At 39.8% G+C, this 288358-nt stretch overlaps 2 protein-coding genes and 2 long non-coding RNA genes across 10 annotated transcripts in view; 2 read left to right on the top strand and 2 right to left on the bottom strand.

Moving 5' to 3' along the window:
- The first annotated feature begins 23524 nt into the window (after positions 1–23524).
- On the top strand, positions 23525–29026 carry LOC140250685 (uncharacterized). The gene is made up of 3 exons (XR_011903236.1): positions 23525–23589; positions 28194–28280; positions 28958–29026. It is a non-coding gene; the product is annotated as an uncharacterized lncRNA (long non-coding RNA).
- Positions 29027–84137: 55111 nt separating this feature from the next.
- DISC1 (DISC1 scaffold protein) lies at positions 84138–268416 on the bottom strand. Of its 7 annotated transcripts, none has more exons than XM_072333836.1 (13): positions 268356–268416; positions 245065–246047; positions 241456–241525; positions 209860–210007; positions 205742–205871; positions 201905–202140; positions 190367–190421; positions 185913–186015; positions 173603–173791; positions 119085–119145; positions 99551–99794; positions 94157–94201; positions 84138–84324 (listed from the first exon to the last, which is right to left on the bottom strand). In XM_072333836.1, exons 2-13 carry the CDS (start codon positions 246028–246030, stop codon positions 84172–84174), a joined length of 2400 nt encoding a protein of 799 aa, XP_072189937.1. In that variant the 5' UTR covers positions 246031–246047; positions 268356–268416; the 3' UTR covers positions 84138–84171. The 7 variants fall into 7 exon arrangements, with proteins under 7 accessions (XP_072189937.1, XP_072189941.1, XP_072189934.1 ...); XM_072333840.1 differs by lacking the exon at positions 268356–268416 and adding an exon at positions 268171–268299; XM_072333833.1 differs by lacking the exon at positions 268356–268416 and adding an exon at positions 263749–263961.
- A 9824-nt stretch (positions 268417–278240) lies between these two features.
- Positions 278241–288358, top strand: part of LOC140250808 (uncharacterized) — a 19448-nt gene continuing 9330 nt past the window's right edge. Inside the window, exon 1 of the long non-coding RNA XR_011903283.1 lies at positions 278241–278842. This is a non-coding gene — a long non-coding RNA (uncharacterized lncRNA). The remainder of the gene's footprint in view (positions 278843–288358) is intronic.
- Positions 279626–288358, bottom strand: part of TSNAX (translin associated factor X) — a 22728-nt gene continuing 13995 nt past the window's right edge. Inside the window, exons 5-6 of the mRNA XM_072333832.1 lie at positions 284932–285059; positions 279626–282830 (exon numbers count right to left, since the gene is read on the bottom strand). Coding sequence (XP_072189933.1) covers positions 282456–282830; positions 284932–285059 — 503 coding nt within the window. The 3' untranslated portion in view covers positions 279626–282455. The remainder of the gene's footprint in view (positions 282831–284931; positions 285060–288358) is intronic.

Genomic DNA, 288358 nt, shown 5'->3' with positions numbered 1-288358 from the left:
GTTGTACAAGATTAGCTGACAGTTTCTGACCCATGGAAGTTACCGTTCAGTAACCAGGAAGTTGAGAAAAGCGAGTAGCACATGCAAGCAGAAACACTCATGCATCATATTGATCTCAGAGCATTAAATTTTATTTCTGTCTCTCTGTGTGTAAGTCAAATAAGCATGGATAAGATAAATGGAAACATTGAATGTAGGACATGACAAAGAGTGGATGAGACAAGAGGGACAGAATACACATTTTTAAAATGTGAATTTCTCTTTGACCCAGAAACTCTACATTTTTGTCAAGTCTAGAATGCAGCTCACATGTTTGCACACACATTCTGCAACCACAGTCCCATCTACCTAGGAATCTGTGGAATTTGTTTAATGAGACATGTAGGTTGTCTGTCAGCCATGGAGGTTTAGAAGTTGTTCTGCCTCTTTGTGTCTTCCATCCAGCCACAGGAATACAGATCCTAGTTTGATCTTTGTTACTGGCAAGTATCCATCCATCAGTCCCATCTGTTATGCTTAGCCTGTGTGACACATGCAGCAGGCTGAGTCCCGAGGGCAGACTGACAAGGGGCTGGTGCACACTTGCATCTCTTACCAGTGACTGAAATGTATACACCAACATTTTGTGCAGATGGAAAATAGGAAAGTACTCAAATGTCAGGGAGAGGTTTGATGTCAGTATTTCTAAAAGTCAATACCTCACAGAAAAGATGGTAGCCCCATTTGGAGATTTTAATACTTCTACTCCTAGATTTGCCTCCAAAACAGGTCTTTGACCATCATGCCCTGGATCTGATAGGGTGTTTCCAAATTCTCTTCTACAACATCCAGGGATGTTCAATAAGTTTCCTCCCTTCTACTTTCTGGGTGCAGAGGATATGATGGCAATCCACACGGGCTTATAGTTTCCTTGTATTTCTGCTTCCCTCTATTTGAACAATTCAGTTTCTAAATACCCTTCCTTCCACGTCAACTATCAGCATAATCTACAAAGCAGGGTTTTTTTTTTGTACAGAAGATTTATTTCTGAACCTTGAATTGAACATAGTGCTTGGTCCTCCCATGCTAGTACTGCATAAGTAACTGTGCATTGAAGTGCTGCAAATGAACTGAAAGAGTCACCCCAGGAGGTCGAAGTACTGCTACTGAGACCTAAGAAATGTGACATCTAAGTGCTGCAGTTGTATAAAAGCAGTAATAGTGAAGCTGAAAACACAAGTGATAATAGACCAAACAAACAGAAAGCTCACGCCTGGCATCTGCTGAGGTCTGTACAAAATACACCAAGTATTGTGTGGAGGAAATTGTGTGTACAAGTGGGCCAATATCCAAATACAATATCAAATGATATTTGAGGTATGTATGTATGACATCTATGTGTGCTAAATGTATCAATATTTAGCCAATAAAAACAATGTAAAGTATGTGTATGAGAACCAAAGGGAACACAGGATGCAATGCAAAGAAAAAAGATTAAGCATATACATTAAGGAAAGCTTCATGTTGAGCACAGGTTACTGGATAATCAGACCCTACCCTGTGCGGCATGGTCACCAGCACAAAGTACGAGTGTAACTTCTTCCCCCTGATATGGAAGTCTGCCTGATGAACCTGGTGTGCAGCTAACTGCAGTTTTTGGAGGCCTAGCTGAAACTGAGGATATAATCTGCAATAGCTGATGGGGACAAGAATAGAAGAGCCCTAGCATAGTGCTGTGTAAGAGTCCCCCTGCACTACTCCCATGTCCCTGACCCTCACACTATGGAAAAGGCTGCCTGTCCAGAGCCCAAGAGTCAGAACCACCAACCAAAACCTTTCAAGAAACCGCAGCTTTTATCTCCATTCTTGTAACAATGAGCATAAACTATTCCACAGATCAATCTGCTGCCTTCCCTGTCCTGACAAGTGGACTCTGACATTCTTTTATTAAACCAGCTGCAAATCAATTTCCTCACTGGATCAGCACAGCACTGAAGCAAACATACATGCAGTTTCTTATAGGGCTGAGCTAAATGACACCCTAATATCTTATGGCAGTTTTTCTTTCCAATATTCAGCATAATGTAATTTCATTTATAGGATAGACTACCTCAAAGATAACAGTCTAGTTAAAGTAATGCATAAAATTGTATGTGGAAAAAGCATACAGACAAACAAACAAACAAACAAAAAAAACCCACAGATTTTCTAGCTCTGAACACCCATTGTGACTAGGAAGGCAATATCCCTGAGTTCCACACAGAAATTCATACTTCTCATTGTATTAATTTTTTTTTTTTTTCTGTGGGACTTAGCTCTTTGAACACCTTTTCCCTTGTCACACAGGGAAACATATGGCTATGACTCGTAATTGCTTTGTATTTCCAAATTCATGTATGGAGTTTGCCACACCACTTGCAAGCTGTTGCTTATTAGAGCATTGAGACCCAGGTGTTTCTGCCCACTTTGTGCCAGAGAAATAACCAAAGAAGAACAAGCTATCATTCACAGGAACACCAAGAAGAAGCACCCATGTTGCTTTGTTACCTCCTCTCTTTATGGATCACTAGGCTTAGTAGTTTTCAAGGCCAGAGCTCTTCTTTTTCTTTTCTTTTGTTTTGTTTTGTTTTGCTTTTGTTTGTTTTTGTCCACGGGAAATCTCTTCTTTGCTAAGATAAATAAATAGGTGACAGTTATGGTTCAGAATGAATTCTGTGGGATTTGATGAACTGTGCTGTGTTCATGGGCTTCCTGAGGTCTAAAACAGGGATTGTCTTGAGAAGACCACAACAGTCTGTACTGCTCCATCAAAAATGCCAATCAAGCAGTGTAGTGAGAAGAAAGAAAATGAAATGAGTTTCCTATCCATTGGTCTTTAATTGTTACAACCCAAATGTCACATGTTGTTCATTCTGGACTGGCTGTACTGAAAGGAAGGAAACCCAGCTCTAATGGTATACATGTATTTTCTAAGGTTCCACAAGGTATTTTGCTTCAGTTGGTCTGTATTTTTGCATAATAACCTGTCTAATGAAGTCATTCTGGTGTCCTTTCCAACAATTCTGAAGTACAGCATGTGTTGATTATCTCAGCTGAATGAATCTGAGCTCATTTATAAGTTGCTTTGTTTTGACTTTTTCTTTTTTTTAATTTCTTTGTTCCTGCCTTCTCTGTCTAAAGCACATAAAATTGTTGGTAGAGGGAAAAATATATAAACAGTGTGATCCAATACAATGAAGAACAGCTTGTTAAAAATATGCTTTCAGTATATGTGGAATCCAAGCTTTTCTTCCTTCTGTGATATCTTGGTAAAGACAGTTTTAGCTGAAGTAGTTCTGGGACTTCCATTAGAAAACCTTTTTTTCTGCTTATAATAACCTGAAAAGTCTTCCTTTTCAGTTGAAATGATCTGTGTTTTCCTTTAAGTCAAAGTTCAAATCAAAATTATACACATGTTTTTTAACTTTATGAATGTTACAATACTAAATGAATATGTTTGCAATGATTAGTTATGGCAGTTATGGTATCTCTTTACTCTTTTTCTCCTTCCTTCTTTTTCTCCAGCTCATTGGAGGCAATAAGAGCTTTGCTGTCTTTCCACTGAAAATGATCAAATTCTATTCCTTCAGCTGAAAAAACTGCCAGTGGCTCATTCTTATGAACCAGGACAGTCCGCGTATGTGGATTGCCATTAAAGTTGACTTTAACTCACGAAGAGTTGAAATGACTGACTGTCTATCTGCTTAGTGCACACACAGTTGTATGCATTCTCCTAATGTCAGCCTACGTGTCTGGGTCTACTCACTGACATGAATACATCTAATGAATGTTAACTACGTGGTGGTGTTTCATTCTGGAGATCTATCACTATATAAGCTCCCTTAAAAGAGCACTATTGAGTCTGATGTGTTTGGACCTGCTTCTAAAATTTCACATGCCCAGGCAGAGAGCAAAAGCAAGAATGCTTTGAATAAAAAATTCAAAGCCCGCATGCTTTGAATAACAAATAAATAATGGCATGCAGGTAGGGGTGCTGTTGTAATGAGTAGCAGGGTAAAGAGAGAGGTATGTGCTCCAAGCCACAAGGGCAGCTCATGGTGAGCAAAAGAGATACGAGTGGAGGCAGATTGACAGAGCAGCGGCCAAGAGCTCGGAGGCAGGGCTGCCTTTGCTGCAGGGTGGGGATCACTGATCTTCTATGGGAGAAAATGTGAGTTAAATTCTCAGGTCTTGAGAGGAAGGTAGAGGTTTGGGATACAGAGCATCAGTACGAGACAGCAGATATAAGAAGTGGAAGATTAATACAGAAAAGAAAGGGGAATGTGGGCTAAAAATATTATGAATCACTGTTACAGAGGAAGTGTTCCAAGGCCTTCTCTTATTTCTTTTTATAGCAAAAGAGAAAAGGGGACAGACTCTGGAAATAACAGACCACGCAGTAATGATGAAGTAGTCCATTTGCCACCACAGCTTGATGAAGCCATAGCAGTACTGCTGCAGGAGCTCCTGTAGGCTGGGGCTCAGGAAGGGGCTATGCTTTCATACAGCAGAGTGATTCACAGGGAACCTCTGGCCCACTAAGGAGGGGTCATTTTGGCAACAGTCACAGGAAAGCTTTCTGTCATGAGATTTTCATCTAAATTTGTGGACACAAGAGGCTGAGGTGCTTTATAGTTAGGTTTCTGAATAACATCTGATTTTTGGAATCTTATGTCTATGTATATAGCACCCTCCAACCAAAGCATTGACTGTCTCTAGCAGAGCCATGAGGATGAAGAATGGCTTTTGCCACTGTAGATACTCAAAGAAAGCAAACACAATGGGATTCACCTCCCTCAGCACAATGTGAACTTTAGCTTCAGAATTTCTGAAAAGGGAATTGATCAAACAGTTTCTTGAAGACAGAAACCCGTGGGTAATTAGGAAGATGTTATTATTCAGAACTCTTTTCTTCTGTTACCCTTTCCTGAACAGTTGGGTTTGGGTAATTATAGTCCCTCAGGGATAAGTTTCAGTGACTGACAGTCCCCAGCCAGGAGCAGCCCCCACTCTCCCAGCTGCGTGGAGAAGTGAAACTGCACACGGAGCAGGTTTTGTTTGAGTGCACAGCAGCAGGACTTGCATGTGTGTACATGTGCATCTGTGTGCTTTCAGGTTTATCAGTCTCAAATATAAGAGAGATTGTATGCACAACATTTCCCTTGCATCAGCAGCAGTACCACTCTTGGAGCCTATGAGTAATTAAAACTCTGATTTTTTTAACCCCTTGCATTCTCCCACGGGTGGAGAAACAGCAGTGCTTATCAGCCTGATAAGCTGCTCCAAAATTTCACAAAGGCAAGTGCAAAATCTATTCACCTATATGAACCATGAGTACAGAATATGGACAAAAATACAGTATTTTATTGACCTGTTTAAAAGAAAGAAAAATAGGCAAAGCATTTACCAAAATTAATGGATGTTTGCAATTACATGAGACTCTTGTATATGAAAAAACCTTGAAGGAGCTTTTAGCAGTAACATCTCAGAATGGTATGTACAGATAGAAATTAAGTACTAGTGAATGCTGCTGATCTCCAGTTTGCTGTAAAGAATTTCCATCTGGGGCAGTACCAGCTACATTTCTTGTTCTGAATAACCCCAAGGTATTTTGCTATTTATGGAATTTTCCACATCCTTTTTTTTTTTGTGTGTGTGTGTGTGTGAACAAGTCGGGAATTTCCTTCGGTTACTTGGTGTTCTTCTTTTTCTTATCATTTCAATCATAATTCTAAATTTCCTGGATTCAGTGTATCTTTTGGACATAAGATAGTACATGTCAGGTTTGGAAAGGGTTTGGCTGGGTTAGCAGCTTCTCATTAGACTTGCTTTACTCATTTTAAACTAACGTCTGTTTGCTTTTTTTTTTTTTTTTTTTTTTTTTTAAGATTTTATAACACCTAAAATAAGACAAGATAATTTCTTATCATGAAGAAGTTTTAGATGAATAGATTACAATTAATTCTGAGCTGCCTCTGGAGCCATTTTGAGATTTTTTTATTTTAGGCAAAACTACCTGATTAAACAGTCATCAAAGTGGGAACCAAGGACTCAGATTTATTAAATAAAGGCCAGAAATTCCTCTGATATAAAGTCTGTGGAGAGGTGGAAATTTGCTAATGGATGTGCCTTACAGGCTCTCATTATGGTACCAGGACGCATCAGGCAGAGGTAGCTTTGATCAAATGAGCTTAAGCCCCAGGAAAAATCCAACTGTATGAGTAAGCTATATGAGATCGAGTGAAAAAACTATTTGCAAAGGCAGTATTGTGTTGTGTAAGTGCACCCTAAAGATGCATCAATGACAGCATGAGGCATAGGGAAGGTGAGAATTCTCATTTAAAGGGAATGAGAAATTTGATCCAGAGACAACCATTTAGGGTAAATATTCTTCTTACAGTAAGTAAGGTGAAGGACTGTGGTCCATACATGGAGCCCATATGCAGATTGGTGTTTCCCTGATCTCCAGGGACTCGGGCTGTCTTCCCGTGCTTACACTACAGAACACAAATTCCTCCCACCCCAGACAGTTTTGTCAGATCAGCAGCCACCAGTGCAGAGCTCAATGAAACATACTTTGTACTTCCCAGCCACATACACTGGTGCTCCCTGTAACACCTCCTGACCATATGACATAAGAATGGTGCATCCTGTAATGCCAGTGGCGAATGGAAAACTGTCAATGGGCTCTGGGATTTGCATGTTCTGAGCACACCTTCCTAAATTACTATTTCCTCTACACCCTTTTATCCTTAATTTGCATGATGCAGTATTGAAGCCCCATACTTTCCCTCCTTACTGAAGATGTTCCCACTGTATTTAAGCTCTTGTAAACACAACACATAGATGCTTATTTGCATTTGCTCCTCTTGAGTGGTAGTAGTATGAACAAGGGATGCTGGCGTGAGGCTGGGACAACAAAGAAGCAGAAATGGATGCTGCAGCCAAAGATCATTAGTCCTTACACTTACAAATATGTGGCAGTGATTTGAACTTGGTTTCTCACTTTCCAAGACCATCAGAGACTGAGATCATATTATGATACAGGTTTGGTCAAAGAAATTTTTTATGCATATGATGGTTCTTCATGACAGTGTGTACAGCAATGGATACTGTGATGCTCAGAGTGGATGACTCTGGCCATTAGAACCACCAGAATGTTCACCCAACATGCTTCTCTGCAAGACTGCATTTTAATTTGGGTCAGAAGAATGGTTGCCCTGCACAAAGAACAGATGCCTTTAGCACTTACAGGCATGCAGCATAATGGGTAGGAGCAATACCTCTTCAGCCAAAGCAGGCAATCTTGTTTTGCTCCTCATAAGACTGACTCTTCCCTAGGCTATTGAATCATAGTGTCTGCATACTCTAGTGAATAGTGGATTAACAATCTATAAGATCGATAAACAGAGCAATTTCAACTGTCATGAAGAACTGGATAGCACTGAAAGGATATTTGAAGGACAAACATCTACACACTTGTCCTAGTTTTGGCTGAGATAATTTTCTTCAGAATGGCTGGTATGTTGCCATGTTTGCATTTAGGAGAAAAATGATGTTGATAACGCACCAATATTTTAGTTGTTGGTGAGCAGTGCTTACACTATTCAGTTTCTCATGCTGCCCTGCTAGTGAGGAGGGAGCTGGGGGGGGCTGAGACAGAGTCAGGACAGCTGACCAAAGTGGCCAAAGGGATGAACAACACCATGTTGTGCCATTTGGAACAATAAAACTGGGAGGTGGCCATTGCCACCTGTCTGGGCATCTGTTGGTGTGTGGTGAGTAATTGCATTATGCATCACTTGACTTCTCTATACATTAATTACAGTTGTTGTTATTATTTTCCTTTCCTTTTCTGTCCTGTTAAACTGTCATTATCTCAGCCCACGAATTCAACTTTTTCTCCAGTTTTCTACCCCATCCCTCTGGGAAGCAGTGAGCTGTGTGGTGCTGAGCTACCTACCAGGTTAAACCACAACAATACTGAAAAAAAGTATCGGATAGGAAAAATAAGGTTTTTAGTGTTGCTGACTGGGGCCTAACTGTTGCTGCTGTCTCTGCAGCACATGATGATAACTGTGAAATTAATTTAAAATACAGTATTTGCTTGGTATGGATTAAAGCTACGATATCTCTGTCAACTGTCCTCATCAGCTATTTGAGAAGCAAGAAATTTCTTGTTAATCAGACCCTAGAGGAGTGAGTTTCCAAGAACCACATATGCAATTATCTTAAGCATGCTATGCTGCAGATCCTAGCCCCCAGCTAACTCATCTATCTGTGTATCAAAACACCATTTTTTGTCCTTTCCCCTTAGACCAAGGCTGGCCAGGCAGAAGCAGGAGAGGAGTGTTTAAAGCCATCTTTTGCAGCCCATCACGGGCATTAGAGAGAGTGGGGAAGAACATGCATTAATGGAGGTGGCCTGCAAGCCACAATGGATTTTCTTTTGCAGACGGTGGGCTGTGACCTGGCACTGGCAATGGTTAGCAGCACTCTAGGGAGCAGCAAACTGGCTGGTGAAAGTCCCTGGGGAGAGAGGTCTTTGTGGGGTCTTATGCTCCTGCAGGACAGCAGTGCTTCCGTAAGCCATGGGGCATGGGGATCCCCCTGATAGGGCAATGGACAGCCATGAATCAGAGATGACTTTCAGTAGCCGTGAACTCTACACAGGAACACCTGTTCCTGTTTAAGTCTCAGCAGTTCTTGCTGATGGCTCTCCCATCACCAGCCCTACTTTTACATCTTTAAATCTTTTCTCCATCTTTTGTCACTGCCAGCTGCAAAAGAAATTCACTGGAGCCAGGCTCCACTTCTTTGGGAGGTTCTGGTGTCTTACGATGACCATGGGAGCAGCAGTGTACCTCATGACCCATAAATAATTTCCTTTTCCTCTTCAAAAATTGATATTTTCCCACAGAGCTTGTCATTACTCTCCATATTCATTTACATCTATTTGTTATTTACAGAGGAGGAGACAAAAGAGGAATACAAGTACACCAGAAAGTCTATGGAGTATAGTGGACTAGACCGTAAGCAGACAAGGAATGCCTTCTTTGCCTTCTATCATTTCAAGAAATCACCACTAAAATTCTTTAGGAAGCACTTAGGTCTTCTCTTTTTAGTATTTTAACCTGGCATGAAGACCTCTACTACAACCTTATTAGAAAAAGAAGTGGATTAATCTCTGTGATAATCATCTTTCTCTGCCTCATTCCTCCCATCTCTTTGAATTTCTACACCAAGAAAGAGTGTTGCCCTTGCTATGCTTCACATTCCACACACCAGTTCTCTTCCACCTTTCAGGCATCAGATAGGACTCAAAATGATGAGTTTTAAACTTAAAATACTTTCTTGAGCACAAAGTTGTCATTCTGGTCTTTCTATATGAAACTGTAATTAAATGTGATTGTACATAAATAGTTCCTGTGTTGCGAATCTTCAGCAGTAAAGTTTTACTTCACTTTTTCTCAAGTTTCATGTCTACACTAGCACCTAAATTGATAAAAAAAAAAAACAACTTGATTTGATTGAAATAAGATAGACTTCAGTTTGGATCAATATTATTAACTATTAGCACTATAGACTGCTTTATCTCTACAGGAATTAAAGGTTTCATTTATCTTAACATCGATCCAGCCTAATGAAGAATATTCTATCTATTTATATTTAAATCTTGGTTCTTCTCTGTTCTGAGTCTTGTTACAACTCTTGTGATCTAGGCTAGAGAGAAGCATAAAGTCCCATGACCTTTTTCATTACTGTCATTCATCTTTAGTCTATGCAGATTCCCATAGATTCTGGTCTTTACTGTAACAGTGCCTTATTAGATGTTGTACACACAAGACACTGCACACATTGGCAAGGATAAATCTGACCATTAACTTAATCAGACTTTTCAAAAAGAGAGAAAACAGTGCATAATGTTTAAATAAAACTGTGCTGCAGTGGAGCAGTTCCAGCAAGACATGGCTGTCTCCTGGCTTTGTATCAGTATGCAGAATGTGCTTGTATACATCACCAGTTCCAGCTGCTGAAGTGCGTAGTGATAAAAGATTTATTTTGAGAGAGTACATTACCTTGAATAGCATCACAATCCCGGGTACCATTGACAAATGAATAATGGAAGTACTTCTTCTGCCAATAGCTTGTATACTTGTCTATTGCAGCTCCTGCCAACAAGTTTCTGAACTAGCGTTTGCATATCTAGGGCATGAATTTACATAGAGTGTGAATAGATATTATTTACTCTGGGTTGTTTTGCGGACGCAATGCATTTTTATACTTTTGTATCTTAAACTGTATTTCTCAGAAACCGACAAGTGAGCAAGTAGTCTTTCCTTTGATTTTTAAACTGATGAATGCAAAGTGACAAAGCCTATCAGTCTCTATGGTAAGGCTTATTTTCAGTTTAGAACTTAAAATCCTTACACGAGTAAGTGGTTTGCCCCCTTTGTATGCAAACTGGCTACCAAAGAAAGTAATTGCTATTTTATTTTATTTTATTTTATTTTATTTTATTTTATTTTATTTTATTTTATTTTGGGGGGGGGGGGGGGGGGGGGGGGGTAGGCTACATCTACATTTTTGTGCAGGTAAAGCTTAATATTGAACTTTTATCACCCAGACCGTGCCCTGAATGAAGATTAAAACATAAATGACCGTTCAATTAAAGACCAGACACAGACATTCTGAGGTGCTCCAGGAGTCCAACCCCTGCCACTGCTGCCCAGTGTGTGTGTTGAATCTGTGCCCTCTGCCTCTAACCGTGACTGTGGCTGGTTAATGGGGGATGGGATGGGGGATGGGACCACATGCCTCTCCCAGACTGGGATTATAATACAGGGGCAGAAGAGAAAAGACTAATTCTGACAGGACCCTGGCCTCCTTCCCACCCCTTTATGAAGAGATTTCTGCCTTGGAGGAGGGAAGGGACAAGTCGTCCTTATTTGCAGGGATGGACCTTAGCCAGGCCAAAGAACAGATCTGGAATACTACTGTGTGCCCATGCCCCATCCTGTGCTTCCTGCACTCCAGTCCTTGATAATTGAGACAGACAGAGACGGGATTTTTAGAAATGAGTCTGACATATCTCACTCCATTGACGATGGCCACTGCCAAGTCACACTGACTTCTGCTGTTTCATTCCCGGTCTGGATCTTACCCCAAGGTTATCTCAAGGTTGGAAGGGACCACACTCCTCACTTCTTCTAGCCTGAAAATCTGATCTCTGGTTATTTTGTTTGTGAAATGATTTTCTTGCTGGTTATAGCTGTCACCTTTGCAGGATGCTACATTTATTTTCACTGAAAATTACTTTAAAAATAACATAATGGAGTTTGGTCTTATGCATTTGTTTCTAGCTGTCTGTTTGTGTTGTATATTCCTTGATGACTTCACCCCTGACTTCCAGACCTGCAATACTGCCTTTCTACTTCCTTCCCCTGGACTTTGAGTCCTGAGGGGAGCCTCTGGTACTTGTAGTCTTTGGTTCATTTCAACTACCCTCTGGCCCTTCACCAGACATCTGCCTTCTGTCTCCATCATTTTCACTCCAACAAAATCTCTAAACTAACCAGAAGCAGCTCCACAGAAGGCTGTGGGTCACAACTCAGGAGTGGGGCAAGCAGGTGGCTGTCAGTGAGCAGAAATCTTACCCCTCATCATCAGGAAGTGAGGAGAAGCTAAATGGAAATCCTCACAGTAAACACAAATCCTCACTAAGGCTGCCTGTAGCACACAAGTTTTGCCTCCTTTCAAAAGCTTTTATTACACATCTTCCTTATTGGAGATGTTGCTAGGTCAGGGAATCATGAGAATTCTTCTCTACTTGCTCAGCTCTGCAGAGCTTTCCAGGATGCTGTGCAGCAATATTGTCTCACTTGCTGCCCTGGTATTTGAACAGCACAATATAAAAACATTCAAGAAAAAAGAAATCAGAGTATTAGTGGAACTGACTGTATTGCACATCAACAGGACCGAAGATTTGTGCAGGTGTCTCGCTCCAATTAGACTTTCAGTTACAACAAGAACTGCTGGCTAAAAAGATATATGTTAACATTTAGCAAATGCTGAATCACAGTAGACACCTTATAATTAGCCTATCTCATTCCAGTGTACATAAATTGGTCATTGTCATTTTCCCTGTAGTGACAGATGACATAGTACACTAGCATCGGGACAGAATGATAAAAAAGTTCAACTCAAAAGAACTTAGTATGTGTAAGGTGTGAGGGGGGATTTATAAAACTGCCACAGTCAATTCAGTCACGGTCTTCACTGAGTTTGTGTGCACAGAGAAAATAATGTCACAGAGGAGAGCAATGCTTCAGTCCCTGCAGCCAAGTCTGATGGCAAAGAATAGCCCAGTCCCAAGGCCAGTGCTATGTATTAGTCACCCGGCACCTTGTATATGTGAACTATGAAACTATGCTCCATTTTTAACAGCAAAGGAAAGAAATAGTAGCTGAAAATGAACAATGATGCATGTATTCTAATCTTTCTGGCACCAAAGGCCTCCTCAGTCCAACTGTAGACTGTCAAAAACACTGCCAGTGTATATGCTGCCTAAGCAAGCTCAATCAGTAGCACTACCTACAGCAAAGGAGAGATGCCCCATATCAGTCTCAGGCCTCCAACATAGCTATCATTGCTGTGTTCATTCATTTACAGAGCCATGAAGCAGTTAAGTGTCAGAAACTTTCTTGAGCTGAGGCAAGTCGCAGTCCCAAAACTTGCACTGGTAAGAAGAGAGTTGCATCTTAAGTTCAGACAACCTTCCTTCAGTCTCTGACTTGAACTGTGTCCCTGTCACCAGTAACAGAGATAATATACAACTCTGATGGTCCTGTATGAAAGACAAGGAAAAGTGCTTTTCCCCCTGTAAGTTACTGTGCTCCTGCATGCTACTGAAGTCTATCACACCATGGTACTGCAGAGGTATTCTGTTAAAAGCGCAGGTGCTTTGGCACAGGGTGAGTGGCAACACTCACTTGAGATGACTCCAGCATTGCTAGAAGAGCACAGATCTCAGTAGCTCAGCAGCGCAACTGAGCTGTCCAGGAAAGCACTGTTCCTTCATATGAAATACCAGGGATTGATTATGTTGCTGTGGTGTGTTCTGCAACCAGAGTGCTCACAGACCTCTGGAAAATGGTGGCAGTCCCTTTGCCAGGGCTCAGCTGGGCTCTTCCTCTCCAGCTCAGCCAAAGGTTCTGCAAGGCAGGAGGGAAGGTGGCACAGGTACCATGGTGGCTGGAACAGGCTTTGCCATTGTCCAGAGAGGACAAGGGAAATCTCTTAGCACCCTTATCTTATTTGTACATTTGCTCAGGGATTTGGCTATAAAGCTGCAGATCTGTATATCTGTGAACACATCTGGAGAGAAGAAAAAGACACATTAAAATTCCATTAAAATGTCAACAAAATAAAAAACAAATAATGATTAAAAAACAAACAAACAATACAAAACACACAGCAGAAGATCTCTTTCTGATGAGAGCCTGAAACAAAACTGGATACTGCTCTCTCTCTGCAGCCAGTAGAGCAGCGGGCAGCATCCTAATGCCCTCTCCCTGTGGTTTCACCCAAGACTACTGCTGGGAAGCTCCCTTGTGCTACTTCTCATTTACTTTGAGACAACTGAGAGCTGTATGAGATGCAGGGTGTTCTGAATGGTTCAAAATAGGCCACAGTTTGGCCAAAAATCTAAATTAAAAATCTGTTTCATAGATTTTGGCCAGAAGCTCCAGCTGTGATCACGGCAGCAGGCTGGAGAGTTGAGTGAGCAGATGACTTCCTGCATCCAAGGTCAGAACATTTTAACTGGGGAAGTGTGGGGAAAGCTAAAGGGTCAGAAACATTCTAAGAAAGATGGAGTTGGCTGGGAGAGTGTGGGAGCTACTTTCTGGAAGCAGAGCATTAGGCTGCTCAGCCATTCTGGCCCTGTTGCTGATGGAGGGAAGCATCCCAAGGAAACAGACTGGGAGTAGCAGACACTGGATCATCTTGCCACTGGTCCCCTTTAAAACATTTATAAATAGAGTAAGGGGTTTATAATACCTGCTGGAGTACTAAGACACTATGTATTCTATTCCCTCCTTCCCAGTACTGAGCTTACTGTTGTTGCAAATTATTAAGCTTTGCCTACTTCCCAGAACAGTGAATTTAGTTTGTTTGTTTTTTTTTTTTCGCTTAAATAGACACTTCCAGGAAAATATTTCAGGCTTCAACATCTTACTTCAGCTAGGGAAAGTGACTGAAAGTATTGTAATGATAAAGGAGAAATGTACACCAAGGTACCAAATTTTGAACAACTGTTTCTGATTTTCTTTTTGCTCTGAAGTCAGCTGCTACGCTTCAGATCTAGCAAAGGTGCTGAATTCTAGAAACCTTGTCTAATCTTTTCCAGCCACGCTCCTTTGGACTAATAAAAGACAGCCTGTGGGGGGAAAGTCTGAGTGTTACCAAGAGGTACCCAGATCCTACATCTCCAAAATGGCCCCAGTCGGCAGCGGGGCAGCTCCAATCAAAATGCTTGGGGAAAGACATAGACCCAAAACATAGGTGCTTATTTATGAAAGCAGCTCCAAACAAACAGCTTGTCTTCCCCTTGTCCTTGTGCCATCACAGTTATAGCAACACTCTCACTGATGTATTTCAGTCTTGTCATCCACTTGCCATTATTATAGTGTAAAAGAAAAAGAGGACTCACATTTCCACTTTGCGGCTGCAGCATGTACAATTAGAAATAGCTGCAGTACCAGTGGAAATTTCCAAGGGCAATACACAAGGTTCTTCCTCTTTTCTCTCATAACAAACCTCTCTCTGGAAGTTTCCAGGTACAAAGATTGTGAAAAGCAAAACAGACAGTTTTTAACTGTGGTATGCTTGTAAACAAAAAGGAATCACAAAGACCTCCAGTGGGACAAAGCATCTGTATGCCGTACTCCTGGGAGAGCAGCTGTTTAAAGGCATAGAACTGTTCCAACTAATCTGTTTGTATGAGGAGAATCCTTGAAAAGCAAAGAAGCCTGTAAAATGAGCAATAGTGCAGAAAAGTAGATCAGTTCAAAACCCGTAATTTGTTTCCTGGAGAATTTCATCCAGGTCATTCCAAAATATGCACAGGCACACATGCACATGCATCTACATGCTTTAGTTGAAACAACATTTTTAAAATGGAGTGTTTTTCAATAGAAGTATCTTGGAGTGCTTCACCGAATAGATCTTTTTTTTTTTTAATCAAAGAAAATTGCAGATCCTCAACAGAATGAAGTGTGTTTGTAGTTATTAACTCCTGATGGTGCATCTGTTTCATCCCATTCAATAAAGCCTTTCACTGAATTTGATTCTTTCCTTTCTCAAAGCACGCTCACATTTCTTGCTGCATGCTACATATGTGCACCCTTTGGTTTCCACTTTCACCCACATATTATTGGTGTCCCACACCTTTCCATCCAGGTGTTGTTTTTGTTTTCTGACACTTTGTTGATCTGTTTGTTTGTTTTCCTTAACTTTGTCCTTGACTTTCTTTGTGTCCTCAGAAATATCTCTGATATTTCACTTTCTACAGCAGCCCCCTTTCTTAAAGACTTAAGTGAAGACACAAGGTCACACCTCACAGCTCAGACATGTTTCCGTCTTTTCTTTAACAAAACATTACTTCTCAGCTTTCGCCTTCTATTTCTTCTGCTGTTTTCATTCTCCTCAGGAGAAGGAACATTTAAATTATTCTTACTAGATGTATAAACATCTTTGAGAGCCTGTGTGTTAGTTTTGCACCCTGGAGATAAGCTTCAGCTATCTCTTCTCTGTCCAGATCTGGGAAAACTCAAGCTTCAACAACTGAAGGTCCAGAATAAGCACAGGATGGATTCTCAGGTGATTATGGAGATAAACCTCCTTTTACAAAGGGCCTTTAATCCCATCCCTGAAAGGCCTTGGACATTTAAGGGCTCTGCACTCATAGGCAATTCTTTCTCCAGGAGGGCAAATTCCTTCAGAAAATACACATTAACTTTCCTCCTGCTTGCTGCTTTACTGTTAAAGGCCATGACCCTGCTAATTACTCTGAAAGAAAAACATGGCTATACTGCTTGCATAAGGGAAGATCTTACTGATACAGAACTGTTTCCACTCAGTCTAACCCTCTGATGTTGTGACAGGGTCATTCAAACGTGGCAGAGGTATCTAAGTCTTATAACCAGATCTGACTAAACACAAGCCTTCATCCTGAACTTCCTAACTTTGCCACCAGGGTTGCAAATAAATTTTGGTAGTTGTCTGGGCCTCTTAGTCAGACCATGCGTAACTTTCCTTCCCCCATCTGGGCTACTGCCCAGACATCCCACGCAGGGTGTTGGCATAGATAGACATGGCATGCTGAGCTCTCAACTTTCAGCATAATCATGAATCGTTACTGTAACTGAAAGGATCATTCATACTGCGAGCTACAGCAAAGGAGCTACCAGAAAGGAGTGTGTGCATATTTATCCCATTCACTGATAGCTACATAACTTGAATGATGCTCAGTATCTCCACTGAAGAAAGTTATGAGCAAACCAAAGGAGCCATTTACAAAGCACTTACAAAACTGTTCCAAGATATTGTTATAAATCCTATGTCTCTTGCCTAGACTGAGCTGTGCTGGAGATGATTCAGCCTGGTTTGATAGAGCTGGCTGTCAAAATCACAGCCAAAATGGCTGTTAAAAACTGCTTTTGGCAATCTCCATTTTCTGCCACTGATCTCCAGTCTCCCAGAGGCAGTGCTGCTACTCTTTGCTAGGAGCAGTGCATCTTTGTAGCCTACCCACTAAATCTCCAGCCTGGAAGCCTCTGGGTTAACTGCCCCAAGACATCTGTCCACATCTCAATGAAGTGGCCCATCACCAGCTCCCAACACAAGCCCTCAAGTGCCACTGGCCCCACAAAGAGCCCTTGTTCTACTGCGAATGTTCCTTACATCGAGGCAAACACTGGGAACACACCTTGAGACAACAGGAAAAACATGGCTATGCCTGTACATTGTAAGTAAAAAGATGTTTTCCAGTGTTACCACTGCTGACTTCGGTTTTCTTATAAACTCTTCTCTGTTGCTCTCTTTGTACATTTGTTTGATGATATTTTTTATCCTAAATCCCATCTTACCTCAAGAAATTGCTCCTTGGCAATTTTTTCAAGAGTAATTCATGCTGTTTTCAGATGATCATCTAGAGGTCAAGATAAAACCTCAAATACAGTCAATAACTGTTTCATCACAAGTCCAGTAACTTCTGGCCTTCTTGTACCTTTTCAGTACCTTCTTGTTTCCCTTCAATCTTTCTTCACCACTGCACTGTGAGGTTGATATCCAATTGCTTTACCTGTGCACTGAGTAGATGTGTTGCCAGTACCTGTGAATCAGATCTGGAAGAAGATGGAGACAAAGACCCACAGGATACACCATCACCAGGGATGGTCATGTGTGGGCCAAGCAAAATACTCCTGAGACAGTGAGACTAATGTAAATGTGTGTCTGTATAACTTTGGGAAATCGTGTAGACTTTGGTGAAAAACAACCTGCAAACCTCATGCTCTGTCTGTCTAGGAGTCCTCCCATCCTTCTTCAGCATTAGAAGCCAGCCTTCCATGTTCACATGGAGGGGGACTGAAGATAGGATGTTTCTTATAGAGCAGTCTCGAAACCCAAACATCACTCACATATGTTAGCTGTTGTGGCTGCTCTCAAAACACATCTTCTTTTGAAGTACATTTCACTCAAGCAGCTTTCTGAAGATTAAAATGTCTACACTGAGGTTTCACCCCACCTTAGCAAACTGCTCTTGCAAAAGGAAGCTTCAGTTCTCTGGCAGTGCATGTCAGTCTTCGCCACTCCTGTGTGAATGCATCCCTCTGGCTGTGACTCTGAGGTTTGGCTGCCGCAGCACCAGGCAATCTTTTCTGTGCAGCTTCACAAAGGAGCCATGCTTAAGTATTCCTGCCAGCAGCTGATGAATCTGGGGGTATTGCATGGTGAGAATGTCTGTGTTTTATAAAGAGTACAAAGAAGCCTTAAGGAATAGCCTCTCAGGAATTTTTTGCTGATGCAGTTTGTTTTGTTGCATCCTAATTGGAAGGAGGCCTTGTTATCAGCATTTGTGCCCAATTGCACAGATTGTTTACCTGCTGTGAGGGAGCTGCAGCTTTCTGTATTTTAGTCAGAGCTGCTAATACCATCATTTTCTGAGGATGCAGCCAAGAAAAATATCACAGCTGCCTGAGGTTAATACAATGGTACCTCCCTTCAGTTTGGCCTCCAGCTATATATAAGATGCTTTGCGGTTATACAGAGAAAATATTTCAGTTTTCAATAGTATAAACTTTAACTTAAGTGGATATAAAGGAGAGCAGATTTATGCTGATAAGGGATATTTCAAGAATGATGATGGTTACAAGAGGTGGCCCTGTCCTTGCTTCCCAAGGCCCTTTGAGAGCCTGTCCTTGAATTTCAGGTAACTTTATAGGAGAAGCAGCTGCAAAGGGCTTGGGAGACACCCACTAGTACAAACCACTATCAGTTTTCAGTACTAACAAAAGCAGGATTCTGATTCTGGCTGTTCCCCATTCCGTTTAGCAGGGTACAGCAAGGCCAGGAGCCTTCTGGCCCAAGGTGGCATTATAATGTCATCAAAAGTCCCTGTACTGGAGAATGGGTGGATCCCAAACCACTGTGCAACAAGAAACAAGTGCCAGTGAATTACTGCATTCCAGCGGAACCATTCAGCTTTATTAGGAGTGGCCCATTATAGGAACAAAATGAGATTATTTTTTTTAATGGAAAGACAGTGAAGGAGAAAAGCTGATGCTTCTAGCAATTCAAACTATATAAGAAACTAGAAACTTTCATTTAAAGGCTAATCTCTCAGAAACCTATTTAATTTAACATCAGTGAACTCATTCAGTTTTTTTAACAGACTATTCTCAATAAGTTTACAATATTTTACCTGAAGCATCCAGGAACGTGCCCATATTTTACATAAAATGGAGAATATGTGTTTACCTACCCATTATGGCACACTTGCATTGTGAGGGCATTTTTTGCTTTATCAGGCTAACTGCAGCCTTTTTTGTTTAACCAAGTATACGTGTGCTATCTACATCTGTGATGGCAGAGCCCCAGAACAGGATGTGAAACAGGGAAGCAGCAGGAATTCACCGAAGAGCACCGCTTATCTGCGTGCTTCTGTCTGAAACAGGTGGATCTGGAGGGAGTATTTTGAGCTTCAGTCGGTGCTGACCTCAGCTGAAATAATTTGCCCTCTTGCTCTTCCTCCAATGCGGAGTCAAGAGGGAGTTGTCTGACTGCTGTGCGTGATTGTACACATCTGTCAACAGCATCAAAGATCCAAATGCAAAGCGCCGCACTTGGGAACAGTGTGGGTTTCTGACACTCCCTGAAGGACACAAGGACCATAAACCAGTGAATGGATTACAATAAGGCATAAAAAGAGCATTTTTATCTGTGACAGATGTACTTCTGCTCCACTACCACCAATGCTATTTAACGGAAAACCATATCTATTTCCCTCAGACTAGCTCTCTGAATTTCAAGCATAAAAATAAGCCGTGTTTTTCCATGCAAGTAAACCGGAGCCTCATTTGGAAGCAATTTGGCAGCATTGTTTTGCAGGGGATCTTTTGTGACATGCCCCTTCCCCACACACACAAGACCACAGAAATAATTCCAACTGTAAATGACTTTCACTCTGCTTGGCAACCCAAGCAGGGAAGGGCCCACTTTTCTGCCCCAGCTTGCCATTTGAAACATGCTGCATCACAAGCCAGTGAAGCTGTAGTAACAACGTTATGAGGAATAATGTGGTGCTGGCCAAGAAGCAGGTGTGAGACATGCTTCTTGCTTATGCAAGCATATGCTACAAAATGTTGCAACCTTTCCTGCATAATATCTTAATGTATAGTCATTAGGCAGGACAGAGTGAAGAGTGCACACATATGGAAAGTGTCTCTTATTTGAAGACAGGAGCACGTACTTTCTCTTTGATGTTGGCACACGTAAGGAGATGCTGAGATGCTGGCTCTAAGCTGCTGATCGCAACCCGATAAGGAGACAATCTTGAAGATGGCAGAAATGTTGCCAGGTTTTAGCCTACTAAAATTTCTACATGAATTCTTCACAGAAGTGGCAAAGCTGGAGAATGGTTGACTGTATCTGGATTTTGGCACACTGGTAAGTCCTACTGGGGAAATGAAGGACAAAGACTGGGGGTTAAGGTAGATATCACAGGCACTGTGTTGAGCTGGCTCACTCCTTCAGGCATCCTCTGACATGCTCACAGCTTTTGTATTGGGAAGGAAAATGTGCATTTCACACAGCTGAGTGAGGGGGTGCAGCTGAGGAGAATATTTGTATCAATGAATGTATTTTCTCAAGGTTGCACTTTGAAGAAGGGCTCAGTTAATCTAGTTTTACCTAGGAGTAGATCTCAATGAACTGCTATGAAGTCTAGGATATTCTAGGCTCCTCAGCCACCTGAGGGACCTTCACAGATGCTAACGTGCCAGTTATCAGAGTAGCTGGGGTTAGGGGTCTCAGGAAGCGCTGTGCTGTCTTAACAAGGCAAAAACTCATACAACAGAGGCACAACAAAATAATTGCATCTCTGAAAAGACTAATTTAAAAAACATATTGGTAAAGAGATAAATAAGTGTGGAATTTTGACCAAAAAAAAATCAGACATTAAGTGAAATTAAGTCTGAAATTAGAATGTTTAAAATTCTGACAGATATTTAAAAAAAAAAAAAAAAGAAAAAGAAAAAAAAAAAGAAAAAGAAAAAAAAAAAGAAAAAGAAAAAAGAAAAAAAGAAAGGAAAAGAAAAAAAGAGAAAAAAGATGAGGTAGAGAGGTCCATGAAGTATCTTTTCACCAGAATGAAGAAAGTTCCCCTTCTTGGAACATGAAAAGACCAGTTGAAATCTGGAAATGTGTTGAAGAAAATGGATGTACATTGTCATGGAGATGAACTGGATGGACTGCACGACACAACAGGCATTTTTTTCACTATCTTTTCATCTTTAGCTACAGAGCCATATCCTGGTGTAATTCAGTGATTCTGTAGACTTGATCTTTCAACACAGGCACATAAATACACCTCACTAAATTCCTCCATTGTAGCTTAGATTTTTACAGGGATCACACCACGTGCTGCTGTTCTGTTCCCATCTGGGCAGATGATCAGTGACTTCCAGGTTAAACAAATTCAGCAGGGTCCAACAGCAAAAATAACATGCTGACGCAAATCCGTGTGCATTTATTCAGCTGCTGTTGAGCCTGTGCTCAGACTCAGTCCTATTGCTTGTGCTGCCCTTTCTGGATGCTCTGTGTGAAATGGACAGAGACACACGCACTGTGGGCACACTGTCACAAGCTCTCACATTTCTCCCCATAAATTCTTAGCCTCTCAATCTCACCACTCACTGAACAGGTGAAATCTTGGGCATTCCTTTAACAGTGCCTGGAGAAGCAAAGATATTAACAAGGAAACATGTAGGTCTTCTATTCAAGGGAGAGGATGGAGAAAGAGTTGTACATTCCATTCCCTTTGCATCATCTGGAGTAAGAACAACTTGCAAAACATGTCTACTTATGTTGTATATTTATTAAAAATTAATGTTGTGCCACATGAGCTGTAATTTGTGCAGATCTCATTGGGGAGTTAATTTTACTGACCGTGCAGTTTTGCAATGAAATATGTAAACTTTACCTGTATTTGTCAACCATGCAAGATACTTCCCAGAGTTCACCTGTAGCATGTGACACCATGGTGTCATGTAGAACAGGAAATTTGCTGGAGAAGTTTGCGAATTACACTGACAATTGGAGAAATATGAGGACAATCTTGTTCCTTCGGGGCAACTTTCAATCAGAAAGTAAAGGAAGATTATATATATGATACATACTGGTCAACTAGAACATCCCTGTCCCTTGCCACCCAACACTTGCCTATCTGTCCCTATAAAGCAAGCCCATGCTTTGTTTTCTCCCTGTGACTGTCAGCCTGCTGGACTAAGCCATTAGCTCTCTATTATCTATAGTCCTGGTGCATCTCTACAGTCCCTGCCAGGGAGGAAAGGCCTCCTGGACTGACCACAGCTTGCTAATGGTACAAAGCATTTGATTTGTTCCAAGTGTGAGGGCATACTTGGTACAGCCAAGACAAGCTGCAAAATTCTTCTGCTTCTCCCGTGACCTGTCATCACCTATCTTCTAGCCAAGATGTGGTTTGGAAAAATCAGTGGGTAAACAGCATGTGGAGAAAATTATCTCTGGGAAAAGAAGTAGTGCTGCAGTCTTTGCAGCTTCTCATGCAGGGCTTTTCTTGCTGTTTGCCACTGACAGTTGGTGGACTGGTGACAAAGGCTTATATTGATATTACCCTTTGCTCTTTATTTCTCAACTATACCTGTTGGTAAGCAAGTGATGATTTTAGCATGCATGGCATGAAATAAAACTCCACAGGTGGAACAGAATTTCACCTCAGAGAAGAAAAACTCCAAGTCCATGCCAGGTTTCTTTGCTTGTTTTCTGTTTGTTACAGTGCAGTTCTATGTCAGTGTAGTGGAAATGCTAAATCACAGCCTGAAACAGTGATTGAACACCTGGTGGGAAGGCAAGGCCAACCCAGGGGTGCTCAGGTGCATGCAGCACACTGGTGTGTCTGGAAGGGGTGGAGCCAGGATCCACTCCTTCCCAGATCTCATTAAAGGGTTGGCAGGGGGGAGGTAAAGGTATTTTCTGGAGATCTCTGTATATCTGAGGCCTTCTAAAGGTAAGCAGCATTTTTCCTTTGCTTCTGCATTTATGGTTGCTGCATTTGGGCTTGTTCTCTTTTGCTCTATCCAAAGACTTTGCCACCCTGCTATTATTATCCCATTATAGCATTACAGTAACCTAGAGGTGAGTGATAGGGATCACATTGTGTTCAGTTGTATGGTATGGATAAAAATCTTACAACCAAAGCTCATATATTTAAGTAAATTATTAAAATTATACTTTTAAAATCAACAAGATTTTAAAATCAAGCCTCTTTTCCTCTGTTGGAGTATGTTAGGAGGATGTTCTTTTTTATTTTTTTTTATGGGTGTTGAGTTTGTGTTTTTTTTAGCTTGGACAGTAATGGAAAAGGTTTGTTTTTTTTTGTTTCCTATTTATTGAACACTTCATTTTCTAGTTCCTGTATGCCAGAGAAAAGAACTGGCTTTGATTTTGAACAATGTAGAAGAGCAACTCTGTTCAGAACTGTAGCAGTGGAACTTCAGTTGAAGTAGTTTAGTTAAATGTTATACATTAAGATCATAGCCTAGTTTACTAAATCCATTTTGAAGAAAGCTTACGTTGTGGCAGAAGGACAAGAAAAAGGCAAAGAGTATACAATAACTTCATGGGGTTACAGTCATGAAATTTCCCATCACCATCCCAATACTGGGCAGCACTTTGTTTCCCCTCCAGGTCAGATGGGACAGAGAGCAGGGGACACCAAAGGAAGCACCCGGATCCATGCAGTGTGCTTTGGTAATGAAGACAAGGCTGATGGGCAGTGAATGTAGTCCTGGCATGCACCCAAAGGTCTTTGCAGGGGATGGAGGGAAGTACAGTGGGTGTGCAAGGAAGGAAGGGGCTGGGGATGGAGCTCCTTCCCACCACCCTGCCTGGCCCTGCACCTCCTGCTTCCCATTTTCTGCATGGCTATTCAGGGCTGAATTCTGACACATCCCCCTAGCATCCGGCAAAGTGAATGGACTTTGTGTTTTTCCACTCAGCTGTGATGAGAGTTTGGCCCCCAGTGTTTAACTGTTGGTTCCTGGCTCTGTATGCTTGTGCTGTCCTCAGCACGGAATCACAGACTGGCTTGGGTTGGAAGGAACCTTAAAGATCATCTAGTTCAGCCATGTGCCCATTTCCATGGAAAGCCTGTTATGTTGTTCAGTTAAGGTGAAGTTGCTCAGCTATGTAATGTGCTGGTCATTCTTGATATTCAGCATCTTCCTTGTGCAGTTGGGACTGCAGAGGGAGAGTGATTTGCTAGGCTACACAATGGCTCAGCAGTATATCTGCAGTCATCTCTTAACCTCCCTCTATCTCCAGGACCATGCAACCACCTAATATTGCATCCCTGGGGAGAACTTGCTCTGTGCAGCTTTGGCCTTTTAACCTTTTAATGCTCTTCCAGTTTAAGCTCTTTGTGGCACAATCCAGACTGAAATTGCTGAACGCAGTTGTCACAAATTGCTTTTCAGTGTGCTCTGGTGATGTCTAGAGCTGCTGACAAGACCTGAAAAAACTGCATTTTTAAAAGAAGGTTTTTCGTCTGGATGAGCTTTAAACTGCCTTTTCCCTAGTTCAGCATCTGTTCCTACATGAGTGATGAACTGACTAGTACAAAGCAAAAACTAAAGTGCTTTCACCCCAAAATGGACTCATAGCCTGCAAAACTCTGCCAAAAGGTGAAAGTAAATACTTTAAAGAAACAGGGAATTCTGAAGAAGTTGGAAAGCCTCATTCCATGGCTATGTTCTAAGAGAGTTTAAGGGGCAATAAGCAGGATCCTCCATGAGGATCCCTCCCAAGCAGTCTGTGGAGGGGACTGTTGGACACAGGATCTGGGTAAAAAGGCCCTGACCTCTTGTAGACTGTGACAGGTCCTGTGTCCTAAGAGACCACAGACTCTCCAACCAGGGAGAGAAATGCAGCCTCCTAAAAACCACCTGGAAAAGTGCACTGTTCCCATAGAACTGCCTTCAGAACAAGCAAACCAAAAACACATTTAGGAAAAAAATGAGGTCTTCTGGTGCTCACCACCAGAGTGGCAGAGAACTGAATGGAAAAATCTTCCCTCCAGCTCTATGACACATTCTTCATGAGCACTGCTACAAAAATACTTCCTTAACTCCTCTGAGCTTTAATGTAATGAAGACGTGCCCAAATTGCTCTGGGCAACTACATCTTTATTTGTTTATCTTCTTTAAAGTGGTGTGTCCCTTTGAGTGTTAATATCTGTGATTGGATGTTGAAATTGTATTCCTCTTTTGATTACTGGGATGTCAGAATATCGGATCATAAATAATGTTGTTCTTCTTACCCTCATCATCCTCCTTTCACCCTAATTTCTGCAAACGCCTCAGGTTGCTGATCTAGTGCAGCTAGTGACTGGAAGATGTTAGTGACTGGAAGATGTTACTGTGCAAATTATATTTGATAGTTAATTTTAATATTTGATAATCACTACACCTGATTCTGTTAGCACAGATGTCTAATTATATGCCAGCTTTTGGCTGAAATGCACCAAAACCATAATTGATCACCAACAGCATTGATGAACAAAAATGCTGATGATTGTAAGTGAAAATCTCAGACCAGTCATGACTGGGAGCAACTTGGTGGCAGGTCTGGGTGGGAAGGCCTATGCTCTTTGGCTGTGCCCCCAGCCCTCAGCTCATCCTACACATGATGGAGACATCGGCAAAAAGAACATGGCCGGGCACATTTGACCTGGCACATTCTTCCTGGCACCTCCTAGTGACTGCCTCCTTCTGCTAATCCAGCCCTGATGAACTAAACATGGAACGACTGGATGCGAATTTGCAACTCCTTCCTTACTGCTCACGGCCTGCCTGTTTATTTATCTTCTAAATTCAGAATCCCTGCAATAAATAGTGGGTAGCACACAATAGCATGTTTACCCTCACTTCTCTTGTGAGCAGATTTCTTAATTGCCTCTTGTGATGACTGTGTATTGCACTCGTGCTCCCAGTCCCCGGGAGACCACTCGCTTGCCTAGCTTTGCTGCAGGGTGTTTATTAGAGCAGATGGTTTTGCTCTCAGAGGCTGCATTTTCCCTTGCAGGAGGAACTGTCATGGCCCAGCACTGAGTGGTCCCTGAGGCAGGTGTGGGGCTGGAAGGTGCCTGCTGGTGGGAGCAGGGAATTGAGTGGGGACAGAGCTGCTGCCCTCTGGCAGAGCAGAGCCCACAGGACAGAAGTGGAGCATGGCAGGCTGGATGCCACCCACTCCTGCAATAGCTCATCTAAATCTTCAGATTGTTTTAAACAATTTCTTGCTATAACAAAAAAGAACTTAATGAGATCTCACTCTGCTTTCCTTTTTTACACAACAGCATGAGCTAATCAGGCAATTTTATGTATAACAATGAACAACACCCTTCTTGCAATGATTTTCTGCGCTTTGGGTGCACTTGGCTTTGTTATACCAGGCAGCACTTGAAGAGAGAATTATCCACACTCTGTGAATGAGGAAGATGAGATACAGAGAAGGTATGTGACCAGATCAGTACCCAACAGCACTTGCAGAAATAGGTGTGGAAGTCTGTAAAACCTAGAATGCTGTATATGGTTGCTGGTTCTTCTTTCATGGTACCAATGCTAATTCATTGCCTGGCATGCTGTACTGGATGGGAGCATACGTTACTGGTAAGGCTCAACTTCTTAATTATTGCTTATGAACTGAGCACTAACCAGGCTCCACCACTCTTGAGAAGGCATTGTGCAAACTATTAGCTAACCTATTACCAACAGTTATGATCATTTGGGCACATCCACGTTTGTACATCTGACATTGACTCTGCTTATGGAAAATGCTCTGTGAAAACAAAGCAGATGCTTTTGAAGTGCTGTATTTTTTAAAAAGTGCCTTAAAAAAGCAAATGTCAAAGGAATGCCCCCTCAAGCCTCTAAAAAATTCAGGCACATATTTTGACTAATGTCTTGCCAAAGTTTGTTTTTAATTGACTTTTTTTTAATATGTAATTACCATATAGAAGTGAAGAAATGCAAATCGAACCACAAAAATTCCCCTATTTTATTTTGCACTCAAAATAAGTTACTGTGAAGTTGTCAAATGCATGTTTTTTGTGTTTTTTGTTTTTTGGTTTTTTTTTTTAATGAACTGGGAAACCCTCCATCTTGAGAAGAGACAGTTTCATCTTGGCATCAAGGCCAGTGGGCAATAAAGCTATTTCTCTGGAAAATTTCTATTCTTAGATTAGGGGAAGAACATAGGGAGATGCCATTTCTCAAAATTAGTAACAATATGTGCTCAGTAAAGCAACGGGGGTGACCACAAGGGCTTCCATAAAGATCTGACTTACATTCAGCAAAGCTTTTCTACCAATGTTTTGGAGACAGAGTTTTGTGAAGGAGTTCAAACTCAGTTCCACAGGCCCTAAATTTGAAATGTCTTTGGGTGCTGACCCTTAGAGTGCTCAGGGGACTGACTTCAGGAGTACTAAGCATACCTCATCCTTGCTGGTACCCTGGGGAATTGATTTCTGAGGGCTAGACAGGCAGCATCTCAAAAATCAGTTGCCTGCTAATGAGTTGCCACCTGATTAACTGATCATGAATTTTTAAAGTCCTTTCAATTATGAAGGTGTTGCCCACCTGATCCAGTCACTGTCCACAACATCTCTTTCCAGGAATATTAATGTCCTTTGTGAGGGCATTCTGGATCTGCCCTCAGGGACAGAAGTGCACAGCCAGACTGTGAGTACATTTAGGATTTAACATTTTGATGGCCTTGAAGGCAAACCTTGCTACTTCAGACTCCACACCAAGGCTAAGTGATGAAGTATGGATTGGAGGATTGTATGTTTCCAACAGTGATCAAAACAATGTCCCAGGAATCAAGACTGAGAAACCGTGAGCCAAAGAGACAATGACATATAGTCACCTAATCCATTCAAGTCACAAGCCACCAAGAATCCTGTAAAATGCTTTGTTTCTGGATTGTCCACAGCCCCCCATCTGTTCACTTCAGTGGGTAAGAGAAAAGCCTCACAGAGGTGGACTTTGATCTGCTTGTGATGGCTGGTGCTCAGCAACCACCTGATATTAACCCCCCCCCCAGAGGAAAGTAAGCCCTGCTGCTGGAGAAACCACAGCTGTAACAGGGATGGAGCGTGTGATGAGCAGATGGGGAAGTTTCTTGCCTCAGCAGTACTGGCTTGGCCTCCTGCTTGAGTAGTAGGTATCTCTTCCCAAGAGCCTCACTAGCAATGGACTAAATCATGCTATAAGCACCAGCGAATTAATTGTACTTTTTTTCCCCATCCTTTTTGGACAGATGACTGTTTCTAAACCTGTCTCACTCTATCTATGCAGAGATCTGATGGGCCCAATGCAGCTTTGATGAAATCCAGAGGAAGAGAAAATTTCTCCTATTGCTCTGCAGCACCCTGGCTGAGATTGGTGAGAGATTTGGAGTTATGGGTTCTGGTGGTGTTTACAGCAGTTCCTTCCCTTTAATTCTCTTCATGTAAGGAATGTCCTGAATAGCAAGCAGAGTGATCCCATCATGGAGACCCTCAAAGGACCCACCTGCAGCCCTGCTTCCTGGATTTGATTTAATTTGACATCTTGATATTGCCAGCTCTGTTGTTTTATCTGCTGTCTTGTGATAGATGAAGATTTATTGAGACCATAACTTTGGGAAAAAATGGTTACCTGAACATCTTTTTATTTTTTTTATTTTTTTTAGCAAAAACATTTATGATTTTCACAATAGAAAAATCACTTTGAGAAGAATTCAACTGTCTGTAGTTTGTTTTGGGGTTTTAATTTCAGTCTCACATCCAATCTAATTGTCTGGGAAGGGCAAATGTTGGGTACTAAGTCACTTGCAGGGTCAGAAAGAATGCAGCTAGAATGAAAGGACCTTCAGGTTTCTGGAGGGAATTTCTGGGATTTTGAAAAATCAGTAGGTTTGTCATAAACTGCCTTTGTTCTCTTTATTTATGCTGCAGTTATGTTTGTTGATGCATTGGCTACCTTGTCTGGCCAACTGCTTAATCTCACTTTACCAAATGTGGATTTGTAGAGATGTAGGAGCAGATGGATACCTTTGTTCCATTAAATCTTTTTTACAGTGTTTGCCTTTGTTTATTGTGTGAAGAAAGGGACTCTGAAGGAATCCAGAAAGACTGAGATTTCAAAGACTTTCCATATTACTCTTGCAATGCACTCACATCAAATCTGGCTGGAGCCCTGTAGCTCCTGCAGCGGTTATCTGGGAGGTGTGCTGCTGGACATCTGCTTCGCATCAGGAGGGCTAGAGCAGAACAAGCCCAGTGCAGACAGGTAGGCCAGACTATCATCCCCGTTTGGTTCAGACCTTTGTCTTAGATCAAAAGCAGTTTCCTTATACGTGACATTTTTTTACTTCTAATCCTTTTTTAGAGTCTGGCTGGATGTATTCACTCTGTGCCCATCATCCATTTCTTTCAGATCTATTAAAAGAATACATCACTGAATAGCTAAAGATATATAGACAAGTCAAAGGTGATAGCAATTGCTTTAGTATATATGCTTATATATAGCTTTTCCTCCTTTTTGAAAAAGGGATTTTAAGAAGGACTTTAAAAAGGAAAAGAAATCAAACTGCAAAGGACCTGAAATCTCATAGTGGACTGGTAACATCAGTTTCAACTTTGATAAAACACAGTGTAACAGCTCCCAGAGTAACCAGTGAGGATGGGAGATGGAAATCCCTGCTGATTTTACCTGAGTTCATTTCAGATTCACCAGTCCAGCTCTGCAACCACTGGTGTGGAGTGTCCCAAAAGTCTCCAGTACAAGAAATGGCATCGTTCTCTACCAGGTCCTAGCTTGCCAGGAACCTGAAGTACGAAACACGGGTATCATGTGACTTGGGAATACCAGTTCTAGAAAGATAAACACAATTTCTGGATGTGATTCCAACTCTGTTCCTCACAAAGAGGCAGTAGTAGTCTATGGATACCTCTGTTAGCCACATAGGTGTCTCCAGCCAACCCTTTGCAGGCTGAAACACCCATTACACAGCTTCTTCCAGGGTGGTTCCTAAAATCAGAGTGAGCTGTCAGTTCCTTCACTGGAACATGAGCACTCTGCAGCCTGTGCCCTGTTTTGGCATGGCCTGGCCACCCGGAACCAAGAAGCCCCCAGTAGCTGCATGGGCTGTGCCAGCTGCATGTAGTGGGCTGCTGGGAGGCCCCTTCATTCATCAGTTGTTGCTCAGAGGCCAAACATTGCTCCTATGTCAGTTTTATAACCAGGTCACCCAGATTGCACCTCAACGTGTCCTCCTCCCAGGAGCCAGGGAGGCTCATTTTACAGAGATTAATGAATGCTTTTACAAGATGCTGAACTTGTCTAAGTGTGTCCTCGAGCTGGCCAAGTCCTTTTACTCTGCTGTCACTGAGGCAGGTAACTTCTGCACCTGTGCTTGCTGCAAGCATCCAAGAGGTGTCTGGCAGTACCACCACCAGGCTGTGTTTGTCATTCCCTAATGCAGCTGACAGTGTGATACATTTTCTGTCTGGGGAAATTTAGAGGCACATTATCCTCCTTGACAGGAACAGTGAGTCACAAAGAGCTCCTGAGGAGAAATGTCCACACTGTGAAACGTGTCTCAGGGTTTTTTATGCTGCAGTTTGATCTGCCTACTAATCGTGTTTGCAGACTCACAGACATCCCCCAAAAAACAAAGCATGAAAATACACGGTCTTCCTAGAGATGCAGCTGTCTGACTTTTCTGGAAATTTCCATCTTCTTTAAATAGCCAAAAGCAACATCAGCTATGCTAATCTCTCTTCATGCCTTCTGTTATGCTACCAACTTGTAAGGCTGGTGGCAGCCAGTATGTCTGGGAGACAGTGCTAGGCCTGGTCATCTCTGGTCACTTGCACAAGGAGCAGCAGCCATCCTTAGCTAGTGGTGACAGTTTCTGTCACAGTAGTTTGAAACCAGGGTTAATAGTGCCTCTTGGTATCTTTAACTTGAAAGTTACCATAGTTGGAGTGGAATGTTTCTGTCAAAATATTGGTTTTGTGGGTTCAGTTTCATCTTCCAGCAAGCAGCATAGGCTGGCTGCATTAATCACTCCTTTCCTCCTCTTGCGCTCCCTCTCCATGTACATGTATGGCTCTCATCACACTCGTATCTGAGTGCCTCACCCTCTAAGGAATTTAAGAATTAAAATAACTTTATATCTCCTTTCCCAGGCTGTTGAACTGTCCCTAGTTTATAGTTTCCTAAAAGAGTGTTACACATACTTTATCCCAATAGGACTCTTACTTTTACTCACTAGGAGCATGTGATGGAGAAATCACTTCAAACAGTGACTGGAGATAAACAGAACAGGGAGAAATTCTAGCTATTCCTCTGCAATAGTCCTTATGTCTGCACTGCACAGCCCTTGCTATGCATGGCTTGAGGAGGGGACAATTGAACGAAAGAGGCAGGAGACTTCTGCATGAGAGTCTGAGGCTGCAGCTAAGCAGCTGCTCAGCCTGCAAGGGGTTCTGTGGGTGGGAAGGTGGCTGCAAAGGGACACAGCGGAACAGCTCTAGGAACAGTTCCTTTCCAAAAGGAAAACACAACACTGCAGAAGTCAACTGCTGCTCTGTACTTGACACCAGAGCAGCAGTGTGGTGACACAGGGGAAGTCTTTGTCCCGGGGGCTGTCCCAGAAAGCCAAGAATTCCCAGGACATGGGTCCTAGAAATAGAACAGCAATGTGATTTCTATTGTATGTGTGTAAAATTAAATGACATTCAGCAAAGTAAATGCTTATTTGCCAGCAGTAGTGGACTTAACTGCAGCACATTTTGGGATGCAGTAGTTAACGCTGTAGGCCACTATGAAGATATAAAATGCTCTGTATGTGCAAATTATTATTATTATTAAAGCCGGATTTAGTAATGTAGTAAATGTGCTGCAGGATAATTAAAAAGAAACTTAATTTCTTCCATTTATTTGTGGGGGACGAGCACAAAAATAAATAAATAAATAAATAAATAAATAAAATAATGTCTCACATAAAGAATTAGCAAAACATTAACTCCAATTACTGTAACTGCACTTGCTGTAAGGGAGGTAAGTGTTTGTTTCCTGGAAAAAAGACCTTCTTCCAGATGGCCCTATCAGATATTTTCTATTAAACTGAACAACCTGTTTCATTTCACAGATGCTTTATTGCTTGTTAGTGATGCTAATAGTTTATATGTAAGAAACTGCCAATCCTAATTACCTGAAGAATGTGGTGCCACTATAAAGGAAGGCATTTGGCTATAAAACACACCTGGTAATACCTGGCAGGCAGATCAAGAGTCATTTGCAGCTACACTTGGGAATGGAAGGGAGGGAACTTTGATGAATGTATCCCACTATCATGTTTTTTCATAGCCATTTTTGCCTTGTCTTTCTAGCTTTCTGGGAAATAATATAGGCCTTAATGTTGATTCCATATATGATCCCAAAAGACAAGCTTCCATTGCCCCCAGTAGCATGCATGGGGATTAAATGAGGGAAAAACTTCATCAATATATCTGTTACCCTGTATTAGCAGTGACACCTTCTTCAGAGGGTAATGCAGAGAACAATAGGTGGTGTTCTTAAAGTGGTACTCTTCAGGTGGCAGAAGATATGGGTATCTAGCTTGACTTTTCAAGTACTCTGGGTGCCTAACTCCACTGGCATCAGCAAGCGGTAAGAAGTTAACAGAACAACTAACAAATGCTTTTTATCATCCCTGCACAAGAAGAGCCAAAGGGCCTTTGAGTGCTTATTTAAGGGACACTTAGAGCAAAACATAGCTGGACCGTTATGTGCTATTTTATCTATAGCAGAAATCCTACTTAGAAAAATATGTGCCCTTGTATACACTCATACTTGCTGAGAGAAACCTTACACCTCATGGAAGAAGAATTTATTGTAGAGTTCTCTGGTATGTAAATGTCTGGCAAGTGGCAGTCTGTGTTGTTTGTAAGGCAGCCAGATCTCCAGGTGATTCACATTTGAAGGAAGCATCTGAGCTGACTGATGTGTCTAAGAGTGAATCTGAAATCAAAGAGCTCATGGCAGAGAGCTTTGTGACTGATCCCTTTTGGGAGGGGCAAGGAGTCTCCCATGTTGCTCCCTGAGAGCTTGCAAAAAGCTGGCTGGAATTGAATTAAGGCTTTGAAAGCAGTCTTTAGCCTTTTGGAGCGGAGTTGCTGAACTGTGCCTGGTCGGATATGGAAAGAGGTTATTTTGCATTAGCAAAGCAGAATAGATTTTTTTATTTAAGTCTGTTGTGACCTTGGCCTTGCATAAAATGACAGCCAGGTGAGACCTCATCAGGGCTTGCTCCTTAGAGAGAAATGAAAGGAGAGCGTGACAAAACTCTTGATTCTGCCATTATCTGGGAGAGCACCCTCAGAAGCAGCTTGCCCCTGTTCCCACCATACTGCGTGCTGAGGCTGAGGTATCGTTCTCCTAACTTCTTCCTTTGCTTAGTTCACTTGTACAATCAGCACAACACCATGCATTTGCAGTGTGAGCTTGAGGCTGATTATGTTGGATCTGATATGGTTTTCCTGTTTGGTACCACTGAAGTGTCTTAATGCAATAAACAACAGAAATACATTCAACAGTAAGGTATTGACTTGCAGAAGAAATTCTATAACCATGAGGTAGTTGTAGAGCAGGTATGCTTTATTCAGCTGGCCAGGTGCATGGGGGATAACTCCTTCCTTGCCTGTACACCAAAAGCAGGTGAAGATCCCTATTTCTAGAGGGAATACATGCATATTCATGGTACAATAAGTAGTTATTACAGTTAATTCTAGAAATTCGTTACAATCTTGTATGCCTATTCTAGGCCTCAAACTCCACCCCTAACTAATGGCCCCATATCGTTCCCATTGTTTATGCTCAACTACTTTTAACGACATAACAGATTAGCCTTTTATTCAATGTCATCTGGAAACTTTTCTCAGGCCTTGTCTAAAAAAGATCTGTTTCCCTCCTTTGATGTCTGAGCTCCTCTGCCCTTCTTCACTGTTACAGGTGGGAAGCCCTCTGAAGAGAGTCAAGTATGTGGCTCTCCATTCACTTCCCATGTGCACCACCCATTCCTGAGCCATACACTAGGACATGTTTACTGGTAGTAACAAATTTTCTCCCTTGGAGGAAAACAAGTCATGGAAAAGTGGACTGGGGTAGAGTCTAAGAGGTTATCTAGGCAATCCTGCTACCATAGGGCATCACCAGACCTACCTAAGTCCTTCCTGGTGGATGTTTGTTGCATAAGTCCTTAGACATCCCCACTTTCAGAGTCTGCATAACCTCCCCAAGCAGTCCTTTCCATTGCTCAATTACTGGCTATTGAAAAGACTTTCCTAATATTTAAATTTCCCTTGCTGCACTTATAGCCCACTATCTCTTGATCTGGCCCGAGTACTCATGCAGAAAAGATTGCCAGTTCCTATTTTATATCAAGTGGTGTTGTTTTGTTTTGCTTTCTTTTGTTTGCAAATCTGGATATCTTCACCTTCTTGCCAGTTTCCTTTCTTTGAATACACATCTTTTCATCCCTCTTTAGACAAGCATCTTAAATGCTCAGCTGTTTGTATTGGCCTTCTCTGCCCTTTCTTCCTTTTTACTTTTCATGAAGTCTGATGTACCAAACTGGACATGTTAATCTTGCAGAAGCTCTGAGAAAATAGAGAAGTAAGTAAAGGTGATTTCATGTACCCTACGGATGACATTCTGCCTCTTTTTGTGGATGTTTGCATTGTTGATTCATGTTGTCATGATCCATTCTAACCACATGTTCCTTTCCAGAGGAATGTCTGTCTTGCCATTCCTTCCTTATATTTTAACATTTGGTTATTTAGGATGTACTCTGCGTTTACATTTCTTGAATTACATCTCTTTTACTTCATATTATTTTCCAATCTGCTAACACCATTCCAAACAAGTCCTAAGATTATCAGCTACTGCTTTGACACTGCTTTCATTTTCATTTATTTTATAATATTTGTTATTTGTCCAAGCCATTAACAAGAATATCGAATACTACCAACTCTAGTGGAGGAACAACTGGTAATTGCTCTTTCTATATATCTTCACATTGCAAGTATTCCATGCATCTGATCCAGCACCACTAATTATGACAAAATTCTCTCAAGGATCAGAAACAATTTTGCTTTAGCAAGAATGCATGTTTGTCTAGCGTTTCAGCATATGAGTGTTCCCTAAATGTATGAATACTTGGCTCCATGTATTTAGTTTAGGAATGTTATTATTTCATTAACTGGGGGAGAGAGAAGGGGCTTCTCTGACATCCAGTGTCACTCATTTTGAGTGAACTCTTAAAAACCACATTATCTAAAGGGAAGCTGACTGAATAATTTCAGCATGTTTCAGTCGACATTCAGGGTGGGGTTTGTCTCACCTGGCATTAAATAATGAAGAGAAATAGAAACAACTAAGCCGAGTGCTTAAGGCAGGTCTGGAAACTGTGGAGCCTATGTCTCTCCACTGACAATAGAAAAAGCCTGACATTTTAATTCAGATGGAGTGTCTGGTTTTTATACAACCTAAGTTACCATACCTAGGATATAAGAAAAATGCTGTGTGGTTTCACAGTCATCTGACATCAGTCTAAATCTTTCTAGATGGAGGCAACCTGCCATCTCTCACTTCCCACCCTCCCACTGATCCTTCCTCGAAATGGACAAGAGGAATCCTTCCTCTTTCTTATTTTGTTTTTTTTTTTTTTTTTTTTTTTCCTTCCACTTATTTATTTGTAAGATTACTGTAAAAGCATCTGATCTGTCTGGATATACAGAAGTGTGAACGTCATCATGACGTGTAGTGGCAACATTAATTCAGGGCCTATTAAAGTACCCTGAAACCACACTATCCATTTGAAATAATGTTTCATTTTGCCTAAAGTTTGCTTATGGAAAAAAATTTTACCAGTTATATTGCTAAAATGATTTAGCTTGACCTAAATAACATAGTTTATATCAGACATTTTGTGTGAATGTTTTGTTCAAGAAAAATGGTAGTTTTCAATTTATCTTAAATTAATTCCAAAACACCATTGACTAAACGGCAGGGAAGGAAAAAGGGAGAAAAAGAATGTGAAAAAAAAATAATAATAATTAAGAAAAAAAAATACTACAAACAAAATGTGTTCTTCTTTCCGAAGAAATAAATTCACACCAGGAATTATTCCAGTAAAACTAAATCAGTTTGAATTCATGCCTTTGTTTATGCCACTGTAAGTTTTCCATGTAGACAACCCCATATAGGGAAGTTAGGTTTTACAATATAATGAGGTTACAATGTGCTAATCCCCTTGGACTGAAGCAATTATCACCTGCCTGCTAGGTGTTAAATGCTGCATTACAAGGGGATTATTTTCTCTTTTGTTCTGTCGGAGGCCTGGTCTACCCGCAAATTCACTCTGGTTAAACTAATTCAGGAGGGACTTTGCATTTTGCCTCCTCTGAATCAGTTATGTATTGCATTAATAAAACCGGACTCAATGACAATTCCCTTGGTACGTTGTAATTCAAAGTAGTAAAATGATCATTTCCGTGCTACTTGGCTATTTACCATTATTCTCTAGCCTCAGTTACTTTATTTGTAGTACACTTTGTTCTGTAGTGTTTTCCATAGACTACCTTACAGTCTTGCACCAATACACAGCTAAATATCACAATGAGGTGAGTTCAGGACTTTCCCTGGATGCAAGGCAAATGTAGGCTCCATGAGATGTAGGTCAGCAAATGGCTTTTTTCTTCCCACCTAGTGCAGTAAAACAGTGCCAGGAGCGAATCTGCTGTTGCAAGTGCGGTCTTCTGAACCAAAATCTAGCCATTTGTAGAGCTCTTCCAGCTCCCACATCAATGTTCATAGAAGTACTGAAAGGTTATTGCCTTGAGTGTTCTGGGTAAGTTCCGGTTACATTATTACAGCTTACATGTTTCAGTTTCCTCATATCTTATTTGAATGAAGTACTGATCAGAGACATTTTGCGTAGATACAGATTCAGTTCAGAGGCATCTGTCTACCAGTTCGGAGTAGAATGTGGTTTAGTGATGGTTGAGTGAGCTGTGCCCATGCACACACAAACACACAGAGCTCCTCCTCTACAATCTCACTGAAGGCAGTTCAACAAAGAGAAATACCCACTCAGGAGTGCGCCTAAGATTCTTGTATCCTGAGCCAGACCTTTACCAGCGACTTCAAAGCTGGAAGGCATTTTTCAGCATGAGCTGTTACTCTCTGTTCTTCTGGGTGTGCTTGTAATGTTGCCAGGCATGGCCCAGACCTACTGCTCTGGGACATTGCCTCTTATTTTCTTCTCCCCACGTTCTCATGGGCTGCAGGACAGATAATGTTCCTGTAGCCAGCAATCCGTGACTGTACAGATGTGTTGGACTAGCCCCATATTTTGAGAACATTGGCTTATTTGAATGAAAGGTACCACATAGTGCCAGCACTCCCACCATTTATTACTTATAATTTATCCAGAGACTCCTTGAAGGCTTCTTATATTATGCCTATTGTTTTAGGCACTTGGAAGAATTTATGCAAATTATCTCTTGAATAAAAATAGTATTTACTGTGGCTTTCTAAACGTTCTTCATCATTCTGAGTCCATCAGACACTGTCAATAAGAAAGCTGATGCCAGAACTCTTTGTAAAGGGTTGAATCCCACTTCAGTTTCCTCTTACTGGTAAGCTCAGTTCCATGCTTAGTACATTCAGTGTAAGACTGGTGCATTTATGAACAATGTCTGACTTCACCTAAATCAACACTCTCTTTGTCTTACATATACCTACCAATCTCACAGTGAGCATAACCCAAAAATGCTACAGGTAGAGTTTTTCCTCACTGAATTATATGGGAAGACTCACCAAGATTTCCCAATAGCATTGTTCTATGTGGTGACACAAAGCAAAGGACAACCCAACTTAGACAGTTCCTTTTCACTGCAAGCTTCCTGCTATAGCTTACCTACCATCCTGAGCTGCAGTACAACACTACTGAGAGTGAACAGAACACCATGCAAGCTCCTGTGAAGTCCTGATGGGTTCAGGTGCTGACTGAACTCTGAGTCTTTTCCTTGCGGCATTAGCTGCATCAAGAAACATGCTAAAGAGTGGTACTAGGATGGAGTGTCGTTTCAGCATGAGAAGAAACCCAAGCTGTCTCTTGTTCAAGGGTAAGAGCAAAAGGGGAAAGTTCCATCTAATCCAGCTGTTGTCTGAACTGAAGTCAGTGAAGGCATATGGCAAAACACAACTGAGCACCAGAAATCCACCTGGATGCCTCTTCCACTTGCACACTTTACAATCATTATTGAATTAGGAGTTGAGCATTTGCAGATTTCTCACCAACAAAATAAAAAGGAGCAATTGTTACTTTTTCTGCAACTGTTGTGTTACTTGAGTTCTATCTGGCCTACATCTAGTAGGAAGCAAAAACTGGAACTGTCAGCATTGCAACGTATTAATGATGGCAAATGTAACACTGATGAAATTCCTGCCTTTCATCTCACAATAAAACTCAGAGCCCTATATATTGTATGTGCATTCCCTTAAGTATTGCCTGCTTCTACCACTTCGATGAGGAATCCATTGAAAACTTTAATTCCAATGGACATGTTGAAAATAGGAGTAGGAAAGTCAGAGCCTGTAGAGATGAAGGTGGGAGGGTAGGGCATCTCTGAGAGAGTCACAACTCACTAGCTCAGGTCTTGCTTGGTTTCCAGTCTGCCTGCTCTACCTATACCACCACCCTGGAAACAAGGCTGGCTCCTGGAACTCCTAACAGCTAGTAAAAGTCAGAGTGTATAAGGAACTGGTTATTGATGGGCAGCCTTTATTGCCAGGACAATCGTTGTCCCCATTCCGCCTGTTTCTACAGTGGCAAGAGGAGTAAGACCAGTTTTATAGATTTCTACATGCCTGGGAAGCTCTTTGTCAATGCTGATTGCTACTTCCCTGCATTCCCCCCACTTCTAGACCCACTGGAGAGCACTGATGGAGGAAAGTCTCATGCTGACAATGGACTATAATTGAGCTCCTTTTCCTCTGTTTAGGATCAAACAACATCAGCATACTGTTTTCCTAACAAGCCCTTTAGAAGGCTGGGATTCCAGGCCAAATATCACATTCATGTCAGTCTGCACGAGTGGATCTTCCAAAATACCAACATTTTCAACACCTTTTTGGTTTCTTCTGAACATCAGGCTTGTGGCACCCATGTTCTGTCTTTCACTTCAGTTCCTGTAAGCTTCACACAAACCTCTGAGCCTCCAGCACTGCCCAGAACCATTCTGACTGTTCCCCAAATGAAAGAGTGGGTGCTTAGGAAAATATGGCAACAAGAGTACAGCAAGCTTTGTACAGACATGTAAGAGCACTGTCACAGAACTCCTTGAGTGCACAAGTTCTGCTTCTGTAGTGGAGTCTTAGTCCCTGAATGCTGATCATCAGGTCATATCAAAAGATGTTTGAACACTGCAAGTTTGTTTATTTTTCAGGGAAAACCTGTCCTTGCCCTTTTTCCTTCAAAGCTTGTAATGATTCAGTTGTCCCTGACTGTAAATCTCCATCTTTTCAGGGTCATAAACTCTCTGTGCTGCTGCAATATTATTGAAAGAAGCAGTTTTCCCTGCTCATGTCATCTCTTGTGCACTTTGATCAGGGTGAGGTGGCCTGCAGTTGTACAGCAAGGTAATGGGATAGCACTAAACCAAGGAGATCACATTAGCCACCAAGGTAGAATATGATCTCTTTTCAGACTGTAAGTACTTATTTTTCTTTGATACTGGCCATTTCAAAACAAGATAAGCTGGGTCAGAACCACAATTGTAATTCATATAAATGTCTGGAGTGATGAAATTTCTTTCATTCAAACAGAAAAGAAAGACTAAAGTGTGGGTTTCAGGTGCTCCTAAATAAAAGTTGCATGAACAATTCCTTTACATCACCTTTCAAAGGCCTACCACATAGCAGTAGTGTTGAACTTTGGTCTTCTATTCTGTTAATCCACCAGAAATACCACCCAGAGCCCACATCTAGAGCATTTCTGCAATAAGACAGCCTCTAGTTAGAAGTAAGCAGATAATCTCTAAGGACCCAGGTTCTCAGAGGTGAAGGTTCTTCTGCAGTTTCCATAGGTGTAATGTTATGCACCCAGTATGGTTCAACCCTTGCTTTGTGGGTCTCCAAAACTTGGCTGAGGGACATGATGTCATGTGTCACTTACTTTTTAACTTGATAGTTCTAGTATTGAAATTTTAAAACAAAAGTATTTACAATAAATTGCAAACAGATAAAGTAATAAAAATTCACTGTTAGGGTTATTCTTCCCAATAAAGATCCTTTTTGGATCTCAACAATTAAATGTTTTTCTTTTATCTTTGGCATATGATGGAGCTTCTTTGCCGTATCGCTAGTGCTGCTTTCATTCTCACTCCGCATACTTCCAAGGGAGGGAAAGGCAGAAGGCTAAAACTGAAACTATTTTTCCTTCATCCAAAGTTCAAATACTCACCTGGCTTTCTCGAGGAAAAGTTCTTCTCAAACTTGCAATTCTTTTCTGGACACCAGGTTATCAGAACAAAATGACCTTACTTCCATTTTTTCTATTCCTCAGGATATTCTGGTTAACACCACTAGTCCATATCATAATTAGTAAAATTCTAGCTTGGGAATACTTGCCTTTGTCACAGTCTTCTGCTAACAAACAGAACACTATTCCTCTGTACTAGAAAATACTAAATGCCCACTAGGTTTGCAGCTGTTTTACCATGACTATCTTGTAAAAACATATGTGATACTGCAGATGATGTTGAGCAATATTGAACCCAATTTTTACATTTTACAGAGACTCTTTTGACAGACACTCTTCCATATACTGTGTGAAAGTCACTGTGAACTTAAGTCACATGTAGGGAAGAAGAAGCCATCACATTGTCTGCAAATGGCTTTGCAAGCAAGATGTTACAACTGACACTGAATTTAGGAAAGAAGAGGTTTTTAAGTGAATGAGAGCTACTAACAAGATGGCAGAAATGAAAATCTATTCACATTTTTTCAAGAGTGAAATGTGCAGTCACTGCAGTTCTCTATTCCATGCTCTGGCACCTTCTTCTCTTGAATAATCTAATAATAACTGAAGTTTCCACTCCAAAAAGCCCTCTGCATTAATCATTTGGTCTGTCGAGATCTCAGTGCAATTATCTTCAGCCTGCATCTCTGCAACTAGGAAATTACATTAGAAGTTACTCCACAGTAATGTCAGAGTGCAAGACTGGAACAGAGAAGGAGAAGCAGGTCTTCATTGTATAACAGCAATGAGTCCCCTCCAGGACACTGCTGAGCTAGTATGCAGTGGTGATCCCAAGGAAAAAAAAATAATGCAATCAATTTATTTCACGTTTTGCCTTGTCTCAAAAATTATTGAGTCATTAATCTTAGCAATGTCATGGTGTTGTCATTCCCTGAATTCAATTAAATAGGAGCTCACCATTAGAAATGTGTGTGTTCTTCACATGCAGTAATACCCTTCTTGACCATAATGAGTGCAGCATGCCTTTTTGAATTAGGGGGAACTTAAAGGAAAGGAGTTAATGAAGATAAATAGGGTAAACTGCTTCATTGTACTGCATCATGTATACACACAACCCTGATAACACGGGGCAAAATTCTTCCTTTTATAGGCATTAAATGGAAGAGTAAGTCCACAAAATGCACTTCAGGATCCCCCATTCTTGTGCTTTTCCCTTCTCTAATTTATTTTTAAATGAAATAAAGCAGAGTTTCTGGACCAAAGGCCGGAGTCTTTCAGGCACCAAGGCACTCAGCTGCCTTTCTTAGAGAAAAACATACAGTAAAGTGGCTTTGTACCCTTGAGTCACATCTGCCACTGCTGAAATAGAGCAATATTGCAAGATGGGGAAGTGTTCATCAAAGAAGGTGAGTGCTGATGGTCTAAAGTAAAGCTAGATGGTCTAAAGAGAAATTGGAAAAAAACCAGTATGTCAAAAGGTTAATTGAGCTGAAGCTAATTTACACTGCATAAACAAGCAAAAGTTTCTGTGATGCCAAACAAGAGTGGAATTAACATGGGAATGTCAATGAAGCTGCAGTACATTCAATCAATATACTGTCAGGGAAAAAAATTCTGATTGCGTCTAAGGGAATTGCCAGGAAAAAAAAAAAAAAAAAAAAAAAAAAAAAAAAAGAAAAAGAAAAAAAGAAAAAGAAGGAAAAAAAAGTGGGAAACTTCTTTTCAGCCAGTGGATTAGAATGCTACAAAAGATTGCACATGGACTCTGAAGCGTTGTTGCTGGCTACTTCTTTCCTGACGACCAGGAAATGGTACCAGGGATCTCAGGGTTACCTCAGAGTTCTCATGGGAGGACAATGCCAGGAAATGCAGGCTACCATTGGCTTGTCTCAGGCCACCACACAACATGGGCTTCAAGTTATCAGCAGTAACAAATGTTAGGCTGATTCCCTAAAGATGTATAGCTGCAAGGTAGAAGGGCTGAACCTAAGTTAATTAGTCTTGCCTGTCAAGAGAACTAATTAACTACAGCAATAGTGATAGCATAAAGGTATGATACAAGTTTCAGTTCTGAAGCTAGAATGGATGGGTGTTTCTGTCTGATCTGCCATTTTGCAGTGCCCACGTCTTATCATACATGCCAAACTCAAGCCTTAACTTCAGTCCTTATTCTTAGAAGTGTGCTATACAAAATATGTGCTGGATACCATAATGGGTTACTTTCTGGCTTGTTTACAAATGATGCTAATATTAAATGTTGTCACTGCATGTACTGGCTGTACTATAGTAATGTCACAAGTCTACATATATAGTTTGAGATAGGCAGAGTACACACATAGACAGGATAGAAGGGTTCTGGCATTGACTCTGAAGATCTTCCTTCAAAAGAGGCAAAAATGGAGGAAGGGATGGAGCACAAAGATAAGAGTTGTCACATTGTGATTATGTAAACATGAGTCACAGTCAGCAACTATACAGCAGTTCACCTCAGTGTGTGTTGATAATGCACAGTGTAAATTACAGGGTACATGATGTGTTAAATCCCCAGGTGAGAATCTGCATTCAGATGTGCTGTATTCTCACTGGAACATAATCTTGTCTTGAGGATAACTTCATTATCAAACGAGGGCATCTGCATAGAGTCTAAATGCACTTTAACTTCTTTAACTTATGTTCACTGATTTTTCACCATTAGCTGACTTGTTTTTACTTCCCTAAATGTACTTGTTACAGAACAAAATGTGTAGCACTGCACTTCCCTGAAGACCCACCTGCCTTTGGTGACATGGGTCAAAAAGATGAAGGCAAGATCAAACTGTTCTCCTGTGACCAGGAGATATCATTTCAGAGTGACAAAAGCAGTGCTGTCACTGTCACTAATGCTGTCCCAGTTCTGGGAACATCGGGAAGGAATCCACAAGACCTAATGAGTTTTGCTCTGTCCTTGATGAGGTGCAACCATTGCTTCCCCAACTCCATTCATTTGCTGGCCTCATGGACCGGACAGACACAGCTTCTTTCAGAGGGCCTATTAGGCTCTGATCTAACCCTGTATCGGTTGCTCATTGTATGCTTTGCATATTCTAAGTGCTTTAATGTTTTGTAATGACACAGCATACAGAATATTGTTCACAGAGTAAAAAGCACTCATCAATTGCCATCGTTTGATTGTTGACCCTTTTTCAGAGATAATCGGAAGAGATTAAGTGCTTGCCATTGCAAAATCTCACCCTTCCCATCATTTTTCTTAGCACAAGCCAGCCTTCAGTAGAAATCTCACTGAATTCTCAGTGTTGGAAGGCAGGCAGGTACCTTGGCAGCATTTTGTAGCAGAGCCTACTGAGGTTCTGATGTTTCAGAACCGCCAACTAGGCCTCCTTTCTCAGAGCCCTTCAGTCATGAGACAGTGATCTGTGGCTGGTATTCACCGGGTAAAGAGTCTTGCAGGGAGCTCTGAACTGTTACATCTTCGTATTATTAAAAGGAGGAGTGTTTGCCAGGTGAAGCACAAATAAGTTGTAAGGGCAAGTGGAGCTAATGTTGCTCCATGAAATTAAGGTGAAATTGGAAATTGGAAGTTGGTGAAAATACCCAAACTGTTTCCTCAACATACGCACTTTTATATCTACTTCTTTCTCATTTTTTTTTCCATGTGTTTGTGGTAATTTCGTTACCTTTCTCAGTTCTCCGTAGCTATTTATGGGGACTTTCAAAACTGGTAACTGGTAACTAAAGCTTGCAAAGTCTTCTGCTTACAGGTTTTATGTGCTGTCAGGTGATTCATTGCCTGTTTTTTTGTCTATTTCAACAGGAGGAAAAAAAAGTATTTACAGATAGAACAGCGGGGGAAAAGTGAGAGAAATACACATTTCCTTTAAGTCATAAAACTGCAATATAACTATACAAATGCCAGGAATGATTCTAAGGCAAAAGCAGAAAAAGAAAAATAAACACAGCTAAAGGAAAATGCAACTATAACCTGCAGTTCAAACTGTATGGAGATGAAAAGAGAATATTATCCTGAAGGAAAAAAAAAGTGGTCTTTATTCACATAGATCTGTTTATTTGTCACTCAAAATTTCGCAGATTCCTCAAGAAACTGGAAGTACTAAATCCTCTACATGTTGTTTTTCTCACCTTTTTTTCTGCTCAGTATCTGTCTATAAGAAGGAAAAAAAGCAACAAATGGCCACATCTGAAAAATAAACATACAGATTAGTTTATGTTCTTGCACCTTCTGTTACCTTTCTATTAAGCTCCTGCTTTGCAGCACATCTGTAATTGGAAATTTTTGCTATTATTGAAGTAGCCTTTGAGTACTCCCCACTGTGGAGCGAAAACAGCTTGATAAAATCTGCTTTGCAGTAGCAAGGGTTGTATTTATGAAGCTGTGACCATTTTATTTATTTAATTTAGTTTAACTATCAAGGTGCTAGCAGCACTGGGGAGCTATATCTGTTTCCCTGGGTCTCCTGCAACACTCAACCACTGTGGTAAGTGGCCATTGTGATGGCTCGCGTCCTGTCTCCCTGTGAGACGCTGTCTGTGGAGAGAAGCTGGGAATGGAGGGAGCAATAAGGGAGGGGAGGAAGGGAAGATGGTGCTGTGCAAAACTAGATATCCCACTCTCAGCTGGCCATGGCTCTTTTGATGCAGCTCAGGGTACTGTTGACCTTTTGGTCAGCAAGAACACACTGCTGGCTCATGTTCAGCTTCTCATCCACCAGAATACCAAAGTCCTGCTTTATAGGGCTACTCTAAATGAGTTCTTCTCCCAGTTTGTACACATATCTGGGATTACCCAAGTGCAACACCTCGTTAAGGGGAAAGCCAAGGAGCAGAATTCAAGATGGGATAGGAAGGAAAATAGATTTGCCAAATTGGACTGGGGAAGGGAAAAACCTCATCTACTGGAGAAACTGGGAGGTATAGGGTGAATTAGGCATTGAAGTACAGGAAATTAAAAGTTTCTCTTGAGGCTAAAGGAACAGATCACTGCTTTGAAAAATCCAATTCTGTCCCTACAGCAATCAAAGAAATCCTGGATCAGACTCAACATACTAATTAAACCAAATTTAGCACAGGTGATGCTTCTTTATTTTACAAGGGATACAAGGAGGCTTGTGGTATGGGGAAAGGTAGCTTGGGAACTGTTGTTCTGACATATAAGTTGGGCTTAAGGACTGTAGTAGTGCTCAGTGGGATGAACAGCCATGTGAGGAAACACCTAGCTTTCTGGAGAGTTTGCACAGTGTGCAGTGAAGTAGGTTTCACTTGCACAAGGCTGCACAGGAAAATATTGAGCACCTGCCCATCAAATGAGCATGACACATGTTGTACAGTTACTGGAATAGCTCCTATGACAAGAAAAGAGATGTGGCAAGGTAGTTTCAGACATGATGCATTCCTAATTACCTGCTTCTTGAGTACATAATTTGGCAACGTTAATAAAACTCTTCAGTTCTGGCTTTTTTTTCCAGTAATGACTGGTGTTTGGGAAATTTTCATCAGCCTGACTAGGGCAGGAGCAGGATATTTTCAGCCTCAAGTGGTTCTCTTGAAAAGACTAAGACTTCAGCTCAGCAATGCCTGTGCTGAGAACACTAAAGCATATATCACCTTTGAGACAGTCTGAGCTTGCAAGAACCAGCATTGATGAATACCATGCTAAATGATCTAATCTCCTAAAGCAATTTTTCATACTAATGACTCTGTAACACCCTTTAAGCTGTAAAGAGTGCTGACGGGAAATGGAGTGCAAAGACGTCTTCGGTGACAAAGCAAGCACCAATCCAAAAAAACATTGTCTTCTAGAAAAGTAAACAACTCTCTACAGATTTTTTTTCTCCTGTGACCTTTTGTACACGATAACAGACAAGAGATGTCTTCAGAAAGTTGCATCTCTCTTGCAATGGAGATGAAAGGGACCAGTAGTTAGGGAACTTCTGCCAAGCAGCAGAAGTAACTATATATATATATATATATATATATATATGTGTGTGTGTGTGTATGTATGTATGTATGCAGAACATTGTAAACCCATCTAATTTCAAGAGAAAAAAAAATAGAAAAAAACAAAAACAAAAAAACAGTAGGATCAATTTAGTTTTCTATTTCTTGAACCATTTATATTTACAGTTTGTGAGTAACCGTTCCAAACAAAGCAGTCCAAACAGTCTGATGGTCCTTCCTGCCTAGAGGAAAATAAGTATCATGGCATGTTATGAAGAAGCAACATGATCATCATAATTAAGTACTTCTTTTTAAGGCAGTGATTGAAAATAACAGGTTCACAAGTAAAATAGGTGGGACCAAACACATTAGGCACGCAAACCTAGTAAGAGTAATTAAGTTCCTGGGAAGAAGAGTGTGACTAATACTGATGACATGCAATTTTTTTTTCAAACAATAGCAAATTGTTAACAGGCCCTTAAGTGGAGTAATGCAGCACACCAGTGATCCCGTCTCTTATTCGTTGCCTGGCAAACTGGATTAAGTTTAATAGATATGAAAGGCTGCAAGCAGCTACATGATCTTCCTCTGTGGTTATATAAGCAGATTTTGATTTTGCAGAAGCTTGTGTGCTTCAGCAGAGAGTAACCAAAACTCAGCTTCAGTTCCTGTTAGAAAGAAAGGGAGCGGGGGAAGGGGGGACAATAGAAGAAATGATGGGGAATGTTTTCTGTATTATCTGCCTTTGAAATACAGAAGACCAAGACCATATCCTGAGATGTTTCCAAAGAATATTGCTCCTCTTGCTGGAGTTGAACCATCAATTTGATAAGTGTTGCAGACCTGATGGGGGATTTGCAGCTCACACCTTTCTTTTCAAACTGTCTTTGAAGCTCTAAATAAAACAAAACTAGTGGCCGTACAACCGCTCTCCTTGCCTTTTCAAGTGTTTCATTTTTAGTATTAGCAATGCAATGCATGAATAGTGAAGGTCAAAGGAAGGAATTTTTGTTTTTAAGTCGGTGGAAGGCTGTGAGGGGCTCATGTGAGGTCAGGAATCTCTGCAGTCTTGGAAGCTGTGGCAGAGGGGAATTTATTTCATTTTTGAAGGGCTTATTTTTAGTGAGGCTGAGTCAGAGTGTGACTTGCTCTTGGGAAAAAAACAAAACAAAACTGAGATGGAAAATTGCTGAGATGTTCCCACATTCGTTGCTAACGCATTTGGTGCCCCTGATGCAGATATATGGCCGTTTGGGCTGGCACCTGCACTTGAAAAATGCCTGCAAGTTGCACCCAGGAGCAGGAGGAGAACCTGGGGCAGGGCACTGGGAGCTTGATGATCTTTAAGGTCCCTTCCTACCTAAGCCATATTATGACTCTGTGATTCCATGAAGCTGACTTCTGGACAACAGCCTTTGCCAAGTGTTCCTGTGTCCAGCTGCCCCTCAATAAACTGCTGAGGGAGCTCTAGGGTGAATATTCCCCTCAACGGACTATTCAGAAAAGCTTCCCTGTTTATCTTCTTGTTCAGAGGAATCAAGCTAGTAAGGCAAAAACTTCCTCCATATATTGTGAGGATAATATACATTTCTTTCTAAGAGAAAAAGAAACAACTTTGTTTTATTCCTAAGTGCTTCTAACCCATGTATTTGCATGCTGTGTCCTGGCTCTTGTCATACAAACAACTATTCTATGGGGTCATATCAGAGGGAGATTTGAATATTTCCATTTATTCTTAGCTAATTTCTAATAAAATATCCCAAAGTCATGGGCTGTAGAACTTCTGATTAATGCGTACAGAGTAGCTTGACTTAGTGTCAGAAAGAATCCTAAATAAATTGCTGAATAACTATATCTACACTTTAGCTCTTAGTTACTTAAGTAAAGGTAATTCTGGATTAACATGGGAACTGCAGCATTTTGCCACACCTGCTGTAACAATGATCAACACCTGCAATGCATGGTGCCTCCTCTATAGCGGAGGTTACTCTGTGACCTGGCTAAGGAAAAGCTCCCAGTAGGAAAAAAAAAAAATGACAACTGACAAACAAACAAAGGCCTTCTCTCCCCTTAACTGCCCTGGAGAAGAGAGGGGAAGCTACTGACAGGCTGGCTGCTGTCATGAGCAAGCATCATGCAAATACCTCGACAGCCAGAACCTGAGATTTTGACAGATGTAACATAGCTGCAAAGCAAGCCATAACCCAGTGTTAAGCCCTGCAGCGAGGGCGCAGCCTGTTCCTGCTGGCTTTCTCATTACTCCTCTCCTACCCCTCCACTGTGAGCTCTTCTTTGTCTTTTCCGCTCTTTCTTTTCCCCTCCTCTCCCCTTTCTCCCTTTCGTGCTTCCCCCGCCCCCTGCTCCCCTCGTGGGACTGGGCGGTTTGGGCCCCGCGATTCATTGCGGTTCATTGGTTTTGCTTTGCCCATCCCCTCATTCCTCTGCAGCACACAAAGCTCTGGAGGAGGAGAGCAGGGGCTGGAGCAGGGAGGTTACATCAGGCTCGATGCAGACCGCGCTGAAATGTGTTTGTAACCTTGCCAGATGGATGGGTAGCCCCTGCACTGCAGGGGCTCTCAAAAGCAGATTCAAAGTCATGCATACCGAGGGGTAGGGAGGGGGATAGAGAGGCAGGATGTTGAATTTCCATATATTTCCATCAGGTTACTGTCATTTCTGCCTAGCATGTCACTAGACACATATTACAAGGCTTTCTTGCGCTAGTTCTGCCTATTAAAAATATGCCCTGACTGAGATGCTTCATTTCCCCCCAAAAACAAACACAGACAGGAAAGACCGTGGGAGCTGCGGGTAGCTGGTGAGAGGCATCCTCCTGTCACGCTTTGCTTGCTTGTGCTCACTGCTGTTTGATGCCATGCCAAACAATGAAGTAACTATGAACAGGGATATCCCAGACACTGTTCATTTGCGTTGAGGCTTTGATTCAACATCATGTAGGCACCAAGCCATGTGATGTGAAAGGGCAAATGCTTGTTGTGCTGGTGTCAGCAAGGGCAAGGGCTTTCATAGAATTGTAGAATCATTTGAGTTGGAAGGGACTCTAAAGGGTCATCTAGTCCAACTCCCCTACCATGAACAAGGACACCTACAGCTAGGTCAGGCTACTCAGAGCACTGTCCTGCCTGACCTTGAATGTCTTCAGGGATGGGGCATCTGCCTCCTCTCTGGGCAGCCTACTCCAGTGCCTCACCACCCTTATTGTAAAACACGTTTTCTTTACATTTAATCTGTATTTCCCCTCTTTCAGTTTGGAAACCAATTCCCCTTGTGTTATCACAGTAGACTCTGCAAAGGAGTCTGTCTTTTCATTTCTTACAGCCTCCCTTTATATACTGAAAGGCAACTGTCATATCTCCCTGGAGCATTCTCTTCTGCAGCCTGAACAGCCCCAGCTCTTTCAGCCTGTCCTCAGAGGAGAGGTGTTCCATCCCTTGGATCATTTCTGTGGCCCTCCTCTGGATGTGCTCTAACAGGTCTGCACCTCTCCTGTACTGAGGACTCCATATCTGGACACAGGCCTCAACAGTAGAGAGCAGAAGGGCAGGATCACCTCCCTCTACCTGCTGACCGTGCTTCTTTTGATGCAGCCCAGGATATGGTTGGCATCCTGGGCTGTGAGGGCACACTGCTGGCTCATGTCCAGCTTGCCATCCACCAGTACCCCCAAGTTCTTTTTGGCAGGGTTGTCCTCCATCCTTTTTTCCCTCAGCTTGTACTGATAGCAGGAACTGCCACAAAGCAGGTGCAAGACCTTGTATTTGGGTTTGTTGAACTTCGGTTTGTTGTACTTGGGCTTGGGGTTCACCTGGGCCCACTGCGCAAGCCTGTCTAGGTCTCTCAGGAGGGGTTCGTGGTTTAAAAGGATTATAGTGAATTTTAAGTACCCAAAAATAGACAGTATTATGTCACGCCTATATAACATCTGTTGTAAAGTGAAATCCTAGTCCAATTCCCTTAATTTAGCTATTTGCAGAATTTAAACAACATTTTAGGTATTTTTTCCTGTGGTTTTTCCCCTGCCAGTGATGAGCATCTGTGAGTGTGAGTTTTTAGTTTAACTGAAATCAGCCACTTCTTAATTTCAGAGGGAAATACATCATTTCTTTCCTCCCCTTTTGTCTACCTTCCTGCTCCTAACATCACTCCTCACTCCCACAGCTGAGGGCCATAAAGCTTCCACCTAATTGCAGAATCCTTAAAAATTAACCAAACAAGCCCACAGAGAGTGCATCCAGTGGCTTTGTGTGGGTCAGTTAGGTCTGCAGCCCATTTTGCCTCTTTGAGCCACTGCTCAGCCTTCAGTGTGCTCTGGCAGCAGCAAGTTGTTTAGCTATTCAACAACTGCAAAGAGCTTAAAATAGCACTTAGCCCTGGAAACAAAGGCAGTGGCTGCTGGTGAGCAAGAGCAGGAGTATTTGTCCTGAAGGATCAGGGTGAACCTCATTTTGCTCTTACATGCAGTGTATTCCCATTTCTTTTCTAAAGACATTTCTTTCCTTGTCATGCTATAAAACAAGGACCATCAGGCCCCTTAAATGTCTTCAGATGCTGCTGAGACTTTTGTTGCTGAACCTTAAAGCTGTTGTTTAATCACTTCACTCACAGTCAGATGCAACCTTTTGCTTAGAGAAACTTCAGTTTAGTGTGCTCTTTCAGTCAAGATCAAGCTGTTTTCTGGCAAAGAAGTCTTTTCAAACCTGCAGTCACGTCTTGTTTGAACTCCAGCTGGGTTTCTTTCTGAGAGCAGTACATCCTGGTTTACAGCACGGTGTCTCTTTCTGCAGCTGTTGTTTTATTGTCAACATTTGAAGCTGACTCTGAAGCTTTTCCGTCTCGTGCCCACGTTGTCTCCTGTTAGGAGGTGCCAGGAAACAAGGGCCTCCACCATGCTGTGCCCAGCCTGGTGTAATGTAGGGAGTACATTGTGAGAGGGTGTGCTGGGGAGTACATTCCAGCCGTATGAGCAAAGCTATATCCAGCAGTCGCACAACATTGTGCCTGATGGATGGATGGCTCACCCAAATAGCTGGTGAACACTTGACAGTCTACTAAGACAAGTCATTGTCTAACCACTGTTTCCTAGCACATTAATTTATTCATTGGCTTCGTGCCATTAGTAAGTACTGATAACAGTACAGGGAATTACAATTTTTTGAGATTTTTTTTTAAACTTGGCAGCTAAATCTTTTCTGATTTTACATGTAAAGTAATCAGTTCAGGATATCTTGTAACTTACTGTCACAAATGTGATGAGTAATCCTGTTCTCTCTTCTTAAAATCAGAAAATTCATCCAAAATATTTGCCTCAGAAGAGTTAAGAATCTTTCAGGGATCATTTAATGTTCTTTCTTTCCCCCTTTTTTCCATAGCTTCTAAATAATTAAACAAACTTCTCCCTGTTCCATTGTATATCAAGTGTAGCAGTAAGCAGTCATATTAATTCTTAGAAGGAATGCTGTCTAGGAGATTACTGTGTGAAAATCTTCATGTTCATAGTAAGCGAATGTACACGTGATAGTTTATGCACATCCCATATGTGAATACAGCAAATGGTCTTATGCCTTGGGGCTGTGCTCACTGAATACAGAGAGTTTGCTGAAAACTATTTAGTCAATTATATACTATTGTCCTGCTTGATTGTGTACATAAGAAAGAATGAAACAGACTATACCAACCAGTTAGTTACCAATGCAGTAACAGGGTGTGCAAGATGACTGCTAACAGTAGCTAATTTCAGAGCTCACAGATAGCATGATCTGTTTATTTGCTTATGACTACTATCCAACCATAGGGGTGTGACTGGATGGAAAAGGATGTAACAGAAAAAAAATCTACCACATTTAAACCAGTGCTAGTCAACAGAAGGGATCTAGTGGAGAGGTCCATGGCTGGGGTAGGTGCACACAGGAGGGCTGCCAGCACCCCACTACCACTGCCACCCAGCCCTAGGGCTGCTCTGTTTCATGAGGGGATATCAGTGCAGGGAGCAACATCTCCTTCTATATACCAGCAAATCTAGGCCACAGGAAAGGATTTTTACTGCCAAATTTCACAGAATTCTGCTCAGAAATATTCACGGAACCTACTAATTTGTCCATTATGTAAAGATTTAAAGCTCACATTTATTTACAGTGTCACTGGAGAGGAAAACTAAACAGAGTTCAAAGTCCCAAGGTTGAGCGATCTTAACTCCTACTTGGAGACACTGGGTCTTAGGCACTTAGTTTCTTTTGTGGTGATTAACCAAAGTACTTCCTGCATCTTCAGCTGTAAAATGAATTCCAAATCAAGAACAGGGCTGGGGAGCTTAATTTCTAAAAACAGCAGCGTCCTCTATTGAAAATCTGGTGTTGCATTTCATTTGGTGGCTGCTCCTCAAATAATCTAAACAGCTGTTGGTTGCAGCATCTTGGTTGGGATTCCTCTCACCTAATTTAGTCATCCCACGTTAGGTCTCCTATCTAAATTTGTTCCTTTTACCTCCCCCAGAACCAGGCAGCTCCACCAGATGGCTATTCAGACCTCCAAAAATTTAGTGAGGGTACTGCTGTGGCACTGTTGTTGAATTCACATTAAACAATCAGCTGTTTTATAAGGCCTTGCTCTGAGAAAACAGCCTTTAAACCATTTAAGAATCACCGCACTCTGTTAAATGGAACATGAGACACAGCAAAACCTCACTGTAAAATAAAACAATAGTGTTTACTCTTACAGATTTCAACTACTCCTGTAAATCACCAGCTATAAAACAGTAGGAAAACAGGCACGGATGGCCCCTCAGAGCAGGACATACAGCTCCTCGGAGCTCCCAGGGACCACAGAAAATAAATGAATAGCTTTGGCTTTGTTTATATCTCCAAGAGGTGACGAGGAAGGACGTTTTTATTTCATCATTGTTACTTTTGAATTGAGGGTAACAACTTTTTGAATTAAGCTATCAACCTAGTCAAAGCTGTAGTCTTTAGTATTACAGTAAGAAGCCCTTCCCCAGGCACAGAGGAAGGGGAGGGAGGGGATTGCTCTCCAGAGCTCACAGTGCTGAGAAGCAGCTCTGGGGCAGCTATTAGAGCTGACACAGCTTCCAGTCAGGCTTTAAGGAAATACAGATGCTTCCCAGCAGAACTCTGCTGCAGACATTAGTGATATGGGTTAGTCATGTTAGCAAACTCTACTTAAAAGTGGCTCATTCCTCCAGTTTAAGCATAGACAATTCCCCAAAAGCAGGTTCTTTCAACTCCAGGTACAAAGCAATGAGTATTATCTAGGATGTGCAGAGCTAAATACTACTCAGAAGTTTCTCAGAAGTACTGAAAAAAAAACACAAGATGAGCACCAAGACTTTTGGTAGAAAACTGAAATAAGAAACTGGTGTTCTGACCCATTATTTTCTAGAAGAGTTTCTTTTGCTTTAATTCCCTATGTGGGGAAGTGGGTTAGGCCCACTTCTGCTCATTCAGACCACCTGAAAGATGTAATTGAATTTCCCAGCATGTGATAGCTGAAGTTGTAATTACTTTCAGGATCTATGAGCACTGGATCCTCCATCTGTAGTGAGTGGTTGCTCACCAGCTGTGGATAATGACACCATGCCTCCGTAATGGCCCTTTGGATATGTTGCCTAGAGGGAAGTTGGTCCTGCTGAACAGCAGTTTGGCTCCTTGTTGTACTCAGATGGCTGAAGGTGGTGAGGAGTTGTACCTGCTGCAGATGCTGAGAAGGACAGAAGCAGTTTTGTGGACTGAGCCTTGCAGATCTCCGCTAAAAATTACTGGTGAGTATTGATTTCTACCTTTAAAGCCCTATTCTTGTAGCTTAGCTACAATCACCAGAAGATAGTGAGAACTGGCTGTAGAAAGTCCTTGTGTCCTTTTTCATTACGCACTAGCCTCTCTTTAGCTGTCTGATTGACAGGGTCCTTTAAAAAATACTGCTTTCTGAAGGGATAATTATATCTTCAGATGTTGAAACTCTGTTGCTCTGATGTTTGAAGCTGGAGGTCGAGTTAAACCTGAGAGTCATCTTTCTTAGTTGGGCTTTTCTTTGCTGTGCTGAGGGCTGGGCTCTCAGCCCCTTTGCTTGGAGGGATTGGTCCCAGTTGTGCTGAAATAGGTCTGTGGCAAGAGCTGCTCTTGGTCTGGCCTGAGGTGACTTCTCCTTTCTCCTCTGAAAAGAGAAGTGCTCCTTTTGAACTATTTTAATCTCAGCTCTTACTTCTGTTTCATGTGAAGAGCCCATGTTCCCCTGGGATGTGGTATTTCCCTTTCCTTTAACCTTGCTTCTATGGTCTCTCCAACTATCTCTGCTTCTAGAAACTAGCTTTGTCCCTGGAGGCAAGGAGGATCTCAGTACATTTTTCTAACAAAGAAAATGCCCCCTTGCTCCCAGAGTAGCACCCATATAAACTATGTATGCATCTACTCAGTGACCCAATAGCCACAGGGCTGTGTGGCAGAGGATGTTTCTAGAAAGGCTTTAATTTGGGGAAGAGGAGGAAAGGAGTTGTCAGCACATGATCGCAGCTGCACTGAGCACACCTCAGCTCTCTGCTATGGATTTTACTCTGCTGATAATTGAATTGAAATCAAAACATAACTGCATTGCTCTCATGCTCTGGTTGCTAAATAGCAGTATTGTGAATGAATCAGAGTTACTTCAGAGAATCACTTTAATGTAGCAGAATTGCAGCAATCAGGGGATAAAGTTAGATTTAGGAGTATCTGGTAAAGGAGTTGATTGGAGTTCAGAGGAAAGCTGCTTTTGTTCAGCCTTTCTGTGAACAAGGTAATGCATGGTCCAGGGGAGTTAGCAGTGCTTGAGGGTTAACGCCTCATTCTCATTCTTGCTCTGCTCCTGATTATTGCCTCGTGGCTTTGTGTGGATGGTTTTTCTTCCTGTCATTTTTTTCCCACGCCTAAGGGTTCTTGCTTCCTCAAGTCTTAGTACTCTGTAAGGCTGCTCATTTCCCTGTAGAAAAAGCTATATGGGCAATAAAGTACCTCCCCCCCCCCCCCCCCCCCCCCCACCCTGTGCCAAACCACCAGGATGTACAGCAGGGATTGGAATTGCTCAGTATCAGAAACTGCATGTCGATGGTTGGAAGGACCTCGTGGGACTTCACACAATTAATCTCTAGGAATAACGTTATATCTTGCCTTCTACAATGATGAATGATGCCATAGTTCAGTATTGCTTCTATTCAGCACTCCTTCATGTAGATCTCATGTGCATCCTGCTGTCATTCCCATAGCGCATCTTTGCCATCTGCTGCAGCCTTTAATGAGACCGTGCTCTTCGAGCCTTGCACAAAAGGATTAGTCTAGTGAGGGTGAGGGACTATGGAAAAAAGATAGAGAAGTCTTAGAAATCAAAGCAACCCAAGAGAATACTGTTAATAGTTAGCACGCTGCAGAGAGTTGACAGAGGAGATGTGCTACAGACATGGCAGGCTGAGGTGAGCAGGAAGGGGTGCTTGCTCTCTCCACTCACAGCAGTGATGATGGGCAGCAGCTGAGTGTTTAGCAAGGAAGCCTGTGTCTCAAGGGACTTTTGTCTGGACGAACTTAACTTCCTGGTTTTCAACTGCCACAGTCATGTATATGGTGAAAGGAAGGCTGACTGCAGGGGTGTGTTTCAGTATAAATTTGTGAGCCCAAGACTTATTTTAATTCATTTAAATCAGTGGATTTATTATTATTTTTTTTTTCTCAGCTTGAAATTGATGCAAAGTGTTCCATGCACCACAAACTGGCAAGAGGAAAGTAGCTGCACGTGAGAATCTAATCTGGTTTGACAGGGCCAACCCCACACATGAGTACAGGCTGGGAGAAGAACTTGAGAGCAGACCTTCAGAGAAGGACTTGGGGCTCCTGATGGACAAAAAGCTGAACAGGAGCCAGCAGTGTGCTCTTGCAGCCCAGAAGGCAAACAGTATCCTGAGCTGCATCAAATGTGGCATAGCCAGCAGGGAGAAGGAGATGATTGTCCCTCTACTCTGCCCCTGTGAGGCACTATCTGGAGTACTGCATCCAAGCCTGGGGTCCAGAGGAGCTACCTGAAAATGTTCAAAGGGCTGAAGCACCTCTCCTATAAAGAAAGGCTGAGGGATTTGGGATTGTTTAACTTGGAGAAGAGAACTATCCGGGAAGACCTCACTGTGGCCTTCTAGTACTTGAAGGGAGCTTACAAGCAGGAAGGGGACCAACTTTTTACAGTCTCATAGTGACAGGACAAGAAGAAATAGTTCTAACTAAAAAAGGGGACACTTAGGTTAGATGTTAGGAAGAAATTCTTTATTCAGAGGGTGGTTATGTACTGGCACAGGCTGTACAGAGAAGCTGTGGGTGCCCCATCCCTAAAGGTGATCAAGGCCAGGTTGAATGGGACCCTGGGCATCCTGATCTGGTGAGTGGCATGGAGGTTGGAACTAGATGGTCTTTAAGGTCAACTCCAACCTAAGCCATTCTATGATTTTTAAGCTAAGGCTCAGTTATACTATCTTGGACACTCACGTTTTACCAAGCTCTAGTAAGCAGCCTTGTGAACAGATAATAAAAATCCAATCTGTTTTGTTTTGTGTTGTTTTTTTTCAACCTAACCCTTTTCCTTGCTGACAGGAAAGACAACACTCAAATTGCCGGTGTGAAAATGTTTTCTCTCTGTTGAGCGTATGCAAATTAGAATTCTACAACTTTTATTGAGAATCATTCTAGCTTTGCCTAGAACTGTCTTTAAGTACTTTACATTCTCTTTAGAAAAGGGGGGGAAAGAAAAAAATAGCTTGTAGCTAGATATATGGTACAAAAATCATGCCCTGTTGTTTGGTTTTTTGTTGTTAGGGTTTTGTTGTGCTTTTTTCTTTTGTTTGAGTAGAGATATTAGGTATTGGAGATTATCTGATTTATACATTCATTTATGAACATACAGAATTAATATATGGTCTCATTTCTGACACAGTCTTAGTTGGATCTACTTAAGATCTGTGAAAGAACGTTTCCATGTGTGCACATGTAAGTGTATTTCAGTTTTGTGGAAGATGAGATAGTCTGTAGTCTGAGTTCTTGCTGTGATATGTTGGCACTAATCTAACTCAATCTAGATCAGAACAAATGAATCTATTGTTTCTGATCTGTAGGTCAAACCTATTGCCTCTTCTAATTACCTGCATGACAACTTGTGTAAAAGGCCTTTATGCTTCAGAGGCTGGCTAAAGGCATTGAGAATAGATTTTATTTTCTTTCTCGAATTAAGAACTTTAATTTCCTCTTGGGATGGGGCTATCAGTAATAAGGCATTTCTTCTGCTGCCCACAGATGTTAACCTGTCTGTACTGTAGCCTTATATGATTTGAGGTGTGCCCTATTGACCTTATTCCTTGAAGAATGCTGCTGAGGATTAAGGCAAAGGATGACAATTATTCTAATACTGTCTGGGGCCACCTGGTCAAGTCTTTGTTCCAAAATATACCTGGCACTCTCTTTGTGTAAGTAAAGGAGGAGGGAAAAAGTGTATAGAGAAGTAAAATTTTACCAAACCAGGTTTCCTGTGTAGAACTACAAAGTAATATGACAAATGATTTCCAGCACTCTTTGAGGTCAGCAGTTTCAGAAATCTTTCCAAAACACTGGTTATGGTAGCTGTACACCCTTTTGTCTGCTGTTTCAAAAGTTTCTGCCTATCAACACAACTGTTTCCCTGTGTAAAGCTGCCAGACTGGTTTCATTCAGCCTGTTGAGCACACTTATTTCATCTTATGGAGCCAGATGTTTCTAGGAGAAGCTCTGAATTTGTGTGGTGTATGTAACTCCCTCTCAAGTTTCATAAGCAGGATGAATACATTTGGACTGAAAAATAGTGGGAATAACAGACTGGGGCACTTTCTTACCTGTCAATGATATGTTATTTCCTCATGAAAGGAAACTTATTTTACATAAGCCTGATGATCTCTCTGCTTGCACAGGACATGGCTTTCAAGTAACCAGTAACAATCTTGTTAGCACCACAAAAGGCTTTTAAGTTTGTTTTTGTGGTTTCTACGGCCTCTCCCAGGGGAAATTTGAGTACTCTTAAGAGATAGCAAGAGGTACTCTTGTGTCTACCTATGTCCTAGCTCCGTAGTATGTATCAGGGCTCCAGGCAAGCTGATATCCTGTGGAGTATTTCATGTTGACCAGAATTTCTCTTAGAAAAAATCATCACAGAGGACATAATTTGTGAGTTACTCAGATTGACTTGAGGCTTTCTAGAGCAGAGTGTCTATATTTACATGGAAGAGATGGAATATATTCAAGATTCTCTTCCTTGATTGGAAAGTAGTTAGTCAGTGATGACAAAGCTTTGGTCCCAGAACTTCAAGATTTTTGTGTAAAATTAATGCAGACTTTCTCAGAAAGTGACATGGAAAAGACCTCAAGCTTTTCAAAGGGACACTGATTAGATAGACATAAAATGATGCTGTTTATCAGCAGCTCTTCATTAATGGTGGTGAGGATCCTATGCTTGTGAAAATAGAATATTATAGGGAAAATGCGTAACGTCTACCTGTGAAGGTTCAGATCTAGGGAAGAACACTGAAGGACAGAAAATTAGGTTAGGTCCCTGAGCATAAGAAAGACAAAAAACTCAAGTTATCATAGATTTTTGTGGAAATAACAGTACTACTAGAGCAGTCACTTTCTTGAATCCAAATAGAATTAAAATTTGGAGGAAGAGGGAGAGAGGACAAATAACCTGGAAACCCTTGTGATTGCGAAGAATATGTAGAAAGAGTGTTTTGGGAAGATCACAGATTTGAATCTGGTTCTCTTGTGTTCCAGAGAGGTGCACAGCTTTTTGTATGCTAACTATGGTGGGAAGCACAGATGGTTTCTTCATTGCTGTTATTTTTCTTCTGTTGTTTTGTTTTGCTTCCCTTAAGTAAGAAGAATAACAAAGGCACAATTTCCTCAAGAGGAAGAACTGAGTGAGGGAAAGCAAAGGAAGGTTTCTGTTTTTAGGATAGGAAAAGTATTTCCTGCCTAGCTCTAACACTGCTATTCCACCAGTTCAGGTACAATTTCAGGTAAGAATTGTCTCCATTTTCTTTGGAAAAGTCTAAGAAAAAAAAAAAAAAAAGTTTCCTCTTAAGAAAGATCTGTTTCCAGTATTTTTTGGTTCCTGCTCAAGTCCAGACCTCCTCAAAGGTGGTCTCTCATCTACTTCCCCCCTCCATTTCCAGCTCCCAGGGGAGGCAGTAGGTGCCTCAGGAAGGGGGGGGGGGGGGGGGGGGGGGGCTTTGTTGTTCAATACTTACTGTTAACCAGGCTTGAAAGCTGGCTCAGCTTTGGTCTAAGTTGAACTTTGTTTTGGCCAAAGGTTCTTATTCTGTCAACAGTAATTCCCTCATCAAAGTTCATCAAAACAATTTACAGGAACTTGTAAATAGGTGCTCTTGTCAGAGGAGAAGAGAAAGCAATCAGCTCTCTCAAAGATGAGAGCAAGTTGGCTCTTCTCCCTGTGGGGAGAACAATAGCCAAGTACCAGCAAAGCAGAAAACTCTGGAAAAGTAGTGAGTAACAGGGAGGAGCAGGGATGACTTAGCATTTGGAGCATGTCATTGCTTTTGTCCCAACCTTCTCTATAGCTTTTCAACTTATTCTTTTACCACTTGATGCTCTTGTGCTGCTGTGGGGACAGCCTACTGTAGGACAAGGTGCGCTCTGGGCTCATGTTGGATTGTTTCATCTAGACAGGGAACAGGTTTTGTAGGTATTCCTGCATACAGATTGGTTTAAGTAGACACTGGCATGCTACCAGTCAGCTAGTAAATCCTGCACATCAGTGCTTAGTTAATAAAAAGCCCTGTTGTTCACAGCGTTACTCCAAGGAAATGTGTTTTTGTTGTACATTTTTTTCTTTCTCCCTTGGAGCTTAGCACTGTTGTTTTTTCCCCCAGATAGCAGATCTTAGTGCACAGCAAGGATGAATACAGAACAAAATAAGTGTCATTAAAAAGAGAAGTCAGAGCCTTTGCTGATCTAAGCTGAAGCTTTAGATGACAGATGAAAGCCAGTGAAACTAGGCCAATTTATATCTGTATTACCAGGGATATTCAATATACTGAGTTGTTGCTGAGGGCTCTCTCATTCTACATAAATAGTTACATGCACATATTGTAAATAGAGCCACAAGAATGGCAGGCTGATAGAGCTTGTCTGTTCAGCCTGGAGAAGAGAAGGCTCCAGGGAGACCTGAGGGCAGTCCTTCGGTATCTAAAGGAGGTTACGAGAAGGAAGAGGGCAAACTCTTTAGCAAAGTCTGTTGTGACAGGACAAGGGGAATGGTTTCAAACTAAAATAGTGGAGATTTAGATGACTTGATATAAGGAAAAATTTTATTTACAAGAGGGTGGTGAGGCACTGAGACACGTTGCCCAGAGAGGTGGTGGATGCTCTGTTCTGATTGAAGTTTAAGGTCAGGCTGGAGGGGGCTTTGAGCACCCTAATCTACCTGTGTCACTGTTCATTGCAGGAGAATTGGATTAGGTGACCTTTTAGCGTCCCTTCCAACTAGAATGGATCTATAATTCTAAAAGCTGAGTCTACCAGTGTTGTCTTTTGGTATTTTTGTTGTTGTTGTTTTGTTTGTTTGCTTTGTTTTTAATTATTGCTGTTCAAGCAGTGTTGTGTAGCCTGGGAGGAATACAGGGCTGTTGTCTACATGTACAGAGATAGGATTCGGAAAGCCAAGGTGCAGATGGAGCTGAACTTGGTGAGGGGTGTGAAAGATAACAAGAAGGAAGTTTCAAGTTCTGCAGGGCTACTAGAGATATGTGCAGGAAACAAAAGTGCATGGAGGAAACATTTGGGTAGCAGAGAGGTTTTTTTAGCTATGAAAGCAGATGAGCTAAAGGAACAATATGATTGTCAGTGTGGTGTGGTGGTTTTTTGTTGTTGTTTTATTTTGTTTTTGAGGAAAATGCATGGTAAAGATCCCAAACTCTTTGCTTAAAGTTTAAGTTTTCCTGTCTAGGCTGCTTCATTCTTCATTTCAGATTAAAGTGGAACAAACATAAGCTCTACTGGGATCCTACTACTACAACCTAGAGCTATTTTTGATACTGCAGAGCAGCAGCTCCAAGTGATGAACAACTGAACCGGATTCCAGAAGCAGAGGGGAGGGTTTCTGACAGAGCCTATCCTGAGGATGGCATGCTGGGCCCTCCTCCATGCAGGGGTATGGGACCACAACAAGCAGGCACGGCAGGCAAGTTATGGAGGCTGGCTGCTGTAACTAATGTCTTGGTGTAAACAGAAATTCTAGAGGCAAATCTTCCTGCCCATGTGTGTAGGCTCACATCCCTGGTCTCCAAAGGGCTGCTGCAATCTCTTGGCAAATAAGTCTTATGGGCTCTACTTGTTTTGCTTCCTCTGTCCTTTCCAGTCATCTCCCAGTGAGGATGTCACAGTGATGGTCACAACAATGACACCACTCCTGGAATGGGGGTATCGTCCCTCTGGCAAGTGGTGCTAGGATGAGCCTAGCTAGGCCGTGTTTTCTGTCTGTCCTTGGAAGTTCCCCTGAGCTGGTGACAAAAGGAACCCAAAAGAAGGTGTTGACATAGAAGGAAGGGACTGTCTGTGTCAGAAAGCTTTGAAAATTAGAAACTGAAGGGATAAAAAAAACCAGCTCTGGTTGACATTCTGTAACTCATGTCTTTATCTGGCAATTCTGTGTTTGTAAATCCTACTCCCTCGCCTTGTCACTGTTCACATCAAGTTCATATGAACTTTGCAAAGGATCTTCAATGACTGACACATCTCATGCTTTAAGATACTCTTTTAATAGTAATAAAATTACACAACAGTGTTTTTAGTGGGTTTCTGGTCTGTTGTTGCATGACTGTTGCTCTTTTATTACTCATAGCTGATGCTCTATGGCTGTCAAAATGTGCAGTGCATTGAAATTGTTCATATCCTACCTTGTTTCTGAAATGGTAGAGAGAAGTCTATTCAGTAAAACAATAGTCAACAGAGAGACTTCCTGAGGAGCTCAGATTGGTTGTAGAGCTATGGTTTTTAAAGGCATGTGGGTCCTCTGAAGTTTTGTACCTAGATTTTCTTGCAAGAAAAGCCTGTTTCCATTTTTCAATTGGACAATGTGTGAAAAGTAACATATTTGTTGTCTTTGGATTTGGAGTTTGAAGATCCATCTTGTATCCAGTTGTAAAAACCCTTTGAAAGTCAGCAGTTGTAGAAGCTGTGACAACTGGCTGAAAGCATCCCATGGACTTGTGAGGAAAGGCAGCAGATGCTGAACGTGCAATGCCTGCATGAGGCCAAGGGGCTGCAGTGCACCGGGGAATTAATTTGTTGCAGATGCTCTTGCTGTGACTGAGCCAGAGAAGGGAGGGGGAGAGGGCCACACTGCCTCTGACCTGCATGCTGCTAATGAACATTTTCCCTCGCCAGCTGAATTGCTGTGTACAGTTGGGATGGATAGGAGACCTCATTTGAAACGTACCCACTTCTCTGTGTGGCAAAGAATTAGGCATCCCCTGCACCCTTTCTGCCTTTCAATATCTGAATTACTCTCAATGTTTGAGAGATGAGTATAGCTGCTAAATAAGGGAGAAGCTTCCTGTAGTCCTTGAAACCATATAGCAAATGAGTACTTTGCTAATCTTAGATGGGCTTTGATGTCAGCATTTCTAAAAGCTCTGCAAGATCCCTTTTCACTGTAACTACAATAAAGGAATATCAGAGATGACTTTTGAGACGGAACAAAAGCCTGTAATCGAATTTCCAGGTATTGTTGCACTTGCACATGGCACCAGGAAAAGAACTTCAATGTGGAGGAACTTGAAATCAGATTAAAAGGTTGCAGGCACTCTCAGGATTTTGCCATCACTAATTCACTGAGCATCTTCTATGGGAAAAGCTCTTAAAAATGAAAGTGTTATCAGTGTGTTACTGGATGGTAAAAAATGAGAGTTTGCACTCTATTTGACTTTGTTCTGTGTGTCAGTCCTTCTGTGGGATGGTGCTTCATGAGATTGCCTTTCTGCACCCTGCAGTCATCTTGTTCCTCTCTTAATTGTTCCTCTCCTGAGCCCCAGTCCTAGCTGAAGAATCGTATTCTTCATGGCTGTAGCATCTGCAACTCCCATAGAAACAGGTGGGAAGGCCAAGTGCTCCTTTCCTTGAGAAATTAGCACAGCTTCTCTGGGTCTTTGAAGCTAAATAGAAGGTGGTGACACTGGAAAAATGTTAAGGTCCATTTCAGAGACAGGACCTCACATCTCAGTGAGATATAGCCGTCAAAAACTAAACTTGGGCTTTTACTGATGTTCTGAGAAGGAGATGGGAAAGGAAGCTTTTGTATTTTGGCTCTGCTGTTCCACTATGTGAATAAAAGATGAGCAGAGCCTTTACTTCGTCTTCAGCCCTCTGGTCACGGTGTTGCACCCTGTAACATTTGGCAGCCTGGGCTGCAGAGAGTAAGGAGCTGCCATGTAGGAGAGATGATGAAGATATTAATTTATTTTACTCAAATGCTACTGTCCAAGTGAGTTTTGGCTTGTGGTTTTCTGTTGTTCATGTAAGACTTCAGAGATTGTAACAGCACGGTTTCAATGCACTCCTTGATGCTCCTGGGTCTGTATGTGTTACTTGCTTATTTCTGCTGTTGATAGAAGTACTAAGCTCACCAGCATGGAAGAAACCTGTGCTGTTCCAAATTAAATGAAGCAGTATGGCTGTCCCAACCTGGCTACCTGGAAAACTGGCATTCATTACTTGCTTTTCAAAACAGCAAAGCAAATGTGTTTCAGATGTTGGATGAGTCTTGAGCTGGAAAAGGACCAGCTCCTCTGAGACCCAAAGTATTCTCTGTTTGGTTTTCTGTGAATAGCTCAGAGAACTGGTAACTAATGAGCCGCTCTGATGTGGTCCTCGCTGGTAATGCAGCATCAGCTGTTTTGGACCTGGCTGCTCAGTGAAATAAGCCAGGCCATTTGGTTTCTGTCCCAAATGCACACGTTCACATCGGGAAGCAAAATGGGGACTTGTGCTAATTGGCACTGCAGCTGGCCATCTGCATGCAAAAGGAGCATGGGTCAGCCCCTAGCATGTGGGCTGGGAGACAGGGTGCCCAGGCTGGGGAAGTGCCTCACAGCTGACAGGGCTGGAAGCAGTGGGAAGCTGTGCTGGAGCTGGGGCTAGCTGGAGGTGTGACTCATCCAGCAAGAAATGAGGCCCTGTCTCCAGGCTGTGGTGGCCAGGAGTGATGGGAGGGGGTCAAGCACCTTCCCAGACAGGGCAGTATGCAACAGCTGGTTGAATACAGACTTCTCTGCCTGTGGGGAATACTGGTTGTGATGAGAACATTTTTCTTCTATTCAGCATGTCTTGACAGCCCTGTTTTAGGGCTGCTCATGCCTGTGCAACAGGGTTATGGCTTTGGTTTATCTGCCAGGGTCGTTTTGCTGTCCCCATCTGAGGCTGCATTAACAAACCATCAGGTAAGGTGGAAGGGAATACGGAGAGCAGATAAACCAGCGTTATCTTTTATTTCAAGTGAAGTTAATTGCAAATGAGGTGTTTACTAACTGGAGTTGTGAACACCATCTGCAATTACATCTGCTCAAGTACAGAGAGAAACTTAAAGGCTGAGCAAAAGAATGTTTGTGGCATACCTACAGTGAATGTATGGTGTTTCTTCCATATGTGCAACTCCATTCGTTCTCCTAAAATTCATCTGGGAAAATAAGTGAATCATTTCTCATCAGGCTATGAGAATCTCACCAGGGCTCCTTCGACACTCCTCTGTGTACATCTTAATTTCCTGTAACTGTCCTCATCCACTTCCCATAGGTGCCCATGGGAGCCTTGTTATCGACCTCAACTGGAAAAAGGATTGCTTCTCTCCCTCATTATAACCGCTATTAACTGGCATAGTTCTTGTCTGCCTCCATCACAGGGGCCATTAACATAATAGGTCAGGAAAAATCAGCTCTGCCCATGCCCCCTGAAGGGGTCCCTGCAGAGTGGGAATGAGGAGTGCTGGCTGTGTGAGAGGAGCACCTGGCTGCTCTGTGAGCACCGGCACCTGGGACTGTCAGCAAGGGCATCCTTTGCCAGCATTTAAACACGTACATACGTGTCTTGGAGAGTGATATGGGTGACAGGCTGGAAACTTCCCCAGTCTGAAGCTCTTTAATTGCCCCTTCCTGAAGCGGCCCTTGGGGTGAACTGGTACTGGGTTGCTTATTACTTGTGTGGCCTCTATAGATTCCCTGTAGAGCTGATGGGCAGCAAAGATGCTGGGTTGCCTTTAGAGCTCATTTATCATTGCCTTCCCAGACTAACTGGATGGGAATTCTGGGAAGTGCTGCTGATGTAAATGGTACTCTGCCTCCTGCAGTGATGTGACAGAGCATACTTATATTCCCTTCCAATACTAGGAATGCATGAATTTTAGACCTGAACTCAAATGGAGAGCAAATTTAGTGGGGGAAAACATACAGGGCCAGAAGAGACCCACACGCTTGTTCTAGGGGTAACTTACAGGTCCACAGGGAAGGTTCTGAGATATCTGGGGCACCAGGAAGCTCCATAGGACTTTTAGCTACTTAGGCTACATGCATGTAGGACCAGAAGTAGGTGTACTACAAGAACGTCAGGACTGGGAACAGACCACTTGATTGTATACAAGGTCATTATACTCTCCAAGGAGACCTGAGAAAGGCAACTTCTTTGCTTTGTAAGACCCCAGCAGCAGGAGGAGAGCAATGCTGGTAGTTCTGTGTCCATGCTCTCATGCCCACAATATTCATAGCCAGCCCTTGAATACGGTATTTGAGGTGGGAGGACAGGGCATAGTCTTTCTGTCCTGTACAGCATGCCAGCTATGGCCAGTCTTGTTCCAGCAGCACTCCCAATGTCCTGGTCTTCCCAGGTATGTTCTTTTGTGGTGATTAGCCTGAGAGGATCGTGGTGTATATTAAGTGTGGGACAAGCTGGTGGTTAAAATCTGGCTGCTGTTGTGGACCTCTTAGCCTGACATCTGTCCTGACCATTTTCCTGTGGCCATGCAGATTAAAGAGGGTGTGGAGGAAGAGATAAAATAATCTTTGTGCTGGCTAACATATAGTTTTCAGTCCCATCATATCAAAAGCATCAAAATTCAGTCTGGACAAAGGTGAACTGGGTGATGTTCTTTGTGGGAGAGGGGGGTCGTAAAAGGGGATTTGAAAAGTGCTTGTAGTTCAGCACGTGACAATTATGCAGAGCTTGCTAAGAGCCATAAAGATCTGTAATTGCATTTGTATGGATTATGCTTATGCACGAATTTGTAACCCATGGGACCTGGCCGTGCTGGGCTAGAGAAATGCAGAATTATTGGACACTGCTTTGTGATGAGCTAGTACATGTCTTGGGCCTTTTTTTACTTAACCCTGGTAGGGACTTTAAGTTCAGATCCTGGCTGATGTTGTGGCTAGTGAATTAATCTCAACTGTAAATTTAGGAGGTAGGAAAACTCGACCACCCCGTAAACTTGCTCTGAGGAACAGAATAATCTGGCATTTATTTAAATATGATTTAGGAAATTACTTGTGTGATTTTACTTCCTTGCTGTGCTGTTGGTTATGTAAATGTAAGTGATGTAAACTTAAGTGATCTTAAAACTGCAGATTGCAGTTCTCGTTGCTCATTTCTCAGGAATAAACTTACCCCAGCTTTATCTGTTGAATATTTCTGTCCTGAGAATTTGTCTGGCTTAGGGCTGGGCTTTCAGGATCCCAGTCCCCACAGGGCTGGCTCAGTTCATGCTGCGCTGTTTCACTGCTTGATCCTCAGTGCTCCCTTTTGCTTTAGCAATTGCCTAGATATCCTTGACAGCAGCTTTCTAAAATGTTTTATCTGACATAGTTTCCTAATGCTTCTGCTGTGACAGAGGGAACATGATTTCATATGCTCATCCAAGCCTTTAAAGATTACAGAGATTATTGAGGGATGTGGGTATTCAAATATTTGCTGGCAACCTGTACTTAAAGGAGGCTGTGACCACACGGGAATATCTTGCACATTATTTAATAAGACTGAAAGATAAATTACTGATATCCAAGAAGCAGAGCATGGATCAAGTAACCGACCTCTTCCATCAAGCATCTCCTTGTGCTCCATAGGGGTGTCAAAAGTGCTTGTGATAAAAGCATTAACACCTGGATAACTGAACACTTCATTTACCTGAGAATCAGTAGTGAAATTACACCAGTTGGTGACATCAGCTCCATATTTGGCCAGGCCATGTATGTGTTGCTGAGGTTGTGCTACTAATGTAGATGGAGGCCAAGGTGGGGAAGCTCCATTCCTGCTGGTTCTGCAACCATAACTTGTTGAACTCTGAGTCTACCTGATGTGGTTTCTTCAAAGACGTACAAAGCCAGGCAGGGCAGATGAATTGTGCCATGTGGAAGCCCGCTCTGAGGAGTCTTTCTGAAGCATTTGTAGGAATCCAAGGTGGTAAAACATAAAATGTACCTTCCAGCTATTGAGAGCAGGGAAATAACAGGGAAACATTCATGGAGGGGCAGAAGGTCTCACAAATGTCATTTGGGAAAACTCAGAACAGCAGCAGATGATTTTCTGAAATCCCCTGTTCTTGGGAACTTCTGACCTGATGTGAATCTGCTTCCTGGCACATAAAGCAAGCTAACCTAAAAAATGCTCCAATCTGTGATGCTGCCATCTGCTATAGGCTAGAGGAATCTTCATAGTAGCTAATAAAGTGGTTGCTTTCTGCTAGCTTCACGTGTTCCGCTAGAAATGTGGATAGGCCTTGATACCTTTCTCAAGCTCCAACTTCTTTCATGAGGTCAAAAGACAGAGGATGTCCAAAATCATAGATCTGGCCCAAGTACTATTTGTAGTAAATGGCTATTGATTCAAGAGGCGATGGGATGATGGCAGAGGTACCTGCACTGGCTCACATGTGTTGGACACTCAGAAACATTGCCGGACCTGTCTAACAGAAACACTTCCTAATTCAGAGTAGATGATGGATGAGTATTACAGTGGATACCAGTCTGTTGGTCTCCCTTTACTCTAAGATGTTAAAAAAGAAAATAATAAGCTATCCTATTGAATGTTAGAGACCCCAAAACAAAATGTTCCTTCAGTTTTAGACACAGATTGCATGTAAACTGTGTGGAAGACAGTGTCTGTTCTTGATGTCATCTGTCCACTGCTGGCCAGATTGTTAAAGAGATGCATAGCAACTTCATTAAGAAATCAGTAAGCTGCAAACAGGAGGGAAATGTGTCTCCGGGGGTGGAGTCAAGGGGAAGGTGAGGAGAACTATCGTGTTCACATGGAGCATTTGTTATTTAAAACACTACCATTTGTGGAGTAAACCAATCACTGTGGTTCATCATGGTGTATGAAATGCTGCTTTGCCAGCACTCCTGGGGATGCATGTCCTGTCCCTGCTTCAGTGAAGCTCAGTAGAACCTGTTTTCTTGGTCCACAGACTTCTAGGCATCAGCACCCATGATATGGCTACTGAGTCAGGACAGCCTCATAGGTGCTTGTGACTCCCACAGAGCTACTTTAAAACTGGTTAATCGTCATCTGATGGAGATAGAGACGTGCTGAAGCTCTCATACAAAACACATCTTATGCATCAAAGTGTAATCTGACTCAGTAGGGTGCTGGGCCCTGTGTGCTCATCATGAAGGGCACTCTTAAAGCATGCAGTGCAGTTTGGAGAGGTTTGGTGGCTTAGGCACTTCCTGCTGTGCAGGCTGCAGGAATGGATGCTGACTCTCAGGGACAGAGAAGGGACATGAGCTCATGTGCTTGCCTGCTGGCTGCTCTCTAAATGGCCCCGCCAAGTAGAAATGATCTGCTTGCCTAACAGAAGGGGTTTTTGTGAGGTAGATCCCATTTCACATCTTGTCCTGACCGTGGGTTTTGTCTGAGCAATGAGTTGGACTGTTTGCACAGGGGTGGCGATGGCTCATGCTCAGGACCAATGTGTCAGATATTATGTATGTGGCCACTTCTGTTGTGATAGAGCTGCAGAGAAGATGGATCTGCATAGATACATAATGAGCGGCGACTAAAGGTAGAGCCTGTTTTGGAAACCTTGTTCTTATCAAATGACCATCAGCACTGTTGACTTTCATCCTCTTATTATGGACCAAATATTTCATTTTTCTCTTTAAAATAGTTGTGTAGTGCTTCTACCATGCGATGGCTGCCATGTTTTTGTAAAAGAGGACTTTCATCTAGGAGAAAAATATTTGCAGTGTTTTTTGGATATGAGTTGAAGCAGAAATCCAGGGTATTATTTTCCTTAACGAATACAATTACAGCAATGTTGCTGCCACTTTTATATGCATAAAGGGCTCTACAGCTTTATGAACCTTTACAGAGAGGGACCCCTGAAATAAGCGGTACTAAGTTGTGTCCTTTGAGAGGACCTGCCCCATGTCTCCTGCCTCACTGGATGAAAAGTGTCAAGCTCATGAGTAATTTGTGGAAACATAGAAGTGTCTGGCCAAGGCATAGAAAGCTGTTTTCTTTTTGTTGCAAGAAGTTCCTGTCATCCCCTGCAAGGAGTCAGGCTTGCACTTCACTTCTGCAAAGCCTATCTTCTCGTGCGAAGTTTCAGTGGCAAATGTCATCGTTTTGGGGTTTTATGAGCAAGAAATAGATGAACTAAGAGTGAACTATCTTATATTGGTTTCAAAGGAGAGAGATTTGAGAGGAGCCCTACTGTAGTTCGGATGTGGTGGGCATCTGTGCCTGCAGAAGTCAGAGCTCCTTATCTCCTTGTCATCTTAGGTCAAGCCTTCCTTAAGCAGCTCAGCTGTTACTCTCAAAGGGGCTGCAAATCTTTCTTTGTGCTTAAATCTTATGTTCAGGTCAGTGCTGCCTTTATAAATGCAATTCAGAAGTGAAGTGTGCGTACTGGCTGCTGTTGCAATCATGCCATGTGAATATCTGTCTAATCTTGGGTTTCCCTAGCATCTTAAGAGCAGAATTTGGGAGCCATATCAGTGGGGTGCCTCTTGCCTCAATTTTTTCTTCTGGTATCACTGTTTGTCTTTCCCTGGAGAACTCTGTATGATGCTGAACACTGAAATGTTCCCTCCAGCAAAACCTCTTAAAGGATTACTTTTACTTGTGATTAAAAGTGGTAGGGAATACTGACCAGATCTGGGACTTTCAACAAAGCTGTGCATTTTGTTTTCTGGGCTTTTTCTTTTTTTTTTCTCCCCCCCCCCTATTTTACTTAGTTGTTTGTGTTTGAAAGCTGTTAGGACTGCCTACCAGGTTTGGGAGGGAGTGCTGTGTTCAAGACTTGACCTGGGAGAGAGTGAGGTAGGACGAGAAATTGTATATGGAGGCATAGGAGAAGTTTTCCTTTTGACTCTCATTCATTATGATGGCCTGTAAATGTCCCTTCCAACTCTAAGGATTCTATGCTTCTATGTTTGTATAGTAAGGTAAAATTCGCTAGGGAATTTTAGACTTCACGTTCTCAAAATCACTGGTGTGCTTACAAATCTTGACAGACAGTGGCCTCTGCTCTTCATCTGTCTGATAGCTTAGGGTTGTCTTTTGGGTGCAGAGGCTCTCCTTTGGTGCTCTCCTGTTTGTCTAAAGCCCTTCACATCTAATAACCAATCTGTGCAGTAACCATGTGGTCTATTAATCCCACCTGAGAGTGGTAAAGCCAGGTATAGAAAGCACAGCTGAGCTCTGGAGGTGGCAGAAGGACAGCCTATTCTTGACTATTGAATTTGTCCTTGCTGTACCTCAAGGCAAAGGAGCTGGAATTGCTCTTGAAAACACAGGAAAAGAAGGCGTGTAGGCATGTTACTCTGGTGTCTCAAGTTGTATTTGATGAGCCCCACTGAGATCTTGAGTTCATTGTTCAGATCTGTGCTGTGGATCATGCACATTTCCTTCCTTTCAGTGAACCACTGGGGCAAGCTCATGCAGTTCAAAGACAAATGGCTGTTCTCCATGCCTGGCTGGCCTCAACCTTTGCATAAAGCTGCCATAACTGCCAACCTCAGGGCTCTGATGACACTGCTATATTCTTCTGGGGTGGACAGGCCCTTTTTCCACATTTCACAAACCTTCTTCTTTTCTTCCAGTTTATCCATGAATTCCTTGCTTATCCACACAGGCTACCTCTTCCTGATTTCTTATTCTTAGGGATTCACCAGTGTTTTGCTTGGAAGAAGTGCTGTTCAAGGGCCAACAAGCTCTTGTGGGCCCCCTTACCTTCTAACACTGTATCCCACGGGATTTCCCCCTATTAACTCCCAGAGTTAAAAATACCTTCTATGATAAATGACCCAATAACCATTAATAGTTCCAGAAGCAAAACCTGAAACTTACCAACCAACGCCTTTTGCTAAAGATAAGCAGACTCTGTTACCAATTTACTGGGAAAACGAGTAAAGAAAGTACTGAAAGATCATCCCCTTGGCCTCAATATATCTTCTGGGAAGAATTTACTGAAGACCACAAACTAAGGCTGAAGAAGGGGAAACATTAACCAGGCCTGGTGATTTATTTGTCATTCAGGAGACAACACTGTAGCTTTTTTCTTTTTCTTTTTCCCCTACTACAGATTCTTTGTTTTAATGGAATTATTAAGCGCTGACTTCTAAGCAGACCCGATCAGTATTTCAGAATATTGGAGGGGAAAAAAAAAAAATAAAGAAATCATGAGAAAATAGAGTTAAGTTGATGATGCGTTACTGTTCCCATGTCACAGCCAAGGAGCTGAGTGTTGCTACTGCCGCTCACAGCAGTGGGAGACATTTCAAGTAGGGCTGGGGGTTTGGTGCAGCCATTGTGTATATCCAGTCAAAGAATATGGAGCACTTGATGAGGAGACAAAGAAGAGATCTTTCCTATCAGGATTAATGGAGAGAGACTGGCTTTGCTTACTACAGCTCATTATAGAAAATTAGCAATGACAAATAACGTATGGCTGTGAGAGGCTGTGTGCTCTTTTCACCTTTTCCTTCTCATTTAATGAAAATAAGCTGCAATAGATTGATCAAATGCCAGTACTCTGAGCCAAGATAGTCAGTATCTGATGGATGCTGAGCTGGTTGGGTTTCTTTGGTTTGTTTGCCTTTGCAGAGGACTGTAGCTCAGACTACAGTTGAGGTGGTCTCTGAATTACTCCCTAGAGAATGATGATCTAAGGAGGCTGATTTTGTGAATGAAACACCAGATGCCCTTCTCAGTCCTGAGAGAACTCTCTTGCAAAAGAAGGGCGTCCAAGGGCCAGGCACTGAAGTTCCCCAGCCCTGTTTGAGCAGAGTTCTGGGTCCAGGTCTCTAGACTTTATACAAAGCTACGAATGGTGGTGGTGTTGGATGGGTTTAGTGCAAGAACAAGCTTCAAGAGAGAGGTGGGAGGAATAAGAAGGGTTTTTTTGTGTGTGTGTTTTGTTTGTTTTTTTTGCCTTCTCTCCAGTCTGTAAACAGTTACCACCTTTCTTTTCCCTCCCCACTTCTTGTTATTTAGGTTTGTTTCCACGTATGGTTGCTTTTCTGCCACAGAGAAACCTGGCTGATGGCAGTCCTTCCTCTTCCTCTGAATCAGTGTCCAGTTGGTGGACTGGGTGTGAACGCTGTGTCTATAACCCTGATCTTACTTGGATCCTTGGGACAAGGGTGTCTTCACCAATGGGCTAAGTTATTCATACTGAGCACTGTTGGTCTCTTGTAGTAAGGGAGTTTTCCTAACTTCCAATCAATCTTGTACCTCTTTTCCCAAAACCACATCTGCTTTTATATTGTGGGAATGCCAGCAGAACTGGCAGCACGCATAAAGTCCTCCAGGCAGCGTGTGCAAGTGGCAGTGCTGCATTTCTTGGGAAGTAGTGGGCAACCGTTTAGCTGCTGCTGTAAGAATTCCTGCTGCTGAAAACTCCTGCAGTGTCTTGATGTAAAGAAGTAAGAAGCTGTGATAGGTTTGTGCTTACAAGTGCCTGGCTCCAGGTTTGCTGCCCATGAGTACTAGGGCTACTTGTACTGGGAAGTCTGAGTGTGGGCACAAAGCTCTGGGTTTTGGGAGCAAACCAATACACTCAAGTTTGTGTCTACTTGGCGAGACAGATAAGAGGGCTGGCATTTTGCAGTTTCTTTGTTGGAAATATAATAACTGACTTCCTCCTCCCCCTCCCGCCCTTGTAAATTAGGTTGTCATTGTGGAAAGGCTTTTTAATTTTCCATTTCTACAGTGAGATCTATCATGTCTCTCCTAGCTGCCACTCTGATTATTTTCCTATTATCTCTCTTCTTTCCACTTAGTATTCCTGTATTGCAGCTTATTATTATAAACTATTTGTTCAACTTTGCAGGCTATTATAAGAACAAATAGTCCAGTGATGTATTGATTTTTACCTGTGTCTTTGACAGTGCCCCAACACCCCCTTCCTTAAGATGCTGCTCAACAAGGAGAGAGGGGCTGAATGCCATGCATGCTAAGAAGACAGACATTTCTTTACTCACCCAACCCCAGATGCTCTTTTCCCAGGCGTCATACTTGAGACTTCATTAGAAATGTAAGAGAAATGCTTTATTGTGGCTGCTGGTTTGGCTGCTTTTCAGGTTCAGAAAGAATCTCTTGCATCCACAGGGCCTTGGTTGTTATTTTTGTTTGGTTGTTTTTTTGTTGTTGGTTTTTTTTATATACCTCTCCAGAAACTTGTATTATCCTCTTTAGTAGTGCAGAAAAATATTCATATGTGCATAATGTTTTAGAGCTTCTTTGTAGCATATGTTAATCTCTGAGACTAAAAAATCTCTCGGTCCCAGTCTCATTTTTAATAGGATAGTAAGCTAAGAGGATACACGAGGATTATTCTAATCTCACCCTGGAGCTCCCTCCAGCTCTACTGCCTATCTGGGAGCCATTATTTAACTAACTGCCTTCTCCAGCGCTCTAGAAAAAGTATGCTTATCTTGATTTAACAAGTAACACAGCAAAAGCAAAAGACTGAATGGCCAGGCTTTAGAAAGAATTAGTTAATTGAGTGAGAAAAATGTTAGGCTGGAGCTAGAGACCTCTTGGGGTTGCTGTCCCCTTGACATCATCCCTCTTTCTGCCCTTGAGTATGTTTGTGTGTGGGGGTGTCAAACAAAGCTCAGTCCTCAGCGCTCCTCCTCTGATGCAAATACACTTTTGTGGCTGAGATGAGCTGATACCTCTTCCTACAGTTCTCCATTGCTGGATTGGAGGTTTCTGTGCACAAAGCTTTTTGCATACTCCTCAAACCACTTGAGGGCTAGAATCTTAGTTGGGGAGAGCACGTGTGCCAAGCAGAAAAAAAGGCATGTTTGCCTGTGGGAGACCAGTGTCTACCTGGAGGTGACAGCATCCTAGCATGTATGTATGTATGTATGAAACTACTGGTAAGGGAATGGCCTCAAATTGTTGGATGTTAGGAAAAACTTTCTGCCCAAAGAGTGTTGAGGCATTGGTACAGGCTGTCAGAGAGGTAGTGGAGTCACTGTCCCTGAAAGTGTTCAAGAAATGTGGAGATGTGTTACTTAAGGACATGTTTAGTGGGAAATATTGCTGGTAGGTGAATAATTGGACTCAATGATCTTAGAGATCTTTTCCAACTTCAGTTATTCTGTGATAGTTTTGTAGCTGATGTAGACACATGTTCCTGCACTCAACCTTTCTCCAGAGGTGAGTGACACAGACAAGCTGAACCGACACAGGCATCCAATCCAGGGCTCAAGCACAGGTTTCACCTGTCTGTATAGCTCACCAGATATTTCCCTCCCCATCATATTGAAAATATCTACCCTTTGCTATGCAACTCCGGTTTTGAATGTATTTTGAGACTGTTTCCAAAAGGCATCACAGAATTTCACAACCCTGCCCTGGGCAGGGGGTTAGAAATAGGTGATCTTTAGGATCCCTTCCACCCCACACCATTCTATGATTCTATGATTCATGATTTCTCAATTTTTCAAGCATAGGACTCACTATTGTCAAAGCATAATAATAGCCACGCGTATTTTCTCCTTTCCTCTCCTCTGCACCCCCCTCTCTCTAGGGTGAAATCTGTGAATGCTTGTGCACTGTAAGGAATCCAGACAGACATTTGGTTAGTTAAAATAATAATTCTCTTTATTTGAAAGTTTTCTATCCACAGCTAAAAGGCAGCTGATACATTGCATAGTATACCACATTTGTTTTTTATGCTTGTTGTTCAGTATATCTGAGAAGGAATGATTACTGGCTCTAACTTCCCACAACAAACAGTGAAGTTCATGGAATAATAAATTAAAGTAGCAGTAGTCCACATTAGAAAATAAATGTTAATACATACAAATATGATATGAATGATTGATTCTGTTTTCCTCCTCCACTTTTTTTTTTAAGTGAAGGAGTAGGAATGTCTACAAAAGACTGTGCTAGTGAGAACATGAATGTAATTGTCCTGTCCCTGTGAGGGTTACAGTCCCTGTTGTTGCTGCTGCTGCCAGGAGGAAAGTCTCACACCTCAACTGTGGTTGATCTTGGCTCTCAGGCACTCAGAAGTAAAGGATGAAGCTCCACACAACCCTCAGCATGAGGGAGAGAGGAGCAGTGCAGTCTTAGTGCATTGCATATCCGGGCTGTCATTGCGGAGGGCTTGTAGCCCTGTGACTGCTCACTGCTGGAAGTTTATGATGTTAACAGATAAGCAGCCTTAATACCACAATATGAGAGGTCTTTCGGTTTTTTTTGTTTGTTTGTTTTGTTTTTTTTAATCCAATGCATATGTGGGTTCCCATGAGCATCTTCTGTCTGACAGTTGTGTCCCCTGTGTCCAGACAGGATTCTCCAGGGGGGCTGGGCTTTTCATGATCTGAAGGTCAGTGGAACAGAAGATGCCACCTGCCTGTTGGTTTCAGAAAGTGTCAAATACACTGAGGGGAGGCAGGAAGCTGCCAGAGAGAACAGACCTGTCAGAGAGCAGTAGCAAAGCACCAGAGACTTCTGTCTGAGACTAGAGGTGGGAACAGTGCTAGAGTCCACGTAAGGTTAAAGGTCCAAGTGTCTTTACCGCACCACAGATGCTGATCCATATATTTATTACACAATGAAAAAGTCAACCATGTTCTGAATCACAGGGCTGTAATTCCATCCTGAGGATTTGATGACTACAGGAACCACCTGAGCTGGGCCCCTGGATGCAATTATAATCTGGTTGTACGTGGCAGCTGCCTGGCACTTTTTTTCCCCCTATGTCCTTAACATTGAGGTAGAAGTTTCAACCGGTATTAAAGCACACAAAAGAAAATGAACACAGTCATAGTGGGCCAGTAGTCCAAGGACCTTAAAAATTGGCAAAAACTTTCCCAATGTGGCTATAAAATGTGTAACTGAAGCATCAGAAACAAAGTAATCTTTACAATATCATACAAACAGTATCAAAAAGTACAGTAATGAGTTGCAAGACACTTGCTTGATGAACTGGCTTAAAAGAAGGGGCCAGTGATAATTTGTTTCTAAGTTCAACTTTGTGACACCAGATACTATCAGATACATTTGGATATCCAAGTGTACAATATGAATTCCTAAATGGTTTAACTGTTTTGAATGATGACCTAAATGTAGGTCACTTGTGTTAGCTGGCTTCAAAGGAACATTGCTTTTTCTTTCCTATTTAAAAATACATGTTTAAGTACGCGTACGTGTTTGACAGGAGTAAATATATATATATTTATATATGCATTCTTTTTGAAGTTTATAAGGAAGATCAAAATAATATAATAGTAATAGTAAACTTTACAAGGCAACTTAAATGACATATTGTTCATACCATACTCAAATAAAAGGACCACAAATCACCAACCAAATGTTCTGTGTGTGTGTGCGTTTTACAACTCTTGTAATACTAAAATGAGTTCATATTAATACCTCATGAAAATAGTTGAACTAACGTTGTAGGGGCTGCCATTAGTTACCTCTACTGTACTCAATACCATTGAGTAAATGAGCTTCGAATTTCACTTGAAAGAACTTGGTTAGCTTGAATTTCATCCTGTTGATTTAATTATTGGCAGGAATGTGCAAATACATTCAGTGTAAGAAAACTGTTAAAGCCAAAGGAAAGAAAAAGTTCTTATCCTTACAGCTATTTTTTGAGAAATACTAGATGTTCCAGCTTTAACGCTACATTTTTTAAATGGGAAAAAATCCACGAGTAAGGAAGACAGATAGTGTTTACAAGTCTTCAAGGAGAACATTTCACTGACATTAAAGGCAGCTTTGCAGACTCACTTGAAATGTATCAATTTGTAATCTACACATTTACAAGGGATGCTCTGCTCTGAAAGCTGTTTCCCAATCTGTGCCAAAACATGTGAGGCTGTGTAGAATACTTCTGATGATAGACCTCCAGGCTCTGTTTCTCCATAATTGATTTAGTTATTAGTTATGCAGAGAGGGAAGAGATCCCTGAGGCTTGGTAAGAGAGTATTCAGTTACTAAAAGCAGCCCTTTGTGAATTAATGTCATCCTACCAGCTCTTTCTGCTCATTATTCCTTCAAGTCCTGCTTTCCTGGACACCAGCTGTCACAGAGGAAGTCTCCAGCCTTTTCTCCTCCTGCCTCCCTGGCTGGCTGAAGTTGCAGCAGCACGGTCTGGAGTGTCTCCTTCACCACCTGGATCTCCCTCTGCAGAGACTGTGCAAGCTTTATTAAGGAATAATTCTATAGGTGATTGGCAGCTCCTTTTCTCTTTCCAAGTTATTTAATAAATGGTTGTTCTGCTCACACCAGATGGCCGTGGCTATCTCATTGTAGCCTTAAGTTCTTCCAAATTGTTTGGATTAAATATTAATACATTGCTCTCACTTGCTTTCAAAAAGAAAAGGAAAAAAAAAAAATCCAGGCAAAGTTCTCAAGTAGCATTATTTAGTGCTTGTAAAAGAGGAGCGAATGGAGGATACTGCTTGGATACTGTTCTCAAGGGAAGGAGGACGTAGATGAAGATGTTATACTGTGAAGGCAGCCGCACAAGCTGTTGGTTTCCTGCTGGATACAGGCTGGGTTTTTAAGCTAGAGACATAAACTAACAACCACATTTCTGTGAATGAAACCTAAGGCCATCTTCAACCGTACTGAAGCCAGTGTTCCCTGCTGTACAGATACAATAACAGGGCAAGGACCCTAAATTGCATATGTAAAGGGCTCAAGGGAAAAAGAAATAAGCTCAACTCTAGCAGTAATTCACCAATAGAATTTATGAGAGAACCAGAAATGCACTTTTTCGTGGGAAATGAAACAGGTTGACACTGAAACAACTCACTTTCAAAAACAAAATGCAGAGGAAGAATAATGCATGAGGACAGGCTTTATCCTTTATGGAGTCCATCCGTTATGAAGTGTTGTTTTACCCAAACCTGATGTCAACACAATGTCAAGAAAAGAAAGACACCCTCAGGTTATGCAATGATAAAAAGTAAGCTTCTACCCTTTGAAAAATTGTGACTACACAGAACCACAGGAAAGCCATGCAAAACACCGCTACTTCAGGTAGTTACGGGCCTCTGAAAACCCTTTTGGCTGCTTTTGATTCTGTTTCACTTCCTCAAAATCTCATCTCTGTGTGTTTATGCATATTTAGTAGGATGATTTAATTCATTCACCAGGAGTATTCATGCGTATTTCCAATTTCTGGACAGCTCTAATAATGTGAGTGGATTCTGTCTCTGACTACTCACAGGCAGTAACAGCAGCACCCACTAAACTTCTTATCCTAGAATCTCGAAACACCATACAAGGACAAATCAATTATGCCTTGCAGCTTCTCTGAAGTAAGAAACATTATTATTCTCTTATAAGTGCTCCTGGACTGTCTACTGCTCTGCAATTCAATCAAGAGGCTCTGCTGAAAATTCTTCAACATATGAACACCATGAAGCCTCTGAAATTTAATTACTTCTGATGCTCAGCCTCTGACTACACGCTGTTATTTGTAATATCCCAAGCAATTACAAAATTCTTTTCAGGTAATAAAGAAAAATTGAAACATTTGAAAAATTGGAGGATGAATAAAAGAGTAGAAGACAGGAAAATAAGCTCTTAACCAATAGAAAGATGAGGGCAACAAGAACGATGATTGCATAGTCTTACCTACAGCAAGATTCAATAAACTCCGTGTTTCAGTAACAGTGTGGTGTTACTCATAACTCCACAGTCAGCAGTAAATCAGTAACTGTCAAGCAAGTCCTCATGGCTAGGAAAAATACGAGACATAAGGCAGAGCATGGAATTTCTATCCATGTTATGGAGGTTATGTCTCAATCACCAGCTTCACTCATTTTATAAATGGAAAAAAGAAAACAACCCAACAAACAAACAAAAAACAACCCAGGTATTTGCATGGGTCCATAGGTAAATAACTCCTTCATGCTTAAATTCTCTACCCAGTGCTGCAAATGTTAAGCCAGTAGAAGGAAGGAGCCCCGAACAAGTTCCAGCAAGGATTCTGTTCTGGTCCTATTATCTTCCAGTGAAAAACTGGCAAAAATCTATCCAGTGTATCAAAGATAGTAAGCTAAAGTACTTGGAAGCAATGTCACACAAATCCAATCCATTATCTGCAATTACAATGCTACTGTAACATAGTCTTGAAGCTTTTTGCCCATTTGATTTCCTCTTTAAAAAAAGTCTTGTGAAAGATCTGTCAGGATCCTCCTAAGGAAGGATATTTGAGCTCACATCATAGCAGAATCTATGATTTTCAAGAAGATAAAAGCAGATCTATCTAACGATTGTAGAGTTGCTTAATTTTTAGTGAAGAAAAAAAAAAAAAGAAAAAAAAAAGGAGGGGATGGGGTGGGGGGTTGTTCATCAGAATATCTTCTGTTCTCCTAGCACAGATGTTTAGAGAAAAGAGACAAAAAGACAAAAAGTAGACATCACCAAACAATTGTCATCCTATAGGAAATACTAGAAACTGAGTATATTGTAAGACAAAAGGCCTTGGAAAGACAGCTGAGAAGTTGGTTGTCGTAGCGCTGAGATAAAGGAAGTTAATCTTACGGGATTTTAGAGAATAACAGCAATTTTGGACATCTGGAAAGGAAATTAAGAGCAGAAAAAAATCAGAAACAGTTTTTATTTACGTATTATACTTGTCTTTAACAGCTGAGTGCTGCAGTGGCTGAAGAGAGCACCTCACCGAAATGTCACGCTACAGTGCTAGTGAATCCACATCAGGAATTTTCCACTTCCCTTTTCCATTCATGTTTCTTCCTTCACAGCTGTAAAGCATAGTTCTACAAAATAACGTAACACTCCTGCTTAAAAGCAACAACAAAAACCAGAATCCCCATAACATTTTTAAAAACTTTGCCTTTTCAGTGATCTGGATAACAGCTGTCTCTAAAACACTCGCTCTCGTGTGATACAGAAGGCAACCAAGTGTATGGGTGGAAAAGCACTGACCTACCTCCGTCACAGTACGAACAAGGAAGGTAGAACCACGTTCTCTTGGTATGACACACCACGAAGGGCCATTTCTCCTGTCATCCAAACTAAAATTCTAAGAGCATACCATTGCCAATCCTCACTCTTGCGGTACCCCAACATTGCTTACAAGTTCACTCGGTGAGATTGCTCAGTGAAGTACAGACAAGGACTGAATTCTACACTGCTGGTTCTGTGGAAAATCTATACTGGTGTAAAGCAAGATGTACACAAGAGGCTGTCACATCATAACAGTGAAAGACTGGCAATGTAACTTCTAGTGCCTAATGGACGTTTAGGCACAACACTATTTTCAGAAAAAAACTGGTTAAAATGTTCACTTTATGTTGAGGTACGGAGATTCTATGTAGCTTTTAAATAATAGTCCAGCCAGCTCTTCTTCCTACAAAAGCTTTTTCACCAGGAAGATCTATTACATGCATTCAAGTTGTCTATCAAAATGCAACTGCTAATTAAGAACAAAAATGACTGTGAAATTGCAATATAGGCTCCATTTAATTTTACTGGGAATTCCAGGCCTTTACTGTCAGGAAAGTAACACCTCTCATCAGCTCTGCAGACACCAGAATGAGTCACCTCTCCTCCTTTAGCTTTTCCAATTAATGATGTGGACTGTTTTCTTACACTTTCCAGTGATTAACTGTAATTGAATGTTTTGTGGGTTTATTTGCCTATACTACACTGAATTTAGCAAATATATCATAGTGCTAGAGATGAGCTCCTCTCTTCCTTTCTTTCCATTGTTTGATGCTTTTTATACAAAAGTACAGATTAATATTTACTGTGAAAAGCTTCAATATTAAATGAGAATCCCAAGTGGGTTTGTGCAAATACTCCGGACCAAGAAATTTCACTGGATTTCTCTTTTGTGCAGGTCATGCTGGCAATTACAACTAGCAGCACGGTTAAATTAAGTGCTTTATGCCATCAAAATGCAGAATGAAAAACAGTGACATCTGGGATTTTTCTTCTAATACAAACTTAATTATTAATCAAAGCTGTGACACACACTAAACATTGGCAAGTGGCTCAAGAGCATCAGGAATTTATTTTTCTTGGTGAGGTCTTTAGAAGTGTTCTAATAACCAGACAACAACACTAATCTACATCCTTGTAGCCCCTTAGATTTTTGACCCAATGCAGTTTGTAATAGGTATATTTAAGACAGCTTTTAGGGGGCAATCTGCTGATGCTAGTGACTGGCACCAATCACAGTGCTGATTCCTGCAACATAGGCAAGTTACTAATGAGTAAATGTTTATTTTACAGGCACTGGGCAGTTTTCATTAAAAATAGAAAACAAAAACTAAAAACAACAACAAAAAAGCCCAGTGTACAGGTCTGTAGTGTTGTGGTAGCTATTCTCATTCCTTTTTGAAGTACAGCACAGCGATTACATGTACCAGATGGTAACATTTTATGCATGTTGGTCTGGACCACTTCTGAAATAACAACTGAATTTTAATGAGTGGTAGCTGAATTACTGAACTGCTTCTCTGTATGTCCCTCTGTTTTAAACATTGTTTCGTATTTTGTAGCTTATGGTCTTACTAGGAGGACTGGGATATCACAGGGTGTACGTTTCTTTATTTAGATAATGCGAGCTCAATTTCACCAATACAGGAAACCAGATCTGTATCAGACAGCTGCGACTGAGTTTAATCTACAACTCTTCTCAACTTCCAATGATTAGGTTTAATCTTCTCAGCTTGCTTTTGCAGTTTCAGCAGCTACAAGGAAATGTACAGGATCCATAGGCAATACAGCTAAGTACTTGCAGAGTATTTTCATCAGGAATCGAAAATGCAGGGTTTTTTTTTTCATTTAACACACTCTGCACAGCAATCCAACTATGATCAGGCCTGCCTTAGTAAGCAGGTCTGTATGTAAACTTCAGTAGAAAAAAAACCTATAAATATTAACCTCTGTGTTCTACTAGAGTTAAGGAATGACGTTCATTTACAAGCAAACATACGTAAGAGAAGGAGGGAAGGAAGTAGAATGCTGTGCATATACACAAGATAGATATACACAGGTTGCTCTAAATAGAATGCTTCTAAGAAATATTGGGGGGAAAAAACTTCAATGGAGCATCTATGCTGCAAATATAATCAACAGAATATTGAAGCTATCCTTGTAGGAAGTACAAGAAGAAGTATTTTGGTACACTGAAATGTTTAGAAAAGAAAGGTTTGAAGTAGTGACAAATTAGCAACTGGATTTCTCCTCTCCAAACTTAGCTATGACTAAGAGATAGACGCTCAGTTACCTAAAACAAGGTAGTATTTCCACATGTTCTACTGATTCTCTTTTCTAGTTTTGTGCTGCACTTTTTCCTGCAGGACTGCTCACTTCACCCTGGGAAGAACTGATTCCCTTTTAGCACCATCATTACCTCAGCTCACCTTCAGGTTTCTGTAAGGGCAACTCTTCTCATCTCTTCAAACATGAATGCACTCATCCTTCTTCCTTATCCACTTGTCTACCATCTCTTTTCTAGTAAAAAGTGAGAATTCTAATCTTCTTTGACCTCACTGGTTCTTATTCTCTTTTTCCTTTCTTAGAAGAACGAAATCTCATTTGTGGTAAGTTTTTATGAAAGTCATAAATGACAGAAATATTCTGTGCCATTAAATTTTGAAAAATTTCCACAGATGAAAGCCTAACAAATGCCCCTGTAAAGGTTAAGCGATCTTCAATCAGATGAAGCACAGAAAGAGATAAGAGAGTGTTTTATAAGATATCTCATCCAGCTACTTGCATTGGAGTGTCAGAGGCAGATTAGATTGCATAGGATACCATATGATGCCTCTGCTGGCAAGCTTTTTTCAAAAGAGAAAAGAAAAATAAGTTACAACTGACCATGTACACAGCCTGAGTCAACGATGTAGAATTTAACTAAATCATGATGGCAAAGGCATGCATGTAGATGCTTGTATTCAGGCAGTTTTTGGTAGGTGTTTGCTAACGTGGGCATTACCGATGAAAGGATTGTAACAATCCTTTGTAAATGTAAAAGCATTTCAATGCCTAATCTCAGTTAACAAAGAAATAATTTCTGTTCAATTAAGTTAAATGTAAATAAGACCATGATGAGAATGCACTGTAAGACAACTTGTTACAACAAGAAATCCCACTTTAGCGAGACAATCAGTTATATCTGTCTTAATATATTTAATCTGCATTAAGAACTATTACCCCATTCAAATCTGAAAGTGTTTTGCATCAAACGTACTTGCGTAGATCAATACATATCTCTAGATATATCAAAAAGGATATGAATTGTACCTTCACCAACTCTGCAGGCTGAAGTTTGCAGTTGGTCTTCCAGATGCACCAGTTTCTCATTTATTGCTTCACATTTCTCTCCCAGCTCTGCAGAAAATACGAAGAACTCCTACAGGAAGTGGGAAAAGGAATACTTTTATTGCCAATTGTACTTTTCTACCTAATGTTTGCAAACTAAGGGAACAAATAAAATATTAGAGGGGGATATGATGTTCTGAGGTGCTAAGATACTGTTTGAAACCTCATCCAAGTTAAGGAGATAAAATTTGTTACTATACAGTAATTTGTTGATTTATATGGATTGGAACAAGCTTGTGGCCTCAGTCTGTTTCCCATCGGAAAATCACAATCTTACTTTCAGCACAGGATTAAAGGAGTGTGAAGTCTGAAGTGCTCTCAACTCCATGTTGTCTCACCACAGCAGGGGAGGGAAAGCTCATGCCGACTACACCATTTAGGTTCCTAAATTTCAAGTTGTTTTACTAAATACGATTTGCACATTGAGGCCATCTCAGCGTTTCATGAAGCATCACTTTTGTTATATGAGCTGCCAAAAATATACTTGCTTAGAAGCACTGCTCAACTGATCAGAGAAAATACATCAAATTCCTAGGAAATACAAGATGAAACTACACTTTGTTACTACGTGTAACAAGTATAAATCCTGGAAAATAATGGTTGTTCATTCACAACTTTATATAGACAAATGCTTCTTCTAGTTTAAATTAAATTTTCTGAGCCCATTACAAAGGCAGTTCTGACAGATTTGTTTGCTTTTGGATGCACTGAGTAAAGATAACTTGTATCTTTTATTTTTTGTATTGACGTCCTCTTTGAGAAATGATTCAGGCAAGTGTCATATTTGAGTGGAAAAAAAAAAAAAAAATCAAATCATTCGTACATCACTGAGACTAGTCTCTGCCTGCCCCCACCCCTCACAAGGCATCATAGGACTGTCCGCAGTGAGGGAAAGGGGGGCATCTGTGGGGAAAAGACTACGATGTGAAGATGAACTTCTGGAACTATGCTGGAAAAAAAAAATGGATCATTCATCAGCTGGAGTCCAGATAATTGTATTTTCCTCTAGATGTCATGTATATACTCATCTATATGAGTGTGCCTCCGGTGGCGCAAGTGGCAGAAATGCTGCTCTGCTACTCAGAAGGGCTCGAATCCCGGGAGTTGGACTCGATGATCTCTAAGGTCCCTTCCAACTTGCACGATACTATGATACTATGATATGATCTATAAAGCCAGCTATGCATGTTGCCACCTACAAACCTCAGAAAATTTTTGCTCCTTTGAAAAAGTACTCTTAGTCCTTTGCACTGAACTGCTGATGTGGTAACAGGCATCATTGGCTGTTTGAGAGAAATCAAACCTTCAATCAGTGAAATCATGCTAGGAATTGTTGGAACACTGCCCATAGTGAAGCACTCTGGTTTTTCATAAACACAGTTACCAGTCCTCAATTTCATGCTACCCTTACAGTTTGTGTCACACACTGTGTACATAGAGTCAAATGTCAGAAAGGCTGTGCTTGCTGGTACATCCTTTGTTACAGCACAGAGCTCTGACCTTTCTGTCTTCCTTTCTGTTTGCTTCCAGACACAGCTATTGAGCACAGGAATACAATAAGCTTCAACTCAAAGCCTGGACAAGTGAGTTGTGGAGAGATTATGCTGCATATGCCCACATCTTAGACCTTGGGGTACATGTGAGAATCAGCCGCCTGAATCCCTGGTTGGTGCATGGGACCTCAAATAATTACCTTCAAAGTCATTATCAGGTATCAGAATTTATGACATGATTCAACAGTATATGGAAGTAAAATCGCCCCATTGTTTTTAAAATAAGATTGGGGGAGAAGATATACATCCTCCCTACATCAACAGGATGTTTCAGGACTGGGGAGAGAAGATGAAGAACAGTTTTCCATCCAGCTGCTAAATTGTTATTCAATACACCAGCAGGACTCCATATGCTTTTAGGAAGTGGGATAACCCAGGCAATTTATATCAACAGAAAGCTTTTAGGGAATCATTCTATGACACACATACAAGAACAGATGACAGTTGTCTAAAAGGACCTAGGCCTCATCCTAGAAAGAAAAGATTCACTGAATCGTAGCAAAACAGTAAAAGATTCAGTAAATTGTAAGTAAAACTGCTCTGAAAACACATCTAAAATGATGACCATTCTAGACAAAGCTCCACATACTGAGCAGAGATTTTTCTTTAGCGGTTACTCATAAGAAGATCAGATCTGCACACAACTCTCATCACAAACACGCAAGAAAAACAAGACAAAAAACATGCAGTGTTACATCATCATTGAAAAGTCAATTTAGAAATAATGGCTTTCAATTAATTAATAAACTCTTAAGAGTTGCTCTGACAGACAAAATCCATTAATAAATTCAAATCAGACTCTTTCTACACATTGTGAACTTTATTGTGAGGCAAAATGAAGTACTCCTGCACAGATGCTGAGGAAATGCTTTTTTACAGCATCATGTAAAAAGCAGAGTCCAGCTTATGCAACATCAATGTATTGTGTACTTTTGTCTGATCCATTTACTGCTTTTAGCAAGGGGATACTGTTGACAGTGGGACAGTTTGTCCAGATAATCAGCCAGAGAATTAGTTCTGCCACAAGTTGCTCTAAGAGACAATCTACATATTTCCTCCAGTTTGAAATGGCCCTTGTGTTTCCTGTCTAATAAACAGAAGCACAAGGAGTAATACTGAGCATCTAATCTAAATGATAAGCACACTGCTGCATTTGTCTAGCCCTGTTGTGAACACACACAGTGGAAAATATATTCCTAATCTGCATGACAGTGAACAAAGAGGGCAAAATGGGCCTTTTAGATCTACATCCTCACTGACCCTCAGATGGGATAAGAGAGACTGATGAGAAGAGACAGCATTTAGAGACATGGTCGGCAAAAGAGGTTCCAAGTTGCAAGTATGGCCAGATCCTCAAATTCTTGAAATTCACAGTAGCAATGTAGATGGATGACTATGTTTACTAGTGTGCAGCTACCTAATCTGATCTCATGTTTGATATTTGCTTTTCATTTTCAAATAAAACTTTACAGCCAAATAAAGAAGGGTCTCAGGAATGATAAAAGGGAGGGACCCATGAACAAGCACTCAGGCCCCAAGGAATTTGGGTTAATACTCATTCTGTAGCAAAGCCATCTCATGAAACTTTGTATCAATGCTAACCTGCGTTTTGGGGTTCTGCATTGCTCTCACATTAAACATACTCAGAAATGACACTCTGTAATTGCTACAGCTATAAGCATTAATTTGTCAGCAGAATACTTACATTCTCACTTAAAATATATGTTCTGCCTCACATGTAAAAAGCATAGTAAAGCTACGTCACATTACAAGTGTGCACTGAATTGTCTAAAAATGCAACAGAAATCCTGTTTTCTTCAGAAACTAAGATAAATAAGAAAATGAGTACTAGGAGAAACTACGTGCTCAATGCAGAATTGTTCAAACAATACAGAGAGGCAGGAAGTAAGTGACTAAGTAAAAAGACAATTAAGCTTGTTTAATCACTGAACACCTGAAGCCTACTTAATCATAACTGTATGGCTATGCCTCTTCTGCGGTATAACTACAACAACTCCATAATTTAGGTGCTACATTCCACTACTGCTAAAATTCTGATGTGAACTTTACAGCTTCAATATAACAATAACTGTGTATGGATAAACTATTTTTGCATCTTTAGGACACAGAGTTGCCTTTTTGGCTGAAATGAGAAGTTCCTTCATAGTTCAGACAAAAGCATTGTTTCTCAAGAACATATTCACAGACATCACGTGAAACTCACAGGAGGGCTATCCCACAGATTGTGATTTTACAGTACGTACAAATGTCCCATTTTATTTTGGCCTATATTTATATATAATCACTTTTTGTTATGGTGTAGTGGTACAGATTAGCTCTAATTTTAGTTTAACATCAAGAGCTCTACATGAGATGGCAAAAACATATTGCTCTCAAAAAAATATATATACAGGAAAAATTCTAAAGATTCAATTAATTCCACAGCTCTCATGCCCAGATCCTCATATGAAAAAAAGCACAATAACCCACAAAAGTAGGAAAGATTCCTTTCAGTGCCTTCTATGCCTACTAATATCAGTGGTAGCATTTTTGTTTGATGTTTGTCCATGTAGGTAGGGAAACTACTGGCACTGACACACACACTACTCACAACATCTCCTGACTGGAAAGCGGAACTATACACTGATCAACAGCACTTTGAGATGGAAGTGGGCTCTGCCTCCAGCTCAATGTATAAATAAGATACAACTCATTCAAGCTTGTAAGTGATGTCAATGCTACAAGCTACTGTAAGCCTTAAGACTTCTCTAGTTATTTCTGCATTAACAGCAATTCTAGGAAGCAGCTAGGAGAGAGATTGAAGCAGTCAGGAATAAGCTGAGATGCGATATTGCTTTATGGATTTTTCTGTGAACAGATGATGTAGGTGGTTGCAATTTTCTTCTAAATCCTTAAGCAGGTAGAAATGGTACAAATTAGGATGTGATTATTTTTTTTAATAACTGGAGAATCCCTCTGCCTTCTTACTCTAAGCAGAAATCAGAAATCCTCACTGTCCCAGAGATGTGAGAAAGCCAAAGAACAGACAACATTCCAGCTCCTGCACACCATTAGCACACTAAATTAAGAGTAGAGGAAATGGCTTCCACTTTAGTCTTCTGCATTTAGTTTTACCTTTTCAACAGTCATTTTAGTCACCTATGAGCAACAGCTCCTCAACAGCATTAATTAAGTTAAATGTTTGATCAGCTTTTCCAGTGCAAATACCTTCCATGCTCTCTTGAATTCAGCTCAGCAACTTTGTACAGAAGGAACAGTATTCCAGCAGCTAGATAGAGCAAATTCTGCTAGGAATTAAACTGTGTATTAGTATGGTTTTTGCACTGAGAAGCAGGATTCCAAATACATCCTAAAATCTGTTCTTCCTTCACAGGAACACGGTAAAAAGGAGTCGCTTTTCTTCAAACTAGTGGTATCATTATCCCAATGAAATATGGAAAATAAAATCCTTAGAAGACCTGCAGAACATCATAGCCAGATTTTATTTTTTTTTTCACCAAAAATTGCTCCCTCTACAAAATAAATAAATAAAATAAAATAAAAATCTTCTCACTACTAAACCATCTTACTCCCATAAGAGTTAAAATCATTTAAAGCAATATAAATAACTACAAAATGTCACCCTTGGAGACAGATACTCCTTGTTATGGCAAAGGGCTTAGAACAGTGACTTATTGTTTGCAGAAGTGCTGCATGCTTGCCCTCACCCCTCACCAAAGTTAATGGAAATTGTGAGCACTTGAACCTCCAGAAAGTCAGGCCAGGGCACTTCTTAAATCATTTCTAAGAACAAAATGCAAACATCTGAACGCTTGTCTTGCTTGAGCAGATGTTTGTGTCGCATGCAGGCTGTGTGCACATGCCCTCAGTTAGTGAGCTACATAGCCATAGTGTCTGAAGCACAGCTAAAGGAAGCCTTTGCCTCTGTCCTGCTCCCAAAATTCCTACCACATGCACTGTTGGGGACTGGTGTTGTAGATGAAGGCAAAGCAGACACTGATAACAGGCCTGATATCAGACTCTGAAAATAACGCCTCTTACTCATGGCCACCATTATCCTGGCATCATGGCATGACTGGCTATTTAATGAATATTTTATACATATAGGTTTTCCTCCTTTCTTCAGCATGCCCTGTCTTGCACTTAGAGAGATGCCCAGACCAATGTCGTATTCATGTGGAGGCTCTGACATTCTCAGCTAAGCATGGTAATTATTTCTTACAACTGACATTCCTGTTAATGAGGCTGCAAATGACTTTTGGTCTTTGTTGCAACAGGATCATGGTAATGAATCCCACTCTATTTGTAGTCCATTATATCCCTAGTTTCTAACTCTGCAGTATTGCCATCTTAGCTGTTATTTGCCATCTGTACACATAAACACAACTTTTTTCTTCTCCAAATGCAATTTGTGCCTGTCTTTTAATATATCCAATCGTATTGATTTCAGGCTACTCTTTCAATTTATCAAGAACATTTGGAATTCTAATCCTAATTGAAATTATGTTGACAGGTGCACAGGCTCCTGGTCTATCTCCTTTTTAAAGGCAAATACCAGCTCTGCTTTTTACTGATCTCCTGGGACTTCAGCCTTCTTTTGGAGTTCCCAGAGAACCTTGTTAATGGTTTGGAGATTGTTTTTCTTGGCTCCTATGCACTTTAGAAGGAATTTCATCAGTCTAGCCTGACTTGAGTGCATCTCATTTACCTTCAGACCCTTTGCCACGCTCTTCTCTTGCTAGCTTCTGGTAAATACTAAGAGCATTACGTACATATGGACACAGTTTATTACTTTTAGAAACAACAAAAGGTAAGAAAAAAAGAAAAAGAAAAAAAATCTGCACTGTTCCCTTTTTATTATTCACTCACCCTTTTTATTAGAAGACATGGCTCCATCTTTCAGAAGACATACTTTCAGCTTTCTTTCAACAATCCCTAATGTACCCCTTACCACCAAAGTCTTTTGCCAGTTTGCATCTTTTGCTTACTACAATTTAATGTTCACTGTGGTCTTCCTGGTTCACTTTTTCACTGTGTATTATTTAAGGCTCATCATTAGCAACATTTTTTCCTTTTCAAAATTATTTTGCGCTACTAAAGAGTCTCTCACATAGACACAGTCTGTAACTGTGTGCTCTCTTCTGCACCAAAAGAACATGATACTTTAATGGAAATATGATATCTTCTGGAGAGTAGCAAAAGTCATCTGCTGCTTCCTCCTACCTATTGTTCCCTTGATTTTCTTCAAGCAACTTTCTATTTTGTTTAAATGGAGGCAGCTTTGTCTTCTCTCAGAATTAAGATCAAGGTTCTTTTCCCAATTACTTCTGCCCTTATCACTTTCTATTTACAGTCTGCTGGCTTGTTCCATCAGCCTACTCGCGCACATTTAGGAGAATTCAGCACTACAACATGCTCTTGTTTCTCATATGCAAGAACTCAGGCGTAAAACTTTCAAGACAGCTGCTTTCTAACTGTGAACAATCTCCTCCCCACAATCACACGCTTGTCCCACATTCCCTTTGTTTGCACTGATCCCTCCTCTGCAGGGATATGACAACACAAGGGAGTGTTAAATGACACATCAAAAGTACAGCGTGATGTTGACAGTTCTTCCCCTCACGTCTCTTCCATTACAGTCAAGGAGGAACACCCTTGGAAAAGTATGCAGGGACAGGGCTTTCCATTGCCTTCCAGCCATGGAAACAGACTGTGTGACAGCAGTCTTTCTGTTCTCATCTTAGTAGACTCAAGGTCTTCCCTGAGTGCAGACTTCCCCAGACCAGTGCAAAATACTTTACTGGCTCATTTAATCAAGCTGTGACAATCCAGTTCCACTTGTGGGAGAATAAGGCTATTTATTGACTCACAAAATAAAAACTCACAGAGAACCAAGACTTGGAAAAGAAACAAAAGCATCAAACTGTTTCCTAACATTCACATCCTGCTGCGATAGGAGTCACCATAGCTGGCTACCATTTATAGGTGGCTTGTAGTATTTTTCATTTCGTCTCTGCTCCCAAGTTACTTAGAATCTGGAATGACTAACAGAGTGACCTTCTGCAAGCAATGGGGAGACTGACAAGGATTAAGGGACCAGACTGTCAAAGGAATACTTGGGCAAAGCCTTGACATGGTATGGAGTGCTGACATTTTCATAGATTCTTTATAGAGCTGTCTACAAGTCAATATCAACCCAGCTGTGGCAGTGTGGTTGAGAGCATGGACTTCTAACTCATTTCCATTTCCTTTATTTATATTGTTGCTCTCAGTTTTCTTTATGCAGTTTTCACCTCAAAACTTTGAAAGTTGTTCTGTTTCTGAGCACTATAAGACCATAATTTCTTACTAAAGGCTTCCACAGCATTAACTCTCTGTGTCTGGGCTCTCTGGTGCATTCTCAAGCACAACATGCATATCAATCTCATGTCCCAGGCTGCTGAGCAAAAGGACAACTTCTTCAGTGAGGGTCTCGTGTAAGGTGGAATAATACAAAAGATGGTAATAATACAAGAAGGATGGCAATAGATATCCAAAAGGTTATATATAGGAAAAACTCACCAATACGAATGCCTTCAGTCTGGCTGGAAAAATGCTGAGGCTAGATATCCAATCCCCACAGAGGAGCAATCTCAAAGAGATGCTGCCTTAGTGGTGGTCAGCCCTTAAATGAAGTCTAGGAGAGGTGGAGACAAGCTCCACCCCTTCCAGGAGCACAGCTGAATTACCCTCACCTGTGCTCCCACAGCTGACCCAACACTTGCCTCAGATGATTAATCAGAGGTTCAGGCTGTGATTACCAGTTTTCCATACAGCCTGGGCTTTCAGTGCAGGTCACTGCTGCACACAAGTATTCTGCAGACCTCTCATCTGTTTAAGTCTAGATCAAATGCAATTTTTAGTTTCCAGAAAATATTTTGCTTTCTTGGCATCCATCGCTACCAACATTTGCTCATTTTGCCTTTCCAGTAGTAGGGCTTTATGTTGCCCTTAACCTGTGGGACCACCTGCTCCTAGTTCATGTCATCCACTGTGTACCTGGATGGCTTTGCTATAACTCACAGCAAAATTCACAGTTGAGACAAGCTATTTGCTTTTTTTTTTTTTTTTTTTTGCAAAGTTCACCTTCACACTCAAGGTTTCCCATTTTTATGTATACTGAATTCACACATGGCTAAGCAGTGGATCCTAGGCATGTTCTCATGCAGCATTCCCCTTGTATACATGACGAATAATCCAAGTTCAGTTTTACAGTAGTTTTTCTTTCCTGGAGCATTTCACCTGCTCTACAGCCTCTGAAATCATTGGTGGTAATCCAAAGAAAGGCAACATAGAAGTAGTGATCCTAAACTGCAACTTCTCACTTTACTTTTATAAAATTGCTTGGCTAATGCTTATAACTCATACTTGTCACATGCGATGGGCACTACTGTGGAAGGTGAATTGGGCATTATTTACCCATGTCATTAATTTGATTTCTGGACAAAATGCGTAGATACTAATTTTTTTAAGATGTAGGTTGCAACTCAAGGCATACTGATACAAAATTGGACCACATTCAACAAGTACAGCTCACAAACCAGTATGTATCTCCTTATGCATGTATTACCTGAATTTCTAGTCTGCATGTAGACAGTAACAAGTAGATTATTTCAATGCTTACTCTCATAGGAAATGAATCTCATGCTATCCAATTATGCTGGATTTCACTCAAATATATAGAATAGGATCTGACATCTTTTTATTTATGAAAATAGTGTAAAATGACAAACATTCAGTATTTTTACTCAGATGACATTCCTATTGACATATATTCAGCTGCTGTATGCTTTTATACTTCTCAAATAAATTCAAAGGGATTTATAAAGGTATTTTTAGTGGTACACAAGGGGCCAAGTAAAACATCATGATTTTGTTCCATTCTTAAGCATCATTATGATGCTACAGTGCAGTTGGCTAAATATATAATATATATATAATAGATCCTACATTTCCGCAGCATATCCATTCTGTTGTTCATTTGTATAAAAATCATTAGAAAAGTGCAATTTAACTATGAACTCTCCAGAATACACAGTAATTTTTCCATTATCTTTAGCAGAATAAAAGAATGGGACTACTCTATTTGTGCCTGTGTCATTTCCCTAAATGTCTGAGCACTTCATAGTGATTTTGCTCTCAAATTTTTACCCAAAGGTAATGCTATAGAAATAGGTATCATTAGTTTTAATTCAGCCCAAGAAGAGTCTGTATAATATCACCACTTTATACTGTCTAGAAAACACTTACCTCAGATAAATGACCCTCTGCTCCAAATGAAATGTCTTCAACAACCTGTTAGATATAAGTTATTAAATATATTGTAGATACAAGTTGTATAAACATTAAGATTTCAATGGAACTTACAAAAATGGTATAGCACATAAAGTTATATAAGCTGAATAATTACATCATTTCACTACACATCTATGAAATATTTCAATTAGGTTTATAGTGGGCTGTGGCAGCCACCCAATATTTGAAGCTAAATTTAAATACATTTTATTAAAGCCTGAATTTTGCCTTCTCTGTTAAAACCAACATGGACATGGGCTCTCAAACTGAAAATCTTATTATAGATAGAGATAAACATCCACCAGATTCTTACCAATCTATATACACCGTTCAGAAGTCTACAAGAGTTTTCTTGCACAAATCTTCTAAGTCACTTTGGGCAAGAGAAGTGAGAGAACATCAGAGATGATTTATATTGATAGTCTGTGGTAACTATGGTACCTCTCTCAAAACTTAATTCACCTGCAAATTCTATAAGAAATTAGCCAACGTTACCTTGATTGGCCAAGGGGCAGCTGAAAAAACCACCTCATGTTAATATTATTGGAAAAGCATTGATACTTACCATATACAACAATACTGATAATATTTAAGTAAACTGAGATAGAGATACTGCTTTGATAGGTTAATACTTATTATCACAGGTATATATGTATTTGTACATTGAAGTACAAAGTCATTACTCTGCCATAAGATCATTCTTATTATTGGATATTTCCTAAGTCTATCTAAAGAAAGGTTGTTTAAATTTATTTTGCCTGTATTTTTCATTTTCTCATCATAATTTCACTGTAACATATTTGTAATCATTACATGTATTGAGACAAAGTGTCTCAAGACCAATGACATCCCAGGGTGCATTAAAAAGAATTCAGCTGGAAGTTCGAGGGAGGTAATCCTTGCCTTCTACTATGCCCTATTACTATTTAAATGTGAGGCCACATTTAAAATACTGTGCCCAATTCTGGGCTCCCCAGTTTAAAAAAGACGGTCTCCTAGAAGGAGTCCAGCAGAGGGCAACAAAGATGATTAAGGGCCTGGAGTATCTCACATATGAGGAAAGACTGAATAACCTGGGTCTGTTCAGCCAAGGGAAAGGAAGACTGGAAGGGGATCCGCTTCACGTTTATAAGTATCTAAAGGAAGGTGGGAGGCAAATGGATGAGGCCAGGCTCTTCTCAGGAGTATGTAGTAATAGGACAAGGAGTAATGGCCTAAAACCTGGACATAGCAAGTTCTATACTAACAGGTAGAAGAATTTCTTTATGAGTGAAGGAACACTGGCACAGGTTGCCCAGAGAGGTGGTGGAGCCTCCTCCCATGGAGATATTCAAAACATATAACTGGACACCTACCCCTGCTACCCATTGCAGGGTACCTGCTTGAGTAATGAGGTTGGACTCCATGAATTCTTGAGGTCCCTTCCAATCCCTGCAATTTTGTGATTCGGTGTGATTCTGAGAAGTCTTATCTAAAGAACTGGCATGTTTGCTAATAGCTATGACAGAATTACTCATAACTAAGGGGCATCTTACTGCACAACAACGTGTGTGACTGTTCAACAATGATCTGACCATTGCATACAAGCCAGCTACTTCTTTTTTCTTTTACAGCAATCCCTTTCCCTGGATTAATGCAGAAAACAGTCAAACACTGAATTTCACCAATGCTTAATGCTGACATTCAAAAAGATGATTAAATTTAAAGTTTCCAAATTACTTTCAAAGCTCTACAAACACAACATTTAATTAAAACTCAAATAAGAGTGCTGTTTATTTAGCTTTCTAAAGGCTCTGTCCTTTACGCAAGGCACAATTGCCTCCTGTATCACAGGCTATCTCAATTCATGTTATTGGGTGGCAGCCTCCTGACCAAAGCTTTCTTGTTGGTAGCTATTGCTAAATTCTGAAAAAATGTGTCATATGCTGTGATTACTTCTTTTTAATGAGAGACATCACACTGAATATTACTTTTTTTTCCCCCACAATTGTCCACTTAATATGACTTTTTACTCATTGTAAAAACAGTGAGAGATAAGAATGCTTTGCAATGACAGAACACTTTTCCAGCACCAGTCAGTCATCAAGAAAAGGTTCTGAAATATCGTCCCAGGTGGCAAAACTGAAGAATGCAGAGGTGAGTAAAGAAAAACAGCCCTAACTCTTACCCTTTTTTCTTGCCTCAGTTATAGCGAGAAAAGGAGAAATGATCCACAAAGAATTCTGACAGGATAGCTACCAAAAATGTTGACTTACTGAAGTTAAGAGTACTGAATTTTTATTTATTTTTTTTACCTTGTAACTTTAATCACCTCAATTTTCTTGAAATCTAGTAGGTGTTTCTTTCCTTCATAGTGATTAAGAGGGAACACTGCACAGCATGCCAGGCAGCAGCAGCAAAAGAAAAAAGGATAGGTCAGGAACTGCAGCTTGCAGTGCACACATACTCACATTCATTACGACACTTGATGTTAAGGAGGTCCCAGCACACAGACATCTCTATGTTTATTAATTATTGTTGGTATTTCTAGTGTTATTAAAAGCTTTTTTTACACATACACTACCAACAAGCAAAAGATAAAGCAAGATTTCATGAAGAGTGGAATAGGCAGGCATTAATGTCTAAAGAGAAATGAAACTTTACTACATATTTTAGAAATCACATGTACTTATATATATATATATAATTCTAACTATAATTCCAATGATCTCAGCAACTTTAACCTTGCTCACATGCAACGTGGGCAATGGAATATGCAGTCAGTTTAAAAACTTGGAATATTTCTGGAATGAAAACTAGAATCCATCTTGAATTCCTCCAAGACTTGGGAGAAAAAACAAATCCAATTAGTTTGCAGATGACCAATTGGAACCACACTGGCAGGGCACCTTATTTTCAGCAAGTTAGTCACTGTATAGAGTGTACATGCCTGCGTGAAAATTCAAGAATCTATTTTAACTGCATTAGACAGCAAGCTGACTTTGACATGACTGAAACTAGGCCCACTGTCTACCTCTTTGCTTCATCATTTTTAAATATATTGTATTCGTCTGAGGTACCTGTGGTTGAGAGGGGTATGCCTTAATTTCTAAGTAAATCAGATTATTTGAGGATAATTTTTGCTGGCCCCGTTTTATTAAATTTTGGTCAATAAATGAGTAATGATGTTTCAGTAAGCTGAGCTGCCAAAGCATAGTCTTCACCAGTTAACAGTCAGTTTTACAAAGGAAGACTCACAGTGCCATAGCTTACTGCACAAATGAACTGGAAAAAAAAGTGTCTGTGCTGTCCTAGAAAACATAGTTATGATGACTATAAAGTGACTGTTGATGGTTAATAAAACTGTGCTCACATTTGATGGTAATGTATGTGGACTTTCAAAGAATGTACACCTTGCATATTTTATATCACATATAGTGATGATATTTAATTAAAAATGAAAAATGGCCATCCTGGAAAGCAGTTTCTGAGGGTCTAAGTAAGGGGTTATTTTCATTAATCTTTTCTGCTTTCCTCATTTTTCTGCTTCTTGTTTCTTTCTTTCTGTGTACATGGTAGGATATGATTATATGCAAAACTGTATTTATAATATACATCAACAAAAACAAATCCACTTCTCTTTTATATTTAGCCAGATACAACATGATATATAACTGGAACACTTCGTCTATAGCATTTCACCTTCAAGTAAACTAATTACCTGGGCATGAAATGCACCTTCAAAGGCATCTGTACCTGTATCTGTATTATTACCCCCTTTCTGTACTCTTTTGAAGCCAGTAGTTCAGTATTTTTTAATATAAAGACTGCCCCTCTTCATTTTGCTTCAGTGATCAACCCTCTAGGTATTTCCTCAAGTAGAACAGAGAGGACAGTTGAGGGGATGGATCATTCTGGAAACAAGGTAACCACATCAAGTTATTCCTCTCACAAGGACAGCACAGCCTTGTAGATAATATCAAACAGGGTATCTTGACATATGTTTTTCCATTAGATGCTTCCACTTGGTTATAAAAACTCTTAACGGACACCAGTAAGACTTTCTTTGGGCAACCCAGCCTTCTGACTAATGCACCTCACTCCAGAACCAAAGGTCATCACACTTCATTTACCCTTACGTCATTCCAGGGGACAGTAGTCCCATTTTTCATGGAAGTGTCTTGGGCTTGCGGATGAAGTGACACCTATTGCATGAATCTCAAGAGCACTACAGGAAAAAAACAACACAACCCTCTGAACCCACCAAAGCTTCCCAGATACACTTTCAAAAGGGAATCGCAGCTTTCTATAACCAGCCAAGCTGCTCATATTGCTTGAGCCTACTCATCAGGGATATGGTATGAAGAAAAAAAGAGAGATCGCAGTGAAAAAAAAAAAAGAACTAAATCAAAGCCACAGATGACCATTTCCAACAAAAATGCCCTCTATGTGGATTCAGCCTGCAGAGCACCTTTCCTAGCCTTCAAGTACTGACGAACCCCAGTTTAAAAACAGAATTTTACTCAAATAGAAGATTTTTACAGTAAGGAAACACCTTGCTTTCTGCTAAGTCTCAGCCAGAATAAATGCAAAATGTGATATCAGCTTTCAATGTAATGCATAGTTCAATGGCAGCTTGCACCGCATGCCATTAAGTACACTTCCAATTTTTGTCAATCAAATTCCAAGGTAGTAAAACCGACAACTCCTGTTGGAGTGCCTTTTTGTCACATTATGGTTATTGGGTAATGAAGCTTTTCAACAGCTTTATTTATTTATCTATTAAACTCGATGGTGCAGTAATTTATTTATTTATTTTAGGTAGTTATTTAAGTAAGGATGGCATTCCAGAGAAGAACACAAAAACTCCAAAGAAATTTCTCAGACCCTTTAACCCCCATGATTTTTTTCCTTCTTTTAATATTGGCAGTGTGCTGGAATCTGAGCTACAAAGCCTCTGACCTTTCCACTAGAGTGGGAAAACTTATCCCCTCCTCACTTCAGCTAACCCAGGGCTAACTAGTCAGCAGAACTAACTTAGAGTGAAAACTCATTGGTGTGATGAGGAGCAGCTGGTAATTTCTGTTAAATGCTTAAGGAATCTTTCAGAAAATTGTTTTTCCTTTGAACCTGATGTACGCTCTGTATTCACTGCCTGAATAACTTCCACATTTTGAAAAGACTGATGGTGACAGGAAAAAGAGTTGAAGGGCTTCTCTGTAGCTAATAAGCCATTTTATTCATCTCTCATATAGGAGGCCAGATGTTAAGATCATTCTTAACCTGCCCTGCTGACCCAGCTTAAACTGTTTCTCTCAAATAAGAAACAGCACTATTGCTTCAAATCCAGCTGTAGGGTTTTCCAGATACCTGTTTCAGCTTACTGCGCTTAGGGCATGGAACACTGTCCCACTTCGTGCCCTCTGAAAAGTGATCTTCTTTCCTCTTTTCAGAATCGGAAGTGCCATCAGCAGCCATCTCCAGCTCATCCATTTGGTTCTCCTCTTCCTCAAAACCACAGCAACTGGTTTCTTTCAGTTGAAACCCTCGGATCAACAGCTGACAGGCCTCCAAGTCAGCTTCCCACACTCTCTGAAGCAGCTGGCTCCCACAGCTGAAATAAAAGCCAAAAGAAAAGAAAACTGCAGTTCAGGGAGAACAGTTGCTATTTCAAGTAACTTCAGGGTTACTGCTTGTGATTAGATAGGAAAACAAAAACAATGGAAAAACAACAGCAAATCAAAATGCTTCCACAGTGCTATTTCAAACTGAAGAGTAAAAATGCAATGATCTTATTGCAAAGCAGATGTCATCAGAAAGAAATAACTGCGTTAAGATGTTGTTTCCAACTGTACAGCATACACTGGCTACACGTGACCATCTCCTGGATTTGATGCATATCCAGAAGCCTTGTACTCACCACCAGTGCTTTCTTAATTTTATCAAGTGTGCCAGCCTGAAAGCAGTCATGCAGCTTTCGCATTCTTGTAGAAGATAATGGATCAGCAATCACATTATTTACCATGTTATATCAGCTCTAGTGCTTAGAAAATAGGCACAACCATCACTTCTAATTTTTTCGTTATGCTGAAACGTGCATGCTTCAACCCTAGAGAATCGGATTAAGCTGATAATACCCTCTCTTTCTAACTTCTACTTTTGAATGTTGTCCTTATCTCTCCCTAAAGTGTTCTTTTGGGTTTTCTTGTGTATTTGTGGTTTATTTTCCTTTTTAATTTTGTAATTCTACCAAAAAAATAAAAATAAAAAAAAATAGGAAATTCAAAATACCAAATTTCTTCATACTTTTAATCTACTACTCATTTCCCAGAGCTGTACATTATAGATACATGTAAATAACAAATACTGAGATCTGTTCAAGTAGGTATTGTCATCTGAAATAGAGAAGGAATTCTAGGAATAGCCACTTTTTCAGAACATGGCACTGAATACTAACATCACATTGAACTTAAGAGACGTGGTCATATCTTCATTTAATACATCTTGTCTCTAAGGAACCAAAGGATTAAGTTGCCTGCAGAAATATAGAAGATCACTGGTATGGCCTGGAATGGGACTCAGAAGCGCTGATTCCCATGGCAATACACACTTCCAGACAAAGTTGAATACTAATATCTAATAACCACAACACTTTTTTTCTCAGTGCTTTTCAGATTATATAATTTGCTATACAATAGTAGGCAATTAAAAGTGACTAAAAGAAGGAAAATAACTATTTGATTTTAAATTTTCTGACCAAATTAAATACTAGCTTATCTTTTATTATGTACAAGGGATAAAGGAGCTGCACTGCTTACAACAAATTCATTAATCTAACAAAGGTACAGTTCTAAATTTTGCAAACACAAGATGCCAAGCTATACATTTCGAAAGGCAGTATTTCGAGACTGAAGCAGAACTGGGCTCCATAAGGTGAGGTACTTGATCTGCTCTTATGAGTCAGTACCAGTGTTATTGAAGGCAGCACTCAGCATGAGGTCCGTGAATTGGTCTTCATCATGTTGTTCACAGTGTCACTAATTAGACAGTGAAAAAAAACCTTGACTGGATTATAGTTCTATGTAGGTAGCATTTTACTTCCCAAGCCAGAAACACTAAATAACCCCCACTGTTTCTGTACTTGTCAGTCACACCATCATGGTTGCATAAAATGTTTCTTTGCAGGTATGCCTAAGCCCATCTACTTGCTTTTTGCAGAAGTTTGTTTGCAGTTACACATGGTATATTATAAAAGGCTCAAGACACGCTACAGACCTGAATAATAATTTTCAGTGGATAGCTTTGTTTTGGCTCTTCATTTTAATGAAGAAGGACAGAGATATTGATTCAGGTGGTATACACAGTGGAAAAGATGAACAACATATATGAAAGTAATTGTGCGTTGGCTGCACTTATTCATCAATGCCTGGGCTCCTTGGCCAACATGGTTATGTCTTGCCCCTGTTTTATTAATCAGCAATTACTGAATGCACCCCTCATAGAGTGCTCCTACTTCAAAGGCACCACTTTTGAAATAAGACTCCAATTATTAAATGATGTTACACTGAACTTTTCAACTGAAATCTGCGAATGTACATATGCTTGGATGTTTACAGGTCTACCTAGGCCCAAGACCTTTGTACCCTTTAGTCTTTATTTCAAAATTCAGTGTTCAGAAGCACTTTTCAAAAACACTATTACAATGGAAATCATTTGAAAGATGTAAATAGTTGACAAAGAAACAAAGAACAAATAATCATTACAAAGTATTTTAGTTCCAACAGGAAAAATCTTTACATTTCATATCAGGTATAGAAGGTCAACTTCATTTCAGAGTTTTTCTATGTTTAATACATAGCAAAAAGCACATTTGCAGTCTCTAAGGAGTAAAAAGTCTGTGGGTACCTATATTGAAGACAGTGAGTTTCTCATGTATGCAACTCTTCAAAAAAATGGATCAAGACTGGGTTTGTTTTTATATTGTTCTTATATTTACAAATACTTTAGGATGTATTAATCTCCAGATGCTTTATGCCTGTCTGTACATTCCTAGTGAAGTGGGATGTGTGGCAAGTTCAACAGAGGTGGGAGAAATTATTTGCTGGAATCCACGACACGTCACAATCCATCAGCCATTTATACACACTCAGCAACAACAAAGCATACCTTAATCACCCAATGATTTTGAACTTCCAAGTGCCAGAGGGCTCATGAGTCCCAAATGCTGGTGTTTTGCACAAATACCAGTCAGATTACAAAGAGCTAGATGAAGGCAGGAATGTTCAAAGAAACACTGAGACAACAGAGGACTGAACATAGTGCATTAGTTACAGTACAACAGTTCAGTTATTTACATCAGCAAGTAATTAGTCTAATCACTATTCAAGCACGTGGAGGTATCACAGTGAACGAGAATTCTAAGGATTTGCAGAAGGGCAACAAAACAGGTCTGTGGTTATTGAAGTTTCCCATTCCTCCATAAACTAATCATGGTGGAAAGACAAAAGATGCTAGTATAAAAACATTATGGGCAAGCGATGGATACTAATGTTATTAGACATCTTGAGATGGAAATTGGTCTTTTGATACCAAATAAAAAGACCATGAACAGCCTAGGGAATGAAGGCAAGTTGTTCTGTTTAACATAACAGAACAGAAGGAACCAATGAAGAAAATCAAACAAAGTGACATGATCATAATCACAGGATTTAAAAAGAGGAGTGAAAGAAAGAGAGCAGTCGTTGCATTAGCAATGACGTTTTGACCGGATGAGGGTAGGGGAAGACTGTTTTTGTCACGTTGATGTCAGAGAAATGTATGTTGAAATAACTGAGATGCAAGACTTCATACAAGTAATTTTTTATCTGGAGGGATAGCTTAGACAGATCTTACTTCCACGATACCATGCAAAAAGAATCTACACCAGCAGGCCTAGGCTGACCAGAAGAATGTCTGAGACATCCACAACACAAATAGAAACAGGAAGGAGAATTCTGGATTCAGTCAAGTTGATGATGATGAAAGAACTGTCAGAGAAACAGAGCTGTTTATAGACAGGAGGAAATGACTGTGGAACAGAGAGGCTTATCTGTGAGCTCTCTTCACAAAGCAGCTGTTGAAATTGTAGTTGCAGATGCCTTTGCAAAGTCTCAAGTAGGAAGTGGCAGCCACAAGTAGTTTTCCAAGGAACACCACCATACACCAGGAAGTGCAGGAATATGGAGGGCAACCTCAATCTAAACATAACACTATGTGAAAATCTTGTTGAGAGTTATATCCAACAAGGATCCTCTTTCTTCCTTGAACACTGCTCTTCAGTCTCTCCACAAGATTCCCAGAAATACCAATGGGAGTTCTTTATGTGGCTCTCAGCACCGCAACATTATTCTAAAGCTATTTATAGTGCTAACTGGAACTCTGAGAACACGACTTTCCTATTGAAAGCTCTGCAGACGTACAAAAGGCACACTCAGTTCCGGAATATTATACCCTAAATGAAAACATGCCTATGTAAAAATAGTCAAAAGACTTTACATTAAGACTCACTTTGAAAAAAAAATCCCCAAAAAACTCCTAGTAAGCAAATCAGAATCAACACAGTGAGATTTACAAGTACTGACATCTCCCTGTCTCTCACTTTTAGGAATGCCACTTTATGAGTGAACTGTTAAAAGTGGTTTATGACACCCTGAGGTCAACATTGTATGTTGATACAAGATCTTGCTTATTTTAAGGACAGCAAGGGGAAATCCCTGTAAGAAGCCACTGAGAGTAACAGCAGAGCTAAAAGTCTGCACAGTAAAACATATATTTGGAAACTGCATAAACAAAGGCTAACTTAGGAGGGGTGATTATCTAAGAGTAGCTACTCCAGACAATTTTTTTCTAATGGGTGAGCCATTACCCTTTTCCAGTACTAGGCACATTTGTTCACACACTGCACTCACTGATGCTCAAGGTAGTTTTCTCTTGATGAGACAGCAAACAAAGTGCAACAACAACTGGGCAGGAACCAAAGGGATTTTCACTGTGACAGTTAATATTATTGGAAAATAGCAAGGCTGATGGAAAACTGCAATTGGAATCAGAAGTCCTTGCTCTATATATTGCTTCACTGTTGTTCTACTCTACAAACTAGGGAAAGTTTGTTTGTGTTTTGGTCTCTCATATTCTATTTGTATTTTGCACCACGGGGAAAGAACTAGATCTTCTTACTCCACATTTACTTACATCTTTGCTGTCTTTTCTTAAGACAACAGCCACACAGTGAACAAAAGGAGCAAGCAAAGGAAAGAAAGTATGGAGCAATACTGAACTGACAGGGAACTAGAGGATGGAAGAAAACCATATTGCTTTACTCTTTGCAGAAACCCACCCTTCTGATTTGTTTTATTGTATTAATTCATTCATGCATTGAGAGGTCTATTTGTATTTGTCAAGTATTTACAACTTCAGGAACATGTTTTGCTCTTCTCATTTATAAAACAAGGTTTCCAGCCTGATCTGTTCTCAATTTTAATGTTAGCTGTTCTATTTTAAGATGCCTACAACCAGTCTGTTGAACAAACTGAAAACTACAGTATTATTATCAGTGCGTCACATGAGGTTCTAGGCAGAGGCAGGCGCATAACCCTGCCTTCCCTGTCCATCTAGCAGCTGGTGCAGAACAGCAGTTCAATAAGGGAGAAGGTACAGCTAGAGCTTATCATATTGCAACTCACATATGATGAACTTAAAAGAAAGAAAAAAAAAAAAGGGTCAGGAAAAGGGGAAAAAATTTGAACTCTGTCTGAACAGCAAAACTTCCTCCTTCCCCCCCTCCCCCTCACCCTTGTCTGCACCCCAAAAAGTCACCTTGTCTGAATTTCTGAAATAAAAACAAACTTTCTTCTTTTTTTCCTGCAACTTTCTCTAATCCTATAAACCCTTTCTATACACACCAGTCACAGAATCTCAATTTCACAACTCAATTCCCTGCATTGTGTCTCTTCTCTGCAATCTTCTCAGGAGCTGAAAATCTCATGCATTCACTTTGTATTGTTTTGATCATGTGTTTCTCCCCCAGTGTGCAAGGCTTATTTTTCCCACTCCCTTATTTCAAAGCTCAGTGACAGCACTTATTTGCTGTTCAGCACTATTATTGCATTTCTCCATGTAAAAACAAGACACTCTCCCAGGAGGTTAGTAGACTCCATACTCCCCCGAACAGATGACAGCCTACTCGCACTCCTACTTTACAGACTAAATGGAACTGCTCAGCAAAGTCTGAAGCTTGCAGTATGTTTCTCTGACACACGTGATTTGCTTCTCTAACCTTGCCTTCTCCCTTGTAAAACATACAATAATATCTAGCAGAATACACAACACAGTATTTCACAGAAAGTGGTTTGAAGAAAATAACAAGTAAGTGACCCTCTTTAAATGTGATTTGCTGGAGAATGCTCTGGACCACAAACCTCAAGAAATTAATCCTCACAATCTTCAACTAACTTCTGGACTCCTACATTTTTAACACCTAAAATTATGCTCTGGGATGACTTTTCTAACATTTAAGTTTATGAGACACAGACATGTTCACTGTGCAACACAGAACTACCCAAATAAGTGATAGTGCAGTGAAGACAGACACTGCTTTCCTGCAGGTGAAAGAATGAATGATAGGAGTGGTTCTGCTTTCTACAGCATCTCAGGAACAGAGACAAAAGTGCAAAGAAACAGATTTGAAGAAAGAGGTGAACTCAGCTCCCAGCCCAGACTAGCCTTCAACACTGTGATTGTGGCATCCACCTCTTATCTATCTACTCAGGGATGTAGCAGGGCAGAGTATACCTGCTGATGCAGTGGGAAGAGTACAAGGAACCAGGTCTCCTGCAACCTTCTAACCTTTACAGTGTTGCTAGGAAACACCAGTATTCTTCTGAGTACACTGGGCTTGGTTCAATTTCCATTTTGTTCCCAAATTCTAGAGGACTCCAAGTACAACCAAACTCCTAATTTCTACTTACTGGGAGAATAGAAAATGAATACCTATCATTAAGGTATGCTCTGTCCAACGTGTTTCATATTGCCTAATTTAGTGTCCTACACTGCTGTTAGAAGTCCCAGTCATAAACAGATGACACTGCAGACACCCTACTGCCAGTATAAGAAACATAGAATGGATCTGAAGCATAACAAAACCTCTCAGTAGGGAAAAGCCATGGTGCAATGCAGCTAACACAAATGCTGCACAAACTCCTTCATACTACTGCTGCCTGTTTCATGGACCACTTTGGCCCTGTCTGAACCATCACCCCAGGACAGCATATGTTCCCTGCTGGCTTGCCACAACAACCTCCAAATGTCTTTATATTCCTTAAGGATGAAAACTTAACTTCACTGCCCTTTGCTGTTATCCAGTGGTTAACACCTCCATTTTATTGCTTGCAGTAGAACTGGATAAAGTCTTGAGATGAAAATTCTTTGAAAGACCAACTACAAAATAAATGTACACAGAATTAGCTATGTGGTAAGATCTAAATACACAACCTATATTTATGTCTATTGTGTTCTATTTGTAAGCAATTTTAATAGGCTTGTTTGCATCTCTGTGCAAAGGATTTTACAGTATGTGTCAATGTGAAGCTGTATGTATGTGAAGAGGTATATATAGAGAGGAAATATACATAAAGGAAATATGCCCCTTTAATTAGTATAAATGCTTTTCTTTAAATGTAATGGTACTAGCATTGAAGTCAAAATCAATATACTATGTCTATTAAATATTTCACGGTGATACAAATAATTGACAAAGTGATACAAAGAAACGGACAAAGCAGGATAAACAAAGGGGAGCTGCGAGCATAGGCAGTTTCCAGTGTTGTACTTGTATCTGAATTACCTTTTCCAGCAGCTGAGATGCACACTGCTGAACTACAGAATCATTATCCACAAACTTTTCTACTCAAAATAAAGCATTGCCTGTTGTTTTTGGGATGCTGAAGGATCAAAAGCTAAACTGAAATCCACTGAAGAAAAAAACTGACATAAGAAGTTAAATCTGTCTTATGCTGATATTTTTTGTGAAATGTATTTGTGCTTTATGACTGCTCTTCCTTTCCTGAAAGACCTGTTCAAAATAAGGAGGATGAACCATTTTTCTAGTGCTTAAAACCAGTAATGGAAACTTGATTAAGGTTATTAAAAAACAAGATAGCGTACAATGCTGAACAACTTTTTTGTTTTCTCTTCAATCCTCCAGCCATTCATTTTATCCAGCACAAAACTTTAATCACAGCCTGTCATTTTTCTATCAATATTCAATGTCACTGTGTTATCCTTAAATTATCTCCACTGGAAACACAAAATGACAGGCTGCTGCAGCTGATGCTTTTCATTTTGATCGTTAATGCAAGATGGATGCGGGAATGGAAACCTATGCATCAAATGCAGGAAATCAACTAATTTACAAGGCAGGAGGAAGGCACTGTGTAGGAATAATTTACTACTCAATTTATCCCTACATTTATTGTAGTTTATTTTTATTATATTACCTAATCTATAACATCAACATTTACTGCTTGCTTTTAAAACTATTTATTTCTTTTAGGAAAAGGTACAGAGTTACAAACCTTTACCCTCACCTCTACTGAGAACATTATTTATAAATAGTCTGTTCTAGAAGAGAAAAACTTAACTTTGATAGATGAAGAGAAAGCGATCAGGGAATTCTTCTTATGAAGCAAGCCACAAAGCCAGCTTCTCAACCATAGTTTATCATTCACCTCGTTCATAATCTGATTAAGCACCCTCAAGTATGGTAGCAACACTGATAATTCAGTCTGCATCCTGCTTGCCTGTGGCTCCTGCAATGCAATAACAGCAAAGCCCCACGTCACTGAATAGTTGGGTTTTTTGTATGGTTTTTTTTTTTTTTGGTTTGGTTTGGTTTGTTGTTTTTTTTTGAGTGGACGGAGATTGATGGAATGAGATCTTTACCTGCACTGTTTAATATCTGATCCCAAATGATTTTTACAGGAGGGACATAAATTAAGCCTAGTTTTGGAAAGCATGTATCTCAGGTCTCATTGTGAATTCATCTAAGGTCTGTTCAAATCACTGAGCTGCTGCACAACCCTAAGTACTATCGCAAACTTGAACCTCAAAATAGATTCAAATTCTAGTGGTTTTCATTGAAACTGAAGGAAATTAGTGGCTTTCAAAGCCACAGCCAGCTCAAATCCAAGAAAATACATTTGTTTCCAAAAGTATGCAATGGGAAGAAAACACAGCATTTGAATTGAGGCCACATTCTCAGCTGTCAGAAATCCATGCTGTAGCAATCACAGCTATGTCTATTTATACCGACAGAAGAATGCATTCTTATCGTGAACCAATTAGAATAATGAGCCTGATCTCTTAGTGTTTATTATCATCCCTGACCACAAGTGCTAGGAAGCATAGAGAAGGAATTTACAATTCTCCCATGTTTATTCTTTATTCACCTCTGCTCTCCAATTTAAAATGCCACAGTTTATAATATATTCCCTCTCTGAAAGGGCGCCAGATTGTGAATATCAGCGTCAAGTGAATTTGGGAACATGAATCATCTTGTGTACTGCTGACTGAGCAAGAATTAAGCACATGTAAAGAAATGCCCTTTTAGAAGAGATACTATCAGGAGAGATAACATATTCTCACCATGTAGGAATGTACCTTGAAACTGAACTTTTGCAACTAGGAAGACATGCCTGGAAAAATGAGAGAGCTGGCAAAATACTGATGTCAATAGGTGAATGCTTCCAGAGCTCCCCTGAAAGGACTGAAGGCACAATACAAGCTGCTAGAGCTGTGGGGTTGAATAAGGTCAAATCCTGTTCTGGTATAGAGAGAAGGCGTACAGATTCTTCCTTTTGGACCCTGTTAGCTGCAATGTGCAGGCTGGGGCCTGCATGCCTGCCCAATCTGGCAGTGTGCTCACTTCAGTTAGTACATTAAGTAATGAATGCTTCCAAATGCTAGCGGGAAGGACTGTTCCAGTTGTGGGCAAGACAGAGTTATCCTACATCTTCCTACTCAGGCTATGCAGGTGGCAATATCTTATTTTCGAGTCTTGCTTGTAGGGGAGCGCTCAAAACCAGCAGCAGTAAGAAAATGCATATCCATTTAAGAACAACTTTCTTGCCAAGTTCAGAAGGGATCAGATCTTTCTCACCTATATTAACTTACAAGCAGCCACCAGGGAACCTCGTAAAATAGCATCAGCTTAACAACACTGATACTAAGGTAATAAACAGCTTTGCACATCTTTCCTTCCTCCATCACATATCCACAGCAGAAAAAGCTTTGCATGAGATCAGCTCATAGAGACAACAGCTGGGTAGAGCTGGGCAAGGCACAGGTGGTGGTAGTGGGCAAAGAGAAGTACTTTTAAGCATTTATAACACTCACATTCATCTCAGCAAAAATTAAGAGAAAATTATTATAAAATTACTGAAAACAGTCTTCTGCTAAAGTGAATGCACTTCATCAGTTATCAAACTTGGTCACTAGTTTTGGAATGCCTCTCAGATGACACCGTTCTCTTACAACGCATGTGCAAATAATGCTAGCTGTGCTGTTGCACATTGTTTCCATTACCTGCACGGGAAGATGAAACCTCTGCACTTTAACATGATACAGCATCTGAAGGTAACACCTCAGCAGCTACAGCACACAGCAAGTACATCCTATTCTTCCTAGAAACTACAGAGTTGAGGTGATGGTCCAAGACTTCATCTTCAAGCATCCTCTGAAAACCAGAGGAGGACGTCAGTGGCTAAAGACATGCCCTTTCTGAAACAAGTGTAGTTTTCTATCTCACAGCCCAAGCCTCTTTGCATGGGAAATGGAAAAATATTTAAAACAAATTACCAAAGCTCAGTGCTTCAACCTTTCCTTCATTAGTGCAAACACAAACTAGCACAAACACCCACAAGGAAAACTATAAAGACTTTCAAGTCAAAATGCCAGTGTAACCTACTTTCAGGAGGAAGAAGATGGTGCAACTGATGTCAGGCATTCACCATTCACAGAATGGGATCCTCTCACATTCATGAGTATCAATGATTAAGGGAAAAAAAAGATGAATTAGAATCACAAACTCTTAGCAGAATTCACATTTAGTGATTTAGTGATGTAAAAAGGAGATGACAAAACATGTAAAAGTGCAAATGACTAAGAAAAAATAAAAAAAGGGAAAACATTAATTCTGCTCCAAAACTGAGAAATCTCAGTACAGCAAAGCAGCAGCTGCAGCAAAGGGATGCAGAATTACTTATTCTTGGTCAGGCAAGAGTGTGCAGTATTGAGGACTACTGTGATGGTAATGAGTACCAGCAGATTGTTGAGCTGTAGTTTTGTAGGCATGACTGACCAGCATTGGAACAATGCAGTGTAAGAAAAAGGCATACATGCAAAGAAAAGATCCTAACAAAATACACAATTACCAACCATCTAGAAAGGCTGTGAACTTTTCTTTATTGTAAGCAAGGAAAATACTTTCTGTTTTTAGAAGGGGAGACCCAACTGTGCCCTCTGATGATTTTTGCTATGCTAAGTATAAAATGAGTGGAAGACTAAGAGCCTGAAGGGAAGGAGTGAAGGGAGTAAGCTTTCTTATGAATAAGCAGCACAATCCTCTGTCACTGTGTCTTTGCCTATGCTGCACACTAACTACTGAAGTTAATTCAGTAACTTTAAAAAAACCCTAGCCTGGATGAAATCTTAATTAATATGGACAGAGTTACTAAAGGCTGTGTGACCATGTGCTTTGTCTTTCCTAAAGCTTTAAGGGACATTGGAAAGTGGCCCCAAATCTGACCTCCTTTTTCTTTAAAAAACAAACAAACAAACAAAAACAACAACACCGAAAACCTAGTTTCAATACTGAGACCAGATTTAAGAGGAACAGAGCTTTTCTCTGCTTACCATAAACCAGTATTGTCATGTACCACAATTCCTCCATCTCTCAATTAAAAAAGATAAAAATAAATCAACATTTGTAACACAGCATTACTAAACTAGTGAAAATGATTTTTTTTTTTAAAGTTAAAGGAAAAGAAGCAGAGAAAACCACTAAGTTTGCAATTTTTATGTTCTTCTTCAGTTTACTGTTTCATATAGTAGCCAAACATTAATGTTCTTGGAACACTATTTATCAAAATACATGAATCTCCTTGAAGAGGAGAAGGAAAATCTGTGCATGCTTCCTTTCCCATAGAGAAATTCTGCATTTGAAAGCCCCTCCTTTCTCCCCCCAACAAATCCCTTCCCTTCTGCAAATGGCCCTCTCAAAACCTCAGCCATCAGATGCTTACTTGGGAATTAAAACAAAGTCCTTTTCCACTAGCAGCAAGCACTTGCCTTACCATAACAAAGCCAGAAGATCCCTGTTGCTGTCACAGAAGGCATGGTGGGTCCCACTGATATAATTATCTCTTATCTGGTGAATGCCAGGAGCAATGATCTTTTTCATTTTTGTACTTGCTGTTTCTATTCGTACATATGTGCACAACTGTGTCCCCACTGAAATCAGGATTCTTCATGGAAGAAGCAGATTACAGTATTTGCCCTCCCTCATTTTTACAGCCCATGCTGCATGTGTTCATACATAAAAGGGTGGGAATACCGGTAATGCCAGTGTTGAAGGACTCAAATAAGAGGCTGGGAACCAAGAGTTGCATCCTGGCTGAAGATGCAAGTTTGTCAGCAAAGGATCTATGCCATGGGACCAGATCACCATGAAGATGAAATGCATATTATGCCCAAGAGGCATGATTACAAGCTGTAATCTGCTGCACTTTCAGAAAGATTATTTCAGCTTCCACCCCCAGTGGAAACTGACATAATCCAGAAACAAAAAAGAACAGCAAACATTCTCTCCTTTCCTCTAGTCCTAGTTAATCTAAGCTAATCCATTTCCATGAGGAAGTATCATTACATTTCTCATGAGGTTATTTAGATTTAAATTTGCTAAGCATTTCTGAGATACTGTGTGCTGGCAGGACATTGCAGGTATGTTCAAATATATTGCAAGGGGCTGCGAAGAGAATAAGAACACTTAATGAGAATCTGCACTATGGTCATGCAGTCTAAGATATCTTTGAAGCAATCTTCTAAGTTTAAGGGTGAGAACAGATTTTCTATGAATTGAGTGCATTTCTATATTTCTACTTTGACACTTTTTTTTTTGTCCTTGTTGACATACAGAGAGAAGATACACAAAATGAGAGTACTAAGAAATAAAGCTGGAAACAAAATGAAGGAAATAAGAATAAAATGCAGTTTAAAAAATGGAGATGAGATGAATAGAAGTAAGAGGGAGAGGGAAATCAAAATAGAGACCAGGGTAATCAGAAAGCCCTCTCTCCAGGAACACTAACTTCAAGAACTGCAAACAAGGAGGCACGCAAACATCTAAAGTAGAGGTGGGAGGAAAAAAAAGCATTCCAAAAGGATACTTCAGACTTATTCATTAAATGGATTCACCATCATGTAAACTAAATTTTCATAACTATTTAAGATGCCCTAAATAAAGCTGGGCTTGTATAGCAAACAAAAATTACCTGTAATTTATAAGCTAGCACATTTAGCAGTTTGCTTTTCATTATTCACAACTCCTTTTATTCGTGGATATTTTGGGTTAGTGAACTTTCACTCACCAGAATTGTACCACCACAAAAGATCAGTGGGATAATAAAACAGCTTGAATATTGTTTCTGAATATCGAGTGGGAGCAACTCAGCATACATACACTGGTTTTGCTAATTTCTCACTTCCCTACAGAAATCTATTCAAAATGCTATTTTTGTTTATGAGATTCTAAGTTCTTGTTACCAGCTACACAGCTGAAGATATAATCCTCCAATTCATGATATCATAACCTTTCCACTGCGAGTGCAAAGACATAAGTTGCTGCTTTCAGGCTGGAAAAGAATATTAGGACAACAAAAGCCTTAAAGAAATAATCCCATATTCATGACAGTGTCTCTCATGTAAACTGAAAAATAATGTAACTGAAACAAATAGAATGTATTGTTCAGAACAAGGAGAATTGATTCTCCAAAGAAACGTGTTCAAAATCATATCCATGTGGGTTTGGTGACACTTCAGTGTGTGTGTTTTTTTAACATTACTGAGCCCAGATAGGTGTTTTGCCGGTGTTTGGTGATTGAAGGCTTTTCGGGAACCCATTAGTATGATAAAAATACACAATATGTTAAAGAGAGACTTCAAAGAACATAAAAACACATTTGAGGCAGAATGCCTTCAGATATCACAGAAGAGTGTAATCTTCTTTCAGTTTTACAAACCTGATGACTTGTTTACCATTTTCACATTCAGTGGCAGCAACTTCTACCGAGGTTCCAAATTTTCTGCATCCCAGATAATCACAAAGTGTACCCACTTTGACAGCCCTTTGTTACAAAGGCACAGGTGACATGCACAAGCACTTCTTCAGGTAGAGACGGACCTCTCAAGAGACAGCTTAAAGTCATAGGCAAACAACCCATTTTGTGTAGCTAACTTCATATATTCAGTGTTATATTAATTAAACTCCATACAGACAAGAACAGTACAGAAAGTTGTAACCAGATGACAGAGCTATCCATCCACAAGGACACAGGCTCTTCCATGTGCTCTGAGCTTTAAGGCTATCAGCCACAAGAAATACCATCCCCTTAGTGTACTTAGCATTCATACTCAGCTCTGCTCCCAAAAACATTTCTCCTTACAAAGGAGACCCGAGACACATGGTATGTAAACTAACATGATGAGTAATAGAGGAAGAGAATGGCCGTTATAATAGCATTCATTTTTAAGTAAACTGGGAAGTGATGGGTTAGCAATTAATGCTGACCTGTATGTTATGGTATGGGCCCCTTGGGACAGTGGAGGTCTTGCGTAAAAGGAGAAAGCCAAGGAAGATGACACATTCAAATGCATTACATAAAAATATCGCTTGCATGGAAAAACCACAAATTTCCATTACAGGAATGCAACTTGTGCTAAACACACACAATTCCCTTCACCCCTCACTGAACAAGTACAAATGACCTGATCTTATAGTGGAGCAGAACTTCACTGTATTTCCCACACTGTGCACCCATGAGCTGAAAAAAGCCACCATTAAAATGAGAACGGCCATTGCCAAAGAGAAAACAAATGAAGACAAATTGTGAAAGGGAATCAATTAAAGACAAAAGGTTTTACATACATTTGAGAAGCTACAAGGTGCTGTATCACTAACAATCAGTAATGGCAAAGCACAGGCATTGCAGTACTACATCTTACTCACAGGCATATCTATTCATTTCCCTATTCTTGGAGAACAAGAGAAAATAGCTCAATAAAATACCTTTGTGTAATTGTCACCAGTTATTTCTGAAAAATATTATTCCCCTAAAATAATTTTATGATTTCTATCTGGGAATTAGAAAAAGCTCCTAAAAACTCACGTTTATGTGATGAATGGAAGTCACGGAATAATCTTTTGAGGCCTGGAGATGAGTACAATCACATTAAATTCCCTCAGCTCAAGAAATGTCATCTTTACATCAGCTGGTACAAAAATTGTTTCCAGCCTGAGGCAGTTATGATAAGGGATTTAGAAGCCATCGCCATGTGGCCCATGAGATACAAAGGAATGCATCACAGCATATACAGCGTCTGTTGCTCACCGTTTCAGAGCTAATGTTCTCACAGCTGTGTGTGACTTAGACCAGCTGGGAAGAAGAAAGAGACTAAATGAGTTGCTGGAAGTATCCAGTATTTTGCCTAACCTGTGTTTAACACTGCTGCAGCAGAACTGTGGGTAAGCAAAACAGGCTCCGATAATTATGCAGCACGGATGGCGCTGTGGGTTCCCTTGGAAGCAAAACACAAAACATGCAGTCTTAGAGAGGGCAAAGATGGCATTTTGGCCATATCCATGCTCTGCTAAGATGCTGCCGCCAGCTGAAGAGCCCTCAGTGCAATCAAGGCAGGTCAGGGGTTACACAAAATGACTGTAGGCCATCTGGCATTCCCAGGCAAGCCTGTGCTGCTGTGCGTGCAAGGAGAAGCAGAGGACTGGCTTTCCGCACCCACAGAACACCAACAGCCCAAGCTGAAATCTTTCCCTTACAGTATATAAGAGGTTGTAGGCTGGTACAGAGGGGTTTTGTCATTAAAACATTTGCAAGCTTAGACTTGCAGGTTCGGATACCACTTTTCAAAAGCACGGTGTCAGACTTCAGACAGCGCTCTGAGTGCAGGAGACTGAAGAGCTCCAATTGGACACAGGGACCTTAGCTCACTGCAGAAATTCATCGCTGTCTCAAACGTTTAAAAGTCTAATGATTTAATTAGTGATGAAGCCAGCTCCTTCTGGGGTTTCTGCTGCCTCAGGGTTCAATTTGCTATGGCAGGTCTGGCTCTTGCATTCCGTGGAGGGATAAATGGATGGTCCCCAGGTCTTTCGTTTTTCCTGATGTTTCATTTGTTCCCTGCCTCCTCCCCCTTAAAAATGCATTTTTCTCTGCCACTTCCCCTACCCAACTGCATTTTCCCTTCATCACATCACATGCCTGTCATTAGTTGTTCAGGCTGTGGTTTAGGCATAACTTTTCTGTTTACATGCAGTGTCACCCAAGAAATACATGGCATAAGAAAAAGAAAAGAAAACAAGGATTTTTAAGGTAAATGTGAATTGCACCATACAAAAAAGAAACACAACAATTCTCCTGTACTTCCTCTATCCACTCCAGAGCACTGATTTCACAGGTTATCAATTTCTAATAAGTTTCACAAAGGATAATGAATTCCAAATGTGTTTCTACAAATACCTAGCAGATGGACTCCTGAAAAATAAAGCCCTTATCTCATACTATATTTCATGGAGCTGATCCTTACTGGGATACTCTGAAAGAATGACTCCTATTTTATGATGTAGATCCACAACATTAAAGGCAGACACTGGTGGTATGGCAGTAGAGGTTGAGCCTTACTGTCAATATTCCATTATATTTTGTTACTGTAAAGTGAAGCATTACTTTCTGAGCGACCTATGTGCATGTGTATATATTTAGTAAAACAACTTATTTTTCTCTACTACTGCAAGAATGCCTGCAGAATCTCCAAAGGTAAGACTTAGCTGAATAAAATAAATGCTTTTGCAGCATGTTTTGGTGATATAAGTGAATTCCTGCTTTTACACAGCACTTTATAAGATAATTATACTTGCTGTGGAACTTTTATTAGCTTCTGCAAGGGCAATGGTCTGTAAGATAGTTCTTTTTGAAATTCTACATTCTTCCACAAGTTTGTTTTGTTTTCCCCAGCTATCAAACATAAATCAGATAAAGAACAACCTTGCTATGAACATGCATTCTCACCCCTTCCCCCCATGATAGAAGAAAATAGAATTTGCTAGAGGGCAGAGATTTAATGAGATACAGGGCATATGTAAAATGTGACAGATATACAATTGGTGACATTGCTTGACTTTTCCAGCAGAAGTACAGACTAGTGGTTTCTTAGCATTTTAAAAAAAAAAAAAAAAGGTGACTTTATGGATATCTTCAAAACTAGATGAATATCTGTCACTGCTAATTCTAAACTTGAATTCCAACAGCTAAGCACCTAAGAAAAAGTATGACTGGCAGTCTCAGTCTTCACTGATCTCAAAAGTCTTTATTAGTACTCTTCACATTTTGCAAAAGCTGGCCACTTTCATTAAGAGCTTAAGTACTGATTTAAGAGAGAACATGTAGGAGTGAAATTCCAACCCAAATCTTCTGTTCTTACACTGTAGATAACTCTTTCCTATGTTCAGTTTATCACCCTCAATCATTTACAAATAGGCAAATGACTTAAGCTCAATCATGGCCAAACCGGGTAGTTATTGAACCCAGCTTTAGTCATGGTAACGACACAAAGGCCACAACAGTTTTCACTCTGAGTAGAAAGAGGTGAGATGAAGAAATACAATTTCTGTGGACAAGAAAGGATCCTACACAAAGATATCCATCTGACCTTCACTGAACTAGATTAAACAGATACAGCAAGCATCTGTAAAATCTCATCTAAACCCCCCAAGTGATGAGTTAAAGTTGTCCCACACTCAACATACCCATAGAGATGTCTTCATTGAATACAGTCTCATTACCCTAACTTACATTACTTCTACATTTATCATAGAGTCATCGAGTTTGAAAAGACCTCTAAGACCTCAGGTAGCATATTTACATACTGAAAAACTGTTAGTGGTTCATGACTGGTTCTTCCATGTCTGAGGCTTAGTCAGCACTGTTGGATTTATTATTATTGTGGGCAGGCTGGGAAATTTCAGCAGTTTGGCACCTCTGCAATAGTCTGTATGGCTGGAACATCCAGGTAGCCAACTAGGGACAGAGAAACTGATAATGAACTCTGAAATGGATGTTAAACCTATTGGTACAGCTGAAGTACTACACATAGCACTTGGACTTCATGCACTTACATCCTCAGTAAAGGCTGGGAAGGACATTCATATCTTAATGGCAACATTTTGAAACCTGTAGCTTAATTGTACTAGAAAGCCAAGACTGAAATAGGCCCAGGCTTATACAGTACAAAGGAAGACAACCCTCATATACAAAAGCCTAAAAGCCTGCTATATCAGTTAAGTGCTTACAGCCTAGAAGCATCAATGTGTGTTACTATACCTTACATTTTTAATTAAGAACAAGGTATTAATGTTTATTTATTTTTGGGCTTGCTGTTGTTTTGTTTGTTTGTTTAAGTAATCCACGGGAAAACCTGTCTTACAGTTATGGATATGAAGCCTCTTCAGCTACATTGAAATCAGACACAGTTCTGAAATTGGTTATGATGTATTAAAGCTAGAGGGGACAGACAATACACAGACAGTTCCTTCCATCATTTTTTACTCAGTTCTGAATTACCTTTAAGCATGAGAGTTACTCAAATAAGTGCCTCTATTCAACAGTATGAGTGAGCAAATAAAAAAATTTAGAACCCTCTCTACCAATGCAACAACAAACACAAATAATGGGGGCAACTAAGATTATTAATTATACCTACTCAGAAATAGAAAGTAGAAATCTGGGAACTGCACTTTCATTAAGTCACAAACTCCAACTACAGGCTATGAAAGATTTTCCTAATAAAAATACTCAGGAAGAAAAAGTCCACTTTTCTATCACAACAATGTAACAATTGCTAACAATCCTTCAAGAAGCAGCCTAAAACTTGAGGGTAATTTAGAGCCCTCTTCATACAGCAAGAAGAAATACATGTATTCCTGTGTATATGGATTCAGTTCCCAAAATATCCCCATTGTTGTTTTGGTTTCTATTGCTTTCCAAACCCTCAAAATAGCATTCATTCAAAACTGTAATATAGATGGTCATTACTTTTTAAGGGCACCCAGAACTGAAGTAAAGATTTCCCTGGCTCTGCTCAGAGTTGGGTTTTGCACAGGAACACAGCAGTGCCTTTCCAACCAGCTGCAGCAGCCCCAAAGCTCCACAACTTCCGGATGTTCAACAGTCCATTCCACAGATTACAACACCCAAAGGCCAAGCTGGAGTGGTGTGCACCAACCACACATGTGCTCCCTTGTCTCTGGCACTACCAGCTCTGTTCAAGTGCAGTCTCAGGCACTGGAGAATCCAGCCCCAGCAATTCTTTCTTTTACCTGTATTCACTGACAGGCTGCTAGAAAAGCTGTTGAACATGGCTAGAAACAGAGGTCAAGCAACGTTTATGGGATTTCCAGCATTAAAATACTCTGGTATTACTTTCATGCATGTTCAAAAGCATTCCTAAAATATTTATGCTTGTTAATGCTGCATTAAGAATCATTTCTAATTTCCCAAGGTTACCATGATATCTTCCTTACCAATGTAGTTTGTCTTCCAGCATCTCCATGTACTTTTCAGCATTTTCTTTTATGCTGGTCACTACAAGATAAAATTCAAAAAATTAGGTAATGTTATAACTGTTCAGTGTTTCCTTGTATGATCCTTGATACCCCATGTTTAGTATGAATGGGGAAAAAGGTAAACCTCCCCCAGGAAAATGGAAGCTTTCAGTGGATCATCACATCATTTTCTTTTTGCTTTATTTCCCTAACAGGCTGGTAGGACTGGTATTGGTTGTTCATTTTGATACCCTTAGCTCACTGCACACATCACTTTTAAGTGAAGATATGTTCTAAAGATCATCACTGTTTCTACAGGTAAAACTTGCTGCTAGTATTAGGAACTATGAATTTAACTATTCACCTCCTCTTCCCCATCTTCTCTACAAGTCAGTGCCTCCAGTGCTCCACATATTTCTCACTTTTCTGCCTCATATTTTCCCCCCACAACATAAAAATTCACATGCTAAAACCTGATATGAAAACATAGATTTAGTCAGATCAGCTGTCCTGAAGTTGCATGTGTGCACACAGGAGTTCATTAAAACTACTCAGGCAGTATCATTATCAACAAACATCAGGGTACACGTGACATAGGTTGTCTGCAGGAGGCATTCATCTGGTCAGACAGAAGTCACGCATTCTGATGGCAAGCATGGGGCACATTTTGCAAAGCTGATGCAGCTGAGAAAGGCTGTCAGATTTGTATATATATACATACATACACACACAAACATATATACACATAGATTCTCTATGAAAGCATCACAATTCTATCCATGGTACCACTGTCAGAACGGGTTTGGCAGCACAACACCTTGAGCCAGCAGGATTATGGAAGATTATGTTGTATATAGATAACTGCATTAATTGCTACATTCACAGGTCCATCTCACCATTAGAAGAGTGCTGATGAATGTTAAGCAAAAGGTTATACAAGGATTTTCATGAAGGCACTGGAAACTAAGCAAGTTTCCTTATAGCAGTTTTATAATAAGTACATAGCTCACTAAAAGTTCCTGCTTTCATTACTGTTCTTTTATTCCTGTGCTTCCTGTGGAAGTGTAGAAAGCCTGCAAGTCTTCTTTTAATGACACGGTACAGTTTTATATAAACTACAAGCAGCTTTTCAAAACTCTCTGACAATTGGCAACATGTTGACCTGAGGTTCAGCACACACTTTGATAACAGATAGCTTGAAGGTACACGGCTTCTGTACTTCCCATTCTCTTGCCATTGTCATATCCTTGAACATGAGCTGTTACAACTCAGGGGCCCATTCGTTCCCATAATAAAGTCAGCAAATATTATTAATTTTGGAGTGGGATGAGATGAGGTGGAGAATCCGTTTCACACTCACTTTGTTTCTAACCGATATAGTGACATCTTACGATACATGAAAGATAAACCTTGCTTTCAATGTCTCCTGCTGTGCTTGTCACTTTTTAATTGGGTACGATCTGATAGAGTAATTCGCACTTTCACAGCTCAGTCCTGCCCCTACATGCAATTTTACAATGCCCTTGAAGCACACAGCTTAATATATCAGCATTATTCAATGACAAAAAGTAATGGACAAGAATATACCAGTAGTCAAAAGTAGGTCAGCTAAAAGCTAACACTCATTTGGAAATCACCTCACATCACTAAACCGCACTCTCTGCTGTCAAATGTTTTAACTACATTAAAAGAAATGCAAACTTTGCTGCTAAAAGAGAAAGCCGCCCAGGCTAGCTTTGTCTCCTCGCCTCTTGTGCATGTAATTGAAAGAGCTGTGACCTGCAGATTTTGCTTGAAGGAAAATACTGCTTAAAAATTCTACAGGGGTTACTTCCATCGTAACAAACTGCAGGCTGCACTACAACAAATACACAAATTCTTTCAGCTTTTTTAGATCATCTATTTGTAATAGAAGACAACCAACAAATTAGCACCCTTTTTCTTTTTTTTTTTTTTTTTTGGTCCTAGTTTAATGAATCTCTATTCACCATCACTTCAAAGCACAAAAACTGCAAGCTGGAAGTCGTGCATGCCTTAAATCTAACTAAGAGAGTACTAGATGACAGACAAAAAAAAAGTAATAATAATTTATGAGACTCTTTTCTGCATAAACATGCCAAATGGTTTATTTTTATATTTAAATGAATGGGAGTGCTTTTTTTCATCAGTTCTCTGGGGATTTACAGAGTTAGCTCTCATTGGCCTTAAGTGGAGTTATTAAAATAAAAACGTTTAAATACCTATGGGAAGATGAGACACCAGGGTATTTGCTAAGATTAAAAATAGACTTCTCTTGTGAAGCCTTAAATGAAGAAAAGTGAATTCAGCTTTTCTTCCTCTCATTATATTTATGTTTCTTCCTTCCTACAGAATAAAAGTCCAGTCTTGGTATCAGTCTGGATCAGATTGAGCTGAGGAGAGCAGCAAGCTCCCGTGGTGGTCTTTTAGTTGCCACAGAGTACAAATGTACCATTTGAAAAGCTACATAAATATCTTCCAATAATTAACCTACATAGCATTACTTCAAAACATCGCGTGTGGTTTCTCATCAGAGAGCACCTCCATTGGGGCAATGTTACAGTTCTTAATTACAAATATGATTTGAGCTTCCATGTGAAGATATATTATTTTTATTCTCAGCCTCGTCTCTCACTAACCGTGTTTTCAGGGACAATGACATGTGCTTTGCATTCTATAATTAATATTATCAAAAAATTATTTAATTTGGCACACCTTGAACGCAGTGGAAATTCTGGATGTAAATGCTCAGCACTTCAGAAGAGCAGGTCCTTAAAACCAAAGAAGCTTCCTCAACATCACAGCTATTTTGGACGGTCTTCTGCAGGTCTTAAGCATTCCATCAGACTAGTGACCCACAGCTTGACTTTAAGGGGGAAAATACCACGTTCAGTTTTTGCCTTCCATCTTATCAGTTTTTTTTTCTTGTTCATTTTTCTCTTCTGATGTGTGAATTGAACACTCTGGCATGAATGAACATTTTGGCATGCTGGAAGAGCTGCAATGGCTGCTAGCAGTTGCAGACCAAACAGGAAAAAAAAAGTGCCAAACACTGCCTGCCTGTACAGCAAACCCAAAGACAATTCAACTAACCTTTCCTTTTCTGAAGTGGAACTTCTTTCTCAAGTACTCAATTAGTCAGGCAAAACAAAACTCCTACTGACTTCAGTGAGAATTTTGCCCGACTTAAGGAAGTAGGATGAGATTTGGTTATTCAGAATGATATAAAAAATACTAGTGTCTGCAAGAACATGCATTGATCCAGCTGCCATAAACAATGAGGGAAGAACTAGGTGCAAGCACAGTTGATATTTCCTGTCCTGTCACTATTTTACTTTTGAAACCTATGAAGTAACTACTAATGCTAAGAGAAAGGCAAAATGATCAGCTGGAAACATCGTATCTCTCCTGTAACAAAGACGCACTGTATGTTTGTGAAGCTGCAGTCTGAAAAACTGTGAAAAAGTTTCAGTATATTTAAAGGTTAACTTGAAAAGCCAGTCGAACTTCGGGGATGACACATCAGCTGCTCAAATACATGTCAAGATGATTTATCAAGCCACAGTAACAAGATTTTGGATTACAGAATAGTAAGGAATTTTGCTACTTGTAGACAGGCACGGGAAAAACCCAAAGAAAGAACAGAAGAGGCCAGGTTTAAAGAGGGAAAAATAGGTGGTTCAAATAAAGACATGTAAATACTACAAAAAGTCAAACATTCCGAGTCAGCTCAATCAAATACATTCTATTCAGTTTCACTGATTATTTTTTTCAGTAGTAAAGTAACTATCGAGACACGTTGTTACTACCTGTCTCTTCCAGTGAATGTTTTGTTCCCAGGAATCTGTTAATTCTTTAAATATCATTACAGAACAGAACAAAATTAGCCTAGGGAAATTATTGTCACTGGAGATGAATCTGCCAAAAAATAGGAGGAGTCTAAAAGGTCTGCTATTCCATAAATAAGATGACTACACAAAGATGAATTGTTATGACAAAAAACAGTACTGAACAGCTATGGTATCACAGCCTCGCAAGTGAAGACATAATCCAGAACTGACAGAGCTGAGTATCTAATAGGAGATGCCATAACAAAACCACAAGTTTCTTACTGCCTGTGAAAGCACTTGGCCTGGAGAATATCCTGCCATGCAAATGCAAAGCTGTACTTTGCATTTAGATGACACCAGCGGATTGTTCAAACATAGTTCTTCTGCTAGGACTGATTTGTGTGAACTAATAGACACTCTCCACCCCTCTGCATGGATGAGAGTCTGAAGCAACTGCTAGGTGACTCAGCAGCACTGATTATTATAACAATCTCATCCCACAAGATGTCTGTGCTTTTCAGGATCTATTATGAAATGTCACTCTGCTGCTTTCACAACTATGGTGGACACAGTATGCTGCATCTTGCCTGTATGAAAGTTTCCAACAGCATTTCCAGGTGCCTTTCCAGCACTAGGTGGTCAACTGCTCTGATACTGTAAGCTAACTCTTCTGGTCTTTAGAAATCACCAGTTAGAGGATCCAGCTTGAGCACTGAGGCCCTACAACACAATTACTCTTCATTAGAATGTTTCCTGTGAGTTTGAGTGATACTGTAGGTCTAACTTTCTCTCAAATATTTGGGTCCATCCTGAACAGGAAGAAGAGTACAGTCTAATCTCTACACGCTTCTGAAGTAGATGGATATTGCAGTGCACAAGACAGCCAGCCTTCTCAATTTAGAAGACCTCAGAAATGCCAAGTATCAGCTCCATCTGCTCATCCCTCTGAATACAAGTCTCCCATCCTTTTTAAAGCTCACTTAATTCGTAGGTATTGGTGCAAAATTAATTACTTTGATCTTACAATGAGCCAAGTGATACCTTGATTTTTATGTGAAAAAATACAGCTAAACATAGATGGTATACAGAAATTACTGACTTGAGCAATGAGGCCACATCCTGGCCTGAGGCTGGACATCAGTTCAGATATACAACGAAGAAAATCTTACCATGGATGGAAGTTTGACAAAGAAATAAAACCAGAAAACCATATCTTTTAAAAAGAAATGACAGGAGATGCTAGCAACTCTGCCTATAACAACTTACATTTCTTTCTGGGCAAAGCAGAAATGGTTTGCAGAGCCCAAAAGAGGTGGGCAGAGCTGCCCTGCATAAAAAGGCACATTTGAAAACCAGACATTCCTAGAATTTACCTTCTGAACCTTCTGCATTGTATTTGGTACTTTTCATCGAAAGAGACAGTTGACTCTTCAAGTTCTGTGATGATTAAATTGCCTAAATTGAAGGGAATTACCACAGCATCATCTGGATGCTATGTTTCTTTCAGATCTCTGTAAAATCTAGTGACTCAGACGCAGTGGTTCCTCCTGTGATATACATGTGTTAGAAAGCAGCAGGGAAAAGGCAAATTACTTTCTAAATGCTTTCAGAAAATAATCTACTGTTAAAAAAAAAAAAAAAAAATCTGAAACTTAAAGAAATGTTTTGCATTCAGCATGAAGTGAAGCTTGCCTCTACATTAAAGGGGCTGAAGGTGAAATATTGAATCAGCAGTAACCAGAGCACTGAAATTACAGGACAAACACCCTGATACTTTAAGAGGCTATAAAAACCATTGGGAATGAGATTAAGGCCCTGGGTCATTGAGCATTTAGCACAAGACCACCCACCCATCCAGCCCCCAGGCCTTCCAAGCGAGACTTCCTGCCCGTACCAGCTCTCAGGTAATCACAGGCCAGGCACAGACACTTAATCACAGGTTTGGTTACTTTTCCACACACAACTCAAAAGTTTGCAAATACTGCATTTGGGGAGCACCAAAGCAAGCCAAAAATGTGAAGAAAATCCTTTCTGCCTCTCCATACGCTTGGTATTGGATGGCAGCATTCTCACTTCTGGGAAGCATGAACAGAACTCCACATCTGTGTATTTCTCTTTTTTTGTAATTCTAACATAAAGAAGCCAGCATTGCCCAGAAATGTGTTCCCTATTACAAATAAGATTTCATGTTATTCAAAATCAGCTGAGATGTGAAACTGTGTGCATTTTTCAGCTACAATGTGACCACCATGTGCTATTTTGGAAGTATGCTGGAGATCTCCAGTACAGATATGCTCAGGTGACTGAAACTTCAAATCTCCTACCGACAAGATGAGGTTTGTGTTTTATTCTTCCAAACCATCACACAAACACCTGTCTTGATAGCTTCTCTGCAGTCACCCTAGCCACTATACAATCATTTATCAACATGCCTTAATGCTGAAAGCATCTTCCCAAAAGCCATGTAGAAAGCTTCCCTTTGCATTCCCTTCCTATTTTTTTCTTCCATTCTTCACTGAGCAATGGGGGAGAAACAAAGAGGAAAATGGGGAAAGAGAGCTACTCTTTTGGTTTGGTTTTTTTTTTTTTTCCTCTCTCTTATCTAATTTCATTCCACTGCTGACCATCTGTTCAAACACCACCCAAAAAAAAACCCCACATTTTTCTCACTTCTCGCAAAGCAGAGCCTGAGCATCAAGGAGATCCCTGAGTCCAGTTTGATCTCTGTGGATTGTCAGCCATCACAAAAGATCATCTGGAAACCATTTGCACAAGCTAACAAGGCAGCCAGAGTCGACATGTGAATAGGCACCAAAAGAGTTCAAACTTGTTATTTGAACTGCCACAAGTTTTTCCTGAAAGTAAGATTTATTTTAACACAGTTGTATAAAACAAAAAGACCCCAAACAAGCCATCTATTATATAGCCATCCAACTACAGAGGACAATTAGGCTACACTTGGTGGCTAAGCTCCAGGGCAGTAACTGAGAATACCTAATAACTATATCATGAAAAGAAAGAAGTCAAATTTATTTTTGACTGAGAAGATAAACTACAAAAAATCTCAATTTAACTTTTGGCCTAACTGTGTCTTTCATTGCTAATAGGGATGATCTGGTAGATGATCTGACGTATGTCACAGCAGTTAAACAATGTCAAGTCTTCTAAGTAGCCTTGTCGCTACTTAAAACAGTACCTGGTTTAAGTTCTTTTCACAGTGGTTGTTTCACTGAACTTCCAAGTATTCAGTACTACACCTTCAGTATTCAGTACTACACTTGTATGTACTACTGAAATGCAGTACTACATTTCAGTTCTGGAGTTACACCAAATTTATATGAAATGAGTAAACCCCTTTGGCTTTTTAAGTCGAGGTCACAAAGGAAACACAAAGATTTTTTTTTGACACTTTCTAGCTCTTCCAGAAAATCTTGCAAAATAAAAGGACTGTGTGGACTCTCCTGATAGTATTATTATTTTTGCTACAGCTCAACCTGTTGGCTAGTCAAACTGTACAATCCAGTGAGAATCCTGGAACCTACACAGAGACAGCCTTCATCTAGAAGAGAAAATACATTTTATACTGCAATGAACATAATAATGTAATGCTGAAAACACAACAAAACAGCAGAGCAAAAGAAAAAAAAAAAAAAAAAGTGTATTTGCTTCCAAATGCTGCCATGGAATATGGCTACAGAAAGAGATGAAAGGGAGAGATGAGTACAGATGTAGGTGCTTTGAAAAGCAGCAAGAAAAAAAATAGTGTTAAAAAAAAGACTAATGTTACCACTGAGAATGGAAAACGACACATCTTCACCCCAGTAGAACAAATAGCTGCTAAAACATCAGTCTGTTAGATTATTTTAAAGAAAGGAAAGTAGAGCTTAAAGGTATATTGTGAAGGTTAGAACTAGTACAAATTGCAGTAGCTATGCGAAAAAGGAATATTCAGCATTGCAAGCTATTTTTAACAACCTTGAAATGACATCAAGTAAAGTAGGGGCTTCCTACACCAATACTTTAAAACGCTAACAGCAGATAGCACCAGCTTGCATTTTTGCTCCAATACCGGAGTATTCTCCAAGAAGCTCCAAGATCACATCTTCAAACTACAGAACACCTGTGGAAAAGCAGCACTTTCTTTTTTGAAAAACAGCTGACAGTGAAGAGCAAGGTAGAGAAGGAAGGTGTCCCACATAGTCTGATACACTGAAGTTTTCAGAAACCCTTTGTAAATCACATGGACGCTGTTGGCTGTATCAGGAATGTTTGCTGGATTGCAATTACAGGGTTTCTTAAAAAAATAAATAATAATAATAATAAAAAAAAAAACAACTGAAAAACACGAGCTGTTGAGCAGAGCTTGTTCTGCAGTCACTCCAGGCAGGAGAACTGAAGCTTACAACCTTAGCGTACTACCTTTCTTAATCCCTAATAATCTTTGTTTTGACCTCTTCCTCCTAGCACCATTCAAACTACTCATAAACTCCATGAAGCTTATCAGTAATATTTAGCTACACTTGACACATCAAGTAAACATGATGCTTTTGACCATGAACACGCAGTCACCGCTTAAAAGCCTTTCACCTATTAACCTTTAAAGCTGGAGCAGAGATTTAAACAGATTTGGGGAAATTCCAGCAGTTGAACAAAACAGATGTACTACAAGAATGTATACACACTAAATGCCCTTACTAATCCTGAACACCTAAAGGGCAGATACAAATACAGATACAAATGCATGCTGTCGAGTGGACCAGATATTTTCTGAACTGCTTTCACAACACAATTATTGATTTAATTGGCTGACTTAAAAAGAATGCTTAGGGTATAAAATCATTATTAGCTTCCTTACTTTCTAGCACAAAAATCTAATTTGCTGGAGATACTGAAAAAGACATCTTTAGTATCTCTAAATTGTATCTCATTGCAGCCTTTCAGTACCTGAAGGGTACCTATAATCAGGAGGGGTGTAAAGTCTTTGAAAGGGCTGATAATAGTAGGACAAGGGGAAATGGTTTTAAGTTGAAAGAGGGAAGATTTAGGTTTGATGTTAGGGGGAACTTCTTTACTACAAGAGTGGTAAGGACCTGGAACAGGCTGCCTGGAACAGGGACGTAGTGGATGCCCCATCCCTAGAGGGGTTCAAGGCCAGGTTGGATGGGGCCCTGGGCAACCTGATCTAGTAAACATGGAAGCTTGGTGGCCCTGCCAGGCAGGGGGGTTGAAGCTTCATGATCCCTGAGGACCCTTCCAACCTGGGTCACTCTGTGATTCTGTGTAAATTAAGGTGGCATGCATGCAGCATCTTCCCATAAGGTGATGAAGTACATTTCAATTGCACAGGGAACCAGATTCCAATAACATTCCAGTGGAAGAAAAAACCTTCCACGTTGCACTTTACCATGTGTATGCCACTTTGTATTTTAATTTTTTTTCCTTTATACTCTCTTTTGTGACCAAAGCCAGGGATAAATTTGTATGTTACCCAGACAAACCATGAAATACTTAAGCTTCCTGGTAATCTTTTTGTCTAAAGAAGAGACTTAATTCATACTTTACATTGAGAGCTGATACAAAAAGCAGCCCTGTTACAAGTACAAAATGTCTTTCTCAAATGAAACTGACAGTTTCACCATGAACAGAAAATCTTTTACTTGAGTTAAACTATAAGATCTCTGCTTGAGTAACGTCCGTTAAGAAAAAAAAGGCATTCAAGTCCTTGCCCTTTGTGCATCATCTCAGCCTGGCTATACTGCAAGTAGGATGAATAGATTGGTTCTTCAAAGCAGCACAATGCTTTAATGCTGTCTTTTTTTCTTCTTCCTCCCTACTGACAGTAACATTTTTTGGTGGAGTTGGCCCTTTCTCCTGAACAGTCCCTATGAATTTCATTTCAGTACATTTTGCCTGCCATGTTTCCCCAGATGTTTTCCTCCTTGACTCCTAAATCTATGTGGTTTATGTCGCATTTTCTCTTCCCTTCTTCTTTTTTCATTCTTCCTCTGCCTTTCAAACTCCTTTTTCCCTCATTTAGTACCACAGGGAATTTTACTTCTGGTTTTGCTCCCAATACTATATTTACAGTGCTTAACTTACCAGAAAAAGAAACTTCTAACAGAGAATTCTAAGTCTGCAGTTTGAGGGCATTTTGCTGGTCATTCTGTTGATTTTTTAATTAAACTCCTGATGACTGATGTAGACTCTTCCTATTCTAGCTTAATTTAACATATTCTAATATCAAATGTTCTTTAAGTGCGAATCCAAATATTTATCAGTTTAAGCTTTATGACCCAAATTATCTTTCCAGTATCATCTGGAATGATTTAAGTTTTTAAGAAGTTTTGAAAAGATGAGCTAGAAGTCAAATTCTGGTTAAGACAAGCTTCTTCAGGACATCCAGAAATCCTTAGCAACAGCAGTATTGCAAGGCTGCTTGCCAGAAAGAGAAGTGGATGGAGTCAAGTAGGAAAAAGTCATAATAAAGATCACAGTGGAAAGTGACTGCTTAGAGAATTGAGCCCAAGGGAAAGCTCTGCTGGTCTGATAGCTGATGAACATGTTAAAGCCCACTTCCTAGGGCACTTAGTTGAGGTCTGAGCAGAGACAAGTGCATGCTGCACATTTTCTCAACTGAGCTGCTGTCTTTTTGCTTGGCTGACTGACTGATATGTCAGACGAATGCCTCCTTTTTTTTTTTAATCTTCCTTCCTCTCCTTTTTCCCACTTGAATTTTAAAGGCTGGGCTTGAATACCCGTAGTTTAATGTAAGTGGACTTGCATCAGCCTGTATGTTTATGGGAAGCTGAGGAATGTGCAGCAGTTTTCTGAATGTCAAGGTCTCTCACAGATTTTGCTGCTCACACCTGTCCTACCCATGGAAATGAAAAATGCTCACACAGCAAAGCTTCCACGGTGTTAGATTGCAAAAGGCATTTTCAAAGCTGTGATTGTGCATTTTAGCTGTGAAACTTCCAGTGATATCAGTGGAAGTCACACAGCTAAATCCCCAAGCAACACTTTTGGAGGATGACTTACATTTAAAAGAGGATTAGAAGAAAATACTTCTTACACAATTTTCTATGTAACATTATCAGTTTTAAATTGGGAGAAGTGTGGAATCATTTGGGGAAAATAAATGATTCATTGAGTATCAATTTTTCCATCCAATTAGGCTGGGCATTTATGCTGAATGTTTAACACATATCCCTGCTGCCCCCCAATTTCCACAAAGTGTATATATTAAACACAAGTTAAGACTTGTGAGTTTTCAACTTTGTTGATTTTATATTCCTGCTGGGATTTAAAGTACTGTTTTGTTTAATTATTTTTCCTCCACTCATCCATAGTATTGAATGACAGTAATAATGAGCTCAGAATCATTGTACAAATCCCAGTAGGAGCCATTCATAGTTTGTTAATAGGACATTATATCTGCATTACCAAGTTCAGTTCAAAGCACACTGTGTAAATTAGCTCCAAGGGTTACTACCACAAATCTAAAACCAGAACATCAGGTCAATTAGTACTGCACAAAAGCACATTAGTTTGGGTGAAATCATAAAGGGTGTGATTAAAATTCTAGCAAATCTTCTCCTACCTTGGCTAAGAGCCTCTCAGAAGAAGGCTGCTTTTGCCTCCAGGAGAGATCAGAATGCCCCAGCTCACACAAGTGCAGTCTGATGCCAGTGACCCCAAGGCTGACCTATTCTAAAGCAGGAGAAAATTAACTTGCAGGTCACATGGAAATCCTCAAGTTTGCATAGAGACATTTTCTTCCCCATCTAAATTAAAAGTACAGGTAAGCATGAAGATAAGTTGGAGGATCTGAGAGTTCGACATAGCATGTATTTCTTACATGAATATGCAATTAGCTAAGAAAAGCTTATTTAGATTCTACTATGGAATGCATACTACCACTACCTAGCACAATTAAACCCACAGCCACATATCAAAAAATCACAATTTCATATTGCACAGATGGGGAGTTCCCAGTAACAATAAACTGTATGATCCCATTAACATACTGTAGGACTGCTTACTTTTTGGATAAGCAGTACATGAGCACTCACAAAAGCAGAAAACTCCACAAGTAGTTAATGAGTTTCACAGATCACAAACCTGCCTGTTCCTTAGATCACAAAATGCCTGTTCCTTAGAACAAAACTGCTAGAAGAGAAACACTGGCACAGCAGGAGAAGGGATATCATAATGAAGTTCTGTCTCAGGACTATAATTCTGATGAAGCCAAGGGATGTTCCAAAAAAAACCAAAAGGCCAAAGGATGTTACCGTCTGATCAGGTCAGTTGTTTGGTCCAAAGCTTCTAGTCAGTTCAAGTCAGTCTTGCCAAGCCATCAAGTCAGTACGAGCTATATGCCTACTCAGCCAAAGATGAGCAGAGACTCATTCCTGTGGCTAGCTTCTGAAATTTTGCTAATCAGTGGCCTTATAATTGCAGCTTCTTCTGTAAACACTAACCCGTAACACTCATATATCATAACTCTCTGCAGAAACGTACTTAAAGTAGTAGCTAGATAACTTCAAAAATTACATAATCTTGAAACAAATAATGGGATTTCAGATTACACAAAATAAATCATTCAGTAACAGTTTTCATAGTCCAGTGAATAAGAATGGGCATTCCTTATACACTGAGATGGCCATAGCTGTGACACAGATTAAGATTTCATCATTAATATTTATCATTATATTTAAATAAAAATATATTTATATATATAACATATAATTCTTTTCTTAAACCACATACACAACTCTTTGGTAACTGCCTAATAGGTTTACATGGGTAAAACACACCAAAGTTTCTGACAAGCCCAGGAAGAAACAACTGAGATACATGTAGAACAAGGTAGAAAGGTATAAAAGAGAAGATACTGGAAAACGAATGTGGAAGTTTGAGTCAAGTAACCCTGTGAAATGCTTCCAGTTCCTTAATCACTACCAGTTAAATAGCTGGAATTTTCCTTGTGGATAAAACTGTAAGAATGAAATTATTTGCCTGTATAAGACATTGGACATGTTTGTTTAACAGAGAATGGCATATAAATACACAACAGGTTCCACTCTACCTGCAATGCAAACTGGTGTGTAAAATAGAAATAGGTTTTTAGTAAATTACAAATAGCTGGCAAAGACTCAGCTGGGAAAAAAAAAATGCTTTATACGGACTGCAGTAATGCAAGTAAGATGAGAAACAACACATAAATTGAAAGAAATTGAATACATTAGCAGAATACAAACTAACAAAAGGCATATTTTAGAAAGCAAGCACTATAGGACCTCTACTATTACATAAAAACTCAACTGCAAACACAGATAAGAGAGTGATCAACAAAAGGTGTTTGGTGCTTCTGAAACCATACAGTGACACAAATCAATGGATTACTCACTGTATCTACCTATTTAGTAGCATAGTAAGGCTCAGATTAGCCTTAGAAGGATTAGACTGAAAGCAGAAATGAATTCACAGAGTTAGAGAAGTAACATTTTTCTACAAGATTCAGTAGGAGCCACTGTGATTAAATTTATGCCTTTTCAGGACTACTCTGCTGAATTTGAATCCTCTAAATTTTGTAAAATCAACTTATGAGGCACTTTCTTTCTTTGTTTCAATTTGTTCTTCTTTTCTATTGGGTTGTTGATAGCGGTTGTTTCTTCCTACATGTTTTATATCTGTTCAAGAGGAAGAGAAGCTGCTAAATATTTTATTCCGTGGAAATAAAAGATTTTCTGTCACTCTGCGCATCTATATCCCCACAGAAACATCAATTAGAACTTTCTGTTTGACATATACAGACACAAATGCATGGGAATCTGTTCAAGATATATCCACTTCTTCAAGATATATCCACTCAGGGTCAGGGCAAACTGAGGAGAAAAATCTCTTCTTGCTTTCTTTGTTTCACATGAGGATATCAGACTGCTATTGCTTCCCTAATGAGAGAGTGAGGTTAACTATTATTCCTAATTGTGCCTGATTCCAATTTTCATCACTTTTAAGACTAAATTACCCAAAGAGAAAGGGGCTGTCCAAAGAGGAACCATTCCTTAAGAAATCACATTTGAGTAAAAGCAATTAAACACTCACATTCTAAAATGTTGTGAGGCAGAATTGTTCAATAATGATTCATTTGAAATGATCCCAGAGAAGTGCACATTTTTTAATAGCTTCGTTCTCTTTGGTCTTCCCCAAAACATAGTCAAACAGGGTACAACACAGCAATCGGCAGGAGGAAACAAGTACTGCTTCACTAATACTGAAAGTAGAATATGTCAGCAAAGGATAATACAGCTGCTGAAACTTGATTTCTGTCATTGCACCCTTACCCAAAAATGTATTCCCGGGGGAAGGTTCTGTGGTATCTGGACGGCTGCAATTCTTTGAAAAACATTAACATGTTGATTTGTTTGTTTGTTCTCCATTTTTATTTATGAGCACTTGTTATCCCACTGGGCTGGATGATCTGTAAGAGTTACTGGCCAGCTGAGCTGGTCAAATACACAACGTGGAGCCAGGCATGTTCAGTTCAGAAAATTTTGACACTTCAATGCTCAGTGCCTCAAGTTGCCAACTCTTCCTCTTGAGATTCTTAGCAATTCCTTAAAATCTACTCTCTGCAGTTACAGGAGCTCTCCTCAAACCATTTTCCATCCCACCTTCAGGTGCTACCTTAGTCATCCATTTTCTGCTTGGAAAGTAGGATTTTACCTTTCATGAAGGTTCAGGACCAGGACCATTCTCTGCAGCAGCTGCTACAGGGGCTGGTCTCCAGCCCAGCACGGGGAGCACCCTGGCAGCACTCGATCCCTATGGTAAGTAAACACTGCCATCTTCTGATCCCCTGCCCAAGCTCCCGGGGCACGCCAGCCTTCTGCAGTCAGCCAGCCATGTAATGACTTACCCAGATTCAGATGGCAGGACAGACCTGCCAAGTTTGTGCTGTGCAGGAAAGAACAGAGAGGCAGACAAAATGAAGGAGGATGGAAAGAAATCCTGGTGTAACAGCTTCTATCATCCAGAGAGAAAAAACCACTTTGTATTCTAGTAAGAATCATCTTCGATTAACTTTTATCTTCTGGCCTTTTTAGCCAAGAAATTAGCAACTAAGGCACTAAATTAAATTGGATTGCCTGTATTTGATTTGTACTGTTTTGAGACAATATCAGTCCTGAAAGCTCTGAATTTAATCATCTTTCTTCCAGGACATAGGAAATGCAACACAGACATATCTCATATATAACAAAAATAAAAGTCATTATCCTTCCTTGTCAATTATTTGAATAAATTTTATTGTTTTGATCCAAACTGAGCAAGAAACAGACTGCAGTTTCAGTGGTTACTTCCATTTTTCTTGAGGGCAATTTCATCCTTAGAAAGAGCACAACAATTCAAGGTTCTTTAGACATAGGGAAAACATACAGAGACCCTATAAAAAGCCTAAATAAAGGTCTAATAAAAACCCTAGAAATAAATCTTTTCCACAGATTTCTGACTTTTTTTTTTTTTTTTTTTTTTTTTAATAAGATTCTTAAATCATCTGTGGATTGAGAAATTGTGGCATTCCAGATGTGAAGAAAGGGACCAGATGGACATCAGAAACTTTTATTTCAGGGAAAGGTTTCTTACAAAAAGCACGGAAGCAGGAATGTGCTGCATGGATGAGAATTCAAGCTGTCTGGAACCACAACTATTTCAGATCAGGGAGCCTTGGAGTAAAGGCATAGCTTGTGTGTCTAGACTGTTCTTAAGGACAGATCTCAGCCTCCTGTAAATGTGCTTATTGTCACTACAACTTCTGAAAATAAGAGGATTCTCACTTTTTTTCTAACACAGGAAGCAGATGACATGTCTATTGAATACAGAGAGTAGGCACACCCTGGTTATATCTGCTAATGGAAGACCCCTTTAGGAATTACTTCCTAGCAAAAATTAGAGAAGCTATTGGGCTACACAGGGTACTGCCTGACCCTTACCAGCAGAATTGATGATAGCTGCATAGTACCTCATTCACAATAAAGCTTCTGAGCCCAGGTGCTGCTCACCACCCTGCCTTTAAAAGAGCACCACTCACTTCTGGATCTCAAAAACAGAGGAACAGTTCTCAAGGAGATAAACTGTTTCACCATTTTGAAGCCACGCGAGCAGACAAACATGGGTACTGTGTCAGTACTGGAATTTGAGACGGATACACGAGCTGAATTCAACAGTCCAACAGCTCAGTTTCTTACTCTGAATTGCATGCTGCTACAACAGATCCACAGACTAAGCTTACTATACTTCTAACCAAAATTGAGGCTATTTTTTGACATTTCATTTCTAAGAGCATTACTGAGGTTAATCCAAATCCCACCCCTCACCTGTAGAACAGGACAGAATGCATCTTGCCAACACACGTTTCACCACAGATGATGGGCTGGATCACTGTGTAACACATAGAGGACCAGAGTGATTCATAAAATCTGTAGCATCCTTGATGCCAAAAATGACCAGTGTTAAGGTAGCTGCTTCCCAGTCCTTCCTGCACATGGATTCACCAACCCTCACCAAATGAGACCTGAAGGAGGCCAACAGATCACGGAGGGCAGAGCATCCCAGGTGCTAGATCTGCAGATTACAATTGATAATGCCTACCAACAGGGCCCTCAAACTTGCCTCAAAGGGAGAGTATAACTTGGAGAGGTCAAAGCAAAAAGTTAATAGGCTGGTACATACCACAGAAATGCACTCTCACCCCTCTCTCAGTAGGGCTCTGCTTTTGACCTCCCTTTTCTACTTCTATTCACCCTTCTTGAAAAGGCTGTTAACAAAGGCATCTCATCTATCTGCGGCCACAGCACTAAGCTTTGACATCAACTATCTGTGTTCTTACTGCATTAGCGTGAGCACCCACCTTAACCCAGAAACCACATGCAGCTGAAGTGGGCTGCAAACCCACCAGGGCAACAAGTCTTTAGAGAATAAGACATGTCAAGATGCAGCATAGGAACTGCTGCAGAGAGAGAGGCAGGAGGTACCCAGTGTGGCGCATTTCACATCTGATACATAACTGTATGATATTTGTTCTAAAGAGAAGGAGAAGACAGTAATTGAGACATAGGAAGATCCCCTGGCACAAAACTAACTTCCGTGTCTGTTCTGTATGGACATTAAAGTCTGCATCTTTAAAAGAGAAGCTGATATAAATTACTTCAGCAAAATCTTGTTTTAGCTGCATTACTTAGTATGCGTCCAGCTCTACACTTCTATCCCATCACATACTTGAATGGCCAACACATACAAAGGCCAATCTCAGTGTGAGCAGCTGTTTGAAGTGCTACATCAGCACAACACATCACAGGCAAGTTATTTCTGATAAGGCATAACAGGGTACACCCAATCCAAGTGCAAACCAAATGACAATTTAATATACTGTTTCTATTTAGATTTTGTCATATTGCTATCATTTATCATATTTCCTTGTAAAACTTTTGTGCCTCCACACATAATCGTTCAGACTACTGAGCTGAACTTAATAATAATAATAATAATAATAATAATAATAAAGAACAAAACCACGAGCATTCAGTAAAGCCCCTTGGAAAAATACATCTGTTCCAATGAGCTTTAGCTAAGTTTAGCTAAATATTTATTGATTTATCAGTGAAACAAAGAGGTAAAAAGAGAAACAGAATGCTCAAGAATCAGTGGAGTACAAACCTCAGAAAACAGAAGCATGAGCCTCTGCAACTGGCTTACCTTAAACACTCTTAGCAAAAGCCTTAAAAAAACCTGTAAACTTTGAGATACAAGCTTCAAGCACTTCTATGTCATTTAGGTGAGATAACAATCTCATGTGAAACAGAATGCCCTCTCCTTCCAGAGATGGTACACACACACATGGAAAAGTGAAAAAGTAATCCATCCCATCTATCTCATTCTGAAGGTCATTTTTAGCAAATTCTGCTACTAATTCTCTCACTGATGAGATTCTGTTTTGAACCCTCTTCCTGGTGATCTACTTCCAGTTCTTGGGGACCAAAACCACAGCAGCAAAATTTGTCACCCTGAGCAATTAAACTTTCTCCAATAATGATTGATTTTAAGTTCAACAATCTCCCATAGCATTCAGGGATGTCACATCAAAATATATTCTAGGATTTAAAGTGACTGGCTCATCTTTTCCATGAAGATTGTATCAGATTCATGATAAAGTAAGCTGGAACAAATTACTGATGGAGTGAGGCATTGCACATCAAATCAGAGAGTTCAAATAGATAGGGCTCACAACACTGCCATTGAAAAAAAAGAAGCACAAACGTATTTGCCTCAATCACAGATCCTTTGTCTACCTGCATAAAAATCACAGAGCCTGGAAGACTACAACTTCTGATGAGCACTGATGGTTCACAGTAGGTAACCAGCTGAAGAACACGCAAGAAGGACAGAACAAAGGGTCAGAGGTTTGACCTCCTCTTAATGAGGATTCGTATTGGAAGGGGAAGTCAAATACAAAATATACTGCTTCCGAGGCTCAATTGGGATGCACAGAATTGATGCAAATGAGATAGCAAAGCTATGGCAATAGTTTTCATGGTGAAAACCCTTCACATTACACTTGTACAAGCAAACATAAATGTATTTATAATTTTGAGAATTAGGAAGTCACAGTTTTCTTTACTGAGTAACACTGCCCTCTAATAAAACTTTAAAATATATAAGTCTCTGTAGCATTAACTTGTGTGGGGTTTTTTGAAAGAACAGCACTATTTTATTAACATTATCTTTAGCTCTCACAGCTTTGGTTTAAATTAAGTAGTAAAACACAGAACAACAAGATAAAATTATGCTAGTGCAGATCAAATGCAATTTTTGTTTTTTATTTTTTTACATTTAAATCCTTTAGAAGCATCCAGGTAAAAGCATAAAACAAAGGACAAAAATCAGGTCAAGTGAGGATAACTTCACTTTATCCTTCTTGCTAATAAACAAGCACTGCACACATTGCCTCAGAATACATTTTATCTAGTTAACACAAACAGCTTTGATATGGGAATTAGGGACAAAAATCATTGCTTGCTAATCGCTTGATTGTTTTTGGGTAAGATAAACTCAAAACAGGCAGTTTAAAAACACTACCATTTGCTTGTAGGAAACATCCATTTGCATATCTAAAATACTCCTGAAATTGTGCTTGAGTGAAAAGTATTTCTTATTGCTTGTTAGAGACTCCATTTAAAAAAATAGGTTTTGGAGTACAGAAACACACAAAAAATATCATGGTAATGATTCAAAAGCAACATGACTTCAGAGGAGCCGGATCATTGTCATTCTGCTAGAAAAGAAGTTCCTCTCCTAATCAAGTCATTCACTGTTGGAAACACCATCGGCCGATCACTTCAGCTCAGCAACAGACATATATTGATCTGACATGAATTTGGATCACCTCATCTGGACTCAAGTATCTTGGACTTGAAACACAGAAAGAAATTCCCTAAAATAAACTTCTTGAATGCAATAGACATCCTGCTTCGACTAGATCAGCTGCTGAACAACAGGCGCTCAGTTCACCACCACACTTCAGTTGGAGAGTTGGTACAGCTACAGCAGGAACTTCCTACATGCAAATGCAGGAAAACTCCAACTGTTGAGGCTTGCTATAGCACCATGTGCCCAGAGTGCCAAAAAAGTGGAAAGATCTTAGGTGATAGGGACAAAAGACGGCACAGACCAGACAGGTTCCCACCTGCAACAGTTAAGATGGGGACCAAAGACAGCACATTATAGGATTTCAAATTTGAAAGAAAAGACAATTCCCCTTATATTGCCCTAGAGCAATGGGAATCAGATAAGTGTAGAGCTAACCAATGTGGTTTTTGTCTCTGTATGTGACACTGACTTCATTCACCTTCAATTTTTCACTCTGGAGATCAGACATTAGAAAAAGAAAATTCAGTCTTTGCAAGGGACTGATCATGTCAAGAAGACAGTTCAGAGGAGAGCACAACATCTCTCATTGAGATGAACTGCTTCATTAGCCTACAGGCAGAGGTAAGCTGGTTGGTTCTGCTGACCTCATAGTGCCGAGTGCTCCGCCAGTGGCTGCTGTCCTCGATCTTTCAACAGCATAAGACTAATGAATTACCACAGCATGCTCGCATGCAGGGCACAGGAAAAAGGAAAGAAAAGGCCTAGCTTGAGATGCACACACTTCTGGAAGGAAAGGAATGGAACGATGTGACAATTCCTGCTGCACCTCATGAGGAGCTCGCTCTCAAAGATGACTACAGTCAACATAAAGACAGAATCCTATCACAGACAAGTTGCTTCCTGTGGTGGGGAAGAACCAGAGGTATTTTCCCTCGCTGTCTGCCAGTGACCACACAGTTGCCAGAAAATGCTGACAGATGCAAGAAGGGCAATGTCAGTAGGAACAAAGCAGCAGAACAGAGAACAGACCCAGGGAAATAACCAGTGCAGTGAAATCACAGAAATCTTGAGAACTTATAAGTAGCAAGTGTGAGAAAAACAGGTCAGAAAAGGATCCTTACAGAATGAAAAGCAGCCTGTGAGCTGAAGGAAAACAGCAAGGACTGACTACTTGATAGAACAGAAGGAGAAAGCAATGCACAGTGCTTTGAATGGGAAGCATAACACTGTGTACCAAGTGTTCTTCAACCACACCATTTGGAGACAAAAGAGGGCTCATTTGAATTCTACCTTGTGATATCCACAAGAAAGTGCTACATTTACACAATACGAAAAGTAAGTCCTCACAGAATAAAAGATGGAATAAATAAGGACAGGTAGCATACAGATTAAGTCATTTTGTTGTAAAATATTTGCTTCTAGAACTTTACCGCTGTACGGTTTGCAGCTCTTTGACTTAGAACTCTCAGAATCTCCTGGACCCAGTCAAAATACAAAATTTTAACTATTTCCTATGATGCTACACAAAATCGGTAAGTACAGTTTTGGACTATTCATTGTATTCTTTAGAAATGTAAGTAAGTAGAAAGTTAACTGAACAAGAAGAAGAAAATAACCATCAGCATTAGGATACGATGTCTAAGAGCTAAGTAAAGATCTTCTTCATGCAAATGAAATCAAACAGTTCATTTCCCTCATCACACTAGAAAAGAATCATCTCAGCGTATGGTGGTGTAAGGATGCTGAGGAGGTTTTTTACCTACATTATGCTTTTCAGTTACTTAGTTTTTCTGAGCTCTGATACTGACTGAAGGAGATCCAATTAGTATAAAATTCAAATTTGTTTCCTGCTAATTATACAGATCATAAATTCCACTGCTTTCAGGCATACTTCTACACACACATGGGTGAAGTGCCACCACTTCATCTTCCTTATTGTTCCTTTTCCTTAGTTACTGTTGTGGTATCACAGGCCAAGCTACAAAACCAGAATTTTCCCCTCACTGCTGATACAGTTTCATTTCTTCTGCAAAAGAGCCCTATAGCTGTATAGTTTAGTCCAGTTACAATAATTATTATGCAAATCCCTCAACTCCACATGGTTACCCAGCCTTAGAACTCATTACAGATTCATTAGAAACACAGTTGCTTCCATCTCCTCTTTTAGATACTCAAAATTTAATAATTAACATGAACTAGGGGATAATACTGCAGTAGGAACATTATATTCATCACAAAGCTTTTGTGCTGGTGCACAGGATTCTTTCATGCTTAATTTGTTACTAGTCATACTTCAGATTGTAGTCTGTGGTGGTTGGGTGGGGTGTGTTTTTTACTATGGTGGGTTTTTTTGAGGTTTTATTTTTTTAAACACTGGAAAAAATCCTTATTAGAAAACAAACAATCTGCCTTATCTTCCAAGTAATTCTCCCTCTGCTCACATATGTTACCCAAACTTTAGAGTAAAAAAAAAAAAGAGAAGTGCCAGACTAAATTTTTGATGGAACACTGAAGAGACTAAGGCAACTGAAAGTCAGGGTGAGCCTGAAAGTGGGCAACATCAGCAGCTGTGGATGGTTTTTCTTCCAGTTGCACAGATGCTGAGATGAGGGAAGCAACTAGTGAGCCAAGATGCAGGGCTGATAGGATCAAATAATGTAACACTGCATCTTGAGTTATAGAATTAAGAATTAGGTACTAGCTTAAACAAGCAAAAATACAGAAGTAAATTGCAAAGATATCCCAAAATTATAATAAGTTATACTTCAGGTGGTTTGACAATTTTAAGACTTGAGAAGTTCCAAATTTAATTAATTTTTGAAGTTATTGCTGAATTATTGCAGGCAGAGATAGTTAAATCTCAAAGGTAGGTACAGATGACTCAAACAAACATCCACAGTAATATCAGTGACTTGATACAGTCTTTAAAATCAAAGGGGGATTTAATTACTTACAATTGACAGTAACGAACAACAAAGATGAAAAACAGATCCCTACTGCGGATGTGAATTCTGCTTAACTAATCAGTGTAATCAAATATATAAGAAGACTTCACACTGAAGTTACTCACAGTTGTCTCCCAAGAGAGGAGAGGGGAAATTACCCCCTAACTTATGGGAAGCAGCGAATGGGTGGAGATGCAAAAATGAGTGTGTTGCTGTTCTTTACTTCACTGTAAAGCAAATTCGACAATTGGCTTCAGCTAATGCATGAGTTTTCAACCTTAGAGTGCAGAGATTGGGCCAAAGTGTAAGCTGTGCTGGGCAGCATGCAGCCCATGGGCTGGACCTGCCCAAGCTAACGCATACTGTGAACCCACCCAACAGTTTAATCTGTTACAGTCCCTTTTGTTGTTCCAGAAAAACAAAGGATGGATCACAAAAGGTACTGAAAACCACTACCACGGCAAACTGGAGAATAAATGCAACCATGGCAAGTTCACTGCAGAATGCTGACGGCAACCCAAGCTTGGAGATTATATAATGAACTTCTGCAAAATTTCACAGCAAGGCTGTTTTTCAGGCAATACGAATATGCTGAAGGCTGGATAAAAAGGAATAGGGAGGAAAGCAAGATGATTCATTCAGCACTTTTTCTGTGAAATAAGTGGCCTGTACTTGTTCACTGAAGGATAACTCAAAATGCATCTAAGCCAAGCAGTGCAAAGAGAGAGAGCTGGCAAAAAAACAACACACCATACTACTGTTGTCTTAAAGAGTCTAACAGAATTAAGGAAGAAAGTAGTCAAAAGAAAGAATATATGTGTACACATATAGAAATATTCTTTTTCTCCCTCCATCCTCCTCTGGTAGAAAACAGTGGTGAAGGCTTGCAAAAAAGATTGCTTGGTGCATGATCAATACACTTTTATCCTTACATTCTGCAGCAAAAAAAAAAGGTCCCCTAAGTAGCTCTTTTAGTAACTTAATGAAGCATGGTTTTGCGTTAACAATTCAATTCTAATCTCCTCCTCCTTTAATTTCCCCAGAGAGATTCAATAAAGTAACTTCATCTGAAATATGTCACTGACAACAACAAATAAAAAGGTTGCACTAAAAATGAACTAACATTCCAGTGCAGAGGTCGATCTGACCACTAAATATAAAGTATAGGGAGATAATACATACAGTAACAAATGATAGCAAAGCAGTCACCAGATTATATCACAGAATGGTATCCCTGAATAGGTTTGATAGCTTACTACAAGACACTTGATTGCCCCATACTGTAACTGCAAATGACCTGTTAGCTATGTAAAATAATTTCTTCAACATTTCTCCATCAGTTTCTCTTCAGGAATAATTGAACTGAACATGCTTTCCTAGACTTCATATTGAACAGTTAAAGCTAGTGGCACAAGTCTTTGAGTTATATTTGGAAATTTTCTTTTTAAAGCTGCACCAAAAATAAGTAAATAAATAAATCAAGTATGAATCTCTCTTCTAGAAAATCTAATGCTAAGATTCAACTGCCCATGCTGGTCATTTACTTTCCAAAGTGTTCCTCCTTCACTTAAAACAGTATTAATTTTTTCACAACACCAATGTTAGCATCATAGACAGTAAGGAATTCAGCCAGGGGATAAGCACCAGGGATCAGCAAACCTATACAACAGTAGGATTCATTTTGCTGCAAATCTCACTTAAGCTATCAAAAGAAAGAAAATGCACTACATAGCTATAATAATCTCCACGGAAGAGTATTTCAAGACATTTTCCATGAGGATTCAGTGGCTTAAAGAAGGCTGAAATAGTAAACCCAGTAGCTATTTCCTTTAGTAAACTGGTACAAAATGTGCCAGAAGATCTGCACAGAAAAAATAAAGTGCTTCCAAAAGGCAGCACTAGGCAATACGCACAAGAGAGATCACATTACAAAGGTGCCACATACGTGAATACCATCGCCATATGATGAAAAAACGAGCATGCCACTATTGTTTTCCAATAAGCTCTTTTTTGTTCTTTATGTCTTCCCAGACACTACTGCTCAAACCTTTCAAAGTTGCTCTGAACACCAGTTACACAGTTCAAGATTTTGGCGTTTCTGCATTTAGTCTTCATAACTAGCCAAAATTATTTGAGACGTGGATGTCATATGAAAAATGACTTGGTGTATCCTGAAAGAACTGTGTGGTTCTCCCTTCCAAAACTTTCTGTGACAATTCAAATAGTGCAGTAATAAAGGAAGATGGGGGGAAGAAAAAATCATTAGATGCTGATTTCTAATATAATGCTATCAACTTCTTCATACCTGGGAAGCTTCTAGATAACAAAAACCAGTGCTTTGGAAGAGTGTTGATTTACCTAGCACAAAGTCAATGCTTCCTAATTACAGGAACCTCCCACTTGCCTAGAGGAAAAAACAGAAAAGACAGGAGAGAACAGGCTGGTTCTGGAAGTCAGTCTCAAAGTAAACGTTCCTCAGAGGCACATAAGTCAAGTGTAGCAACTACAGGAACGAAAACCAAGATTTAGATTTTCCACAGGAGGCCTTAACTCTTCAGTAATGTAGATACCAAGGTGTCTAACCTCCACTAACATCTAAAGAGATGCTCTGCAGTGCCAAATCATTCTGAGTATATAACTTAAGGTTCCAAATCCTACTGGACTTTTTGAAAGCCGTGACCTCTGCTCAGTCACTGAAATACGCTTTTGAAAGACATCCTTAGCTAGAACAAAATCCTCATCAGAGCAGGTGATGTGGTTGTGGTGAGAAATCTACCTCTCTCCCTCTTTTTCCTCTACGTCCATCAGTACAGCTTTTTATTTTTTTTTTCATGTTGCAGTTTAACTGGTTTTATTGAGAGCAACTTAAAATCCCAAGTGAGGTGAAAACAAGCCTCGTACAGAATGTTCTGATATCAAAATCCCATGTTTAATATTAAGTGTCCTCTTTACAGGGGCTGTTTTTCTGCATTATAATTTAAATTTATTCTGTAATTTCTGCAGTAATTTGTAGGTAGGAATTTAGAGTGGTCGCATAAGAAATACAATGCTGTCCTAGCAAAAACGATAGAGAGTGCTGACTTAGTGTTGGCAAGAGTGGAACAGGTTCAAAAATAATTCACCAGTCCTTTGTACTCTAAGTTTTGATGATGTTTTAGTAGAGATGAACGGACAAAGGTTTTGTTTTAAAAAGAAACTTGACTTATTTTGAAGAAAAGGTGTAGGGGCAAGGAAATTCTTGGTAAATACACTCTATTTGAAAAAATACATATATATAGATATTGCTCCTACTATTTGATGTTTCAAAAACATGTAAGCTTTAAATTGGAAATAATGAAGGACTTTGGAAGCCTATAGCCATGAAACATTCTGGGAAGCCTCTGTGGAAGTAACTTGGCACAATGTGCAGCTGGGTCTTGTTAATCAAGAGGAGTCTGTTCACAACAAAATATAACTCCTTTCAAATGTTTTAATCCCTACTAAGTTTTAACCTACTCCATTAGCTAATCAGAACATATCAACCTCATAATTTGGTGGTAATCTAAATCACCCAACACAACTCTTCTGAGATCAACCTCTGATATCCATCATCACGTAAAGCATCCCAGGCTTAGAGTCCCAGGTTAACATTCCTGTTTTGATGGCAGCTCAGTGCTTAACATTTATATCTCAGTCTATTCAAAGTGTTCCACCTCTCAATAGAGAGGAAAGAGAGATGATCAGGAAATGTCACTGCCTATCCTGTTGTTTAGGGATACAGAGTTCTTGGCAGTAAACCAGGCCTTTGTTCCTCCCCAGCAATCTAGATTTTTCTCCATAGAAGTTAGATCTGTCAGTCCATCCCTTCAGATAAAAAATATTTATTATAATAAATATTAAATAATCCTTATTTAAAGGACCCAGACCTGCCTGAGGTTTTGAAAAACAGCTATTTGTTCTGTTTCAGAACAGGGCAGCAGGCTATGAACTCAAGTGGAAAGAAACATTGCTCTTGAAGTCCTGAGCAAAATACCAGTGCTCTGGAGAGGCATGAGGCTGAGAATACAGCTCTTTTCTTAGCCTTTCTTATGAATTAGCTCAAAGCAGCTTCTGCCAATCTCCTTCAAGGTACTAATTCTCCCATATTCTTCACATACACCACAGCGAAGGCCCCTTCTAATCCCTGATATTTTCTGTGTGTGTTGTAGACTCTAGAACTGCCCTGTGTTCCAACACTGCACTGTAGCATCCAGTACTCTCAAGGCATTTTCTCTATAACTCTTCAAAAGATCAGTAAGCAAGTGCATTAGGTTGCCTGCAAGAAGTATAGAGAACATTTGTCTGGCACACATTATGGAGACTGGCAGACTAAGTGATGTAGCAGTCCCCACTGGCCTAGGCCTATGTGATAGGATGTCTAAGGGGCTGAGAAACTAATTAATTTGTGCTTTAAAAAAAGTCTTGCAGAAACTTGGAAGAATAATATTGCTCTGCTTACAAAGTATTCATTCTTCTTCAGTTTAATTTAATTCACACTCCCTTTCCCTTGGCCTACATCTGTGATCCCATGGTAGATGCACCAAATACAACATGGAAGTAGAATGCTTTTCAGTTCAATACTTATGTTTGTGTACACTGCTTCAAAGCACTACTTTTAAATTCTATATATGCTGACTTGACTGAAAATTTTAAAAATAAATCAAAACTGTAGACTGTAATGAGGCAAGTGGTTTTCCTCTTTGTTCATCTCTGTTCTCCTCAACATTCAAGGGAATGCAAGAGGGAGATCAACTGGTGGAGTGACTCTCTGGCGTCCCGGAGGAAAGGGGACAAGGGAGATACCCCCAGAAAAGTGGTGAACCCCCTGCCCAGTCACAGGAGGACAGACCTGACTGACAAGGAGGGTTGGAAGAGAGTCCTGACTCAGCATCATGGGTGCTCCCCCTGCCTGCCTACCTCATGCCCACCGCTCCCTCTAAGCAACAGGTATCAGGTGCTGGAAATCGAAGGGGAGGTGAGTGGTTGATGATGGAGGAACTGCCTAAGAGGGAGCCTAAGGCAAGGTGTTCACCCCCATGCCTTGAGACTTCCTCTGCCAGAAAAGAAAGAAGGGTGGTTGTGGTGGGCGACTCCCATCTCAGAGAAACGGAGGGCCCCAAATGCAGAACAGACCTGTGCCGGGAAGCATGCTGCCTTCCTGGGGCCTGGGTCAGGGACATAACCAGAAAACTCCCAAAGCTGGTTAGGCCCCCTGATTATTTTCCACTACTTGTAGTTCAGGCAGGCAGTGATGAAATTGCTCAGAGAAGCCTGAAAACTATGAAAAGAAATTTCAGGGGTCTAGGGCATTTACTTGGAGGAGTGGGAGCTCAAGTGATTGTTTATTCTGTACCTTCAGGGGAAATGAGGGACATGGAGCAGGCCTGGAAAGTACAGGCAATGAATACATGGCTCAGAGGCTGGTGTCAAACCAGAAACTTTGGGTTCTTTGACCATGGGGCAGTTTACTTGGCCCCTGGCCTGCTGCCCATCCATGGAATCTGCCTATCTCAAAGGGGACAACAAATCCTAGTGCAGAAGCTAGCGGGGCTTATTGAAAGAGCTTTAAACTAGCTACGATGGGGAAGGGGACAAAACAAGGCTTACAAGAGATGAGCCTACGTGAACAGTACTTCTGAGGATGAACAGATGACGCGGTTGAAGTGCATGTACACCAATGCACACAGCACGGGCAACAAGCAGGAGCAACTGAAAGCAACTGTGCGTCAGGTGAGCTATGACCTAGTTTCTATTACCAAAACATGGTGGGACAGCTCCCATGACTGGAGTGCTGTGATGGATGGTTACGAGCTCTTCAGAATGGATAGACAAGGAAGGAAGGGTGGTGGTGTAGCCCTTTATATTAAAGACTGTTTTGAAGTTGCTAAGGTACACAGGGAGGAAGTTAGGAAGGCAAAAGCCCGAATTTAGATTGGCCACTACAGTTAAAGAGAATAAAAAATCCTTTTACAAATATATTATTGGTAAGAGGAAAAACAAGGAAAATGTCCACCCCTTACTTGATGCAGCAGGGAATGTGGCCACTGCGGAAAAGGAGAAAGCTGAGGTCTACCTTTAATGGGCAGACCATTTATCCTCAGGGCACTTTATGCCCTGATCTGAAAGTCTGGGATGGAATGCAAAATACACCCCCAGTGATTCAGGTGGAGACAGTTAAAGAGCTCCTCCTCCACCTGGACTGCCACAGATCCATGGGAGGCTCCACCCTCGGGTGCTGATGGAGCTGGCAGGAGTGATTGCCAAGCCTCTCTCTGCCACCTACCAGCACTCCTGGCTATCTGGAGAGGTCCCAGAGTACTGGAGGCTTGCTGAGTTTGATGAGTTGCGTACAAACAGAGTAAGGCAGGTTTATTCAAAACTGTATTTTACAAAAGGAAACATGGCCTCAAACTAAACAGTGGACGCAGCCAGTGCTGAGTCTCAAAGTCTTCCAGGATTACAACCCCGGCAGGTCTGTATGTACAAACTAAGGTGTGATTTGCAGACTGTAAGAAGGAAAACGAGCTCCTCATTAGTTTAACTCAGTCAGTTCCTCAGTGTTCAGTAAACCAGCCACTAAGCGGAGTCAGTCAAACAAACAGAAAATGATCTCACAGCTCCTCTAGGAGAGGCAAGAAAGATAAGGTACTGTCAAAATTCCAGTGTTTCAAATAAATAGGACTCCAGGCACCTGGAGTCCAAACACCCTTTCAGATCAGCAGATGCATTTTCATGTTAAAATATTACTAGTTCTGTTCAAAGGAAGCTAGGTATGAAAAGCTGTATTTAACATCTCATAGTGAGCTTAGTGCTTCACTGCTTTGTAATAATAACAACAAACCAATTTCATATCATTTGTTGTTACCCTTGAGTTTAAAATCCTGCATTATTTGTTTGTTGCTTCATAATCTTTCCCAAAGCCTCATCCTGATTACAAACCCTCACCCCTTGCCAGTGGAAGGTTTTACTTATTTTCAATCACAAAAAAAAAAAAATAAGGCACACCTACAGAGCAGCAGTTCCTCTAAAACTTCCCCAGGGACATCTCCACTGCCAACACATCCAATTTGGTGCTAATAAACCACCAAGAGTCAGCAGAAATCACTCCTATCCTAACCATGTCACCCGGAAGGTGCCTGCAGATGTTAAAAGGATAGAGCACCAGCAAGGCACTGCCAGTCACCTCAGTGCCATTTTCACCTCCTTTATCTGTTCAGCTTTAAATGTCCACATTACAAAGAGCGGATAATAGAAACAAATCCTTTCTATGCATATAGTTCATTCAAGTGGAGGCAAAATGTAGATGAATCCATTCACACTTGTGTGGAAAAACATATCTAACATTGCTTTATCACCTGAAATGATACAAAGCCATTGTAATCTGAATCAGTTGCTCCAGTTTGCTTCATAATACAGCACAATAAAGCTCAAGGGGTTTTTTTGCATTTGCAGATGCATCAGTTCCCAAAGCAGAGAGCTGAAAGTCCCTCTCCACAGAGCCCTGGTTCAGACACAGATGAAATATTGCATTCAGCTCTGGACAACTCATTACCAGAAAGATAACACATTAAAGGGGTTATTAGAGAAGCAACAAAAATGATAAGTGGAGATTGAAGAGATTAATTACATGGAGACCTTGAAAGTTAACTACACAGGGGCTGCCAAAGGAAAAAACTTTCTGGGGGATACAATAACAGCCTGTTCATACTTGAAGGATATTTACGTCAGTAAGGAAAAATGAATTATTTAGGATGGTAAAAACCAGATAGAATTAGAAACAACAGGATGAAATTAAGAGAGGTTTGAAACTCAAGGAAAAAAAAAAGAAGGGTAATAAAAGCCAGGCTTTGAGAAGTCTATCGCCTGGATGACTTAATAGGTCTTTTGTATCTCTGCCTCCTGTAACTCTATGATAATAATGATGGAGCAAAAGAAAGGACTCCAAGTATAAAATCCAATTAATTCTTTGCCAGTAGGCAAACCAGCTTATCTGATATTTTGGCTTAGCAATAAGCTTAAGCTTGGCATGATAGATCCTACCTGTCAGTTATTCAGATGTAGCTTTTTGTAAAGTCTTCAGGGAAGCCAAGAGTATTTTTATACTTTCATTAAAACACAGACTACATCCATCAAAGGAGGAAGTTATATTAAAAATATCTGTGGCATTTTCAGACTAATCTGTGCATCTGACCGGTGCCATATTTAGCATTATCTAATCTGCTTTGTGCATCTAACAGACTGCAAGCCCTTTGGGGCAGAAATACCATCCTCCTCTTTCTTTATATTACACAGTGCTGAGCGTGTTGACAGTGCTCAACAAATAATAACCTGTTCCAAGGGAGGAAAGAAGTCTGTGTTAGCATACTCTGCAGGGTTATTCTCAAGGCATGAACTCTTACATTAGTGATGGATCTGGGGGTCTTCGTGTACATTCCAGTAGAAAAATAAGTCTTCAATCAGGAAGAAAAGGTACTTTAAAAATAGAGGAAATGCATCAGAATGCTCAAAAATAAATAAATAAATAGATATGGAAACTGGTATGGAAAAAGAAAGAAAGCAGATAGGAATGGTCTAGAAGAGGAAAAATAGTAAATATTGAAAATAAAATCTAGTACAATGTGAGGAAAGACATTGTTTAAAGAGGCATGCAGGCAAATTGTATGTATTGTGATTCCATCTTTAAGTGCATATTCAGACACCACTTCTCAAATTATAACCGTTCACCTCCAGGGGTACTTTCATAACCATCTGCATCAGCACACTTTTCTGTTTTCTAAGAAAGTGTTTCAATCAGAGCTCTCACTATTTATTGATGCTGGTTTGTCTCATACAAAACTCAGTGTAGAAATCCTGTTCGGTTTGAGGAGCCAGTCGATTTGCTCTCCATGTTAGCACCTTCCAAAACTAAAGATCATAAAGGGACTTGCATAGCTATATATTGATATGTTGCCCGTTAGGGTGTTCACGATGAAAACAAAACAAGTCATGGACTAATTATAGGATCAGTGGGAGCAAGTTAAATAGCTGGTAGCCCACGCAGCACACCTAGATACTCCTTCTCTTACAAATTCTCCCTTTAAAAACTAAATATTTAATCTGCATATTAACATGTTTCAGACTCCTCACAGTCATTAGCTCAGAATCACATATCACAAACAACTATATGCTTATCCTGAATGTCTCTGTTTTAGGCTGATCATGAAAGAATTTAAAAGAGAGAAAATCAAATGTTTCCAGCTCAGTTTCACGCAAGTGTTCATAGCAAACTTCTACATTTTTATTCATAGAAATTATTTTCCTCATCGAAGTTTGATTTTGGTGGGAACTGTTTCTCTTCTTCCCAAATTGTGGAGCTTTACTGAGATGGAAAAGTATATTTTTACTGTTTTCTCATTAAATAGTGATTCATAATTAAATACAAATATATGAATTGATATATTTAAAGCAGGATGTGTATCTTTCTTTTATAGTTACTTATGTCATTATGCAGCCTAATTTCTCATTCAAGTCAATGGGACTTTGGATGATTTACCCCATAGGAAAAGCCAAGTGAGGGGAGACTCCTGCGACACATACATCCCAAGAAAGCTTGCTGCCAGCTTCACCACCTCAGTTGTCAAGTAGCACTTTCAGTCATAAAAAGCAAAGGCAAGAAAAATACGGTGACAAATAATTTTGTAATGCTGGTGGGAAACAAGCTCTAAATAAAGAAGGATAACAGAAATTTTGTCATCTCCTGTGACGTTCAGTATTTTTTAATTATATTTTCCAAAATTAGATAGTAGTCCTATTTGCAGGGGTTATGTGGAAGCCAGAGAAAAAAAAAAGACCTAAAGATGAGCAACTTCTAATTTTACATTCAGTTCTGTCAGACCCAATCAAACCTTTTATGTTGCCCTCCAGCTGATCTAGTTATATGTCACAGCAGCCACTCAAAGCCAGACAGTAGCTGATTTCCTAAGTAATTTATACTAAAAAAGAACTGTAGAGCCACTCTTCAAACATTATTTTAAATATTTACTTAGGCTGTTGTTATCTTTGTGAGGTTCCCTTTTTCTTTTCCACATTTTTAAAACTTTTTTTTTTCTTTTCTTTTAAGGATTCCTTAACTATATACCAGTCATACTGAAGCCAATAACTTTCAACTTACCTCTAGCACAGCAACAAGCAGAGGTACAACTGCAACAAATCCCATCAAACAAATTTGATTGCAATTCCATTGGAAAGCTTATCTCTGTGAGATTACCAAAGCAATTCTTCGCTCTTTAGGAGTCAGTTGAAGATCCATGGAAGAAGGTTGGTGTCTGAATAGGCTGATTATCAGGGGAAAAGCAGGACAAAAAAAAATGCCAAGGGGGAGAACGGATAATGGAAAAGAAGTGGTAAGAGCTGGAAAAGCTTTTCATGCTATGGAAAGTTGAACACTTTTCTCCCTGTGATGACCAATATTATTTTAATACTTCCAACACGTGAACTTCCACAATTAAGTATGGCAATTGAACAACCTAAGAGCTCTCTGGTTTGGAGACAAAAGGAAAGCATTATTCCAATCACACTGTAATCGCCTGTGAAAAGCAAGCTGCCACAGCCACATTTCACATTAAATCCGTTTTATATCAGGAGGGAATCTAAACCACAAGCATCTTGCACTTGAAAGGATGCAGTCATGTACTAGGTTTACATGGCAAGGTTTTGGTAGAGGGTTGCATGGACGGCCTTTGAAGAGCAGTACATGGAGCAGAGTTGGAGCCATGCTGGAGATCTACAGCCTGCGGAAAGTTTGTGTGGGATCAGTTCAGGAAGAACGGCACCTATGTGAGGGACCCACAAGGGGGGAAAGCAGAGAGTGGCTGAGGAGGAGCAGCAAAGAAAGAGCATTGTAAACTGATTGCAGATCCCATTCCCTACAGCCCTGTGCTGCCCAGGGGGAGGAGATAGAACAGGGTAGATGGAAGAAAGCTGTTTTCAGTATTCACTCCTCTAATTTATAAGTAATAGCCAATAAATTACATTAATCTTCCTACACCGAGACTATTTTCCTTTAGCAGTAATTGGTGAGCAACCTCCTTGTCCTTAACTCAACCCATGAGCCCTTTTTCATTGCATTTTCTCCTTCTATGCCTTTGAGGAGGGGAAAAAACAAAAACAAGAACAATATGGTGGAGTTCAGCAGCCCACTGGGATGGAACCTCCACAAGTGACCAGCAGTATGAAAGAGATTCCATCTGTACTGTGATTAGCATATACTGATTGCTGCAAAAAACTGCAAGACAGTTAGTAGACAGTAAGATCAAAGAGTCCTGTGCAGAGCTTAAGTCCCCATTAACACTATTGTTTTTGACAGCCCCAGAGAATCTTCACACACAAGTTAGCCCTTCCAAGATCTGAGTCATCATACTACCTTCAAGTAGTTCACCTTCTAAAATGACAAAATAAAACAGTAACAACTTAAGGTTTCAACAGAATCTCCTGGGCAAAACCAGTGAATACTAATATACGTATTCCACAAGATCTTGCAGCCCTTCAAAATTACCGTGAAGATCAAACCATTATTTTTAGCCAGAATATAACCATGCAGTTTAATGTCTTGTACACATATATTACATGTAATATATGATAGTTTATAAGACACATTAGTCATTGGGAATAAGCACTGGGTACTCCATATGTGTGCACACAAAACTAAGCCACTTGTAAAACTACGAAACAGTGCTGTCTTCACAGCAGCATCTATCAGAGCTTTGTTTGACATTACTGTCCTGACAAATGAAAGACAAATGAAACTCAACTGAAACCAAGGCTGTAAAACAAACGATCTGTTTACTAAGTGTTTTCTGAAGAGATGTCCAACTCGCTTTCATTTCACCTTCTAAAGTTTACAACCCCACTCATACCCAACTCTTTCATTTCACCCTGGCACTCGAAATGCCCACCATCTTCACACAGATACAAAGCCAAGTGCTCCACTGGTCATGCTGTAACTGAGGGTTGATTTTTCCTTAAAATGATTTTCAAAAGTTATTTTTGGTCATGTTGACATCACAACATGAAAAGTGTTTGACATACAAATATGGAGCCTTCAACACAATCCTTCCAACCCAAACCATTCTATGATACAGAAGAACAAATCTTGTTTTCTACAGTGCTGGTAGAAATCTTGATGCTTATCACAAGCCCACAACTACAACCACCAGAAACACTCAACTGAAGCATCCATTTTCCTTGGGAAAAGAAAGTTAGAGACAGACAAACAGAAGCAAATTCTGAAAACAAACAGCTTTTCATAGTATTGCTGCATTGATAACTGCAAACTGAACAGACAAAATAGTCCGGACATACAGAGTCAAAGGTTTGGATGCACCTTTTCCAGTAGCCACGTGCAATTATTCAAATTTGGCTTTATATTCCTGTCCTTGTCCAGTCCCAAAACATGAAAAACTCCCTAGGGCACAGCAGGAAAGGCATTTGGAGCACATTTGATTAGTTGCATTTGTGCATACACATCAAACTTATCAAGGACTTTTAAAAACAAATGTTTCAATTACTTTACTTCCACCTAGATCACTTCCCTGTATGGAAGGCATGGATATGTCCCCAGCAGGCACCAAACAAGTTGTACAGATCAAAACATAAAATTGTAGTCAAAACTTGACAGATAAATGACTTGATGGTAAGTCCTCGTGTAGAAAAAATACAACTCATGACATGTCAACAAATCTGTGCAAAGAGCAACATTGAGTTCAAAACACTTTGGGTCCAAAAGACATTGTTCATCCAGTTCCTGTTCACCATTTTGAAATTTTCTTCCATGGTAATTCTAAGCATGATTGAGCAATGACAACTTCGCTTTCAGCAGCTGTTCTCCCTCTTTTCTTAGTTATCATTTTAATTGTGCATGTAAAGGATTCAGAAACCTCCATTCACCAAAACTGTTCAAGTTCCATCTTATACTAGGTGTTCTTCTTGAAGAAAAATAAGAAAGAAGCCCAACAACAAGGTGAACAGCAGGTTTTCTCAGTTTTCATACAATAGAATTAGTAATATGAACACATTTAAAATAAAATAGTAGGAAAAAATCATCATCTCAGTAAGGCCAACCACGAAATTCCTCTTATTGTTGGGCAAATGGCTAAATGATAGCAGTGAAAGGAAAATGGCTGCATAACTCAACATATATTGTGAAATAGTAACTCACCCATAACATTTGTATTGATTCTAACATAATAGTATCTCCGCTTAAAACGTATTTAATATCATCTTTACTCCACTGATCAGAAGAGTTTTATAAATGTTTCAACCAGACTAACAAGGCTTTTAGCTGCACATACATCTACAGTTCTGTTGAGCTCCAAAAATACTCAGGTAGTGCACAATAAGTAAAAAGAATCCTGTTTCCCTTTTCCTTTTTTTTTTTTTTTTTTTTTTTTTTTTTTTTTTTTTTTAAACTTAAACAGGTTCTTTCATTCTGTGTTTCTTTCATATATTTTATATGCCTGGCAAATTATTACTATTCTTTAGTTTCCCTCTTGATACAGGTCCTGATTATTTTTTTTTTTAGTTTTAGCACATAGTCACCGAGTTCTAGTTTAAATATCTGGCTGAGTTTGACAGTATATTGGCAGGTCTCATTACATATGTTGTTATCTTGATAAGCAACATCCATGAAAACTACAACTGCATTTATAATAGATTCTAAAATCAAAAGTTTGTATTTAAGTAGTCAAGAGACAGACACTTGGGGACTACTAAAGTCATTAATAATATGTGTCATCTTATTGGACTACAAAATACTAAACACGTGAGTCAAAATCTCCTATGTACACACCAAGACATGAGCATTCATCCTCACCATTAAAGCATATCTCCTTTTGTTTCTCTATGTCAATTAAACTAAATCATGACTTGCAGAGAAGCCTATAAGAGAATTCAAGCACCACACTTATAATGCAATACTGATTTTCTTGTGCTATTTTCCACCAAGGTGTAAAAGATCATGAGATATGTTGAACTGCCAGAGTATCTATTTGTGCTCTTAGAAAAATGAATAGCAATCAGTAATTCACTTTATATGGACCGCAACTCTGAAATTTTTCCACAAGCTGATGTATCCCAGAGCAAAACAGAAATCAAGGTAGAGAAGGGCTTCCCTTCATTACCAGTTACTTCAAGCATCTAATTGTCCTCCTGAAGCTAAGCATAGTTGCTACAGTCCAAATAATCTCTTACACAAGTTCAAATCCCAGAAGCAACAAAAGAAAATGGCATTTCCACTTTCCTATCTCTACTGGAAAAACTCAGCATAGTTTTATATAATGGCTACACAGAAAATAATCTACAGCAATATCAACACACTTCCCTCCCTGTGCTCACATTTTATGAGATTCATCTACCACAAAAACACAACAAAAATTATGCAGCAGCCTAATCAATCATTGCCATATAGACACTGTAAAAAAGTGGCTTGATTACATTTTGTAGCATCTCCAGTATTGACCACGAATACTAAATCAGTTTCAGAGAAGCATTCTGACATTCTGAAGTTTGGTCAGACAATGCCCAGATTCGTCTGGTCTGGAGAAACATAGTTCTCTCAAAGTGTCTGTTTTTAAGCAAAGAAGAAAGAATGTGGCCCCATCCACCCCAGGAAATCTGGTTCACAGGCAAGGTGGGTCAAGGGTTCAGTGCAACCTCGCTACTCCTCCACCACTGCCTTCTGTGAAGAGATTGGTGTCCAAGATCGCTCTGAAACAAGTCAAGCATGGACCTGTTCAAGAATATCTCACTTCCCAACCCCCTGTATTTGCCATCTGTTTTGCATCTTTTGCTTTAGGAAACGTTAGTCAGAAATCAGACGTCTCATCAAAACATTCTGTGATGCTCCAACAAACCAAAAGACTTAACAGAAGTTTTACAACTTTTTTCCTATTACACATTCTGTACTGAAACTTAGTAGTGCTCTTTTTTAGCAGCTATAATGGAAATGCAGAATATCATTACTCTGTTAAGCAGCAGTAGAACAAAGTACAAAAGTGTTAATGCTCCATGTATAACTTCAATTATCATTTTAAGAGGTTATTATTGTTAGTGTGATTAACAAGATCCAACTCAGACTTATCATTTTAGCAGTACATATGAAGTCTGTGTGACTTGTGACTTTTACCCACTGAATTGTATCAGTTGGTCTTTTCCTCTTTTGAAATAGGCTCTTAGCCTACTTATAACCTTAATGACACTGATGAGTTCATGAATCATCTTCCACCACCTGAAACAGCTGCAGGTCTTTCACACTGCACTATTCCTTTAAAAATTTACCATCAGAAAAGAGGTTGACATGATATCCTAACTTTAAATAGCTATTTCCCCTGTTAAAATTTCACATGTTTTGAATACTGCACTAGGGTGTAATAGAATGTGAATAAGTAATGAAAGATAAAGAAGTGGATTTCAATAAAATATCCCCTATTACCATTCTTAATTCTTATCTGTTGTTAAGATGACAGCCATCTGGAATATTATAGCAAAATGGGTATTCTAGAACAACCCAGACAGAACAAAGTGTAATTCAAAACCAAGAAAAACAGTCTTAAATCAGGCTCTAGGAGGACACTTTGTTATTAAAAAAATAGAGAAATTGCATTGATCTTATACCAGCACAGGGTGGGCTAGAATCTATTCTGTTAACATGGAGCCTAAATGAGGTTGTGTGAAGATGCTCCCTTGGAGGCTGTCCCACTGGCCCCAGGGAGCTGCGTCTATCGCGACAACATCGCCCTCTCGTGCTGCGAGGATGGCAAAGGAGCCTCCCAGCCTCTGAAGGCTGTCATTACTTTAATTGCAGATTAATTACAGCCCTTCACCAAGGTCAAAAGGAACACTCAGGCAGCATGAAGGGTATTATGCAGAAAATACATAATGTTAAAAAGCTTTTTTTAATGCTAGATGTGACATTTGCAGCCTTAATGATAACAGAGATTGCTTCTCATGTTGTAAAACAGCCCAGTAAGGCATCTCTCTTGTGTTCAAAAACAGCGACCCTTTAGCCCATACCAAACAAAATTCAGTGAACATGAGGCTTTTCTCTAAATTAGATCATTCTCGAAAATACCTTTTATTGAAAACAATTCTTTTCCAAATGAGACTGGCCAATGCTGTTATCCTACCTGTAATTATATTTATATGATATTTGTGAGGGTATTAAACTTTTAGATGGAACCAATTCAGAAGTAATGGAAACAGCAGTGCAGAGTGGCTGCTCAATAAAAGTGATAAGTCATATAAATTGCATAATTACAACTTCCCATGGCTCCAGAGACAGTTTGCAATAGGAAAAGTAATGAGTGATAAAGTGAGCGAAGTTCTATAGCATCCAAGAAAAGAAAGCTCAAGAATGGTCATCAGGACAGAGAGATGGTAGCACAGTCCCTTCTACAGAGCATGTTCCAATTCCTCCTGCTGAATGCTGTACACCTGAGAAGAGGGATCACCATCCCCATCCCCCCTCCACCCAGCCTTGTCCCTGCATTGGAGGCCAGAGAACCCAGGGGAGGGGAGTCCCTCATACTGAGACAGCACCCTAGCCTACAGGTCATTGATCTCCTTCTTCTTCTTTAATAAATAAATAAATAAATAAATAAATAATCACTTGGTTACTTAACTAGAACAGTTTCTTCCAAATTACAATCCCTTTTTCAAATGTCTTTTTTGTTTTTGTGAGAATCTTTTTCTCCTTCTCGCAGACCTTTAAACTATTCCAAAGAAGCATTATTTTTTCCCTTCAATTTTTCAGTTCATTAGACAAAATGAGAAATAAATTATTAGCTGTAGCCAAATCACAACTGCCCTCGCAGGAATGGAGAATCAGCCTCTATTTCTTCGCTATTGGATTGATTTACTACAATTACAATGAACCTGAGCTTGTACCAAGGACCACAAAGATCATCTGGTTTCAATCCACCAACCACCAGACCAGGCTGCCCAGAGCCACATCCAGCCTGGCCTTGAATGCCTCCAGGGATCAGGAATCCACAACCTCCTTGAGCAACCTGTTCCAGTGTGTCAGCACCCTCTGTGTGAAAATACCATACCCTGATGGAATAGGGAAGTGTCTCATCAGTGCTCTCTGTTAATAAAGACACTGCCTTAGGAAGCTGAGATCAACCTAAAATATCCAACAGGTAGGCACAATGTAAATGATAATACAAGAACTGGAATAAGGCCAGCGATACTTAGTTAGACTGGCACAGTTGATGATACAAGTCTTCACTGCACGCTACAACAGTTTAACTCAATGTTACTTTCTCTCTTCTAGCAATTTGCACCTGTTTTCCAAGCAATTTACAGCCCACATACCTACTCTGCTGTTAAAACTGCTCACAGTAAATCAGATTGTTGAAGCAATAACTCACAGCAAAGGAGGAAGCAAGAATATATTTCAGTCGAACACAACAAACGATGGCAGATTAATCTCTAGTTTAAAGAATGCCTTATCCAAACCTACATACAGACTGTCAGTACATAGAAGGAGCCTTGCCAAAGATGGGAAGAGTTAAAGAGTTTGCTGTCACTTGCACATAGTGAGCCAAAAATGAAATAATGTGTGAAGAAATCAATCATCTACAATACAAGAGGAGAACAAAAGCTAAATGACTTTTGCCTGTGCTAGTGACCTTTGACTGTAAGATTCAGATAACTTTTTCAATTCAAATTATTAAATGGTTATTCGTGGGCAGTAACTCCTCTATTACTGTGCTTTTTACCTTCTTAATAACATAAAAAGCAGACAATACTCAAACTGTTCCCTGAAGAATCTCTACTTCCTAAATTTCTATGTTCTTCATTAAACAATTGTTTTAAGTAGGATGTTTCCAGAAACTTAATTCCAGGCCTTTTTCAACTTCACAGACAATGTAATTTCCAGAAACAACTTGGGTATACAAGTTTATCACCAACTCTGTTGTTCAGTGGCAATACACTACAGAGGAAATAGAGAAAGAAAAATTCCAGAGCCAAGTTAGCTTGAGCTTACTGATGTTTAACATAGCAGAAATACTCCTCTGTGGGATAATCACATTGCGCCTTGAGAGCTTAGTACTTCATCACAGCCCAATGCGGGCCTTTTCCTTACGCACAACTGAAAGAACAGATGGCAATTTAGAAAACACTGCTGAAAGAAACACGTCTGCAATGTGTGATGATACAACTGCAGCAGAGCTACCAAGCCACAAATGCTTTGAACACATTAAACAGGGATAACAAGCATGGTAAGGAAACAAGTAGGTTCATGATAAGGAAACCGTACAAGAATATGTTCATCCAAGAGATGTGCTGGATGGTCTCTAGTCCAGTTACTGATAACAAGAGCAAATCATTCTGTAGAATGGGAAAGCGATATTTTAAGTGAAGGCACTTCAACAGGGCATCCTTCTAACACTGGGACATGGAAGAGACCTGGAAGAATAAAATACTGCTCAACTTACCTGACAACAGAACAGAGATGTGTCTCCTTCCACTATGACAACAGTACAGGTGAGAGACAATTGCAACAACAATTGCAGGTGAGAGAGGTGAAGAAAATACTGCAGGTTAACCCCTGCTGGTTTACACTGCACAGATAGTAAAATGCATTCTAAAGAAATTTAGTGGGCTAAAAAGTTTGCATGTAGAATCATAGAATTACCCAGGTTGGAAAAGACCTCGAAGATCCTCAAGTCTAACCACAGCCTAACTATAGTACCCTAACTCTAACAACCCTCTGCTAAATCATATCTCTGAGCAGGAGATGTACTCAGGAGAAAGAAACAGAAATATCTGCCCATTTGTCTTATTCTTACACTACACTTGTAGGCAGGAAAAATACTTATCATCAAATATTGATCATTTTTAGTGCTATTTGTAGATTAATTAGCAAGTCCATAAATCATGCAAGCTGAATGAAGAATCTTTCTGTACCCCAAGTTTACTTCATGTAGTTTGCAACAAGAAAGCAGCTTGCTCTGTTTTCTTAAAAAATAGTATTAGGCATCAGATGTGGTAAGCACAGTTGAACTGGGGAAATAATTAGATAAAAAAAATAGAATAGAAAATGAAGTTAGCAGCAAAAGCCTGTCTGTGCAGCTTACTTCAGGAACCATGTACAGCAGGAAGGAAAACAGCTATCTGAAATAAGAGAATTTGTTTGCACATGCAAGATATGAATAGAAAGATTACAGTACATTCAAAAGGTGTGAAACAAAAAGGAAAGGAAACTAAATCAAATGAACTGTATATGTCAACTGGACTATGACATGATGAAGGATTACAATGAATGTGAACAATACAAATAAGATGAGAAGAGCAATTAGAAATAAATAGTAAGTAACATAATACTCTGATTTTCAGAGGCTAAAATGTGTTTTTTTTTTCCTGCTGCAAAGATGCATGGAATTTATTAGAGTATTAAAATACATGTTTCATAGAATGCTTAGAAAGAGTACAAAATAAACATAGAAATGCTGAAGATGATAGACTCTAGGGGTTCCAAACTTTCAAAACAACTCCCAAAAGAGTTTTAGAAGATACAGAATTTTTTACTTCTTTATATTCCTTGGAAAGGCATAAAGAACACCTGGAACCCTACTTCAGGGGATGCTATAGAAGCAGAACTAACAGTTCAGCATTTTAGAGTTGTGACAAAGTATTCTAACACGGGAAAGAGCTCGGTGCCCTCATACTTTACTCTGCAGAACTGTGATTACATCTTCCATTTAGACCAGCAAATACTGGTTTTCAAGGTCAGGCAGACAGCTTGTAAAATGCTATGCACTTTCAGAGTGTTCTGTGTTTTCCTGCAGTCTCCATTTCCCTAACCAATCCACTCACACACTACGTAAGTGACCTCAGCAGGGGTCACCATGAGAGGCAAAATGCAAGCAGCATAAGAATAAGATAACACCTACACACTGTGCCTTTGAGGAATTAAACAAGTCAGAAGTCTTGGATACAGCAGCTTCTTTTAAGTATAAATAACTCAGGTAGAGAGAGGGGAAGACTGTGATCTTGGGAAATTGTGCACTGCTCTGGAAAAGGTGTGAAATTGTGTTCTGTGTGATTAGGAGCTCAGATGAACTGGACTTCAATGAACTATTGAATTGTACAAAAACAATTTCAAATAGCATAAATCAGACAAGAAAAATAAACTAGGCAAAGACTGAGAAGAAAAAAAAAAAGCATCAGAAGTTAGTAAATTAAAAATGAAAGAATAAAAGGAGAACAAGAAGTTCCTCTAGAATACACTGAATTGATAGAAAGTGTTCCTGACATTATGCACTGGGTAACATTCATCCTGAAAAATCCTGCGATAGGCATAGCTTCTCCAATTATCCTTATACTGATAATACAATAATTCCAGATTGCAAGCATACTGTATTCACCTATGCTGGCTATCCACAGAATACAGTCTGCAATATTAATCTGAATTAATCAAGTAGGAATTAGGTATATATACAAAAAAGAGCATGAAAATTTACAATTTTTTTATGAACTCTGACAAGCTAATTGTTCTCCATTAAAAGATGAAGAACTGCAGTTGTCAGCTCCAATTGCTAACCATCAGAAGTGATCACTTATATTTTTGGCTACAATCATAAAGATCTTTCCATTAACAAGTTTGAGTAGGCAGTTGCAGACTTCCATCAAATGATCTCAGCCTTCTGTTTATTGAACTGAACAGACACACTAAGCACTTTGAGCTGTCTCCCAAGCTTTTAATCTCCCATGACTTCTCTACAAATTCTCTTCAATTTTTGAAAGTACTGACTTCATTCTATCACTGAGAGCCATCTAAGACGTTTAGAAAGTCACAGAGGTATAGAGAAACAATGTCCTGAAATAACCCTTTGTGAGAATCAAGGGGCTATAAGCTCACTGATCTAAAACAATTATCTTTCAGCTTAAAAACTACAAGATAAAATAGGTTTATACAACAGGAGAAGCCTTCCAGGTGCAAAACATATTATCATTTTATGACAAAACTGAAATATTTTCTAATAGAAATAATTTCTGATTGTGTTTTGCTCTTTTGTTTTTTTCTTTTTAAACATGGACAGCAACAGAACCTGCATTCAGGCAGCTCAGATCACAAACAGGTGCTGTAAATTCAGATACGGAAGGACACCAGCAGTAAAACAATCACCTCTGAAGATACTGGAGGCAAACTGCTGATTGATATCAATTGTATCAGGATTTCTGATTCCATGAATTCTCAAAATTCTCTTTCAAATCCATCTTTCAGTATCAAGAAAACAAAGAGATCAGAAATTCCTGTTTTTTTCCCCTTCAGAATTTAACATTTTTCAGACGTTCTTAATGTCAAACCCACAAGGTAGATGGTTGGTGCCTATTTGCTTATGTGAGGCATTGAACACAACTTTTCCTCATATAATGTTTTAAAATACAGAAACTGGGAGGAAAAACAATAGCAGAGAAAGCGTTACAAGTACTTTTAATCCAGTTCTAGGATTATCTGCACACACACAAAAAAGGCATGTAGTCAGCCTGTCATTTCCAGCTCACGTTAATTATATTTCAATGCACCTCACATGATAAGAAGTATAATCCAGGCAAAAGCATGTAGAGGTTGTAGTCCAAAATATACAGTATGTCTTCCAGCTGATAATTCGAACAGGTAATGAACTGTTTAATCTTATGCAGCCTGGCAAACACTGTTTATCTTTACCCAAGCCTTCAACACGCACATCAAACCTAACATATCTTTAGCAAATATGATTTAGCAAATTTTCTTTTTCTGTTACTTCATTTGAAGTTTTGATTATATTCCACCTACAACAATATTTCTGAATAAAGAAATAAAGCAGAGTTCGAACACAACAGGGAAAAAGTAAATTCTTTAGAATATCCAGTTTGATGCATTACTTACCTGAAGAATTAACTGGTTTCTGTATTCTAAGTCTATCAGCTGTAACTTGGCAGATAATCAGAAATAACACTACTCACTCTGGCACCACCTGTGCAAGTACCACAGGTTCTGTGGAATTGTAGGTGGCAAAATTCCTTGTCTCATACTACAGGATGCTACTATAACCTCCTGTGCTTAAGCGTTGAGCCCACAGACCACAGCCTTCACTATGTAATGGCAGAAGCAGCAGTCATTACTTCCACTCTTTACCATGGAACCATGTCAGAAACAAGCTGAACCACAAACAAGCACATTCTGTTACTGCACCAGGAAAACAGAAATCAAACTGATAGATGCAGAACTCCAGCTCTCCATCTCTGGAATCCAGATGTTAACAATTCATTGTTTTTCTCCCTTTTACTCCCGATTATGTCTTCAAAGCCTGAGGCAGGAATAAAATTCTTGGATGAAAAATTTCAACACAGGGCTCTACTCCGAGTAATAAGGTCTACAGTACCTCAGAGTTATTAGTTAGGATTTAATAGGAGTATATTTTAAAAAAAGCAAGCATAGAAACAAGAAATATAAATATATTTCCTCGCTGCAATAATAATGGGAACAAATAGTCTCTGTATCACTTTTCTAAGGTATAAAAGGTAAGAATTTGGCAAGTTGGTTGGTTGGTTGGTTTTGGTTGTTTGTTTTTTACAGTATAGCATGTGTTAGAATAATACATACATGTAGTATTAAAACAATTTTGGGGACAAAACCAGCTGTTCTAGAAAGGATAACAATTCCAGTATTTTTGTTGTGTTTCTAAACCAAAATCATTCTCTGAAAGATGGAGGAGGTATATTTTCCAGCATTCCAATTTAGGTTTTATTTCTATTTACCTATGTGTATAAATTCTACGGCATGCTCAAAACCCTGTATGATTCAAGTAACACTATATAACAGTTATCTCAGTCTTTTTAAATAGGTGAGCATTAAGTGAGAAGTCAGACAAGGATGATGTCATTCTAGAATATCATAATTACAGAATTTAGCTTGTACTTCAGCTTTTTGTTTAGCTTGTGCTTTCTCTACTGTATTTGCAAACTTCCCAAAGAAATCCTTAAAACCATAAGAATGAAGCAGAAAAAAAAAGACTAATCTTCATCTGACAATCAACTAGGAACAAAAACTGGGAAACTAAATGTATTTCATAAGAGTGACACCTTGAATTCCATTCCAACGGAACGACATCCCAGGGGTTTCTTTCGCTTATATATTCATACTCTTTGATGCTATACCTGAATAATGCCAGTCTGCACTTCATCTTTGTTTTGAAATAATGTTATCAGAAGATTATCTGACTTTTCATTTAGTCATCGACATGAATTTACCACCAACATAAGCAGGTATAAATCCTTAGATTTATGCACAAATTGCGTGTATTTCTGAAGGCATAGAATCAGATTTGTACACAGTATCTTCTCAAGGACACTATGAATGTTCATGAATGAAAACTTAAGGGTGGAAATACATTACTGTGCCAAGATTTTGAATCAAAATTTATCCTAAAAATAACCCATGAGTAAAAAGATAAATAATAGTTTAACTTTCTGTTTCTGCCATGGTGTAACCCTGTTCCAGGCCATCAATTTTATATCAATGATCTCAAATGATCTAAAACAACATTTTATCTCTTACAACAACAACAACAAAAAAAAAAAAAGAAAGAAAAAAGAAAAGAAAAAGAAAAAAAAAAAATCAAAGCATAAACTGAATGTAAAAAAGCTGTACTATTTTCATATTCAGTCTGCAGGTTGCCTAGACCAATGGAAGGATAACTGCCTGACTGGTTTCACTCAACTCCTGCCTGAGAACAAACTGACACAGTTCCTTAAGTATCCTATCCATCTCCATACCCATGCTCAGAAAAAGTAAATGAGGCTTAGTTTCAGCTGGGATGAAACTGTTTTCTTCACTGTGTCTCTGGTATGATGTTATGTTTTGGTCCTAGGGTAAAAACAATGTTGATGACACATTGATGCTTATAGCTGTTGCTAAGCAGTACTGTACAGAGCAAAGGCCATTCTCAGCAAAAGCCCCAGGGAGCTGGGAGGGAACAGAACTAGGACAGCTGACTTAAACTGGACAAAGAGATGTTCCATACAACATGACATTGAGAGAAAGGAGTTTTGAAGGGCGTGGGAGTTTATCTCACTCTCTTCAGCTGCTCACAGGCTAGCTGGGCTTCAACTGGGGAACAGTGAACAATTGCTTGTGCACCACTTGTTACATACATTCATAAATACATGCTGTCATAACTATTGTTCTCTTCTCTATCTTAGTAAATAGTTTTTTATCTCAGCTCAAGAGTTCTACTTTGCTTTCTTGTTTTCACCAGATCTCCCTCTCATCCCACCGGGAAGCAAAAATCTGTGATGCTGTATTAAACCACAAAATAGGCCAAATATCCTATAGAACCCTTTAGAAATTTTGGGGAACAGAAAATACTGTGTCATATTAACATAACGTGACCGATGTCGACAGTGCAAGAAAATACAATGAGTCCCTGATACAAGACGCTGAGAATCACAACTGAAATGAGCATTACAAAATGAAGAACCCTGTCTTCATACTCATAATGGGCCAGTGTTTCAGGATCAGCTCCAATGGCATAGGGCTCATGCTGCAACCCCATCCAACATATCCTGATCAAAGACACGCAGTAAATATCCACACAAAAGTAAGATAAACAGAAACCAAATTGTGAAGGTTCAAATCTGAGCCCAATACTTAAGAAGATGCAGTTGCAGAACTGTAATCAAATGAAGTTGATCAGAACGAACCAGTGACACATACTACTAAAATGTCTCCAAATTCCTTCTTCTGTGTTACTTCAAATTTATTCTGATACAACTGAATCATGTGAAGCAGAACTATGTTAAAAAGCGAAGTAACGTAGAAATCTAGAACACAGATGGCAAATCAGGAATCATTTGTCATTACCCCAAAAGAGCAATGCTCTGAGCAACAGCATTTCAGATGTAAAGGAGCAAGTTGTCAGGCATTCTCAGAACTTTGCACTTATTTATACGCACAGCAGCACATTAAGGTGTGCATGTTAAATGATAAAAAGTTGAAAGTTACTTACTCAGGTGTGATTCCTAGCTCCTATTATAGCAGAGGGTTGTTCAGTAGCACTTTACACCAACAAATTACACTTCCATGATTCCAAAAGAGCCACTCTAAATTTCTGTGACACTGCAACTTGGAAAACCTTGTCAACTTTATGACTTATCCTAGTTATTTTGCCATGCAGACAGCTTAAAACTTCAGACAAGTTTATTTCTTAAACTCAGTACTCCACAATCACAGAACCAACACTGGGCCACCTCTGGAGTTTCTTTGATGTTATGTAATCAAGGTTGTATTGCTGTCTACAAAGAAAATACTGCATGGGTATATAAAATTTCAGTAAAGTTTACGCCATCATATCTCAGAAGAAAGGAATAGAAGAGACACTAACCTTTCAGCTTCAGTATAGAAATGGCCTGATCAAAGGGCTCCTGCAGATACCAGTGGGCTTTGAATCAAGCTACTGTGACAGTTCAAGTTGCATTAACACAATTTTTGTTTTCTGCATTTAAGTATATGGAACAGTCAGATTCAATTTAATGCCTTCATTGCATTTATATAAACTAAACCCACATCCTCTAAGTGAAAATAATGATGTGCTTTACATATTAATATGAACACCATCAGACAAGCTGACCTTTATAATCACAATTATGACTAACAGTTACAAGTGACTCAAGACATACAGTAAAGAAATATGCTAAAACAGACTAGTATCAAACCTTTCAACCCTGACAAAAGTTAGTGTATAAAATAAAAATGTATTTTACATTTTGGCTATAGGAAATGCCTGGCAGAACATAGTTCTGCTGCTGCTGCTAAACTCTAAACTTAACCTTATCAAAAAGGTAATTCCATAACACAATAAAAACTTGAAAATATTTAAGTATTATTTTTCAGAGATCTTATTAAAAAAATAAAAACAAACAAAGCACCCAATCAACTTGCATTTTCACTCATTTTATATAAATCTTGTAAAAGCCCGAAATGGAATGAAAACTGTAGGTCCAGATTTGATCCTTAAAAGTTCCATAACAATTTGTAACATGGCCTCCACTACTATAGAATTCTAAGTCCAAAGGGTGAATGTAGCTACAATTAATCTGACAAATGATACAAGAAAATTAGAATCACACTCACAATCAATTAAACGCTGATAATATACACAACAGTAGGAGCCTAAGCAAATATAGAAATACCAATTTTTCAAAGGAACCAGCAAAAAAAAAAAAACCCAATGAGCAGAATGCAATTACTCATACTGCATTTGACCAAGACAACATAAGAAGAGCTATGAAAAGTTAAGCTTGTTTTGTTCTTTTTCTTACTCTTTTTTTTCCCCTCTCTGGTGCCTGTTTCTAGGTTTTGTTTGTTCATTATTTTCCTTTAGTTGTATGAACCTGGCTTAACGTGCTGCCTGCTATTTCAGAGCATCAGCTGAAGGTCAGCTCAGAATAAAGGGTGCTATCAGCTGCACTGCCAATACAATTTCCTGCACCATACTGGGGTTTTTACACTTCCTGTGAAATTTCAAGTGAAGGCTGCCTAACTCCAGCAAGATCATTGCTTTTACAGAGATAGCCACAGTCATCGGCCATTCCGCTCCACCACTCATGTGAAAGACAACAAGCATTCCATTCAGCTCTGACACATGGAAGACAGCAACCCCACACAAATTAGAAGTGGACATACAACAGCTTCTTTACCATGGAAGCCCATCTGTTACATACTGTGTGGTTTCTCTTTAATGATTTATTTAAATAGAAACAAAGGTATACATCTTTTTGGTTTGGAATTGGATAATCTTTCAGACACAGGACAAACTGTGGAAACAACATGGAAAGTCTGTTTGGTGTAGCAAAAGCAACACTGAAGAAAACTAGTAAAAACACCACCTAAGAAATCAGTAACACAAAACATGGAGCAAGTTAAATACAACATAGACGACTTTTAGTTCAGCAGCAGTCTAACAACATTTTCCATACTGGTTAGACATTTTTAAATGTCTTAAAATCATTTATAAGCAAAAATAGTGACACTCTGGTCCGTATTGGGGAGCAGCATTTGGGCACAATGATTTTTGAAAGTAAATATTTGAACTGGAAAAAAAAATAATTCCTACTGGCAAACGCATTGCACGTGCTTCTGACACTTGCAGCACTGAAACTGTCAGAACAAAAACTGCATTTAAAAAATAATGAAAACGCTGTGCATTAAACAGCCATTAGTTTGGTAAATCACTCTTATGCTTTTGCATTCAAAACACTGAACCTGCTTTTTATAAACATTCCAGTATGTAAAGTCGGTATTACTTTAAGCAGCATCACTAGATGTTTCTGCTGTCCACATGATATGAAGTTTCAGATTCATTGAATTGCATTCTGCGTAATGGCCAAATCTTCAGCTTCTTCTACAATGGCTATGAAAGGACTATGACCATTTCTGTTATTCATTGCAGAACATTCCAAATAGATATACTAAATGTATTATCTGGAAGACAAGTTCAAACATGCATTTCTTAAAAACACATTAAAAAAATGAAAATTAATGGTTTCTATTCTATTACAAGACTGAAAACTAAGAGATACCCTGTGCAAGTGTGCAGAGTATGTGCGCTGAGCAAGAGTGAGAAAAACTGAGTGTGAAAGAAAGCTTCCTAAGAAAAGCTTCCACTACTGCCAATTGATTATTTAGTGAATATATCTTTTCATTCCCATATAGTGTTAGACAACCTACAAGTAGGTTGATCAGAGCTTTAAAGACTTGCATTTCTTAGACAATTAAACTCTCAGTGAGGGTTCAGCAGTAAAAACAAAAATATCACCTTCCAAACAATGGTTAAAAATAAAGTGGGAGTTATTAAAAAGCAATTATGATGTGCACGATGCCTTTATTTTATATCTCCTCTAGAAATTAACTCAGTATAGAAATTCTATTTAAGATGACTTGGCAAGCATAACCTAGCAATTAGATTGTGAAATATAGTTTTGTATAATACATACATTATTTACCGGGAAACTCCTTCCCTGAAAAGCTGGGTAAATGCAGACAGAAAAGGAATTCAGCAGATAAGGCAGGAAAATCTGCCCTTCAGTACTGGTAATGAGGAAATTAAGACAAAGAGAGTAGTTTTTATTTCCAGTTCTTGGTTACAAATGCCAACCAGCATAAACCAGGATATTTAAGCACAATCCAGCAGTTTGCTGGACAGATAAGTAATTATGTTTCACTTTTTTGGAGCATGGTTATGGCTGTAGAGCAATTATCTTCCTTGCCAAAACAGAATCTTTGGATTTTAAAAGGCAGATTTGGTCAACAGCAAAGCTCAATATCTCCAGTGCTTTTACCACAATCATTGTGTCGTAAACTATAGAAATTTCTATGATCTAGAAAAATACTAAGCTCACACAAATCATTATTTCAGATCCATTTATTTCAAGTGATTAATTCAACTCATAATAGAATGGATTGGCAGTGACCTCAAGAATCACCAAGCTCCAACCCCCCTGACACAGGCAAGACCACCAGCTTGCATATCTAATATTAGACCATAAAACTTGGTTGTACCACCACTTCAGGTAAAATGCCATCACTCCCATTTGTCTGGCTTTCATACCTGTAAAACAGCAACAACAGTTGATCCCAGTTATAGAAGCTTTCTGATGCCCTCAGAAGAAAGTTACTATAGGAAAGTGAAAATACTATTCATCCTAAAATACAAATCAACATGTTACCTGTTAATGCTTCTATTGTCCAATGGGAAAGATATTTTTGAGCATCTCTAAAATTATGAGAGGATTTTTGTCAAATCTCCTTTTATAAGGAGCACTGACAGCTCCCAACACAGAAATCCACTGCACTACCTCTGCAATATCTTTTATACATGGGCAGCTGGCAAAAAGTGAGAAAATTCATTAGTATGCTAATTATGTGTCCTATTTAAAATTCCAGCTCTGATTATTGTGTGATTAAGTCTCTTTCCTTGGTGTCTGCTTCCTTATATCTGCATTGTGAGAAATCAACAATTAATAATGAAGTAAAAAAACAGGTGACCAATTTACACACATGAGAAAGACAAACATGCACACACATTTCAGCATTTCCTTTGTTGCCACTGTCTAATGCATCCCAGACAAGGTGGTACCATTTTCAGTAGAAGACATTTCAAAGAAGTTTAAGAAGCTGGCAGGCATGAAAGATAGCAGTTCAAGTGCCAAATGACACAGGAATAGCTATGTGTAGGAATACCTATGCAGAAGGTTTTAAGACATCATAAAACAAAAGGGAGGAGTAAATAGAATATTATTGCCTGGAAACAAGAGAAAAGCACAACTGATGTGACAAATCTTGCTGCCTTAACTTTTCAAGAGAAAAACAAAGCATCTACTTTCTACAGCAAAAGATGTTTAAAACCACTAATGGATTATAACTAGACCAAAGCCTTCAAATAGCAGAAGACTAAGAGAATAAGAGGTGGTCTTTGTTAACTTGGTGGCACTGTTAGAGCAGTGAGATTAGACCAGATGGCCTCCAGAGTCCTTTCCAGCTTCAACCATGCCTCTATCCTGAGAATACAACTACTTTCCATATGTTACTTTCAGTAACCTACTTTTAGCTGATAGACAGGCAGCTATCTCATAAGGAGCTGAAGGGATCACAGATACATCTCAACTGTGTATCAAGAATCAATCAGTCATGCTAGTCTTGCTCATTTTTGCTATTTAAATTAGCACAGTTAATTTTGCTTCAAAGGGACTACAAACTCTGAGCAGAGAACTAGTAAAAAAGACAGAGGACAAGGCTGCCGCCCACCAGATCAGGTTGCCAAGGGCCCCATCCAACTTGGCCTTGAATGCCTCCAGGGATGGAGCATCCACAGATTCTCTGGGCAACCTGCTCCTGCTTTTCACCACCCCAATTAAAGAATTTCTGCCTAATATCTAATCTAAATCTCTCCTCTTTTAGTCTTAATCTATTTCCCTCTTGGTACTATTATTACTAAACTCTGTAAAACATCCATCTCTGTTCCCCTTCCAAGTAATGGAAAGCCACAATAAGGTCTCCCCAGAGCCTTCTCCAAGATAAACAAGTCCAACTCCCTCAACCTTTCTACGTAAGAGATGTACTCCATTCCTCACTCAAGTTGCACCTCTCACAATGAAGAAAAATAAACTCAATTTTCCTCAGTTCTTTTAAATAACAAAGAAAATGCCACAGATCACAGCAAAACTGAATGCAACTCATCATGTATAAAAAGCACCATATAGTTTTTGGCATTTGGCAGCTCTCTTTTCACCCTAATGTATCCCATATAAGGGTATGGGCTTCTTCATCTATGATGAAGCCACCATAGGCAGAATCATGTGGCATTCAACCAAACAAGAGACAGAGCAACAGCTATAGTATACTATGGGCAGGCTGTTGCTATCTCTTAATTATGCCATGGCAATAAAATCCTATTCCAATTTTTCATGCTTTATTTTCCAAACATAAAAGTACCACACAAAATAGCAAGTGGTTCATAAAAGTGGATGCCATTTTTAAAACACAATCTGTTCACAATTTTCTAGAGTTTATCAGAATGCTGTTATTCAGCTAAACATGGCGGTACTAATTTCATGCTAGCAATTTCAAACCTAAAAGTGTTTCCATACTTTTAACAAGAAAACAGTTCAGAATACATGCATGGAGGTCAGAGACAAGAGAATGAGAATATCTTATATTTCAATTTCTGTATCTCTGATCATTATGTGCTTGGTAGAGTTTATTTTATGTAGGAATATATTTCTCTTTATGCCTACAGAATTATAATAAATTAAAAAAACAATCCAAGCAGTAAACAAAGTGCTTTGCAATTTATTTTCACAAATTTTAGGACAGCAGAGGTCATATCTAAAAGGAAGCTCATTATGGTTACACAAATGCAAAGTGAAAAAAAATAGAGCCTCTGCACTGCCAACAATTCTGTTACTTCAGCAATACACTTGCAGAGGTTTTGTTTGAAATATTGCTGAAGAAAAATACAAATGAGAAATGTCTTGGTATTAGAGGTGATTTAATTGTCCGAGAAATGGAGGAGAAACAAAGTGGACACATTGGAAAGTCAGAATACTCCCCTCTTCAACTGATTTGCAAATTTAAGCAATGAGGAAACACCATCTGATGTGTTTTCTTTTTGTGGGTTTGGATCATATGGCTTACGTAATTACACACTACTTCCAGGAATCAAAAAGATCAAAAAATTGTTTACTTTCATCCATTTAGTTTCTAACAAAGCAATTTCAAATCTAGAGAGAGTGTGTGTAATTTTCTATACTTTTTAAAACTACAGTGCTGAATGTATTCAGTTGCTTACAAACACATTATTTCTAAGATACCTCCACCTGTCCACATCCCTATGAAGAGTCTCTGCTTTTGATGCACTTGTAGACTCTTCCTCTTCTCAACCAACCTACTGCTCATAAAATTCTGAAAAAGGAAAGACATTTCAAGTCTCTAAAGCTTCATAATAGCTCTCATATCTATACGTACCTATTTAGAGGTAACTATAGTAACTACATTTGCAATTAATTGTTATTCAGCCTTTTCATTTAATCAAGCAACAAGTCCATTTTATCTGCCTAACTTCAGGAAGTGGTATAGTAGAAAATAGGATAAGCAGAGACTAATAGTGGCTTTGCTATTTTGTTAACTTGTCAGCAGTTTCCCTAGTAATTGCAGAGAATTTCCCCAGCCCATCACAACAGTGCCTCCTCAGCACAATGCCCTTGCGGGTGTTTATCTGCAAGTTGCATTTGTAAGAACCATGTACCCACCACACCTCATTCATTCAGAGCCATCACCAAAAATTTACTAAATAGGTTGCACTGTTGTCATAACCAATACTGCCTACTGTAAGCACATAAAGACCGCATATGTTTTTCTGTATGTGAATTCATGCACACTGTCATCATCACTATAGTGCTGATGGGATTTAGGAAAAATTGTATTGCGAATCAGGCTAAGATAGATCTCAAAAAGCAGTATATTGCTAGGATATCCCCTCTTACCCTGAGTACACCCCTCTCCAGAGGAAACAGCTGAAAGCTCATCTAGCATATTGCTTATCTAAGTTCTGGCCAAGCTCCCTTCTAAAAATCTGTAATCTGTATGTATGGTAAATGCATGATGGTTTTGTCAAACCCATAGACTTCCAGATGTTTGTGACAGAGCAAAAGCTGTAACAGCCCGTGAACTACTTACCAAAGGCAGTCTCTCCATGTTCAAGTTCTTGCTTCAGTTTGTTGTAATCATCTTTAATTCTCTCTAGTTTCCGGATGTTTCGGGCATTCAAAATCAGCAGCTCACTGAGAAGTCCTTCCAGTTCCTCCTTCTCTGATATTAATGATCTTATTTCTTCTGTCAGATCCTTAGCAGTACCAAAATTACTTCCTGCATATTTTTTGGTGGGTAGCGGGGAAAGGGAGGAAAGAGACAATAAAGGAGACACTTGCAACATCAGTAAGTTACACAGCAAACAAGGGGAATTAAGTAGTTATAATTCTGAACAGCAATAAGACCAAATTGGGAGATAAAAGAAAGTGGATAAAAATCAAAGCAGTCTTTCCTCCAAGTATCCATTGTGTTGACGTATTAAGAAAGTCATAACTGCAGCATACCTAAAAAGCCATACACAGTTAAGATTTTTGGAGAATGCCTATTCTTGAAGTCTACACTTCAGAAAATTCATACTGAAATTTACTCATTATTATGCAGTCACCCAAGTGATCATTTTCACATTTAGGAGGACACCTCAGCCTGTAATACTTCTACAGCTCAATTCTGAAATGTTTCTCTTTAAGAAGCACAATGGAATTATTCACAAGCACCAGAAAGTGATGCCATATTTGTTAGGTAACGAGCACCTGCTGTAAAGAATTTCAGGATGTTCTGAGAGTACATAAAGTCACGGCTCTGCTTCTGACTGTTCCTGAAGCATGAAGCCTCAGAGGTGGCAGAACACCTCAAGCATTGCCTGCTCACTTTGCTCTGGAAATTAAAAGTAAAAAAAAAAAACATTCAGGCCCTTCAGACGGGGATCCAGAATCAGAAGTTCAATTCCCAGCTGGTTTTGAGTACACACACCAGTAACATTTGCCACTTAACATCTGACTGCTGGCTAGTTCTCTCAGGACAGGGTAGGAAGAACAAGATGCAATTATTTATCAGAAGACCATGAATTATGGCTAAATGCTGAGAATGGCTCCATTCCTTCAGAGTGGAAGAATGGATGGAAACACTTCCCTAAATTAACTACAACTATCCTCCTTAAAGAAAGACAGTGCTGAAAACTTGTGTGGTCATACAAAGATGGACAAACCACAAGAAGATTGTACCTTTCAAAATTTTGGATAAGGCCATCAAATCATTCAGGTTTAAAGATTAAATACTGCTAAAATCTGTCTTTTTTTTTTTTTTCTTCCTGTTTATTTATTCATGAAATTACAGTAGTTCCAACAAACCCCTCCTTGCTTAAAGTCATTATCATTTCTTCTTCAAAACACTCCTAACTTCTACTCCTCTAACAGTTTGCAGTTCTTTCTTACTGTCATGGTTTTGTTATTATACAATCAAATAATTAGGAATTATTTATTTGCCAGTTTACAAGCTGTAGGATCTAAAAGTTTGCCAGTGCATTTATGAAGAAACAAGTCATGCTATCTTCATGTGCCACATTTCCAAATGGACAGAACACTGTAGAAGATAAGCGTGACCGCCACAAGAAATTGCCAGAAAAAAAAAGAGACAGATACTCAGATGTTTCTAAGGCAACAAGACAAATAATTAAACAGTGTGCCTTTATTTCACCTGAACTCATCCCAAGCATCAGCGCACAAGAGCCTTAATAAAACATGAAGGCAAGAAATTCTTCATTAGAATCTGGAGCTTACTCTTACATCTCAGAAGACAGCAAGGAAAAAGGTGTGATATTTTATATGAAACTTTTATACATATTAAACAAATCTTAATTCCCAGAGGGATAGTTTATATCAAAACCAAGGCTATAAGGAAATGGGAACAGGTAGATACAGCCCAGAAGCTAAAACTGCCTCATACGGCTTCTCCTGACAGCAGAGATGTCAAAGTCTACAGCAAACTCAGGAAAGCATATTCAAACTCATGCAACACAATTATCATCAGTGAGCTTCTGACCTCAATCACAACAACCAAAATAACTGTTTTCTAAATGCCATAAGAAGGTTGATTTAAAAATTAATGCACAATCCCTAGCTGCCAGCATTAAATGACATGCCCTCCTGGGATCTTTAAGAGACAAAGTCACTTTAGATGCTGTAGAAATACTATTCAGACATGTTAAAATACTTTATTCTGCTTACACATATAAAAATGTTAAAATTCCTCTTTTGATAAAAATAATTATATTTCACCTAAGCGAACAAAAAAAAAAAAAAAAAAACCTCCTGCTTTATCAAGCCCTCAAAGCTGTGCTTTATATAGCCATACCAATGGGAGAACTAATTGGCTAATATCAAATGAAAAAAGTTAGTTATAATTTTTAGAATCGTAGAATCCTTAAGTTTGGAAAAGACCACTAAGACCATCTAGTCCAACCACAAACCCATCCCCCCCACCACCACCACCACCATGCCCACTAACCGTGTCCCTCCACCCTCACATTTCTTAAACAACTCCAGGAACAGTAGCATCACCACCTCCCTGGGCAGCCCGTTTCAATGTAATGCATGGATTTTCTTTCCGGGAAACATGTGAAGTTGGTTTTACAGTAAAATTCAAAGTTATTCACCTTTGCTTGGAAAAACTCATTCCTATAAGTTTAGCATTGAAACATCATATTTCCATTGTTCAATTAACTTGAAGAATACAGTGCTCTGAGCAGGTCGAACAGTATACTGTCAAACAGAGCTGAGTATGCACATTTAACAGTAAGGTTTAACTTCTCAAAGTTATCTCTGAAGACAGAAACAAAAAACAAATTCCTCCTTAATCTTGCCCTTTAAAGTCCTCTCACACATCACAGTATCACACAGTATCACACAGTATCACAGTATCGTGCGAGTTGGAAGGGACCTTAGAGACCATCCTTCATCTCCCTCTCCTTACAGACAGTAAAATCAGGTAAGCTCCACCGGGCTTGATACGAACGCAGAAAATACTAGCCAAATTAAGCAAAAAATGGAAAAATAATATTTAAAAGTATACCCAGGAACAAAGTAGCCATTTCTATTCCCTGTGAAACTAAGTTGCATATAATAACTAACTTAGATTCTTTTCCTCTCTTCTGAAAATTCTACTAGTATGGCTGCATACAACAACTAAATGGCACTCAGCACACATATCTTTTCTCTATACATAATTACACTGTTAGATACCACTTTATCAAGTAGATAGTTGCCCTCAAACTAACATCTCATTATTCTGATAATATTTGCCAACAACAAATTGACTAAAAATATCCTTTCAAGTCCTCAAAACATAGGACAAAGTTAATGATCCACAGTCTTTCGTGCTCTGAGACTTTCTCATATTTATGCCAGGAAGTATGTACACTCATAGTTTCCATTATTTATACTTGGAGCAGAGAGGTATGTCTCAACCCTACTAAAACTACATTCATTACAATACAAGCAAAGGAACAATTTTTGCATAGCACTGAAGCATACATACCAGACATTGGTCTGAAGGTAGGAAAAAACTGCTCTGTACTTATCATTACTTACAAGCTATTCTTTCATAGACTAATGGTACCTTTAATGACACAATGAAGTGAAAATTCATGTTTTAGCTTAGGGCACTCACCACCGTGCTACTTATCAAAGGCACTGGAATTCAAGCCTGCAAATCCTCCACCCCATGAGAATATAAACCAATTCCAACACCAGAACAGAACTTGAAGAAAATAAATAGCATTTAGCTTCACACAAAGAAAAGAGAAAACAGTAAAAACGTGAAAGGAATATAAGATTTTGGAAGTAGTGCCAGTGTGTTTGTGCAATTATTTTTTTTCCAAGTAATAACACATGCTAACACATTTAGGGAGCAGAATGCTACTGAAATGTTTTATATGATCCTGAAAGGTAAAATGAAACAATCCATTTAGAAGTAGGCAAGAGACCACAAAATATACGTTTAGAAGAGGAATTCTCTGCCTTGAAAAGCCTATTGTACCAGGCCTAATCAGTCACCAAAGAGCAGCAACTCAGAAATTCATCATTGAATAAGTAATAACAACTCAAAGACATAAGTGAAAACTACCATTGAGAAAGTCACAAAAGCCTTCAGGAGAGAAGTCAGAGAGCTGGAAGCTGGTAACTTAGCAACAATGGATGTAACATGCTTTAAAGAGCAATAGAGGACGGTGACCACAAGGTTCCACCAATGCTCTGGTGACTGCTCTGAGAGAGATGAGCATAGGATCAGCTCATCTCCCCTTTCTCCTGCCTCCACACCACTGTCAACAGAGAAGGAGAATGCACTTGAGGGTAGCAAAACAGCCTAGAACCAATCTACATTATCATTAAATTATCATGCTCCTTTTACCAACCTAACCAAGAAGCAAAGCCAGAGAAGGGAAAGAAACATTCACATCACCTAGACTTTTGTACTAAAACAAGATGCACTGAAATTCAGAGGATTATCATCTTGTTCTGGACAATCTGTAGAAGGGAAAACACTAACCCATTCCACAGACCACACAGGAGTTTTTCTCACATCCTTTCCAGAGCTCTTCCCATGGGGTGAAAGCATCATCCCTTCACAGTTCTGCCCATCCAGAAAAGGAACTGCCAGAAAGATTATTCCACTCTCCCTCCCCTCCAGGGAGAGCAGGTTAGGTAACAGGAGAGAAAGAGAGTAAATCTCTACATGGCTGACTGACTGCTGGAACAGAAGCAATGATTTTCTGCTGTCTGGTCACATATCATTTTGGAGCTTCAGCTACTACAACTTACCTTTTTTAGTTCACTGAAAGTCAGTAACATCTGGCGGTCTCATTTAGATGTAAGATAAAAAGACAAATAGCATAGCTTTCTTAGGTCTGTGTGACTGTGACTTAGTTTTGGATCTCACTAGCATTATTTTTTAAGAGGGTTAATAGGCTTGTCAAAATGTACATAAGATTGTACTTGTAGCAAGACACCTGGATGGGGCATAAACTGATCATTCTGGAAACAACATGCCATTACACCATGCTGTATGCTGGAGCAGGATGTGATACAGGCACGAAGAACTAATCTCGATATGCCTCTGAGGTATCAGTTCAGACCACTGCCAAAAGTAAGATGCTAAATGCACAGAATCAGTTTTGTGATCTGACAAGACCCAGGTCTCTGCAAAACTCTGTAAAACAATTCACCAAAAAAACCGAAGCCTTTATGAGAAAGTATAAAGGGACCTTGGTATTCTTGTCTATAACACTAGTCAAGTTTTCCATCTGTTACCAAACAGCACTTCTCAAAATTTATATATACAAACAGGAGCACTAGTGCCTTAGAGCAGAAAACATTAAAAATGGCATGCAGCATGGCAGGGAATATATCAACATCTCATGGAGAACTTTATGACCATGCCTAACCTGCATGAAGTGACAAAAAGCAGTATAGTCATGAAAACAAGACATCCACATTTTCAACCTTGGATCTGTGTGTTTTGATAATGGCAGGCTGGTAGATGTCAGTATAGGCTGAAGGGAATGTCCTCTCTGTAGCACATAGTTGTTCTTCAAGCCATTCAGAACTTGCCCTAAATAAGCATCTGAGTAGGCAAAGAAACTGGTGAGGGGTCTGGAGAACAACTCTTATGAGGAGCGGCTGAGGAGCTGGGATTATTTAGCCTGGAGAAGAAGAGGCTCAGGGGAGACCTCATTGCACTCTATAACTTCCCGAAGGGAGGCTGTGATGGGGAAGGGTTTGGCCTCTTCTCCCAAGTGACAAACAGGACCTGAGAAAATGGCCACAAATTGTACCAGAAGAGGTTTAGATTAGACATAAGGAAAAGCTTTTTCTCTCAGAGAGTGGTCAGGCACTGGAATGGCTGCCAAGGGAGGTGGTGGAGTTGCCATGCCTGGCAGTGTTCAAGAGGCATCTGGACAAGGAGCTATGAGATATGTTTTAGTAGCTTGTGGTAGCAACAGTAATGGGAGGATGGTTAGACTAGGTGATCTTGTATGTCCTTTGCAACCTTGTGATTCTATGAAAGAAGCAACAGTGCCAGAATTAAATTTTGTGTTTAGTATGCATTTTGTATTATTTAGAAGCTACAATTCTACATTTTCTGTTGTACTGCTGGAAGTCATCCTACAGCATTATTCCAGTTGTTCAGAGATATTTGCAGTTAGTTAATGAAATATGAATTAAAATACTTAAGCAATGATGACACTAAATCTCCTACTGGTATAGATCAGAGTATATGTACTTTCCAAACTACTTAAGAAGTCATTCATTCTAATTTCTGTGAGTAGATCTAATTTGTATTTGCAAACATAACGAAAGTTAAAGATGTGCATCTCATAAATAAGAACATAAAACATTCAATTTTTCATTCACTTTTCCTTAACTATCCACTAGACACCTTCTAGCTATCTGATCCCATGTTGTCACATATACTCAAGAGAGGAAAAAAATCACAGCTATTGTATGTGTGTATGTGTATACGTGTCCACATATATATGAACAAATTGCAATATATATCAAATAATCTACTTTATTCATGTGTAGGAAACAGACCAAATGATGACAATATATTTATTTTAGGTTACAACTCCCCGCTTATTCCCAAATTATTTTCTCACCAAGGAAAAAAAAAAAAAGTGATAAATGCACCCTTTCTCACATATTATTTGATTTCTTGCAAAACAGCCTACAGTAGAAAACAAATTTCAACAATATCTCTACAGTTATATTCACAGCTGCTTACATATCAACTTTCTGAATTTTCTTAATGTTTTATGCTTATTTGATCCCACTGAATTTTATGCTAAATACATTCACCATACTAGCAGAATGAACACAGTATTCTGTACTGCTATATTCTTCCTATAACTGATGACAGACATTTTATATGTTAGAGATCCTGTAAGAAGCAATTGTTATAACAATCACACACAGGTTTTCAAGCACTGACAACTGAGGTGGTTTTCCTCAATTGTTTGTCAAATTAAACAAAACAGCAGCAACAAAAAACAAGTAACAACCCAACTATTAGATGGTAACCCAAAAGATTTCACCAAAAGTTATTTGTAAATGTGTATGTCAACAGCAAAATCTCATGCAATGAAGAGTACTTGTTACTTATAATTAGCTAATGCTACTAACAGCAAAACAGTGAACAACATAATGAAGGCTCTACCAACTATGTCTGGAGAAAAATCCTTGCCTAACATCTCAGGAGCATTAACTCAAAGTTGTTTATCACAATAGGCAAATGCCAATCAGAAGCGAAAGAGCTGCTTATATAGATGACCTAAATTTTAACTGTTGATAGAAAAGGCTTTTGAACACTCAAGAATGGGGATTTTTTTGTTGTTGTTTTCTTTTTTTCCCTCATGAAATATCAACATAATGTCATTAGTCTGCTGTATTTATTCTACAGCCTTCAAATATCTGAATGCTATTTCCTTTACTGTTTCTCCTCCAAATTTAGTTTTATACTTCTTCCACCAAACAAATAAAAGGGAGGAAGAACTTGTACATACGTGGCATCATCTCTAATGTCTTTACAGAAGCTTTTATTACACAGTCTTAAAATTTAAGGTATTAGAGATAGAAATGGCAGGATTGCTATGCTTGTATTGCATTTATGCTGGTATTTTTCTCTCAGAACAGGATCAGCTATATTTGCATATGTTCTAGTGTAAATACACCAATATTGTAAATCACTAACTGCAACAATTAGTGCAGTACACATAGAATATCAGTATTTTCCAAAGCTATCCAGGTAGATATTAAAGGCTGAGTTTTTCACGGTTTTCAAACCATCACATTATCACACATATGAAAGTCCTAAAAAGAAAATAAAGTATTAATACATCAATGAAGTTCATGTAACTTTACTATGAGGATACTCAAACCCAGGTGTGTGCAATTGCATTGCTACTTTTTTGCTTTGACACTGATCCAGAAACATTTAAAACTGGTTCCTGAGGGAAAATGCTGCATTAAATGAAAACAGTGCAACATCTGTTCAAAGGAAAACAGTTGTTCTCAGATTGTTAGTATTGTTGAGGAAATTATCTGACTGAATGATCTAATTGCTACAGTAGAAAAAAAACAACAAATATTTATCCCTGCCTAATATTTCCAAGAATAAATGAAAAGTACGTCCAGTAAAATTGTTTCTTCACAATTAATAATTTCCTTTGTATTTTGTACTATCTCAAGGCTGTCCACTTTGTCTGAAGTAGAGGAGGCTCAGGAGAGACCCTATTGCTCTCTACAATGACCTGCAAGAAGGTTGTAGCAAAATGCAGGTCAGCCTTTTCTCTCGGGTAACAGCCACAGGAAGAAAGGGAACGAGTTGTGTCAGGGAAGATTCAGGTTGAATATTAGGAAAAAAATACTTTGCAGAAAAAGCAGTGAGGCATTTTGGAACAGACTGCCCAGGGAAGTGGTGGAGTCACTGTCCCTGGAGGTGTTCAAAGAAAGGGTAGATGTAGTATGTAGTACTTAGGGACATGGTTTAGTGGGCAACATCAGTGGTAGGTGGACAGTTGGACTGGAGGTCTTTTCCAACCTTGATGATTTTATCATTTAAACAGCTGCATATTTCCCAAGTGAAGGTTCTGTCACCTTCTAATGATTTGGTATCAGCAGTTCAGGGGATATTTACATGCAATATCATGCTTAAATCATGCCAATATTTTTAAAATTGACACATATTTCTTAACTATGCCTTACTTAAGAGATACCATTCATTAATGCCTAACTCACGAATACGCAAGTCCTAAATACTTCAGCTTTCTCTATATTATTCGTTGCTCTTTGTTTTTGCCTTGTTAAGCAAAACAAACGAACAAGTAAGCTATTTTTATCTCCATCTTCCTCTTTCCTCTTCTGAATTTACCAAATCTTGTCTTCCTGATCCTCTTTCTTACTACTTGCATTCCACATCCTGGCTTTTCTGATTTTTAAAGGGTTGTGCTCTAAGGTGTTATTTTTTGCTTGTTTTGTTTTTTGGTTCTTCTTTCAGAATCTTTTCATCTTTCAGTTCCTTAGAACACATTTTTTTGTCATTCCATTATCTAATTGCACAGCATTCTGCCTTTAACACAAATGGGAGTCATTATGTCAAATATAATTAGCCATTTCTTAATACAAGTGAAAGAAATTACACCAATCCCTATTACAAAATTACCTTTCACCCTTGATTTTCAATCACTTCCCTCTAGCTACAAAAATCAGATCTAAATTACTTGCTCCCCTGTATGGTTTTTTCCTACCTCCCCGCCCCTTGAAAAATAAGTTATCTTCATCACAACTTATGCTTAATCATCTTTGATGCTTTCTTCCCATCTTACCATTAGTTAGCCATTAGAAACAAGCACTTGTTATTGTTAACTCCATGCTTCCAATACTACTACTAGTTGGACCTAGAGCCCCAGTCACCTTCTATTTCTAATATAATAGTAACAAGACATTGTTCAAGTATTCTCACACAGGGACATTAAATTGCATTGTTTCACATCTTTGCCTAAGCTCCAGAAGACACATTTCTGCATTTTTGGCATGCAATGCAATACTTCTCTGCTTGTCTATCACAATATGCTATAATTTGTAACTAACTGGAGTTACACATCTCAGCTTCTTCTACCAAATCTGCAATATCAGTTCACATTTGATGGTATGCCAGAAGTTCATCATTTTTCTTTTAAATTCTCTTCATTCTCTTCATGTATGCACATCTAAGGCACATAACAACCTGCTTCATCATTCTCCTGCTTTACACTTCTAAGTATTTCTAAAAAGCAGCTCAATTACAGGCGTAAAGCCACCATTCTCCTACAAAGCAAGCTATAATTGAAATCCCACATTTTTTCCAAGAGAGGAACCCAAGAACTGTGGTACAATCTACAGCACGTCTGTACAATTGTACCTCCCTGTATAGCCTAGGAAAGGAAGATATCCAGATTAGATCTGGAGAAAACAATTAAGTCTTCATTAATACACACAGTTTAAAGCCCTCTTACTGATGTCAGTAGGCACTATTTAAGATGGGGATTATATGAAACTTTTTCACTGTAAATATGCCTCTTATTTTACAGTCCCATACAGTTCAGACAAACTGCTCCTTGCATACGAGTCCAGGCCGTTTCTTCATCAGCAAGCCCAGGATTGAGAATCAGTATCATTGCTGCTTTCCATCATCTACTGCACCAGCACAGTTGGACTTAACACTTTTTGGATTTACTTTTATATATAATCTAATCAGAAAGATTTATACTGTATGAAAACATATGTTAATGTGATGGTGCTAAGAGCTTTCCAGTTGTAGAAGATCCCAACAGGCTCCTAGTTCTATCACTTATATTGTAAAATAGCATTTATTTACACTCAGAGGGACTTTTTATGTTTTAATTCGTAGCATCAAATTCAGAACATGGTACTAGTGTGTGTTGTTTCCAATAAATAACTTTAGAAAGAATGGGAAGGAGATACCAAAAGTCATTTAACACAGTCATGAAAGATGCTGGATATGAACTTACATAAGAAAAAAAAAAAATCACGCACATCCTGTTGAGAGTCTTAGGAAGACAATAACAGAATTTCACCTTAACAACAATTTAAGATTGTAATGTTTAGTCATTAAAATTCCCCTGAATAATGAGTTTTTCAGAGTAAGAAAGAAAAGAAATATCACTTATCAGCAGCAAGAAATAGTATCAATATTTCTTAAAAAGCATGCAAAGACAATCAAAGTCACAGTAGTGAAAAAGCATTTTGTAGGAGCATCAGCATTAAATTGTCTCTTGAATTCATCTCTGAAACAATCAACCTCTCATAAGAGCTAACAAGTATAAAATATTGTTACAATTGCTTTGGGAATAGTCCTCAAGCATTTATTTACTCTCTCAAAGTCTAAAACTGAAGTGCATCTTTTCCGGTTGATCACTTCTTGCAGTCACAAAGCAGCTGCAGATTTAGTTTTTGGGCTATTGTATTCTCAAGCAAGTCATAAAATGGTGGAGAAAAGCTTTGACCCCGTTTCCAAAAGCAAGAAAATTACCTACATTCAAATAGTCTAAGGGCAGAGAAGGGTGATTACTCAGCTTACCTTGTAGGTGAACAATGGAATAAAAATAGGGTTTCTATTCTGAAAGGAGTCATGAAAACCAAAGAAAGTGGCTACACTCAGCACCATCACAAGATCTTATCTGTAGTTTCCTTTTGGATTTAGCTGAAATCTGACATTATCCACTTCTCACAAACAAATCACATGATACTGAACAAAGTTTCAATTGAAAATAATTCAGTGTAGAGGTACAAGCTTCTCATATCTAGTTGAGAAGGTAAATGACCATCAGACAGCTACAAGTCATTTTGACACACTGAAAGTCCCCTGCCCTTTCTTCTTTCTTTAGTGTAACAGTGGAAAAATTTCTTGTACCCAAGGAATTTTCTTCTTTTCAGCTTCCTCTGAGGGAAGAGTAAGCTAGAAACATCTATGAAAATACTAGCTGCAAACAGTTTGCTGAACTAAAGTTACCTCTCCAAACAGAAAAACAGCAGTGCTTTGCTTTCTTTCCTTAGTAAACACAATATGCTATAATTTGTAACTAACTGAAGTTAAATATCTCAGCTTCTTATACCAAATCTCTGCGATTTCACAGAGATTTCATGGTTCACATTTGATGGTGTGCCAGAAGTTCATCATTTTTCTGTTAAATTCTCTTCATGCATGCACATTTAAGGCACATAACAACTTGCTTCATCATTCTCCATACAGTGTAGAAGTCCCAAATAATTGTCATGTAAAATCGTCACAAGTCAGACTCCTTAATGATATTTTAATGCTTTACTGGTCATAAATAACACGCACAAGTGCTCCAATGACCAAATTGTTTTTATGCTGTGAACATTAGTTGTCTAATGATCAGAATAGTAGTTGCAGCCAGTTATTTTTTTCCATTTAAAAAGGTAATTTAAAGCCATATTTGTAATTATTGCATCTTTGTCATAAATTAATTATGATCCTTAGCTAGAAAGCTCTAAGCATTTAACTTGTAAAGTCCAAGAATCATAAAGTCCAAGAGCTATTATTATTTACCATTTTACTTATGGAGAAACATCATGTTCTTTGCATACTTACTGTCTACCACACAATAACCTCTTAACAAGTAGTTCCCATCTGTGGAGAAATGTCGTGCTCTCTCCACAGTACCTTACACAGGGCATGACACAGCCTGGTTCTACCATGCTTGCCATGATTCTAAGGGATCTAGTTAAGTGCAGATCAATGCCTTTTCCCAAGAAGGTTGGGCTATGTAAAGGTCTAATATGACACTCATTAATGTCAGCCCTTCTTATAACTTAAAACTTACCTGATACAGCCAGCATTTTGGCCTCAAGTAGAGCTGGTATCTGAGACTCAATATCACTCACTTTCTTCCTCAAAGTACTGCAGAGTTTCTGACTCGTGCAAACCTAGATTGAGGCAGACAGGCATGATATATAATTCATTCATGTAAAAATATAAGGCAATTTAAATGGAGCTTCAAATGTTCTTGGTTTACAGACATGACATAACATCCTACAGCAGGGAAAAGAAACTTAATAAAAAGTGATGTCTTCACAGAAGTATCAAAGATGAATCAAAATTTCTAGGTTTACCACACATTCTGTGATGAAAATAGAGAACAGTAGTGACATTAGCTACCCACACGGGAGAGAACATGCTTTACCACTAAGCACTGAGGCTGTATTTAGAAGATAGGCCAGCCAATGAACTCGTACATTTTCAACATTAACAGTGATTCTTGGAATGAGTAGAATGTAAATGAACCCATGTTTGGAGTTTAAGGCCTTGTAACTCAGAATACACAACTTTCAAACAAAACATATTATTGCCATGTATCTTAAAAGTAAAGAGAGAAAGTAGCTGCCACGCTCTTGAGAAGGCAATAACAACTCAACACCTCATTTCACTACCAGGAGACACAGCTGAATCGGGTTCAGGTTTTACTTAAATAATAATAATAATAATAATAATAATGGCTGGCATTAAAAATATGGGGAGAGAGGACAATGAGAAGAAAAGTAGCTCAACTGCTTCTGTACTTGAAGTGTACATTGTCACCTCAGAATGACTTCATACACTGAACACAAATAATACAACCGCCACATATTCAGAAGTGTTGGTTTTCACTCCATTTGCATCAGCTGTGAAGAAAAGCAAAATGAACAAAACTCCCTCACCTAGTTAAGGCCAATACTCTTGTTCTGAAGGCAGAAATCAAGCAGTTGCTCAGAATTGTAGATGACACTTGAGAAAACAGCATTCATTGGAACCAAGGGTAAAGCAATAATCAAGAAAGAGACAGGGCAGTTGTGAAGAGATGAGATGTGAAATGAAATCTCCAGAGGAATGTTTCTCTGCTCTTCTTGATATTTTGTCCTCAAAGCATGCGTATATCCCATGCATATTAACAAAAGCACAGCTCTTGTTCTGCTTTTTAGGAGCCTTACAGCTCTCATGGCTTACCTGTTTGCATAATTGAAGGATAACAATTCAGATACAGCACAAGTCACAAGGATAACAATTCAGATACAGCACTAATTGTAAATCTTACTAAATGGTGAATATTCTTACTTCAGCTGAGAGTATCCATTAACTATGCATGGATCTTGGGATTTTCAAATCAACAGATCTACCATCCAAGTCTCAAAAGACTTCAGAATCTTCCTATTAATTTAAAAAACACATCACTTTTGCATGAATTTCTAATTTTTCAGTTTCCAGGTATTTCACTTCATTTCAGTATTTCCTTCCAAGTGACCTGCCTACTGATCTACTTTAAATGTTAAAATAACCCAAACCTGTCAGAGGTGAATAAAAGTGCTCACAGAAGCTAAAAGCCATGTCTATCTCACATCTCCAAAATAAATCTTAAAGTTTTTAATAACTACCTTTTAAGCGGTGTTTGCAGGTGCTGAATGGCTCAGTGAATTGCAATTAGGCTGGGAATCATTCAGCTCTAGGAAAACTGTATAAACACATCTCATGCTGGTAGTAACTTAAAGTCATTACCACTAGACAGACATTTGGCAATTATGCAAAATAAGCTGGGAGGAGGTTTAAACAGTTTCTAGCGAACACTGCACTTTGTAAGCATTACTGTCAGAATGCAGCTTGCTGACACTTTTTATTAATGGACCAAAGGCAGGAACCAAAGGCTGAAAGGAGGTGCCTCTAACTCAGAGATAATTCTTCTGGAACATGAGATAACTACATTACTGAGCCTCTGCACGTATCTACGTCACATGTATTCTGCAGATAAATGAAAAACATTAATCTCCAGAGCTATCACATGGCATAGTTCAACAAAACTAAATGAAAGACTGAGAAAGGCAAAATAATTTAACATCTTCTAAACTAATAGCTCTGCTTCTACTTTGCATCAATTCTACTCTGTGACATCCAATTCCTTTCATATTTTTTTTCTGATTATTTTATCCTAACAGCAACTACCATTATTTGTTACAGCAGCTTTTTCAGCCTCTGAAGAAAATTTCCTAGATGATGATGCACATTAACAAAGCTCACGCTCTCCTCACCTCCAGGTGAACACACTATCACTGTGCTCCTATTCAGATAGCCAGTACTCATGTTTGAGGAATCAGCAATGCAGATGCCTTGTTACCAAAGATCAGCAATGCTGCAGCACACAGACCAAGGAGTTCCAGTTACAAAAAAGCTCCCATTCAGCTTTAGGAAAGTTCTTTACAGACAAATATCAAACGTTTCTCTTTTAAAAAGTCCTTCGTGTTTTTGTTTGGTTGGTTGTTTTCAGTTTCTGTTGAGTTTAAAAATAAATAAATAAATCTCTTTTGGAATAAATCCTACAAATCAGAAGACAGTTGTAATGAAAAATGTGGAATGCTGCTTAGCAAAGCTATGTGGAATCAATCTGAAATGAAGCAAAATATCAAATTTGCCCATTGTTATGCTTTCTGCCTTGACAGTGTATGATGTTAATCTCAAGTGGCAGAAATGGGAACAAGGATACAGACCAAAGCCCCTGAAATTATCTCTTCCTCCAACCATCCCAAGAAGAAGAATTTTGATTAGCTTTCATATTTCTTTATAACAGTGTTTTAGAAAAGACATGGAAATTGTCTTTATGTCACCTGAAAAGATAGAAGAGCCCACTGGATATCCTCATACAGCACAACCTTGACACTTGCAAAAGCAGATATTAATTTCTGAAGGAAGAATGGAGATAAAGGGGATTGTTGCCTTCACTGACAGACTGATTCGTAGCCTCTGCAACCCCAGCTGAAATCAGCACAGATGAGGCAGAAAAGGCCACAAACACTTGGGGGAAGGAAAAAGTCTTTCACTGAGTAGTATTTTCCCCATAAAATGAGGAGGTTTAAAAAGACCAGCCCCATTCAGGTTGAGAAGAAAATACGATGAGATTATTTGAATGAATGAAATTAATAAATGATTTGGAGGAGTCTGATTACCTGCTTCCTATTTACTGTTTTTAATAAATAGAAGCCGTCACACAAGAATGGAATGAAATTAAAGTAATATTTTACCTACTGAATATTTAAAGAAACAAAATAGGTTGTGGAATTCTACAGTGATCACTTTTCATTGGTTACCCAGTGCTTCAGTTCTTATTCAAAACTTTTAGGTACTATACTTAAAAAAAAAAATAAACCTTCAAAATATATAATCACACTTAATCTTTTCTCCTGAAAATGTATGTAACGTGTTTTAATCTGCATGACATGCTCTGAGCTACCAAATCTCTCATTCATTTCAGTGGATGACCTGAAGGTCAATTATAATCTTTTTCTCGACACTTTATTCAGAGTGATTTAAAAATACAGAGAGGAGTGTCATATTATTATAATCTGTATTAATATTTCCCAAGAGGTGTGCATATGCATGTAATAGAGGAGGGAAAAAAATATCAAAGAAGTATCCAGATGCAGTCAATCAGTCTTCTTAACAGTGAATGCCAGAAGTGTTAGGAAAATGATTATGAAGAATAGAGTACAAAGGATAACAAAGGATAAATATTTCATTACTTTTTGTGAGAGGAGAGAACATGAGGAAATAAATTTCAGAAAAATTAATGATTGAAAAACAAACGTTTTCTTTCTGCTCCACATATTCCTATATGAATTAGCTGAAATAAACCTTCCTAGAGCACTCAGAGTAAGGATGCTCTGGTGCTCAATGAGCCATTTTTGCAATACCAAGGAAAATACAGCAGTGTGTTTCATGGAAAGAAGACCAGGAGAAAAAAACTAAAAAGAAAGTTGTAACACCTCCAATTAAAAACCAACATATGACGAATAACATTACATTGCTTTGCAGTTTTAAAAAGATTGCTAGTTTATTATTAGCAAAACACAAGGTAAAGAGGAAATTTGTTTCTTTTCTTTCTCCACACCAGCCAAACCTGACTGTTAGGAAGCAAGAGCCAAAGTGTAAATGCATTCATCTGTGAGGAGAGTTCACTTTCTTTTCATGAAGCACTGAGTCTGTTCCTAAATTGAGGCCATCAACAAGGCTGATCACTGGCAAACATAAGGCAAAAAACAATAGATTACTCCATCTACTTCCTTAAGCATAATCTCTGTGGCCTGTCCAGGTGGAATTATCTTTTTTTCAGGGTGTACATTTTAAAATATTTAAAAGTAAAATCTGTTCAGAGGAAACAACAAAAAAAAAAATGCAAAATATAGACAATAATAATGCAAGGTATTAGCTGATTCTCTAAATATTCTGAAGAAAAACTGATAGCTGATGGGTACTTACTTTGGCAGTAGTTTCTTTAATGGCCATGCTGAGTGACTGCTCTTTCTCCTGAAGGCTAGAAGGGATTAAAATAAAATAAAGTTGACCTTCTCTGCTCATCATGGTCTGCTACACAAGACACTTCTATGTGGAATGAAGTACGTAGGCTTCAACACTTGGATTTTGTTGAACATTACATAAATTTGTCAATTTATTTACACGCACCAAAGGCACAAGTTACATTTTTAACAAAGTTCAAATATTAATACAACATCAGGAGTGAGTCCAGACACTATTTTTTGCTACCACAATAATTCCCTCTCCCACCTATTTTGCAGGTGTATGTTTTTATACAACATTCAGTTACATTGTCAGACACTATTTTCTTTTCCATTAGACAATTCAGCATACACTGCTCCCCTTCAGCAATATTTCAATTCTTCCTTTTAATCTCATTATAAAATTTCTCCTTCTTTACAACCAAAGCCTGGATTTATTTCAAAGATACCCTTGCAAGATAAGGCACCTTTGTATTCATTTAACAGGTGAGAGAAACATACAAAAGCATTGTTAATCAGAACAGGCATTAACACTGAGTGCTCACTGAGACACACACAAGCCCTGCTATCTACCTGCATGCACTTCAGTTTTAATTTCTAGGACTAGTTGATTCCTATTTCCCAAGCACAGTACTTACTGGGCTCAGCTTTAAAAGCCAGCACTCATGTCAGCCCAAACTCCAGCACACATGGAGTTGGACTTGCATTCAGCTATCAAGCATCCACAAAGCCTGGCTGAAACACCCTGCCCCACTTCACATGGGAAGCAAGATGGACTCAGAGGCAGACTCCAGCTGTGCAATTATAATCTAATTCAGTTAATGATGAAGCTATTTGTATTGCTTTCCTTAACACCCTCCTTCTCAAAGCGCACACCTTGTCAGCCCACAGAACAGCAAGGCCAAGCACCTCATTAACACCACAGCATGCCAGGAACCCTCCAGCTCCACATGAAGCAGTCCCCTCAGAAACAGCTTATGACAACGTGAGCTACTGCCTGTAAAAAGCAGCAAATACACTGGCTACCACCACAAAAGTGGAGATGTTGTCAAACCCAAACAGAATTCTCATATTTCTTCCTAAACAACAATATGGACAAAATTGGAAACATTACATACAAAATTATGCCATTAGCAGCTTCCTGCCTGCCTCTGGGAATGCCAGGGGGAATGAACTCTTTCACCATTTCCCTTCTTAGACTATGAAATTCCCAGGGACTTCCAGAATCTATACAAATAGATTTGGAACTGGACAGGTTATGTAAAAAAGAGCCACGCCTTGTGTTCAGATGTCAACTGGGAGCAGCAAGGCTGCAGTGTGTAATTGAATGAGTAATGGGTGACTGACCCAGTTGTTCTCAACCTGACTTATAAAATTCAGCTCCAAAGATCCAAGACATAATAAAAATGTAAAGTGCAGTTATAGCCAGAAGAACAACAACACAAAACGGCACCTTTATTTAACAAACCTCTTCAGAGGGTATTTCCTCTCAGCTGTTTACTTCCCTCACAAAGAACCCCCCCCCCCTCAAGTTTATATGATGCCTCAGTCCTCTGTAGAGATCACATAGCTAAGAGGAAACAAGATCAATTTTTATCTTATTTTTAAACTATATGTCCAAAACAGCATTACAAACTATGACCTAGTTTTAAAACCCTTATTGAGGATTTACAAACCCACTTGGGTTCTCAGGTCTAGCATTTGAGTGGGAAAAGACACCTATATCCTCTAATTTCTTCCTATGATCATCTATGAAGTCACTGAAAAATACATACATAATTACATACTGCTATTTCAGTGAGAGTAGAATTTTGAGAAAGTTTCATGTTAATCTGAGCAACATCAGTAAATAACAAGTGTCAATAAATCATAGTTTTGACTCAAATCGGCAATACACATTGACACACAAACTCCAAATATTCTTTTTAGTGTTAAAGCATTCATGCAGACTCTCACTACTGTACTTATAATTTACAGTGCGAATTTCACAGCAGTATTTTGCTTTGAATTTATTTGTAAGCCTTAAGTGTACTACTGTAGCAACTCCTTATTCCTTTGGAGATAAACTCATTATATTATTCACAAACAATAACCAGAACTGGGCATGAACCAGACAGAGTTTTTACAGAAAACAGTTTTTTTTTTTTACAAGCAAGAATAGTTTATCATTGATCATATTCCCAGGCTTTCCTCTTCTACCACCAGCCACCATCACAGAGAAACCCCTCACAAGCTTTCCAATTAACTGACAAGCTAATGCTCCAGCTGACCCGCAGCAGTAACCAAGCGGTCAATACCGATTCATTCCACCAACAAAAGGTTTTAACAGCCATGATCTGTTACATGTGACTTGAACCAGAAACAGTATTTTCTTTTACCAGCACCCTGGAGCATCATATTTCAGTTTAAAAGGGGTATGCTGTCTGCTTAGAAGTTGCTTTACTTATGACTATTGGGGATAACAGCATTAAAAAGAGCTCCTTGGAATAACACTTAATTCTCGCCTGAGAAAAAGGCCATAGTTTTGATTCATTGCTATTCTTCTCTGGTAGAACAGATAATCAAGAATTTGACTGCTTGTTCTCACAGCCTCTGCAATCTATTATAAGAGCCATTTAGAAGTTGCATCTCAAATCCAATATAAGCTAACTTCATCACAGACAATGCAAAGTTCTTGACCTGACTGATGGAAGGAGTAGAATAAGACAGAAATTCAATTAATACAAATTTAACTGACTAAATGCTAGAGAAGAAAGGTTTAACAGTAATAGAACTGATGGCAATCTATGTATCATCTGCTATTCTCCCTATGTATCATATACAATAGCCATATAAGCTGTTTAAATTGTTTCCTTTGGATACACACACATTAGGACCCCTAATAACCTAATAAAGAGATAAAAACAGTGTAAACTTGCTACATTGTGGGGTCTCACTGTATACACTAGGAAATCAGGCAATAAGGTATTACATTTTTTGGATGATGAAGGAAGTAAAAACACAGACTTAAGATGCACAAAGGACATAAAAGTGCTGTATATTCAGGACCTGAGGCTGACATAGAATGCAACTGTACTCAAGGGAAAAATTGTAAGGTCCAAATACTTTGAACAAACTAGTGCCTTGTGAGGATCTCATTTCAGTGACCATAGAGGAATATATGCATTGGGTGTGGTGAATTGTAATAACACAGATGGAAACTGATGAGATAATGTTCATAATCAGGAATGGCAGGTAGACAAAATAGCAGCAACCACTGAGACCAGACTGACTGAGAAGGAAGACTGGAAATCAAGAGGACTGGTCATTCAATCAGAGACTTCCGATATGACCACAAAGGATGTTAAATTTCATTATGTAACAGTTTAAAATCTTTTTAAAGAACATTCTAAGAACCTGTGATTTATATGCAGGAACTGCAGATAGTGTGGAAGTAGCTTTGTTCAGAGGAAGGCTGAGTAGTACAATACTGGGAAGAATGGCTTTCTACTAAAGGAAGGTATGTTGCTGAATTTCTTTCCTTCCACTTTGCTAGTATACTTCCCTTCACATATGAGGCTATTGTGCATTTATGTTATATTTGGCTTCCTAAGAAAATATTCAAAGAATGAAAATGGGCAAAGTCACACTGATCTCTATGTTCATGATACATAAGAATACAGCTGGAACAGATATAGTTCCAGTACTAATGACAAAATACACATACACTGACAAAAAAAATGTAGTCAGAATGTAGCCTGCACAAAAGTGCACAAAAGAACTTATTACACATGGGGTACAAATATTAATAACCAAATTCTATACTGGAGATTTTTTATTTTTACATGGAAATTTAGGGACAATATTTGAGCTAAGCCTGCAGAAACTGAAAGACAAAGGGTACTCTTTACAGCAAAGCTTCTTCTTTACTTTGCTGTTACCTGAAAGATTTTTCTAGGAAGTGAAATATCAGGACCTATCTCCGTATCACATTACAGTCCTACAGCAAAAAGCACACTTTCATTCTAAGTACAATCAGAACAATATAAAATTACTCACATTCAAGTTGTGTATATAAGAACAATGGGCTGAACTTCATAGGAATACTCATTCCCTTCCTCTTATATTTATTGATTATTAAACAACTTGCAGCATGTTTGAATTTGGCCTTTGACTGTCTGATAATCAATCAATAACCCAATAAAATCCACAGAAAGAATGGCTTTCCTGATGTGAAGTTCCTAAGAGGAAGACTCCTCAGATTTGAAGTAACCAGAAGTTGTGCTTTCTTAGAAGATAAAAATACACATCCCGAGCATTATGCTTGTAATCTTGCTTTTAGCAGTAAACAGAAGCTGACCTTCCAAAAAGCCTTTGTCCAGTTCTTTACAAAATCTGAAGCATTACTCATGGAACATTTGGTATAAATACCAGCCTACATCAAAGCAAAAATCCACTAGAAATTTTAAGTCTAGGGATGTCAGCAGGCCTTCAAGGAAGAAATCCACTGTATAAAAATCAAATCAAACAATCAATAACTTTCTTGTACTTCTACAGTTCCCTTAATGAACATCTTTCAGAAGGCTTTGAAGAGAAGTCAAGATAAAAAAAATGCTTTTGAGCAAAACTGTACTTAGCACAAGGCAGCTTTAAGTTAGTAATCTACCACTAGGGCTGAAGAATAAGAAAAACTAAGAAAACATACATACCTGATGTTTTCTTGTGTAAAAGCAAAATTTTCTTGAGTAAATTCAACAAATTCAAATTACAGAAACCATGTGAAGTTTTTCACCAGGACAAAAATCTACAAGGGCATCGTCAGTCCTACACTTTCGGCTAATTAAGAACATTCAGAACTAGGTCACTAAGTATACTAAAATGAAACATATACTTCATATATTTGTCTATTCCACACCATACTTGGAGCATAATCATGTAAGACAATGGACAGCAATTTTATCTTCATTTCACGTGATCTGTTCATAATGATTTGGCTTACATATTAGCATAGGAAGAAAGCAATATTTCAGTCAAGCACATAAGTTCCTTTCCAACTTCTTGCACTGATCCATGGGACTTAAACAATGGGATTTTCACATCTCCAGGTTGGGAAACAAAAATCATACCTGACACATAAAATGTGGATTTTTTCAAAGAAACTCATTTTTTCTCAGATATGCAGACCATAGAAGATATTTATAAGACAACAGAACTAGTTAAACACTGACAAAGAAGCAGAATTTCTGTCAAACTGAATAGGTAAAAATCCAATTTATCTGTCTAAATCTGTCACTGCTCCTGAGGGTGGACTTCGACACTAAGCAGAAGGAGAGAAAAATTGTGCTTAATTCATAGTAAAAGTGAAATTTGTGGCAATTAAAAAGACTAGCTACCTGAAAAAGTAGTAAAATGCCAAGTGTTACCTTGGAAAGCTTCCAAGCTCAAAATTAATCTGGTTTGAGACAAAAAATATCAAGAGATGTACTTCAAGGTACAGGAGCATTTGTCCTTCTGCAGATTTCAATATACAGAATTCTCCAAGGTATGTGAATGAAAGTCCAGAATTATCTACCTATCTCTGAAACATCGGGGAGCTTATTTTGCTCCAGTTGCCCTTCTAGCTATCGTTCTGCAGAGCAGTACTTTTCTGATGTTGTCTTATGTGATGGCTTCAATACACGTGCTTCTCAACACTGCATTTGTCAAGAGACAGCACTAGAAGAACACTTTCCTGTTAGGCTTGTACAACCTCAGCTCACCAGTAAGATTTCCTGTCGAACCATGGGATGACTGCACTTTGTTTCAGCTACACTGAAAAAAACTACATCTTAGTCATATTCATGCAAAGTGTAATATAACAGCTAGATGTTATTGGCATTTTTAATTAAGATTCCAAGCTAAATTTTTATTGTCACGAATTGAGAAGCCTTCTGGCCTTATAAAACACCATTCTGAGAGTTAAGCTGGCCGTCTGTTCCAACCAGCCATTTGCACGCTGCTGTATTTCCCATTACTGTCAGCTGCTGCCACGGCGTGGCTGTGGCAGTTGTTGCTCCAACTGCTTCTCAAAACAGGAGCATCAGATGGAAAACAAAGGCATCATCAAATGGTTCTCTGCAACAGCCACTTACCGACATTCTCCTTAAATTTTCTGTTGGATTAATAAATTCTTGTTTTTCTACTACATCATTTTGTAGTGTGTCAGAGAACAGCACAAACCAGAGCATGACCAGGGCAGCTGCAAATATTCCCCTAAGAATAACATCTTCTGGACTTCACTGGCTAAAACGGTCTGTCCGTGGACTGTTGTTAATCATTTATTACATACAAATGAATTCAGTATCCTATACTGACAGAGACAGCTGGTCATTTTTCCCTGAAGAGAAACAAAGGTCTTTAAAATGCACATACACCCAGAGGAATCAGCACAAATGTGGCCTGGGCTTTATGGGCTGAAGCATCCCACTGGATGCTGTTAAGGCAAGCAGGGGAAACCAGATGCTCAGCAGGGGAAAATAGATTCCTCATTACACTGCACACATGGGTACTCAAGCGGATGGTACTCATCTTTCTGCTGCTTCGGAAGGTTAAAGACCTGCCTCCACAATTGCAAATTATTTCAAGTTTCTAGCATTGCTCTATTATGAGTGTTGGAAGACTGACTTTTTCCTTTTTCTACTGTGTTTCCAGCTCCTCCTGATCTTCCCAAGGATGGTCAGTGGCTGCTGTGCACAAGCAGACCTGGCAGAAGCCCTTCTCCTCTCTACAATATGGGTTCCCACCTGCACTTGTGGACCCAAGTCACTGAACTACAGAGTGATGGAACAGGGGCCTGGGCTCAGAACTAATATCAGTGCAGACATCTCCATTCCTGGAGACCCATGAAATTGAATTAATTCAACTACTGAGATGATTGAGGGCTTGCTCTTCTTATTCCCCATTGCTCAGTGAGTAAGCCCTAGCTGTAGGGGCCACTAGAGAAATTACCTTCTTTGTCAGCCCACCTGACAGATCAAGTCAGACAATGAAATAAAGTTGCAACAGAAGTTGAATGCAACAGCAACTTACTTAAAACAGTTCCATGTGTACCCAGTCACTAGACCAGCTAAGTACTCCAGCAGCAAATGAGGCCAAAAAACAGCTCAAAAATGACACATTATGCTTAGAGGTCTACTAAACCATCTGTTTTAATGGAACAATCCACAACATGGCATAGGAATCCCTCAAAATGTTTAAGAATATTAAAAAAAAAAAAAAAAAGTTGAGATTAGTTTGCTTCCATCTAACCAATCTACCAACATCACTTTCTACTTATAAACTCAGCACTGCTAGATTTATGAAATCAAGAAAAAGTGCAGACAACAAAAAAGCTCAAACCATCCCATAAAGAATAAAATACTCCCATATATATATATATATATTATACATATTATACACATGTATATATATATATATATACACACACACTAATCAAAAATTGTTCCATGGGAGCGGTGTAAAAGAGGTGGAGGATTCAAGTTTTTGGAAGATATTTAATTGAATTTCTTTCTTTCAACCAGCATTCATTGCCCAGACAAGAGTCCATATGGAACTGTGTAATTTATTTCAAGGATGACACGCTGTGCAGTCGTATACATCTGGAGATGTGTGTAAAATCAAAACTAAAAGTAAATGAACCTAAATATGAACAGAAGTACAACAAACGTCCCCACATATAGAAGCAAGTTTCCAATGTGAGAGGAAAAAAAGGTAATGATGGGCACTGAAGAAGTAAGTCAAATAATAAACATCATCATATCTTATAATGAGAAGATACAAGGTACAGAGTTTCAGAAATGCTTTTTATTTTTTTAACTTCCTCTCTTCAGTGGAGGAAATGAAGATGATACCTTTTTATTTTAAACCTCTGCAATCTCCAGAACTAAGTCCTTCACACTTAACACTCAGACTTTGTCTCTGATTTCAATATATTGTCTTCAAGTAACACGCAATGTCAGAGCACACAAACACCAGCTGCTGCCATCACTTTTTGAACACGTTTCTAACACAAAATCCCACACAAGGAGTCTGAGCTTCTGTACTGTAATTTCCTCATTCTATAATAATGATTATGCCCTTTAGTTTATCAAGGGTAATTAAGCCTGTGTTGATGAGCAAAATAACCATATTTTACGGTCTCAACCTGGATAAGAAACCCTGTCAAATCACAGGCTAGCTTGTCTGAAAACTAACTGCCCCTACTTTAAACTAGACCTCCATCGGCCCTCAAGATTCCAGAGTAAAGCATTTAACATTTCTCAAGTCTTCAAACTCTAAGCATGTTAAAATTACTGACAAAGGCTTTCGTTTTCCAAAAAAAATCCACCACTTAAAAAAGATAAACAAGGCTAAACAAAGGATTATTAATTTTCCTGAAAATAACAATGCTCGACAAGAGAAATAAGCTTGAAACAGTGCTCGAGCCAATGTTACATTGACTTGCACTCCACCTTCTACACAATTCTGAGTGATTTTTCTTCATTTAAGATGTTCTCTTACTTTCCCTTAAATTTACTTTAATAACTTTCTAGTTGATGATATTCACACCAAGAAAAGCAAAATAACTTGTATTTTTATGGTGAGATGCAGTCATTGAATATGATTAATTATAGCAGATATTATCTTAAGAGATGCTACATATCAGCCCTGTGCTGCCCCAGTGCTGAAAGCAGCTCTTCTACCCAACAAATAATTACACAAAAACACATGATAGCAGTACTTTACTGACTCAAGCAATACGGCTAAAACACACAATATCTTTCATCCTGGTACCCAGAAACTTGTAATCAGTCAGCAGCCTACCAGTATTGAATGACTTTCAACATAAGCACCATTCTTTAGTACATGTCTATTTATTTCTCACATATTCAGTCCAAACTTCAGAAAAAAAAAAAAATGAAATTTTTTCTTTAGCAATAGATCATAAAATAAAATGAATATTTCTTTACTATCCCAAGACTCTGGAATTTAGAACTAGTATGCAGAACTGGTTTTGTTAAGTTTTCAACTTCTTACCTAGCACATTGTCTTTCACAAGGTGTATTGATTTAGGATAAGTCAATGCAAGTTGCACAAGGGAAATTCTGGCTAGATACAGTAGGAAAACAAAAGAGTATGCAGTGGAGGAGTGGTCAAAGATAGGATACCTAGTGAGGCTGCAAGATATTTATCTTAGAGATATTCAAAACCTAGATAGATAGAGCCCAGAGGGACAAGATCTTGCTTGAAATTGTAGCCCTGCTTACAGCAGTAAGTCACCTATGTAGAGGATGGATTTCCATGGGCCCACTGGAAGTGTACACATGCTAGCTGACTTATATCCATATGTAAGATGAAAACCTTGCAAAAAGAGAACAGTATAACTGGATACAGACATAAGATCACTGTATCCAAGGTATAATGGATTACACAGATTTAAAAGGAAGACACTTATCACTTCAAGTGTAATACTTCACTACTAGCTGAAACCACAGCAGGAGCATATCCCTCTCCTCATCACTTCTGGATATATATTTTACTCTGGAAGCAAAAAGTGGCTGAGAATCCATCCCAGAATCATGCATGACCATCACACAGAACAGCCCTGGAATTGCTTCAGGTACCTAAAGAAGCACATGGCTTAACCAAAGAGATCCAAAAAAACACAGTCAAGGGAAGAGACCATTTGATGAAGTCAAGCTGTTGAGTTCAACACCTAGATTGGAAATTTCAATCCTTGTTCCCAAGAGCTTGTGCATTTTTTACTAGAGCAGCTATCAGAGCACATTCAACATTTAAATGGGATATAGCAGACCATGATGCTAAGGACAGTGAGCTCACTTTGAGGCTGTAGGTTCAGATCCAGTCAGGATACACAGCACCTCAACACAGAAGCCCAAGGTTACCCAGAGAGGTTGTGGATGCACCATCCCTGGAGGCATTCAAGGCCAGGCCACATGTGGGCAGCCTGGTCTGCTGGTTGGTGACCCTGCACATAGCAGGGTGGTTGAAACTAGAAGATCATTGTGGTCCTTTTCAACCCAGACCTTTGTATGATTCTATGACTCCTCTCCTATGAGTCTATGAATCGTCAGCTCCCACAGTAACAAAATTTGATCTACAAACAAAACTGAAACAAAAAAAAAGTCTTTCAAGGCCTCATTCAAAAATAAAATCATACATCTTTGTTAAAGTTCTGCACACACTTCCAATAACAAATGCCTGCATTCTTTCAGGTAAATGTGTTATTCATGGCGCTGGTGAGTGAAGAACTCAAAGGAAGCTGTTCCTGAACCAGTACTAATATAAGACATCAAGGAGTTTCCTAAAGACTAAGTGCAACTCAAATGTTGCATCAGCAGCGTGATTGGAAAAAATAAATAAGTAAATCTGAATATTCTTTTGTAAGCAAACTCAAAACTAAGAGAAAACTCAAATCGAAGTTTATATTCTCAGATAGACTGTTTGAAACCTATAATTCCTCAGTCTTTGAAACATAAGTATAAGCAACGATTATCACAAACTAAACAATTCAAGATTCCCATAACCTAATTTAAAATTTTAAACAAACCGCAAACTAGAGGGATGTGTCTTTTATGAGACATTCTGCTGACTTTAAGAAAAAAACTGGTATAAATTAGCACACATGAGCAGCAGCTTCTCATGAATGTTAATACAAATAATCTAAATCCAATAAATGCAAAGAGAGGGAAAACAGATGCAAGCAACACAACTACTGCTTATCTGGGAGGAATGAAAGTTAGGATAAATAGGAATTCTATTGTGTCCTGATGACACAGAAGAAATAACACTTTCCAAGTTCCATCACTAACGTTTCATTGACTGTCAATAACGTGCAGGTCCTCAAATACTTCTATTGCTTTTTTTTAAAAAAAAAAAAAAAAGATGAGGTTATTGGGGGGAAAAAAAGTTACTAAAAGTAGCTACTTTTCCATCTAAAAGAACCATATGCTTTGCATTTAATCATAGCTGTCCCAAAAGCCTTCAAGCCCTATCCCTTCCCCCACTACCTCAATTCCAATATCTGAGCATAACACTCATCAGAGCAGCCTTTATTACTTTTGGAAGTTCATTGAAGCAAGAGACTTCTCTAATATTTATTTGGATGGTGCCTGGTACACATTTTCATACTGAGAAATATGCTGCAATTACTGCATTACCAAGCTAGGAAATAAATTTCACTAGTTACCAAAAATTAATTTAAATTGATGATAGGTGATAACAATCGATGGATTCAAATGCTTTCTGTAGATGGCTCTTTTCCATAAAAATATGAAGCACAAAAATCTTCAAATCACTACAAGGTCCTCATTCCTAAGGAAATATATTAGGACAACAATATCTGTTCTTAGAAATTCTTAAGTGTCCAAATCCAGGTAAATAGCTAGCGTGATTACTTAGGAAACAACGGGCAGTGAACTCTATATCACACTAGGAAGGTACAAGACTTAACATCAGTGATAATGTATTGATATTTAAATACCTCTTTATTGTTCCTGGGAGATCCAAACTGAATGGAATTTGATAGGAGGATGCTAAAGTGTCATCCACAGCCTTGCTTATTTCCTGTAGCTCTCTCAAAGAAACACAGCCAAGTAAAGCAGTCAGTTCACAGTCCTGTGACTGAATTAGTCTATCTTGTTCTTCTATTTCTCTTTGTAGCTGTTGATCTTTTTCTTCTAACACAGACAGTCTCACTCGGAGGTCTTCAATTTCTTTCTGCATAGAACAGAAAACTCAGTTTACTATGTACAAAATGAAAGAAATAGCTGTGCTCCTAGTAAAATGTCTTAAAAACAGCATAAATTAACGTTGATCCATTTAATGTAACACTAGATGAGGAGACAGCCTTTTGTTGGCATGCAAAAATCTCTTACATCCCTTGTGCATAAAACTCTAGCAGTTCTACAGTACAAAACTCTCCCCCATGCTTCTCAACACCACGTTTCAGATTCCTCTGACAAAAATCAACTGTACAGGCAACTTTTGCCTATCACCAGTGTTTCCCAAGCTAAAGCATTTTGTTTAAAAAGATTAATAAAAAAAGAATCAAAGTCCAATGACAGTCACAGAACCTTGTGTCAGACTGGCAGGTGATCAACAACCTGTCCATCCTACTGCAGCATATCCCTGCAATGGTTCCTCTAGACTTCTCATTCAATATTAAGGCTTTTATGATAGTGATGTTTCTCTTGCAATAGAATATTCCAGTTTTTCCTTGGAAACTCAAGAGACAGCTTGCACCAAGGGAAGAAACACTTCATAAAGGAATATGAGTTGTCTAGTTAATAAAGTTACTTAACATATGGCCCTTGGCTCACTTGTCCTAGGATTTGAAAAGTGAGTTAAGAAAAAAAAAAAAAAAAAATCAAAGGAGAGCTATTTGCTATGCTGCTGAATGTCATACAGGAGCATTTGATTTTATTCCTACATTTCTTATGTTCTCTGTGAAACTGCAAGCCTCTTAGTCTATTATCTGCATGCACAGTCACATACTGAATGTTCACCATCTCCCATACAATCAAAAAGAAGAGTCTCTGAAGTGCTACCCAGATACTCTCAACAGAAATCAAAGCTCAAATTTTCCATTACCATATTCAGACTGGCCAAAAAAAAGACTTCTTCCAGGGACCTTTCCCAGGTAAGTAAGTAGGCATTACAAAATTCATTTTAAAAAGTACCATGTAGCTTTTTATGGTAATTCACTATTTAATCTTTTCTCTGTAGAATGGCAATAGAAATGTTTCTTCACTCTAAGGCGGTTGCAGAGACAAAATTAAGCCTGTTTGAATCACTGAGGTACCATGTTGATTAACGTTGTAAAAAGATCCCATGCACAAAGTAATAAATCTGCATCCAAAAGAGGGTTTCAGTGGTGCAGAGTAAAAAGCTTTGGAGGCCAAATATTGAGTAATAAAGATAAAATGTCTCTGTTTCTATCTCAACAAGCATTTCCCATCCTGAACAATATATAAAGCAGAGATTCAGAAAAAAGTAGCACGCTTACACAACTGACTTTCAGGCTCTTTTAACATTTTCCATGTAATTTAAGGAAAGTTCAGCTCACTAATAATCATTCTATAAACAAATGAATTCAGGTTTGTTCCTCTAACAAGCTCTCTGACACTCCATGAGTATTACTTAAAACAAGAAGAAATAGTCCCTTGCACATTAAAAGACTGAACTGGCTCAAAGAATTCTACTTATATTAGTGCTCTGGACTACATTTATCAATTGTTTTCTTCCTTTTTATTCTTTTAAATTTAACTACAAGAAAACAGAGTGGCCCGTGTTTCAACCCACAGGCATTTGTCAAGAACAAAAAGGTCAGCAGGCCAAAAGCATCAGTTTTGTTTCTCCAAGTCTCAAATCAGGCTTTTAGTGTGCACAAAGGACAATTCTGTCTCTGTATTACTGGATTGGGAATACTGCCAAAATCTTAATAGGCTCTACTTAATACAAAGACCTTCATATTCTTTGAAAATGTAGTAATTGCAATCTCTGCAATATGCAGCCTACAGGGAAACAGGAGATGAACAGAATTTGGTTTTAAAAATACACTTCTAGTACTGAAATATTTTTACAACTCAGATACCAGAATCAGCATTCACAAAGAAAAAGCTATTCTGCTAGGGAACAGTTCACATTTATTCTTGGAAGAATGGAAATTTTAGCCAGCAAGCTGGAATTTTCTCTCTTTCTTTTCCAGAAATGTCAAGGAGCCTTTAATGTGCTCTTGGGCAGCCTCCAGGGATGGATAAAAAGGACTTAAAGTCTCAGCATGGAGCAACAGATGATATTTAGCTCACCAAACATAACCTGGAGGTTTACTTTATGGATTTGAGTTTAAACTGAGATTTCTAACATGACAGCTCATCACCATTGATTGTGAGACTACTAATTTTGCATACAAGCTCACATTGTCCACAAAGCATAGATCATAGTAGAAACATTACAATGTAAATTTCAGATACTGACACATGCACTTTAGTAGCCCAGAAGTTATATATAGAAATAAAAGGAGAGAAAGCAAAAGGAAAGGGAAAGTAGGGTGGAGGAAAATTAATAAATCAGATTATGTGTGATTTGGGGTTAGATCAATTTTTAAGGAATGCCAGGAGTTACCAACCATTCCAGGTCAGATTTCTTCAGCACTTAGAATTCATGATTATTTTGACAAGCCCTCATAGCATGCCTGTAGAGGGTATGGTTGATTTGTGCCTAGCATCATTATATAGCAATAAAAATACACCCAAAACAATCACAGAAACGTTACCTGGAATCAAGACTTAGGGACATCATTTTTCAACTGAACATTTTCACATGGTTGGATGGATATGTGAATTACAAAAACTAGTTTTTCCAGACACTGTTAAACCTAGACTATATCCACTCTTGATGATTGAGGAAATAAATCTGAACAATGATGGCTTGATCAAAAAGAGTTTGCAATGGTCATCTAAGATGTTTTTCGCCATTTCATTCGTCTTTGTATATATATATATACATATAAATACGTGTAAATGTGTACATGTATATACACAGCTCATTGTACTATTGGACTCAAAGGAGGAGAAGAAAATTAATGAGATTTCAGGGAAAGAAAGAGCACAGAAATAAAACAAAGACATACAATAGTTGATTGCGATCACCAAAGTTTAAAAGATGGAGCAAAGACTTGCATTAGACGGTAAACAGATTTCTGAAGGACGGAGGAAAAAAGGAACTAAATCCTACTTAAAAGCTTGCAGATTTAAAATTGGACAGAAGCTATCTTAAAACATTCAAGCAATTACCAACCATTACCACACCATGACATCATATGCCAGCGTAAAGCTATCGCTGGCAGATGACAAGTGTTCCATATAGACGGCTGTGTTGTAATGAAACATTTTGATCACCTTTCAGGACCAAAAGCTGGCAAATCACATATTAATAATCAGATCTAACCAGAAATTGATCACAGATTGCCTCCTTCAAAATTCTTCCCATCTTCAAATAAAATCTTCTAAAGATCAGCGAAATTTAAAAATGGCAAATTAGAACATAAAGAGCACACTTAGAAGGATAACAGGGAAAATTAAAGCATGCACACAAGCCACTGAGCCTTCCAGCTCTGCTTTTCTTTAATGAGATTAACACAACTCCTGTGGCTGCCATCTCCAATCATCACTTAGATTATCAACTGGAATACAGCCAAGGCTCTAATTGCTACACAGAACGAAGTATTACAATAAGTTTATTTAATCCTTTGTGACAGCTTACAAGACTTTCCCCTACACAGCACTGGTTATTATAGATACCTTGGCAGTCCTTTTACCTGTAAACATTTCTTTTCTTGCAAAAGGTCATTTCGTTTCGTGGCCAAAACCTGTATCCTCTCCTGGTAAGTGGATCTCAACAGTTTATGTCTGTTTTCGTGCCAAAGTTGAGCTTCTTCATTTCTATGCCTTTTCAGGGAGGAAAGACAAAAGCTAAAAATCAGTTTTCACTGGGTATTGACTTCACACAGATTAAAGAGATAAGAATATTATGTGTTACCTTCAGAGCTGTAACACTCCATCAGCAGAACGATTACATCTTTAACATCTACACAGTTAGAGAATGAGACATTTTCCTTGGCATGTCTTCCTTATTATATCAAACATTTACACTGTTTTTACAACAAGCTGCAGAAAGTAAAAGGAAAACTTATATAGCTTGAGGCTTCCCCCAGCTACTTCATTTTTCAGAATATTATCCTTCACCACCTTCAAGGCGACAAAACTAAGGCATATAATTTCTATCAATACAGAGAAAAAACTCTTTTAGACAGAAGTTTCAAAACTTGCAAAAGCCATTTTTTCAGCTTCTGTCAGCTTTTGGAACCCACACTAGAGATCATCTGGAGTGCTTGCTCCACAATGCCAGATTTTACTTCTCCTCTTGCACAGCGAGTTCCTTCAAAATCACAGTCAGTGGGATTCCTCACAGTGGTTGGTACAACCCTCAGATGTAAATCTTTGCATGATTGGACCCCAAGGCAATCAGTGTGTTACATTAAGTGTCAAGTTTATAATCAGCCTCTCAAAAAGCACCTGCAAACAAGGCAAACCTATTCTGTCACACGTTTCTGCATAAGAGCATTTGCACTTCCAAGACTAATTGCATGTCCATCTCTAGAGACAAGCATGCGTATTTCCACATGAAGGATAAGCGTAATTTCAACATCCTGTTTAAAAACTAAAAAAAAAAAAAAAAAAAAAATCACTTTCAGATGAAGGATGGTTTTAAAGCATGATTCCACACTGCAAAACATACATTCATGCCACATACAAAACATGCATCACAAGTGGTGCAAGCATGATTAATCAAACAGTTATGATCTCCATGCACAGCTGCTTAGCAATATGGAGCACAAGCAATTTGTCTCTTCTGAAGGATCATTAGAGTACACATATGCTTCACACCCTTCCCTACGGGCAGAAGAATATGCTAAAAAAAGCAAAAGGAAATGTTCTAACGTAAATTACGTTCATACTTAAAATTGACGTAAGGATCGTGTATCTGCATTTCTACAACGACAAATGTGTGCCTCCGGTGGCGCAGCGGTAGAATTCCCGTTTGCAACACAAGGGGGCCCGGGTTCGAATCCCCCTCTGTGGAGCAGGGGGTAGAAGTGCCGCTCTGCTACACAGAGGGCTCGAATCCCGGGAGTTGGACTCAGTGATCTCTAAGGTCCCTTCCAACTCGCACAATACTATGATACTATGATATGACACTATGACAAAGTAAATCAAACACTCGTGTGTGAGGTTCTAGGCTATCTCTGCATGTATGTGCCTTTCATTACAGATCATTGTGGCTTTGAACAACACTTCTCAGCAGCTCTGAAGAGTATTAAAAGAAAGAAAAATCTGTATCTTTCTGAAAATTGGATGCAATAGAAATTCTGAGCAGTTGATCAAAACTTAGAAAACATTCCACAATCAACAAACGTTATTCTTGGAATCCCTGGGAAACTGCCTGTACTTCTGCCTGTTTGATTTTGAGGAAACAGAAACGAGATCTCCGTGATCTCACTGAACCTGTGCGATCAAATGAACATGGCATTGTTCCTAACCAAATTTGACTCCTACCATGCACCCACAATATCCCAGCATCAAACATCGAATGCATTTACCAAAAAACTGATCTCGTAACTTAATCGTGTAAAACAAATCCAAAGCATGAATGTCAGTCTCATATATTAAACTTGCCATATTCACTTAAATTTATAAGGTTCTTAATTTGCAAAAAGATGAGATTGGCTTGATTACAGTAAAACTGCAATGTTCTGGTCTTCTGGGGCTAATCCGTCTAATTTGCTTCAATTTCCAGATAAAAAAAGATATCACGACTTTATTCTGGATCAAAACAAAAAACAAAAAATGAAGCCAGCAAATATTCCTTGAAGTGATAGTGTTTTCCAGCTGTATTTTATAAAAACACTGTTGGAACAGTAAAATTTTAAACTGTTACAAACCCCTGATGAAGACAAAGGGTTTGCTTGCTCTATCAACAAAGGAGCCAGACTGCAGACAAAGTGGTGTGTAAGGCTATGTATTTTCCATGCTTGATTCAAGGTGCACAATAATAGTCAAACTCAAGCTCAAACAAAGGAGTGTTCAAGACATAAAAGTGAGGAGTAAGAGGATATTCATCTGACCCTCAAGAATGGCACTGCTCTCACACCTCTGCAAAGAGAAGAGTTACAGATATAGCCATCAGAAGGAGAACAGGAAAACTTCCATAACTGCGTACATGGTATATAATACACATAGGATCCAAAAGTAATGCCTCCCATTTATTTCTGATACAAAGAGCATAATAACACTACTTAATAGAAAAAAATCCTCAGTTACAAAATACTATTTTTAACACAGTCATCTTCATTAGCTATTCAATTCCGCCATAATACCTGCATGGGAGTTTGGAACATGGAAAAGGTAAACTGCTGTCACCATTGCTGAAACACACCACCCACCACCTCACTGTGCTCACATCCACTGTTTGGTCTCCATACATTCAGTAAACATCAATGAAGGTTTCAGTGGGTGCAATTTTTCTCAGCATGGAGGAATTCCATGCCACACCCTTGCTTCATATGCATTTCCATATCAAGCATTACTTTGTCAGACTGCCCCTCTGCTGCCATCTGCCACCACAGCAATAACATGTAATGGAATATTGCCAGGAAGGTTCAGCCTCTAATGTCTTATCACAAATATCTGTTTCTGATGCCATGAGTCAACAAATTGGAGGCATTACTTTTGGAGCAGATGTATACACATGCAGAATACATTTAAATAAAAACTAACAGACCACATATTTCAGGGGTGCTACACTGAATAATGCTGTATGATACTGAAAACAACCCCACCTCTAAAGTAAAAAAAAACACTGTTATTAATTAACGCATACAGGAAAGATATTTTAATGACAAAATGCTTTAAAGTAATCCTTAAGGAACAGTAAAACAGCTTCTTAGGGGCTCAGAAGGCAGGAGAAAATAGAGAGTGGAGTTAGTTTTAAACATGTCTCATTACTAAATTATATAAATATTGGCTAAAAAGTCCTTTAAAATTTAATAGATAATTTCTCAATAAATATTATCTGTGGAGAACTTAACTAATTTTCATATATATTAAAAAAGTTATATATACCAAAATTTATTGACTAGCACACATTGCCACCTTTATATGTACAAGCTGCCAAAATATAAAAGGCTTTTCTTCTTTTATTTGTGCTATAGCATTTGATAATAGCTTCCAAAACCTGGGAATGAATAATCCTCTCACTTTTAACAACAATAACCAGTGGCACAGCTGAAGAAAGATGTAGGAATAGAGACAACCTTTTCTTCCTAAGCTAACTACCTCCCTTGGGTCATGCAAGGCATCTCACATTCCCTGTCTTTGAAGCTGTTCTTGCTTCAAGAGGAGGCTGAGAAGTTATTTTTGTGACTTTGTACAGTGCAGAGTGCATTATTGCCACCTAACAAGCAATGCATAAAAAGAAGCTCACAAAGATCTACACATCTCAAAGAATAACCTGCTTTTACTTTATGTTTAAATGCCCTTTCATTGCCTGAAAAAAAAAAGACCATCAGAATTAACTCCATAAGGAGCTGTTGCTCAAAGTGCCTTACACTGTTGCTAGATCAGGATTCAATCCCATTCTCACTCAACATAATTGAGAAAAGTTCAGTTTGATTCACTAGTTCACAATAATCAGCCTTTTTAAAAGCAATCCTGAATGAAACAGGAAAAACGGGGGGGGGGGGGGGGGGAACAGCAAGTTTTCATAAATGTTCTTCAGAAGGTCCTTACAAAATTGCATTAAAACTCATCAGAAATTGTGTTCCGTACTTCATGAAAAACACAAGTGTCGTTTTACATAAGGAGTCAACAAACTTACCCATCCGCAGCCCAGCATAATACTGCTTGTACTTGGGTGGCAAACCTATCCAAAAAACTGCTAATTGAAGGATGTCTTGAAGGAAGTTGAAATTTTAAAGAATGTTTTTCTTTTTCCAGTTCTTCTAATTTCCATCTAAGTTTATCAGCTAGAGAATAAATTGCAAAAACAATAAGTGAGAAAAAGGTGGTTTTACTTGAAGAAGAAACATTGATCAATAAGAAATCGACATCACAAACAGTTCCTCTCTTTTGATAAAATATTTCAGTCTCTTTTGCTCCACAATGAATTATTAGGACCACAACAGTCAATATCATAATCAGGATGTTCAATGACTTTCTTTTATGACAAGGACAAAATTGCAGGCTTCCCAGCACTTTTATTGAGTTTTAATTTGGTAAAGCTCAAAGTTATCATCCATACTCTTTTCCTAAAATAACAACTCTGAACTGAATTATATGAGAACTCATTCTTCACAGCTCTACTTTAGAACAATCTTAGACTGCAATTACACATCTGAAGTCTGAATTTTGAAAAACAGCACTGTCAGTAGATCAAGAACTGCAGAACTGCCTGTATCTCAACAATACACTTCAGCAGAGAACACACACACAATTAAAGAAAATTTAACAATCTCTCATTCTAGGCTCTCCTGAATTACGTCTGGCTTATCAAACAAATGGCAGTGCTTTGACTCTACTGTATCTCTATTGACCTAGAGTCACTTGTTATATAAGTTAGTCTTTTCTTTGTTTCCTTTTTCTGTGTAGTAAAAATGGTTCCTAACACAAATAGTTATTTCTGGTACATTTATCCTCTTTTTCTATGATGCAAGTATACTAGGCAAGAAAACCACATACAGACAAGAAGTCTTGCTGATACAAGACAGAACACCTTTGATGATACATTAATCAAATCAGAGGGTTTTGAGTTGGTCCTCAAATGGAAAATCTTTACAGCTCAGTACTTTCCTTGTGACATTACTGTCTGCAATTTTGTGTGATAAGCATTCCTTTCTCTCTAACATTTTTCTATACATGTTACTACCAGAATAACACCCATTTGTGAATGCTTTTTACTGCTTATTTTCTTCTTTATCCTCAAAGAGGTTTTAAGAAGAGGGGTTGCTTACATTTGCTACTCCAATTCAATGATCCATTTTCACAATAATTCATCATTAGTTTCAATGTCCCTTTGGCTATGGTGGTGATGGAAAAGTAGACATATAACGTACTAACAAGACTAGATTTTCTCCCTAGGCCAGTAGACTGTTCAAGAATAGCTTAACACACACTATTATTATTATTAAGGTGCAAAATGGTGCCAGAAGACTCTAGCCAAGATCATCATTACTCAGGTTTCTGCAGGTTCCAGGCACTGCCTGAACATGGCCTAAAGGATTGCAAGGAGCAATGGGTTCTGACATGGCTCCTCATGCACTACCTAAACCAGATTATTCAAATCAGAAAGTAAGGCAACTAACTGTGGAACAAGCCCTGAGTCTTGTGGAAATGTCTTGAGTTAGTTTTCCTCCCCTGAAGATTCTGTCACAGCAGATGAGGCAACCAAGTAACTGATTGCAGATAATAGTAGACAACAGTTCGGACAAGGATATATTATCAGCTTCTTACAGGTATGGAAAAAAAAGAAAAAAGCAATAAGCAAGCATCCAAGTTTTTGCCAGCCCAAACCAGAATGTCTTTTACAGAGCAGCATCATATAGATTTACTGGCTTCAGACCAGAAATAACAAGTAGAACCACTCACTGTGTGTAAACAGCATACAATCGCCTAACAGTCAAATTTTAAAAGAAATGCCAGGTGATCTTAGATGACAAAGAGTAGGTAAGACTGTCCCATGCAGGGACACCTTCAAAACACTCATTTATCAGCAACTCCACAGGACATCCACAAATGACAGCAAGCTGAGTGGTGAAATTGGCATGCTAGAGGGAAGAGATGCTATCCAGAGGGACCTGGACAGGCTTGAGAGGCGTGCCCATGTCAGCCTCATGAAGTTCAGCCCTAGATAAAGTCTGGCTTACAGGCCAGAAGGCCAACTGTATCCTGGACTGTGTCAAGAGAAGCATGACCAGCACATCAAGGGAGGTGATTCTGCCCCTCTGCTCTGCTCTTGTGAGACCACACCCAGAGCACTGCATCCGGGCCCTCAACACAAGGAGGACATAAAGCTTTGGAGCAGGTCCAGAGGAGGACCATAGAGGTCAGAAGGCTGGAGCACCTCCCCTACAGAGACAGGCTGAGAGAGTTGAGGTTCTTCAGCCTGAAGAGAAAGCACCACAGAGACCTTACAGGAGACTTCCAGAACCTGAAGGGGACCCACAAGAAAAGGAAGGGACATTTTATAAAGGCATGCAGCAACAAGACAAGGAGAAATGTCTTCAAACTGGAATAGAGTAAACTTAGACTAGATACAAGGAAGAAATACTTTACTGTGAGGGCAGCGAGACACTGGAACAGGTTGTCCAGAGAGATTGTGGATGCCCCCTCCCTGGAAGCATTCAAGGCCAGGCTGGATGGGGCTTTGAGCAACCTGATCAACTGGGAGGTATGCCTGCCTACAGCTGGGAGATCAGAACCCAATGATCTTCAAGGTCCCTTCCAACCTAAGCTTTTCTATGATATAAGGACTTACGCAAGCCTCCCAAGTCCATAAAAACAGACCAGATTTTGACCAGAAAAAAACATACCACATCTCATATGGAGCTTCAAACACTGGTATCAAAAATATCACTGTTATAATCAGAAAAGTAAGGACTAAATGGTGGCCAATTACTATTGGCCGTCCAAATGAGCAGAACCATCTTGATTTAGCTAGATCATTCATTGCTGGGCTTCCTGCATTACCTGAGTGGGAGTCATGGCAGTCCTCAATAGTTTAACATATCTGAAGACATGCTTTCCTCTTCCCAGGGGGCATGGTAGCAGCATTCACTGATACAAAGCCCCCCAAGAGTTCATCCATAACAGATCACAGTAAAATAGAAGACTCCACAAAATATATAAAGACTCAAGTGCAGAAGCAAGTCACAAACAACTGCACAGGGAAGAAAAAAAAAAAAAAAAAAAAAAAAAAAAGCTTATGTTTGGACTGGCATCTTTACAAGGCAGGAAAACATAGAATCATTCTAAGAAATCCATGTGACAGAATTCAAATGTACGACTGAGAGATGGGGAGTTAATAACAAAGGTTTATATTCACAGTATAAAACTCCATAGCTGGAGGATGCAGCAGGCTGGTGTTCTCTGTACCTAGGGTGAGCAGTTGGAAAACTTGCACCAAAGAGCCACCAAAATGGACAAAGCCCATTTCATGATACTTTTAACTTTTTTTTTTTTTTTTTAAACATAATTATGCTAACACTGTGGTTTTGCATCCAGTCAATTCTTCCTTCCCAGCCCTTGAAACTGACTATTTTGAGAATGAACGCAGCTGAAGGAATCCATATGCCGCTTCATTATCTCTGTCATTAATTCTTGGCTGCATCCTGCTATATATATTCCAGGCTACACACAACTCAATTAGTTCCTACTAATAGGCGTTTCTAAATAATTTGTTCCACTGGTATTTTATAAGTATTATTGCTGGTCATATCTGCTTGTCATCTTTCAGAAATAAATGATTGTTTATCCTTTCAGCATTGCCATTAGGGTTTATGTCCAAAGAAACCCCACCATCACTTTACTGTATAGTGCGGTACTTCTGCTTTCAGGCTCCTCTCCTTGAAACCAGACCTCTTTGGTTTGACCCAGCTGATGCCTTTGGTACACAAAGACATCAGAGCATCTAAGCCACAGTTGCTGAGAAGGAAACCAAACTAATGAAGTTCATGTCAGCTAGTTTTCAGTACTGCAGATCACAAGAGATCTAGATCAAGCAGAAGTTACGGGAATAATCAGGTTTCTAACATATGAAACATGAAAGAGTTCAAAAACCCTTAATCTAGTGAAGATAAAGACTGAAGAAAGAAACTTGCAGTACTATTACATACCAGGAAGATGCAAAGAAAGAGTTAATAAAATGCATTTACTCAGAACTTTGTTCTTAAGTAACAAATCTCAGTTGCAACAACAGACATCAGGAAAAATAGAGACAGTGAAGCACTAAAACTGGCTGCTTGGAACAGCCAGGAAATCCCCATCAGCTTTTATTTTCAGATCAAACATCTCTCAGGGATAGCTTTGGCACAGTTCTTAAGGTCCAAGCCAGCAAAACTGAATGTATTCTCCTGAGATCCCTTTCCACCAAACTTTCTAGGATCTTCTAGCCAAGAATCAATCAGAAAATCCTTGCTACTCATGAGCTATCAGGCTCAAAAACACCACTTTCCTTTACCTTTATTTTAGAATCACAGTACAGTCTTAAAGGTCCCTTCCAAGCCAAACCATCTAGTTCCAACCTTCTACAGGCAAGGATATTCCCCTCTAGGCCAGGTTGCTCCAAGCCCCATCCAGCCTGGCCTCAAATGCTTCCAGAAAAGGGAAAAATTAGTTTAAGCACACAGAAGAGACCTCCATAGAATTCCAGAGATCACTGATGAACACACAGAGACCACATGCTCTCAAATATATACATCACAAAGATTTTTTGATCTTCTAAACCATGCTTCACCACAAAATGTCATTTAACACCACTTTATGTGTAAAAAGCAATTCTTCTAAAAGAAGAGGTAGCATATTTGTAGATACTTGCTCTAAAATGAAGGATCTTTAATATATTCAATACATACTAACAAGTACTTGGAATAAAGCATAATTTTCTCTTATTTCATCACATTATTAGCTTGCTGACTTGATGCAGTTCTACCTGTTTACTTCTTACACATTCTAATACATTTTCTTTATTTCCACAAAGAAGAGTAGCTTCACTTTATCCAAACTATTTATCATCATTTATTAAATGTTTAAGATTTCCATCATAGTCTGAAGATCCTTAAGCGGGATTAGTGCAGAATCTACACATGCAAATCACGCCTTGACATTCTAAAACCTTCTTCTTACCTGCTAGATGTTTACAGAGCCAGATAACCCTCCCAGTACTCACTTTCTTAAAAACTTAAAGCTTCCAAGATGACTGAAATGTTTTGGCAAAATCAGCAGCAAAAATATTTCTGATACCTGTTTTGTAAGAACTACAGGACTGAAGATTCACCTATTCTCCTTTTCTCAATCAGGTCTTAGGAAAGCACGCTAAGACACAAAGCACAAGGTGTCTCCTTACCTTGATACTGCTTCTTGAAGCTACAACGATTACCAGGAAAAAGATTTCCTGAACAAGACACTACTTTTAGATCAGTACATCAAGAGTCAGAAAAATCATGAGTGGATGAATATCTACACACTAGAAACTTCCTTTTTCTGAAGCTATCTGTGCTTTTGGTCTTCAAAATATCCTATGACGGATCATTTCAAAATAGAATTATCTATAAATGCATGCCACATCTTATTTATTTATTTACTACTGTGAATGCAAAATAACATGGTCTTCACTTTCCTACATACTAATAATTTAGGCACTTTTATATTCAAACTTCACATCTCATTTTTCTGGACAGTGACTTACATTAGCTGAAGCAATGCTACAAAGGCTATAAAGTAATGAGTAATTGGGAGCCTAAATATGTGGCTGAGGTGAAGCTGGATGACAGCCTTGTAAGCAAAGGTTCTATAGCCCAATTACTAACATTGGTTTCCTGCAAAATCACTTGTGGGAGAACATACATACCAATTAATGTTCAAATATAATATGCAAAGACATGCACTGTGATCAGAAACAAAGGCATTACAAGCAACTAGTAATTTCTTTAATTTCTTTAATTTTATCATAAAAGAATTAAAGAAAATTTTAAAATTAACTATTTAAAAGCTGTAAGCAGATGCATAATAGAAAATATTCAATTCCTTGAAAGTTCTAGCTCACCAGATATGTAAGAAAGGGAGCTTTAGATTACATACAGACAGCTTGCCTCACTGTGTATTGTCTGGTCACTGCTAGTGAACACAGCACTTTCTACCTTCAATTCAAACTTGCATAAGGAAACCAGTAAACTTAGAGTCAAACTGCACAGCTAAGTTAGGCTGACTCCAAAAGGGCATGGAGCTGGGGACGGCCAGTGGAAGATCCAGACAGAACAACAAGAGCAGCAGCTACGCTCTGGAGTTCTGCCTACCCTACTGACTGTATAGACTGACAGCACAACAAAATAATTCAGTTCTGAGGACTTAACATCCACAGCTCAAGAGGTCTTAACTCATACTAGGCTTAGCACAGTCCCATGCACTTAAGGCCAGTTAGTCCCTAGAGCACATATTTTCTTTGTTTCACCTGAAAGAAAAACAGTTCAAGCATTTTTGACAGTTCTACAATGTAAGGCAAAGCACAGTAGATGGGACAACTGGGAAATTCCCCTCAAAAGCTCACACACCTAATCCAAACTAAAATACTGCTAGAGTCAGGGTCTTTGGAATATTTCTAGTAGTTGGTGAAAAAGTAGATGCTGAAACTAACAGTAAATAGAGGCTAAAGTGTTCCAGGCAAGTATTTAACCCCTTAGGTCCTCTTTCATGTTCAGTTCATAACTGAAGAGCACAATGGCTGCTAGGGAATAATGAAAGTGTAAATACCCTGTTTTCCCACTGCTTAGTTTTTCCATTTCAACCAAGAAGGTTCCTGAGTTATCAAGATGACCCTGAGGAATAGCTGAGCAAACTGAACTCCCAGGTGCTGAACATCCCTTGAAGTCTGAAGCAACTGCTGCAGAATTCACCTCAAAAATCTTTTCGCAATGCTACATTTCAGAACTCTTTGTTTCATGCATATTTCCCAGCTAATTGGCACTTTAAATGTATGTGACAAGCCCTTCTAATTCCTGCTTTACCCTATTGGAACACTAGATAAGTGTTTGCTTCTGACTCTGGTGCTATTTAGAGTTGGAAGTTCAATAACCTAGAAAGCAGAAGAAAGTCAGACTCCTGAATTCTCTGACAGACATAGACACCAAAATAGCCAAAAAGCACAGCAACAACATGACACATTCAGAGCTCCTAGCTTCCTCTGCTGCATGCACCCTTACCCACCTGCAGTTTTTCCTCTGTATTGCTGTAACATGATGGAAAATGCAGCAGTGATAGTGGAGTAGCAACGTCCTAGGCTACAGCAAGAGAGGACATGTTCAAGTGCAACATGGACACAGAAACAAAGGAAAGAATCTGCTTACCCTTGGAAGGCCTTAAGTACTCAGGGATCTCCAATAACATACTCTTGCCTCCATTGCCAACCCTTACATTAGGTATTCTGCCTTCTGGTCACACAGATGCATTGCATACATCTGAGCTCCCCTAGATTGGCCCTGTCTTCCCACCAGGTGCTCAGTCACTGTTTTCAGCTGTGACTTCACATTTCTACTACACTCTCACACTTCTTTCCAACCAAGAACAAACAAGTAGACATAATGTAGGAGTAGGGAAAGAAAAGGAAACCTGGCATTCTAAATATTCCCTGGGAAAGAAGCAATAGAGATTGCATTTAAAGGATTTCTTACAAGAGCTCCTCAAGGAGAATTTTTTCTCCCAACATTTTCCTGTATCAGTCCATACCAATTAGAGTACAAGGGAACCAATGTGTCCTTAAAAGATAAAGAACATTTCAGAATTTAATACACTGAATATCAGTTCTGCAGCAGAATTGGAAGTCTGAAAGCTTTAAAAATACAAAAACAGACATTTCAGTTCTTATACTTCTTATGAAAAGAATCTGGACAGATTGTCAGATATTGATTTTCCCTCTCTAATTCATAACAGATTTGAGAGTCTTCCCTTAAGCTTTGAGCAAAAAATTGAAAGATGCTTCCCTGAAGCACACCACCAAGCTCCCCCTCCTATAGTTTACACTTCAACAAAGAAAGTTCTATGCTGTACACAAAAACATTTTTCCAGGTGGGCACCAAAAATCTAGTGTAGAGTTTCAGCCTAAGTTTTGACCAGTGTCCCCATTTCTTATTGTAACTATCAGAAAGATCAATACAATAGAAATGTTTTACAAAGGGTATAATGACAGATGGACTAACACAATAGGAAGGGAAGGAAAAAGGAATGCTAACCTGTCTCCAAGGATCTAGGCTTACAGAGGAACACTCAACAAAGGAGAGACCACCAGAAAGAGATCCTTCCCCAGTGGCAGCCAGCCTTGAAATGAGGTCTAAGAGAGGTGCAGCCAGGCTCCACCCCTTCTGGTCACACAGCTGAACTGCCTTCACCTGTGCTTCCAGGGCTGAACAGGTCCGTTCCTCAAGTGCTCAATCAGTGGCTCAGGCCATGACTCAACAGTTCCCATACACCTCTGCATAGGAGAAACATCACTGACAAACTCCTAGCAAATCAGTAGCATGTTTAATATTTCTTAGTAAAATAAGCTAAATGGGACAGTGATTTATGGGCACAGATCGTAAGACTCAGTGGATTTTGAGTTACTATCAACATAACCCAAGGACAATCAAAAACCCACAAAACCTGAAAGGTTCCTCTGGCATGCCTCTGGGAAAGGGCAGGAAAGAGATGACAGTGGGAAATATCAGAATACTGATTTGGGTGATTAATTTCTTAAGTATCCTGGCCAGCATCAGAAAAAAAATTGCTTTCTAATATTATACTTTCTCATTATCACCTGACAGTGATGTAGGCTAAATTATCCTGACAGTCTAGAAAGTACAACAGTAAGAATATCTGGATAAACTCTCATCACAATCTTCTGTAGCACAACCATCCTGCAAGCAAAATAGTCATTATTTGCCACTGCTGTCTCACAGAGAAGCCACTGATGTACACCAAAAGTACAAGGCTCAGACAGTTGCAGGGAAGAGTCCCACACCAGTGAAGTTGGAATCAACAAAACAAGGATAGCTGAAAGACAAATGAAGACAAAGATACAAAGTATGAATGAAAATGGTGCACAGTACTTTTATAATAACTGTAGTTTAATCTTCACTGCCCTTTTTATGATACTTTTGAAAAACATAACATTCCAGTATTGTTTATAATAGCTACATTTCTAATAGCAAGAGTTTAATAAGTATTTTGCATTGCAGCATAAACTAGACATTTCCATAATTTTCTAAATGCTGGAGTAATTACATTTTTTTTAAAGTGTCTGACATGAGTAACAGTTACTGAAATAATGGACAATTTTCTGCATATGACAACCCCTCACACATAATTTTAATTGTACTAAAGTAATGGTACAATTCTACTCAGTGTCTAGCCCATATAGTCATTATCTTTGAATTTGCTGCAATTTTAAAGTTCATTCAAACACAGTAAGTTTTTCAATGCACAGGCACTCTTTGGATATATCATTTCTGTTTTAATTTAATTCATAGTTCAAAATAAACAGTGCCTGCTTTTCATATTCTTTTGTCAGCATCAAATTTCCAGTGGAACCACCAAGAACTCTGCATTTCCAATGTGACATTACAGTAAAAATAATATCCAAGAGCAGTTAAAGATACATTAAAGGGAAAACCAAACTGATTGCTAGTGCACTTTATTTGATATTGTCACTATTTTCTAGGCAGTTCTGACAGTACTGTCACTATATATGAAATTGTACAGAAATGAAGAAAAACATGTACAACTGATTCCAGGCTAAATCTGCATTTAAAATAGGCAAGACTATACAGCACAATGGGATAGGTCTCTGCGATATATTTTGTTCTTAAGAAGAGCCTTCAAAATCAAGAAGCTGTCAGAAATGAATGCAAACCTCCTTGGTTACAGTACAACTCCTGTTACTGGAGATGGAACAAGAAGAACTTCGGTAAAGGTTTCCCTTCAGCACTGCCCACATACACAAATGACTGTCAGCTATATTTTAACGTGAACAGAGAAGGATTCAATTCCAGTCCACTTGTCCCTTTCCTCACACCTGAATCTTTAAGTCAACATCTGCCTTTCTTAACCATCTCTGAATAATTGTAATTGGTCAATTAGATGATAGGCAAGTCAATTAACAGAGAAACAAGGCAATACTCTAAAGCAAATTGCATTACATTGTGTGATGCTGGTCATTCCTACAAAGTAAATTCTGAACAGCCTACAAGAAATAAAGTGTGATGAACTACGCGTTGGCTTTTACATGACTACAGACAGTCAGATTATGTTGGCTTTTTTTTTTTTTTTTGGCACCAGGCTCTATTCAAACCCTTATAGCGGATCTAAGTTCTTTGTTCCAGCTGTCAGATGAAGAAAAGGCTCTTTTGTTATCAACTAACCTAAGCATATTAAGAATACCCTCCTAATACACCACCTGAAAGATCTGTGTGTGCGCACGTGCTAGAAGTATAAGAATAGCATGGAGATAATAAAAGGAATTTTCTGCAAAGGTTTATCTTCATGTTTGTAAAAGCCACACTAAAAATGCACAACAAAACAACACAAATTCTAGGCTAAGAAACACCAGCAAGAAAAAGTAGTTTTATTTCACACCGTAGTTCAAAAGAAAATAGCATAGATTTTAAAATGTGGTGTACATTACATTGAGAAAATTGTGATACCTATACAAACTGGCTTGCAGTTCTGCCTAAGTTACCAGCTACAGGTCAGCATCACCAAAACCAGAATGCAATTAGACTATTTATTCTCCTCCTGCAGAAGGGCACACTGATGAAAATCTATCAAATATTCTTACAGAAAGGATATCACATACAGCTGACTACAATGAAAATATAAACATGCACACAACCTCAAACTGATTGCTCTGAAAACTGCAGTGGGAAACTGCAAATAAACTAGAAGCTTTGCTCTAGAAACAAAGATTGGGAGAGTGAGCAAAGGAATTTGTGTGGAAATTGAGCTGACCAAAAATACAACCATGCATTACAGATAAGTACCTGGATGCCAGAATTTCATTTTTCTTCTTTACTCACTTCCTAATTTCTTCTTCATGAGTTCTCCACAATAGCAGTCAACATTCCAAGTCTCAATTTTAAGAGTCTATATAATTTCAAATGCATATAATCTCCTGTTTCTGTTTCCTCTTTGTCCTCAATACCCTTTATGGATTAAAACTTCACCTTGCATTAAGCTGATACACTTTCCAAGTGCTCTGCATCAGTAGATTCAAAATCAAAAGTTGTTTAAGAACTATATTAAAGATGCAATTGTAGTTGTCTAGTCCAATTTCTACCCTCTATTGCTGTTTTAGCACCCAGCAGTCATGTTGTTCTGCATTATCCATATTCTAAAAGAACTAGCAATAAGATAACTCTTGAACTCAGATTCACAATCCAGTTTCCTCTTCTCTGGGACACTCTTACCTCAGTTTCTCCCCTCCTCTATTGCTCTGTCCCTTCATCCTCTTCCCTTGCCATATCCTCCATCTCAGATAGCATTTGTTTCTTTAGTCTCCTTTCTTTCTCAAGTGTTTTGGTTTCTTCCTTAATTTCTGCTGTATGTAGAAAATTGCTGCCAGATTCATGGAGACATCTTCCTCAAAATTTCTCCTTTCTCCCTCACCACACTCAGACTTTAATTGAAGGTTAGAATAAAGTTAACCTTCAATGGAACGTAAAGACAGCAAAACAGAGAAAATAAAATGATTTAGCAATATGACATATGTGCAATTTATTTGGCTTGCTAATACCAAGATCTTGGCTGTTTCCTAACTACCATCATTCAACATCACTTTCCTAAGATTGCTTTGGTACTAATGCACGCATGGGGTGAACAGAAATAATTTAAATCATTCTGGGCAGTGACAACTGTAATTTGATCAAACAACTGTAGAAGAGGAAAGAAATAACAATGTCAAACATAAAAGCTGTAGCCCCTATTTTTCCTGAAAACTCTCTCAAGCACAGTTTGTCCAAGAAACCCCAAATTTCAAATCATTAAATATTTCACAACGCACCCATAAAGGCATCAAATTCTGTTAAAAAAAATAATAATAATTAAAATAAAATAAAATAAAATAAATTACAGTAGGTTTGAGGGTTTCAGAGCAGCATGAAAAGTGAGACCCTCTACTGAAACAGGTTCTCAAGCTGATCTGTAACAAAAGCACATCTTACTGCTAAAACCTCAGAAGAAACTTCCTCTGCTATCACATTGTACCTTACCTCAGCAGCTCCCTAGCTGCATCATATAGCAGAAGGCAATGACTTCCAGTGCAATCATGTTGCTCTGAAATATTCACCCTATTCCCCATGCACATGCTACAGCCCTCTCAGTGCCTACTTCTTGCCATGAACTGTCACAATGAGGCAAAGTGAGATCTTCCTTCAGATAGAATAAAATCCCAAAGGAAGACAAGCAGCCTCAAGCAGTCTTTAGCCAAGTCTCCTAAAAATGATTCTTATCCAATATGTTGCTAAGTGATTATGTTTCCACAACTACTGCGGACAAGCTGCCCACCAGCAAAGGTCTCTCTAGGGATAACCGCTCCATACTGGAAGCAATACACTTTCAAGGACTGCTATTCTCTGAGACCCACCTTAAAACAAGAACTCCTGCTCAGCAGGTTCTTATTCCATAAATTACTTCTATTTGCTGAGCTATTTCCCCTTACACAGCCTGTAAGCCTCTGTTACAACAGTGAACAGATACAACACGCTTTCTTTAAAACAGTAGCTCTGTGTTCTGCGCCTAGGGAACAAAACCTTGAAAAACTGGGATTTCCCCCACAACGTAGTCATTAATAAATCAGAATATCCTGAGTTGGAAAGGACCCATCAGGATCCAACTCCCAGCTCCACACAGCGCCACCCAAAATTCAAACCCTATGTCTGAGAGCGTTGGCCAGATGTTTTCCATCCTCACCCATTCATTACATTTTGGGTAGAATTTTGCGCGGAAATAGCAGCAGTTTAAGAGTATGATTAGAAGGAAACTGGTAAGAGTTACTTGGTTTCCACATAGGAACCTCACAGAGGGATTCCTCAGCCTGCTCTGCAGTAGAAAGGATGAACGGGAAAAAAAGGAAAGAATTAACACACGAAATCTCACCGACACAGGTACGTTTTCTGTATTGCTGCTTCCCATAAGGCTCTAAAAACGCTGAATGCTAATCAAAACATTATGGGATCCTGTAAATCCTAAGCATATCTTTAGACAAAATTAAGAGACAGCTACAGGCTTAAGTGTAAACAAGAAAAACCATCTAGAAACACTTTGTCCAGAGGTTTTTTTATGCACCTACATGTATGTACAATTTCAAGAAAAATAAAAAGCGGTAGGGATATACAGCATGGTTTTATGGAAAGGGTTCTGCCCATGGCCGTTAGGCAGCATGAAGTTGCACTGTATTCTCTTAGGAGCACTGTTGCCACAGAGCAACTACATCATCTCAAACAACTAACACGGTTTCTTTCAGCTTCTAGGTACCCTCTCTGTAAAACTGTAGATTCTAACAAGTGCTCTGCAGGGGCCTCATTAGGCTTAATTAACACTTGCATGAGATCTTCAGATAAAAAGATTACTATTATTACACAATATTAAGCTCTTCTTGCATAAGAAACCTTGTATTATCCCTTTCATAACTTGACCTTTTCTCATGAGCTTGTGCCTTTCTTGCTCTTCTACTGGACCCTGTTCCCTATAAAAGACAGCCTTACTTCCTGAAAACACCTCTTAATCTTCTCATTTCAAAGGCAGGTAAAATCCAGCCTCTCTTTCCTATTTTAATAGAAGGAAGCATACAGTCCTTTTATACACATCTTTCTCTTTCCACATTTATGATCTTTCCATCCTGGCTCTCGAGGCAAGTCCTACAGTCCTATAACTGTGCTTAGGCCCCCATTCAGCAGCACAGTCAAGAATGAAAGAACATCCTACTGGCCCTAAAGTGCAGCCAAGCACCCAGCTGCACCCCACGCAGGTCCCATCCAAATGGAGAACAGCTCCAGGGTAACCACACCAATCTCCCTGCTTAGCACTACCAAATTTGAACATTCTGTGAATACAAACTGACTGCCTTCTTCCAGTCTGTATTCCAGCCCGTAGTGTTTTACTGCCTCAAGCAGCCTCTACACCTGCTCACTGGAGCCACCCCAGTTGGAAATCTGTGCTGCCAGACCAGTATGTGCCTTGACTGAGAGCCAGGTAGAACCAGAGCCAGGAGGGAAGGAGAAAGGAGCAGAGCTGGATGGGATTTGGCCAAGGGCAGGAGCACCTGCCAGCAACAGAGCCCAGGCAGAGGTTTGGTTATTGCCACCCCCTCATAAACAGGTTCAGAAAAGCAGCTGCTGCAGAAAGGGCAAAGAATCTGCCATTTTAACATGAATTCACATACAAAAGGAGTCCCTTTGAAGTGCAATTTTGTAGGGTCCAGAACTGCAAAGTGAAGGATGTGGGCTCTGTTTCAGCTCTGCAACTGAACTCTCTACATATCCCCTGTGAGAATGTAAAACAAATACACTGAAGCCCATTCTTTCCTGTAGCATGTAGTAACTACAAATAGAAGCACTTCAAGAAATAAGTTTATTAGCGTACAGCTTTACAACACTTGATATCTACCTTCTTGATGAGTTACAGTATAACAGCTTAATATTACAACTAATTAATGTTACAATTAAATTACAACTATAGTAGTGAATTTTGATATGAATTTCACTCCACACCTACACATCCACATCTCAATAGCTTTATACAAATGCTGAATTTGTTCTATCATAGCAAAATAAACATTGTCATCAGGCATTCCACCCTGATTCTGTACAGCAGCATCTTCTGCCACTGGTATTGTTTGAGCACCATGACTGCGAAATAGTAAGGACTGAATGGATATGTCTAAACATCAACCTCGATAGACTTCTTCCTCATATTCCTCCTGCAAATACAATAGAAGATAGCTGCCTTCTCCTTCCATACCCATTCAACTCCCTTTTCTTTACCACAGCTGGACATCTTAAGAAGAACTGTGGTAAAATATGTAAATCGGACAGACGGAATTTGCTGCTCTTTTATCAATCCTGCTGCTCAGTAGTTTTCAAAAGTCATGGTAATTTATCACTTGAAGAATCCCAGATAAATCCTGAGTTCCATTACAGTTATTCCATTCCTATTTTCTAAGTGGAATCATTTCTATTTATAGGAAACATCAAAGCCTTCAACCAGGCCAGAAAGAGATACTGGAACTACAAGAAGTCAGCTGTAAATTTCTGTTGTTTTTAGATTTCTCCTCAAAAAGCATAATCTTCCTACTATTTTATTTCACCAAGTCTGAACAAAAGCTCCTGTACTCTCACAGCTGGAACGGTGGGCCAGGGTTATCATGGCTTCCTTCACAGTTCTCTGCACTACATCCACTCTGATCCCAAAATGTGCTTACAGTTCCCTTTCTCTCTTCCTATATTATATCTGAAAAAACATTTAATATAAAAATATTCCATATATGTGCATAGATACAAGTACTCAACATACAGGAAAAATGTTCCTTTTCGTATATTGAAAACCATTTATCTGAATTTTATTCCTCTTTCTAAGGACAAACGTGCTAAGACAAGAAACAAGGTTAACTATAGAAAAATATCACTGATGACAGCAGTTAACAGAACACATTTGACTGAAATACCACTCTTTGATGATTGTTTTGCTAGAATGTCAGTTAATCAGTGTTTGGATAGCAATTTAGCAGCGGTCATTTCTAAGCAAGACATTCTCCAGTGATGGAGAACATGTGAATGGCTTTTCTCATGTTATTTACTGGAGGCTTCACATTTCAACACATATCTGCTTCCAAACAATAAGCTCCTGTCAAGTCAGCGTTCCATCAAATCTGCCAATTGCAACTCATTTTGTGCTACAGGACAAGCTGACACATTCTATAAAGGTCAAGTGGAAAAATGTCCCTTCCACTACATCAATATCATAAGCTGATAAAGGTCACTCCACCCAATAACTGCTAGGACAGAAAATAACTTTCTTGCAATCTACATGATTTAAAAGAAAGAAAAGAAGCTGTTCGGGTCCTTCATTTTTTCCAAGATGTGACATACTAATATTAGTGTTGTTTTCTTATGGCCCATACAGCCTAATGAGAAAAGCTTAACCTGGAGGTTCTACAGCTTTCACAAGTACAGCAAATAGAATGCAGAATTCCTTGAGGACAGCTTTTCTGTGAAAAATCCACAAATTAAAATCTTAGTATGTATTAGTTGTAACACTGCTCGAAAGCTTCAATCATTATATGGTTCAAAGGGCTAAAGCCCAACTAAAATTCTGAGTCCTGTAGTATGACAAGCCATGTACTCATTTTATGGGCATCTTGTCTGAAGCAGATAAAAGTAGCCTGCCTACAGTTAAAATATCCATAAGTATGATCATATAGTCTTACACTTTAAAAAGTTGAAATGCACTTTTTTCCTTATAGCCTTCTGTTCCTGCATAAGAATTCATTCCCTTTCACTAAAGTGTTTGTTTCTCCAAAAAGTATCGCCCTATTATTTGGAACATGGTAAGTCATAATACGCAAATTAATGCATTAAAATACCATTAAACACTGTATCTACTGTTGTAAGGTTGAACAGCAAGCTAATGTAGCTGAATGCACAACCCTCATCTCTGGACAATGCCTAGCTTGCATTGCACAACGACAGAAAATAAGGGAAAGGAAACCATACTTGTTCATCTCACTGCATCAGTCCAAAGGTGGCTCATTTACAATTCAGTATATTCTCAGTCTTCATTATTAATGAAAGATTAAAAATTGAACACTATAGCATAAAATTCAGATCCTGTACCACAATTAAGGTGAGTCTGAAAGAAATTTTGCAGCTACTAGGAAAATTACACTCCAGACTCTAAAGCCAAAAACCCCAAGGATCTCTCTCACCACAGCATGCAGTCAGCACTCTGATTATGATAAATCTGGACGTCCAGTGCTTGCAAAGTTACCTAGGTCTTGCTAGATTTCCCCAATGCCTACTGAATGTTACCAAAGGCTGTTGTGCACCCTGTGCATGCTTTTTTCTTCAGTTAAACCCAGTTCTCTCTTTCCAAGTATTTTTCTTAATTTAAAAGAAAAATAGAGAGAGAAAGAACAGCACAGTAACTTGTAGCTCTTTTCATTGGCTTTCATTTCCACAGTGAAGTGAAGGTTGGATGCAGGCCAAGGGATGGGGTGGCATTCTTCACAAACCTCTTCACTGCCACTTCAGTTGCCACGTGAAAGAATGGAAGTGATGCTTGCTTTACCCTCTGGCTTGTTTCCTAAGCATGTCAAATTCTACTAGTTATTCAAAGATACTCAACAGCAACACTATCGAGACCTTAGAAAGCCATAATGCAACTGTAGGTGTCTTCAGTGACAAGCACTATGAACGATGGCAGTTTCATAACTTTAGGTTGCAAACAGCTGCAGTAAAGCACAACCAGAGGAAAACAAAATTAGTCTCAACGGTATTCTTTTTTCAAGCTGTTCAGAAAGGAAGATAGGAAATAATTGTATTGCTTTTTTTTTGTTTTTTTTGTTTGTTTTTTTGTTTGTTTTTTTTCCTAACATAGCTCTGTATTTGAAGAATATCCCTTGAGACATGGATGTTTTATTGTAACTGCATTACCACTGCATAAAACACCACCTCCCTTCTGGAAAACGTTAACTTATGTTCACCTGGAAAATTCATCAAATGAGTGCACCATCATGTAAAGAAAATTTCTCCTTGACAGCTTTCTCCTACCTGAAGAGGTAAAGGCTTAAAAATTCACATTTAATAATCTAAACATAAGGAGTCTGATAGTTTCAGACGCCAATAGGATCTTCAGGTGTGCAGCCTGGAGTGGTTATAATAAGGGCCTAAAATCAAGAATAAATTTCTTTGGCTTTTAATATATAAGGGAATGAAAAGTTCACAGACCATATCTCATACATTTCCAAGCACAATCCAGCAGCACATGTATATACAACACAACATGGCAACATCACACCAGCAGATGAATCAAAAACTGTTAGTGACAATAATTGACAGACTAGGTCAGACTCATCTCCATCTAGCACAAGATACAGCCTACGGAAGTGACAACTGGCTGTTTCAACATTGCTAAGGATGGAGAGAAAGGCATATAGGGGCAGTCTGCCAATCTCCAGAACACTGCATGCACTCTTAGTGCCAGGAAACCCAAACAGTTTCTTCATCGGGTTCCAGAAATCACAAGGCTGTAATAGCCTATAGTTAATACAATTATGCTATCATGAGTCTTGAGAAATAAACCTTCAAATAAAATCCAGAATACTAAGTCTCCAAGACCTTCCTCAAAAATACGTTTTTAAACAAACCTAAACAGAAGCCACAATCATGGTGTGAAAGGTGATAAGTCAAGTATATAAAAGTGTATATCAAAATACATAAGGAATTTGTATAAAGTTTCAAAGAAAGTGTGAACGTAAGTCTTTCAGAAACCTCCCACGGAATATTTCCCTCTGTACATTTACTTTACGTCCCTCTTTCTGAGCTTCACTGAAGATCAAAAGCCATTTTCATACTTTTTTCAAATAAATTCCACAGAAGTTCATCCTGATGCAGCTAAATTTACACAGTCATCATTCTAATTTATATTCACCTTCTCCCCTGTTATTAGGTAGGAGAATTAGCATAAAATTCTCAAAGCAAATCTTATGCAAGTAACAAAAATGCCTCTTCTCCAATTCAGACATTCCCACTTCAAAAATTTATCTTTGGAATTCAAATAACTCCTCATTTTTACCTAACCTGACTCATTAAGTTACTTATTTTTCTTTCTGTTCCACTCCCGATACTGAAGGCCATCTGGAAGTTTCCTATAGGTAGTAGAGTCAGGAAGATTGTAAATTCAAGGGACTACTAGAAATAGAGAAACATGGAAAAAAAGGAACATTGATGCATATGATTAAGAAGATGCAAATGTTCCCAGCTGAACTAAAAGGCATGGCAGAGAACACAAAAGCTGACGAGTCTGACAGAATGTGAACTGATGTGAGAAGTTCAGCTAGGAGGTAGCAGTAAGCAGGAGGAAATCTAAAAGAGGGGTACTGCTAATACTCTTACTCTGCAATCACATGTAAAGGCTTGAAACTTCTGGGACATGAAACTTCATTAGAGACTGAGGATAGCCTATAGAATCTGACTCAAGATATTCTTGGCTAGCAGAAAAAACATCACACAGAAGCATGCATTGCCATCACCCAAATCCTTTTCAGTAGTTTTCAGGGGAATGTGAATCACCGGAGCTTAACTGATGCAAACAGATATACCATTAGAAACTCCTTCCAGCATCAAAGAGCACAGTGGCTTGGCCTCCAGCATGATTGTTCCTCAGTGCTATGGGCACTATGGCAAATACAAAGGAAGGCAGAAGAACAGAATCTGGTAGTAAAAAGGTCAATAGCTTTCCAGTCTAATGAAAACTAACTCATCAAGTGAAGGAGAAGGAAGATGCGCCTGTCATCTCGCCCATGCCTTGATTTCAGATTACTAGGAGACAGACTGACTATTTTTGTACCAGTTCTGCAGCTCCGAAGACAGCTACTATCAGTGAAGTTCATTGCAGCAGCTATCAACTACCACCCTCAGATGACCACAATTACCAGCTGAGAAGCAAATCTAATTCCCACGCAGCAGGAGACAGCAGTAGTGCAGACTAAGGAAGACTGCTGGCTGAATGAAGGCATGCCAAGAGCCCAGAAGAAGATGATGCAAGAACTCAGAGTAGGAACTGAAAGGCACTTGCATGTTCCTAAAGTGCAGGGAAAAGTTACTGCCAGGAAAAATCTTAATGTCATAAGGCAGAGGGAAAAAATGACATAAGAGCAGGAAAGTAAGTTTCCTGCCTTCCAGACACCAAAGTTCATCATAGCATCCTGTACATGCAGGTTGTACTCTTTTCTTCAAGCACAGTTCTCGTGCCTGGCAGACTGGAAACCGTCGTTTTAAAAGAGCATCTGCTAGTGCTGGATTGCACAGTAAGAACCTGGTCAACTCAGCCCTGTCAAAGCCAAGGCAGTAAAGAAGGAACCACTTGTCAACCCTTCACCAGCACAGAGTACCAGGTAACACACTTCTAAACAAACACATGCAAAAGCCCATAAATAAAAACTTTATACAAGGACAGATGTTCTGACCAATACATTTCCCACTGCTTTTAACCTGGAAATTAACGTTCCCTTTCTCATTGTTGTTATGCACACCCATTTCACTAGCACGAAGCTGCCTACGTTTAGAAGTTACCAAGTAGTGAGGAAGCAAGCAGCAACACATACCTATGGGGAAAGCCATACACTGCAAAAGCACTGCCCACACAAATACTCTGCACAGACAGAGAGACACTAAACACAACTAAGTAATTCTTAAATCCATAGAATGTTCTTCAAATCAGTAGTGGAGGTCAAACTGGCCTCTTCACTGACAGGTAGGATAGTAATTAATTCAACAGGAGCTGGCAGTGATTAAGTTAACCTTTAAACTATTTGAACCTACCTGAGCTCCCAAACAGAACATTCTCTGACTAGAACTAAACACTGCTGCAGCTCCACCCTAACCTTTATTAGAGATCTCAGGCAGTTAGTTAACCTTAGCTGAGCAGAATATCAACACCACTGTCTCTGACCCTCCCTTCTGCAAGTAGGTTTGTGCTGTTGCTTTGCTCCCCTTTGCATCAAAGACCTGTGCCCTTTAGCTGGCCACAGTACCTTCCACCCACTCGCTCAGAAGCTGAGATGATGGGTTTGTGCTCTGTACTTTAAAGAGGAACTCCAGCTGACAAGAGTCAATTGGCCTACAGATGAGAACTGAATAAAAACCTAATACTTCACACTGTTTTCTTGATTTTTCCCAAAGGTTATGCAGTATCTCTCAGCATAGGTAGCCTTTCCCACTGCCCACCAGGGCTGTAAAAATACTTTCTGTATCCTTCCCAAGGTATTTAAAAATACCACAGATAAAATTTAGTAATATTTCTTTGAATTATATATATATATATATATATATATATAAAATATTTTGGCAAATTTCGGTGGACATACAGTATATCTTTGTAATGGTGAGGGGAAAGAAATTAAGATCTTGAAAAAGTATGAGAAGGAAGATGTGCCTTAAAACTAATAGGCATCAACTAAACAATTCAGAGCCACCAAACATCCACAAAACAGAGGAGTTATCAGACTTTCTTAGACTGAGAAATATGAATCCCACAGGAATCTGCTTTACATAGAGGGGAGTAGGAAGAGGGATCTGAAAGAAAAAAAAAAATACACAAAGCATATCGGTTAAGAATTCTGCAAGATCTAGGCTCTGTGCTGCAGCAGTGGGACAAGTACACAAACCACTGGCCTGATACACTTGCTATGGAAAGAAGTAACTTGGATAGAGTGTGCATGCACAGAGAACTCAGGAGAACTCTAAGAGCTCACTTAGATTTTCTAACATAAATATAGTAAAGGCTGACTCTTTGAAAAGAGAATGTTTGTGGGAGCAAAGAGAGTAAGACTCTCAGAGGAACTAATTTTCCAATCCTTCTAACTTCTGAAATAAAAATTGATTTTGTAGATGACCATTTTGGTTCTTCATTAGTTCCTCTTAACAGCATTCATTCTGAAGGATAATTAGAGGCACTTCACAAGCAGTTTCTGTTAAGCACTTATTCCCTATAAAATTAAAGCAATGAAGAAAGGGCATGTAGACAAATTAAAGTAGGCACAGCATGTAAGGCAGATAGTCTCTAAATGGATGTGATGTTGCTGCTTACACTCAAAAAAAGCAAGGAAACAAGGCCTGACATCACCAATAGCACAGGCTCTACAGGAACATACATGGAAGCATAAGAAACTCTTGCACTGGCTTGTTGAGTCAGAGTACTAGTTTACTTCCTTAAAAACTGTAACCCAAGGGATGCTTGTCCAGCAATCCAGGCAGGCCATGAATCCCTCACAAACAACCCTGGCCATTATACAACCTACATCTCCAGTAGCCATCAAATAACTGAGCTCCGACTTGGATGGGAACTGGATTCACTTTCCTCCTCATCTGATCAAAAGCAGAATTTTCTTGGTACCTCTACAAGCAAAAAACAAACACCCTCATTTTCACTTTTGAGACACAGTATTTTTCCCACTTATATTCAACAAGGAAGAATTCCATGAGAAAAGGCAGAGTGAAATACAGCTCTGCTGCTTTGCTACCAGGTCTGCTTCTAAATAACTCTTAGCTGCTTACACTGGGGAGTCATTAGAGAGCTGTTCAGAGACATGTAGTCTTACCTTCTTGTTGTTCAATTTAAAAGGAAAGTGAATTTTTTCCTGAGAGAATAGCAATGAAATAGCTTTGCTGAACACATAAGGCTTCCCAAAAAAAGGTTCAGACTGAACAGAGTAGTTAGTACAACACCTACATGTAAGTATAGCCTAAATATTTGGAAAGCAAGTAAAAGGAAGAGAAGCATCTCTAACATCTCTTGCACAGAATGTCATGTTCAACCAATGAACAGAATTGCACGTACATGACAAGAAGGTAAAACACTGTTTTCCTAAATTAAAAAAATGAACAAGTTTGGTATTAGCACAAATAGAATGGCAGGGAGAAACAAAGACTATTTGTTCCTGTCAGACACTTATATTTACCTATTTTAAACTCTAGATGCTCCTCCCTGTAGGTTCTGAGAGGCAGACAACTCCTGAACCTTCCTGCTCAGATGGCACCAGCATAACCAACTGTCAAAGCCTACTTTTGGCTGGGGACATTTAGGCAATTTCCACTCTTGCTCAAAAATACTTTCTCCAGCAACGAGAGACCAAATTAAAATATTTCAAACTTATACCCCAGCACTAAGTTATGAATTTGGGTGCTGAGTTTACAGATATTATTTCAAATTACCTTTAATTACTGTTGCACACTGAGGTCTGTTATTTTTCTCCTCTCTTTAAATGGCAGCTCACAGAGAATCTGCTGTCTGTGGATAACGAAACACGGCATTTGGCCTAACAGATGTATGCACTGGGAGAAGGTCAGGATAAGTGTAGCAACCTTAAGTAGCCAGAGCTACTTTCTTTAACATGAAAAAAATAAGACTTCAGAAGAATTATTTACGTGCTATTGAGCTTCCTACTTCCAACTTCACCAGCCTGACTCTTACTCAGATTGAGTTCCCTTGAATGGTATTTGACAGAGAAGGATTTTTTCTGCAATAAACCCCGCTAGTGGGCTGTCCACTGCATTATGGTGTGCAGCAGGGACCTTCTCTCACTGAATTTCTGTATGGTCATCATTAAAACAGACATATAACTTCAGCAGACTCTGCTGAGAAAGTTCTTGCTGTCACTAGGGAATCAAAGTGAGAAGAGCCTAGTGCAGAGCAGCCAAAAGTCATTCCACTAATGCTGGAGCATTTGACAGTGCCAGCAGTCACCTGTACCCTTGAGACTTAGCAGGCAATGGTCAAAACAAACAGGGGGGGAAAAAAAAACAACCTTTTTAGCGAAGTATTTGAATGCCATTTTTTGATAGAAACAGACCCTCAGATATATGAACTCTAACAAGTAGGAATTCACACGCACTTTACAAATTCTGTATGTCCTATTTATTATAGCCTTTAAAGCTCTTTGAACTCTTATGCTCTTCCAGAAAATTCAGCCATGCTGATAATTTCTTACAGCTCATCTGCATTCCTTCTCTTCCTGAGGCCTACATGGAGTGTTATAATTTAGACATCATTAAAAGATGGAAATAAAACGTTGCTTCCACCTGGAACTTAACTATATTTAGAACTATACTCCACAGGTTTAACACACTGCTAAACCACACTTCCCATAATCCCATGAAATACTGAAATCCTGCCATCTTTTTCACCACAGACATGCCTACAAAGCCACAAATCTAATTTAGGACCCCTCTCTTTTCTAAGAAGGGCCTCAATTCTCAAATCAACCTCACATTCATTTAACACCAGGCCCAACCAAGGCATTATCAACCTACTCAGAACAGGACTGGAGCCAGTAAGTATAGACAGACCAATGGCTTGTGAGGTCATTTGGCTAAATGCCTCTTTTGCTTATTTTAACATATCAGCAACAGTCATTTAATGTTGTGTTCCACTGACTGCCATTGGTCTCGCACATGAAGTGGCTGCAATGAACAGACAACAAAACAATTTGTCCCCTATAGGAACCAAACTAACAGAGGCAAATGCATGCAGGGACTTGATATACACAATCCAAATTCACAGCAGCTAAATATATGATGATGTGAAAGATGGAGATATGAAGAAGAAACATCAGCAAGGTCAGATGAAAGAAATACCATCTTCTTGCTATAAACAACCATACCTAAAGCTTGCAGCTGCTCCACATGGGACTGAAGACCTTATCTTCTACTGTGAGTGCTCTCATTGAAACAGCTGGGCATTCAGTCTCACTGTTAAGGCAATTATCTCAGAACAGCAATCCATTCCAAAAAGTAAGCCTCTCCTCCAGCTGATGACCCACCTTCTACACATTTGGTGTTTCATCTATATCAATCCTGTGATCTTTCACTTGCATGCCTTGCACAACAGCACTTTAGGACGCAGCAGTTAGCACTTGCACCACACCTTTCAAAAGCTTGTTCAGGCAGAGGCAGAGATTGGAGGCAAGATCATCTGTAGTTTAAATAATTTAGTAATTCTCAATGTTAACTCTGCTTCTGCTACAAGTTCAAGGTTTTAGAGTTGGACATTAGAACAGCATAGAAATATCTCAGCACATCATGAGGAACAAAGAAACTGTAGAGACTCACCTATTTATAACCAGGCCTTTTTCTTCAGACTTTTCTTGCAAGTGCTTTATTCTACACCACCATCACCAGCATTTTGGTGCAACACAACAGGTGCTTCGTATGGTACCACAGCATATTCAAACTAACCAGACTTGGAAAGGTTGTACATCTCCATTCCTACTTAGTCCCATGACCATATCTGAATTATGCTGATAGCACCTTGCTTTGCTTTTTGTTCAAATTTGCCATACATCAAACAAATCCAACTCATTAAATTCATTTTTCACACCTTAAAAATCCTAACAAGCATGGAGATGTTCCAGTCCCCCCACAGCTCCCTCAAAACAATCAAAATCAAGCAGAAATTCTAACACTAGACTGATAGGATAGTAGCAGCAGCAGAAGTTTAAACTTGCAGCACGCGGGGTCATTTGTACACTCCCACTGGCAGCCTTCAGACTCTTAATGTGTTCTGCAAAGCCTGTTATTGTGCAAGAGCAGTAGGAATTTGAAATTCCCTGTCCTTACGTTTCCATTGGTGCTTGTCACTACTTAATTATTTTTTTTTTTAATTAACAATATCAGAAAACCAACACTTTTTACTACTTCAACTATCTATTACCTTCCACAGGATACAGATAATAAAGGAGTATCCAAAAACTCGTACACAGAGGTAGCACAAGGAAGTATCCTGGTGGTCAGACATGCCTACCCAGCTATGAATACTCCCAAGTGTGGTCAGTTGATCTGGGTACATGTGCAAGGAGGGACCAAATGGAAACCTCAGAAAAAGGGACGAGTTAATTGGCTCAAGGCAATCCCACATCACAGATGAGTTTGACAAGCAGTGGAAGGTCCACAGAGATATCCAATAAAAGCACCTTAAGAAATTCATCCAGATATCCAGCAATCAACGAGGAGTGTTGTCAGCTCCACACAGAGGACTAGCACTGGAAGTCTTTCATATTTGCTTTCAAAGTTGTAGCTACAGTCATTCAGCATCTTTTTAACACCAATTACATGGAAATTGTGCTACCGTGCCATCTAGCAGTTTCTGTCCACGTTCAGTTATCTATTAATCAGGCAATAATTGAAAATAGAAGGCAGTTCTTTACTCCCCTGAAAAGCGTATACCTGAAGTGTAAGACAAGAGCGGCAAAATCAATTTCAAGTTGTTGCTTGAATTAATAGTTGTACTGCCTCCGGGAGTCACACTGCAAATGGATGACAACTTTCTTATTTGGAGTTAATATTCCTAAAGAGGAAGGGAAAGATAAATCTGTCCTGAACACACACACGCACACAAACAAAAAAAAAGCTGCATGTTTTTGCAAGTGAAAAGTAAGCAGATGGGCTGGGTAGCAAGAAAGTCATGTCACTCAGTCAGTGGGTACTGTCCAGATAGCATATAAACACTTCTCATGAGCTACACCCATCAGAACTCCATGCCTTAAACTGCACTTCAGTAAGGACTCTAGTCAACTACACATAACTGCTTATTTTGTTCTGATTTCTTTGTTGCTTGTTTGTAAAAGACTAGCCAGGCTGTCTGGGAACAGCTTGGCTGCATCATGGACTGAGAAAGAGTCCTGCTATCAGAGGAGGGGTAGCCTGTGGTGTCAGTTTTAGACAGCAGATGGCTGGGAGTAGAGAGCTTCCAAGCACATGATATGCCAAAACTTCAGCAATTTTCTTGTACTCAAACAGCTTCCAGAAGCCCAAAATGTAGCTGAACCTCTTTATGCTGGCCAAGATTAAAAGAGGACATAGTAGAAACCCATAAAATACTACCGCTTCCTAAAAAACATAACAATATCTGCTGTCTGACAGAATGATAAGGAGTTTCACACCTTTAAATTGTAACCAGTTCAATTCCTTTTTCAGCTCTGTGATAAAAAAAAAAAAAAAAAAAAAAAAAAGACAGACATGACAAATAATAAATGGATATGGATTTTCCTTAAAAAAAACATTTCACTCTTTCATTTCAGACTGGTGTCTTAAACAGAGAAACTCAGACAAGCTGGAAGAGTTGCAAGGCTTTCACCATTTCTGTTGCATAGAAAATCACATTTAATTTACACTTCACATAAGCACCTGCTTTCCATAAACCTCAGAAAAGGTTTTAGGTGGTTATGTGAATTTTTCAGAGAAAGACAGGATAAACAAGTTAATACAAAGAAAATTTGGTTCTGATAATTTGCGAGAGCCCTTCTCCCACCCCCTTAAAAACTTTATTCCAGTAAAGTTAAAAACAAACAAACAAAAGGCATCCACCACCTTTTACCTTATCAGTAGCCTCTCAATTCATGCTTTTCTCAGCACGCAGTTAAGTTTAAGGATTCTACATCTAGAAGTACATGCTACCCTAACTATAGGAGGCATCTAAGGCCGGGCTGGATGTGGTCCTTGGCAGCCTGATCTGGTGGGTGGCAGCACTGCCCACAGCAGGATATAGGGATTGGATAGTCTTTAATGTCCCTCCAACCCAAGCCATTCTATGATTCTCATTCTTACTAAACTAACACACATCCATTTATCTGCCCATCAAAAAAAACACTTGTCAAGACATCTTATTTCAAGTACAACCTAACTCATCTACAAACAGTTCTATTAACCAAAAAAGAAAAGAAGAAAAAAAGCAAGTCACCTGCTTGAAAGTCATATTGGTTTAAATATTTAAAACTTATGATTAGAAATAGAAATTTACTAAAATAATACTTCTCCACTGCAAACTACAAAGAAAAATTTGGAAAGACCAACCTAAAAATGAAAACATGGTAATTCTATACAAACTTATATCTAAAGTAACACCAGGCCATGTGAGCCAGTTCTGCAGCTCAGCAGCTAGTATCAATTCTGACACTTGATCACCAATCCTTCCGCCATCTGCACCATGCAGACTTGGAAAGTTGAAGAACCACAGGAAAGAACAGAAAAAGGGCTTTAAAATGTCTGGGCAATAGATTTGCACTGAGCAAATCTTGCTTCTACTGCAAGCACAGCTCTCACAGATACAAAAATATACTTTTTTTTCCCCCTCCTGCATTCAGCAGCGTGTTTAACCTTGGAGTTGCCAAGTTCCATCATGAATAATGAGTCATGACAACATTCCAAGTGATCCTTGGAGAACAGCCTGATTTTTACTACACACTACGCAAAGCAAAATGCTGTTATCATGTTCCCATGGTGTAGTACCTGCTTGGAAAATATACAGTGATGTGGCCATCAAGAGGAGACCACGAGTAAATACAGAAGCAGCTAAGCTACTTCCAGATATTTAGTCACCCAGAGGCACAGTGAGCAGTAAAGAAAAACCCTAATGTCTCCTATCAAAATTACATGAGGACTGACGATGACGTTCATCTCTTTGTATATGTATTTGACACAAACAAGAAATATCTGTGTTTAAACAGCACACGGTCACCAAGCAGGAAGACAGGGGCTTGGTGGCATCCTGCAAGTCTCACAGCACCGCTCTCACTTGGCGACCTCCAGCAGAGGAGCAGATGTGGGACAGGAGGGCAGCCTCTACCCCAGATGAGCCTCTACCACTTTCAGGTTGCAAACACACAGCACTGCCAGAAAGTATGGGAATAAACTGCACTTATTTGGATGACTGGTTAAACTCCCCCAACCACAGGGAGACTTCAAGAAGGCACAGAACACAAGCAATGGCAAAGGCATTCCTGCTGCACTCCACCTAAGCTTGAGTGGAGGAAGCTGAGGCTTACAGCATTTAAACAAGCTCTCATGACTCCTGCAGGCAATGGAGGGTTGTGACTCCAAACACCCCATACAAAAAAATAAAAGCTTCCTGTTATTTCTGAGTCTTTTCTTCCTCTTGTACCATAAGGGGGAAAAATACAGTGCACTACTTCTCCTTGTCTGTAGGGCTACCATTTTACTTGCACTTCAGATTCAAGATTCACTAGAAACTGTGGCAACTTTCACAAAGCTCTGGAGAGCAAGAAGGCATTGACATACAGATATCTGACTTCAAGATGCTACATTTTCAGGAACAGACAGCAAAAAACAGTTCAGGTCCTCCAAATGTAACAGAGCTCCTTCCTGTTGAACTGTTGTACAAAGAAAGTTTCCATCCTGCAAAACTCAGTGGCTTGTAAAGAGTTGGTGTAAGAAAATGGGTTGAATTCTTGTCTGTTGTTAAATCTACACAAGAGCCTCAACCACTGAAGCAGTAGCATACTGCAAGTGATAATTTGTTAACACTTTACTTTCCAATTTGGGAGTACAGCTACCTGTGTCCCTCTTTCACCTCCCTCTTCTTTCCTCTTCCATGTACACAGCATTTCACAGCAGTCTATTCAGAACATCCCCCTCCCTCCTTCCAAGCATTCCCAGATCAGCCAAACATGGGCTACCACTGCATGCAGCAGTACCATGATTCAAAACAGTCCTGAAGTGAGAGCAGAACTCACTCTACATTCAAAGAAAAATCTCTAAATTACAGGGATAGTATTTTTTAATTAGTAGGAACAATGTCCTCAGACCTCTGCATATACTGTATCTTCTGCTCTCTGATAATAAATTTCCATTCATAGTGCACATAGTAGCTGAGCACATTTAGCTGTTTCATTCCCTGATAGCAGTATTTGGCAATAAAATCTCTTTAAAGAAGGCTAATTACAGATTTCAGCTGAACAGAAATTGGTACCGGGCCAATCTGTAAGCTCCATAATAAGCTTTCAAACTACACTTTTACACCACACAAATCTTTGTACTCTTGCAAGAGCAGGGGCTCTTTAGTTCTAAACGCAAAGGTGGAAAGCTCAGGAAAAGGAAGTGTCACAGCTCCAATTCTTCTTGCAGCACTACTTTTCCATATATGACTTTCCCTGGAGATAATCAGCCTATGTTTCACAGAAGAACAAACTCAGGAAGTCAGTTCAGATGTCAGTATAATAATGAAAAGTATTTTCACACACAAAAATGGCTGACGATTCTATGAGAAGAGGAACAAAGACCAGTAAGACAGAAAGTAGGTCAAGGACTCAAAGCTGAGAAGAAAATTAAGGATACGCAGTCACATATTACACACTAACATGGCATTTTCCAGGAGAATTAAGATGAAGTTCCATCTTCCATAGGTGCAGTAACACAAAAATCTTCCAGGTGCCTCAGTATCCAACCACATAACAAATGCTTTCTGCCCATAGGAGCCAGCCTCAGCAAAAAGAGAGCAACTCCACCCTCAAATGCTCCTCTTTGCCTTTGTTCTAGTCCAGCTTTTGTTCTGTGTAAGCTTTGCTTATAGCATCCAATGACATCAGTTTTCATCCAATCCATTTTCCTGAGGGGAATGAAGAGAAGGCTGCAAACTGCCCTCCATGATACCTGTGTGAGAATCGGGGTGGAAACTGGAAAGGGTCATTGATAAGATCAGGGATAACGGGAAGGTAGTCCAATTTTGAATAGATAGACTAGCAACCAGGGAGACTACCCAAGAATCCTCTGTGCAAAGAGAGACAAGTCACCATTTTCCTACATGGTCTACAACTACAGAGCATTACATGCAGATCTGAAGTCTGGTATGTTTTTCTGTTTGGTTGGTTTTAATTGAATTAGATGAGCACTCAGTGAATTCTGGCTAAAAAACTGAAGGAACCACATGCACTTAGCACACAGTTGTCAGAAAGTTTCTTATCAGGAACTCAATCAAAAGGCAATTAAAGAGTAGTAAGCGTAGCACAGGTAAAACACATATCAATAAGGTCTATTCAGTTTGACAGAGATTAAACCAGTGAACATCTACAATATGCTCGGCTGATAACATAGCTAAAGAATATACTAGAATAACATACTAGAAGAATGACTTGCAAAAGTGGCAGACTTTCCATACTGACAAGGCTTTGAGAGGCCAAGAGAACCACCTACTCCCCAGATACTATTAAAACACATTTGAGTTGCCTTAATTGTGTTGCCTCCCTCCCATATCCTTCAAACCCTATGGTAAAACTGCACAGCTTAAAACATTAATTTTGATAGGAAAGCTGCAAGTTGGTCTGTTCTCCATTCCCAAAAATGGAGGAAAAAATATGGAGAGGGAGTTTAAAACCGGATTTTACCACCTGTATTCTCTGAATTATCAATGCAACTTACTGAAACACTCTCAGTACTTTCCAAACAAAGATAAATCTATTGGGAAGAATTTCATCTAGGATGAAACTTCAAGACTGTCAAAATATGATTATCTGAACACAGACTACCATACCAGGAAATAATAAGAAACCTGAGATGTTAATAGATGCTCTAATTATTAACATACACAGCTTATCAGAAGTGTCAATCCATCTGAAGAGAAAAAGCACTATTCAAATATAGACACTCAACACCAGCTATATCATCATTCTTTAGGTGGTTTTCATTCAACTCAGTGGACACCAAGTTAATCCCACAGGACAGTATCATTCACTTTTATTATAGCTACTGACCTCATTTTTCTGTGTTAGAGCTCTGCAGTAGTGTCATGACTAAATGTGGCAAGCAACAAATCACACCCTGTCAGCAGCCAGGGCCCGTCCTTTCCCTTTTCAAAGCTTTAATTCATTTCCGTATTTTTTAAAGTCATGCTGCTTCAAAACAGCTGATCCAGATGGTGGCTATTCGTATTTCAACCTTCCCACATGGTAATGTGGCTCAAGAAAATAAAAACTGTTGCTACCTGCTGCTGACCTACTTCTCTCTTTAATTTGTTTCCTGCCACATTACAGAATGAACAATAGAGTTCATTGAACTCATCTTCCGTATCCAGCCACAGCAGCGTAACAAATACATGATAAAATTAATTGGGGGAGGAGTGGAATGAGAGAGAGCAGCATGATTCAGGGGAGGCAGGAGGGAGCAACTCTCACCTCTATCATAGTCATCCGCTTCTATTGCTTTCTGCTGAAGCCTCTGAATCCGTAATATGATGGATTTTACCTATGCATTGAAAAAAGTTAAATAGAAATTACATTCTATTAATCTCTATATAACATACATTTACAGAATTACTACCACCTCACTAGAACAACCCAGTTTTGATAATTAAACCCCATGTTTGTTAAGCAGACAGACCTACTAGGAAGTCAGCTGAACTGCAGCTACTTGAGCCAGGAATGGCTTTAGTCCAAACATTTACAAGGGATAACAAACAGTTTTTCTTGAAAAGCAAAACAGATTGTGCGATCATAGGATCTTTATTACCCTTTTCCAAGCAAGGATTATTATAGGATTCTGTCAACCTAACATCTACTTCTGATCCCATTCTAACTCAATATTCTGTTCGTTAGAACACTTAAGCTTTTGCCTATACAAGTCTTACACAGAGCACATCCAGAATTTCCGTATGCAAACAAAAAGTGAAATGAATATTTCAGGTCAAGAATATTCACAATAAGGCACAGAGAACTGTGCTCAAATGCAACCAATGAAGTTTAATTAAAATATAATTTAATTAATTATATAATTTAAGCTTATCTAAAATGCAAACACAGATGTTTGCATTTTCAGAAGCGTCCATATTACAAGTGGGAGGAGTGGGGAAAAAAAAAAAAACCTTATACCACATATAAAATGCCTTCACGCACCAAATAAGTTCTTACTAGGATAGTTTTATTTTAAAAGCCAATTACTTTTCATAATGAATCTACATCTTTTGCCAAAATATTTCAGAAAGGCAGGCATGCATTCAAAGGACATTAATAGTTTTTACTGTTACAAGAATTTGGTTAAAGGTACACAGCCCTTTCCATGCCAGCCACAGTCTAGCACAGCTACAGTTATAAGTTTGAGAAGCATTTTCTTATTAAATTTACACTTAACCTGTACCAACAAGCCATAATGAGCACTGAGAGAGGTAAACCTGGAAAAAGAATCAACATATATCCTCATAGCCCACAGCCTGAAAACGCTAGGGAAAGCAAGAAAATCATACTTGAGGCATTCTGTTTACACAAAATCTTTGCTCCTTCCCAAAACACTTTTGTATTTAAATCTTTATAATTAAGCTCTGAACAGCATACAGAAAAACAGGTACAACCATTTAACAACTTCCCAGAATCATTCGGTTGTCACATCAACACAATCAGTGCAAATCAGGCAAGGCACGTAAATTAATGACATCTCTTACAAATATGGTAGTGGAGTGGATTGGGCAGAAAACATAAATGGTATAGACAGGAGGGGAAAAACAAGCTAGATTAATAGCAGGCTCTTGGATCCTCTAGAGGAAAAACAAAAACACCAAACCACTGCACACAGCCGCTTTCCCTTGAGGTTTTGGTTATTGTTGTTTTTGTTTTGTTTTCAGTAGTGTTGTTTTCCACATACAGAAACAATGTTGTTGTTTTTCTTTCCTCTAAGGCTGGTGAGGAACATATAACATATAGAAGGAAGGCACTGAATCCTCACCATAAATCGTTTTCTGTATTTTATGCCATACTTTTGATAGAGTTCTAAAGAAGCTTGCAGTAGAAACGGTTCAAATGACACTTTTTCATATATATGATATATAACAACCATTTACACTGAGAATAGAGCATTGCTGCTTTTTGCACTGTTTATTCCATCATGCGCACACAATGGCAGGTCATTTAAAAATCTGCTTGGGTACTGCAGTGCAGCCATGCCCGTGGCTAAGTGACTGATGCTGCAACAATCAAGTGCTTCTGTTTGCAGGCTAGAAAGACATCTGGAGCCCGACTACCAAAAGAGCTGCTTCAGATCATAACCTCCTAAACTCGTACCAGGTGATGAGTACCCTTTTTTTTAATTAGAAAGAGTGCAGAAGAAGCATAGTTTTTACAACTTTGGTACCGTCTCCTTTTTCTGACTACAGTTGCCTTTGTTCCCGCATGAAAAGTTTGAGAGTTGCTCATTATCATTGCAATAGGAAGGTGTTTCAAATTAAACACCCAGGACCGAGGGCAAAGACATCTGAAGGCACAATTCCCCAATTCTCCATTCAGTGAATTAATGAATACAGAAATTAAAGATAGCAGTGTTTCTTTGTGCCTATCAAATAAGTAGGCTGAAAAGACAGAAAATCATTTTGTACTTTTATTATGTTATATACTCCCAGATTCGTAGAGAATTAATTTCCCAAGCCATTGCACGCTATGAGAACATTGCCATTCTAGGCCTGAAGCCAAAACAGTTGCTCCATAGAAATGCATGTAAAGTGTGTATTAGCGTACGAGAGAACTTAGTTTGGGTCCTACATGCATCCACAAAAAATAGGGATCACAGAGTGTTGTAAAGCTTGGTCAGACACACAAAAAAGAATAACGTTCCTCTACCTACTGCCTTACCCAGATAAAAGGGCTGTGAAGAGCCACCCAAATCCCTTAAGCCTGAAGTCAGCAGTGCATCTCAATAGATACACCTGCACTGTCACAAGAGCCAGCTTTCCATTCTAGGGTTAGCACAGATAGCATGGGCAGAACTCTATCGATAAAGTGCATCTTTCTATGTGAAAGGCACAAACATCACAGGCATTGCTCCAGAGCACTCAGGGCACCAGTGAGAGTCTCAACAAGAACACCACTCACACACAGTGGAATTTTAAGACTATTAAAGTTTATGAGACCCAGTATGTCCATACTAATCTACAAATTACCAATTCACACAAGAGAGCCAAAGTTTGGCTCCTCATTGCATCTAGGCTCATAATTGCTTCTTCTCCTCTGCCATCCCAAAAAAATCAAAGATTAGGAAAAATAAATTCTACTGTACAATAAAAAGAATAAGAGATCCTTCTTAAGGTCTCCCCACTCCCCTCCCACAAAGAGTACAGTGAATGAGGCTACTTGTATACATGGCAAGTACATATTTGGTACACACACACATTAAAAAAATGGCTTCTGAATCAACAGCCCATAACGCTTGTTAGGTGGAAGAAAAAAAATGTTTAATTCCCAGCCTGAATTAAAGCAGGGAATGTAACCCCATCTATCATCACATGTAGAGTGTAATTGTGTATTAGTTTGAAGGCTATGCTAACACCTGAGCCTTTCCCCTAGAAATCTTTGGCTAAGTTTACACATTTTCAATTACAAAGTTCAGTTTCATTAAAATCACAATGCTTCAAGGAAAAAGGTGTTACCACCTTCAAGTTTTGCTCAACACGTACTCCAAACTGCAGACAGAAAAAGGCCTCTTGCAAAAGCAGACTTTGCTGAATCCCAAGTTAACATATGACATTAGAAATAGAAATGAGGGTCATAGTCTCAGTAAACCATAGAAGCCAATTACTACAACATCATCACTTTGTTGGGTTTCTCTTGTTTTGCTTCTTTTAAAAAGAAAACACATGCTGGTTCCTTCATTTTTAATCATGCGGATACTGAAAGCTTCTATGAAAAAGTACTGTGAAACCCATTAGTATCCCAACACCCACATCAAATTAAGACACTGACACTATAAATATACATGTTTTGGGGGCCAAGAGGAAGAACCAAAGATGAAGTGAGATTACAAACCTTTAATGTACTCCAGTTGCCAAGCTGACAGTCCAGTAGTGCTGGTTCATACCTTTTTATAAAAGCATCCCAGTTTTGGTCACTGATAGTAAAACTACTTTCATAGCCTGAGGTAACAGAGGAACCAGCAGATGCCACATCTGAGGAATCTGTAGAATATGACAACGTTGCATCCGTATCGGAGAGAGAGACAGTCTCACAATCCTGAAGTTTATCACTTGCTGTGGTCTCATTTTCAGACTTCAAAGCCTCACTGGGCTTAGAGAAGCAACACAAAGCCCCTGAGTGCTCCTGAGATCTTGTTGTCTCCCCTGGCTCCTGAAGATCTCTGGTGCTGCTGGGATGCAGGAGGATAGGCAGAACTCGATCTGCCTTGATTTCAGCATCACTTACTCCAGAGGTTGAGTTCAGAGAGAGCTGTATGAAGCTGAAACTTGAACGAAAACTATCACGTGGACCAACAGAACAAGAAACAGCTTCTCTGCTTTGATATTCACAGTTATTATTCACCTCTGCCTGATTCAAGGCATGTATCTTTCGGGGCTCATTCACTTCAGTTCCGTGGTTCATCTGGCATGTATCACTTACAGTAGAAACACCTTTGCTTGTTGTTTCAGCAGGGTAAATCAATGCTATGTTTTCTGACCATGGATTCTTGGAACATGAAAGATTTTTGCAACTTCCTGACATATTTACAGTAGTGTCCAACGCTGTTAACCCATCAGCAAGAACTACAGCACTACTTGCAGTTGAACTACAGCATAAGAACTCAACGTTATTTTCGTGTTGTCTGCAGAGAGAGAAGTTCTCCAGCTCCTCACAGTGTTTCTTGTCATGTTTGAACTCCTCCGGGAGGAAGGGCTCGCAGGCACCCAGAGACTGAAACTGGAGCTGTTGCTGAGCCTCTGGCCTCATGTATCCAGGTCTTTTTGCCAGTTTCTTTTTACAAAGAGAGCCTGAAGGCATTAAGTGCTTTAGACCATCTGGAGGGGGTAAAAAAAAAAAAAAAAAAAAAAAAAGAAACTTAAATCAGTAAAGCATTTCTGCAGTTTCATAAGGGTAATATATTGTAGCATTCAAAAATAATTACTTCACAAATTTCAGACAATGCATCAGTTTCCACTTTAACAAAAGAAAGATGTTGCCTGTATTGCAGACAGACATGATAAGGTGCTACCAGATAACTGTTCACATTCACTCACTTTCCAAAGAGTTTGCACTTGCTCTTATGTGAGCTCACTGATACAACAGGACACAAACCCATCCACACTGAATCAATGGCTTCCCTATTCGTAGCAGTGCTCTGCAATTCCTCATTCTCAGATCACTCATGGCACAGAACTTATTTATTCTCACTGATACAGAACAATTTTCAGACATACAATCACAGGACCAAATCTGCATCAAAAACAAGGGAAAAACACTTAGAAATTTTGCACATAACTTGTTATTGCTTATGTCTAGTTCTCCGCGTATTATTAATACAAGCATTGCAAATTCAGCTTCCAGAACAGCTGCAGCTCTTTAGCAGTCTATGGCTGCGTATCTGTTATTATAGTGAGATATTTTAAGATCTTCATTTAGGTTTATTGTTTTACCTGTTGTCCAAATAATAAGAGCTAAAGTTTTGAATGCAGGACTCTCCATCTGAAAAGACTAATATGACCATATGGTTGATAATAGTATTTCAGTATGTCAAATAAAAAGGTCTCCTACACAACAGCTCAATTACCCCTTATATATACAATATACATAGATGAAAAGATAGATTACCTGCTTTCAGAGTGCAGTAGAAAGAACCAAGATTTTTAAAAGAGCACTGAAAGAGAAAGACTAAAATGCAGTACCGTGTTTTTGCTATCTCTTTTAAATACATTTATATAAGTCAGCTGTGCCAAGAGGCAAAAATAAAGATCACACAATGGCTACTCACAACTTCTTAAGGATTTACCACTCATCAGAAGGTATTCCATTCTTCTATCTTGCACACAATCAGTGGAATACCAGCTCTGCCTGTCACACATATTGTATCACAAAAACATACTGAACTGGCTTATTTGCAAGACTAGCACTTCAAAGGAACCCAGTGACTAGCTGAATTATGCCCCTGATTAGCTGCCTTCTATTCATTGAAGAAGAATCCACTGCCAGATCATCAGGTACCAGAAATTATTCTGATCTCCAACACAGTGATATTCCAAAAGGCAATTTTTACTTTTAATGCATTTTGGGGGGGGGGAAAATCACTTCCAATCACAACCCTTTGTCAGTTTCTATATTGACAGACTTTCACATACTCTAAATACCTCAGCAGCTCCTAACAGGAGCCTCACACATACCTCATTAGAAGGACACGCTACACAAACATATAAATACTCAACCTGAATCTTCCCAATGGACTTTTCCCAGTATTCACTGTGTCTTCTCCAAGTAACCATCAACAAAAGCAACTTGAACATATTCCACATAATACAATACCAGCATCTCACTATGGAACTGCAGTTAAGCTTCTATATTTTGCCTCTTATCACCATAAACTAGGATAGCTCAGCTGCCTCACACTCCTTGTTAGAGGAAAAAAGAACTCCCAGAAGTCAGAAATAAAGAAGGTCATGGAGTCCATCAACCTGTCTAATATAAAAATACAGTGAAATTCTCTACTGGGAGTAATTTAATAGAAATTTTAACAAATCGAGACCATTCCTGATGTAAGGGAACAGAAATTGTACAGAGCGTTCCTCAGAATTTAATTCTTTTATATACAAAATAATGGTTAAAACTGGCCTTCAGCAGAAGAAATCCATCGTGCAAAAAAATGTCATTCTAAGACTGAATATATTTTATCACTGTTTACAAAGGCCAGTCACAGGCCTTGTCTGTAAAAAACAGAAGTTCATGGTCGAATTACGATCAATTAAAAAGTGGTCTTAGAAAAGCACTATGAATTTCTAGGGCAAATGGATAATTACAGCTTTTTAAACACCACATTTAAACTACTCTAATGTAAGCTAAGTTGAAACTGTTAAATATTTGCACCATACTAACTAAATGAACTAAAATGTTCTTAGAATTGCAACTGGTATGATTTCATTATCCTGAATTAGTCCACACTGTAGGAAGTCTCACATCTCTACATTCCTCCTCATGCAAGTAACTTTCTAGCCCAAGGTTTGCCATTCAGCTCCTTGTATCCCTTGATGTGAAGTTTAGGAATCACTTTGGTTGTTTATGGTCACATAACACTTAGTTACACAGAGTCTGTCAGCCTTCAGAACTACGAGGTCTGCTCTGAAAGTAACACCTCCTGTTTTATGACGTTGGCCTAGAACAAGAGGCAGATAATGTAGGTAAAACAGTAGGGGTTGAAACTTTCCAACAGTGTTCCATAATATGTTGTTGCCACGCAATAGATGGCAGCAGAGGGGCAGACTGACAAAACCGCATCTGACCTGGAAGTGTGGATGAAGTACAGGTGTGCCACTGAATTCCTCTATGTGGAAAAAGTGGTACCCACTGACCTTCATCAACACTTGCTTAACATTTGTTGAGAACAAACAGCAGACATGGGCACAGGGAGACATTGGGTTTCAGCAGTGAGGACAGTGACAGTGGGTCACCTCCGCTCATGCAAATTTTTAAGAGCAAGGCATGCAAGCTTTTGTTCATCGCTGGCGAAAATGCACAGCTGATGGTGGTGAATGTTGAAAAATAGTGCTTTACAGCTGAGAATTTGTTCTATCAAACAGTGTCATTGTGCTCCTTGTACACGTCGCAGTTTCCATGGAAACAAATAGGAGGCATTACTTTCAGAGCAACCTACGTATATCTTCTGTCCTGACAAAGAAACTACAGAGACCAAATCAGCTTTTAAAATACATGTTACAATTCCAGATGATGCAACTTATATTTTCCACTCAAATGTCCCATCATGTGCAAATGACTTCAAATTCTGACTCTGAAGGCTCAGAGAAGAATCTATTTTATTTTATCAGATCTTTCGTCTTAGCAAAGCTTTCCCAATGAGTAACAACTCAGAGCCAGAACACAGAATGAACACGTTCCAACACTGCAAAGCAACTCACATACAGCAATGCTGTTCAAGTCTCATTTGGGTAAGTAGGATGAAGTAGGGAAAGGGGTAGTCAGAGAGCATTTACCACTGACGTAAGAGCACATTATCTTATACTCAACCCAGTACTAAAGCACAGCAGGACAGTTGCCTATAATGAATCTCCATTTTCAACCACAAAATCCATACTTCTGTTTTCTGACCAAATGCTATAATAACATCTATAGGTATAATGTCATGAGAATGTGAAAAATTCTTACAAAATCCTTTAAAGGTCAGTACAGAAACATTGTATTTCACAAAACCTCTCTGCCCTAACTTTAAACCAGTAACTCAGCATGCCCCCCAAAAAATAAATGTGAAATTATACACGCAGTTTTAAGAAGAGCTCAACTATTCGCACACACCTACATTACACTGCTGATGTCTATTAAAATAACAAACTCAGCTCTAGAACATTTGTGGGTGGCAGCCGTGGTGTCTTAAGAAAGATAGTTGGTTGTACTCAAAGCCAGATATCAAAGGACAGTTCCAATCAAGTTCTATAGTGCTGCTTCTGTTGAGGAAGACTTAAAAACCTGTGTTATACCACATGCAAAGTGAGATGAAAATATTTGTTATTTATAAAGATACACACGAGCTTAACCCATTTCTAAGAAGTATCTGATATTACAATAACCATTATTATGGACCAGTTCTTCTGTCATAAAATATGACTAAATACGCTGTGGTTTCTAATTAGCTAAATTTTGACTTGTCTGGTGAATTTCAAGAGATGCCACAAAATACTCCAAATAAGGTGGCATCAATCTCAATACAGTCTGTTTCAAGATAAGCCATTACAGTTTCTTTACACAAATGTGCTCTTGAACAAAGTTACCTTTGAAAATAACCTTTTTATAACTAACAAAATATTAATGTTTCATCCAGATTTTTCCACCTAATTACTGAATGTTAGCTATACTTGATTTACCTAGCGCTTCATAAAGTGCATCTATAGATAGAAGACAAGCAACGGCTAAGCTACATGCAAATGATTCCCTCAGTAAAGGCTCCTGCAGTTTCTAAAATCACATGCTGAGATCAGTTATTCAGCTGCTAAATTTCCAACGTGTCACGTATGAAATACACTCTGAAGTCATTAAGTGCTTGTTAGTTGTTATTCTTCATTAAAAATACTTCAAAGACATTTTAGATGCAAGAGTGGTCTTCCTTAGCCAGTGTTTAAATAAACTTCTTTTTATTGATACACTCCCATAACGCACATCATTGAGTTGTTATATTAAGGAGGTAAGTGGCTTGAATGTAACAACTCATCCTAAGCCATTTGAGGAAATTGCAACACTACTCTCTAGAGTAATGATCTGACTAGTTGATACCAGCTCTAATATGCCTATCAGGTTTCTCCTCTCCTCTTAAAAGTGTTTCAAACCTAGTTTTGCCTTGTTAACTCTAAGGAAAAATACAAGATTTATTAAGAAGTCTGCTCTTAAATATCATAACACTTCCAATGTTAGTAACAAACACTTATTTAGTCATAGAAGCATAAGAAACACCTCTTTCCTTAATCACATATCACAGTCGTGTTTTATGTTGCTGACACTTTAAAATGCAAGCACACGTCTGCATCCATCACTATTCAGCAGTGCATTGACTATGCATACAAGCAGGTTTTTCCCCCTCACACAAGTGCTTCATCTATGCACCTAGAAATGAAAAGAACAGAAATATGCATTTCTGACCCTTTTAAATTTAAAAAGGCAATAACTGCCCGGTCTGTGAAAGCATGCAGTTGCACTATGAAGGTCTATTTGATAACTAATCAACACCCTATAGCTGGCCATCCAGTGCTTGACTATTACAGAAAATTGCATTCTTCCAAGTTAAATGTAAATTGCCCCTTGTAACCTCACTACTGCAGCCCTACAAGGAAACTCATTTTGTTGGTCAGTAGAGCAAGTGGCTGAATACACGAAGGAGCAACTAGGTGACTCCTTGCTACCTCAGCAAAGCAGGACCATTTACACAGAACAATATCTCTGAAAAATTACATCTGTCCTTTTCTCTAAAGTGATGTTTCTGCTTTGTTTTCTTCTTTCTTTTCATGCACTCAGCTACTGTTAAAAAGTCACAAGCAAAGTAAATAAATGCACCTCTTGTTGACAGCTGCAGCCCAGTCTCCAAACCTCTTTAAGCAGCTCACTCATGCTCCAGCCCACCGCCATAGACCTTAGGCTAGTTGGAACTGCTCAAGTCACATACACAGCCACACAACAGTTACTTGCTAAACCTCCCCAGTCACAGCTGAGCCTACCTCAGCTTTCCAGTACTTTAAGCAGCCCACCCCATAGATGACCAACACAGGTGAAGGCACAGGTTGGTCTGGGAACACAAGGTGCCTTCAGCACAGGCAGCAACAGAAGGCATTTAACTCCCCCAGAAATACCCAGCCCCAGTCTATTTCAAGTCTGCCAGTGTCATTCTGTACTTATAGCTAAATTATTGAGAGTATTTTTCCCACTTTATGAAAAGGCAGAAGGACACAGAAGTTGCAAGTTTGTGGAGAAGAAACACAATAGAAGAAACAGAGCTTATTCCAAGATGCTGTGGAGCTTTTTGGTTTCTTGCATTTCTGCTTTTGGTTGTTTTTGTTGTTCTGTTTTTTGGTTGGCTGTTTTGCTTTTTATTATTATTTTAAAGGTCTGTCATTTTTCTTTCTGGGAAGGAAAAAAAAAAAGCACATTTGCAATTTCAGTGCAACAGTCTGTAGCGGCAGCTCATGCAAATGTCACGACAGGAGAGAACGCTCTCGTTCTTTCAGTCAGGACCTGGAAACCTTTCAACATGACACAGAAATAAGGGAGCAGGGATTTTGCGTCAAGTCCATGAGAAGAAATTTAAGTTTGCCTAGGTGCTAAATTAATTTGTCAACAATGCTTAGTGGGTTTGCAGTCATATCCCATAGAATTATTTCACTAAACACGTATGTAATTATCGAATTGGTACACAGCAGTCCTTTTCAAGAATGGTCTATTTAACACACCACACTTCTCTTTCATCACTCTGTCTACTGAGTGATAGTGCAGATTCCCACTACTTCTGCTCAGTCAGATCAGCCACAGCAAGACTCTAATATAAAACGCATCGGGGTGAGGGAGAGGGAGAAGTGTGAGAGCACATTGACAGCAGTCAATTTCTAATTCAAGCACAGTTTGAGCACTCCAGCTTGGAGATTTGAATTTTTAATTTCACCAAGAGAAAGCAGGTTCCAAATTAAGCATCTGATGCGCAGCCAGTATGAAAGCAGAATTGAGTTTACTGAAATAGAAAGTAATTTGCTCTTAACAGCTCAGTAGTCATCACATATAATGAAAATAAAACAACATGGCAGTTCCTACGTTGTCAAGGGTGAGGAGTCAGTATGCTTTTAACTTCACAATTTGATATCAAAGTCCTAGGACAAATGCTCCTCCCCTGCCTGCTGTAGGAAGTTTGCCTCCCAGCCCCAGCCAGGCTGACAGGACCCAATGTCAGTGCTGTCTAGACAATAATAGAAGTGAAATTTCAGACATCAGGATAGCTGAGCAACAACATCACACAGAACACACAGCAGCCCCAGGATGCAGCCTGAACACCAGATACTGCAGTCTGTATACAAAGTTGACTCTTGTAGCAATAGCGATGGATGGGACACAGAACTCAGCTGCAGTGGGAAGCATGTGAACACATAGCAACATTCCCTCACCTTGCTCCTCTCAGAATGCACAGATATGTGCAACGCTTTCTGCTCCCACAAAACTTGCATAGTCAAGTACTTTCTTTGCAACAGCAGCTGTGCATTCTGTGCTTTTGCTCACTGACAAGAAATAGCCACTCTGGGCAGTGAAATGAAGTTGAACTCACCAGGTACAGGCTACAGCACTGCTCTCCCACCCTCCGCAGCTACATAGACAGCTGCAGTTTATGCAAGTTCTCACTAAAGGCCAGCAGATTATTCACCAACATTGTATTTCAGATGTTAGAAACCAGCAAAGGGTTAAGTGTGGGTTCCGTGAGAGACCAGTGCTGGTAGGAGAGAAGGATGCACGCAATATACCTTCCAAGGACTTCCACAAGGATACTGCTTGACCTTTACAACCATCACTTGAGGCTGCAAGCAGACAAAATGGAAGCTGGGAGTTTTCTTTATTGGGTCCGAGTACACACAAATGAAGATCTTGGCTATATCCTTTTCACTTCCACTCTTCTCCTCTACTGTAGAGGAAATCTGGGGTTGTGTTAAGAATGAGCCATAGAAGTACGTTAACACTGTTGAATCTGCAGCAGAATACCAAGTATAGGCATATAACACACAGCTGAGAAATCACAGCTTCTTCCGAATAGGGTGAGACAGGAGACACTCTGCCTTAGATCAGATATCTCAAAAACAAGTCATGAAAGAATATAGTTTCTCTGTATAAAGAAAATCCACTGAGTTGCAGGAAAAAAATGACACCTTCCCTCCCACTCTGACAACATACAACTGATTTATGTTGCTATTCCTGTGATAACAACAGCAGTTCACACTTAAGAAGAAAACTGTAACAAAGAAAAAGAGGATAAGAGTAATACACCACCAAAAAAGCCACATTGAAGCCATGAAAAGCAGTCAAAGCCGTGCACAGAGACACATCTGATGTTCAGACAGTGTTACAGCTGTTATCAAGACTCACTTTCATCTAAACAAACATGCCCCAACACACATTTCTTAGCGGTAAGCCTGCATTTCCCAGACAAGGAGAGCGATGTCTATTTGGTGGTACCAAATCCCTATGCAACAAAGCCACAACCCCAAGTCCAAAGGTTTACACCATTCCTGTAAAAAGAGGGATATATTTAACAGATGGGGCAACGCTATGGCACTCAACCTTGGGTTCAGAAGAAAAGGCACAAGGATACAGGCACATCAAAAAGGCACCCAGCAGCCTTGGACAGCGAGCAGCCCATATTTCCTCAGACAAGAGCCCTGGCCCTACAGAATAAACTTAATACAGCAAACTCATCACCTGAGATTCCTATTACAACACTGGAACACTACCTGGGCAGAGGACTTCTGCAGTAACAACACTTACATTCTGTACGACTGCTTGCTCAGGAAAGTCACCTCTAATCAGGAGCTGAGAGCCACTGCATTGATGTCACATCATGTCTGGAGAACAAGACTTCTCAGCAGACCTGAAATCCTGCTCTCACACATATTCCGAAGTCAGAATTGCTGGAAGCAAATGAAGATTAGTGCATACAGTCAGGTGGCAGTCAACCAGACCCCCTGCTGAGGGGAGATATGATCAACACTGACAGCTCTGCTTTGATTCTTTCACTTGTTGTGCCTTCACCCAACTCTGCCAATACCAATGCTTTCTACTGCTCCCACCAAACCCAGCCTCCCTTTCCACCATCATCCATTGCATTTCTTAATCCCCAGTTAGTTCTCACAAATCTGCTTACTTCTCTTACAGCAAGCAGGAAAGACATTTGAACCAGAAACCTTCCCAAATCTGGATCTAACCTAACACTGCACAGGTCACACTTACATACTATACAGTCCAGGCTGATGGCCCTCCACAAAACTCCCAAGCAACATTGACAGCCACACAGATTCCCCTGTACCATTGCTCCATATCACCTCTTTGGTCCTTTTCAGTTTCTCCCTCACTGCACAATCTCCATATGCACATGCCCCCTATCGGGGCACCCCTTACAACAAGAAACAAGTACACCTCAAATTACCTCAAAAAATCCCCACACACAACATTCCTGAACTCTCAGCCCCTCCATATGCCATCCCTTCCCAAGTGAAGAGCCCTCCCTACTTCACTCACCCCACTAGCACAGCTAATATGTTTCCAGGCTTCTCCAAGCCCGTTTAAAAGCAGTCCCATCCCATATCAGCTGTGCCCACTGAGTTCATTGTTTGCCCCCAGGTGTGCAGCATTTTGGCTGCAAGGACTCAGCAAGTCCAAAAAGCTCCTGTTACTTCTTTCACATAAACTCAGTTCCACTTTAAGGGTACAATAGCTCCATTCATCCCATTGGAGTTCATCTCTACGAAAACACTATTTTAAGAGCTTCTTTCTCAAGACAGTAAATCACTGCTATTCACATCTAGGAAATCAAGACAATTACTTGCCACAATTTACTCTGACATTCTCTCTGGGCTAACATACATTAGCCAGTAATACAGGTTGTATATATTAATGTTCAACAAACCCATAGATTTTTGCCAGAGGTTTAATAAAAAAAAACCAAACACTTTCTGTCACAAGTTATTTGTAACTCCTTCCCTAAGCATTCCTACCTAAGTATGAAGCTACAGGCTATGCCACCTCTCATTGAACCCTACCTGTCTGCTCTTGTTACCCGAGAAAGTTAAAGAACAGTACTCCTCTGCAAAGAAACCATGGCCTTTCATGAGATGGTTTGCAGATGTCTCCTGGGCTCTAAGGGCACCGTGTGGTACTGAAATGAAACAAAATCTTAGGTAAAAGACTTCAAGTTAAAAAGAGAAAAACAACACTCAGACTGACCCTTGGAAAATATCCTCTGTATAAAGGAAGTTTGGTTTGAGCAAGCTAATGAAACAATCTTTCACATCAATATGATCTCAGCTCGACTTAGCATTTTAAAGGAGGTAAAAAGTGCTGATTGTAACATATGGTGCTAAGCACACACACACCTGAAAAGATCATCTTGAGTATCAAAATGCTTAGCCAACAAAAAAGAACCAACAACTTTGAGTGCCATTCAAATCATCTTCCAGAGTTACCATAGGTCATGCACATAACTATTTTGAATACCTTTTCTTGAATCTATTGCATGCTCTAAAAAACATGAATTCAGAATCTAGGATTGTCAGGGTTCCCCACAGAGTAACCGGCAGTGGCCCATCCCACTGGGTGGGCAAAGTACTTTTGTTACACAGCACATTCGCACACAGTGCCCTTGTTATAAGAAAGCAGCAGACAGCACTGCTGCAGCTCCCTGTCAAGAGAAGTCTGGCATTTCTAGAGACACTTGATCCCCCCCAGTCCTGAGGTACAGCAGTAATCTGATGCATTGGTTTGTGGTTAAAACAGACTACAAGTGAGCCACGCCACAAGAGCTAATGACTTACACAGGATTCCTAAAAGAGCAGTAGGAAAGAAAAAAAAGTCATTATAAAAATACACATAAAGCTTTGCGCCTTTAGAATTCCTTTCTCTACTGAAAAGACTGGAGATGTGAAAAAACAACATTTAGAAGGAATCTTAATATTCTCAAAACTCAAACACTGGAACCACAGATCTCCCCTGCCAATTATGTTATTTTAAGTGGGAGTTTCTTTCCAATTGGAAAGAAATACAAGCATCCTATTTAAATAACTCCTCGGCTTACCTGTAATACAATTTGAGCTCACCTACATTTTTGTGCTCTGAACTCAACAGGTTTATACTAATCCACAGAGCTGAAACTGGAAAGCATATTTAGGTATAGAATACCCATGTCAAGTCAGTCCAGAGGGAGAGTTTATTGGAAGAATAGGTTCCTATAACTCCCAAGTGAAACACTGACACCTTTAAGCTGGAAGCCTTTTAAATCCTCTACTGATTAGAGAAGGGACAACTCAAAGGATTTTGAAGTGACTTGCAGAAGCTCTGCAACCTAAAATCATCCTCTCCCTCCAGCCCTCAGAGAGCAGGAACATGAGTAAGTGAGCTGCAAGAGCAGCCTACAAAAACAGAGGTGACAACAAGGCTGTGAGAGATACCGAGAAGATACATGGATTTTCATTTCTGTACAATAAAAGTGTCATAGCATGTTACTGAACAAAAACATATGAAATGTCTTAAATTTATATTACCTTAAAGGCTGAGTCATAAGCAAGGACTTCAGCAACAGAAATCATAAAGACAGAGCTAAGGAAATCTTTAAGGTTAGAATGCCCTCTTTGGGTATAAGGATATACTTGCAGCAATCTTCATCAAATACAGTTGCTGTTTCAGGCCCGAGGGAGGAAAGCAAATAAAAGAATGCCAAGTGTTCTACTCTAAAACTTTTAATTGGATTGTAAATGAAGTCTGATTCCATTTTCTAGCCATAACATTCTCAAGATGCTAGGTACATACAGTGAGGTTCAAACCAATCCAGCATGTTGCGGGAAGGCAAGAAACAGAGAAAAATGGAAAGAAGAGAGCTTCAGACTGGACATGAAGTAAAACTCCTTCACCTTGAAGGAAGAAAAGCAGTGGAGGAAGTGACCACACCAGGTTGTGCAGCCCTTGGAGCTATGCGTGGCCCAGAAGAATGAAGCTCAGAGCAACCTGCTCCAGCCTCAGCCAGCTCTGCTATTTATAGGAGCAGAGACCTGCTAGCCCACCAAATCAAGCTCTCCCACAGTATACAACCAAGCTTTAGATACATATACCATATTCCAGTGCACATTCTCCACACACAACACAAGTTCAAGCATATGATCCATGATGAGACATCCTACTCTGAAAGAAAGTAATTGAGCTGATCTAACTTCACAAAGGTATCACAAGGAAGCTAGTAAACAATAGCTTCAGCACATCCTGGAAGATGGAAACAGCTGGCTTTCCATCAACAAAATTACGAATAAAGTTCAATGCTTGAAGTAAACACGTTCTCAAAAAGTATTCAACACACACACAAATCAACAAGCTTCAATGACAGTTAGTGCTGCAAGCAAGGCAGGCACAATAAGGCATAGTAACATAAAAAGTCCTACTGTTCCAAAGCAGCAGACCTTTAGTAGTTAGCTGGTGATTACATGATATTCACAAGCATCACTTAAATGTCACTTTGATCTATTACAGTTATTTCACAAAACATTTATTTCCAAGGCTCCTTTATTGGCTGTACAAACATTGGAAAGCTTTTCTCTCAAGGCATTATTCAGCTTGCTGTAATAAAAACTATACTGATAACTTTTCCTAGGCAGCTTTTCAACTGGAGGACAAGAGGGGACCATCCACTAGAGGCACCTCTCCCATAAGTGCACAGCACGTTTATGCTGGCTTTTCAATATTAAAAACATGGCTACCGTACATTTGCTATGGCCACAGACAAAGCACACAGTTTCACTAAGGCCTGGCAATACAGAAAGCAGTCACATGTAACGAGTGTGTGCAGACCCATTTGAGAAGCCCAAGCTCTCACCCAGGACTCCAATACTACTCCATGCTCACCAGAAACACAGCTGTGCACCTTTACCACTAGTCAGAACAAAGGTAAGTTATCTTTAAGTGATAAATCAATTCAAAAAGTGAATGGCATCAATATACACAGCCTATAGAACTCAGCAGTAGTAATAAAAACACATTGCTGTTCATTCCACAGGAGATAAACAAAAGGAACTGACAAGAACAGGGCACAGCAGCACAATTCACAACAGGTGATGAGAAGTCCTATATATTGTCTTTTCCGGAATGGTAACACTGGTTATAAACCCACATTCCTACCAACACACAAGAAAAAGCAATAACAATTCTGAGGAAGCATCTTATGAATTATGTACTAAGGACACACAAAGAACAGCTCTCAGCTGCTATGAAATGGTTTTTCACTCGGTCTCAGAGCAGACAATCTCATGGAAAATTCTGCTATCGACAGAACTGGCAACACAATCAGGAAAATCCCCTGCTGCCTGCTAAGAACAAATATATGCAACTACAAGTGCTCACCACATACAAAGTGAGAAGTCAGAGCTAGCCTTTGCTTACCTTGCAGCAACCCGACACCATCTGACAAAGATGATTTTTCTCCTCCTGTCCTCATTTGCTCAGGAAGCTGGCAAGCAGCTTTTCCCACTGCTCATTAGCTGAGCAGCTCTTCTCCCAGCCAAGTCTATACAAGACTCAGGCAGACCACAAACATGTGAATACTACAACACCAGTCTCAGCACAACCGCGTTCAGATTTCCCAGGGAAAGGAAATGCAATACCTGCTGATTATTAACAAGTTTGACATGAAGGAGCAAAGCCACACCGAGGAACAGCTGTGCTGGTGCTGCACTCCACACAACAGCAGCCAGAAGTTTTCTCACACAGTTTCAACCAGGGTTTCTCAGGATTTTCATTGCTCTAAGCAAACAGAAACTCACTGTTCTCCTAAGCAGGGGATCTGGCAGGACAGCAGTGTAAAACAGCACCAAACTGAGCAGCTCCCTGTCCCACTGTCTTAAGGTTGGCATACCTATCACTTTCATGAGAGGAGCAGGGCTCATGGAGCCACAGCTCAGCTCCACAGATCGCAGCTCAAAGCATCAGTGCAGACACAGAGCGCAATGCACTGCTCTACAAACAGGAAGAGCCAACCCCCAGTTCTGAAGCAGCTGCTCAGCCCACTACTCCACATCCCCTGGGTCTTACGGACACTCTCCAACAGGAAGCAGCTCAGCCTAGCAACCAGGCCTTCCCTTCCCAGGCTCTCTGGAGACCTTACAGTCTTCCAAAACTAAAACAAAAGACTCTAAGAATGCTCAAAACACTTTTCAGACCCAAAGGCATGACTAACAATAAATCCAGAAGTGGGGCCAGCCAAATGAGCTGAGCTAGGGACTACCCTGCTCACCCCATCAATCACTGAGGTCACGAAGCCACTGTCAAACTTCATTATACACAGGCATATTGAAAACATCCCTACCATTTGACTCTACTTCTCCATTAATATTGCTACACGGAATTTAGCAATGTTTTGAAAAGCTACACCAATGCCACATGCCTCATCTTGTACTAATACAGAGACATGCCTAACAACTCAGGGTTTCTAATTATTCCAATTCCCATTTCCTGTTTTGTCCATGGATACCAACCCTTCCATTCTTACTCAGTTTTACAATACTCACCATCAACCTCTTGACTTCTCGCTCCGCAGGTTGCCTCAGAGTTGCTCCACTAAGAGATTTTCATCCATAATGGTTTCCTGCCCCGATGACCCTAACAAAGAAACCTCTCAGCCAGAGCCCACTAAATCCCATTCCTCTGCCACTGCACATAGCAGGGAAAGGTGGAAGAGAATTTCACATACATGACATTTATTCTATTCTTAGGTTGAAGCAGCTACTTCTCCCATGTAGTTCTTTTACACGAAGATTTTATCATCTTAGCATATACACACACCTTGCTTAGCAAGTTGCTGTTTCATCTATAGTTCTGACTTGTGTACTGTTTGATACCATCTATAAATGCAGGTAACATATCTTTGAAATGAAGGGAGATAAGTACTATCAAGAAAATGCATCTTCCATCCCTAATCCTGATCACGTAACTGCTTATGTAGTAAATATTTGCTTTTTTAATGTAAAATCCAAACGTTTTTGCACTTGGTGCTGCTACAAATAAGCACACAGAGAAGGCAAAAAAGAGCCAAGTAACCAAATAAACTACTTTGACATCACGAGTAAATAAATTTATTTGTAAGACAGCAAGAAAGGTAGGAAAGGGAAGGGGGAGTGGGAAAGAATAGAAAGTGCCACCAATTAGATTCATTAGACAACAGGGTTCCTATTAGTAATATATCACATTGAGATAAGAGTTGAATGTGTTGGGAGGAAGCGGAGCTGTTAGGTGAAAGAGGATCTGAGATAAAGACTGCAGTATCGTACAGCACGCAGATGTGGCACACCACACAAAGGGGAGACAGAATCCAAATCCTGTGTGCCCCAAAGGAATCATGCTGAACAAAGGAACTGTACTTCAGGCAAGGCACATGATCTCACCACTCTGTCTGTAGACTTCAGATTAGTCATTAAGCCACCCTACATTTGCAGCAGCGATAAACAGGGAAATAACTCCACACCGGTAGCTGCTTCAGTTTTCGTATGGCAAATTCATGTTTAGCAAACAAAGAATGTCAGCAGTTCATTTCAGCTCCCGTTACATAGCATCCATCACTGGGAGACTTGGTAAAGAAACATCTCTCCCTGACAGCACTTTTCAGGTGAGCAATTAACACAACCTGTGCCTATATGATAAAACAGAACACAAACTGCACTGTTACACGGAATTAAGTTAACACTTCCAAAAAAGGATAGTATAGAACGTCACATGGGCACAGCAGTCTTTATTCAGTACCAGAGGGCCAAGTTTTTCCTGTGTGACTGCTGATTTACAAAGGACACATTCATCCCTCACACATAAGGGTTTTGCAGCAGTTTTCCTCCAAGAACATTGAGTAGTATTACAACATACCCCAGGCTCAATCCTAACCCAGGTGACACAACAAGAAAGGGCTGCTCTCTGCAAAGACACGCAACAGAGCTAAAGATGAACTCTGAAATCTCTATGGCAACACCAAAGGATCCTCCCTGTTTACCTTTGGGCCTGGTACTCCAAAGGAAGCAAGAAAAGCTGTTGTCACAGGAGTTGTTAATATGTACTACATCCAAAAGCAGGAAAGGCTGCAGACAGTCTGCCTCTCAATTGGGAAGAACATTTGCTCAAGGAAACCAAATGCCAAAATGAAGAAACAGAAAATCCTAACTCCTGATGAGCACTCAGTGTGCGCCACACACTCCGGTAGATCCCAACTGGGAGGTCAGGTGGTTCGGGAGCTGCGGGAGGCCCGAGTTATGGTGAGTAAAAAGAAAAACCTACCCGAGTGTGCCTAATTTGTGAACAAAGTCAGAATTAACCTTTAGGGTGCTCTGCTTTTGTGAGTACAAAACATTGTTTGCGGTGCTTTTCCGTCCTTCTGTTCATTACAATTAATTCATGCTGGTGATAATAAATCCTCTTTTCTTGCACAACCCCACTACAGTTCCAGAAGCAGCGTCTTAGGCCCAAACTTTCTGACTTCATTTTGCTGAAGGGAACAAAGGCTGATTTATGTGAAGTTAAAGAGGGAAGAAGCCAGTGGCAATACAGTGCTTGCCTGTGACCACACTTCAGCAGCGTTGTGCTGCTGCATAAGTCGGTAGTACAGTGTATGCCAGTAGGTTATTTTCACTGGCCAATCTAAAGGAACTGCACAGAAAACGGGTAAGTTTAACAGCAACATAAAGCAAGAAAAAAAAACACACAGATGGACACGGTCTTAATATCAAATGTACAGAACTTCTGTGGGTTCCTTTACACCCACCAGTCCCACTTTTTAGGGGATCACAGACCTCTAAACTCAGCTAGTTTTCTTTTTAAATCACATATTTAAACACCTTTGTTCTTAGTTTCAAAACCACCTAAAAATCCTATTGATAGGAAATGATGTTCTGGAACTCTGGCTGTAACACAACTCTCAATCTCTTCCCAAAAGAAACCACGACTTTTGATTTCAGCAATAATATGAGGGAACACTGATATGAAATAACTACCTAGACTTGGAAGTTACACAACACAAAAGCGAATAAAAGGGAACTTTTCTTCCATTTTCACAAGATACTGAAAGGCCAATTGCAAATTAGCAAGTAAATGGACAAATATAAATAAAACAAGTAGGGAGATAATGTATCTCAAGGTAGTTTATGCATCTCTTTCAAAACTCTACTTTTAATTGCCAGCAGTGCTTGCCAGTATATGCTCAGTAATAATATACATAGAAAAGCTTTTATTATAAAGGCACTTCACTAAAGAGCTCTTAAAGCACTGTTCAGAAGCACAGCAAAAAGTTACTCAAACACATGTACGCACAGATTAGCATGGATTACCCAACATCAATGAGCTGCTCTCCATTGAGATGTTGGCAAGGACAACTGGAGTGTTTGCAGGTTTTGCTTCACAGTACTGTGTATCCAAAAAAGCCAGAAAGGCAGCAGATGTGCCCGATGCATTCTGTGCCTTCCCTCCTGAACCCCTTTGAGAAGGTTGAGCTGTTTTCTGGTGTTACCCACAGCTCCAGCCCTTCACCAGCACCACTGTCACTAATGAATCCTGCTTGGGCTGACAGCTGTGTGATAGAGGGGAGAGCAGCTCACCTGCTCTGCCAGCCACGCCATTCAGTGCTCATTTATGCAAGGACTGACACACAAGCGTGGCTTTTTCCCCATGAAAATGGCAGCTTCCTTTTTAAACCAAGTTTGGAGATACCAGACTGCTGACTTCTAAGAGCACGTCTACTTCCCTCGCAGCAGTTGGTTATGTAGATGTACATAAATATACACACTCACTTATATAAGTTTGTGTATATACATACACACCTACAATTCACACACATTTATGTAGTAATATGATTGCTTCCACACTAGCTGAGGTGGAATTATAGGAATTTTGGGGTTAACACAAGAAGGAAGGGGGAAAAAAAAGTGTTATTTCAGAGTTATAACAAAGTTTCCTAGGCAACACCGTGCTAACCCTCGCCAAGACAAAACCTCCGGGGAGTGAAAACTAAGCAAGCAAAGCGGGCTTAAAACTAAGAAGCAAGCAACGAGTCTTTGTATCTAACCCCTCCGCACCCCACCGCCCGCACCGAGCGTCCCGAAGCCGCTCTACCCACCCGAAACTCGGATCCCACTCGGAGGGGGCGGGAGCAGCACCCAGAGCTCCCCCCTGCCGCGGAGAGAGCCGCTGCGGGACGGCCCGGGCACCGTTACAGCCCCGCTGCGCTCCCGGCCCCCCTCCCAGACGCTGGGCCGCTCCGCTCACCTGGGCCGGTCGGCTCCCTCCCGCTGCCGCGGCGCCGCCTGTCGGTGCCGTCCGAACGGGGCTGCGGCCGCCACATCCCGCCCCCCGGCGGGACGAAGCGGCTCCCCCCGGTCGCGTCGAGCGGGGCGGAAAGCGACGGCTCCGGCCACTCCCCCGGCGGCTCGGAGCCACGGGGCGCGGCCCGCACGACGGCACCCGCCGCCCCTCCTCCGGGCCGGCCTCCTGCGAGCTGCGGGCAGCCTCGGGCGGCTGCGTGTCCTCGGGCCTGAGTCTTACGGCCTTTGGACTAGCAGGAGGAGATGGAGGTTGTGGCCCGAAGTCCTGACTGCAGCAAGCTGAAGGGCTGCTTCTGCACACACCCGGAGGCATTCGGCCTCCTTCCCAGTGCCCCCTAGTTGCTGCAGGCCCCTCGCTGTTTCACATAGGTGTACAGCTGCACGGGGCACTGAGCACCAAACGCACCATCGGGAAATAACTTGCTGTAAGATTAATCCACATGGTATATTCTTTTTCAGTCTTAACGGCCATCATGCGACTGTTCCCGAGCCCTACCCTATCCCTGCATTGTGCCAGATCGTTGCTGAATTCAGCAAGGCATGTACGCAACGAGCAAACACGCTGCTCATTGTCTTCCTGTAGTTTAAACTTGGCACCAGTGTCTGCACCGTGTGTGCTTCCATTACTTCTCATAGAGTCACAGAACAGCTTAGGCTGGAAGGAACCTTAAAGCCCATCCAGTCCCAACCTCCTGCCCCATGCCAGCTCACGCTGCCCAGGGTCTCATCCAACCTGGCCTCAAGCACCCCCAGGTGGACAGCTGTGCCACGGCCTCACTACCCTTCCAGTATAAAAAATTTCCCCTGATATCTGATCTAAATCTTTTAATTTAAAGCCATTCCCCCTTGTCCTATCGCTATTACTTTCGCAAGCCTTTCCTAAATACTGTGATCCATCGAAGTCAAACAACTTATTGACTTTGTTTTGCTATTGCTTTCATACACAACCCAACATTTCATATCCTCTTTCTGCTGACACCATCAACCATTTTTCAATATTAGTTTCACATTAAGTATTTTTCAAGGTGTTCTCCATCCTAGACTTCAAAAGCACCCCCTCAGATATGCATAGTGCTGCTATACATTAAAACATCACCTTGTGTGCCGAGAAGTTTTCATGACATTCAGAGACGTTGCTACAGAAAAGCCCAGCTTTAGTTGACAGCTAAGAGCTTACTGGTATTCTTGGGTTTCAGTCCATTTATTAAGAAATACAGGACGTGTTAAGAGAGATGTAACCTCATACTCCAGGCTCTGCCCTTCCTGACTTGTGAGAGAAGATAATAGGCAGCTGTGCCTCACAAGCCAAAAATAGACACACATCCTCCTTTCTTCAAATGTGCTGTGCTGCTGCTGATTCAGATGATGTCAGCTTATATCAGTACTAGCTCCCATCACTCAGAGATCAACTTGTTATAAAAGAACAGCTGCACGTGTGCAAACAAAGGGCTCATCCAGCATATTTTGCCTCCAACTTGAGCACAAAGCAGTGCCCTCAAGAGCAGGAATGAGGCCAGTGCATACAGCACTTTCTCTTTGGCCTCTCCCTCCCCCGACCAATGCCAACCTATGGCATTTCAGATAGCTCAGTTCAGATAGTTGGTTAGCAGTTTGCTTGGGTCTTGCTGCCTTCCTGCTGCTCATCTAACCTTCCTTTGAGCCCACTTCAGCACTCTCCACTGCAAACTCCCCTGAGGTCTCCAACAGCACACATTGCACCAGCTCCCGATGTTCACTTCTGGCCCAGCTATGGCTGGCTTCCTTTGATAGCTGTCAGGTTTTTATGCTAGAAGGAACACACTTGTCCAAGCATCCGTGCCTCTGATGCCTTTCATACGCATTACCACATCTTGTGATCCTTCTCCAGACTGCATGGTACAGAGCTATTCAGACTTGCCTTACACAGAAACTGCTTCACACCTTTAATTGCCATTGTTGCCCATCTCTAAACCTTTCTCTGCTTTTTTTTTTTCCAGATGAGGTTAGCTATGGATTGCTACAGTGATATTATCTTTGTGTTTCCTGCTGTATTCCATTTTTCTTTACCAGAAGATCATAACATTTGATTTGTTTCCCTCCGATTCCTGACACACACACTTGGCTGATATGTAGCTAACCCCACAGCTTTCATCTCAAGGGGGTGTTTGTATCATAGCTTTTCACCTTAAATGGGAAGCTGGTATTGATCATACTGGTAGGCAGCAATTCAGTTTATACACCATGTGTTGTTTGACTGCCCAGCCATATAGTTCTTTTAGTTCATCAGTTACTTCTGCATCTCTTTGCAGCCAGCCCTGGTTTATATTGCAGCAGAAGAATCAGTACCATCACCAGACTTGCTTCAGCCACTTTGATGCTGTGCAGCAGAGGATCTAGACAAGCTAAGCTGTCCAAAGCTATCAAAGGGCAGCAGTTTTATATGCTAACATTCCAAAGAATCATTGCATGTTCCATCCTCATACAGAAGACCCTTTAATATCAGTTTTCCTACTACTCTGAACCTACTCTAAAAGCTGAAGTTTAACCCATACTTCAACAATTCCGCTCCAAGTGGCTTATCTCATACGTACTCATATAATGCATACATTTGAACAAAGAAATCAAACAAATACCTACACTATAACAGATTACTTGCAGACTGTAATTCATTAGCTGGGTAGATAATCAGCAGTGTCTGTCAGGCAGAGCAGATGTGAACCCGTCCCCTTATTAAGAACAGAGCTGCTTTCTGATAACCACCCTTATTCAAATGCCAGGCTGTCAGAAAAGGCCCGGAGGGATGGTTTGCAGGGAGGTATCACAGAGGACTGAAATGTATTTGGAGAAAGAGGTACAGGAGGCAGACATGCTTCTGAAGCACAAATTAACACATGAGAACAGAACTTTGGTTTTTAATGCTTTTCAAGTTGCACCCTTCAAGGAAGGTCTGACCCAAGTGACCAGATGAGAATTGCAGAGCTCACAAAAGAAACCTCTCACATACAGTGTTGAGCCCTAATAACTTACAGATGATACTCTGGTGTTTAAATTGAGATGAATGCTATAAGAAATTGCTCAACAGAGCTTATCAGTGTGTACTGCATGGCTGTCTTCTATTTTAGATTAGACAGGAAGGAATTGGAGTGTTTGGCTGCTTTGCCATTTCAGGTTACCATTGAACTGGTATATGCAAAGCACAGCAACCAGGAAAAACAGCCCTGCCTATTCTCCTCCCATTCCCCCAGTCATACCTTTCTCTCCTTTCCCATGTTACTGTCTGCTCTGAGCTGACAAGTACTTGTTGTACAGCACATTGGAAAGAGGTGTGAGTTTAAGCCCTTTATCTTTTTTTCACCAGAAGCCTTTCTCCAGCTGAAGGTGGTTGTAGAACTACAGCACTACTTGCTGCACCAGAAATCCTAGCAAATCCTAACCATCTCTCCCGTGTGCCCTTTCCTCCTCAGACCACCTCCTGAGCCCCCACGCCAGCTGAAAATTGCCCTCTCTGCTTTCCATTCCTTGTCTTGGCCTCTCTGATTCTCATCATCTACACACGGCTGCTTCTTTGCATGGTACTTTCACATCAGATTGACATCAGCATACAAGAACTTTCCTTTACACCTGCTGCTATCATGAACAGATTTGTTGTAGCCCTCTCTGTCCCTTATGACTTCTGTTTCATCTCAGAGCTCACCTACAAACTCTGCTTTTCCTCTTCTCACGTTCACCTTTCTCTTTTTAGTCTTCACTCAAAAATGGCAACACCTGAGAGCTTTTCTACCTCAGTGGTAGTAGATAATATTCACCAAAACATGTCACTGCAGTCAAGCCAAGTTATTTGCAAATTCAAGGCAAATCAAGGAGGGGTGGGGGGGAAAGAAACAACGAAGTTTTACTTAGCATAAAAATGAGGAAGCCCAGGAATGTTGCAGCCACATATTTTGATCTTTCCAGTATCAAGATATCTTGATTTTTATTTTTTTAAGTAGAGTAGATATTGAGGTACCCCATAGGAACCTAAGAGCGTACACCCACAGATGTTCTCAAGCTATTTTTCTGTCCTGAACTCTCCTTCAGAGTTAAGAAACCTGACACCTTTCAAAGGGTGGTGATGCTGCATCTCACCATAAGATCCAGGCCCAGCTGGGGGCTGGAAAATAGCAGCTCACAGCAGTGGCATGCCATAGCTGTAGGCTCCTTCTCCCAACATTGCTGCTCTTTGCATAGGGCAGAACCTGCAGAGTGCCCTTCCATGGCCAGGTCTTACCAGAGCCACATCTCTGAGCTGCTGCCTAGTCATCCATTCGTTGCATCACTCAGCCTGCCACGACATCTTTCCCCAGCAACAGCATTTGCAGACAAACCTGGCTCTTCCTTCCATGCTTACTTCATTTGCATATCCCAAACCAAAAGAACCAGTTTTATACTCAATGGTGAGACTCAGCTCTAAACATGGTTTGCCTATTGCAGCAATTAGACAAACCAGTACAACAGGAAAGGAGTTACAACAAAGGCGTGATGATGGACACACAATAGAAAGGCACAATAAAGGAAAGGAAGAAGATTGCTCACCTGTATCAGAAGATTCCAGATTTGTAGGGGAAAGCTTCACCAAGGAAACTCCAAACAATAATCCTTCCCCAATGGGGGGTCAGCCCTGAAATGAGGTCTAAGAGAGGTGCAGCCAGGCTCTACCCCTTCTGGTCATACAGCTGAACTGCTTTCACCTGTGCTCCCAGGGCTGACTGGATCCTTTCCCCAGGTGCTCGATCAGTGGTTCAGGCCATCATTTTCTGATTCTTTTCCAAAGACAACGGTTCAACTGCATAGGTTTTTATATGTTGGTTTCTGGTGCCAGGACAGACTTCTAAACAAAAGTAAAGCTGATATCTCGTTACCAGTCAGCTCAAAATATTTATAGGATTAAGAGTCATATATCAGTGATAACTTACAAATGTTTCAAGCCCTAATCTGCTGGGTAGACAAATGAAAAAGTTAAGCCTTTGAATGTGTATTTTGACTGCCTTACTGTAAACTGAAATTAGAACAAGAAAAGAGTCTCCCTGAAGACGCCCTGATCAGTAGCCAACAAGCTGAGTTCATACTGCTGTTCTCTAGGTTTCAAAAATGGATGTTAGGGACCTTGTGTTGTTCATGCTAGTGTGGAGCAGCCAGGATGAACTCTTAGGAATTCAACAAAGAACAAAACCAGGAGAAATGAAAGCAACATCACTGATGTTTTGAAAAGCAGACTAAGTGCGTTTTTCTCCACAACTATCTTTCTCTATTGTGCCTCACAAATGCTAGATCATCTCGGAACATTTGTCTCACATAGGCAAAATAGAGCTGGCATGAGTTTCTCTCCTGGGAGCATATACCAACCTCAGGGCATAGGGGATGGCTGAGGCCATCTGGGAGCACCCATAAAGTGCTCACACCTGAGTAACTGTGTGCATATTCTCCTGCAACTGCCTGGGTATGCTGGTGGGACTACTGAGGGAATCAGTATTTCCCAGGCTTGAGAGGTGGGAGATCAGTGTCCTGGGGAGGTCAAGGACCCCCAGGGCATCCCCACATCCAGCACAAAGAGCACACAAATGCATTATCTTTACCACCAAGCTTCTTTGTTTTCTTCACATGCATGCCAGTACACCTTACACATGTAGGAGTACTTGAATGACTTATTAAGCACAAGTACGCAATATTAAAAGTGCAAACTTTCGAGCATTTTGTGTGTAGCTGGGTGATGGGGTCTGGCTTCTAATCCAACATGAAGCACTTGATCCACATATGCCTGTACTGAAACCACCTTCACACCAGGAGCTGCAGGTTATATAGTGAGTGTATGTGACTACATTAACATCAGCTGTGAGACTGGGCTTCTTTTGGCACTCTGTCATTAGAGCAGCTGGGGGAATGTACTGCCGGAGGAAGGCCAAGGGTCTTTGTACAGGGAATGCAGGCAGTTCCTCACTGTGAGCCTGTGGCATATCAGTCAGACTTTTGGATACAGGACTGGGCAAAGCACTGATAATTTATTATACCCTCCCTCTGCCCAAAGGAGGAGGGAGGCATACTTTAAGCAATCAAATCCCACCTTGGGTTTTACTGCAGTGTCTGTTTATACCCAAGGTGATGAAGACTGCTGCCTTCCTCTTCCAACTAAATAAAGTGAACTCCACAGCAGCTGATGAAAGGCCTTTTTTTCCAGTTCTTGAATTACTTCTGTGACTCTTTGATGTGCTGGCGGAGAATCCTTCGGTGCTCTTTTTAAATGGGGTCACTCCAGCAGGATATGTATTCCAGAAATGGTTTCATGCAGCGCTTTTGATCCCTGCCCACTTCTCACCAATTGTGTATCCAGAAATGGTCAACACCTTATTCCCCATCACACTGGGAGCTCCTACTGAGTTGCTTCTCTGTTCTGACCTTTCTCAAGTATTTCAGAAGTCACTGTATACTCTCTGAAACTCACCTCCTGCAAATATAACCTGTATTTCTTTTTTATAGGTATCTAATTTAGCTAGGTATCTCAAAAGTGTACTGAGACATGGCTTGTTGGGATGGGCTCCCTACAGAGCAGTCCTGGTCACTCCGTATGACTCTAGTTCTCATCATTATCTGCTATCTGGTGAGTGTTTCCACTCACCATTTTCCCAGCAGAAACGTTATGTTTTCTCTCAAGTGTTGATAAAAACTCATAAAACTCATAGAATCATTTGAGTTAGAAGGGACCTTTAAAGGTCATCTAGTCCAGCTCCCCTTCAATGAACAGGGACACCAACAGCTAGGTCAGGTTGCTCATAAAACACTGAATAGCACTGAGTCTAATACTGCTGTATACAGACTTCGCTATAGTATCACTATAGTAGCACCCATCCTTTAACAGCTTTCCTCAGGCATTTGTGTTTTTTCAGTCCACCGTGTCTCGTGTCATTTAACATATTGATTTTATACATAGTACATAGTTTCTAAAAAGTAAAATATTAAGTTATATATAAATAAATCAGACTATTATGTGATTCTTCTTTGAACAACCTGTGCCAGTGCCTCGCCACCTTCTGAGTGATTAATTTCTGCTCAATATCTAACCCAAATCTCCCCTCTTTTAGTTCATTCCCTCTTATCTTATCACTCTCAGACTTCACATCCTATCTTCTGCAATGTTTGCCTGTGAATGTACCGGTGGGCAAAAGAGTGAGCATCTAAATATTTCTGAGGCAACGGGAAGAAACACAATGTCTTCTGTGACCTCTGCATCCCTTGCTGCTCACAGGTATTTTTCTGACCGTGCTAAACCAAGCACCAGCCCTGACAGCACTACTGTTGTTTTAGCCCGATCAGAATCACAAAGGAAACGTTCCCTGTGGTCAGTGGTACAAACCATGCGTAGCAATGCTGGGAAACCTCGGCTGTCAGAAATACATCTTCACTTTTTATGAAAGAAATGTTATGAATTAAAAACCAAAACAAAAAGCTCTGTATTTTATTCACAAATTCAGGAAATGCCACGAGATGACACAAAGATTGTCATTCCTTAATGCCTGGAAATAGGAAAGCTGGTTCCATTTCAGACTCCATCAGATAATACTTTTGCCAGAGGATGTTATTACAGTTTTAGGCTAAATATATAATATAAATAACCTGTCTTCTGCAGTACAAAAAAATGTCTACTGGCTGGAAGCAATTATTGTGAGATAATACGTGGAAGTCTGCCAGCTGGGCTTGTTAGGTTTTCTAGCTCTACATTTATAATACATATTAATGCACAGCACTATCTCCTAGCACAGCCAAGGTCCGGTTCTATCACTGTATTTATGAGCCTACTTTATGTATCAGTGGTAATATAATAGGGCTCCAGTAAACTGCAGGGACAACTAATCTAAACCAAACCCTTAGAAGAGATTCATTTCCATCCAGGAAATACACAACACCTTTAAACGGATCGCTTTCCACGTGAGTGAATTATTATTCCAATTATTTGGCCAGTTTTATAACTTGCCAATGGCTCGGTGCCAGCTCTTTATTTAACAAGCCAATAAAAAATTGATTACCAAAGTCACAGGGGCAGCTGTGCACAGCATGGAAATGGTGGGGAGAGAGAGAATCACGCAGCCACTGCCAGGACAGCCAGGTATATGCCAGGACAAGTCAGGCATAAGACCAATGGTCCATCATTTTTCATGGTCAGTGATAAAACTAAACAAAATTGTTCCCAACAGCTATTTGTGCCAAGGAACACATGGATATGGAGCCAGCTTTCCCTCACCAGTGACCTACAGAGAGAGGATAAGGGTCCCATTGGGCTATGCAGAGTATCTGTGCCCTGGGGAAGGGACCTGCATGGGAAAGCAGCTGTCCCTCCAGCATCCCCCATATATAAACAGGATGGGATGACAGAGACACATAGGGAGGGAAGGAGGCCTGTGACTTCAACAAACCTGTGTGTTGCTGGGCCAGCACATAATGAAAACTGTGATCCAGTCTGGGGGATAAATCATAGGAAAGCCACTGAGAACTTCTCACAGCAGGCAGTGGGACCAGAGTCTTGCCTGCAAAAGACACCATTACCATGCAGCAGCTTGTCTGCAGCCACCATGTACAGCAGAGTGCCTGCATGAAAACTCTGGGGAAGGGGGGGGGGGGAAAGGGGGCTGTCATAATGCCCCTTGTGTTTGCTGGGTCTGATCACAGCAAACTGAAAAAACTCTCTCCAGAAATGAATGTCTGGGTGGAAATAAGGCTGCATCTGGAGTTCACAGTTCCCGTGTGATTTGCTATGGAAAAGGCAGAAGCATGGCTCCATTCACAATGTTTATGGAAGCCCCTAGAAGAACTGGTGAAGTGAAAGCCACTGAAAGATGGTAGAAGACTGCTTTTAGAGCACCCGGTTAAGGGTTGAAGTTGTTCTTCCCTTTTCACTTTTATTTCCTTATTCCTTACATTGTGCCTATTTTTAGAGCGAAAACAGAACAGAGCTGAAAATGCGTCCTTGTCTTGTGAACGTAGTACTGAATGCCCTGCCTGTAGCACAGAAACAGGATGCTGGGGGGGAGAAAGGTGCTGCAAGGCTCTGCCAGCAAAGATGCAGCTTCTCTGCAAATGTCACATGCTCACCCACCAGGTGGGCACCTTATGCGGAGAGAAAATGCCCTGCTTGGAGCTCACCATCTACAGCAGAAGATTGAGTGGAAGAGACTTGTTCAAACTCTGGGCCCCCAGTTCAAAGCATCTGATTCTGATTTGTCTGTGTTACTGGCAGACCATGATAAGAGAGCAGAGTCTTCACAAGCTCCTTCAACACCTGTAGGGGCTGAGGCGCCTTCCTGAGACCCTCTTCTTTCCCCGGGTACTACAGGTAGATTGCATTCCTCAGCCAAGAGATACACACTGAGGGAGATGACTCTGGAACATGAGAAAAACAGTTCCTACAGTTAAGTGCTATGGAAAATTATGTGCAAGGGAGAAAGTGGTGTGTGTTGTCAGGCAGCCAGAGGGAAAAGCAAGAAAAAGAGAAAAGTAAAAAGAGGGGAAAGAGGAGAAATGAAGATGAGTGGTAGGAGCGAAAGCAACCACGAAAGGGAAACAGCAAAGAGACCAAGGCGACAAATAGTTGGAGCAAGGGGACCAAGCAGGGGAAAATCAAAAGCTGACGAGTGAGAAATCTGTGCATCCCAAAGAAAAGCCTCAAAGCTCTCACCGGGGAGCAGTGCCTGGAAGACAGCAGCCAGAATGAAATGATCTGCCCACTGCAACAAGCCCGTCACGCTGTTTGATGGACACCAAGCAAGGTCTCCGATGCTTGATACCAGCAGTACACTGCAGTTTTATGTCTTCATTCTCTCTTAGATGTGAAAAAGTTGGCAAATTTGCCAATTGGCAAAGCTGAGTATGGCTAATAGAAAAGAACATGGGAGGCATGAGCCAGTGTAGTCTCTATAATGGAGTTTACTTTCTCTATTGGAGCTTTTACAAGAGCACACAGGCACACATGTGCATACACAAAGTACACAGGTAGAAATAAAATCCTACTGGAGCCAAGCCACGATGTAAGAGTTGCAGCTCAATGACAAAAGCATTGTAGCTGCAGATGGATTACAAAGTACTGTAAAATGCTGTGAAATGCATCTTCATTCTGACAGCCTTGCTGATCACTGAGGCCATAACGAAGTGTTGCCTGAAGGCTGAGCCCACACTTCCAGGACATGAACACGTACCCTCTGAGCGTATGGAGCTGTGGTGTCACATAGCACAGAATGAGAGGAAATCCTCACAATTGCCTGTTTCCCCATGCTGCACTGAGTGACTGAGCGATCACAAACCACGACTGAAGAACAGGAGTGAGTCATGGAGTTCCAAACAAGAGCATCCACTAATTGTTCCGTGGAAGAGGCTCGGCAAAGTACGAAGAAGGACTTTGTACGATATTATTTTGCTGACCGTGAGTTTTGTACCCTTCTGCAGCAAAGCTGGCCATTCAGATGTGAGCATTTATTTTATGATCACAGCCCAGGGAGAGCCACGTCCCAGGGTGCGGTATCCCTCATGGACAGGGATTGAGGTATGAGCCCAGAGCAGGTTTGAAGCTGTTCAGAAGGAACTCGGCCACCACCTGATGCAAAACAGAGAGGATATATAGGCTCAGTAGGCAATCACAATCCTGTAGGCAGCTCTCAGCTTTCCAGTCCTCCTGTACTCCTTTCTCTTTACGCCGATAAAACGTTTTCTTCAAACTGAGATGACACGGGCTTGAAAGGTTTGAAGTAAGAGTTAGTAAAAGGATGTGCCAGGAGACTGATGGAGTGGTGAAATTCTCATGTTTGGGGACAATTTCTAGAATAGTAACACTTATGGTCTTATATTTAAAACAACTGCTTGGGCTCAGGTGTCTAAAAAAACACTCGTTGTACTGCTGCCAAGTCATTAGCTTACAAAGCTCCAGGCCCTGTCTACACACCAGCCGGCCATCAGTTTAACTAAAATCACTATTTAATCCATTTAGAGCAATCAGCACAACCTTTTTTGTGTAACCAAATTAACCTAAATCAATACGAGCCTGTCGCAAGCAGAGGCAAACAATTTAAGGATATCGGCATCAAAACCTGTGTAGCACAGCCCTGATTGCTGGAGCTCAAGGAGCAACTGGACGCTGCTTTGTGAAGCCAGGGGTTGGGCTCCATGATCCTCGTGGGTCCCTTCCAGCTCAGGATATTCTGTTCTATTAAGAAACTTGTTCACTGCACAGCTCAATGCTTTTTCCACACTTCCATGGATATGCTCAGAGTGCACTTCAAGGAAGAAGTGCCCAGAAAACAAGGCAAAACTACAGGAACACCCCCACACTTCAGCTGTTCTGCTTTCAGGTGCTGCACCAGCAAACCCTGCTGGTAACATTACAGCCAAATGCAATTCCCAAAAGCAAAGGAGCCCAGCATCAGCAATGAAGCAGGGCCACAGACAGGCCAGGGGAAGGCTGTGGGGCACAGAGACCCCTTGTAGCAGCTGTCCTAGGGGCTTTCCTGCTACCCAGAGAAAGCATCACATCAGCACAGAGCTCTTGGTGACTCTAGGGAGAGCTCTGGCCTGAGACAGCCACAGGATACAGCCACTGAGTTTCCCACCAGTCATTTCAGAATGTTGTTATGGACAGCCCTGGCTGGAATTTCACTTGACTTCATCCAAAAGACTCGAGGGATTCCAGCACTCTCCATCCTTTGCTCACAGTGCAAGTTACATCCTATAAATTCAGAGGCTGATACAAGATCTCAGTATTTGTTAAACTGTGGTAGAAAATGACGGAAATCCCTCTGAAACCTGTGATCTTCCAAAGGCAAAGGAACTGCCCTAAAACAAACCAGCATCTCCTTCCTCCCATGGCTGCAATCCAGCAAACAGTTTACATGAATGGGGAATTGGGCCCCCAGCTTAGCTAAGCCAAAGATGCTTAGATAGGATCGTGACCTTATGATGTACTACAGGGTCAGCTTTGTATTGCAGAGGTGCCTGGGCAGCAATAGCCATCTCCAACACATTCTTAGACATATGTGTCATGCCCAGCACAAGTGACAGCTCAGGCTGTGTGATCCCCTTTCAAAGCCTGCTTGAGGTGTCTGGTGATGCCCTACAGAGTGTGCTGGGTCTCTCCTGGTGGCCTGGGGACACCTGCTGTCTACCCAGGGGGTTTCTTTGGCAAGCACGGTCACTGTTGGTAGGCACACAGACACGTTCACACATGCAGGACTGTTTGATTTTATACCAGAAGCTCAACAGCTAAAAGACTTGCATTTTCTTATCTGGGTAACGTGATCATAATATATATTACGGAATTAGGGTTCTGGTCTATGAATCCTTATTAGCACCAGTGCTCTTCAGTGCACTGCTTCAGACAAAAGCATTTGAGTAATTCGCAGCTCTGCAATGACACGTCTGGCCAAACTTTCACATGCATTTTTCTTTCTTTCTCTTCAGAACACCACACACACATGATGAGACACACTATTCCCCCATATTCCCCAAATCTCTGAAGGTGCTGCACATCATTTATCACTACCAGAGATCTACCTAAGTCTAAAAGTGAAGCTTATGTTGCACCACTAACTGTGTTATAAGGGCACAAAGGGCAAACAACAAATAACTTGTGACTGGAAATGAAAAAAGCCTCGTGTATTTCTAGAGATGGACACTAGATGGCAGAATAAATAAACATTCCCTAACGATTTCCAAAGAGGCATCCTGTCACTAAGAAGGCAGGACCAGAGGGCTGAAATGAAGACTATACCTGAAACAAACAGAAAGCCTGCAGCTATTCCACTTGGAGCAATCGGTTTCTGTAGAGGACAGGCTCTGGTAAGACTGGGTTTAAACTTTTTATGTCCTTCACCATGAGTGTTACCTTCCATTTAATGGTAGTCACAAACTCCCATCTCCCTGCACAAACGCTGGCACCTCCCTTTCTCTCATACAACATGTATTGAAAGTAGGACCCAGCAAAACACTACCACAACACTGAGTAGGTGATACAAGTTTTTAGATGCAGGTAAGAACCTTAATTGAGCTCAAGCAATTTAGGAACATCTGTTTAGCTGTCAATCAGTGGAACTCATTTCATGAAGAGACACCATCAAGAAATTAGAATCTAAATTATTTGCTCCTGCAAAGCAGCACTTCTTCCAGAGGAAGAACTAAGAGCAGCCATGGGTAAATGCTGAGCTGAAAATGCTGCAAAAGAAGACCTGAGAAGAACTGAGCAGGACTGTTGTTTCTGTTGTTTACCGTGAGATGTCTGTAGGCACCAGACACTGCTCGCTCAAGGCCTGTGCCCCAAGTGCGGCCCAGCTCTTGAGTTGCAGGATGGGGCAAGTTCTCGGGGTCCAGCAGCCCAGGGCAGCTCAATGAATGGGAAACCAGCAGGAAAACATGTTCCACCAAAAGCATAAAGCACAGCAGTTCACCAAAGCCAGCTGGAAGTTCAGAATGAGTGCTTCTAATGCTGCTATCTGCCTGCAGGACGCTGCCCACACTCAGCTTATGACTGGACAGCATGTGAGGAACCTTTGCATTTCAGCCCCTTAAAAGGGCCTGGTCTGCCCCATGAGCTCGCTGGATCCAAAGTGCAACAAGTGCTCAGATCAGCAGCCGTATGAGCTGGACTGGAAACCGAAAGAGCCAAGCCAAAACTCCTGGCTCCTGCTATATGACCTTACACCGCTTCGTCTCACTCCTTTTCCTTCATGGTCATGGCACCTCCTGTCTGTCATCTTCACCTGTAGGTGAGAGGTATAGAAAGCAAAATCTTCTTAGCCTAAGCCCTTGCTGAGAAGAGAGATCCACCCCCTTAAACACATCTAACACAAGACTGCCAGCACTTAACAATATTCCCGTGACACTGAAACCCTGACTGTCCATACAACTGCATCCTTCAAACACCTGGTTCCTGTCCTCAGAAAGTTCTTTTTAACAAAACCTAGGCTATTTCCAGACGGTCAGTTTTGCCAGGTATTTTTTCCTGAAGCCACAAGAGGAGAAGACCTTGAGAAGGAACTAAACGGAAGTGGTGGGACCCATTCAGATTAAAAGGGATTTGTAAGCCCGCAAGAAAGCTAAGAGCTGTGGGAGAAGTGCCCAAAGATAGACGATGTCCCATGAAACCTGCTCTGCACCAGGAGCCAAAGAACAGCATCTAAACGATGGGTTTAGGAGGTCATCTGGCCTGTTGTGGCAATGGAGGAGCAGAGCTTACACAACAGCCCCTTTCTCTGGGAGGAGTAAACATCTGAATGAAAAGAACAGTAGGAAGAAAGAAGATGAACCCACATGACACCGGTCTGTGAAATCCAGTAGGGCAGGCTGGGCACTCAGCCCCCCTCACTGCGGGGCAGGAGGGACACTAGGGCCAGCGGTGTCAGCCTGTGGGAGGAGCTGAGAGGAGCCATCTCCTCAAGTCTGGCCAGTGTTCAGGGAGACACCGACTGGCTTTAGAAGAACCCATAGGCAAGCCTCTCCTGCTGCAGTCTGCAAACAGGCCTTTCAAAGGGGCAATGAGTTAGGTAAAGAAAGGTGGAACTGGTGGGAATATTCCTCAGTGACAACCTTCCTAAGAACTGGAGAAGCAGCTTCCTTCATGTTTGTAGACCATTTCTCTTGGCTTGTGATGACTGCAGGCCTCAAAATAACTGAGGTTTGCACAGCTGCAAGAGCAACATGAGGTGTTCCTACCCACCCGTCCTGACATACAGGACCATGGCTGCCATAGGACATAGCACCAGGTCCTTGGAGCACAAGAATAGCAGATCTCTCCCCTCACAGCAGAGTGACGTTTTCAGATTTGGAGGTGTGAGCAGTCAAGCCCGCTTAAGAAACCAACAGATTCTTCTTCCCACATGGAGATGTTTTACCCCAAGACATCAACTAGACATGGAAAAGACTGAACCATTGGATGGACATGGACAATGACTCAAAAGAACAGTAAAGCCTAAGAAATACAAGAAAGGGAAGAAAGAGCTGAGCACCAACAACAGCGAAACAGATTACCAGCATACAAGTGGAAAGCAGTGGTCACAGTAAGCATTCCTTTATGTTACAGAATACCTTTAACTTTGTTACTAGCAGTTGCAAATTCTGGTAGATCACCCATCAATGACTGGCTACCAGCACAGGAATGAAGGTGAACAAGCATGGGAGATGGGGCGGTCTGGGAACAAAGAGCTTAATCTATGGCAGCACAGCTGGATCCCACAAACCCTGCTCAAAGCAGGACCTGCAGGTTCTCACAGCCTAGAAAATTATGTTCCCTTTATTCATTACTCAAGAGTTGAGGGCTTTGGGTATCTCATGGTCCTACCATCCCTACAGGTTGGCACCAAGTCTTTTTTACAGCTGACTTACTCAGATTCAAAGTGGTTTCCAGCCTCTTGCAGAGCTGTCTTCCTGTCCCATGTCCTCCCCAGTTCCCACCCTAAGCGCATACTCTGTCCTGCAGCTCATCCTGCTCCTCCTCCACGCTCTCCCACTCCTTGCCACTTTTCCTCTCTTTGTTTTCACCTTACTTCCTTCCATTTTCCCGCTCTACTGCCTTCTCCCTTCCCAACTAACCCTTTACTGTCAGCACTTCAGACTTCCTGAAGTTTTGAGAAGTTCCCTTTCCAAAATCAGAAGTGGTAAATCGAACTGCTGTTCCGCAGTCTTCTGGTAAAGGCCCTGTCCTCTCACTTCCACTTCATCTCCTTCCTCCACCACCTTCCTTTTATTTTCCTTGGTTGTTCTTTTGTCTGCTCTGAAGTTCAGAAACTCTTTGAGGGTAGTCCCAGAGTCTGGTCAGTAGAATTCCAGAAGGCAAATTATATAATATCAAGTCTATTCTAATTTTATTGCTTTTTTTCTTTGGATAAACTCACTGAAAAAATCCAAGTAAAGAAGACCGAGTAGATACACACACGTGTCCTGTCAACAGGAAGCCTTCTCTTATATAACTTCACTGCAGTTCTGGAAAGCTCAATGTGGTTGGATCTGTTTTCCTCTCTGCAAATTAGTAGCCGGGACAAAAGTCAAACATAAAGAAATATCACCTCTGAGAAAGATTTCAGAAAGCCAGATGGTTTTTAGCACACAGATCTGCCCTCGTGAAACATCTGCTATGACGTAGTCCTGTTCTGGCTGTAGACCAAGCATATCAATGGCTCCACAGAGCAATGGGATAAGAAACGGGAAAATTGCCACTGCTTGTTTAGCAGCTTGTTTTGCTGATAAATGTCTGTCACTTTTCAAATAGCCGCAGTCTAATTGTTTTGGGGGGAAAAATATTTCCTTGAGCAGGAGGTTTGCAGGCCGCTAGCTATTTCCCATCTGTGCTGCTGCTCTAATACACCACACATACACTTTCCTCCCTATTAGGGATTATTACAGCTTCTGATTATAAACAGGCAGCCTGAAGGAATTTAGAAATCTCATCTGCCATTAAGAAGTTCTCTAGGCTTAGTGAAATGTTAAGGTTGGTATTAGAATCAAAGCACTCTCTTTGAAGAAACCTCTCAATTCTGCTACTAAAAATACCATTTTTATACATCTGTGATTCCCAAATGATGAATGACTGTGCAAGGGCAGCAGTTGTTTGACTAAAGCAGTGGCCGCTGTGCGCTCATTCAGCAGCAGGCTCTCAGTGTCACTCATCTCATCCCTTTTCAAACTGTGACATGAAAACGTTCAGCTTCTGCCCAATAGCTACGGGGACAGACAACATACAGCTCTCTGTTTAGTATCAGCTAATACATCTAATAACAATACGATAGGCTTTCATCCCACATGCATCCTCCTGCAATTACTTGCAGTAGTTAGCAGTGCCAAAAGACATGACACTACTCTTGTAGCTGCTTCAAGTGGAATACCAGATGAATATTGCACCTTAACAAAGCATTTTAAGAAGGCGTGCTTATGAATAGGTTTCGCTTTCCTTCCTTACTCCTCCTCACACCTACCCCCCTCCAAAAAAAGACATAAAAAAGGAGAAAATGTGTTTCATTGCAGATTTATACTGGTGTTAAACTGTTCAGCCATCTGAATCTTTTGCTGGTTTTTCTGTTGTGGTTTGTTTTATCTCAAGAGGATCACATAGTTTCAAACCCAGCTACTTATCAGACTTCCCTGAATAAAACGGTTGAGAAAGTAGTTCATCGGGGGGAAACTCACACCTCTATTTACCTCTAGGAGCAAAACCAGCAAACATAAAAACCCCAACATGCAGGCAGTGACTGCTTTCAGAATTTATTGTTTAAAAAAGGAAAAAAGAAAAACCAACAGTAATAATGGAGGGGGGGGAAAAAGCACCCACCACATATTGCTTTATGTGGAAACAACGGGATAAAACGTGACAGAAACGTTATTTCCCCATTCCTGCCCATGTATCAGATGATCCGTGCTACTCAGGACACGCTCATGGGAAAAACATTGGCACTATCACAGCATATGGAAGTGGAAATAAAAAACATGCAGTATTTTCAATTGCAGTTGGGAGGCCTATTTCCTGGAGTCTAAAGATCATGTTGTTTTATCTGTTTTCCTTTAGCATAACGTACATTATCAGACTTCCATAACTTCAGACACCGGCAGAAAGCCCTGATTTTTTGCCAGCGGTGACATACCCACCTCAAAGATAAACCTGGAAGTCAGAATGTCTGCCTTATTTCTGTTTGCAATTTCCTTTCCATAGGAACGTGCACATGATATAGTTCCTGCTAACAGATATTTAAAGCTTGGCTGGCCCTTTCTATCCTTATACTAGCTCAGCCCCACTGGAGGTCCTCAGGGCAGCACAAACAACAGAGAACAGACTTCCAGCACCAAGCCTCCTTCTTTTTGTTCAAGAAGCACTTGCCTTAACCAATCTATGTGCATTAAGCATACTTGGCAGGTCTTCCTTCTGTTTTTGTCTACAACAATGGCAGATTCGGCATTGAAACGTGTTCCCAAAATGTTAACCACTAAGTTCCACATTTTCTAACCCATATCAAAATATCTAAAGAATCTGTGTAACTTAAACAGAGCTCAATTTTAACAGAGCCCCAGAACGATGAGTGCACATTAATACATGCTTGGTGCAATTCGCCTCATTACCAACTGGAGAGAAGTTGACTTAGCTTCAGTTTCATGCTTAAAAGCACTAATATGGCATCTTTTCAAGACCACCTCCGCTTCAAGTCAAAGGTTGACCTTTCACACATATAGGTGCATCATTTTAGATACAACGTGAAGACAGAACCCAAACAGTCAGAAAACAAAGCTCAGCAAAAACCTATGGCTAATGCTGCACAACCAGTACCTACCCATTTTTTTCCACTGCTAATTAGTGATAACTGTGACCACACCTGTTTGAGGTGACCGGCACTACTGACAGTCACCGGTGCAAAGCGCAGTGGAACGTTTGGTCATTCTGAAAGAGGATACAACGGAGCAATACAGGAAATTCCATGGCGAGAGGACAAAGTCAAACATTTGTTCTCTTGCACACCATAAAAAGTATTTTTGGTTACAAATCACTATCGCAAAGAATCTTCTCATAGATAAAACTAAAAATGTCTCTACCTAAAAAGCTTTGAGAGGGTCAAAGCCCTAAAAATCATAACTAACAAGATTCCTCTGTGTAAGTCCTCTCCCCTTCTGTGCTGTGACAGTCACCTTATTTTAAGAAAGACCCTCCTCTTGGTCAATCAGTTCTGTTTTGCTGGAGAACACGTCAGCCAACATGTGCTTGGGGATTTCAGAGCCCCGTACTTTTAACGTATAGCAGGCATTCTCTACTTTTGCCAGACTCTGTTTCAAAGTGTACAGTTTCTTAGATACTTCATAAGGTCCAGTGTTGCCAATGAAAGTAAAACCATCATAAATCTGACGTAAGAACTGGCTCAGTTCAAAAGGTGTGTCGATGTCACCATTTCCAACACTGCTGATGCACAGTCTCATCAGCTCTCCAGTTAGATCAGCCACCCCCAGCAGGTAATCTACAGGTGTCACCTTCAGGCTCCAAGTGTGTGGTTGTTTATCCTGGGAACTGGAGGTCTGAGGACAGAACAGAGCAAAGTCCATTACAGAGAATTATGGAAAAGAAACTAAAATGGTTCAAATGCACACTAATTTACCTAATGCGCTGTAAAGCAATAGGAACTACAAACACTCTAGTGCACAGTGCTTCCACAGTCTGATTTCAGAAGTACTATTTACTAATCCTTCCCCCAGCATGATGTGAGATATGAAAGCATCCATTCCATCAAGATGTGATTTCCTCTCTGAAAAGCATGATCAGTACATTCTGCTTCTACAACTTTTATATACAAACAGAATATTTTTGTATCAACATTTATTTGCATTTGCCTTTAATTTTTTTGGCTTGCAGACTTCAGCCTGATGGATTTAAATTCTGATTGAATGGTCTTGTCCAAAGATACACAAACATTCAAGAATCAATAAGAGAGTCTGTGTTATAAAAACAAATCGCATCATTTTGTAATGATACCTTGAATTTCAAAATGCTTTCTAGCAGAAGCTGACAGGTAGACTTCTCTCAGATCTGCTTTTTATATCAACTGAATTCATCAAAATATCTAAATAAATATTCATGAAATAAAGTCACCACAAGTGACAAATTTGCTCTCCAAGCTACAGTACTTTTGACTGCCAAAATACCAGTGATCTGGGAGACAGCACAGGTGTGCTTCTATCCCCTCGTTCCCACAAGGGAACATCTACCCTTGGAGAATCAGCCCTATGAGGAGAGGCTAAGGAAGCTGGGGCTGTTTAGTCTGGGGAAAAGGAGGCTGAGGGGAGACCTTATCGCGCTCTTCCAGTACCTGAAAGGTTCTTACAGTAAGAGTGGGGCAGGTCTCTTCTCACTAGTGACAAGTGACAGGATGAGGGGAAATGGCCTCAAGTTGCGCCAGGGCAAGTTTAGGTTGGATATTAGGAAGAACTTCTTTACAGAAAGGGTGGTTAGGTACTGGAATAGGGTCCCCAGGGAGGTGGTTGAATCGCCATCCCTGGATGTGTTTAAGAGCCGTTTGGATGTGGTACTCAGGGATATGATTTAGCAGAGGTTTGTTGTTGTGGTGTTTTGTTTTTTTGTTTTGTTTTTTTTTTAAGAGATAGGCTACTGGTTAGGCTGTGGTTGGACTTGATGATCTTCAAGGTCTTTTCCAACCTGAGTAATTCTATGATTCTACCCAAACATCACCAGTCTGGTCAGAGGTGTGCATACAGACATCAATGACTTTGCAATTAGGGAAAAGAAGCATGCCACTGTAGGTAAGAAAAAGCAAACTTAAGCTGAAAACCTGGCCTCTTTACAACGATCTTACTAAAAGAATGAGGAAAGAAAAAAAAGTGCTGCAGAACAGAATCTCTTCAACAGAAGCAGTCTCTAAAGCACTTGTGCTGTGTATTACTTTACTTCGCACGTGCACTGCATGACTATTTCTGTACCTTACCACAGCCACCTCCTGAGCCCCGCCAACAAAATGCGCTCAGTTTGCTGTGGCCATTTGCAGCAGTGTCTGTGCAAATTCTGTGTAGGGCAGGGTAAAGGTATGGTCACGTGAAGAAATAGCAGATACAACATGAGGGCTAAGGTACAAGACTACATGAGTTTGTCCTATGAAAACACAATGAGCAACTCTAGGAACGTTACAAATAACCTAGCTAAAACACATAATGAATATTAACAGAAGCTAAACAGAGTGCCTGCCCTGATTATCTTAGTATGAAGTAGGAAGATTTCAGTTGGTCTCAAATTCATCCGTCTCCTCCAACATTTGCTACACTACTGTACACTGGTAGATCTTACAGATACAATCACATACATTAAAAATCCCTCTTCTGTATGTGTTTCTCAGTATTTTACAATCCCACATCCTTCTCCCTACCAGATGGTGTTCATTTTGCCCTACAGGGGATGTGAAATTAATAAACTTGTAGCCCACTGATCTAGTTTAAAACTTCTCAGAATAAAAAGCACCTTTTGAATGACTGAGTCAAAGCCCACACGTACATGCAATACCATTCCATTAACTGGACTAGTTCAATCAAATGCCAGAAGTAGGACTAAGCTCAATCATTGTGTTACCATTCCAGAAAGATATACGTTATATGAGAAAAGAAAAACTTTTACCGTGTTTGCTGTTTCTTCTCTGTCTTCTGCTGTAAATATGAGTTGCTTGTTGATCTCTTCAACACTAATTAAAGATCGGGTTTTGATAAAATACTGAAATGAAACAGCTTCAATATATTCTTGAAGTCCTGCAAAAAAAAAAAAACAACAACCAAAAAACCACAGAATTATTATTAAGCAAATGTTTCAGACTTTAGAACAATGAGCCATGCTTCGTATGTGAGACTATTTTAACATTACTAGCGGAAAGTGAAAACTATAATCCAGAAATAACACTGAAAAGTTATTTAACATAGCACACTTCTGACATACGAGAGCAAAAGCACAGCAGATGAACATTTTCAAGTGTTCACTCCAAGTGCATTTTTCATTCAGATCCTCCAGTACATCAGTAGAAAGTATCGTGCTATTCACTCCCAGAAACATATTGAGAAGTTTCTCCCTATACAGAAGCTTCTAAAGCATTGCATTTATATGGTGGAGAGTGCAGATTATTACATGAGGTCACAGACATGGAGCGTAGTGCAAAAAAAAGTAAAAGACTGCAGATAAATCAAAAGCGAGGCAGATGCTCCACACAATACAGGTAATGCTTCCTTTAATTCATGTTATTCGCAACAGAAAATGCTTGTTTAAAACTTCATTTCCCATTTATTTGTTTTGTAGGAATTTGTGAATAGGCTCCTTGAAAAACAAAGGCTAGGGTAAAAATCATGTTCAGGACAAAGCATGTTTTCTTGCAAATAAATCCAGACCAAAACCTAACAACAATAATTACAATAACCCAGATAAGGCTGCAGTGTTTGGCAAGGTGAATACAATGAAGGACAGCCCTATCCTCAAGAACTGACACTCTGAAAATATGGAATGCAGGAAGAACAAAAGGTGTGCCAGCAAGGAAATAAAAGATAGGATAAGAAACACAGCTTGTACCACATTTATATGCCATCTGCAGCCACCTGTCACAATTACCTCTCACTATCAACTCAGCAGATGGCGATTTTCTGTATGCGTTACTAGCAAAAGTGAGATCAAAAATACAGCTTGAACGTTGAGATGGTGACTCATAGGTTCTGTTAATTTTTCCTTATGTGTAGAGAGCAAATCTGGGGGAAGCATGTGGGAAAAGCTCCTAAGCACAAATCTGCAATTGGCATTGATGGAGGGGGGAAAAAAAAGCAGAAATGAATTTGGAGAAAACAGTCATAGCAGGACTAAGCTAAAAAGTTTTGAAGACAATAACAATACATGTGTATCTGACCAAGGGGCAGAGACAGAGCCAAAAGAGGAAATTAAAGGAACAGACTGTAACATGATGGATCTTAGAAGAACAGTGCTGAACAATTACAAGGGGATGGTTTTGCTTTGAGAAAAGCAAAGAGGTGACACTGCTGTAACACGCTGAAAAGGGCCATGAGCAGACAACAGCTTTGCCAATATGTCATGTATAAAAAAAAGATGGAGGTACCCAAGGTAACTAGCACTAGAATCCTGTTTCCATTGAAATAATCTTAGAAACCCCCAGCAGACCGCCCCAGGGCCAGAATCTCAGCCTACAGAGATATCTAGGAAGCAGAAAAGTTAGGCTTCATCCAGAGAAAAGAGAAAGTCTAAATCAGTAATAAGGGAACACAGTCTTGAGTAACAGAGAAAAGTGGAATGATCCTCAGAAAGCTAGAGGAGACCTCAATGTTTTTCATGTTACAATCGTAAAAGCTTAACGAAAGACCTGCATTTTTTCCTTTGAAACATGAATTTGCAAAGTGAGAGAAGGCAATTCAGAAAGGCAGTTCAGTTTGCACCCTTCATGGTCCTACACAGCAACAGCTTGAAAAGCAGAATAAGATTCAGCAACCAAAGACACACTCATTTTATTTCTCTTTTGCAGGGAGCTGTAAGGCCAATTAAATGCAATAGTTTAATCAACTGAGTTTGGCTAAAGCATTCTGGGCAGAAGTCAAAGAGAACTAATAAAGAAAATCTAGTCAGGATTTTCTAAAATTAGCAGCTTCAGAAGTGGCAGAAAGGAAGATTTACTTCATCACCTCTTTGTCTCCTGACTTACTCTGCTGATGTAACACAACCAGTAATTTATTATGACATTTTGGCTTTTTCTATGGATAAGTTGTAGGTTACCCAATACCACAGCACTTCATATGACAACATCTATGAGAATCTGCTATCTGTGAAGACTATTAGATATGAAGAATCAACATGGCACCCACCCAAGTTGTCAAAGAGATCAAATCAGCTCTCAGACTTTCCAGTATATAGTTTTCTCCATCAGTCTTAACTCCCAGCTTCAACTCATTCCACTTTAACTCCTACACACATTTTGTCCTTTTCCAGGATAAGTGTTTGGTTCCTTCTTTCATTTTTGTATTCATATGCATTTATTTTCCTTTCTCTCTCTCCATATATACTTATATACAAACACAAGCATAAATGCACACACATTTTTACCTCCTCCTTTCCCATCCAAGCTGACTTGTTCCAGTTTTCCTCCCCTTAACGCCACTATATGCATACTGTACACACATTCTGGTTTGTCATTTCACCTCACAGTATTTACAAGTAAGTTTACAAAACCCTATGTGACACTGTTAGCATCACAAATAGACTGGCAGCAACTCCTTTGCATAAATAGTCATATTTTAAGTCCTTCCAAAAGTAGCTGCAACGTAACCTTTTAGCGACCCAAGACCTTGAAAGAAGGTGTTTTTCTATGCAGGTAGAAGGATGTTTGAATATGTTATGTTTTAGCTTAATGGAAGGACATCCGCTATGTTCAGCAAATAATCCCCAAGGTGAAAAGCTCCATCCCATTTCACTACACTGTCTAAAAGTACTAACAGTACCTTTCCCCTCATGCTTTTATTTTGGATTTATTCCAAAATTGGATTATTTACAGATTGAGCTGCCAGTAATTGCTTGTAAAACTGTTCTATGCATTTTTTTTCCCTAGAACACACATAGGAAACCACAACTAAAAGCATGGCATTACTTCCACTAGCATTTCTTACAATTACAAAGCCGAAGCTACAGAAAAGTTAAAATACTTTGATAATTTATTACATTACAAGAAGGGGAAAGTGTCCTCATAACATTTAATTTTCTGGATTTTTTCATTTAAGTATCTGTTCAACACTTAAAAATGGGTTAAAATGGATTCCATGCCTCTCAGATCTCAAAGTTAGCAACAATGACACTACCTGTCAGTTTCCTGAATGACGCTCATCCCTATTTCTCCTCAAGCTATTTTCCTTCTCTTCTTCATTCTCTTGCTCTCCTCCCCACCTGCACCTTTCTGTTCTCACAGACAGCCTGTGTCACCTTCCCCAGCTCCTCCCCATGACCATGAAGCAGGAATCACTGACCGACAGCAGCCACCAGAAGGGCTGTTTAAAAACATACACATTTTTCTTCC

This window comes from Excalfactoria chinensis, chromosome 3 (assembly GCF_039878825.1).
Source record: "Excalfactoria chinensis isolate bCotChi1 chromosome 3, bCotChi1.hap2, whole genome shotgun sequence".
NCBI lineage: Eukaryota > Metazoa > Chordata > Aves > Galliformes > Phasianidae > Excalfactoria > Excalfactoria chinensis.
The sequence above is the reverse complement of the archived record's forward strand: the minus strand, read 5'-3'. Positions and strand labels throughout refer to the sequence as shown.

What these genes read in the sequence shown, in the direction of transcription:
- DISC1 (XM_072333833.1), bottom strand. Translation starts at nt 263,824, where the DNA reads ATGTGGCGGCCGCAGCCCCGTTCGGACGGCACCGACAGGCGGCGCCGC. An exon ending in GAGGGAGCCGACCGGCCCAG is followed by an intron (nt 246,048 to 263,748) that starts GTGAGCGGAGCG and finishes TACCCCCTCCAG; the next exon opens with ATGGTCTAAAGCACTTAATG. An exon ending in CAGAGGGTCATTTATCTGAG is followed by an intron (nt 84,325 to 94,156) that starts GTAAGTGTTTTC and finishes CACTTCCTGTAG; the next exon opens with GAGTTCTTCGTATTTTCTGC.